The sequence below is a fragment of the Simochromis diagramma genome, unplaced genomic scaffold, assembly GCF_900408965.1.
Source record: "Simochromis diagramma unplaced genomic scaffold, fSimDia1.1 OVJJ01000079.1, whole genome shotgun sequence".
Lineage (NCBI taxonomy): Eukaryota > Metazoa > Chordata > Actinopteri > Cichliformes > Cichlidae > Simochromis > Simochromis diagramma.
Window position 1 is genome coordinate 404,245 of NW_024387075.1, and position 242,225 is coordinate 646,469.

Genomic DNA, 242,225 nt, shown 5'->3' on the forward strand with positions numbered 1-242,225 from the left:
GTTTAGGGTTGCATTTCAGCCAGTGGTGTTGGGATCTTGTCAAAACTGATGACATCCATTCGCTTCCGCTTATCCTTTTATTATGAACACAGAAAATTGCATTCAGATTTTGATTCACTACACAATAATCCTAAAATCTGGAAAGTATCCAAGTGAATGACTCAGAATGTCAGTGATCCCAAACAGACTGGCAACACAAAGAAGCGCTTTGAACGTCCTTCAACAAAACTGGAGCACTATTACCGAAAACTGCTTAAGGACATTTCAGGAACGCTTGCCTAAGAGAGTTCAGGTTGTGTTGAAGGATATAGGTGAGGCATAGGAGAACATTTAAGGGCTCAAAACTAATTTAAACTCTGTTAACTCTGCTGTTTAGTCTTTATCTTACAGTAGAAAACATCTTAAGATGACTGTTGTTGTGATTTAGCGCTATATAAATAAAACTGAATTGATTTGAATTGAAATGACAACAACCAAATCAATTTGACACCCATTAACATAGTCACAGTCTAAAGCCTAAATCTAATTTCTGGTCAGCATGATGTTTTCTGTCACCATTGTTCAGCACCATGCATCTGCATGGGATTTGTCATCGTTTTAATAGTAGGAACTCCTCCAGATTAATAATTATGATGATAGCAAAAATTTCACAGAGTGCATTTTGGGTATACTTTTAAAGGTCATATCACCATCTAGTATATGAAAGGTCTCTTTTTAGCCACATTTAGAGTCAAAACAAATTTATTATAGTCTTTATCCAACGCTCACCATGAGAAATTTTCAGTTAAAGGCTTGGGGCAGAGATGAGGTACAAGCCAACCAGGTTTCACCACCAGCACTGACAAACACAAACTAAAACAATGTAGCCGAGTGGTGGGACATGGTTCCAGTAACAGCCTCTGATGTTAACTGGCAGTCTTTCATAGACTATACTGGTAATTAACCCCCAAGCCATACCATTAAAATAATAAACAAAACACACAACTTATCTGATAATATAACTTACTGATATCAATGTGGGATCAACACGGTATAGATCACAACAACTACTGGCCTAGATACGTATGATCTAAAATAAAATAAAAAATAAAATAAATAAAACAAAAACCAATATGACTGTCTAATCCCCTTTTAAATTACTTGGTGCTACCTGGCACCTTGAAGAGGCACTCAGGAAGTCTGGGGACTCTTTTTGTTGGAACACCCTTGTAAGAAAACACAGGTAAGAAACAATCTTGCAGTCAAAATGTTCACTTAAGGTATAAATTGGTTCTCCTACCCATTAGCATGCACAGCAGATAAGTGTCAAAAGTAATATTTTCTGTCAACTTGCTATACTATACGCCACCGGGCCCTCTGACCACCAGAGGGCCCAGTGGCGCCAGTGTTCGGCAGCTTCGCCTCTGTCAGTGCGCCCCAGGGCGGCTGTGGCTACAATGTAGCTTGCCATCACCAATGTGTGAATATGTGTGTGAATGGGTGGGTGACTGATTGAGTAAAGTGCTTTGGGGTCCTTAGGGACTAGAAAAGCGCTATACAAATACAGGCCATTTACAATACTATTCACACTTTTGGTTCCCATGTAGACATTCACAAGAACAAGCTATGAGGCGGCCAACAAGTAAAACCTACAAAACAAAAAAACAATTAAACATGTTAAACTTCTTTAAGTATAATGTTTTACACAAATAATGTTCAAACTACCCATGTGGGTTATAGTGAATAAATAAGTAGAGTATTTATCTTCCCTTTAAAAGATGATCTATATTACACACAGACATTAATAGCCAGTGTCATGATAATAGAGTTTTCCCAGCTGGTCATCATAAGCATATAAATCTTAGCTGGTGACATCATTTCAGTCCAGGTGGCAATATAATAATAAAAGGGATGGTCTTGACTCTACACGTGTGCAAATGGAATCCAACAAATTATGCTTTAGGAACTTTCAGATAAGTCATGCTAAAGCTATTGTTGAAACTTTTTTATGGAAGACTGTGCCTTATTCTCAATTGTAATTAAGACTCTGATGCTGCTATGGCACCTTTAACCGTTTTTTGTTTTTTGTTTCTAATCAGGAAAAACATGAACACAAATAAAAAATTAAAAACTGATGGCCATCGCATCAGAATGAGCCTCATGTTTCTGAGGATAATCCTTAAAGAAAAAAATGGGATAGAAGCTGTCCTGTGATCAGGCTGCTGTATAGCTGTACCCCACTAAACTCTCCCAGTTGTTGCCTGACTAACATTTCACTTTGAGTCCCTAAATGTGCCTTCACCCACTACTTTGTAATAGGCAGCATTAAATCAATACAGACAACTTTTTGCAGCACCAAAACACTAAAACACCAAAAAATACTATGCCTACTACAACAAGACGGGAGAAAACTTCCTGCCTTAAAGTTTTGTGTAAATGAAGGCTGTGTCTTTATGAATATGGATCATGTGAGCCTGGCAAATATTTTTTGTTTGTTTTAGTGGAATTGCCACATGCATTGCAACAATAATATAGGAAAAATACAAAAAAAACTCCAGATCTTTTAGAGTTTTCTGAGCAGAAGCACAGGTTCAAACAGTTCCTGTTATTTCAGTTGCCATGAGAGATTTTCCTGAAAATTAAAACCCGGATCTTCAGTCTAGCACACAGCTGTTAATCATTACGTGCATGGATGCACACGATAACCACATTATAACCACATTATACAGCAACTAACCAAATTAATATAGCTGCTTGATTAAAAGCTTTGTGTGGTTTGTTGTAAACCTGAATTTACATGATTTGATTACTGGCTTATTTTGCAACTTGCCAGGAACATGTCAGCATAACCAGAAAAATTAATCACACATAAATTTGATGGGAACTTTCACCACAAATCTGGGCTATCAATTAATGCAGGTCCCATGTTATTGGTTAATTTTGTGATAAGCTGCTTAGGCTTTCTAGGCCTAAAACAAAACCAGCTGATAAAACATGACCTGGTCTTGATCTGTTGCAGTTATATACAAGCACAATTTGGCTTAACTTATAGCACATAATCCATATTTGTGTCGAGTGGAAAAAGGAAATGCCAAAGACTTCTGCAAAAGATCCAGTTTACAAATATATAGCACAACATATTTAAAAAATATATAGCTGTGCATTTGTGGAGAGAATATCGTGGCTTTCAGTCACCGAGAGAACAGTAAATTCAAATTGTATAAGGACATTTTACAGTCCTGGACCTGAAGCATAACAGACCATTTCTGTTTCAACAAGACAATGAATCATCAAAACACACTGTCAATCAAAAACCGAGTCTCTGGAAAAGAAGAAATTTCAGGTTTTAAATAGCTGAGTCTAAATTTAACCCACTCGAGATCCTGTGAAGTGTACTGTTCAGTCGACACAACTGTAGTGGCTATAGCTCAGGTGGTAGAGCAGGTCACCTACTAATTGTAAGGTTAGTGGTTTGATCACTGTTTGCACGCAAAAAATTTTAAAAAATTTTTTTAGCATCCCAAATATCATTGGGCAACATATTAACCCCAAGTTGTTCTACAATGCAACCATCACAGTATGAATGTGTGCTTGCGTGGATGGGTGAATGAGGCAAGTTGTGCAAAGTACTTTGAGTGCTCAGATAGAATAGAAATGTCCTATATAAGAACCACTCAATTTACCAAGTAACGCTGATGAACTACAATGGCTCTTTGAGGGGATGGTGTGTGAAGTCCAAAGTTCCTCCCCGTAGTTAAGCAGATTTCATAAGCAGCTGTGTAATGACCCAGTGGATCATCAGAAACACTCACCAGCCTACCAATAATCAGTTCCAGGCTTGTAAGAAGAGGTTATACACATCCTTAAAAAGTAAATAAAAAATAAACGGAAAAAATCTGATTTTATTTATTTAGTGTTAGGTCATTTGCTTAAGTAAAAGTACAAAGGTAAAAACAAACAAACAACAAAAACACTTAAAATCTTATTCTATAGTATTCATTTCTGAAGAATGTGTAATATACTAGAATTCTTTATATTACTTTGATGTTCCAACTAATAAAAGTGAGTCTAAATTTAATGACTGGTATCTGAATTTTCCAGTGTGGATCAATAAAGTCTGACTTTCTAATAAGTTCACCTATAGGAATGTAGACTAAAAAGTACAATTACCAGTTATTAGCGCTTGCATGTCTCTAATTCCCCATTAGGTGGCAACCAAGCACTACCTACCGAGAGTAACCATGGAAACCTACGGCCGCCTTCAAGGATGTTGAGAGAAAACATCGGAGCTTGAACCACCGCGTGACGTAATGCCAAGGCTGAGAGAGCGAGCGGGACCTTAATGCTGCCTTCAGGTGCTCGTCGTAAATGATGGCATCCATGTCCGCTAGTTAAACACAGTAAAAGAACTGTTTTGACAAAAAAAAAGAAAGAAAAAGAAAAGAAAACCCAACTGTTTGATCGCTAAGTAACGACAGACTTAAAATGCCATCCTCAAAACTGCGGGCCTATGATGATAATGATTATTATTATTATTAATAATAATAATAATATGTAAGTTTTACATCACAGACACGAATGTATAAAACAGAGGCTAACTCTAATACAGAGGCACTTAAAAGTCATTTTCATCATTGTAAACGCATTATGAGCTCTCATTTTAAGACAAAACTATTTTGGTTGCAAATAATATAGCCTACGAGGAGATCTAAGTTTCGAGTATTCCAGCAATTTTGCTAGTCTAAAGAGCTTGAAAAGAAAAGCGTCTGGACTTCTTTAAGTTGCTTGAAGACGTTTCACCTCTCATCCGAGAAGCTTCTTCAGTTCTGAGTTCCTTAGATGTCCAGGATGACTGAGAACCTTCACGGACATTTTGCTATCCATCCCACGCAAGTAATAACATTTCCGACGGCACGTGAATGAGGCAGCGGGCTGCTCCGCTTTCAGCCAGAGGAGCGGACCGCGCTGCGCACGAGACAGGTACCATTCTCCATGGGGAAGGCAAAGAAAACAGAGGAGAGCGGGGTGAGCTCCAATCTTACACCAAATTCAGTTCTTTCATTGAATTTCTTCTTCTCGTTTATTTAAAGCAGCCAACTGCTACCAGCTCAGAGCAGCAGCCGGTGTGTCAGGCAGCCTGTGAGCTCTCCCAGATTATCCTGCAGGGATGCTGCAGTAGCTCAAACCTTCGCAAGCAATTTGTTCAGTTTGTTTTAACTCTCGAGTTAACGTGTATCTGTTGTCAAAGTGTAGCGTTAGCAGCTTTGTGTGTAGAGAAGTCCAGAAAGTATACAGCATGTTTAAAAGACCGTTAGAAAGTTGCCAAATTGTGTTTTATTAAGTTTTTTCTTTTGTTTTCTTAGGGTTAAAAAGCCCACACCTGGAGCAGGTGTGGGCTTTTTAATTAGTTTGTGCGCCGTGAAACGTACTCAGATTATGGGTTGTAGCGTGTGATCGCTGAGCAGTCAGCAGGAAACTAAATGATTCCGAAATCATTTAGTCGTTATCATACGTTAGCCCATGTATGGCTGCAATTTGGTCGTGTGTGTAAAGATGCTGAAACATGAGTTTGTTACCACGGTCTTCTCCGTTTTCTTCTTCTCTTGTTTACTGCAAGGTGCCACACGTGACCGCGGAGCTGTGAGTGACACCAGCTCCTCCACATCAGATTTTTCTGGATGTTCTTTTTTTGGGGGTGGACTCCTTTTGCTGAAATCTGCCGATATTTTTGTGGTTTGTTATAATAGCAGCAGAGAAGACCACGAGGATCATAGCCTTCTTCAAGAGCAAAGGTCTCTTGCTGCTGTGATGTTTTTAGAAGAGGGGTTCCTCCTGGTTGTTTCCAGTTCCCCATCTCAGCCCTGATGCTCACTTCAGGTCAGCTCCTTGGGATCTGGAACCTCAAAGAGAAACCATCAGGAAACATTATGACTGAGACGGAGCATGTGGCCGAGGTTGGATCCACTCAGAGACTCAGTGTCATCTTTATAATGAAGCAAAGCTGATAAGAAGGACAATTGTTCTTTTTTTTTTCTTTAAAGAGACATTCATGAACCATAAGTGGAAATTAAGTGGGAAGGGGACTGAAATACTCTGAGCAGGTATTTCCCTTCATTCCGTGTTAAAAAAGGTGGGATATTTAGCTGTGGGAGAGCCCGAGTGAGTACTCAGTTACTTATGGAAAGATGGAGGCAGGAGCAGAGGCTAGCCCACAACAGCACCAGAGGAGGAAGCCTGTGCTGCATGGATTGGAGGACCAGAAAAGGGTGAGTGTGTATCTACTTGTGTGGGATTCTGTTGGCTTTACTGTACAACAAGGCTGTGTGAGGGTACGCAAGCTTACAGTGAAGCCATGCTTTAACAGTTGACTTTTGGCAGGGTGATGCATGAGACGTCAATGAGGGAAACAAACCTGTTGCTATCTCCTTTAGTAAAAATGTTTGGTTCAATGCATGAGCAAAAAAAGTATTCATTTTGTCATGAAGGAGATTCAGAGGTCTGCCTGACCCTCTTGAGGAAACAAACTGTGGAGGCAAGGGAAGCAAAACATGATTGATTGAAAGCTAACAATCAGTGAAAGCGTCAAGGAGTCTGTGGGTTCCTCTTTGAGGCCTCTTCCTTGGTTTGTGGTTGTGAGTTACTTCAGCAGTCTGCTGCGCTGAGATTGATAGAGCACTTAATACCACGACTCAATTTTCCCTGTTTCAGCTTCGCTCCGCATTTTCTGCATAATGTTGATGTAGCGCTGTTGTAAGCTGGTAAGGGTTTGATTTTTAGATGATTACATTGTCCTCTGTAGGACATAAAAAACCCTCCTTTTGTTTGGAGATAGAGATGAGTTGATATTCTCATTTGCCTGGGATACTGCACGGGTCTGACAGATTGGAACAGGCACCAGGTGACAGACCTAAATAGATGTCTGATTTAGAGTGCATTAGTCTTCATTTAAGGATGGGAGGCAGAGTGAATTTCTCCTGCTCTGCTGCAATGGGCAGGGACTCGACTGACTTATGGTTCAGAGTATTTATCTCACGCTCAGCACAATGTGTTTATAGCTAAGAGATGAGACAGGGGCTCCCCAAATTCTCCGGGTTGGGGATTGTGTCTGTGTTCCAGCATATTGCAGCAACCATCCAGAGCAGCTGAGAAATGGACAGCTGTTGAGGTTTTGATTTCAAATTATGTACAGATCTGTCAGATTCCTGCCATAGGTGCACCAGGGTTTAGGTTTAAGAAGGAGGTCCGTTTCCTTTCCTGTTTATCCCATGTCCTCTTGTCACCCCATAAATTATTGATTTGATCAGGTGTGTTAAATTAGACACATGGGAATATGTAGAACATGAATATTAATTGATCCAACCAAAGTCCCAGCTGCTGTTTTCCAGTTTCCCAGGCTACCGAGTATCTCGCTGGATGCTAAGTGACACACCGAGCAACACGAGGGCCTTGAAGCCAAAAATCCATAAGAACCTTTCTGCATATTGTGATTAAAGGGGTCTGAGAGGGAGCTTCTAGACCGCTGTGCGTCCGGTGTCTTTGGCCATTCACTGCCATTTTGTCACAAATCAGGCGAGCAGTGCAAGGTCCTTATGGAAGCAAGGTGTATCACATGAAACATGTACTTAGAGAGAGGGGATTCGCAGGTAGCATAACAACAGCAGTGGCTGCATTGACTCCAGACAAGCTCGCAAAAGTATATGACGAGTTTGGCAATTGTATTGAAATACGCCGTGTGTCCAGAGAGGCACACATTGAGCAATTGTAAACATTGTAAGTATATAACTTTATATTGACATACCCTGTAAATATAACACATTGATTTAACTCAATAATCCTCAGGACAGAGAAACTGTATATATCGATGCACCAGTCATAAAACCTAAAAAGTTGTTGCTGACTTTGCCCCAAAAATAAGGTTATAAAAAGTCTTGCCCCTTAGAGGTTATCTCTCCTCATTACATCTCTGATACAAAGCAATATAAAAAGAAGAGGAAGATGTCCAGGCAGTGGGGGGGGGGGTTATAAAAAAATCTTATCTGGATTTTTCCATCTGCTTCATTGCTGCTATGGTAACTAACCCTGATATCATTCATAAAGGGATTTTTTTTTTGTTGCCCTTTGCATGCTCAGTGAGTTCTCAGCAGCGACACGTCTAGTTCATTAGAAGCCAGCTGCAAACGTGACGGCATCATCAATAGGAAAACAGAGCAGGCCAGACGCTTGGCCATCCCTAAAGAGAAAGGTTGCGCTACACTGGGCTAATATTCACCTTCCCTCTTAATGGACATCAAGCAACATACATAAACTGAAAGCACTGATGTAGTAACGTTGACACACAGCTACCCACTGTGAGAGAATTACCTCAGGCTTTCATGCAGAGATTCAATGTCCCCTGGCAATTACCTAGGCTGTGTGGGTTCAAGATCCTATATATGATACCCTCCCCAGTAGGAGGTAATTGGATTTTGTTCTCTTTGTAGATGTACTATGTCACATGTCCCCTGCTTCATATATTAATGTTCACTGAGTAGCAATCATGGACGTACACGGGAAGTACTAGAGAATCATGGATGCATTTTATTGTATTGCAATGATGTTTTATTAAGAGAAACACTGTTTTTTGTTACTATCAGAAACCTGTCCTTATGTAGCCACTTGCTATTCACTGAACATGAACTCCTTGAAGTTAGAGCTTTAGTCTTAGGAATTGTCCAACTGCAAGAAAGGATTGCAATTGTACTGTTACTTAGCAGCATTTTTGCAAAAGCCATTAGGTTAATTAGTTCTTACAAGTTTTACTGGATAGAAATAAATTTCTCCTTTTCTGGGATACCACTGAAGGATACTGAAGAACAGGAAGTCAGTGCTGTGCCACTGTTGTTGAAGTAGTGGCAAGTTTCATCCTTAACGCTTAAACAACACTGAAGAATCTACAAGTGGAAGCGGAAAGTTCAACACTCAGTAAAAACTGCCATAAAATTAAGTCACATTAAAAGTTTTATCTGATGATCCTTGGACAGACAACAACCTCTCCATTAGGTCTCGGCTAAAACTGTAAATAACATAACATCTTTTGGGAGTCAAAAGCTGCCTCTAACACAGATATAGGTAATTTTATAACCATGAGAATGTAATGTGTAACTCTGAAAATGTTGCCCCACATTTTTGATAAAAGTTGGGTTTGCTCTGACAACAACACTTTGCAGCACATATTCATGCATTGTTTCTGCTCTGTAACACAGTTGTGGGAGCCAGCGTGAAATTGGGTTGTAGAGATTTCAATGATTGTGAACTAGAGGTCTAGACAGGCATGCTTAATTTATTGAAGAGCAACAAAAGAGAAGAAGTTGATCCTTAATGAACAATTCTGTTGCATCTGCTGGTAGGTGGGATATCCCAGCCTCCCATACAGCCTCACTCCTGAGAGAGTGCTAATGAAACACTGAATTCTCTGTTATTGAACTGCTGGCTGATTTATATCCTGACCTCACACTTGATTTTTGAGACATTACACATTTACAACACAAATGTCAAACATATGGTAAAGGTTCAGGCAGTGTTGACTTAAATCTGTTTTTCTTAGCCATGCTTTAAAGCTGTCTACATGTTTGGTGAAAAAGCAGCGCTTCCAACATTTCTATTATCCACAGAGACAGAACGCAAATCAGGATTCATTATGCTGAGAAAGCACCAGCCTCAAGCTGACAGTCAAAAAGACACTAATTAAAAAAGTGGGCAAGATTTCATTACTGGTTTGACATTAGATCTTAACCTCCGCCCTCTCACTAGCAAGTCCGAGAGATGATGAAGGGCATTCAGAAGGTGACAGAGAGAATTGTGTAATGGAATCTCTTATTGATTCAGCTACGTGAGAATAAAAAGGATTCTGACACTAATTGCTCAATCAGAGCCGCTGGAAATTATGTATTTATTTTCACCAGCTATTCTGACTGCTCATTAAGGAGTGTTTGATACGGTTGGGTGGGGTTCTGTAGGATAATGAGGTGTTTACAGTGGATGCGCGTGTTGATCTGCTGCAGTTATTCTCTAACAGCCTCATAATTAGCTAAGAGTCACAGAGGAGTGGGAAACGCTACATGGCTTTTGTTTATGTTCTTCATAGGGTGGACTTAATCTGTAATCTCAGGACACATTTTATACACAGTGGGAGAGGCCTGTTTAGCGACGTTTCGAGTTTCCTTTCCACAGATGACAGCCTCTAGTGATTCCAGCTTTAAAACGGTTCGATGAGACTTGTTGATAGGATACTGACCCTATAGTAGTTAAGCTGACAGTGTTTTGTTTAGTTTCAGCTGTTTATGGAAGCAGCATACCATGACACATGTATAAATAAAGACCTAACTATTATTGTTATGGTGGATAGTTGCACTTTTTTATTTAATACCACTAGTATATCAGACTTGGTTTCAGTTAATTTTTTTTAATCCCAGTAAGCTGGGTGAACATCTATCAATCCATCCATCCATCCATCTTCACAGTGGTAGATGGTGAAGAATAATAGCTCACTGACACTTTTCTTTAGCTACTACAGTAAGCATGCCTAAAGCAGGTTAGATATGCAGTTGATATCAGTTGAAAGTTTTATTAAATAAACTGAGGTTTTCTCTGTGTGACTCTGGGCAGTAAAAATAGTTTCGAAGTAGATTCATCCGTAGTACATGCTCAGCCCACAAAATGAATGAAGAAAATATGAGATGGGAAAGCCTACTTTTTTGATAATACTTGGAGCTGAAAGAGTTCTTGATGCATGCTCAATCATCCAGGTAAGCAAATCCCAAAAGGTTGATTCTGTTTTCAGTGGGAAAAACGTTTCAGCACTCATCCAAGTGACGTCTTCAGTCTCAGCTGACTGCAGGTTTCCCCAACCTTATAAACAGTACATTTGCACAATGACTGACACTAGCCTACTGAATGAACAATGGGCTGTGAGGTCAGTTCCTTGATCGTTTATAAGTCAGCTGAGACTGAAGAAGTCACTTGGATGGGTGACAAAACATTTCTCCCACTGAAAACTCAGTCCAGATGAATGGAAATAGTTATGTTTCATTGTGAATGTTTTAGTTTTATCCTGAAGATTACCAAAGCACCATGAAAAGAATAAATAAACAATTTGCAGTTTTTTCTACAATGGCTTCTCCAACCCTGGATGTTTAGGTAGACATATGCCCAAGGTCACTGTAGCCGTACCCTCCCTAATCTGCCAACCTGTTCATTGGGACTACAACATCTGTGCTACCACTCAGATTTCTACAGTTGGGCCTGTCTCTTAAATAAGCATTTATAGACACATCTCTGCAGTTTGCTCTATAAGGTGCTTTTTTTTTTTTTTAAATATTTTTTTTCAATTTTTCTTTTAAACCCACTAAAAATGATCATTTGTTGCTGGCATCAAACAGATTCGAATAACGAGACTTCAGTTTTTCTCTCAAAAAGAACCATTGCAGTAATATGACCCCAAGTGGAGACATCCATTAGATTTGGTCCTGAATCATCTCTCCACTGTTATGTTGGCCTGTTGCCTAGATATGGAGAGCAATAGAGGAGTGACAATTTGTCATTGACAGGGTTTGATTGATTGTTCATGCCAAGCGCCCTGCTCTGCTGGTATCTGAAACTAATTGAATGTAATATCAGAGAGATAGGATAGCACGATGACAAATGAGCAGCCTTGTGAGATTGTTTAGATCCTATTGTACGCATTATCCGACTATAACAGTTGCTCCTTGCTAGCTGCCCTCCGACTGTAGCACTTAGATAAGTGATCACTATCTTTAGTGATCACCGTGGCTTGTAGTGCTCGTTACCTTATTTAAACTTAGCAGCTAGCTGAAACAAACAGTTTTTCTTTTAAATATTTGTATTTAAGCTGTAAAGAAAGAGCAGGATCTGGCACTTAGTGATAGTGAACATCTTAATGTCATGAACAGTGTTTGCCAATAGAGATGAGGGCTCTCTTAGCCACCGACTAAACGTGTCTTGCAAACCAGGCAGCTGCGGAGAAGCGATGGGGATTTATTTTAGTGAAGGACTGTGTTTGCCCAGTCATGCAGCACTGACGAGCACTGGGGCTCAGGGGTTTGGACTGTGGATGGGAGAGGATGGGGGAGGAGGGGGTCAGAGGGTGGAGCTGGGACCAGGCATGGAGCTCTGAGGCTGGGGGTTGGGAGGATGCTGCACTAAGGAGGCTGCTTGGCCCTCAAGAGCCATCTGGCCATCACCCTCTCCATGCACCCTGAGGGAGGGCGAAGGACAGGTGGCAGCGGCTAGTGGGATGGACTGGTCTTTGGTTATGGGATATCATGATTGGCTGTGCAGGCCTCTTAAAAGTCAGACCCCTCGAATACCACATGCCCACTCAGCTTCCAGTCAGGAAGGACATCCTTCATGACCCTGGAAAGAAACCTTCTTCAGACCAACCACAATAATACTGCTTAACACGGTGTCCATTTTTTTGTCGTTAATCAATTTTGAATGACATAAATAATTAATTTAACTAAACATAAATGGTTTGAAAATCATCTCTTGCCACATCAAAGCACACGCACAGTTTTCCTCGAACTTCACTCATGGAGAAAGCACTTTGTTGCCTGGAGTCAAACACAGCAGTCGTACTGTGGAATCAATATGTGGAAACTACAACGTAATTTCCTCTAACGAAATAAAAGATGAATTAATCAAATGAAATGCAAGTGTGCACATAAAATTACAAATCTCTCCCCCCAGTTTTATTTGCATGAACAGTTCTTTTCATTTAAGATGGTACTTTTTCCTTAGGCCTCCATTAATTTTCTCCCCTGCTTGAAAATAAACGTTCCGAAAAACCAATGATTAACTTTTTTTTTTTTAAACAGTAATCAGCGAGAGTGTAAAGCTATACTTGAAACACACAAATCAACAATATGTCAATTTTTCTAAATTTTCATTAGAGTTCATTTTTTGTGCTATGTGTGACAGCTCGGACAGAAGAAGAGCTGGTTGTGTCAGGAACACAACCAGCAGGGTGTGTGATGGTCTTGCTGTCCTGACCTGCACAACATTGTAATCCCTGTCTGGGGGTCAGTGGGCAGGATCTGGCTCGGTCTGCTTCAGGGGAGGTGCTCGGCTGATGAACAGGTGCTTCAGCTCGCTCCTGCGGTGATGGGATTTCTTCTTTGCTATGACCGTTGTGTGTTCACACGAGAAAAAAACTGGTAATCATTTTAGCAGGTGGCCGTGAATTAGGAGCAGTCTTTGTACATTAAGGACTCTTTTGTCTTCAGTGTTATTTCAGTGAATAATGAGGTTATAATTAAAGCTGAGAAGCAGTGTTTGTCATACTGGGCGGAGAGCTTATTTAAAAGTTAACCCTTTTTAGACATGAAGACTTCTTCACTGTTTATTGCTTCTGATCAATGGACAGTTATTCTTGAAGGCTTCTTGTCAGTGGATATAATTTCTTTTTAGATTATTAGATTAAGGTCATGTGCAGCACCTGTTTGGATAGCTTTGTGCTCATGTTGTGACTGGAATAGATGGAAATAAGAAGGTGAGATTTTTGATATAAAACCAAATGTCTGTTTCATTCATTTCCATTGTCTCTGCTGCAGTGTGAACACATGCAACAGCAGAAGTTCCTCTTATAATACTCGAAGGGAGTCCTTCTTTGGCTTGTGGCCTTAATGTGAGTCCACTAAAGTCTTTGTTCTAGAAAGACAGAGACCCCGTTAGCTTGTGTTTGCAGTGTGTGCTTGCGTGTCTGTCTGCATGTGTGTACAAGAAAGGGATTGAGCAATGTGTTTAGGTGGGGCTCTTCCAGCTTTTCCATGTTATGTATTCTCCAATCCTCTGTGTATTCTTCGTCCTGGGAAATAGCACATGAATTCAATTTTACACACCAGGAATTTTCCAAGTGATAAGGAGGGATTGGGATTTGGGTGGGGGGGGCTAGTTTTCATTTGTAGCCCCAAATGGGGAACCGGAGATTCCTCGAGTTCCTCCAGCCAATCTTCTCCAGACACACAAACACTCCGCAGGCACCCTAAGATTACCCCCACCTCCATCAATGAGTCAACAGTTTAAATTTGGAGAGGATTTCAGTTGTTATAGTCGGAAGCTTCAGACAAAAGAAAGTGAAGAACTCTTCACTTTTGCCACAGTGGCCACCTTTATAATAAAACAGATTTCCACCCTGTATTTGTCCATATTGATGGATGCTTTTTGCCTGCAGGGCTGAAGAAATCACAACTGGCACTCTGACATGATCAATGTACTAGAGATCCATTATTTGAAATAAGCTCAAAGCTTTTTTTTTCTGAAAGGAAAATTTGATTTTTCTTTTAGCAGTTTGCTAATATTGTCATAATTTGTATTAGTCATTTTATTTTTCAATTTCTAGCTGAAACAAATCTTTTTACATCAAACATAAATTCCCACCTGCAGCATACAGGTACATATTAATTATTACATGTTCACATGTGTTAATTAGATATATCTTTATGGCGTCCCACCCCATCCACTGTAGCATTTGTGTAGGTATTTAACCTCCATCAGATAAGGAGATTAGACCATGACACTGCTTGCGCCTTTCATAATGAATAATCTGATTTTATTCATGAAAGAGATTTTCCAATACAGTCTTTCTCAGTGTAATCTATTGACCGCGAAGTGATGAATCAGGCAATGGTTTCCTGCCGCCGGTACCTTCCCCCAGCCTCACACCACCTTTCCAGACTCTGCTGTTGCTTTTCTCTGCATCTTAATGCAATCTCAGGTCAATATGCTTTAAGCCAATCAGCGAAGTGTATGAATCTGAGGTATAAATAACTTCTACAGAACACAGAGGTGGAAATTGGCTAATTTTGACTGCTTGTTGCTGTACTTGATCTGACAGCTGCTTTCTGCTTAAATGTGCTGCACGTTACATGTGTTCCTTTTTAGCTTTGTGTTGTTAAATGGCAAAGATCAATTATAAACCATACTTGAATAAATAATATTGTAAATAATATACTTTGGTGTCACGGTTCGATATTTTTTCGATACAAAAAAATGTTCATGCATTTTTAATTTGTCATTTATTAAAATTATAAATATATATTTTAACTCAAAAGTACAGTTTTTAAATTTAACCCTAACCCTTGTGCGTGTTTTTTATTTTGACAGCGAATGCGCACCTGCGGACCACTTATGTGCAGCCCTGGTTATTTAGCTCATCATATTGCAGCCACAGAAATTCTTTTGTCCATGAAACCATAAAGCTGCACTTTCTTTTTGCCTTATAGTCTGATTTGTCATAACTTCTCCGTTTTGTGGTAAGCTTTTCTTTGGCTGTCACTTCTTCACCCTGACCTGTCTTATTTGGCTCAGCAGAACTGAAATGCTTTTACACGCTCACTCACATAAGCTCAGCGATTCTCTGCGCGATCAACCTCTCACATGTTTAAGCTTGCTGCGGGAGATTTCACTTGTCATGTTTGCATAGTAACCTAACGATTAATAAGACGATGTCAGAGGAATTGGTGCGCAAATTATCATCACTCACAGATCAGTGCTGTCGCTCTCTATACACAGTTCGCACGATTGCAAAGTGAAAGCAAAAAAACAAGCGCAAATTCAAACGCGATTTCAATATGTCACATATTGACAGTGGCTCGCCGATGCCAATGACATAATCACCCAGCTACATTTCTGAAAGAATGCAAAAGCATTGACATATATTTTTCCTTCCTACAATAGCCCGACGGGCAGGGAAGAGATAGATTTTGGTAGCCCGACTGAAAAAATCGCTAGCGATATTGCAAGCCCTGTATCTGATTGAGGAATCACTCATCTTTGTAAAAGAGAGTTTATTACAGAGAAATGTCTCTTTCCAAAATAAAAGCTATACTATCCGCTTCTTCTGGGCTATATTCTCAGCAGCATAAGGAGAATCATGTGCTAACAGCTGTCTAAATGACTCGGCTAAAGTTAGTAGCATGCTTGTTGTTTTTGTCTTTGCACTAGGATGATGTCGGCGTAAATGTGCAGTCATATTCGTTGTGTTCCCACTAGTGCTTTCAGGTTGATCTCGTTGAAATGACCTTAACGCCACAACACGGCAAATCTCCGTTAACGAGCTACCGCCGATTGCCCCGTGCATGGGGCTAGACGGCCAACACGTTAACGAGCTAACTGCGCTAACACACTAGTTCCCACCCATGTAATTGAGCATTGCATGGCACATCCAACATACTGTTTTACTTTAGTCCATGACTCGCTTACCTTCAGGGTCATACGTCACATGAAAACCAAAATAATTCCAAACGCCAGATCTGAATGTTGCAAGGAGAGCTTAACTTCTGTCTTGCTAGCTTGCCCTGCGCTCTTCCTTCTGACGATGATGTCTGTGTTGAGCGCTCAGTGGATCTGCGCTCGACAGTGCAGCCTAGGCGGAGTAGTCGAACGCAGATTCACTGAGCGCTCAACACAGACAGCATCGTCAGAAGGAAAGTTGATAAAATAAATTACAAATGTTGTATTATTCGATACATATGCGTACCGAACCGAAAGCACTGTATCGAACGGTTCAATATCGATACGAATATCGTTGCACCCCTAATATATATATACATATACATATACATATGTGTGTGTGTGTGTGTGTGTGTGTGTGTGTGTGTGTCATGTCACAGTTGAGGGTCTTTTTTTTTTTTTTTTCTTGTGTGCAAACCTGGCATGCTGGAAAGAGATAATTGTGTGTTATTGTACATTTGGATAACATTTTGACTAAAGTTAAATGCTGGTTTGAAAATCTGATGGATTGAGAGCTCTTTACAAAGTCTCCATAATCTAAAATGCCTAAACTCTTGCTATAATTTTTCATGAGATTTGTGGCTTGTATTTATACAGTCCAAGGTCTTCCTTAAGATGAGTCTATTGAGTCAGAGAAGGTTGATGGAAGTCTATGAATTCAGTAGTCAATCTGTAATGAATAATCCATCCATCCACCCACTTATATTGGGCTTTATTTGGTAAACATTTGTTAGCATTCAGCCCTCTGTGACAGAGCAGAACATGCAAGAAAATTGGTTAGCCAACTAGTAACATCGCCTACACACCAGAATCTCCATAAGGCTGTATCTCTGTTACCTTAATCTAGGCCACCTACCTCCACCCCCGTCTCCTACAACTACCCCCATTCTAGTATCACTTACTGACATAATCAATATAGGCTCTCTGCTGTTATTGATCCTGGTACGGTGTATACACAGCTGCTGAGACCATAGTGTGCCCTCCTGCCTGGAATCAAGCACCCAGAAAAGGACACTTGATCACCCACACCTGGCTCTACTTAGCCATCACCAACATGTATTGAGCAAAAAGAGATTAGGGGAGAATGCAGACATCAAAGGCTCTTGCTTTATACAAAGACAATTAACGAATGTTTGCTAGGAAATCTGACTTTTTTTTACAGCATAATTGAGTGTGCTTCTGAAGTGTGACTAGAGAGCTATATAGAGACTGATGAGTGATTAGAGTGCTAACCTTTGATTAGTTCTTAAAATGTTAAATTGATTAAAATGCCAGCGTCATCCTTGCTTCAACAACACTGACTAATGAAAGTCTGATTTAGGCTGATGATTATGCTGCCATGGTTTTGGCTTTGCATCTCTTTTGGTCTGTTTACCCACCTGTGTTTGTCTCCTGTGTTCTCAGCCCTTGCAGCTTTTGCCAGTGGATTTCTTTCTGTTTCTTGACCACATTCTTTTTGCCAGATTTTGGATTATTTACTTTCTTTGGACTTTGTTGGATTTTCATCCTGCCAGTTTCATGCAACGTTTTACAGCATCATTAATGATATATTTACTCTGCCCGTCTGACTCAGAGTCCAGCATTTAGCTGCTAAACAAAGCTACTTTTTACTAGCCTATGCTGTAAAACAACTCGGTCCATTAATCAGTCTGTGCTGAACAGTATAAGATTAAAGACCCACAGGCAATATTTTGAGACGGGCAGGTAGAGCAAGCACAAGACTTCTGTAGTGTCACTTACTGTAGAACAAAATGTGCCACATAAAGATAACATTTATACTTATGATCACTTCTTTACTGATATGGACATGTTTGAAGTTCACTGTGCTTCACAATTGGAATCATATTTGCTACTGTTGTTGTTTACCACACATATATTTTAATTGGTGCAACCTGCCCCGATGTGTCTGGTGACTAACTTTCAGGGGTTTTTTTAATGAATTTTTTTGTTATTTTATCCCTCGGAAAGACAAATCCCACCTTTGAACAGTTTACTTGGACAAACCTCACAGTCTTATTTGGAGTTCAGTTTGTGCTAACCAGCCACCTCAGCCCATCCTTTCTTGTGTTTATCCCAACTAACAAGCTCACTGTAGAAGCTGTTATTGTTGCAGCCCTCGACATAAATATTCAAGCTGAGCGTTTGTGGAGTAGCACCTCTCAGACAGCTGCACATGTGCAGACATAATGAGGTGCCATAGTGCCAGTGCTGCTATTGCTGCTGCTACTGCTGTTGCCACATAAAGAATCTAAATGTGGGGGAACTTGTACTGCTATGTTCCACTGCTGCCCTGACCAACCTGGCAGGATGACAGGAGCACTTAGTCAATAAATGAGGCACTGATGGGGCCAGTAATGTTTGTACACATGCCAAAGATAGAAATAAATCTGAGGGTTTGTAGTTTTATAAAGGGTCATCTGCTCTGATTTTTCCAATATATAATTAACACATTAAAAGTTATAACACTTGTTTAGTATTAGAGGCTGAAAGGATCTCTTTATCTGACAATAGTTTATGCGATCCTGGCCACTGTTAGCAAGTCAGTCAGTTCAGTCGTTATCAGTATTTATCTTGCCATGATCAAATTTGAAATTGAAATTTTGGACAGAAAAGGGTGTCTCGGGTAAGCTATAGGTCATTTAAGTTCACAGAGGTGCATGCGCATAAATGATCAGATTTCCAAACTTTATGACATTGATCATCATCGAGTTGCCCCAGTGGTTGATTCTAGTTTATTTATCAGTATATAAACATTCCATTCAAAATGCAACAAAATAAATTTTTCTAATAAGGTTTGGCTTAGAGGAATCGAGCTGTGGGCGTGATTGCCATTTATTGCATCTCTGCGACTGATGGTTTCCTTGAGGATTTTATGTAGCTTGATGGTAGGAGTGAATATTGCTCGGAGCATCTTAAGGCAGTTTTGCCCATAATGACGGCACACCATAACTGCATCCTGGGAATTAAATTACCTTTAATTTTATCTTCCCCCACTTGGACATATTACCTTCTGTCATAGCCAATCAATTTAATCAAATAAAATCAAGTATGATGTGTTTGCCTTTCACCGATTCATACATGGATTTGACTCTGCTGTCTTGGCATAATTAATTTGTTGCAGTAACCTGTAAGAAAGCTAACTTCTCAGTATTTTAGACATGGTTTTAACATTATTTAATTAGCTGTCATGTGGATTGGAGGTGCTGTGGATTTGTGGAAGCATCATGCTTTTGACAGATCACAAATGTCACCAGGATTAGTGAAAGAGTTTAGATCTTGTAGGGGTTTTGGTGGGGATTACCGTTGTTTGAATTCACACTACAAAGATTACATTGGAGGTGTCGCTGAGAGGAAAAAATGGATCACTGACCCCCACCACATTCACACAACACAACTCCAGAGAGTACAGTAGACCTCTATGTCATCACTTTGCTTCTCTGTTTCATCTGCTTCACCCCATTCATCTCTCACTACCTCATTTTTTTCTTGTAAGGAAAGAAATAAGTTCAGTGGTGAGTATTCTAACATATATATATATATATATATTTGTTACTGTATTTCTTTTTACAGTACTGTCAAGATAATGTGTTATCACAGTTGTACCACACTAAGATAAAACAAGCAAGGCTCTCTTTTCTTGCTAACACCCACACATCTTTGCTGTCTAGGTAATTCCCATCGTTTCTGAAGACAGCGAGCTGGTGTAATCACTACAGCAGGGTTCACCCAACATAGGCTCAAGGACATCGCAGTAATGTAATCTTAGCTGTTAACAGGACTCTAAGGGGGCGTAGGATACCATAAGAATGGGAATGCTCTGTAACCTAATATTGCTTCTTCTACACACCACAGGGCATGTATACACAAACACACAAATTTAGATCGTTGGCTTAATCTCTATGCTTTACAATCTCACTGTCATCTCATTGGAAAACTCTTCAGTGTAGCGAAATGCTTTAAGCTTCTGACCTTTCAGTTTAATTTGGCATTCAGAGGTAGCGGATGTATGTGTGGGTTTGTGTGTTCATCTAAACAGTGATTACAGTCAGTAGATCGATAAAGAGCAGATAAGGGCACTAATCAATACCCATCAGAGTTCCGCTGATCAAATATTTATCCAGGAAGAGAGGGGAGAAGAGACTTGCTGTCTGCCCTCCTTGTCTGTCTCTTGTTGGTAATTTTCTCTTTCCACGTCTGTCTGCACACGCCCGGCCTCTCTGTCTCAGTAATGGGAGTTAACCTGAGGACCCATAGTGACTGTTGACACAGATGCTTCGGTCTGCAGAAAGGGCTTTATCAAAGTTTGTAGCTAATGGTGTTAAGAGGGGGTGGGGGCGCACATTGACATGATTACTTTTTTTTATAAAGACTGCAAATGGTTAATCTTTTGAGGAAATACATCCTTGATTACCTTGGAAACCACAGCAGACGGCCAATCGGGGTTGTGATCTAGGAAAAACAATCTGGTATCCTTTATTGTGGTCAATCACAACAGGAAAATCCCAGCTCCTCTCTCTCGCTATGTGTCTGTCTTTGAATTTTTCTCCACGTTCTGTGAACTGCACATCCTCCTCATATTGACACCAACATGAATTTTGGATTGTCCGGTGTATCAGGGCTACGCTTCTAAAAAAGATGTTGCTGTCGATTTCATGACCACCACTTACAACATTCTTTTCATTTCTCCTGTATTTCAGCTTTGTTGTTCTGTTTTGCAGCTACCTGTGGCATAATTATATCAGGCAGAGCAAATTAGCATCTCACATTAGCAGACAGGATCCATCCAAAGTTCACATGATAATAACATTTAATTACATTTTTTGTGCCTGCTGGGAGTCTCTTATTTCCCACTGGGAGGAAAATCTGACATGGTTTTGTTGGGCGTGATGATTACCGGGCTATTTTGTTATCTTGTTTGTGTTAACTGTGTGTTTATCTGTCCACTATCCTTTCTCCAGTGAGTTTAATCCTGTTTGAGTTGTATACGGTTCAGTAGGTTAATTCAGTGCTTGTGTTTTCTCTCCCATTAAGCTTCTCCTTCCAGCTGTTTCAGCTATTGGCAAGCACATCTTAACACTCTTACATCAGCCCTGCTTGGCTTGGTTAACTGTGGTTTTGGCAAAAGCAAGTAGCAAGGGGAGGAGATGCTGCAGCAGCACAGGAGGTGGTGCCTGTTGGCTGAAACTGCAAGAAAGTGAGGCTTTTTTTGCTAAGAGACCCCCTGTAGCTGCAGTGATAACAGAATGATAGTGTGTGACTCTGTGGCAGAGGAGCAGCGTACCTTAATGCAGTGTGGACCAGGAGATAAGAAGCAGACGCACTCTGACACATAAAAGGTGCATGTTTGGAGAGGTGTGTGTATTTGAAGTGGATGAGCAGCGGTGCACATACAGACTGGATTGTGTACAAAAGCAGCTGGTGATTTTTGTCTGCATTCAAAGATTCTGGCTGAAACATCATTTCACAGAGCAGACGAAGCAAAATCACACAGCTCCACACTAATTAACTCAAATCTTATGCCTGTCATTCACCTTTCTTTGCTTAAACTCCCACTATTACTGCGAGCAAATGAACTTCTTTAATGGTAATGAAGCTAATATTAAAAATACACAAGTGTAGAAGTGAACAGTCTGATGTTAGACCCGTATTGGATTTTGCAGTTAAATCTGCATCAGTGCCCATGTTTGAATACACAAAAAGAAAGCAGTCCTTAATTGTGTTTTACAGGCAGTAGTTTCATTTATTTGACCACTTTAATATATGACTTTTTTCTATATGTTGTCATTTGATCAAATTATGTCTTTTAAGGTGGGTTGTGCTCTACATAATAACTGAATCTTTGTGTCTCTGCAGTGCAGCAGATAGTATGAATTATTCGTATTTGAGCATTTAGTTTCAATATTTTCCATCTGTATGGTTCTGGTTCTCTCTTATACCATATCTATTCTCTATATTTTTAGTTAGCTGTAGGCACTGCTGGTAATTCCTGTAAAATCCCTGCATCTAAGAAGGGTCATAACCCTTCTTCCCCTCTTTTTCCCTGTAGAAGTATTTGAAAGTATGTGTCTTTAGTTGTTAATGGTGATTTAAATTTAATTTTGAGTTCAACACAAATTGCTGTGGTCGGCATTACAAGAACAACCACCTCAAAATTTCTGTTTTGTTTGTTACTGTAAGCCTTTTCAAGATTTGGCACCAGCAATGGTATCACCGAAAGACAATCCAAAAATAAGCCCTCAGCTGTTATAAGTGTGGCTCTATTAATAAAGCATTTCATGTGAAAATGGTGCTTAAATTATGTGTGCTTTGCTAAACTACGATAGGAAAGGACATTCATTTCCAGTTTAACAGGGTCAATATTGAAGTGCTCTCAGATGATTTGGCAATATTTATATAAAATGTTAAATTATATATTAAAATTATATTAAATCACCACAGGACATGGATTCAATTTAATTTCAAAGGACCTGCCAACGAAATGAACACAACCCCTTATCTAGGATGCAAATCTGTTTGGATGTCTTCATTAAGAAGCACTTTTGTTCAAGGCTAACATGAGTTTGGAAGCCAAGGGTTTCAGCCAGTTTAGAGTGACAGAGTTCTCATAGGATCGTAGTGTGTGTGCGTGTGTACATATTTGTGTACATGCATGCGGTGTGGAAGTGTGTTTGTGTGTAAATGTCTGTGTGAATGGTTGGTGTGTCAGAGAAGAAAAAGCTCATTATCACTACATGCACAGGAACCTTGCAGGGTTCAGCTCGCTGTCCAACTATTCTTTAATGAAGAACATATTTGAGCCATTCAACTTTCTTCCAATGAGCAGCTCCAGCTGCTAGCCAACCAAACACGTGAGGTTCAGCGGAGCGACGGGCAGAATTGATGAGAGGAGTAAGTCCTAGTGAAGGATCGCCATAAGCTGCCCGAGATAACACTGCGCTGGTGCAGAGAAACACTCAGCTCCATGGAAATGCAATAAAGCCTGAACCGTATCCCACTGTTGGACTGATGGGTGATAACAGTCTGAGTAGAGTATGGAAAATAGCCCATTGAAATGCAGTGTGAAATACAGCGCCTTCAGAGCTTTACATGTAGACCAATGGAAATGGGCTGATGTGTGAATATGAGTGGTCTGCTGTATTATCCTGTGTTACTCACTATTCTCTAACAAGACAAAGGATGAGCAGCTAAGACGATTTGTTAAATCACTGCAATGGAGGTGTGCCGTAGGGCCTCTGCTGCTGCTGTGGACAGAATACAGATTACAGTTTGCCTCCACAGTTCACTCTGAGGGCACATTGGCGTGACGTTTTTAACCAGTGCAGCAGAGCTTTAAAGTAGTTTATTCTGAAAGCAGTTAGTGGTACAATATCTGCGTCCAGCTCTGTCATTTCCCTGTTGTTTTCCCTTATGCAGTCTTGCTTTATAGTTCCTTGTAATTAGCTGAAGTAGTGCTTTCTTTTTACTGCTTTTTGTTTACAATGTACATGTGACAACTTTAAAGTTATTTTACATGATGCTAGTTGTAGAAGTTGTCCCTTTTAATTATACATGCAACTGATGGTAGCTTTTTGAAACTCGATATGTTTTCTGTAATCAGTTTAAACCAACTGACTTTAAGATGGTGATTCTGGTATGGAACTATTCTAAGTGAAAATAAACAGAATTCCTACAGACATAATTATAAATAACCTGAAATTATATGGTAGTTTATGCATTTATTTTGTCCTTGTGAGAATCAATGAATAGTAAAAGCCAAACTTTTGATTTTGGGATGTTAAAACTTGACACTTGACATTATCCATCCGTCCATTTTCTTAACAACATATCCAGTTCAAGGTTATGCAGGTAAGGTGCTGGAGCTTGTCCCAGCTTATGAAAGTAAATGGGATTTGTTTTTTTTCTTGACATCAAGAATTGACCTCACTCTGAAATTGGAATGGTTCCAAATTAAGATAAACCCACCTCCAAATAATGTTGATTTGCCAGTTATTTTTGACTGCCTAGATTTTAAAGCATTTTTTTCCAATGGGGAATATGGTTGGTGAATGTTGATTTGTGGGTATGGAACAACAATTATTGCACTTCTCCAACTAACCTGCCAAGATACTATATGTCTGGATATAAGTGTTAGAGGAAGTTACTTCTCAAGAGAGATAGAAACCACTTAAGCATCCAAGAACAGTCTTTGTGGTCCATTTGTTTTATTTTTTAGTAGTCCCAGTTTCTTGCTCCATAAATATTGACCTTTTTTCTTTAATTGAATCTGGTGGGTTTTGTGTGCAGGTTTAAAAGTGACAAGGACAATTCACTTAAGGTTTAGTGTTTAAAAATAAAACAAGTGTTAATGGTTTGTAACAGAAACCATCTACATACACACACAAAGAATTCAGTTCAGTTCAATTAAGTTTTATTTATACAGCCCCAAATCACAACAACAGTCACGTCAAAGCACTTTATATTGTAAGGTAAAGACGGTACAATAATACAGAGAAAAGCCTAACAATCAGTTTGACCCCTGTGAGTAAGCACTTGGCGACAGTGGGAAGGAAAAACTCCCTTAAACCTCTTGAGAACCAGAGGGACAGCCATCTGTTGAGATTGGTTGGGGGAAGAGGAGAGGGAGACCGGAAGTGGTACTTTGAATAATCTGTATGTAACATTGCTGATTATGTTTCCTCATCAGGGAGATTTGATCACATAATGAAGCTATTTTAATATCCTGTCTAAGGTGCTTTTCACCACAGTGCACACATAAAATAACTACACCATAGTATGAAGCCCTTGCACTGTTGACATGAGTCTAATATCTAGTTTTAAAGTAGCATTATGCCAGGATTAGCCCATGGAAGCACCGTGTACAAATAGTCAAACATCCAGTTGCACGTCTCCTGCTTGGTTATATTTCACTGGATCCGTTTTGTTATGGATGCATGAGATACTTGAAGAAGGAAAAACTGCTATTGAATTCCGGAGTGCAGAGGTGCTGTCGTCTCCCGATGATGTATGAGATGAGGAGAAGCGTACATCAGCTGGCGGAAGATTACTCCGCTGTCCCAAGACACCCCTCTCTCTAATGTTCTCATTCTTTCTCTCCCATATTCTCGCTCTTGCTGTCTTTTTCTCCTCCCAAAGTGACGATCAACACTCTCTCGCCGCTCCCACTTCCTCTACACATCAACGATGCTCTTCCCGGACACTTCTCACTCATTCTTTTCTGGATGGTTATTGATTGCCATTTCTACATTCCTCTTTGTGGAACTAAGGTTTATTGGTTTTGTTTTAAGATATGATGCTAACACAAAGTTTGCATGTCTAGAAAAAAATGATCCTGCTTGAGTCAGTTTCTAAAAAAGGTACTGAAAACTTACCGTATCTCATAGTTAGTATGAATCCATAGTCAACACATTCTGTGTTTCTGCCCTGACATTCATACACCGTATTTTAAAAAAACAAAAAGAAAATCTAAAAATGTTAGTGTGAATAAACTGTGCACATGCATTCTGTTACTTCTAACCAAATAATGAGGAAGGCTTCATGTTCCAGCTGAGGCAGCTGATGCAAAAAAAAACCTGTAAAAGAAACGCTGTTAGACCTGCCCACTCTTTTGTACCATTAGTAGCTGTACCTACAGTATGTGACCACTTCTTCTTTTCCCATCTTGCAGTTTAATTTGCTATTTTTTTTTATTTTTATATAGAGTTCTAAATAGAAGCTTTCCAAAATGTGTATAACTGTAAAGAAAAAGGGTTTTGTGCCTCACAGTGTAACTGATGCAACCTATCCTGCCAAAAAGTGTAAGCTCTCTGCTCAGACAGATGAGCGCGTGCAGCTCTCACTTGGATGTTTGCTGCTTCAGTGTTTCTGTCATCTTGTCCCCTCGGGATAAAGATCAGCAGACTTGTTGGTCATCAACACATTCAGTAATTCCAGTCACCTCACCAGTTGTTAGCTAGCGTTTTGAGCATGACATGTCCCCCTGCAATCGCTACTAATTACCGAAAACAGTTCCTGGGACAGGCTTGCTCATCACAAATCCTACACCTCCTTTTACATTTTATTAAGATAAGATAAGATAACCTTTATTAGTCCCATGCGTGGGAAATTTGTTTGTATTAAAGCTGAAGTTGGTCCATTTTTTTCCGTACTATACATTGTGCTGTGTAATTGTATTCTATAGGATAGGATGCTAGCATGAAGATTTTAAATGAGTTAGTTCTGTCAGTAAGGCTAATGACTGAATCTATCTTTTGTCTAGTTATAGTGACAAAAGGCTAGATTTTGTTTTCTTCTTTTAGTGCAACATATTTATGCATGTCGGGAGTCAAACAAAAGTAAAAATCGTAATTCCTCTACTGTGTAAATCTACTGATCGATTGTGTCTGAGAGTTTGTGTGCAGAATTTTCTTGTGAATTGGCTTGTACCAGATTTTCTTAAGCAATGGAAGAAGGTCTTATTATTCACGCAACAGTATTCTTGCAGACAAATTACTTGTTTAGTAAGTTGTGTCACCAGCAATTTATTCAGCTGCTCCAGTGACATGCAGCCGTGATGGTCATTCATTCTTTCATCAGTTTTGTGCTGTAGAGTGTGAACAAGCATTTAATTATCATTTCTTTACAGTCCAAATAAGCTCAGGAATTGGGATTGGTCAGTAATATAAAATGATAAATCTATTAGTTTAGGCTTCAAAAGAATACAGTATGATAAGGTGAAGTATGTGGAATTAGCAGTGAACATACTTTGGCACACAAGAAGGAGGAACAAATTCCACTGACACGGTGCTGCTGATGAAGCAGATGCTTTCTTGTGCTGCAAAGATGTCTCCAGGCTACATGATTTTTTTTTTTTTTTTTTAACCAAAAATCTATTTTTAATAAAGAGCTTAGTCTCATTGTCTTTTCTTTTCTCTTTCAAGTCTCCAAATTTTAGAATAACACAAAATTCTCTGTAAGATTGCATTTCAACCAAGTGAACTCCTACTAGGATGGTACCCCAGAGCTGGCACTGGACACCCAGACCGTCAAAAGGACTAACACAGAAAGAAAAACAACAATTACCACGTAAATCCATCCATATGGTTATGTTAGAATAATCAGTTAGCCTAACCTGTCTTTGGACTATGGGAGGAAGTCGGAGCACCTTGAGTGAATTCATGGAGTCATTAGGAGAACATGCGGTCTCCACATAGGAGTAAAAACCTGTCAGCTGTCACTGCCCTATAACTGCTAACCCTGTAACAAACACACATTCTGCATTAATTCATCTCAACATAAGACTCCTGTACAGGAACATATTAATATCTTATGTTCCTTGTAATTCATGATATCCACCACAGCCACATGAAAGCCTCACCAAAGATAAATGAATAAATAAATATCTAAAAAAGGGGAAGTAAGAAAGTGGGGTAAATGGAGTCTGGGAAGGAAGCGGCAAAAATGCCGTTGCTCCAAATTGATTTCCCTTTCCTTGCACCTTTACACATTTGCTTATTTTAGGCAATACGACGTGAAATCTTGGAAATCTGTATGTGTGTGTTTTACAGAATATTAAGTGTCCCTGTAAACACAGGACTAGTGATTAGACTTGGACACAGAAAACTGTTTACAAATGTAAAGGTAGTGGAAAGTTTGATTTAAAAACTGTGTAGAGTTTACCTTCTTAAATTAGGCTTGAACTTTTTAATGGTTGGCTTTGTGTGTTGCCTTAGAGGAACAAGCTATTGGCTTCTTCAAAGAGACTATTAAAACTGCACATGTATTACAACATGAAGAAAAATCTAACAAAATGTGTCCTACAGCTTAGTAAAAAAAAAAAAACAACTTGAAAATTGCTATAGTTTGTGATAAAGGTAAAAGTAGTATTCAAATGTATTCTAGTACAATGTCCAAATGATGCACCTGTCTATGTGACTGGTTTGAATTTTTCATCACCAAATAATCTATCATAAGGTCCTTCATTCATTTATATCCATTTTCTCTGATTCCCCCCCCCCCCCCCCCTCTTCTGTCCTAATTCAATAAAGATTCAGACCTTTCATCATGAATTTCCATCCCTGTTCCAGCTGCTCAGGAGGTTTTCTGTGAGAGCAGGTGGTCTCAATATAGCCGCAGTATTTCACATAGTTGATGCAGGTGTGTGCCATGAAGCATTAGTTATGCTACCTAACAATTTAATTAAAAAACAGGATATAACAGGCAGTTGTTTCCACACAATGAGGAAAATGTTAGTAAGCAGTTGTTGGTACAAAAGAAGAGAGAAGTCATTTTTGATGTTTCTTTCTTCTCACGCACTTCTTTCTTCTTATAGAGCTTTCATTTTTTTCTTTTGCCCCATGTGGACTGTCAGATATGTTCCTACCAACTGCTTACTGCGCTGCCTTCTCAGGGTTCAGGTGTGTGTATATGTATGTGTGTTGTGTTAAAAGTAGCATCCAGCAGCGCCTACAGTCGAACACCATGCCTGTGACTGACAAGGTGTGTGCTTTTGATGCATCTAGTAGCATTCTCCTCTCTCCCTGTCGCCGTTTCTCTGCATTTTCTCTGGCTGTTTGCTGTGAGCGCCAGTTACAGAGTGAATAAATGCTAATGAATGGAAATGCTCTGGTGTGTGTATTTGTGCGTGTGTATGTGTGTGTTCTGCAGTGCTGAGAGAGATGGCAGATATCTGGCTAATAAAGCAGCGCTGTGCACATCTGTGTCTTCAATGTTTTCATTTCTATTTCCTTGTTCTTTTTATCTGTTCTGCATCAGTGGATGCTGCCAGCAAATACAAAGCTTAATGTCTGCCTTTGATTAAGTTCCTCAAACATGAACTCTTGGTTTGTCCTACATGTGAAGTCTATTTGCATATATAAATCTCAAATAGGGCTCAGGTGTGCTACTTTTGTTATTTACCCACCACAATCCTGTTACTCCTGTTGTTTATTTACTGCGAGGAGATAATTGTTTAAAATCTGACACTTCTCAAGTTGAGAACCTCGGAGATCTGCTACATCTTCTCTGTGGAGGAGTGTTATGTATTCTTGACTAGCAGGATCCCCTAAGGCAAACTATAACCTGTACACCTGGTCTGTTGAAACCTATAGGAATGTCAACACTTCGCTTTGCTGAGTGCCGCTGAGACCTAGACCTGGATAAGTGGCAGAAAATTGATGCATGAATGGATGGCATTCCATGAAATTGTGCAGTCCCTAGTGTTGGTCACCTGCAGGGATTAGTACCAGAGCAGAAACAGTGTTTATATTTGGCTCATATTATGCATGAGTATTTATTGTTGTTCATCCCAGCCCATCCATCTTTTCATTGTTGCTGTCCCTGTGCAATTTATCTCTGCCTTCAGCCTTCCACTCCACTGCTTTTTGCCACCACCCTACCGTTCTCTGCCCTTTTCCCCATTTTTCTTTTAATTTCTTATTATCCCCCCCCCCCCCCCGCTCTCATTGGTCTGTCGTCTCTCTTTCGCCAGAGGCCATTCAAGTTCCTGAAGGGGTTTCCCCCTGCCATTGATTTCCTGCGAGCCCCCTCACTGTGAGCAAGACACTCTAGGCCCCTCACCCCACTGTGCTGATTTACGGAGGCTTTAATAGCACAATGTTTTTGTGACATACACATTCCTCCTGGTTGTTTTGGCTCATATCACAGCCTCCTCATGGCATCCTAGCAGGAGCTAAACACCTGGCTGAGGTTTTAACATTGTTTTAAATTGGCTGAACTCCAGCTCCACTGCACACAGCATGCCACTTTACACACATGAACACACACATTCAAAGGGATTTCTGCTATATTTAAGTGAACCGTAGTTATCCCCTTAACAGCAGGTATGTTGACACATGAAGCTACAAAAGGATACGCAGCAGGATGTCAGTGAATTGAAATGGAAATCTGCAAGAATAAGATGATTTTGGCATCAGTGGTACAAAGGTGTCAAGTAGCAATATGTAGCACTGAAACTGTAATTTGAGAAAATGTTAGCAGGCTCTGTATAATGCGTAGTGTATACAGAGAGTTGAAGTCCTCAGCTGACCACTCAGCTGTTCTAATTTAGAAAAACCAAATGGTAGAAGAGATGTGATTAAAAGTTGAATAGAGCCTCAAGACTGATTACATTTCCAAAATTCTTTTTTATAGTAATACTACCTTAAATGTCTGCATGTAGTCACATAATTTATCTCAGTGTGCTCAATGGCTTATCACTTTTAAAATTCATTATTAGCAAATTGGGATATTGTTCTGTTCATCAGCATATTGTAGGGAGTTTAGAAAAGTGTAAATTGTTTCAGAGGCTGCGAGAAGGTGAGAAGAAATGTTCAGTGCTGGGCTCCCTTGTTGGATTTGAACTTGTGACTCTGTGGTTCATAAATTGTACCATAATATCACAGTTATATTTTTAATGTGTGCCTGATAAATTATGCAGAACTATAAAAACCTACTTAAGCATAGTTAAACCTGTGGGCCATAGATATGAATGATCATCTAGTGTGGTTTCACAGCGTGTGTGTCAGATCTTACAAAGCTGTACTAAACCTGGGTTTCTGTCGGGTAAGATCTTTTCATGTATTGTTACAAACTTTGAAATAACACTGTTATTGCTGAGGAATCTTTAAGTGCAAAGGCAACTGAAATATTTGCTCTGGCAGTTGTGAAGGCACATTTTCCTCTTGTGAAGTGGTTAGCGTACCTCTGACGTTAGGAGAAAGAAGAGGCACACTGTATCCACACCTGAGAGAAGTTCCTCGGTGGGTTCCATTCATTCTCAGGAATCACTGACTGGATGAAGTGGAGGACTTGTGTGTCCTTGTCAGCAGTGAAGCACTTGGCTCCAAAAACAAGAGCTCACAAAATAAAACAGGACACACTCCGGAAAACCTAATAGTTTGACTTTGTAAAGTATACATTTATATCCCACTTGTGTTATTTTTTTCTTTCTTTTTGTCTCCCCCCCAGTGGAATTGTGGTGCCCCAGACACCACCACCTCTGCAGAATATCAACAAACACATAATGTCATCTCATTCAAATTTTCCTATGAGGTGGTGAAAGGAGAAGAATATGGAACCTGGAGCTGATGGCAGATATAGATGTTGAAATGATTAAAAGGGCCCTGCACAGTATGTGCACAGCATTTTGATCAGTATATCTCGAAATTAAATTTCAGATGAAATGGAAAGACAAACAGGCAGATTTCAGAGTTTTCTGAAGAAGTTAGGATGCACTGTTCCACAATGCCTTAGTTTGCCCAAACATATGTGTAACTCGCTCTGCTATCTATACTCATTCAGTAGCTTTAGTTAGGTTTGCTAGATGTCCTTGTGGTCAGAATTCGCACAATCCTGCTCGGTTGGTTGAGTAGAGGCACAGCTAAAGTTCTCCAACAACCTGTGTTAGTTTCAGAAGTTGGAAAGACCCATTTAATGCCTAAATCTAGTCTGTTTGACTTGTGGCATGATGGGAAATGTATTCATTGTTGGTCTTTAGAAAATTGTTCGAGGTAGATGCATGGTGTACTTTGATTTGAAGTTTCTTTTCCACTTAAAAAGTTACAATTTCATGTCGTGACCCTGCAAAATAACGGCAGTTATGAAGCTGAACATAAAACTTTCAAATGTTTATATAATCTGGTGATTTGGTTTCAGCCTTTAAGTTACTTTCTGGAAAACAGATTGTTTACTCCTGGAGGAAAAACAGGAAAGAGCAAAAAAACCTTTGAGATCCAGGAAACAGGAGACTTGATAAAAGCCTCAGAAAAAGTTACAGAAGCCTCGGAGTACATGACAAAGTTTGTCTCATAAACAATATTTAATAATTCCTTTTACTTGACCAATTTAATGATGATGTGATTACACTGTGACAATGAGATAAAACACAATGTTGCTTTGATACATTTTTTATTATTTCTATCGCTTCCTTTTGTTATTTTTAGTTTTATTTTCTCAGATCGTTGCTGCTCCTGGTCTCATTCAGCTCCTTTCATTGGTTTCGCTCTCTCTCTTCTAGGTTTTTCTAGTTAACTTTTATTGATCGTTGTGCTTGAGACTTGCTGCTTATCTCGCAGTGTCCGCCGCACTGCATGGATAACAAGACTGCTGTACGCACTCCAAGTATTAGACTGACTTCCACATCCCTCCACACATGGGTAATGAGAATATGTGTGTTTGGGTAAATATAATCAATATTCTGTACACAGACTGCTGGTACTGACAACATCTACTCAATCTTCAGTCAGACTGCCATGAGAGAACAGAATGGATTTTTCTTCTTTTTCTTTTTCGCTTGCTCTGCATTAGGGCTGCCACAAACGATTATTTTTTTATAGTCGACTAGTCACCGATTATTTTTGTGATTAGTCGACTAATCAGATCATGTATCCATTGGACGTAAAACGTACAGCTTATTGTACCAGCATGCATCTGCTCTTATATAACTATCATTAGCTTATAGCTTTAAGTGTTTAAGGTATGTGCTAACTAAAAATAAAGGCAAGATGATAGTTTATTAAATTTTAATGAAATTTGCAGATTGTTCCGGTGAAGTTTAATAAACTCCTTGCTATCTAAAATATAACAGGACACCGGAGTATATTCTCGAGCATCTCATGCTTCTGATAATCAGTTGTCTGCTTGACGTTTATTCAGCTGTGTAAAAACTATAACTTTAATCAAAGCCAAACCGATTTACTCAGGAACAAAAAAAATACTAAAAAAAAAGCCAAACAATAACATTTTTAAGTTATCTTAGTGACTTATATATCATGTTTAACCTGAGTAGCGAAAGACGGCAGTGGGTTTGAAAACAATTTGCCGGAAGTCCGGTGTGCTCACTCATCTAGTGAGCCTTGCCCCCGGCTAGCTATCGAGCTAGTGGGTAACAGACGTCTCCGAAAACGTCGGAGCACTTTTGAAAGTATGTGGTGTCTTGATAAATTGAGCAGATATGAGGTTTACGCAGTTACATTCTCGCCTGAAAATATGTTAAACGTTTATTTTGTGACCCAGAAAGAATAATAAGAGTAATATTAAAACTAACTAGCTGCCGCCTTTGTTGGAAACTGAGCTGGGCCGCGCTATGAATTCTGGGACAGAGCTACTTCTTCTTCTTCGGGGTTTAACGGCAGCTGGCATCCTTGTACATGCAGTGCTGCCATCTTCTGTTTCAGTCCGTTATTACACTCTTAAATTCTACTACTTATTTCTGCGTCTTTTGTGATCTTACAAAGCTTCAAATGACGCGTCGACTATTACATCAGTCGTCGACGATTTTGATAGTCGACGTAATCGTGACTAGTCGACTAATCGTGGCAGCCCTACTAGTAGTGCTTAACTACTTTATCGCTTGTCTTTGTGGAAGTAGATTCCAACCATACTCTTACTTCTAATTAGACAATGATACCTTTAATTAAGCATCTCTGCCACCTGTGTACCTCTGTCAAACATGAGAAAAGTTTGAGAAGTGTGCAGAGGGTGTCCTCAGCTGAAGGAGGGTGTAGAGTCTGAAGGTGGATCCGTAGGTACCGCGAGTAGGGTGAAATATTGGAGGTGGAGCTGAAGAATCCATTTGGTTCATGCTAAAAATGTGATTTGTTAAGTGGAATTTTCTAATGTGAGTTTAAACCATAGTTCTCTTCGATTAAATGGACATGACCATGTTGAATGCATACACTCCTAATAGAATGCAAAGAAAAAATGATGAATGGTAAATGGACTAGTTCTTATGTAGCGCTTTATACAACCTGCTTCATTCACACAAGGACATTTTTCTACGCTTAAGTGCTTTCTGTCTAACATTCACACATATTCACACTCCGATGGATGCATCGGAGAGTAACTCGGGGTTAGTATTTTGCCCAAGGATATTTGGCATCCAGATTGGAGCAGCCAGGGATCAGCCTTTCCATTAGTAGATGACCTGCTCTGCCTCCTTAGCTACAGCCACCCTGAACCAAGTGCTCCTTAAATTACCCACTGACAATGTGTCTGCATGTGCCAATCACAGCTGTTCCCTGCACCACACAGCTGGAAGTTTCCTGAATCCACTTGAGTGCAGTGACATGTTACAGATAACAGACCACTGAAACAAAATTCAAATGTTTGGCACAGCAGAAGCTTGAGTACCTGGAGAGAACCCACACAGACACCACACAATAAGGCTCCGGCCAAAATCGGCAAATAATAAAAAAAATAATAGTGATAAATTACGTTGACAATATTCAAATTATCAAATGTGGTTGAAGTATGAGAATTAGTCACACAAACGGCCATAAAATGCAGTAACTAAAAATGAGCTGAAAATACTTTGAAAAATAATATTCGTGAGTAAATGTATTTACTATTTTGCCCCTACCAAGTGCTGTAAACAGAGAAATGTATATCAGTTGAATACGATGTGTTCGAGCCTCTGAGTTTACTCTGTTACTTCTCTTACTTTGACTCTGGCTGTGTGGATGGGGTTCTGATGTTAGTGAGAATGATCTGATTGCTGTGTTGGTAATGTTTAACTGATAAGAATCTAACCATCCAATATCCAAATTTGGGTGATGGCTGAATATCCTCTGTGTGTGCTGCATAAAGTATACTCAGTCATTTGACTCTGGTTGGCAGGACCCTTGCTGTTCCTCTCAGTATGCTGTACAGGTAAAGGCAAGCAAGACCAAAAATACACTCAGAAAATAAAACACATTTCTCTGTTTTCAACATTTTATTAAATCAAACATCTCCTTGTATGGATGTCATTGCACAACATGTTTGCAAATGGAAGAAGCTAGCTTTTCCTCCTCTCCTGTAAAGCTGGCACCTCTTGTCTGTCTTCACTTTTCTAGACATTTTTCTCCTGCATTTTATTTGCTCATCTTCACTCCTGAGTGAGATGCCACGAGCTGCATAGCTATCTATTAACTGAAAGGTTTCCATGTGTTGGAAATTTATAAGCAAAAACTACACTTTGTATTGGTGCTCATTTGCGTACACATATATATAACCAAGCATCGTGTTGATGCAGGCTCCAATGTCTGTGATTGGCATGCTTGGTATTTTGTTTTACTTCTAAGTGCTTGCAGTAACCTCTTTTTTTGCTGTCATATGTGACATCAACTGGAACAGAATGGATCAGCTCAAAGAGAGCAACCCTAGCCCCAAATTGCTCACAAGTAAAAACAGTGTCAGTCACTTGTGTATTCTATCTTTTAGGCTCTACATAGATTCAGTACATAAATATAAATTAAGCTTTGGTTTGATTTTCTTTTTTATATTCATTTGATTTTGAAGTGGATGACTTGTCTAGAAAGCTGGCAGGCCACACTGGAAAGCCTGGAAAAATAGCATATAAAATTCAGCAACCTGTATAGTTTTGGGCACAAGTTTACTTACATTCATGATGGACATGAGTGTCATTGTAATTTGGGGGTTTAAATAATTTTTTTAACTGTTATTTTTCCATGTTGGCCTGAATGTACAGTACTACACCTTTGCTAAAAACTTTAAACAAGAAGAATTGTGTGCATAGATCTGAATTTATTTTGGATCTTCTCTAATCCCACTCATTATCAAAATGATACGTTCAGGCTTAAATATACACACACCCCACACTAATATTTGGTTGAGTTGGACCTCAACCAGACACTTTTGGTAGCCATCAACAAGCTTCTGGCATTTAAGTGCAGTCCAAAAATGTTCAATAAGGTTGAGTCTAGTCTGATTTGTATACAGAGTAACTGCTTGTTGTTTTCTCTTACTCTCAAATAAAAAGCAGAGTTTGGTTCTGAAGTGCTGGTAGTACTACTGCTGGACTTCTGTTGGACTTCTCTTTCCTTATGCCAACTGTAAAAATGATTGATGCAGGCATTGTCACTTTCTCTACTCTCTCTCCGTCAGGATATCGACTCATTGGTGGAAGATAGCGGATGAGCCTAATAAAATATTAAAACGCAGAGACCTGTGTCTGTGTTTGGCCTTACAGCGCAGTGACATGAGCTATTGAACGCAGGCTTTTATCGCCGCTATGGAAGAATGCAAGCGTCACAGCATTGATTGGGAGCTTTTTTTTCTCCCCTGTCCATTTTTATGAAAGCTGCAGGTCCTATCATGTCTCATGGCTTGCCTCCTTTTAAACAGTGAATATGCAGCGGTAGCCATTCCCCGCATAGGGAACCAGACTGGCTTCTTAGACACATCCCAGCAGAAACACTAAGTAGCTGTGTGTGTGTGTGCGCACGCAGAGCGCAGTGAGTGAATGGAACAGCTTCGGGATTCTGGCCAAAAATGAGCCTGGCATCCTGGAAACCTCATCCTCCTTATGAATAATAAAACAAGCATCGTAAAAAAAAACAACAACCTCAGCCCTCACTCACGTTCTGCCAGCCTGCCTGGCTGACTGCACTGACTGCTACCCCATTACATATTTATTATATGATCTTTTTCTGTGTGTCTTTTGTTTGCTAGAGGGCAGGTGATGCCACTGTGCCACTGTCAAGGCCACAGTTAGGCTGGAGTGCTGAGATACAACTATTGGAGGCCTGGAGGATTTGAATCAATCATTGTGTGTGTGTGTGTGTGTGTGTGTGTGTGTGTGTGTGTGTTTAATTTGTGCCTCTTGTTGTCTGCACACATGATTAGGTTCTGCAGGTGCAAGGATGAAATGAAATCTGTTGGTTTAAGATAAAAACAAACAAATAAGGCAGATGACCCTCATTTGATTTCAGTTTTCTGGTCTGTTTCAGCTGAAATTTTCCACTAATGCCTGAGGTTTTATATTTTTGTTTTGCTAAATCCACATTCAGTGCATTTTCAGGCTTTCACAATCTTTCTCAGACAAAGAGAGAAAACTACAATGGATACCATTCACCATATTCAGCTGACTTGACCTTTGAGAGCAAAGATGACGGAGTAGTGGAGAATAATGGTGGGTGTGTGTTTATAGAAAAGAGAGGATCACCCTGTTTGTCCTTTTGCAGGTTTCTGCAGTGTTTGATAAATTGCGTGGCTAATGTGCACAGACGATAAAATGTCAGCCTTACTGTTCAAATGTCAGGCCACATGAGGGGACCATCACCTATTAAACAGTGATATAAAAATGTATTAAATTTCTGGTGATTAGATTGTTAGGATAACTTTTGAAATATGTCAGATATTGAGGATGATTCCATCCATCATCTTCCCAGTGACCTAGCTATGAAAGGGCTACACCCTTGAGAGTTCGCCAGTCCATCGCAGTTCTTTAATATGCATCGATCTATTGTAATAGTGTTTTCCTCTAACAGCTTGTGTCTCTGTTAACTCTGCTGTAGTCTGGGTGAAAAACCATTTTACCTCTTCTTCTTTTCATCTGTCAGCAGCGAATATTGTTGTAATGTTTGATTCATGTAAGCTGGTGTATTCTTTCATTCAGCAGCAGTAAAAAAGACTCACTCGCTGTGTTTGTTGCAATGTACAACCAAGCCAGGTATCACAGTTCACAAACAATTTCCACGTCTCTTGGAGGTGGCCCAGCTACAGCATTGCCGTTTAACATGAGGCTCATCCATCTATCAGAAGTAAAGATCGAGTACTGCTGGAGGTGCCTTTTACGAAGCAGTCAGCAGTTTTTTGAGTTCTGGAATATGATTTAATTTTCTTGACCCAAAAACTCTGCTCTTATAGTCATAATGTATTCTTCTCTGTGTATCACAGCCTATAGCTGAATGTAACACTTTAGATTGACTAAGAGAAGATGTGCTCTGAAAATGTATACATCACTGCATAATATATGTGTAGGTCAGCAAAGTAGTTCCTCTGTGATGCATTGCTGTGGCTTGCTCCAGTGCTTCTATAATGAAGATGGCCACACAGGTTTGTCCGTCTTTCTAGTCTGCCAGAGGTATTTCTCCTTTACTTCATCTTTCGTTTGACAGCCTCGCTATGATAATTGTTGGTTTTCCTTGCTATCAGACACATTTCATCTGTAGTTGTGCTCAGAGCACGCGTTGAGATCCACACGTGGGCTGTTGTCAGTGTGTGCATGCGTGTGTGACTGCATCTATCTCTTTGTTGCGACGTACTATTAAAGTTCTCCTCAGGGCTTCGCTGTGTGCGACCCATCTTGATGTCAAACAGCGCCTCTTGTATTTTGTTCTAGTTTTGTGCCCTTGAGCATTCTCTGGGTGTGGGTGTGAGGTAGGTGGCTTATGGTGGGGTGGGAGGTGGGGGGTCTCAGGGCAGGTGGTACACCTCGGGATATGGCACTGCACGTCTTCTATAATTTGGAAGTAAGGCCCACATGGCTGAAATATGTTATTGTTCGTTCATTCTGTTTCACTTCTCCTACGTGCTGTAGTCCAAGACACACAAAACATATCTGACCTTTCTACAAAATACAGGGAAGATGTGCACAGGTAGCATAATTGCAGTGCACTGCAGTTGCTTTAAAATACAAAATACCTTTCCATCAGCAGTTGCCTGCAGACACACAAGAGATTTTTTTTCCTATTTTTCCTGGTTAACAGGCCCAGCAAAGCTAAGGGGACTAATGGGTCAGGCACAGTTAAGCTCATGTCATTACCAGTCTGCATTTTCAGTTTCTCCTGTCTTGGCTGTCATTCGAGTCACTCATGTGCTTTTTTTACACATTTATGACAGCGCCTACAAATATCAATTTCTTCTAAATTGTAAATAAATGGTAAAAACTGTCAAAGCTAAAAAACAATGTAAAAGAGAAGAATTTGGGAAATCATCATCCATCAAGCAAAAAGGGCCATCTTCCAAACCCCACCACCACACCCCACTCCTGAGCAGGGAGGCTCTCATTAATTGTGACAGGTGAGCATCTCCCAAAGGGATGGGACCAGTCATGCCGGAGGGATGGATGGGGATTGTGATGGAGGTTATGTAGAAATGAACACAGGGAGGAGCCCCCATGTATGATCCTGCATCAGTAACAAAATAAACTCTCCCTGGTGGGGGGCTATTAAGGAGTCCAGTGGTTTAGGCAGGGAGGAGGGGGCACATGCCTTCCATTCATTCGAATCATGTGGTGTATCCATGCCACATGACAGAGGTTAAGTGTGCCAAAATACCCATATCTTCTTCACTATTTCATATAGTCAGTAAAAAAAATAAATATGAGTTAATATAATTTGGAGTGGGCCAACAAAGCACAGTTTGCTCTTTGTCACCTGGTTGTAGTACAAGATTATTTAAGCGTTATATTTTATCAGATAAAAGCTAGGTTTCTGATAATGGGGACAGGCAAACTCAAATGCAGATCGGGGGAGAAAAACGATCCCAGCTGTCTTGTTCTTGGCTACCGTCACATTATGCAGCCTACAGTATGTGACACACATACATGTACACATCCCCCCCCCCCCCCCCCCCCAGCATGTTTACACTGAGTAGGAGATGCTCTGTATCTCATTGTACAACTGTATAGTGACAATAAAGGCATTCTATTCTATAGATGATAGAATGTGAATGAAAATGTGTGGGAGTGTATTCATTGATATTATAGTCTAAATAGGATTATTTATTAAATCTGGGATAAAGATTATGTCTCCGCTGTTAAGTGAGTAAGTGAATCTATGGGTATGTCTATGCATGAAAGTGAATCTTTGCATTTATGCCTATAGATATACACAAGTAAGGTATAACATTATGAGCACTGACAGGTGAAGTGAATAGCACAGATTATCTTTTTATCATGGCACCTGGGATATATTAGAGAGCAAGTGAACGTTTAGTACTCAGAGTTGATGTGTTTGAAGTAGGAAAAATGGGCAACCATAAGCCTTTGAGGTCCAAATCGTGATAGCTAGATGACTGGGTCAGAGCATCTCTTGACAGGTTTTCCCGGTCTGCAGCGTTCAGTATCTATCAAAAGTGATTCAAGGAAGGAATAGTGGTGAACCAGCGACACTGGTCGCTGGTTCCTAATGCATGTGGGGAGTGAAGGCTCCGATCCAACAGACAAACTACTGTAGTTCAAATTGCCCCAAAAGTTGATGTTGGTTCTGATAGAAGTGCATCACAGTTTGTGTATTGGGCTGCATAGCTACAGACCAGTCAGATTGACCATGCTGACCTCTGTCCACACTGAATGCAGCAACAATGGGCACATGAGTGTCAGACGGAGCAATGGTGTGTCACTTACCTGGGGGAACACCATGCACCAGGATGCAGTATGAGAAGAAGGCAAGCTGGCAGAGGCAGGTGTGATGCTTTGGGAAGTGCTCTGCTGGGAAACCTTGCATCCTGCTATCCATAAGGATGTTACTTTGACATGTACCACCTACCTAAGCATTTCTACAGAGGATCTACAACCTGGAAATATGGAAACAATATTCCCTGATGGCTTCTTTCAGCAGGATACTGCTTGAGAGTTTGACGTGTTGACTTGGGATTCAAACCCTCAGATCTCAGTCCTATTGATGATCTGTGTGTTATGCTGGACAAAACAATACGATCCATGGAGGCAAACCTTAAAACTTACAGGACTTAAAGGATTTGTTGCTGACATCTTGGTGCCAGATACCACTGCACACATTCAGGGGTCTAGAAGAGTTTATCGCTCAACGGGTCAGGGGAGTTTCTGCAGCAAAAGGAGGACCTAAGCGATATTAGGCAGGTGGTCGTAATGTTATACTTAATGCGTGTATAGAGACAACCAGTGGCAGAAGCTATTTTAAAAGCAACAGATTTTAAAAGCAGTAGAACATAGCAGTAGTACAGGGTGGGCCATTTATATGGATACACCATAATAACATGGGAATGGTTGGTGATATTAAAGTCCTGTTTGTGGCACATTAGTATATGTGAGGGGGCAAACTCCTCAAGATGGGTGGTGACCATGGTGGCCATTTAGAAGTTGGCCATCTTGGATACAACTTTTGTTTTTTCAATAGGAAGAGGGCCATGTGACACATCAAACTTATTGGTAATGTCACAAGAAAAACAATGGTGTGCTTGGTTTCAACGTAACTTTATTCTTTCATGAGTTATTTACAAGTTTCTGACCACTTATAAAATGTGTTCAATGTGCTGCCCATTGTGTTGGTTTGTCAATGCAACCCTCTTCTCCCACTCTTCACACACTCATAGAAACACTGCAGGAGAAATGCCAGCACAGGCATCCAGTATTCGTAGTTTCAGGTGCTGCACATCTCGTATCTTCACACCATAGACAATTGCCTTCAGATGACCCTAAAGATAAAAGTCTAAGGGGGTCAGATCGGGAGACCTTGGGGGCCATTCAGCTGGCCCACGACGACCAATCCACTTTCCAGGAAACTGTTCATCTAGGAATGCTCGGACCTGCACCCATAATGTGGTGGTGCACCATCTTGCTGGAAAAACTGAGGGAACGTGCCAGCTTCAGTGCATAAAGAGGGAAACACATCATCATGTAGCAATTTCAAATATCCAATGGCCTTGATGAAGAATGGACCCACTATTGTTGTACCCCATATACCACACCAAACCATCACTTTTGTTGTTCCAACAGTCTTGGAGGGATCCATCCAATGTGGGTTAGTGTCAGACCAATAGCAGTGGTTTTGTTTGTTAACTTCGTCATTCACATAAAAGTTTGCCTCATCACTGAACAAAATCTTCTGCGTGAACTGAGGGTCCTGTTCCAATTTTTGTTTTGCCCATTCTGCAAATTCTCTGCGCCGATCTGGGTCATCCTCGTTGAGATGCTGCAGTAGCTGGAGATTGTAAGGGTGCCATTTGTGAGTAGCTAATATCCGCTGAAGGGATGTTCGACTAATGCCACTCTCCAGTGACATGCGGTGAGTGCTACGCTGTGGGCTCTTGCTGAATGAAGCTAGGACAGTCACTCATGTTTCTTCATTAGTGACAGTTTTCTTGCGTCCACATTTTGGCAAATCCAACACTGAACCCGTTTCATGAAACTTAGCAAGCAGTTTGCTAGCTGTAGCATGGGAGATGGGTGGTCTCGTAGGGTGTCTTGCATTGAAATCTGCTGCAATGACCTGGTTACTGCGTTCACCAGATATCAACACAATTTCGATCCGCTCCTCACGTGTTAACCTCTTCGACATGTCAATGGCTGTGAACAAAGAGAAACTTGTAAATAACTCATGAAAGAATAAAGTTACGTTGAAACCAAGCACACCATTGTTTTTCTTGTGACATTACCAATAAGTTTGATGTGTCACATGGCCCTCTTCCTATTGGGAAAAAAAAACAAAAGTTGTATCCAAGATGGCCCGTCTTCTAAATGGCCACCATGGTCACCATCCATCTTGAGGAGTTTGCCCCCTCACATATACTAATGTGCCACAAACAGGACTTTAATATCACCAACCATTCCCATGTTATTACGGTGTATCCATATAAATGGCCCACCCTGTATATTACTGTGGTTTATGAATGCCAAAAAAGGCCAAATTAAGAGGAAAAAGGTTTTTACTTGCAAACATTGTGTTTTGTAATGTTTATGTGGCATAAGGCACAAACACATTACACATTTGTGTTAATGCACATATTATTTTCCAGACTCCCTCAGTACATCTGAACAGAATATTGCTGCCATTACTTACTGCTGAGCACAAGTCCCCCCCACCAGTACTTACTCACGTGCGCCATCACAGCAGCAATGCAGAGCTGATCAGATCTTTGGCTCAGTGTTTTGCTGTGATTTTGCTGCAGGGCCAAAATGAGGAGATCAGAGACTGCAGATGACCTATCCACAGAGGAGAGGCAGTTTGAAGGAAAACAGGAGGTGGGGATGTCAGGGAGGGGAGCATCTGGAAACTGACAGAATAACAGATCGACACACAGCACCTTGGGTTAATTTTAGCCTGCAGTTAATGTTTTCTTTAGGGAAAAAGAAAATTTCCACCAGACAAGTCATTAAAGAATAAATTTTCATTTTTAGCAGCATTAATTTAGCCTTGCCGTCAACACGTTCTCTGGGTCGCTGCTGGGTGGAAATATTGATCTTAATCTGCTGAGAGAGAGAGAGAGAGAGAGAGAGGCAGAGGACGATTTCAAATTTCCATCCACTTACTGAAGAGGCTCTTACTCCAAAACTAGAAGTAATACAGTGTTTTATGGCAAATCATTTCCATGTGAAAGGCGCTCCTAATAATGAAAAGCTCCTATACTGTAATGGAGTGTTGTTATCCTTGCTGCTCAGCTATCCTGCAACTGTTTTCCTAACACCACAAAAGAATAACAGTGGTCCTGTTTCCTCTACCCACTGGTTTGACTGTGGTAATTCCACACTGGTGACATGTCACCTCCACTGCAAACCACAGACTTTAATTTTTAACCTTCAGTCCCTGTGGCCTGTGTCTGCTTACTAAATGGAAAGATTTGGCTTACAAAAACTGGGGGCCACCTACATCGTGTGTACATACCATCAGCTCAAATCACAGACCCATGGAGGCTGTTTTTAATTACCTGTTTGATGAGACGGCATGGAAAGTGTTAGAGCGGGCATTTCCCAGTGTTCACTTTGCCAGCCCGGAGATGGAGAGGGAGACATGGGAGACACGTGAGTCCCTCTGGGATGTTGTGGGGGCACAAGTAGGAGGTATTGTTTATGTAGAGTAAAACAGTGCTCTGCTTTGTACTTGCATAATTATTGCTCATCTGGTTTTAAACTGGAACTGAGGTGAAACGTATGCTTGGCAGTTAGTGTATGCTGTGTTTGAGTACAGACCGTCTTTAAGTAGCCTTTTTTCAGTGAATACCATTTGATTTCTTTCTTTCTCTTTTTTGTCTATTATCTCAACTACTATTATATGGATTCATCAGTAAAATAGCTCAACATCTGGTGCTTTGTGATTGAGAGAGATGTTTTTAACCACTAGAAAAAGTTGAGAGATGTTGCTAGCTTTTCAGAAATTAACTCACTATTTGAGCTGGGTCAGTCTAAGCAGAGAGGCCCAGACTTCCTTCACCCCAGCCACCTCTTCCAGTTCATCCAGGGGGACACCAAGTTGTTCCTAAACCAGGCAAGAGATGTAGTGATCTCTCCAGTCCTGAGTCTGCTGGCTGCCTCCTATTAGGACATGCCGAAACACCTTGCCTAGGAGGTGTCAGGAGGCATCCTAATCAAATGCTTTAACCACCTAAATTGGCTTCTCCTGATTCTATTCTTAAATCTAAAACTCCTACGATGCCTAAAAAAAAAAAAAAAAAATTAAAAAAATCCAAAGGTCCAGTTTACCTTGCATGGGAGAGAGGGTCACTGGGGTCCCACCTCGGAGCTAGGCCCAGGGTAAGAGCGCGTCTGGCAGCTGGGCCTTAACCCATGGGGCTTAGCCCAAATCAGCTACATGGGTCCGCCCTCCTGTGGGCCCACCAACCACAGGAGGAACCATAAGTGGTGCTTTGTGGATTGGGCGTCAGGGATGGAGGCCCTTGCTTTCAAAACTAGCCATTAATAAATATTTTTGAAAAATTTTTTTTAAGAAGTATCGAGCATCTTTTGTGAATATACCCTCATCTTGATATAGCAGTGCATATGCGTGCACATTCCCTGCCCTAATTCTGATTCTGCGGGAGAACAGTGATATCAAACTAAGGTTTGTCAGGTTTATTTGAAACGCCTGAGAACAGCTATAAATAGAAGCTGGGTTTTCCTCAACAAAGCATTGTCTTTCTGGAGCAAATCTGTAATAATAGTGTTCAGATTAATGTTTTGTTACCACAACAATTGTGTTTTGTTGATTCTGGTCCAATAATTTCAGTTGAATGTTTGCCAGTGGTCAGTAAATGGATATTTTGTGCTTCTCTGCTTTGGTATTATAGTGGCCCACATCTGTACTATAATGCTTCTGGTTTGTGTTAGTGTGTCTGTGTGTTTTTGTCTGTGCATGAAACTTGAAAGGAAATGTACAGATTTATGTGGGTACATATAAGCATTTTGAAAAGAGAAATCGCTGTTTTATGCGATAAAAATAGAAAACTGTCTCCATATGCATTCAGATCCATGAAGACATACACACATGCCACCCAGATGCTGAATGCTCCTCTGTGCGATGCGCTGGAATGCGAGACAGGTTCTTTTCATACCTGGAGGAAAACTACAAAGGCTTCCTCTTGCAGCTGGAACAGAGGTCTCTGCACATCTCCAGCAGAGCACCGTGAGTCAACGGAGCCAATTTATAGCCCGCAACACTGCTGTCAGCCTACCCTTTGTTGTAAATTTACATGAGTCCTACACTACTGTTTTCTGTGAAGAAACATTAGTTATGTATGTTACATTTACTGCATTACTAGGCATACTGCAGCACAGTTAGTAAATTGCTTAAGAGGCCCCGTCAATCTCCAGTGGTGAAAAAAGTATGTTATATATATATAATCTAAATAGCAACTAAGGTTGAGAGGTGTTAAGCGATTAAGTTGCACTTTGTAAGGAAGTGCTAACAAAAAACACAACAGAGCACTCTCACCAAGTTTAAAAAAACAAACAAAAAAAAAAAAAACAATGTGGAAGAATACCAACATGAGTCTTTTTATAGTGGTCAGTGATGTAATCTAATGTAATTGGTGGACATACCTATATTAAGTTAAACAACTAAGCCTCAATAACATAGGCCTAGAGACCAGTCGACTCCCCTGAGCAACCTCTGGTTGAGAGGGGAAAAAAATTGTATTCCCAGACCGGTTGATAGGTGGTTGCAAAGTCTTGCCAGGTGAAATTGGTTGCAAAGTGGGTGCCGCACCAACAACCTCCTTCTGATTACTTTGGTTGCTTGTAGAGTGCTGCAGTTGTGCCTTACCACTGCAACCAACACGTAAGGCTCAGCTTTTATTTTTACTGTTTCCAGTTTGTGTTTTGTTACATCTTGGAGAGTAAATAGCAAGTGTCTGCAGTCAAGTCAGCATCTTCCATCCAAATTAATGCCGACTGTGGCAACCGGCTAAGGACTGCTGAGGCACCATATACCTCTTCGTGACCCCTTGCCAGCCAGTTGTGGAATGCACACTTCTATCCTAGTGATGTTGGTGACCAGGGGGTTGCCAGACAATCCCTAAGCCTGAGTGAATCAAGTTCACAGTGACTGACAGCAACCACTCTCATCTGGTTTTGGGTATTTTTTTCCCCTATGACCAGTAGTTGCCAAATGGTTGTTGACGGGTCTCCAATCTTTCAGGACTGAGGTCTAAAACTGTAAATCATAACCTTTTCCTCTTATTTAATGTTTTTTTTGTTTTTTGTTTTTTTACTGCTACTTGTGCTTTTTGCCTTTAGTTCTCCTCAGTCTATGTTAAATAGCTCAGCTGTCTGACCTCCACTCTGGACTGTGGCATTTCACAAATAGCAAAGTCATTTACTGACATACACCATGAAAATCTCTAAATGGATGAAAATGTAAGTGGAGCCAATTTTAACATCTTGCTTTGCTGCTTGATTAGCTTTATCTATAAAATAACAAATTACTGAATCATTTAAGCACTGTTATTCTCCAAGTGCAAACATTTTGCTACCTAATAATATTGGCAACTGTGTCAGAAATCTTCCATCTCCTGCCAGCTCACAGAGATAGCATAAATGTACAGTGTATGAGATCCATGACAATGTTTAACACAAGCAGAGATTCATTAACATGTCTTTCTGTTTTCTTTGGTATGTGCTGTGCATTTTAATTATTTTGGTGTTCGGAGGATTTCAGCTCTGTGAGTGTTCTCTGATGGCAATGTAGCATGATCTGGAGCTATTCACACCTAAGCCATCTGTGTATGCATAAATGTATATATGCATTTATTTAGCCACCCACACACACACACACACATACACCATCCCTGTCATTGTGATACAGCTGAGCCCAACAGCTGGTGTCTGTATCCTGGGGTGTGTTTGTATGTTATGAGTGGTGAGGGATGGGGTTGTGGGGGTTGTTGGCAGGCTAACTGGTTAGTGATGGTAAGGCAGCAGCAGTCTGAATTAAAAGATCAAGGCTGGTGTCAGACAAACATTGGATTAGTGCTATAATCTCACTCTTGTTGGCATTAGCCTGAAACTGAGACCCAGGACTTTCTTTTTCCTGTTTTTTGCAAACCTGCTGAGATGACCACAGAAATGAACCAAACCTGGTGAAGACCTCTGGCCTCTCTTTCTGTAATGAGACTCATAATTGAGTCCATGACCATAACTTTGCCCATAAATGCCAATCATTGTGCCCCAGGGGTGGATGCACCAGGATGTGGGAGATGAGCACCGCTGTGCGTTGCATAATATGTTCATACATTTTAGATGGCTGCTTTGCCATTTACTCTGATATAGAGATAATGAGGTGTAAAGCTCAGACCATGTGTCGCTGATATCTGTGTTCTTTGACAATACTGTGTTTGTGACAAGTGATATTGCATTTTAACTGTGGATTTATACAATGGAATATAAATCACATGCAAATGAAAAAGCTTAATAGACAGATTGCTTAGCAAAGATATTGACACTAAAAGGATTTTAATCGTGGAGATTTAAAATGGATGCAATATCAATATAGTACTGCATACTGTCACGGTTCTGGGTCCGTTGGACCCAGTATTTTGAGTTCATTATGTTTTGGTACTTTTGCATCATGGATTTTCCTTTATGTTTCTCTGGTACTTGGTGTTTCAGTTATCTTGGTGTTTTTCTATATTATGATTTATGATCTGATACTGTTGTGATTATGATTATCATTTAGTAGCCTTTGGTCAATTCAATTCAATTCAATTCAATTCTTTATTTATTTGTCACATGTAGTTATAACTAGTACAACACACAGTGAAATGTTTTTTCCGGCTAAAAAGTACTCCCCCCCCCCGACTGTGCATCTTACTAAAAAAAAATCTATATAAAAGTATAAAAATGTATAATATCGTGCAAAATATTACGCTGTAATAGTTAAGAGCTATAGTGTACGTATTTACATAAATACAGATGTAAATGATAAAATACAAATAAAAATAAGGATAAAACTCAAAGGAAAATGATATACTGTGTATGGAATTGTCCATCATGTTGTCCGATTTGTGTTTTGATTGAGGAGTCTCACTGTTTGTGGGTAAAAACTCCTCCTGAACCTTTCAGTTCTTGTTTTCAGGCTACAGAGGCGTTTCCCTGACCTCAGTGGCCTGAACAGTTTGTAAGCGGGATGGCTGGAGTCGTTAGTGATCCTGATGGCCCGGGATCTGCACCTTTCAGCGTAGATGTCCTGCAGTGTTGGTAAAGATGTTCCCATAGTGCGTTCAGCTGTGCGCACGACCCTCTGCAGGGCTTTCTGCAGGGCCCTCAGTGTCAAGTCTGTCTCTTTTATGTCTGTGTCTTACGTTGTCAAGTTCCGGTTATCATGTCTGCGTCTCATTATGTTTCCTATTTTATTTGGAAGAGATCCTGTGCTTTTATATCATGGTTTATGTTTTGAGTCCTTTGATGTACTGTTTCTTGTTTCCCTGGATCTCAGTTATGGTTATCTTAGCTTTAGCTCTTTGGCTTTGTTATATGGCTTCCCTGTGTTCCATGTTATGTCCACTGTGATGTTTTGTACCACGTTTCAGGTTCCTATGTTCTGTCTCCCCAGTTGCTGTTTAGTTTGCGTGTTTTAGAATTCAGTCAGTGTGTTTCCTGTTCTACTTTGAAGGTCCATGCCTCATGTGAGTGTTTCTAGCTTTGCTTGTCTCGTCAGTCCTGATTTCTCCCAGCTGTGCCCTCCTTCTGTGTCTCATTCCCTCGTTATCCCTCTGTGTATTTAAGCCCTGTGTTTCTCTTTGTCAGTGTCGTAGTCTCCCTCATGCTGTGTGTGGTTCTCCCCGTGGTTCCTGGTATACTTTATGTTTAGCTTTCCCAGTTTAGTTTAGTACTGTTTTTGTGTTTCACCTTTTGCCAGCATTAAAGCTGTGTTTTTGAGTTTACGTTTTGTCTCCGTGAGTTTGCGTTTGGGTCCTTTCCTGCCTGCCACACAGCCGAAACATGACACATTCAGAGATAATCTTTTACATAGTATGATATTTGCAGTCAGATTCTAATATTTTAATTGATAATATACAATGGACTCTTATATGTAGCATGTCTTTATTTTTCCCCTTCACTTTGGTTAGAAGTAAACGTACTGGATGAGGGTGGAATTAATGCTCTCTTGCCTAGTAAGGTGCCTCAAATAGACTGTATTTAGAATGTATTTCACAGATTGTTTGCCAGTACATTAAACCTGACAGCAAGTTGTTGTTTTTAGAATAATTCTAAGTAAATGAATTGCTCCAAAAGCAATCACCACCACAAATCTGGTCGAGAGGCCCAGTTCAATGACCTGAGCTTAGTTGTTTATAATAAATGTGTCAACAAAGTGCCCTTGCTCATGTATAACTTTAAGACCAATTAAACTGATGAGTATTAAAAAAATACACTCCTACAGTTGTCATAAAGGAAAATTACAGATCAAAAGCAGTTTCTATACCATTTTTAATGTGCTTTATTCTGCTTGTAGGTTTGACTTTACATGGGGATTGACATGATTTTGTAAAGAGCCTCTGGCAGTTTTTGGCACTTTGGCGTGGAAATCATTTTTAAGCCCTGGTGGTTTTGGAGGGTTTAACATTTCTAGTGGGTATTCAGAGTTGGTGTTTGTCAATGGTAACCATGAAAAATTCAGTTTCTATCATCAACAGCTATGTTAAAATGGTGACTATTCCCTGCAAGCTGCAGTCATTTATTATGCCTTACAGCTAAACATTTAAGACTACATATATGTTTTAGTTTGAGTTCCTAGTAAGAGTGGATGTTCTTGCTCTAATGCTCTGTGTTTGTCGCCTTTAGAGATGCCAAATTGCTGTCACTGTTGAGTAGTTTCTACTCTGCTGTTATTTAAATTCTCCCCTTTTCTCTGTTAAACAGTCCTTTCTATAAAGGGCATCACGTTTTATTGATATTTGCAACTCACAGACCCAACCAAGATTGACATTTTTTTCTGAAGATCTGAGAATGTGTAGATAATTTAATGTTTGACTATACAGGTGTTACATTGTTTGTATGTGGAGTTTAAGACCTGTGCCGACCTTGTGGATGCGACCATCATTGAGATATTAATGTTACAATTTTGTTATTAATTTTCTTACCTTTCCTTCAGTGGGAGGATTTCTTGGTTGCTTTGGAAAGAAATGGATCGCTGATACTTCTTATTATTATCCACTCTACTAATGAGTCTATTTTTTCCTCTGACAGTTTTAGTACTCTGAGGGTTGGAGATGATGCAGGGTGTCAAACATGACAATCAATCCATCATACTAAAGCAGGTGCCAGTCTCCAGAACAACAGTGTGACAGCGGCAGTGGGGTTGTCATGTAGAACAGAGGGATGTGACTTGGCACTTGTCTGTGTTTTGGCACAAGTTTTGTTTGATTATTTTGCTCCTGGGAGAGTTGTTTCCACATTCATGGCAGAGATATTTGAAAGACTGGTGAAATCTACCTCACAGCTAATTTGCTATGTGTATGCAGAGATGGATATAGTTATGTGACACAGGTAATTAGTAGCCTGCAGAGTTACTGATAGTCTGGAAGACAGTGAAGCAGCTGGGACCATTGGAGCCATCAGCAAGACTGATGAGGAAAAGGCTTGTATACAGCAAATGTGGCTGCTAAGTGGCTTTGATTTTAACATTTCCAGTGTATCCATGGTCACCCTGATTTGCAGTATCATATAATTTTTGGCCCAGTTAACAGCTTTTATTATACTTGCAAATCTTTTTATCTGTGTAGTATAAGGAGGCTTAATGGGTTATTGAGTTTTTCGCTGATTTGTAGGACAGCTCAGGTGGAATATCATTATTTTTTTCCTTATTTACTGAGATTAGTTTAATAGTAATATTAATCAGTAAAAATACATTCTGATATGGGATGTAACTTTGAGTAAAAATGTAGTCTGAGCAGTTGTATCAAACGTTTTTCAACTTAACTAACACTGTACTGTGACATTTTTGTTTTGGTGACATTAGCAAAAATAGTACGATTTAAAAAAATAATAATAATAATAATTTTGCCAAGTGATAGAAAAGAACTTTATATATGTTAAAAAAAGAGTGAAAAAATTATGGTCAAAAATGGTCCATTTGGTCAAAATGACATTGTAACTTCTCACAGTGGTACTCAGTACTTTTTATGGGCTTCACTTGTGTGTTTGCATGCATGACAGTGTCGGGGGCATGCTCCCAATGAGAGGATGGATGGTGTCCCTGGGGGATCTCCCACATGTGGACTGAGGCATCACTGAGCTCCTGGAGAGTCTGAAGTGGATCCTGGTGGCATCAGATGGACTGAAACACAAGTGAAATGTTCTGGTGGCAGAGATGTTCTATCAGATTTAGGTCAGGCAAATGTGGGGGCCACTCAATGGTATCAGTTCCTTCATCCTCCAGGACCAGGCCCGGACCAGTCACAGTGGGAACCTGCTCCCACCAGGGGTGGACCTGCCAATTCTTGAATTCTATGGCAAATGACAATTATGCTCCACTCTGCCACCCAGTGAGCACACGGCCCACTAGAAGATGTCAGGATGTTCAGAGACATTCACACCAGTGGCCTGCTGGCAGTCATTTTATAGTTCTGGCAGTGCTCATCCTGTTCCTGTTAAAGATGCCCCTGGTTAGCTACAGTAACTGCCTGTCTACAGGAGTCTCCTCCATGCTCTTGGAACTGTGCTGGGAGACACAGCAAACCTGCTGGTAATGGCATATATTGGTGAGAAGAGCAAGGACTAGCTGTGTGCAGCCTCTGTAGGGTTCAAGTATGACCTCATGCTGCCTGTAGTGACACTGATCATAGCCAAATGCAAAACTAGTGAAAAAACAGTCGGAGAAGATGAGGAGGGAAAACATGTCAGTGTACTCCGCCTGTAAAACTGTCCACGTCTTGGGGGTTACCTCTAAAACACCTGTTGTTAAATTCATTAACACCAAAGCAGCTGATTAACAAACTCTCTGCTACTTAACTTATCAATGTTTCAGAAGTTTAACCGACTTGATGCTACACTCCGAGTAAAAAAATGTTCCTTTTCTGAGTGTACAGGGTGTCTTTGGCAGTGTAAAAATGTGTTCTAAATACTGCAAACTTACCACAGTTATCCTGAGATTAAGCTGCCTGATGGATGATGCTCTATAAGTGAAGGAGAGAAATGGAAATAAAACCAAAAGTAGTCAGAGTACACATTTTGTTCATGTCATGCCTTTTCACCCAGCATGCACACTGAAGCACAGACGTAATCCATATTCATCAATGTTACAATCACAATTCAACAGCTGCACTTTGAGCCTGTGCATATTGCCACCAGAGGCAGTGAGGTTATGAAAAGTCATCATCATCATAACTGCATGAAATATACTGTGGGTCCGCATGGTAGTGTTCTCTCATTCACTCAGCATCCAACAAACAGGGGCGGGGTGCAATTCCAGGAGCCAAAACCTGTAATAATATTCTGTGTCTGGGGTCAGAGTCATGCTTTGACTCAAGAATGGGTGGAAATATAATGTAGGTTGACCTTGTTTAATGTTGAATTACTGCTGAGGCAGAATAACTGTTCTTGTGGTGCTTAGACCTTCTACTTTCTCCAGACACATCTGACAGAAAGCATGAATTATTTAGTGTTAATATTTTTGATTTAAAATTATATGCTGTATAAAAGTATTCATATTGTTAAGAGCAACTATTGTAACTGATGTATTCCCATCATTTCCTAAGTATAGGCAAAGATAGTAGTTACTCAACAAGGGGAAGCTCCTGACTGGTGAAACATCTATAATTCTTTTACCCATTTGAAGCTGAATCTGCAGACTTTTCTGGGTCTCTCCTCTGAGATCTGTGCAGCATGATCTCTTATCAGTTAACTGATTCAGAACAGTTCACTGAGGTCCTGCACTCCCATTCTTCTTCACTGCCTTTGCCTAAACCTCAAGTCATTATTTGGGGAGCAGTCAGGAAGTGAGAGGTATGCGTCCCCTTTCAAAATTCTCCTCAGGGTCGTCCCCAGGGAATTTGGCAGGTTCTCCTTTTTTTTGGTGCAGTTTGTGAGAGCAGCCAGTGTGAAACTACAAAATGTTTGAAAGGGAGCTGAGCTCCCATGTGGGAGAATGTGTAATGGTGAAGTGGTGGCCTGTAGAGCAATAATAGTGACTGGCCTCTCAGCCCAGGCATTGTTCTCATTACCCTGCCTGTTAGTGAATGGGTTATTATACAGAGGTGACAGCTAGAGGCTGGAGACGAGATAGACTGGGATATGCCTATTTAATAACCCCACACTGAGATAAAGAGCATGGAAAGGATTGGCAGAGGACAGGAAGATGGATATGTTCTGCCAGGCCAACTGAATTATGGTTCAGCTGCATTGACATTTCAGCACACAGCTAACACTGTGGATTTGTCTCATTCTGTCTCTCTGACAGTATGTTGGCTTACTTCAGGTGCTTTAGAAATTGCCATGGAAAGAAGTTTGAGCAAACTCTTTTGCTGCATATGAATTTAGACTTAGAAAAACCCAGAAAGATGATTTTAGATCTTACAGAGACATGCTGACAAGTTTAATTTAAGAGTTGCAGAATAATATTACCCATGGTCATAATGTAATCAATGTGAGAGAATTTGTAAATTAAGTAAAATATTTTCACTGTGCAAAAGACTATTGTTATTTCTATTTGTCCTAATTTATATTTAGGAGTGTAACTCTGCTCTGGGAGATCAGCAGCAGGAGCACAGAACAGAGATTTGCTGTGAAGCACCTTGTATGAGATTTGTCGATCAGCTTAGCTATCAGCCAGTGTTAACTGGCATTGAAGTCAGCTGATCTGCCTATTTGTGTCTTAGCATGACTTCATTGCTTGCCTACACCAGCAGTATGATGGATTCACAATTTAAAATGGTGGAATTGTTTTTTTTTTTCCTAGTCTTGACTTTTTTTTACTGCCATTTAATGAAACATGAAACCAAAGAACTAAGGCGTACTGTAAACTGTTCTAAAAGATGTGATTGTGACATGTTAACATCTATTCTTCCATTTCTGTTTGAACTTGTAAGTTATTGACCTGAATCAAGGACTTTGCTGATTTCTACATATTCTTTATTTCAGAACTAAAGTGAATTATAGGTGCTTAAAGCTGTCATTGTCATATGTGGCTGTGGCAGGCAGGAAGTGGACCCAAATACAGGACTCAAACACAAAAAGGTAAACTTAGAACGGCAGCTTTATTCACTGGGAAAAAATCCTCCATAAAAATAAACTCACACAAAACAAACCAAAGCCCTGAGTAAGAAACTAAGAACAAAACACTGGGAAACTAGAAGCGCAGAGAGATTTACAGCACATGAGGTGGTACGACGTGACAAAGGGCAAAGGAAAACACAGGGCTTAAATACACAAGGGAGTAAAGAAAGAATGGGAAACAGGAGAGAAACATAGCTGGCACTAATCAGACATAATGGGACAAGGGGAGCAAAACTAGATACACTGTGCACAGGACAAGGACTTTCAAAATAAAACAGGAAACAAGAGACATTCACAAAGAAGCAGACCTGACACTGAGACATAGAGACATGACTACCTGGGGAAACGGAGGAAACATGGAGACAAGAGTGACGAGATGAGGAACACGGGGAAGGCAAAGTAACAGAAACCAAACCCTAGGAACTAAGAATATAACACAAGCAGAAAACAATAAAGAGAGCCAAAACCATGAATCAAAGAATATAAATAATGGAAAAACCATAAACACTGAGTCAGAAGACGCAGGACCATGACAGTCATATAGTAACATATGTATATGTGTTACTAAAACATTTTAAGGATAATTAAGTAGAAATCTGGCATCATTCAAGGCAGAGTGACTGTTTGTTTCTCAAAGTGATGTCCTTCAGTCTTCTTATGACAAATGCATGTTAAAACAGTTTGAGTTTGTAGTCATGAATGTGTCCTTTTTTTCTTTTCTTTTTTTTTTTTTGGTGGGTTTTTCTTTTTTTGTGTGTCTCTGTGTTTGTATGAACCCTGTTTGTGAGTTAGCTGATATATCTTCACAGAAATCAAATGTATAATCAAATTATAAATAGTCTTACTACCTAAAGGAATATCTTTAATACTGGTAAGTATGATGGTCAAACATGTCCACTTAAAAAAAATTGTCTGGGATAATAAGTGATTATTGGGACAGGGTAGATGAATCGTAGCTACTTTATGTAATAATGTATCTATTTGATTTTTGCTTTCTATGGTCACTTATATTGTAAGCAATTATTGTATTTAAAGAAAATGGGAAGAGGAAAGACGAAATCATGACTGGGTTTTAAACAAGCCAGCAGTTTGGCAGATCACTGCAGATAAGTTATATTTGTCTGGAAGTAAAACTATGAAAAGTACAGTAGATCGAGCAATTAACAATGGGTATGTGGACTAATAATTTTAGCTTGGTTTGATTCTTCCACGATATCAATAATCTCCCCAAACTTCTTTAGGTGGTGTGGTCAGGGCATGTTTCTGGAGAAGCAGCACACAGTACTTGAAAGGAGTCTTTGAATACGTGCTGTCTGTCTGAACTTTCTCATCCAGTGTTTGTTGTTTTTGGAGCACAATAACTCGTTCCGTGTCACGGTGGCTGCTTCTCTGGTTGCCTGAGAGATTGTTGCCACGGTAACGCACATTTGACAACTGTTATTAGTTTGGGTTCTAAATGTTGCTGAACTGCACTGCGAGAGGGCTAAGTGGTAGTACTGAGCACATTTGTGGCAGCCACTGAATCAACACTAAACCTGAAACCGCCTAGCATCCCGGCTAATTAAACCTACCTGGAAGAAGCCAGGCCATTATCAAGCTGGTCATTCTATGAAGAGACCTGCTAAATTGAGGGAATCAACTTCTGCACTGCCTCCCAGTCAGGGTGCTTAAATGTGTGAATGACCACACCGCAGCGCTGTCTGAAGGCCAGCAGCCAACTGCAAAGCATTTAGAGGCTGTGTGATGGCGCTTTGTGGCTTTGTCAGGTGCTAATGAAGGTTCCCCAGAGATTTACGATGCCCAAGGTCGTTTTTCTTTTCACTACAGCCAGCAGCACTGAGCATATCTACAGCTCCTGTTCATCTGGACTGCTTTATGATACAGCCTAACAGACTAATAAATCACAGAGGTGGTCATTACACCTAGTGCTTTTATTTTTTTGCTCTAAACGATAGAAAGGGGTAGCATCTTCTAGTCTTGTTAGCTCTGTTTTTCACTGCATTAATTTTTTACTCAAGTGAGGAATTAGTTTAGTAAAGGTTGGAAAACTGTTGAGACACTGCCAGCAGTCCTCTTCTACCCGTATAGTGTTTTAGAGTTTTACACTTGCCCTCCCCCAGCCTACCAGTGGGACAGATGAAGAGGACTAGAGACTTTCACCATGCCAGGCTCTAATCACTCAGCTCTAATTCAATTAGATAGGGATTCAGTGAGGATAGAGCAATGGATAGGTTGGAGAATTAAAGAGGGAGGAGAACGAGCTGTAAATTCCTCTTCTTTTGTCAAACACCATCATATCTTGGGCTATATCCATATCTATTATTCCCACCCCTACTGTAAATGTGCCATTTACTTCCTCCCAGTAATCTGCCGACAGATATAAATGGTTCAGCCTAATCTTCTTCAGAGCAAATTTGTGCATTATCAGTCTCAGAATAACACAAATGAAATCAATTAGTTGTTAATGAAGTCTCCAGTGAGCCTTTTTGTCCTGACACCCAAATGCCATATTACAGCACGCACAGCCTATGCACTAGAGTCTTCATTAAATGCTAAAGACCTAATGTATCCTGCTGTGTATCTGTGCAGCTAGGTGTTCAGGTTTCCATTCGCTCGTGTGTGTGTGTGTGTGTGTGTGTGTGTGTCAGAGTGAGAAAATGAGAGATGAAAGCATCAGAGGAGAGACAGAGGTAGATAGGCAGTATCCTCTTAAGCCTGTGATCCTTTAATTATCAGACATCAATATTAAATAAGATGAAGCATGTCTTTAATTATCTGGTGCATAATGCATTTCAGGCTAACTACTAGTCTTTTGCGCTAGTGGGGAATTACTCAACTGCCTAAAGCTAGTCCACGGCAAGGGACAGAGTGATCATTCTGCTTGTGAGAACAAAAATGATTTTTTTTCCCCCCAACTTCATCATCTTCGTCATGATGGCAAGATAACTTGTTTTATTCTTTATCCCATACTTGAATACAAACACTGATGATCAGCAGCATTTGGAGGTTTAAAAGGCACAGAAAGATGTAGTAATGATGCTTGATCATGAACAGGTTCAAGACGAGTTTAAAAGTAAGTTTTGCCATTAGGGTTATAACAATTTATCAATTAAATGGATCATAAAAAAGTCCTCTGTGCAATTTTTTTGTTTCGATGCTGTAGCCCCCCCCCCGCCCCATTTGTCACCATGTAATTGGTTTAATGTGTAGCTGTACTACAGGTGTATTATACAATACTATGCCTATACTATTTTTTTGCCCCTTGCTAATAATAGAAAAGCCTTCCAAGCAGGCAGATTAAAGGCTTTAATCTTATTTTATCATGTCATCTACTAATTAGAAGGTTGGTGGTTCGATCCCTGGCTTTTATAATTGTTTTTCTGCATGCCAAATATCTTTAGGCAAGATACCAACCAAGCACTCTCAGATGGATCCATTGGAGTGTGAATGTTAAATAGAAATCACTAAAGCATTGAAAAAAGTGCTTGTGTGAACGGTTGAATGAGGTGAATTGTATAAAGTGCTTTGAGTAGAAAAGCGCTATGTAAGAACCAGTTTAGGTTGTTATTATTTTTACTTGACATATTAATTGTTGCTTCCAAGAAAATATTTTCTTTAAAAATGTGACTTTCATATGATGTGTAATTATTTAAAAGTGTTTAGTTTATGTATTTTGTATTTGTATTTATGCAGTTAAACTGCTAAAAGCATTGGTTTCTGTTTTAGAGACTACAATGTGCTGTTCATTTTAAAGACCCTTATTTTTCTCTTGAATATTTACTATTGCTCCTTAATAAGACAAAGTATTATCTGTCTTATTACTCAATTTATCAATGGAATCAATAGGATTAGTAAATTGATTAGTAATAGCAGCCCTACTTGCCACTCACTGGCCATCTTGGTAATGCCTCTGGGTAGTTAGTTTGGAGTAGGATGACTAAACATCTAAACAAATTTAGTGCTCATTGGGGCACAAAAAACTGCATGTTTAGATCATAAGTGAAAGGAAAGACGTTCAGGTTATAGTTTTACTTTGCATGAATTAAATTGCAACACGGTTTGGCTTTATTTGAGGCTCAGTCCTGAATATGAACACAGCTCTGCTAATGATTTCATTCATTTCACAGAGACAGTGAAACAAGAAAAACAAATGGTACACTTACCAACATCTACGCTATGATAACATGTAGATATACCTGCCACCACAAAGTTTGTTCATAAGTGTGGTGTTCACCAGTTGTTTGGGTCTTTTGGGTCAGGGGTGGGACTGCTGGTCAAGACTGAAAACTTTAAATGTTAAAGCACTTTTTCTTCTCCTACTGTCTTGCAACCAAAGTTCAGGTTTTTCAGATAAAAAGTTTACAACACCATAATAGTATTAAAAAAGCCAAGATGGTAGAGCAGGCCTACGTGTAGTTTAATTCAGACACTTTGTTTGACTAATTAGCTTGATGTCGTTTGCTTCCCTTTGATGAAGTTATCTTTGAAGTTGCTGGAAAGATAAGTAATGCAATAAATAAATAAATAAATGTAGTTGTCCTACATCAGTGATCTACAATAACATCAAAGTGCATAGAGAAGTGTAAGTCCAGTATGCCCTGAAGGCTAATGTCACTTTTGCACATTTATAATGTTTCTCTCTGCAAGTTAAAACATCATTCAGTCTAATTACGGAGTTAAGGAGAGCTGCAGTTTTAACAGAGAAACAGAGATGCTGTACTTGAGATATGTCGGGGCATTTAGCAGTTCAGTTTATGACTCACTGTCTTCTGAGGCACCGCGTGTTTTTATGCCCATTTTACTGAAGGAAAACAGAGAACTTGTTTTTCTGAACACTTGAATTCCTGCTTGAGGTGATTCAATATCAGAATGCCGTTAACAGATCCAGCAGTTCAAAGCCAAGTATGATGTCATTCACTATTCAAACTGTCATAATTTTTGTTAATGTTCAACTCATGTCACGCTGCATTTTGACGGTTTAACAGGGGACAGCGGTGAGGAAATCTGAATTTTAAGGTCCAAGTTCACAGTAGCTGCTCCTTATGATTGGTCAGGTATCCAAGTTTTAAATGTAAGCAGGTCACTGATTAGACCAGGAAGGTGTTGTGGGGTTTCAAATCTCTAGCTCATTTTATTCATTACATTTAGTCTCAAGACAGAAGGAAAGTGCGGTAAGCAGTAGTTTGAATTTGTCTACTAATTTTTGCTGGTGTGCTGTCACTTTACTGGACGTTTAGTGGTTTTTGAAGTTACTATATGAGCTCAAAGGGATTTGTTTCCCTCTAGGGAAGCTTTTATTCTCAGAGTATAACTGACAAGCTTTATCTTTTTGATGGGATTTAAGAATTTTGCTACTCTGGCATATAACAAGAACTAATTTGGGCAGTCATTTGCATTCTTGAAAGAGGGGGTGGATGTTATTTGTGTTTTTCACTTTTTTCAGCACTGCTACTGGATGCAGCTTGTGTTTAATTTAACTATCACCCGTGGGAAATCATGAAATCCCAGGGGTGGGAGGGGTCGCCATTATGTGAAAAGAGCAAGTGAGAAGTTAAAGTGACAGACAGTCTTTGAAGGCTTTGTTTTTGTTTCTTTTCGAACAGCACTGAGAGGCTCAGACAGTCCGAAAGAGAGAGAGAGAGTTCATTCTATTGTGTCCTATTTTAATGGCTATGTCCGGACATCACGCGGGCGTAGTAACGAGGCAATTTTCTCCCACATGGTCGTGATTGAACCGTGATGAAGAAAAGGAGGGGGGGGGGACTAGAGGAAATGAAAGACTGAAGAAGTGGGAATTGAATAAATGCATGATTCAGAGAGGGACAAGAGAGAGAGGTAGAGAGAGATTACCTTGATCTCCCCACCTCACTGCCTTTTAATGTACGGCTGATGCCTTCACTGTACTGTCACAGCCAATAAAGAGAAAGGGAAGTGGAGGGCAGGAGAGGCACCTCAAAGAAATGTTATTTATATGGCTCGTTTCAACTCACATGCAGAAGGGAGAGAAATAAACAGATTAAATGTTAAAGAAAACTGGAAACTAATGGTTTTGTGTCTTTATACTTTATAACAATTATACTGTCCTATAATGTGAGGGTTTCAACTATCAAATGCAGAGTGCTTGTCTAGTTTTCAAGTACATTTATTTGTCAAGTCTGGTATTGAGCATGTCAGAAGTGATGAAAGAAAATCTCTTTCCATTGCGTGATGGCTCGATGGTGACACAATGCAAAAGAACATAATGACTGGTTGTTCTGAATGAAAACATTTTGCTATGCTCTTGCAAACATTTACAAGTTTAGTCTTAGCTTTACTAAGTTTAATGGGACTGTTCTATTTTAGAAAAATATGAGCTGTTTTTTTGTTGTTTTGTTTTTTAACTGCTCTAGCTTTGAAAAGAATAAACATGTACAGGAACTCTGATAGACTGGCTGACATAACTAAGAGTAGTGTGGAACATGTAATTGAATTTGTCCATTTGCATGTAATGTAACTGAACCTTTTAAAATTTGCCAGCCTTCACAGGGAGGGGAATATGGGACCTGTGTGTTCTCATTTCTGCAGACAAAGCTGATTGAACCCCAGTGCTAATTTTATTAGAGGGCTACCTGTGCCTGGAAGAGGTTTAATCTCTCCCTTGTGCCCTGTGCCTACACATCCACCCACATTCAGGCCGGAGGGCGTGTGTTTGTGTTTGATTTTTACATTTCTGCATTTGCTGGCACAAATGTGAACATGCAGACGGTGTCCCATGCTGGCTAAAATCAGCAGTTTTGTGCCTTTTTGGGTGTTTTTCTTAACCCCTCCACCATTCCTCTCAACTGTTTTAAAAGGTGGTTCTCTTCAATTTTGGCTTTTGCTTGAGGTGCAGCATCTGTGTCTGTGTGATCTTGAATATAAATCAGTCCCCCTTCCTAGACGCCTCTTCCCTGTCCCATTCTCTATGTTCTGAGTGCCTGGCTGGGACCCCTGGCAATGCTTATAAAAAGATTCAGTATGCAAGGCAACTTCAAAGGTGGAAGTGTTCGACATGATGAGTGTATCTGGGGGGAGACGGGGCAGTGGGGAGGGCTGATAAAATGAAAGTGTGGGTCGCATGGAAATTCTCAGGTGAGTTGAAGATTTTACAAATGGGTGCTGCCAGCCACATTAATTCTGTCTGCTTTCCCTTTGTCTCTGTGTGTCTTCAGATTACTTCTCCTCATCCTGTTTCATCATCTTTCTCATGCCCTTTATAAGTCATATTTGATCCTTTCAGCAAAAGGGAATGACAGTCTTTTATCTTGCCCCTGTTTCCACTTCCCATTTCTTTCTCTGTGCCAAGCTTCTCCTGACATTCCGTCATCTTCGTCCTTCGCTGTGTAACCTCTCTTTAAGTTCTTTGTACTGTGTGGATGAAATAATGGACAGCACATCTTTATTTTGCCACCTCTGTGCTCTGTATCTCACGGTCTTGTTGTAAAATGTCACAGACTCGCTGGCTTTGCTGTCCTCTGCTCTTTGGATGCGGGCAGCAGGGAGTTGGAGCTCTCATGTGGAACTGCCTCAGGGAAACCAAAGGGAAACTGATTTCACTTCCTGGATGAGGAATCTTGACATTGCCGCTCCCACCATGAGCGCATCATCCATCATCTTTTCTTTTATCTTTTTTCCTCATCCCTCTTGAGGCTGAGTTCTCTTTCTTGGTCTCTTGGACCGACTTTTTGGTATCATATTTAGTTTGGGGTAAAAATACAGTACCATTAAAAGTATTTCGTCACTTCCTGATTTGAGTTTTTTTGGTATATTATCACACTTAAATGTTTCAGATCATCAATTTTTCATATTAGAAAGAGATAGTCCGATTAAATGCAAAATACATTTATTTTAATTATTATTTATTAAGGAAAAAAGCATACCTGGGCTTGTGTGGAAAAAGTTGTGCCACTCTTGTAAGCAATAACTGCAATCAAGTATTAGGGGTTTCCAGCTTGAACTGTCTGTTTAAGGTCACACCAAAGCATCTGAGTCTGATTTAGGCCGTTGGTATCATTCTGACTTTCCTGCTGCAAATCAAGTGTGCTTGAGTAATGGGACTTAAACCTTCCATAAAGTTCAACTTTTTGTCTCATCAGTCTACAGAATATTTTACCAAAAGTCCTGGAGATCATCATGGTGTGTTTGATGATCATCGTGATGCAAATATGAGACAAGCCTTCGTTTTCTTTTTCAGTCAGTAGTGTTTACCTTGGAGTTCTCCTATGGATGCCATTTTTGCCCAGTCCCTTTCATTTTGCTGAATCATGATCATTGACTTAGAGCTTCCTGGAGTCAAGGACACTTGCAGGAACCTTTATGCTTTAGCATGGTGTTCATTTTGGTCCAACTGTGGTCCAACAACAGAATGCCGTTTGAGTTTAGATAAGGCAGGCTCTTCCTTCCAGTCACATCCCTCCATTTCAAACTGCTGTTGGAAATGTCAGTAAAAAAAAAAAAGTCCCCACTAGGGACACCTTGAACCACTCCAACCAGTGATTTCAAAAAGGTTGGGTATATTAAACTGTTAGGAACGAGCCTCTGCCTTACCCAAAGGTGCAGGGAAGCAACCCTCCATCCACTGGGTAAAACCAGAAATTATACCCACCCCTGCCCACTGCCTCACTTAGCACAACTTCAGAGTGTTACAGAGTCCAGCCACCTCGAGGAGACAGGGATCTGGTCTCCAAGCTGTACTGAGGTGAATCTGACCATATCTAGCCAATGTTTCTCAGGCTCATGGACCAGCTCAGGTTTCTTCACCACCAAAGAGATGGTTTCCATATTTCTAAAGTCAGATTTGTCATCTGGGGATTGGACTGCCTGGGCCTCCACCCCATTCACAGTGCACCAAACAACTATAGCCCCTCCTGTGAGTGGTGGGCCTACGGAAGGATCCATGTGGTGCTGTCGACCTCTGCTCGGCCAGGCCCAGTGAGCTAAGGCTCAGCCGATTGCTGCTGTCACTGGTATACCGAGTCACTCTTAGTCTGACCCCAGCCGAGGACCAGTTTGCCTTGAGGGGCAAAGCTCTCCACCATGGTGAGGTGGTGATGCTAAACAATTTTTTTTGTATTGCGCTCTAAATGAAAAGGTTATGAAATGCATTAATATCTAGGTTTTTGGAGTCAAGCCAAGAATCCATGCTTTCCCTTCAAAACAGCCAGTGTTCCTGCCTGACAGGCTCCTCCCAGCATCTGTTAACGCCAGCTGACCTGTAGCAGCATTTACAGTATAGGGCTGTGGTGTTTACACAGTGTACCCTCCAATTACAGGGCAGACATGTGAGCTCCTTTGTCAGCTCAGACTGTGTACTGAAACCTTCGGAACCTGTAGAGAAAGCTCCTTGTCAATGCTGTGGCCAGTCCTGTACAGCTCAACTGTATCCTATGTAACCCTGATGATATCACTGCTGAAGCTCCTGAGTGCTTCACTTAAGGCTGATCATTAAGATCATGATAAGTGTGAAGACAGAAAGGGCAGGCTACAAGAAACTCAGCAGCGTTTCTCCTAACAGTTGTTAAACATTCTGTTGTGGTATGTGTCTGCTTCTCCTGCAGTATGGTGACACTCTACATCTCTGCTCTCAGGGTGTGGAGGGAATAATACTGCCAGGGAGGCTTTTTTAATAAATCCTCAATATGTCCAGGGTGCCCTGTCTCTATGGTAACTGAGGCTGTGTGTGTGTGTGTGGTGAAACACTGCTTTGTCTTGTGTATATTTTATTGATAGGGCTGTGGTTTGGGGTTTTTACTGGGGGGCTTAGTTCCATCAATTTCTGGTTATATTTTGTTTTGCACTGAGTAACTTCAAAGGTATTTAGATATATTAATTGATAAAGAACTGGGCTCAAAGCAAATTATTTAAGCATACAGTATAAATCCATGAAAAACTTAAATGTTCTGGAGGCCCAGTTGTGTTGGTCTGGGTGATTGAAAATGAGGTGAATATGGAATCACAGATGAATAACAAAAATTCAGTTACACACTGTAAATGAATGTTTTCTCTTTGCATGTAAATTGCTGCTTCAAACCTTTTGGTAATCTAGACAAACTTCACCACAACAAAATACACAAAATGTTGTGTGTTGCTCAGTCTTATTACTTTCTTAGCACACTCATTGCAACAACTAAAATGTATTGTGATTTCATGTTTCTTACCCTCAGGAAGCTACATAATGGCTAAGTTGAGTTTGCATATGGTGTTTATAACACACAGTGATGTGAAGCGGTCTGTGAGGCTTTGTTTGCATGTCACAGCATGCACATCATGAAAGTGTGAAATTGGGATTTATCCCTTTAAGCTTTCCTGCATGAACAGCGGTGGCAAAGCGGATGACGGTATCAACTTGGCCTTGATGTTGTCGTGAATAGTGAACTGAAAAAATGCTCACACATTTGTGCAGCCTAAAGATGAATAACGATTCGTTGCTTATACATCTTTGTTGCCTCATGTGGAGGATCATTTACTCAGTGACAAGAAGGGACACTGATGTTTCACTGTCATCTAGTTATGGTGTGAGCTTGGTGCACCACAGCAAACTGTATTTGTAGATATTCAGATATTTGTAGACAGGGAATTATACTATTAACTAATCAGCTCTGTTTGGTTTCAAAAAGCAAAAGAGGGCCACTTATGATGAAATGCAATTTTGAAAACATCAAGTATCATCTGACATTGATTTAGCTCTCTATTAGCTTGTTAAAATATGTCCTCATTCATAAACGATGACCTGGTCATGCAATAGGAAGTCATTGCCAAATATTTGCTGGCCACTGTATCTGCACGATCACAATGAAAGCATGTTGGTGGTCTCCTCGTGGAAGGCTTTTAATATAAATCAATAATGGGAAGTAATCAGTTTAAAGGAAACTGAAAGTAATATACTATGTTGTTGGATTTTGAATCCATTCATTTAATTCTTGAAAATCTCTCAGCAAATAATTTATATTGGCTTTTTTTCTTTATTAGCAACAGAACTCATTCTGGCAAAAACTTACATTTTTTTAAATGCTTTGACTTTAGTACTTCAGTTAGTTACAGCTTTTAGATCTCAGGCTAAAAATATTTCTTTTAGGGATTTTCAAAGGAAACAAAGAACTATAGTCTTTAATGATATTCCTTGGGACAATAATAGAACCTCAGTTTTTCCAAAAATGTGAATCTTTTTAGTTGCCTGCTTCTCACAACTACACAGAGCATTTCACAGCAGAAATGCACCCCAGTGTTGGAACATCCTTCAGTATGCTGTGCTACAGTACAGAGGATTTTCTAAAGTAATTATAAGCCAATAAGTTCTGACAGGGAAGAGCCTGCTGTTTAATTTAAAGTAATTAGTATGTACAGCGAGGTGCATGAACACACAAGTGCCAATATGCCCAGAGATGAAGACACACACACGCGCGCACACACACACACACACACACACACACACACACACACACACACACACACACACACACACACACACAGTGATAATAAAGTTTAATTGCGTCAGAAACAGTGCAAACTATGCACAGTGTGCATTAAAGGGTCAATAAATCATAATTTTACATTAATTTCCTGTCTGGAATTTATTTAACTGGAGTACATTCATTAAAGAAGTCTAACACTACATACAGCCTGTATACGTGTGTGTGTGTGTGTGTGTGTGTGGGTGATCTTTGCAAAAAAATATGTTTTAGGATCAGTAAAACATAAGTCGTGCTGCTATAAATATGTAGATGTGATCATCTTGTTTCTAAAAACAGAAGTGAAACAGACAAAAATGGACCGTGAAGACCAGTAACAGTTTCTTATATAGACACTATTTCTGTAAACATGCTTGTCGGGAGTCATCAAAGTTAAATGTGCTTTAGTTTAGACTTTCAGTAAAGTCTATTTTTAGTCTCACTGTGTTGCCAAATTCAAACGTCCACTTCAGCAGTTGTGGTGTTCTTCTACTACAACTTTCTAATTTATTATCTCTTTGCCGTGTTTTCACCTCGGCTAACACCTTTCAGGCTGAAATGAGTTATGCGCCTGCTTTTTAATTACAATGCAGACTGATGTGTGAAAATGTGTCAAAAGTCCCTGCAGAATTATCACTTCACTGGAATAATTGCACATGCCTTCAGCCATTTCTTTATCAGCTCCTAAAAATATCGGGCTGCGTTTCACAGTTCAGTTTTCGACTCCTCTCACCGGCATTTTATTTTTGTGAATTTATTTATTTATTTTTTGTGAATATTTAATACTTATATTTAAAAAAACGCAAGACAAAATGGAAAACAGACTAAATAACATTGATGCTACAGTATATTTGACTGATTATTGCTACTATATAACTGTTTGCATAGTGAATGCTTGGAGCCTTCCATACATTAAAATGAATCCTGAAATGTCAGTGCTTACCATGGAATTAGACTGTGCTTGTGCCGGTAGCGGATGCAGGGATTATTTAGCTGGCTCTAAAAGGAGCTCGTGAACTCTAACTTGGACTGCATATGGCGAACCTGTTCTCCACCTTCTGTGGTTCTGGTTAGAAAGCCAGAGCCACCATTTCCTGCTATAGTCCAAGACAAGGGCCAGAGACTTAATTTGAAGAAGCAGTTAAATGATATTGAGTGAACCTGGTTGGACTTCCATGAGACATCCAGCCGTTCAATCACTGGAAAAAACATTTACAAACCTTGGCAGTTGTCGCTTTGAGACGTTGTTTCTTTAGATTTGTTTCATGTTTCCTTTTTTGTCTCAAATTTGACTCACAAAAGAAGGCAGAAAGCATGCAAGGGCATACAAGGTGTGGTCTCAATTAACAGATATTCACTGAGCATGCATAACATTATGACCACTAAGAAGTGAAGTGATTAACTGATTATTTCTTCATCGTGTCACATGTTAGTGGGTGGGATATGTTAATGAGCAAGTGAACATGTAGTCTTCAAACTGGTATGTTCAGTCAGAGCATCTTCAAAACTGCATTTCCTGTGGGGTGTTCCTGGTCTGCAGTGATCTAAGCAAGGAAAAGTGGTGAACCAGCGAGAGGGTCATGGGTGGCCAAGGCTCACTGATGCACGTGGGGGAATGAAAGCCCATGTAATCCAATCCAACAGACGAGCTACTGTAGCGCAAACTGCTGAAAACGTTGGTTCTGTTAGAAAGGTGCCAGAGTACAGTGACTCACAGTGTGTTGCGTATGGGGCTGTCAGTCCAAGTGACCATTTCTTTATATTTTGCTAGGAAAATGGGAAATGGTCATTTATTGTTTATTCTTTCTGACATCCTAAACTCACACTGGAAGCAGTTTGCTTATCATATATCGCTTTGAATCTGATGAATGGATGCTTTTTGACATTCTAGGACATTCTAGATCACTCTAATGTATTTACTACCAGGTGATATGCCAGTCAATTATATTGACTGGCATATCACCTGGTTTATCTCATTTCACTTTATCTAAAAGTCTATTGTTCCACCCACTTTCCATCGCTAGTCTGTAGCTGCTTGAAGTTGCCGAATGTCATTCTCTTTCTATGGTCTTTGGTGGCCACGTTGCTGGAAATTGCTTTCAAGTAGTATTAAGGAGATTGTTCTGCTCTGTCCAGTTGGATGTGGGTCGCCCATAGTACTTTAATGTTGACTTTGAGACTGTGGGGAGGCCAGTCCATGACCAATAGTGTTCTGTTGTCTGTTTCTCTATCCAGTTTGCTTTTCATGCAGTGGCAGTGTGTTTGAGATACAGTTTTTGCAATAGATTTACATTTATCACTGAACAAATGCAGAAAATTAGACAGATGGGCCACTCTTTTTTCCCCCCATTATCTTTACAATTTTGTGTCATATAAAAGATTCAGTTATTTGTTTTTGTGTGTTGGTATATTCATTGGTCAATAATCTTATCTTCCCAGCCCAGAGAGGCAGACAAAAGTATACACACTTTATATACTTAATAGCTCAGTTATTTCAATGTCAGCCTAAACCCTATCATCACTGTATGTTGTATATAACTAGGGTTTACAAAATATATCATACTGTTAATACTGCTAATTTTATTGTTTCATTAGTAGTATTGCAACACACACACACACATGCACACGCACACACGCACAGGCAGAAAAGAAGGAAAATAGCTTCTGTGTTTTGCAAACAATAAAGCACAAGACATGAAAATGTAAAAACTTGACAGTTTGCATAATAAAATGCTTGTTATGCCTGCAGTCATGACAGGTTTTTCCAAAATATGTCAAGAAATATGTTAGTGTCACATCTTTGTTCAAATTTCAGCACTTTTAACGGAGCATAAATTAGCGAGTATCCACATAGCTAAACAGGAGGAATGTGCAAGAAATGAAAAGACAGGTTCTGCATTTGGTCATGGACACTGATGCTAATGTAAACAAACAAAATTACCGTAAGGGTGTGTTTATACCCCACAGTCATGTTTAACAGGAGCTAAGGGAAAAGGCGCTGTTTTAAGTTCTGAGAAACTCTGAGAATAAAATGAGCAATCATAATTAAAGCTGGACTTTACCATTCCATGTCCACATGTTGACAGAATTTATGTATTTGTTGCTGGTCACCACAGATTGATCTACGACATCCCACAGACTTTTGGTCATCTGTTTTTATATGCAGTCTTTCCAAACCTCAGTGTAATAGTAAAATAATACAACCAGTGGACCATGTTTAGTAAGACGTGTCACATGACATGCTGGATTCCTCCAGTCCTGTAAACAGAAATTTTGTATGTCCCACCAGTGGGAGGAGGAGGTGGTGAGGACATTGACAGACGCACTGAAGCCATTATATTCCTACTGGTCTGTGACAGAGTGTTTGACAGACTAAAGGCATTAGACTGTACACAGCCTGTCAGACAAGGATGAGAGAATTCTTTGCAATATTTGTGCCCAACCCCCTTTATACACTCACACGTTGACAGACACACACACACACACACACACACACACACACACACACACACACACACACACACACACACACACACACACACACACACACACAGAGCCTTTTGATTGTTCTTATTTGTTTAGACTTTGTGCTTCACTATCTCCCATTTGTTCCCATGTATCTAGATGTAAGAGACTGAGCAGCAGCGGCAGTAATGGCTGTATTCTCAGTTGGGCTTTCATATAGTGTCATGCTGTTATCACTGAGGAGGGCACTACATTAGGTAGGGACATGGGGAGACAGCTGAGGAGTGCTGAGCTTTTTGCATAAGGCCCTCAGTGTGTATGTGTCTGTGTGAGAATAAATGGTTGTATAAGGAGAAAAAAATAATCATTAGTAAGTGAACATCTTCCAGCGTACAAGCCAGCAGCTCCACCCAAGGTGACTCCTCTCCATTGCTGCTCCTGTCAGGAGCCCGGTGATTTATAACTCCTCTGGGGAAAAGAGTTGGGGGCGTTGGGGTGGGTGCTTCTGGCCCGGAGGCCCTGCCAGGTTGAGCTGCCGACTGCAGCGGCGGTGATGGACGCTCCTCCGTCCCCTCTGTCAGGCTTTCTGCTCCCCCGAGAGCAGGGTGCTGCCAGAGCGCCACCGCAGCTCGTCCCATTTGAAACTAATCGCTACATTATGAGGCTGTAAGTGCTGTTGTCACTGTGGCCCCGCTCCATAAAAGCTCCATCAGTGCACATGTGCTGTCGTCACATAGTGCCGCCTGCCTGTCTGCACGTTTACTGCCAATTTTATTTCACTTACACCAATTTCAAATGCATTGTGGCCTCTTTTCCCCATGTGCCTTTAAGGTGCATTTTGTGCATTATTCAGATGTGACAGTGCAGTGTGGGAAAGCTGTGATAAAGCAGTGCACATTCTGAGAGAGGATCATCTGATGTGCCATCTAAGTAGAGGTCTACCATAAAAAAATTTCTGGTATACACTGGTCATTTTAATGGTGTGACGTGCATTTCATCAGCTTGGGCGGATGTTTCTCATTCCTCTTGAATTGTTAAGCTGGTGCTATGCAAAGCTTCATCATCAAACAAGCTTCTCTGATCTTGTAAAAGCAATGACATCGTACTTTACATTATTTATCGATTCAGTGTGGGAATCAGGATTGTGCGGAGGTAAATATGCTTTCTTAAAAATACATGTACAGATGAGTGGTGCAGTGATGAGAGTGTGAGCACCACACGGCATAATGTCCTGTGTTTAAAATTTTGGATTTTCTCCATAGAGATAACCCTGAACCTGTAGAGATACTGTCTGTATCTACGAGTCAGTGATTGGTTACCTGCTCAGATTACCTCTTGTCGAATCTTATGTCCTCCAGGCCTCTGTGACCTTGCACAGTAACAACGTGTATTACTGATTGATGGGTAGATAAAAAGGGAAATGCCAGTCTATTTGAGTTGAAGGTACAGTGATGCTGTGGAAACACAAAGTGAACTTGTTATGCTGTTCCTGGTTTTCTGTCGTATATATACTGCTACAGCAGTGAACCGGGCTGAAGTTTCAAACAAAAAAGTGAATGAACGAGAAATTCCTGTGAACCAGTAGCTCAAACTTCAGCTTCATAAAAGCTCGGTTTCAGACAGTGTTTTTGTACTCCTGTCTTATATGATGTCAACAAGGGCAGATATTTTTGCTCTAGTTCTTGTATTGCACAAGTATTTTATACTACAAGCATCATTCGTCCATTCACACACACCTTCATGTAAGAACTTTCTTGTATGCCTAAGTGCTTTCAATATAACATTCACAGACATTCACACTCTGATGAACACATTGGGAGCAACTGAGGGTTCAGTACTTGCCCAAGAATACTTTGGGCAAAGTACTGGGCACGAACCACCAACTTTCTAATTAATAGACATCCTTCTGAGCTATAGTCACCCCTCCCCAATGTAGCCTTTGCAGACACATAGCGCTCTGACTGTGAGAGAAGCAACCCCATTTGCTGTTCTTCTGTTTTCTTCTGTCAGCCAATCAGAAGGAAACTGGGGGTTCCCTTAAAAGACATGCTGCAGATAGTGGATCAATTCTGGAGTTGCATCAAGGCCAAGTATAAGAAAAACAAGGATCAGTTTGAACTGTGAAACATGCAGAGCAAATTATGTCCAAGAATAACATTTTTGATTTAGTTTATGTTGCTCTTCTTTCTGATTTCTCAAGCTCCCATCTTCATATTCAACACAGGTTACAATATCAGGATGCATTTTATTCCCTTAACCTTTTGTCACAGCTGCTTCATCGTACAGTACATCATGTCACATAAATGTTTTATAACTAGAGTTATTGATATCTGAGACATCATTAATTTGAAACTAGGATTGACAACTTCAGGTGATACCTCATACTGCATATTTAATGATTCACTGTCTAGAAAACCCAACTGTTTAAAAGTGTGGGTTCCTTCTTCACGATATAATAGATCAGTTCAGTTTATTACAACCACAGGTTTGTCTAGCGGAGAAACATATTAAGTCCATAAGAACTTTTAGCAGCAACTTTATGAAAACAGCACACAGTCATTTCTAGAAAGTGTCCAGAATGAACTGTGGGGAAATCTGATGAAATACGTGGCTAAATCTGCTGTCATAGCTCATTTACTTTTCTTCCCTGAGCAGCACGCTTCTGCGAGTCCCTTTTGATCAGCATTTCAGCTGTGACTGAACTTTGCACATCGCCTCAGTGTAGCATATCCAGCACCTGCCTCCACATAGCCTGTACTTTCTTGCTTTGGAGCTCAGTTCTTCCTTCCTCACCTCCTATCTCCTTCAGTTTTTACAGAGATTTGACAAAATCTGACATCAAATGACAAGTGACGCTGCTGAAGAGCAGTCATGACAAATCCAAAAGAGAGACACAAGTGGAAGGAGGAATTGTTAAGACAGCTTACATCATCGCTTTCATTTCCTCAGGGATTATGTAAACCAGCTGAGATTTGCTGCCATTTGTAAATCTGGGTTGTTTTGTTTTTTTTGTAATAATGCTTACAGTGTAGACGGTGGGCCAAGTGAGCAAGCATATTTTGGTATTGTGCATAACTGTTTTACCTTGTAAGCTGACTGTTTTACCTGCCTGTATACCTGTTGAGTTGAACCCATCCCACTGTTCCTTTTGTCCTGTTTTCCTTCTGCCACAGCAGTAGACTTTGTCTGTAGTGACAGGCCCTGGGGAGGGTGCTGCTCTGAATGCCACTGTGACGTTAATGTTGCATAAGGTCAGAGGCTGTATGACAGCCCTGATGTGCACTTGATGACTTGGTAACTCAGTCGTGGATGTGATAGATTCTATAGAGGGCATACGCTGTGAGAATGATGATGGGGATGATGATGCTGATTTGGTGACCAAATAGCAACATTTTTACACACAACTTTCTATAATTGCTTAGGTGTAAATAATATCAGTATAATTTATACTACAAGAAAACTTGGTAGTATGAAAAATAACTATTATTGTAAGCATTTAAAATACTCTAAATTAATACAGATCTTAACATTATATTTTAACAGTAATAGTATATTAGCAGATTACTTTTTAAAATTCCAATACCAATATTTAATCTCACTCATGTAAAATCATTCTCTTGTTCACAGAAAGGCTTTTTTTATTTTATTTCCATTACATTTTCTACTTATCTACTTTAACCACGTAGTTTTTCACTTCGGAGAAGTTGTATCCACAATTTTATAGAATTTAGTTATTTGATCTTAGTTATTGTAGGTAGACTGAGCCTAAGCTACAGTCTACCTGCTAGCTTAGGCTCAGTTTATTGCAGATTGTCAAGACAATATCTTGAGTGCTTTTGTATTTATTGAGATTTTGCTGATCTTCCATGATTGAAAGAGAGTACATTGCTAAAACACCTCTGTTACTCAAAACTTGAAAGCAATGCTTGAATATTGTCGGTGAAGACCAATCAGAGAGCGCATTCTGCTCTTTCCTGCAGTTTCACAATAAGTGGTGAAGAAGTGCACAAGTATTTGATGGGTTTTTATTAGTTTTTCATGTTCCACCTTTCCATTCAGTTTCCTAAAAATTCAATCTGGTAGTTTAAGGACGGATTGATTAATACGTTGTGCCAGTGGTGTAAAAACAGTGCTCAGTATTTACAAAGAGAGTGCAGTGACAATATTACATACAAGAGGTGTGAACTCAGAGATTTGTGAACTGACCCTGTTGCATATTTTTTTCAGAAAATTCATTTCTCAAGGCAATAAAATTTAGTGAGGAAATCATTTACATCAAATATGATTTACAAAAGTTTTCAGCAAAGTTTACTGCTAATTGCACCGATATTTAACGCTGAAAAAAGCATGCCTCATGTTTTGTGATTGATATTCAAATGATCTGACTGTGATTGTTTTTAGAAAAGAGTACAGATTCTGCAGATCAGCCACAGGACTAACCACATCTATGAGGGCTATTTGGGGATTGCCCCATTGAGTAAATGTGGCCATTAGTCTAATATTGCTGGATAACAGACAGACAGTATAAAAGTTCAACATTTTTGATGGCAAAAGAGACGGTTTATTGGAAATCCATTACGGAAACTGCTTTATAACAAATTTAAAGCAGCAAAGAAGAAGAAGACAGGAAAAAAAATTGTTTTACCCCTTTGAGGTGGTGACAATCATGATGTTGTAGTTTTAGCCGAGCGAAACCAGTTTACCGATTCGCTTTACTCGCCTATATTTGCCTCAGCCAGTTACATACTCTGTTGACATGGGTGATGGATGATGTTGGTGGTGAAGGCGATGTAGCTGGTGATGGATGGTGGAGGATGATGATTGTGTTAATGGTGATGATGGTGAGTTTTTTATTTTATTCTGGGCTGCACAGCACTCTGGTGGTGAGTACCCCAACTCCTACCCGGCTCCCATACATCATTCCTCTCACTGAGCCTGCTGCAGCCCCTACAGGTGTGCCACCCCAACTGCCAGAATGACCTCATCTGTCCTCATTATGTCCACATCATTACACAAGCATGTACTTGCACACATATGTGCTGCACACTTTTATAAATAGTAAACTAGGCCACAGTATCTCCAAGGTTTCTGCTTTAGGAAGAAGACAATTTTGGTTTCTTGAGGTTTTTTTTCTTTTTCTACCTTGCTACTTTTATCTTGCTCTGCCCCTCCAGACCACTGAAATCTACCACACCACTTTTCCAGTCTTCCCTCCCTTCCTCTGCTGCCTGTTATCTGGCAGAGTTATCCATCTGGGGTCACACACCCAGTGTGGAGGCATCTCCATTTATTATCTCCAAACGCTGTTACAGCACAGAAAGGCCAAAAGAATCAATGGTGTGCGTTAAAAGCTAGCTGGCTCTCAGCAGACTTGGAGCAGGAGGAGGACGAAGAGTCGGGAGAGGGCAGACCTGCCAACTGAAGAAATGGAATTTTATCTGGATGAATCGCCAGAGTGTTCTGCAACAACTGGGAAGAATAGTATCCGGTGTCACCGCTCGTAAAATTAATGGCAAAACACAGGCACAAAGAATCAATGGGAAAAGCCAGAAAGGTGGCAGTTCCTTTTGTGCTTGCTGTCATGATGTCATGAAGGAAAAAAAAAAAGAATCCCCATTCTGTGTGAGAGTCAATAGAAGCCATGTTTTGGTAAAATGTGATTTTCTTCTTACAGTGGTAATTGGATTTTTTTTTTTTTTATTCTTCTTGTGTGTGGTATATTGTGGTATTTCCTGGGGGGGAGATGATGGGTTTATCGGCGTATTGGGGAGTGGAAGAAGGATCAGCAGTGGGAATTTCATGTAATCCCATTTAGGATGAAGGGGACGCTCCAAGGGAAATCCTCACTGGCATAAACAGGGAGACTGCAGCAGAGTCGGAAGGGAATAATGAAGCAGCGGGTACGCAGTCGGAGGGAGAAGAATTCTGAGATTGAACAAACTGTGACTGGAGAAAAGGAAAAAGTGAGGAGAACAAAGATGTACGTTTTATTTTTAGGAGCTAAGATGGACTTCAGGTGCTGCACGTGCACAGAGCGTACACTGAATTTGTTCATACACCCATGCAGATATTTGTGTGTGTGTGTGTGTATTGCCAATAATTCTCTCTGAGTAGTCTCTCAGCTGGGTCTTTTGTTAGCATTGGCTTCTTTGCTTCCTGTCTGCCTGTTGTTTTGTTCATTAAGAACATCACAGCAGAGGAACTGATGGAGAAATAAGAAGAAAGGAGTAAAAACAAAAAAAATAAAGAAAGCGGTAATGGGGCTAATAGAGGTTAATGAGGGGAAGAGAAACAATATTAGAAAGTAAGGGCTGATCAAAAAGAAGAGGGCTTTGGATGTAGGCTTAAACTTTGATTTCTGTCCAACAAGCTCCTTCACATAGCAGCTTAATTGCAAGAGCTGTTTATCTCAGCTGGATAGGATACATCTAACTGGCTGTTACAGACTCTCAGACCACCTCACAGGAGAATACGTGACAATAAATCCAGCGAGCATTTTCGAACACTGACTAACTGTTCAAAGTAACGTTTTGACGGATTATAAATGTTCACTTAAATGTTATTTTATTGTAAAACACAACGTCATAAAAAAATAACCTGTTAGTTTCCTGATGTGTACAATGTCAGGAAAATAACAAATGTGCGACAGATGTGTGTGTCAATGTGTGACAGTATGAGATGAAAGTAGCAGATTTAAAGTCTGCTTAATGTTTCATAGTGTGACTAAAATCATGTGACCAGTATTTGAAAGCTATTCAGCCATTTTGCCCATAAACATCTGAGAAATACCAAAGTCCTTGCTTACTTTTCTTGAATGACAGTAAACACACCAGTTTTGTATAGTTTAATAAAGAAAACTCTTCTGTAATGTTTTGCACTGTTGAACATCACTACTTGCTTTGAGGCTGAAGGAATTTAGGTCATAAATGCTCCTCAACACAGATATAGCTTATGATTTATTTGATCATCTGGCAAAAAAAGATATTTTAGCGGCATTCAGCAATTTGTTTTTGTCTTTAAATTTCACAGCAGTTAAAAAGTTCACTGTTTTACTTCACCATGCTCCTGAAGACAGAATCATAAAGTCTGCTGTATTGAAACCACCAAGATTATCAAATGCAAAGGGACAGATTTGCTTTGCAGCGACAGGATTTCTCCAAATTGAAATGAAAATTGAGAATGGACATAGTAAACGACATAATTAAATTATTTATGTGTTGAGAGTCTCTCAAGAATAGGCTGGTGTGGAGCCGATGTATTTATGCAGCGTTGCTAATGAGAGATGCAGATTTCTAGCATTTGCTGCTCTAGCTGCTCGCATCTGCAGACGGTAACGTAGAAAACAAGCAGCTTTCATAGAGCAAGACAGCTGATCAGAGAAAACATGAAACTTTGGGGTTTTTAATTTCTTTTTCTTTACTCCATGAATTGCATTACATTACATTACTCACAGGAAAGTAATAATCTTTCAGATATGAAAGGGAGTAGATTATAACTACGTACTTAGATTCATATCTTGTTAGCTGGTTATTGTGATACTGCTAATGAAACTCAAATTAGCAGTATTAACAGTATGATATATCGTGTAAACCGTAATTACTTACAACATGCAGTGACAGGGTTTAGGTTGACATGGAAACAACTGAGCTGTTATTCCTATAATCATATATATTTGTATACAAACTCTGTATACTTTTGTTTGCCTCTGAGCTGGGGACATAATTCTGGCATTTGGCCTGGCTGAGGATTTGAATACTTGCATCACGTGTGTGTGTGTGTGTGTGTCTTAGCTGTGTATTTGTATGAAGCTGTCACTGAGCAGTCTGAGTCTGCAAACAGATGGGGAAGGAGGGAAGCGTCTGCAAAGGGCATGTCAACACCAACAGCCAGCAGATTCCCATTAGGTGCTCAGGTGCTTGATATAGTCAGGAGACTGCGCTGTCACAAAAGGTAAAAACACCCACCACCCTGACCCAGACACGGGCTGTTGTCTGGCTTTATTCTGCTGAGTTTCAAGAACATATGTGCTCCGTCTGCAGATCCAAAGTTAGGATACCTGCACATAGTTCACATCTATCAAAGTGTGGCTCAGATGCTTTTTAAGGACTTGTTTTATTATCTATGATTTATTTAGCCATCTGTTCACTGAGTGATTAAACAAATGCAGAGAACCACAGAGTGATTCATGATACGATGTTCTCACAGTGGTATTACAATGGTGTTTTTACTATACTGTATAGATTATACATAGTCTGTGTACACAGACCCATGTCTGTGTAACTGAAAAAACAAAAAGCTAGTTTTATTAATTCATTTGCTGCATTGTGGTTAGAACCTGATCCTGATATCTGGGGATTTAAACATTTGATATTCTTATATAACATGTTTTCTTTGTCTTTTCAGACACAGGACATAAACCTAATCAGATTTCCCTAACATTTGTTATATATAGTTATTCATTACTCTTTAAGGGTCTGCCTAACTTCGTTTGGATCGGCTGTTTGTTGTGTTTGTGGTGTTCCAAATACAGATGTTTCTGGTGACTAATTTGCTAGTTGTTTAAACAAGGCAACAACATATTAGCCTTGTCAATGAGTCTTAAACAGAAACATTTCACACTGAACATATTTTGAATAAATGATGTCAGACATTGGCCAAATGAATATTTTGTGTGTATTTGAAGGAGCTATATGAAAGCGTTAATCAGATCATGTTTAAAATGTGCAGGACTCTTCAAAATGCATGTTGCAAACCCACAGTGTCAGATCAGTCTGGCTAACCTTAGCAGTGCTAGCAGCAGTTTCCTTGGTTTCTTGCATGCTAGCAACCACAGCCCAGTTTTTTGTGTTTATACAGTGTTTATACAGACATTTACATGCATTTATGTCTTTGTGCTGCTGTGTTCAGTTTGAAGTTCATGTGAATGATTAGCAGCCAGAGATCAGTGTTAGAAAAAGAGTTTTAAAGTTAACTGGCTGAGATTAACTTTGGTGCAAACAAGGTGCATTTCAGCACAACATTAGCGATAATAAAACTTGTTAGTGTGTTAATTTGAGAAATGTAACTGAAACACAAAGATTATTATTTTGCATTAAGAAATTTCCATAAAAACTCACACAGTGACTCAGGAACATGTGTGATAAATCTTATTAGTGATAATGGGAATGCATGGAAAGTAAAAGGGAAAATGGAAGAAAGAAAGAATGACTAAGAAGGGTAGGCACACTAAGATTGACTGGAAGTGAAAGAGCTTTAAACAAAGACACAGGAAGAAGAAAAGAAAAGACAAAAGATGAGAAAAGGCAACGAGTGGAGAGGGTAAAAAGGGAGAGGGCAAGCTAGTGAATGGGCCAAGAAGAAAAGGTAGTAAAATTCTAAATCACTGAACAATAATTTAGCCACCGATTTCCCAGCACTTTGCTTCGTGATTCTGAGATGCAATAAAACTTAATATCCCTGTGCATGTGTCTGTGTACTTGTGTTTCTACACTTCCCAGAGGCACTGGAAGGTTAGTAATGGTCTCATTAGACTGGACCACATACATCTTTCCTATTCCCAGAGGTAAAACCGCAACGGTCAGTTAAACTGCTGCGCTGTGTCCTCCTTGACAGCCCCTACATTGACCCTCTGTAACTGACCGTCTCTGCTGTCATTCCTCAAAATTCTGTCAACTCTGCAGGGAAGTAAGCTGAAACTGGATGACAGCATGTCAGCATACAGCATGACAACACTTAACATTTTATGAAGTTAAATCAAAGTTTTGCTTCAAGTCTTGGTAAAGTTTTTTTCCCCTAATTCTAGGCATTCATTATTTTGTAATTGTTTTCCATAATTACCGTATAATGCAGTTCAATATTGACCGTCTGCAGCTCATGATTTACATTCAGGATCAATGTTTAGTGCCTTTGCATGTAGCCGTGTCCTTTTTCAGAAGACAGAAAGGAAAAGGTGCGGCTCAACTGACTACGATGAAGGAGAAACATCCTGCAACACATCAGCAGGCGCTGTTTTATAAAGTCGAACCTGACTGTAGTCTGTCCCTTTAGTTCCTTCATCCTAAAGAAACATTCAACCATTGATGTGGCAGACCGCCAATGTTTTCTTTCTGCTTTAGAAATGGTGCCATTTAAATATAAAAGAGCCACTGAGTTCTGCGGGGATATTTGATGATGGTGTTGTGTTCGAATGCTGAAGATGAAGACTGCTATTTCATTGTAACAGTTTGTAGTAGTACTGAGCTCATTCCTCAGCAAGATAGTGCTTCTCTGTTAGCTTGGGAACTATTAAAAATGTTGCCACCAACAACAGTAAGAGATGTTGACATATCAATCTGGGGGGAGCTCCCAATCCTTCTGCTCCTCTTTCTGGTTTCTAAGGCTACCTTGATTTTCCTCTCATATATGGCTATGCCATCTCTCTCTCTCTCTCTTTCCCACTATCTCTCTGTGCCGTGCCTTCTTGCTTATCCAAGCGTACTGCCACTACAGAACCAAGGCTGTTTAATTGGCTCTGTCCTGCAAAGGAAGACCTGTCTATCTGTGAACATGGACATGAGATGCAGAGGGGGTTATGTTAGGATTGCGCGTGCGTGTGTAGTGTGTGTGTGTGTGTGTGTGTGTGTGTGTGTGTGTGTTTTAGAATGAGGTAATGGGCTGCTTGAGCAACACTCCTCTGGTAGCCCTTTTCATTTGTTGTTTCCCACAGACCTCCTAATGGACCATGCGACGTTATCTCCGTTTTTGTCGAGTGACCTCCCTCTATGCCACTCCACTCCACTACACAGAAAAGGACACTTCACACTGTGCGGGGGTCTGTGTGTGTGCATCCATGATTGTGTGTGTTTCAAGTGCCTACTGCTCCTTCTGTCTGCTCTGCTGCTGAAGCAGGGATGCTGATGTCTTGGGGATGGGTGTGGATTTAGAGACCCTCCTCCTCGCTCGCTACATTATTTATCTCTTTTTACTATGAGCATTTACTCCATGTGACGTATTTCATTCTGGTCATGCTGTGAGGAGAAATGGCAAAAGCATCTGTCCTTGATACTTTGTTTCATTTTGAACCAAATTAGCATTCAAGCTGCTGTTTGTTTTAACATCACTTGGTGTTACTTGTGATTGAAGTGTTTATTTTATATACAGATTTAAGAAAAAACAGGTTTCATTCAACACAAATTTCAGCCCATGCAGTGGTTTACACTCAGTAAACTGATAATGGACCAGCTACTCAAGCTGGTCCATTATCAGTCTATTTGCTCCCACCTAGTGGTGCTTTTCACTAAGCACAGATATTTGATGCAAGACAAAAGTATTATGTGGAGTCACCTGTATTGTCACCCTTATAGGAGATTAAAAATATTGTACTTGGATGTATTGAGGAAATTGGAAAATAATACCTAATGATACTACAAATACTACATTTATGACATTAAAATGTGTTTGATCATGTTTAAGTAGTTTGCCTGACTAGGTGAAATATGAAGTAAAGCTCGACTCAGACAGTTAAAAGATTGAATGTAATATGAGGCATTGTTCTGATTAATTGTTTTGTTTATGAAGTCTAGGTATGATGTTATGTAAAAACAAAGTATAGTCATAACATCTCATTTTGAATTCAATTCCTGCAAAATATTAAAATGTTACTTACTCTTACTCACAAGTAATTAAGTCACTGACTCTAAAACTTGGTGGGTAGGGACTGACACTGGGTAAAACTCTGTTTTCTGGTGTGACAAATCCGAATTTGAAATTCTGTTTAGGAATCGTGGTGTAGAATGCACTCCACACACACAGTGGCTGTGCTCACAGATGTCAAGTTTATTTTGGTTTTTATACAACGACCCACAGTCTGGTTTCAGCTTTCCATCCTTCCCCGCTCTCGTTTCCCGCCTGACTAAAAGGGGTAAAAGACCGTCATCAGTCCAAACGCCACCAGCTGAGTGTTCTCACCTGCCTCCCCGGCACTGCCCCATTGAGCTCATTGCACCACTCCTCCCCTGCAGCTGAGCCAGGGACCACACCTTCGCCAAACATGGGTACAGTGTCTTCTGGGTTTAAGAGCAGACCGACCTTTCGGATGATTATGAGCGTACCATTAAAAAACAGAGTTTGTGCAGATATGGGAGTAAATGACAAGTGGAATGGGTAGTTTGCACATCTGTGAAGGCACCATTAATGCTGAGAGTGTGTCAAATGTCTCTATGCAGACGGTGTGGTTTTTAGGAACAGCCTTGGCCATTTCAGCAACACAAATTTCAGCCAAACCACATTCTGCACGTTACAACAGCTTGGCTTTTTTTAGAGTCCAGGTGCTAAACTGTCGCTGTAGTCCGCACCTGTCATCAAGCAAAAGATCTGATGCATCATAAATCAAAAATACAACACATGAGGAGGAATCAAACTGTTTTTAGCAGCTCCTTCATCAAGCAAGATAAAGAAACTGAGCAATTTCCAAGTACTTTCCGAGTGTTGTTAAAAGTCGGGAATGTGCCCGTGTCCAAACTTATTTAAAAAGAAGGAAAATTTGATGTATTTCTACTATTTTCTTTGAAATAGGCCTTAAGTGGTTTAGGTATTTTGGGGTTAAAGAGACAGGAGGCAGAACTGCAGGTGGAAGAGATGAAAATGATTGTGAGTGAGCAGAGTTGACAGTATTAGTCATTAGTATTAGTATGGTTTTTGGTGTGGTTTCGCGTCATAAGGGTTCAATATCCATTTTTTCTGTGGACCTGTCAGGGCAGGCTGTTGGATTTTGAGCTCTTTCTGCTGTGAATGGGGCAGAGAGGACCCCGTGTCAGTGCCGGTTAATCCGTTTTGTCTGCAAAAACAATGAGTGTGAAATCACACTGTGCACGGATCTCTTCAGGCGGGCTTTAATCGTGTTATGGGCCCACATTCAAGGAAGAATATGAATCTGTGTGTACTGCTTCTGTGTCTGTATGGGTGTCTGTAGCAGAGGAACACATTAAATGTCTTAATTAAGGGGAATTTTATGCAAATGAGGCTATTCCACTCTATTATTCCCCTGTAAGGCAGTTTTTTTTATCCCATCAAGGGAAGTGCAGAGACATTTCAGGGCGTTTCCCAGGGAAAAAGAATCTGTTACTGCAGAGATAAGAGTTAATTGAATTAAAGTGTCACCCTGGGCTAGATCTGTCTCAATATTATGATATAAGACTGAAATTAATAGCTAAAACTGTCACTCAGTATTCCCTCTAACAGTTTATGCACTTGTATCTTTATCTCTCAATAAATAACAAAAAAAGAAAATCCCTTTTTTGTTCTTGTTTCCCTTTCCCTAAAACTTGAAAGGAAAATGTTTGATAAGCTTGCTGTGTTGTAGTAATGACGGTTGGGGAAAAGAGGTTGAATCCAGATCAGAAATAGGTCAACTTGTGAGGTTTGATCTTAGCTGGGCCAGTCTCCATTTTTCACACATACTGTGTTGTTTTAGAGTCTGCTGGTTGTTTGAATGGCCCGGGTCGGATGATAGAGACGGGCCTTAATATTTCAAAGCTTTACAACCACAGTGCAATAGACACTGTTTGGAGTGGACATCAATATTGACTCTCTGCAGGGGAGGTTTTCTTTGGACTTCAGCTAAGTGGCTACACTCGGAGTCAAACCGGCAGAAGTCAAGTAAAAAGGAACTCGTGTCATGTTCACAGACACTGTATTTTCTCACGAGACAGTGTGTTTACACAGGAGTTTGCTTCTTCTGGGTGTTTCAAAACCACAGTCACATTTTTATGTACTGTGGATTTCTTTATTAAACTGCAGTTTTAATTTCCAGACTTCTGGAATTACGGTAGAATTACTTTAAGAAAATTAGATAAATTTTAAAGCTTATAAGTGTTTATTTTCAGGATGTCTAACTGTTTGAATGATGTGTATTTTTTTCATTCGCCCACTAGGGGTCTCTGCGTTCTTCCCTGGGTTTTTAGAAGGCACTAAAATGACAGTGACCACCCTCGTCTTAGTGAAAAATGATCATATTATAGATTTTAAGAATTTGATGTTATTCATTTCAAAATCCAAAAAACAGAAATCTAGTAAGAATGCAACATAATTACAACAATGTACAAAGCTGGTTATTTGTAATGTCAGATTTTTATTTCTTTATGCCCACCGCCTTCTTTTTGGGCTTAAATCATGTAAATCTTTAGAAGTTAGACCCTGCTGAGCTACAGTTTACATCATCAGAATTCAAGAAACGGGTATAATTAGACTGAAGCAAACTGCACGTGAGGACATCACATGGTTTAGATTAGAAGCCAAGGGCCCACGGTTAATCCCGGCCATCACTGAGAGCAGTTAGGTGTCCAAACAGGGTAAGGCAGCGATAAAGAGATTGAGGTGATTGTGTGTTTGCACGTTTCTCTGTGTATGTTTGTCTTTAATGGCACCACACACACTAGCTGAATCAGCTTAATCTCAACCAACGTGTCTATCAGGGGAAAACCTCTTAAGCTCTTACTGGCCACCATCATGTTCAAAACATTTGTGTTCAGATGCTGGCCGAGGTCCGCTGGAGTTCAAGATGGTTCTAAAGTAGTGAGAGAGCAAAGGAACGACAGAGGGAGTGTGTAAACATGTGTGTAACCATCCCTGTAATTGCCATTAAGTGGCTTAGCGCTATCTCCACCCAGTCCCAGCTGATAAGGCTGCGTTCTGTCAGCCATTTATTGTAAGGCCGATAAGAACAGTTTTCTCCATCATGCTCTGGGACAAACTTTATCCAATGCGATCTTCTGTCCAAGGCACCAGAAACATGTCGCAAATATTGTCATAAAAGCAAATCAGTTAATCAGAAGATCAAATTAACATTAGCAAATTAGCTGTATATCAGATGTAAACCTGCTGATCTGTTTTTTTGTGCTTTACAAACACTGACACAAAGCTAAGCCGTAGTTGTGGTACGTGTGTGTGGGCGTAGTCATGTTTCCACTTCTTCATTCAGGCATTAAAGAACTGAGTTTTTATGTGACAACACACGTTTTATGGTGAGGATTAGTATCAGCAGGCTGACTGACGGCTTTGAGTTGTACTTCACTTTAGTTCTGTTGTTATTTTTATATATTTAAAAAAAACTGTAGATATTCACCAGTCAGCATGGTCATATAAGGAGAATCACAAACATACAGCGAATGATCAGTCTTCAGTCTGCTGAGCTTTAAAGCTTCTATTAACTCACTGATTTGGTTTTCAGTCTGTCCTGTCATCTTCCCTGACGAGGTAGCCAAAATGCTTTCTAATACCTCCATTAATCAGATGGACACAAAGCAGATTGGTAAGAATGACTGATAATGTCTTTGCCAATAATAATAATTTTAAAAAAAAGCTACTGATGATGTGTCAGCGTACATCAGCAGGCTCGTCTCCCATGAACCAGTTCAATATTCTGTTGTCCCTGTAGATGACACTGGAGGGGCAGTCGCCGCTCTTTGGGCTTAAAGGCGTTTTCCTTACGACGGATATATGCAGATGTGGCGCGTGGGAGTGTAACTACTGCAGTCTCTAATAACAACTCTGTCTTTTATCTCGGTGTGGGACACTTCAAATGTTGGCGTGTTGCTAATGCAAAGGCAAGTTTAGTGAAGGACGCCTGAGAACCTTGTGCCATCTTTCTGCAGTAACAGCTTTCAGAACATTAAAATAAATCCCTGAAATGCCCACATGTGTTTGTGTACTTGTTGTGAGAGGAGAGAACACTAGCTAGTCAGAGTGTGTATGGAGTGTTTTACTGATGAAGACAAATTTGTCCTACGTGTGTGTCATTCACCCCCCAAAAAAGGTCAAATTTTTCTTTGTCATTTTAACCCTTCCTTTCAGCACTGGTCTTTCAACTGTGTGCACTTGTGTGTGTTTTGTGTGCTTTGCTGGTGGTCCCTCAGACCCTGGAGGTCCACTCTGTTTACCTAGCACCTTGTTGTCTCTCAAACACGCTTCTGCTGGGCTTCTTTTTAAGTGAACAGGTAATAAAATTAAGTTTCATTAACTTTCTCTCTTTTTTTTTTTTTTTTTTTTTTCTTTCATTTTCTCACCGTTTCAATTGATTTGCATTTAGCCTCTCTCACTGCGATACTCTGCTCCTCACGTTGGCCGATTGCTTTGGTTGGACTCTGGGGCTGGTAGCAGAACAACCAAATAAGTCAGTCATTCACTTCAGAGCTGTTAGCAGTGTGGCAGCAGCCAAGCAAAGCACTGCCCTAGCCTTTATGGCTAGGACCTTTAAAAAGACATGGTTCCCTGTATTTACTTTGTTTGATTTGATTATTATTTGTTTGTTTTGTTTTGTTTCAGAACAATAATGCAGGGCTCGGTTTATTCAGCTTGACTTTATACATGACACCCGATGTCTTCTTGTCATGCCTGTCTCGTCTCTCTGTTGCCTCTTACCCCTGATGCCTCATTACCCACTAGTCTATTTATACACTTTGTTATCCACGAGTGAAGCTTTCCTGGCAGGAGCTGCTAAGCACTGCCAGTCCGGGAAAGAATGCCCATTCTGGGGCTTTGCAGAGACCGTGGCCCTGGTCCCTGGAAGAATTGCTACTCTGTCTTCTGTAGCTGGTTATGTAAGCAGCGGACCTCCTCAAACTGACAGAATGATGAACTCAATTAAAGCTATGTTAACAGCAGTACTCTCTGCAGAACCCCAGAGTGTCTAAATATTGTTTTTCATGTAACATATTGAGGAAAAATACATGATGGACTGTATGGATTGAAAGCTCCAGTTAATGATGTAAGGCTGGGATCACTACATTAGTTTCTTGTTATAATCAGAGCGCTGTACATTCCTGTTTGAGAAAATGACAGAAAACCAGTCTGTGAAAATGTAAACTTTGACAAAAGAAGAATTTTGGAGATTTTTAAGCTGTTTTACAAAATTCTTGACATGACTTGTTGTTGTCGTGTCATTAAAATTGACATGTTAATGTCAAAGAAAGAAAAAATCTGCTAAGTAATTTGCTATGAAAACACTTTATTGAGTGTGGTGTGCGTGGTGAATGCTCAGCAGAGCTCAGAGTTTTTGAAAATCTCTTATGGTTTCACTACTGTAACATTTGGAACACATCTGAAACTTTGAGCCAGAGATGGAAGTGACACTTTTCCCTTCCATGTCAGGGCGTTCTTTGAAGATATGGATTGAGTTCGTCCATAATAATCTGAAAGAGCCTCGTGAGCAGGCCTGAAAGAACCCACGCTGATCAAAACCTACTAAGAGTAGAACTGGGTTAAAACTCCCTCTAAGAAGCAAAATCTAGTAAGCAGGTCATGTTAGAGTAGAAAGTCATGCAGCTCTCTGGAAGTGATGCCGTCGGTGACAGTGGAGAGGGGAGCTGGCTAACTAGAGGAGGCGGAGGGAACCCAGGATGAGGGTGTTGCTTGCCAGATGTTTAGCTATATGGTTCAAATGGAAACTAGCCCAAGTGGAACCAAAGTTGTGATGCTGGTTGATTTCCTTTATGTGGCTTCCAGCCCTCCCACCTCACAGCCTTCCATTAGAGGTTTTGGGGACATTTTGCATGGAAATTAAGACTCTTATTTTACGTCATAGGTTTAATAGGAATAAATCACCACGTCTGCTCCTTTGGACCATGTATAGACTTTTATGCGAGTGTGTGTGTGTGTGTGTGTGTGTGTGTGTGTGTGTGTGTGTTATGTGAGTTGTGTGGTGCCATGGCGTGTTGCCAGAACTGTCTTCTTCTTTGCCTCAGAGTTCCCCCGGCACCAATCAGACTCACATGTACAGTGCCAGCTGTAGTCAAACAGCTCCCTGGTGCATGATGAATAAAACAAAACTTGAATAAAGTAGTAATTGCCTTTCATAAAATTAAATTGTCTATGACTGAGTGCTAAGAGTGATAACCATCATGGAGCAGCTTGTTGCTTTTTGCAGATAATTTCTGTGCATGGTAAACGGTGCTGGTGCTGTGGTCAGCTTTTGACATCAAACATGACAGTAGATGAGATGGAAGTCATCCCCAGAGTGTCTTCAACAGTGTGGTTTGACTTAAGGGACACGATTGACAGTAAATTGAGCTCACTTATTGTGGGGACTGTCACTCACCTTGTGCAAGCACTTGTATATGTTTTGGTATTTTGCAAGCAGCTTTGTAAAATGTGAGGGGGAATTTCTGAATGTCAACACTTAAAATGATGTCCAACTTAATATTTGACTTAATAATTGTAACAGAAAAGTGTGTAGTGCAAACAGTGGTGCGGGACAAAAGATGCTATTCAAATGGATTATAATTCAATTCAAACAAACTGTAAGCTACAAGTCTAAAGTATTTTTTCTTCAATTTTCAGTTCAGTGGCCTTCTTTTTTTAACACCATGTTTACTTTGTAGTTGTATAATTTGTATAATTTTGTGAGTACTGGAAGAGACTATTTTACCATTTACGAAAGGGGAAACGAGATGTTTCACTCCTTTGTGAAATTATTGACACAAAAATGAGTAGAGGTGCAGGGTACCCAGACTTCTCAGGAAATAATTATGCCCTAGAGCTTCACATGAATGCTGCTTTATAGTAAGAAGTTTAAATATTCTGTCTCCCTTCTCATATGTAAATTCAATTTTAGTTTTTGAATGGTTGCATTTTATTCTTTGGTTTCTCTCTTTACTCAGAACACATTCAAGTAAAATTATAGTGAAAAAATATTATGCTTAATTTTGCTGAGGACCCCACTCAGGGATCCTTGGTGGTCCCTGAACACCCATCACTCTGGCAATCACTGCAGCACCTCCGACCACAACATGAGCAGCCTGTGCGTCACTCGGGGGCTAATAAAAACACGACAGCCACTCCTTTTCCCTCTCGCCGGCATGTGCCTGTTCCACTGTGTGAATGTTTTAAGCTGATTTGGCTGTTCATAAAGGGAATAAAACTTAATAATATAGTGCAAACTCTGTGCCCAGTCTGTGCTGTTAGGGGTTAAAGAGAAAAGCTTTCCGTTCTCACACTTGGATGTATGGCTTGTGTTTATTTTGAATTAAATAGTTTTGCTTTTAAGATTGGTGTTTTTTGTGTGTATGATCTTGCTAAGTGTGTGCAGAACTGTGATAAACATATTTAGTGCTGTAGTTGATTTGTGCAAAGGTGACCCTGTAAACAACTACAGAGATTTTTGTAGATGCATTATTATAAGGGGCTTCTTGTACTTGTTACAGTCATGTTGGGTATTTTATTTTCCATAAATGTCTTCAGCAGAGATACTGTTTTATATTATAAAGAAGCCTAATTACCTCAGCAAGGGAACTTTTATGGCTTCCACTACTCATGGTAAAACACGTTTTTATTTCCCACCTTACCTCATTAAGGCTTCTTCCCCGTATATTTAGAAATATAGCCACAGTTAACATGGGTAAAATATGGGTACAGTGGAAAGTGTAGCTAGGAAAGCTGATGACTTACTCCCCCTGTCTTAGATCATTGCTTATTTGGTGTCTGTTTTCATTAAATTATGAAATCAGTGGAATTTTTTGGTTCTTGCTGCTGTCAGTCACTACTGTGATCAGACTAAGTTCATGTTCAGTCTTCGAGAAAGTCCATGTGTGAAAGGATATTAAGACTGCGAACAGCTTCACTTTGTTGTTGCCACACTGAGTGCTTAATGAGCAGAAATAGCTCTCCCTGCTATTTTCTATGCTTTTCAGCCCATTTCATCGATGCACCACAGAGAGAGGCGGCATGTTGCCATGGAAACAGCAGACAAAGGCTACGAACAGGGATGTATGTTGAAGGCCTCCCTCGGCATGTGTGTGCACGTTTGCATTATGAATCTTGATCTCCATATCACAGGAAGCCATCGCCTTCTTCAGCAATGTTTGCACAATTCATGGACACTGGCCTTGTTTTTTTTTTTGTTTTTTTGTTTTTAAATCACAGGACAAAATATTGAGCTAGCGTTCAGCAGTGCTGTTGATCTGGATGGTAGAAGCAGCTCTGCGTGTCAGCTGTGTTTTGCTGGTGTGATATTTTCCAAGGGTTACTGGATAGGAGCATATTTTTGTGTTTTTGACAGGGGTGATTCTGAGGAGACTCGTCCCCCTTACTCCACTGCCATTTTTTTTTTCAGTCAGTCACCAGCAAACAAGTGGCTCCACTATGTGGAGATGAAGCTCAAAATGCAGAGAGAGCTGTCTGTTAGTATGATGGGCAAGTAGGGCTGCTCAATTAATCGAATTTTAATCACGATTACGATCTGGGCTTTCAACGATCATTAAAAATGACTGAGCCGATTATTAGCCCCTCCCTCATTTATCCGCGACACCTTAAAGGCCGGTCCGTGAAAATATTGTCGGGCATAAACCGGTCCGTGGCGCAAAAAAGGTTGGAGACCGCTGATTAAGAGGACCCGAGGGAAGCTCAGAAAGCTAAGCAGAAGTTATTTGAAGAGGAGAGTGACTGCCGTTGGTTGAAAAGAGAGGTAAAAAAAAAACTTCAGTGGTGTTGTACACTATTTTATATTATTTTTTAAAGTCATTGTTAACCCTTTAAATCCGGTCAGAGCAGCACGCTCCGTTTTGTGTAACTATTTTTAAATCCCTGTAGAACCTGAACCGCGTAAGCTAGCGCAATAATTTGTTTTGCATATGAAACCGGAGGAGTTGTACTTACATCTTATGCCATCAGCTTGTCCTCGGTCACGGTTTCCTTCCACATAAAGCTTTGCAAAAATTGCATAAAAGGCGCTTGCAGGAACAAAAACATAATATTCCAGAAACACGCTTTGCCGATCCGATCAGCTGTTCATAACACTTCCCACATTGAAAAAGTCGTCAGCGCGAACTATCACATGTCCGCCATTTCCTGGCCGAAACCGGAAGTGATGTCATTTTCGCGGAAATGTAGTTTTTTACTTGTAGGCCTTAAAAACCTATACTGGTCATGTTTGACTTTTCTGAATAGTTTCTGGGATGCTTAGAACTCAAATTGCACTGCTGGAAATAGTTTATTTTGATGCACATGCTGTTTTCTTTGCAAATTTGCATCATAGGATTGTTTTTTTGTTTTTCCTGCAGTGTATATAAAAATTGGTGTATCTCCAAAATAAAACTATGAAGACACTCAAAATAAATTTCCTGTTGTTGTAAACTATTTTTTGCAACTTTTTTGTATTTAACGTTTTGAGGGATAAACCTCTTAAATTTCTCCAAGTAGAAATATATGTAAAAAAACAAAAACGATTTTCAATTTTCTTGTAGTTTATTGCACTTTTTTGCAATTAATGTAGTTACTATGGACTTAATGCATACATATTATTAAAATATGGGCTATAACAGTTGTATAGCAACTTGAAATGCTCCCACAAATGGCACTACAACATGTAAAAAAATAATATAAGCTCTGGCGGACTTGGTTCTATAGTAGGTCTTAAAGGGTTAAATAAATATCGTCAAATAATCGAGATCTCAATTTCAGTGAAAATAATCGTGATTATCATTTTTGCCATAATCGAGCAGCCCTATGGCAAGTCAAATTAGAATAATCTGCTTTACACACAGTGGATTTTTTAGCCAATGTGTTGGTGGTTTGAAGATAAGCTTAACAGAAACATGTCACTCCCGAATTTACAGTAATTAGTTCACTATTGGCACAGATTCCTCCTAATGACTGAGAGACAGAATTTTCAGCATAGATGATCAGTTCTGTTGCCACTATTACAGCCAATACTCTGGAAGCTAGTGTGGGACTGCTCTGCTCCTTCAGCAGGAAGTTATTCACTGATTATTTTCTGCTAAATGTTCAAGGTCAACACCAGAGAACTCAGTAGTTTCTTTATCAGAGCTCAACTCTTAATCGTGTCTGTCATTACTCTGTTCAGATAAGCCAACCTCAGTCTTCTTCTAACCAAACAACTGGAGCCTTTGTTTTTGGGTTCTTCACATTTCTACATGCAATAAACTTATATGTGCTTCTTGTAAGACAGGAAGTAAATCAAATATGATGAGAATTTGCTTCCTTTGCACTGTAAGTGTTCAGTCATTGTCTCCATAAGATAGAAGTTGTTCATTCAAGATTGGGAACGTACGAAAGAAAATTGTGCAATTTCACAATGACTGACTTTTTAGCTCAATTGTTCCCATGTTCACATCCAGAATTCTCTCCAAGGAAAGATTCAATCAGCCTGCGGCTACAATGGCCCTCCTACCCAAAACCAATCAGCACAAGGTCCACAGAGAGTACGATGAAGTCTCCCAGACACTAGAAAGAACGAACGAAATGACAAAGGGCAAATTGGAAAAGACAAGAATATAGATGGTTTCAAGGAAATGACAGTGTCAAGTCAAGTCAGCTTTATTTGTATAGCATGTTTCAAAGACATCAAGTGTCAACCAATGTGCTGAAGAGAAGGACAATGTAATCAAATAAAAGAAAGAATTAAGATAAATGAGGTAAAAAAGATCACAAAACATCCATATCTATACAAGTATAAATCTACACGTACAGGCATGTATATGCACATACATATACATACATATACGTAAACACACACACACACGTACAGACATGGACGTGAATACATGTATACATATACACATGTATACGTCATGCAATAAGATAAAAGATCAAAATAAAGAAGACGGAATAAACGCGGTTTCAAAGAGATCTGAAAGCCTTTGAAAGTAGATAGATCTTCAAATTTGATTTGAAGATTTCCATAGAGGAAGAGAATTTTTAGAGAAAGAGAATTGATCATAAACTCTCTTTTTGAGGGTAGGCCTGGTGGAAGTAGACCATTAGAAAGATAAGCAGATGACTCGTAAACTGTCCGAAGTTGTTGACCAACACCGTCACCACATGCTCATACCTTCAGGGCCTCACACAGACAAAATATGTCAACTTCAGTGTGACTGCAATGCATACAGATTAACTACATCATATAAATCATTCTCTGACACCCAGTTGAATATAGAGATCTCAGAGCGAGGAGAAGCATGCTGATTAAATGTGATTTGACGCCTCTCAGCTTTTGTGAGCAAGTAATTTTTCCTGACATGGTAACACTGTGATATCTTTATCAAGAGGCCCTTGGGTTTGATTGGCTTGTTTTCAAACTGAGTCAGTCTAATTTAATTTTCCTGACGGTTTTAATTCAGAAATACCAGTTAAACTGAATATCAGGTTTGGAGTCATAGGGATGGAAATGAGAGACCAATGAGAACATTTTTAAAGGAAAAACATTATACATTACGCACTATTTTTCCAGCCGGTGCAATATAACCTTAAACTACAGTCTTATCTTCTAGTCAAAAAGTAAATTTAAATGATTTGATGCAGTCTTGCTTGTCTGCCAAAATGAAATATACACTGTCCAACTGACAACACAAGGTTAAATGCATGAACCTGAGCTGCATTTGGAAGGGATGAGCCGCCCATATCCATTGAGAGTTTCCTGCAATGACTACAGATAAATCACTCAATGAAGTTGGGAGCTTCCTCTACTATACACAGTGGTTAGCTCTGACCTCAGTCATCTTATAAAGCCCTCTGAGCATTTAAAGCATACAGAAGGCGCCAAGTTGGGTTCCTTTCCAACAACTGATCCTCTCTCGAGGATAGAATGGATTAAAGGCAGCTATGAAAGCTTTGGAAAGCATTTAGTTAGCCTCCTCTGGTTTGCATCCGTCTTTGTCAGCTCTCACCGTCTACTGCACAGCTCTTAGTGGCTGTTTAGCCCAGTGGAGCTGTGCCAGCTAAGCGGAGGTATCACTGGGACAGTGCCAACAGCAGTCTGGGACAAGCTCCTGAGTGAGCTATATACCTGCATATGAAATGAAAACTGCCTTGTGAGATCTGAGCCTACTTAGCTATGGATGTATATGAATTTAACCTTTATTTTCTGTTGATGATTTGTAATTTGCTCTTTTAGTCTGCACCTTCTTCTCGTGATGTTCCACCACTCAGATTTCCTTTGAAAAATTCCTGAAGGAGGCTATAGCTACAGTCAGAATCACTTGGTATTTATACCATGTTGTTTTTCCATTTACTCAAATGCACCACATGCTCTATAGTACTCACAGTCCACTGGCACAATGAGACAGTGTAGTATAAGAGAGCATATACGCTAGATTCTGCCAGAATGTAAGATTATGCTTTGTGGACACAAAAACAAACATTTGTGTAGCTATTTACCTATTAGGGATGGCATATGTCTAAAAGCTTATCATTGAGTTAAATACTGTCCTTTTAAAGAGGGATGAACAAGTGAAACAGAATTATTTTAGAGGTTTTGCCAATTGAAAAACTGTCAGAAGTGATTGGCTATACAGATTAGTTATACAGACACGGACAGCTGGAGACCTGATGGCTAAATAGTCATTCCTCTTTTTCGATTGTTCGATGATGAAATTTGTTACAGGAACCCAAGCGGACTATAGCAAACTCGCAGAAACAAAGTATAAAACCTGCTTAAGTGGGGATGTCCATATGTTGCCCACTCTAGCAGCTCAAGCAGGGAGGGTTGACACTACTTTGCCCTTTTGTAACATTTGTAACACATGGTCCTGTTGTTAATCCTGCACTCATGGATCGAGGACAGTTCAGTGTACAAAAAGTGTATAAAAGTGTGAAAACTGAAGTCGTACCTCTCTACACTTTGAGCTGTCAAAGTCAAACACGGAACACTGAAGACAAAGGGTACCATGGCGACTGTGCTTGCTAAACTGTTTGACCTTTTTATTATGGCTGCCTGCAGCTACAGTCATAAAAAGGAAGTACACCTTTTTTAATTCTAAGGCTTTGCAGGTCGTAATAAAACCTACAGTGGGGCAAAAAAGTATTTAGTCAGCCACCGATTGTGCAAGTTCCCCCACTTAAAATGATGACAGAGGTCAGTAATTTGCACCAGAGGTACACTTCAACTGTGAGAGACAGAATGTGAAAAAAAAAAAATCCATGAATCCACATGGTAGGATTTGTAAAGAATTTATTCGTAAATTAGGGTGGAAAATAAGTATTTGGTCACCTCAAACAAGGAAAATCTCTGGCTCTCACAGACCTGTAACGTCTTTTCTGTCCCCCACTCGTTACCTGTATGAATGGCACCTGTTTGAACTCATCATCTGTATAAAAGACACCTGTCCACAGCCTCAAACAGCCAGACTCCAAACTCCGCCATGGCCAAGACCAAGGAGCTTTCGAAGGACACCAGGAAAAGTATTGTAGACCTGCACCAGACTGGGAAGAGTGAATCTACAATAGGCAAGCAGCTTGGTGTGAAAAAATCAACTGTGGGAGCAATCATCAGAAAATGGAAGACATATAAGACCACTGATAATCTCCCTCTATCTGGGGCTCCACGCAAGATCTCATCCCGTGGGGTCAAAATGATCATGAGAACGGTGAGCAAAGATCCCAGAACCACACGGGGGGACCTGGTGAATGACCTGCAGAGAGCTGGGACCAAAGTAACAAAGGTCACCATCAGTAACACACTACAACGGCAGGGAATCAAATCCCGCAGTGCCAGACGTGTTCCGCTGCTGAAGCCAGTGCATGTCCAGGCCCGTCTGAAGTTTGCCAGAGAGCACATGGATGATACAGCAGAGGATTGGGAGAATGTCATGTGGTCAGATGAAACCAAAGTAGAACTTTTTGGTATAAACTCAACTCGTCGTGTTTGGAGGAAGAAGAATACTGAGTTGCATCCCAAGAACACCATACCTACTGTGAAGCATGGGGGTGGAAACATCATGCTATGGGGCTGTTTTTCTGCCAAGAGGACAGGGCGACTGATCCGTGTTAAGGACAGAATGAATGGGGCCATGTATCGTGAGATTTTGAGCCAAAACCTCCTTCCATCAGTGAGAACTCTGAAGATGAAACGAGGCTGGGTCTTCCAACATGACAATGATCCAAAACACACCGCCCAGGCAACAAAGGAGTGGCTCCGTAAGAAGCATTTGAAAGTCCTGGAGTGGCCTAGCCAGTCTCCAGACCTCAACCCCATAGAAAATCTGTGGCGGGAGTTGAAAGTCCGTGTTGCTCGGCGACAGCCCCAAAACATCACTGCTCTCGAGAAGATCTGCATGGAGGAATGGGCCAAAATACCAGCTACTGTGTGTGCAAACCTGGTAAAGACCTATAGTAAACGTTTGACTTCTGTTATTGCCAACAAAGGTTATGTTACAAAGTATTGAGTTGTATTTTTGTTATTGACCAAATACTTATTTTCCACCCTGATTTACGAATAAATTCTTTACAAATCCTACCATGTGGATTCATGGATTTTTTTTTTTCACATTCTGTCTCTCACAGTTGAAGTGTACCTCTGGTGCAAATTACTGACCTCTGTCATCATTTTAGGTGGGGGAACTTGCACAATCGGTGGCTGACTAAATACTTTTTTGCCCCACTGTATCTGGTCTTTAACGGGTCTTAAGATTACTGTATGTAAACACAATCTCAGGTGAAATAAAAAATATGACATTACTCATAATGCTCAGAGAAACTAGAAAAAATAAACTACGTCTTAGACTCCATAGGCCTCTGTTAGCACGTTGAATGTTGAAGTTCATGACAGCACAATTAGAAAAAGACTGACCAAGTACGACTCAATTGGAAATGAGGAAAATGCCTCTTTTCTCTAAAAATAACATAGCAGTGTGTCTGGAACAATGTCCTTTGGATAAGAGAGACTATGGCGATATCTGGCAATGAGATTCAGCAACTGCTAAAATGTCTACGTGTGGTGAAAACCAAATGTAGCATATCAGGACAAATGTCTGATGCCAACTGACATCAGGGTGACAGAGGGGTGATCATTTGGGTTTGTTTTGAATCCACAGGACCTAAGCACCTTCCAGCCATGAACTTACCTGTATACCAAAATAATCTAGTGTGAGCCCACCTGTTTGACAGCTAAAGCTTGGCTGAAATCGGGTCATGCAACAAGAGAATGATCTAGAGCACGTCAGCAGAGTGACTGAGAAGGAAAAGAATCAAGGTGTAGCACAGAACTCAGGATCTTAAAAGAGCTGTGCGAAGTGAATGAGTTTTTTGCATCAATGAACTGAAGTGATATGAAGAGAAGTGGGCTAAAATTCCTCCACAACAATGCAAAAGACTGATAAAGTCATGTAGAAGACAATTATTTATTGCTGAAAATTATGGTTCTACAAGCTGCTGAAGCATGGGGTTAACTTAGTTCTTTACGCCGCAGCTGTAAAAGGCTGATGGAGAATTGTCGTCACCCTTAAAAATCTGGTAACGCTGGCTAAAGTCTCCATTGATTTGTGGTTTATCTAGTCACCTCAATTACAAAATACATCAAGTGTCTCATGCTGTTTTCTCTAGTGGATTGTTCTGTGTGTATACTTGTTAAATGCCTGTATCCAATGTCAGCTGTAATTGGAATGATGATTTATGTTGACCAATCTTCTCTTCCACAAAAAAAGCCCCAGAGACCAATTGCTAGAGGTGACAGAGAAAGGATAAAATGAAAGCCCTAATTCAGCCTCGTTCTGTATCTCTGAGGCCATCCGGCTTCTCTCTGAGGCTTTATAAAGTCCAGAGCACAGCAGGATTATGGGTCATGGCGATGTCACCTTGACTCGGCTTTAGGACAATAAGAAAGAGATGACTCTTTTGCAGGCTGGCATCAATATCCTAGGGTTTTCTTGAGTTAGTAGGGACCAATGGCTAAGCAAAAACTCAATGAAAGCACACAGATTTTATGGTCCAATATATACTTGCTGTGGCTTTTCCCATTGACACCGGGGTAAACTGAGATTATCTCCTGTCACTTTTTATTTCCTTTGATAGGATCCTGTCGCCCCTAGGGCCGTGTAAGTAATAACTCTCATAACCGCGCTGTTTCAGTGGAGCCTCACAGAAGCACAAATGGCTGAGTGTGGTTTCTCTTGAGCTGCCTTGGTTGTTTAACCAGTTAAAAGAATAATTAATTGGAAAGCTTTAGCTGAATCTGACATCCATTCTTCAGATTTCTCCACATGCTTAATCTCATTTAAAGGTCATAGAGCTGGACCCAGTCCCAGCATGCAAAGGCAGAGAAGTGCCCTGGAAATGGAGCCAGTTATTACAGGCGTGGAGTTGACACAAAAGACCAAAATGAACTCATTGTGGCTTTTCTAAGCCCACACTTTCCAGGTTGGAATTCCATGAAGGAATTATTTGACAAGATGATTCCACTGTATATTTATTGTAGTCATAAGGATACAGCTACTCCTTTTACTGAAAGATCAGCCTTTTCACTTACAATGATATATTCATTTTTCTGATCTTGACAACTAAAGATGTTGAGTCATCTATTAGGAAAATCTACAGTGGGCTCACCTCTGCCATCAAGCCCTTTAGGAATATTTTCTCTTCTCCAGTGAACCCAATTATGGCTGCCAGTGCTGCTCAACTAGAGAAATGAGTGAGAGAGAGAGAGAGCGCATCCCCTGCTTTGCCTCTAGTGGATGAGCCAATCTATTAGTGCCCCATGTAATGCAGCTTAGTACTGAGATGGGGAAATGCTATTGTCCAAATAAATTCATTCAGGCTGCACAGAAGCGAGAAGCTCCTCTCAGACATCATTTAAAATCACGGCACGCTTCTGCCAACGGATTGCCAGCTGAACAGTTTCTGAAGAGCTGCCCCAGGGTGACTACCAGTGGATGGTGGATGGTCCCAGACCGCAGAGAGGCGTTTGACAGTGAGAATCTCTTAGTGTTTCATCTAAACTGTGGTGCTCATCAAAAGTTTTGCCTCACTGCAGCTGGTCGGAGATAGGGAATTAAACTTGTATGCACTGAATACTAAAAAGTATATCTAGCTCGACTGTGTAGTCATACTGCCATGGTGTTACACAGCAAAAACACTAAATGATTATGTATAGAGCTGAAGCTGTTTGGTAGCAATATACAATCCATAATATTTCTAATCAAGCTAATCTGACCTCATGAGTCCTTTGTATATTTTGTTAACATTTCACTCTACAACCGCATAAATATGAAGTCCATAAGAACACTCATGCTGCCTAATTATCAGCAAAATGTTCATATTAACATATGGCATTTGTTTCTCCTAAACAATATCCATTAATGCAAAGAGCATATGATTACTAGGATAGTTATATTCTAGCAACTCGGTGTATTTAAGAATGAGGATGTCACACTTCCTAGATTGGACAAAATGCATTTCAGTGAATAAACCAGACCATGTAAATGCTGCTTCAAACAACTTTTTAAAATTTGTAACAGAGAGTCGCGTTTTATAGGAAATATGACTGCAAGCTAATGTTTTGGTTTTTTTTTAAATCTTTTAAAGTCCCATTTAAACCTGCCCTTTTCCATGCTTTATAATTTGTACTAACAAAGTTAATACCACCAATTATTACATAGTCCCTTGATAGATAGATAGATCACTCATTTTCAGTCTCGTCCTTGTACCTGAGCATTTTCAGAGGAATGTTTTTTGTTTTGTTTTTCTTGTTTGTTTTCTTAAGACACTTGATACTGATCTGTGAATCATTTAAACATAAAAAGGCGTGTAACTCAAGGGATGGCACAGACATCTTGGCAAAGAAGCTGTTGTTGCCAGAGGTAACAGTTTGACAGTTATAAAATATTGTTTGCACCACATCTATTTCCCATTTTCCTTTGAAAACTTAAAGAAATAAAAAGTGGTTCAGGACATTTGGCCAGTGCTGTAAGTTGCACATATTTTTAATAAAATGATATACATTTAACAATGTATTGCTGGACTCAGCTGATGGATATCTGACAGCATTTTGTCAGCTCAATACATGGAATTATCTTACAAAGAACTATAGCTGTATTCTGCTGTAGACATCTATGAGCATGCAGGCAGTGGAGGCTGCAGCTCCCCCACTGTGTTCCTCCTCAGGAAAGTTTAGCCCTTGTTATTAGAGAAAGACAGAGAAAAAAATGGAAAGAGGGTTGAACTGGGTCACCCGTGATGTAGGGAGCGGGAAAAAGAGGCATAGAAAGTGATGGGAGGACGTTAACAGAGTATTTGTAGCAAAATCCTCAGGGAGCTTAGAGAATGAGCTGTCCGTCACTCTCAGCATCACAGAAACGATTGAGCCACCAGACATGCTTACCTCTTCATATCCATGTTTAACATGGCCATGGATTCTTTGTGTGTGGCTTCACTAAGCTGTTGGTGTGAAATAGGACCACAGGGGCTGTTGGATAAGATTCAAGAAAAGTATCTCATGAAGGCATTTTCAGGTTTGTGTGTGCACAGGGGTCTGTGTCGATTGTTTTTGTTGCAAGTATGTGCTGGTCCATAAGTGCACAGGCAGGGGAAGAAGCTGGCAGCGACACTGATGTGATCTGACGTGGTTGAAGCATGTAAAGCATGCTTCAGGCCTCTTTGACTCCCAGTGCTAACCAGCAAGATCCACTCCCCCCCCCTTCTTCATCATTTTCTCCTTTTATGCTCTCTCCCACCCTTTCATTTCTCTCTGTCTTGGCCTTACAGCATCCCACTGTCTAGCTCTGTCTTCTCTTGTTATGTTTGTTGGGCATTCTCCTTTCTGCCATCCTTTAGGATAATTTCATGGCTATTTGGAGTCTGCATGCCTGACCCAATCTGCATTAGGTCAGGGATATCAGCTCTCCAACATTGTGCTTCTGTGCTATTGACTCGCATGTACTTGCAGTGACAATCCACTGTCAGCCAATGTGACTGTTCTGTGGTTGTGAGAAGGTGCATCCCTGACCTCTTTGTGTGTCACAGTCACTTTACCACTGAGTAAATCTGCTAAGAGTAAAGGCAAGCCAAGGTTATCCCCCATCAGAGGGTAAAACAAGTCCACAACAAAGCTCCAATGCCAATAACAAATAAAAATTGCCATTTTGCTCCTGTGATGTCCACTGTCGAAGCTTGGAGTGCACCCTTTGTTAATTTGCTAGCTGGTTGGTCCAGTAGGATAAGAAAGTCTCAGCAATGTCAGGTCATTTCATCGCGTGGACTTTCTTTTTTAATTAATAAATGTATTTATTTTTATTTTATTTATTTCGTTTTTGTTTTTTCAAGACACAAGGATGTCAATTCCACGTCAGTTAGCTTTCATATGAAAATGTTTGTTGTAACCATAGCCATCAAATCAGTTTAACTCTGGCTATTATAAACAAAGTCCTGGTTTTTAAGGACTTTAGACTCCAATTTAAGTCAAAATTGGAGTCTAAATGAACAGGATTTGTGCCCCCAGGCAGTGAAGGCAGCAGACCTTGAATGCTGTTTCATTTTGTTTCATGTTTTTGCATTCTCTAAATGTACAGCATTCAGTATTCCATGAGCACATATTTTAGACTGCCACGATATAAATAAAAAAACACTACTAAATCCTGGCCTTGAGCATGTCTCTCCAACCCAGCCTTGCTCAATCCTTTGCCCTTTTTTGTCATCACAAGAATAAAGAAACATATCCTTCGTATTTTGATTCCCTTCTGCCAGTTCTGCCATATCACTGGCTCGGCATTTGGCTCCGGGTCAGCATAAATACTCTGCAGTAAATAGGATTAGCTCAGAGCGGAGAGTGGGCGACGTGGAGCGGGTGCCTTCCTGACCCAGCACGCTGTTGGTGGCAGACCAGGCCCACTCACTAAGCTCTTTAAAGGCTTGCTTGCTGATAAAGAGCACACCTTCTAATCTGATCTCCAGATTGCCACTGTCAGAAACGGTAGAGGTGCATTTAAAGTGGCATCTGCTGCAAGTAAAGCACTCCTAGCTAGCTCCACAGCAAGCGAGTTGTTATTACTTTTGGTTGAATGAGTAGTCAAGGACAATATCATTAGGATTTGAATGTTAAATATACAGAGTATGATTATAAGGCAGCAATTCAGTTATTGAGATTTAGATAATTGAATTTTTATAATCTTGTTTTCATGTTCTGGATTCTTGTGCTGGTGGGGCGTTTGAACATTCAGAGCTTTCAGCAACAGCACCATTTGTTTCAATTCAGAATTGATGTATACCTGCAAGCAAGCAAGCAAGCACGTTGTTTAAAATCACAACTTGAAGAACCTAAAGAAAATGCATCTGTTACTTAATTTCTAGCTTTTGCTTTGCAGGCGTTCTAAAGGTTTCCAACTGCTAACTTTAAATCATTTTAAAGCAGTAATTATCCCATTACCATAGACAGTCTTTTATTAGTTAGTTATTAGTGTTGTATTTGGATTTATAAATCAGTTTTCAGCACATTTGGCCTACCTAATGTTCGTAAAATAGAAATACTTGCTAATTTTTAAGATGTGACCTTATTCTTCATACTTGTATAGGCAATAATATCTGCATTGGTCTGAGTTGACTGTTGGTAAGTAAGACAGCTCCACCAATCTCTATGGCACAGAGCTACATGTTTACCATGTAGTCATGGGAACAAAGACAATTTTAATAGTTTCTCACAGGACTCCACAAAGTACATGCTTACTGCTTCCAAAGGAAGTAGCAGCCAGGTACAGCTAATCAAATGCACTTGATTAACTGATCATCAGTAAGTATGAGCATCTCTAAAAAGGTGTTTTGGCAGTTTGTTGGTTTGGAGCAGTCAGGTATGTGTTTGTTTGTTTTTTACATTGCCAAGTAGGAATGATATTGGCAATGATCTTAGAGAAGCAAGTGTTGCTGCCCATCAATCTGGGAAATGTTGTAAGGTAAAAAGAAAAGAACTCAAGACCTACCTGCTAGAAACCCACAGGCCTCAGTTAGCATGGTAAATGTTAAAGATCATGACAGCACATGTAGGAAAGGACTCAATAAGTATGGCTTGTTTGGAAGTGTTGGCAGAAGATAGCCTCGTGTCTAAAAAGATCATAGCAGCATGGCTTAGGTTTCCAAAGGTATATCTAAACAAGCCACAAGACTTCTGGAACGATGTCCTCTGGACAGACAAGACCAAAATGGAGATGTTTGGCCATACACAGCCTATCAGCACAAACACTATCACTCAACTTATTTCTGCTAAAGGTGGTTCTACAAGCTATCACATCATTAAGTTTAATTTAAAAAATCGATTTCCCGATTCAAAACTATTTTAGTTTGAATAATGCAATATCTATTTTGTTCACCCGACGACACGTATGTGGATATGCCGGGTGCGTAAAGCCAACATCTCACAGATTCTGAGGCTGCAGGTTTTGTCACTCTCTAACCAAAATTAACTGAACCAGCAGCAAAAGAAGAGCAAAGCATAATTCGTCATGAATTCCCTCTTACTTTTGCTATTTTGCTTCCACCATGATAAAATCACACTTGCTGCACAGCTCGCTCTCTCTCTCTCTGTGTACTTCAAGAACAGATTCCCATCTCAAATCTTAGTTTTCTGCATGATTCACTTGCTTATTACGCAGCAGTCTACCATTGTGTACAGTGCTTTTAGACACTGTTTTTTGACCTCCAACAAGAAAACCTCATTTCTGATGTTCAATACTGAAGGAATGTAAACTTTTACAAATTATGCCACATTGCAAAACACTCATCTCTGTCTCTAATAAAACCTCTGAAACTTTGCTCTGCTTCACTTTAGCAGCATCAGGTAATGTTCATATGTTGATTCATGGTTTTCTTCTGTTTTTGATCAACTGCAGAATATTTTTAAGGTTATCTGCTTTAAAAAGCCAGAACAGCAAAATTGCCTTCATGTTTTATCCTCAGTTACATTGACACAAAGGCATCTGTGATGCTTACACCTCTGATAAAGTCTCACAAGTCTCAACTTTTGTTTTTATAGCCTACATAGATATAAAAATATGGATATGTACTGATAAATGATCATAATTATAATATTATAATTATGATCATTTAACTGTCTGAGTTAAAATTGAATCGAATCGGAACCTTGTGAATCAGAATCGAATGAGTTATAGAAATCATGCGGTGCACCTTTTCCCAGGACTGCAGGCTGCATAGTCCTTTTAAAACTTTAGTTTTCACTTGTAGGTGATAAAGATCTGAAATACTTTAAAACATTTTAATATAATCATGTTTTCTTTCTTTTTTGCAATGAAAAGACAAAAAAAGGGAGGAAAATTTGGTATTTGGCTATTGGCCAACATGATTATGTTAAACATCAGTTTTGGTATCCATATAGATTTGCACAACTAAGGCATCTGTAATCTGTTGCGCTAACTGCACCTTTCTGTGGGTTTCACCAAAGTAGGAAAAACATTTACATTTAAATAGAATAACCTTTTCCAAAATCCCTCACACAGCGTGAGAATGGGAAGGCACATTCAGCTATCGTGGCCATGAGCCTGGGCGTCTCTGTGTGGAATCAGATTCATCACAGCCAACTTGGCTCAAGTTGAGCTGTAGCGAACGAGGATGACTTGGACCTTTTTGGTTTTATTCTGGGGGATTTCTGATTGCAGCCTCCAGAGTTCAGCCAATTAACTGCTCCAAATGTTTATTTTGACGCTGGATGCCAAGTGTGTGTGTTGTTGTTTTTTGGGGGGTTTTACGCTTTACAAACGGCGTGTGCATATTTCCCACATGCAAACTAAACTTTTACTCTATCTGTTGTGTGTAAATCACTTTCTAAAAAGAAAACAAGCCTTTAAGTGTCTAGGTTGGCCGCTGCTCTTTGTTTAATTCACCAGCTTGTGGTGCAGCTCGTCTATTAGAAACATCCCTGCCAACCTCTGCCAAATTAGAGCCTTTAATTGCCGTTCCATTTTGTGGCTTGGAGTCAGTGTGTTTCCTCTTCCCAAGCTGCTTGGCTTTGAACATTTTAAAGCCTTGCTTTCAAACTTTTAAGGTTTTTTACAACATTTTATAAAATTCAGTTTGTAACCCTTGAGTTTCCATCAAAGCCTTGAGTCAGGAAACGAGCCCTTTGCCTTGATTTCCCCTCTCTCTAACCAGTATGGTTGCATCGGAACTCTTATTTGCTTGTGGTGGTGTTCATTTCCTGCTTGTGTTTTAGGGTACTTTCTGGAGAATTGTGTCTATCCCACAACCCAACTGTTACCGCTCCCTGTTGCTCTCGCTCTCCCCTTGAAAGGATCCTAAAGTTTCTCCTTATTAAAACAGGTGTGTGAGTACTTCACATTAGTTTAGATTTGCCTGCCATAAAACTGGTTTTATTGGCTTTACATCACCGTGCAAACAGCATTACCTATCGAGTGGAAGCTGTGAGTAAGTGGGGCTAAGCTGGGTGGGCAGCACTTGGCAGCACATTTCAGCCATGGCACCCTACTGGCGAAAATAGACCATAAACATGACGGGTGTTTCCCTCTAAAGATGTGAGCTGGTTGCAAGCCAAACACATTGTTTTTTAACACTGATGGATTTTCTCAAGCTTGCCTTCTTGCTTGAATATATGGGAGTGTTCTGATTTATTGATTAGCGCACTTTTCTTTCCTGGTGGTTAGTTAAAGAGAAAATTGTCTTGCAATAGCTGTTAAGTGTAATTCTGCAAAGTCAGGCTTTCCTTGTAACTGTTTTGCAGGTCGTTTAATGTGTTTCGGTTGTTTTATGACTTGCTTGTACTTGCATCATTAAAAGCATTAGGGGATTAATAGCCATGTGGGAATGTGAGTTGATAAAAATATCTTTGAGCCATGTTGGCTCAAATGTGACTGCATTTTTTCCTTGAAACATGAATAAATATTGCAGATTCAAAATCTTAGACACTCCCAGATTAAATCAAAAAGGCTTCTTTACATCTGACAGTTACTAACATGTGTTTCTCTTTCTCCTTTTCCTTCTCTCCTGCTTCCTGCCATCCTCCCTGCGGTGATGCTGTGACCTTCTTCTCCCAGGTAAGAAGTGCTTTTGTTGCCTCACTTGTTTCTGTCCCACTTTGTTTCCTCAGCAGCACACTGGTTTTAGAGCTGAGTGTGAGTTTCTGTCAAAGCACTCGGTCTCTTGATAGGAGCTCACATATGCATGCCAGATGGAGGGCTGAGCACAGTAATGGGGTGCTGTGAGATGAATCTTAAAATTTGCGTGTGTACTTAATGTGCATAAACAGTGACGCACCCATCCGTGCAACGACGTATGCCAGCAGATGCATTTGACTGCTTTCTGTAGTGGATGTAAAGAGAAAGCTACTGTAGTACTGTGAGTTTACCATGAAGGGAAGAATACGTGACTTCTTGGTCACTGAGAATCCAACTCACTGCACATAACAGCATATCTTTTCTCTCTTCATTGACCCTCCTGAGTCTCACTCCTTACTCTGTGCTGTACTGTTTCACTCTTTGTCAACCTTAAATCATTTGCTATGTTACAGAAGTACACAAGTCTAAATGCAACCACAGATATATGATTTAGATATTAAAGCTATTGGCAAATGTTTTTTATAAGCAAAATTCATCATAAGTGTTTTCTAACATGACATTCCTGGTGGCAAAGACATGCAGACTGCCTGTCGGGAGCACTGGGACATTTCCTGGTGACTTGAAGTTTTATTTTATTTTTTTTGTGATAATATAAAATGTAGGAATGAATTAATGGACCTCGTTGTCACTCTCACCTATAGACTGTATACAAACATACACAAAGCTTGTATGTATTGTAGATTATGCTTTTAGTCAATTTATTTGTGTGCGTATGCTTGTGTGAATTTTATTAGTTGGATATTAGCTCATTCAGTATCTCTGCTTGAACAGTTTTGTATCTTTAGTCTTCTACATGTCTTTGTCCTCTGATAATTAAGTCTTTGAGTGTGCACCTGCATCTATCGCCTGTCTGTCACCACTGAAATGCACTGCAGTGTGCGTGCCCACGCTGGCCATAGCGGCTGCTTTCAACTTTTTTGAGCCTCTTTCAAGCCCACAGCTGGACAGGTGTTAGATTTTAGAACTAGTTTGGGCGAGGTATCACTTGAGGTTTTATTGCCCTCTTAAAGCGACACAGCTCGCTCTGCATGCTGGAGCAGCTGACTGTCAGGATTTTCACGTCTGTATATATCGGTTATTGCTGAGTTTGAGAAATAGTTTTTAAACATTAAGATAAATGGAATAACGAATTAACAATCTACAGAATTTAGATGGGCCCAAGTCTGTATAGAGCAGACTTAGTTGTATACATTAGTTTTATGCAACAAATGTTGAAAAACAGGTGTCAAAGGAAGAACATTAGTTGTCCAGTTTTTTAAAATTTCTTCCAGTAAAAATAATAAAAAGTCAGAAAAGTCAGCGTATATGCCGACTTGCAGCAGTTTTTACATTTCTAATATTAAATTCAGGCAGAAGCACATGAGCTGCATCCCTCCTCCTGCAGAAACATGCTATTCTGACTGTTTCATAGCTTCTGATGAATAATCACCTCAACAAACCAGAACAAAACTCCTGGTGCTTTGTTTGATAAATCCTATTTGCATTTGTTTTTTTTTAATCTCCACAATCCCCCATCTCTGCTGCTCTCTTACAGCTACTGTTTTTATTATGACATCATCATGCTTTTCTTTAGTTTCCCAGCTTCTGTGTAAATATCTCTGCTGAGGTTAAAAAAAAAGATTTGAATGATTTAATTACTTTGAATATTCTTCTATTCATTCTGTGCAGTCTGTTAGACGTGGCAGTTCAAATGCTTTTTGCTTTCGTGCATGGACAAACATTCTATTAATAATGCTCTGTTGAATATACTGTATACAAGTCCAGTGCTTGTTTAATATCACTGGAAGCCTGAGAAAATGGTAGTCGGCTGTTTTTTTGGGGGGGGGTTTGTTTTGTTTTTTTACCTTCGATTCTTTGTTTCTGCATCCAAACCGCTGCACTAATGAGCCATTAGTTGTGTAAAAGTGCAGTAGAAAGTTTAGTTGGATGTTCTCATGTGACTCCACTGTTCAGTGAGGACTATGTCAGAGCAGAATAGCATTTTTAAGCATGTACATTCTAGTTGTTGCCTAAATACACTTTTGAAAAAAATAAACAAGAGCATGTTTGCAAATGATAGTGATCCAGTATTTATCTCCTGACTCTTCAGTCAAGTACAAAAAGTAATAACTTGCTTCCTGTTGTTTCCCCAACTTATTCCTTTGTTCCCTTTAAGTCATTTCTGTTCTGATCTGCTCTATTTCTGTTCCAGCTCACTTCTTCTCTTCCTCTGTGCCTTACCTGCTATTTCCTGTCTGCCGTTTCTGTCCTATTTCATCACTGGGGGGGCAGTAAATGGTTTTGTGTCACAGCAGTTGGGGGTAATTGCTATTTAAGCCCGGGGCTCGCATTACATGGGCTGCTTTATTGCAGCCCTGTTACTTGGTGCAATTTTTAATCTCACCCATATTGATTATTCCACTAAGGAACAGAGTGCCATGCAGTTGAATGTCACTTGCTGCTGGGTGGGGGCTGGTGTTTGGGATTTTTAGGCCAAGCAACCTTTTCCTTTTTTCTGAACACTCAAAGGCACAAAGGAGGTCACACCAACTAATATTGACTTACCTACATTTATTATGTCATTTGGAACATTTCTGGAAACAGCAGGAAGTGGGGCTCTAATGCTTTCAGACAGTAGTTGTCCTTTTCTTCACCCTCATCCATACATAAAATATTAACCACTAGCTCCGTTGTCGGTTGTTTGGGGGGGTTTAATGTTAATGTTTCCACAATAAAAGAGAAGATTCCTAGAAGTCATAGCAGTTGTGTAATTAGATTTTGGTGGAAAACACGTCCAGCATTTTGTGTTCACATGTAAGTCCACCTTTAGCTAAATGGTGGTAAATGAGCTATTAAAGGCTGATTAGTGCTGGTTAATTGTCCAGACTTCATTACAAACTAATTGAGGAGACAGTTTATTATATTTTATATATTTCTATTCTCTGCAGTTTTTTCATTTAAAAAGTAGGGCTTCAGATCACATGGTGAGTTTCTCCCCCACATGCACGCACGCACGCACGCACGCACGCACGCACGCACGCACACACACACGCACACACACACACACACACACACACACACACACACACCCCTACCTTGGAGCTGTGGCCATGATGACTTCTCCCTGCTTTTCTTATCTGTCACTCCAGTTTACTGCAGGGAGACTGTTGTTTGGGTGCTGCTGTCTTCTGTGTCTCGCTTTTGTCCGCTGTCTGAGTGTGTGTGTATTTTGTGAATTTTCTCTTGTGTTGTTGCTTTTGTTCCTGGTACTGACATTTTGTCAGGTATTTAAGTAATTTGTGCAGAATTTGTCTCTGTCTCAAGAATCCTGTGTGTGTGCATTTTATTTTATTTTATTTTATTTTATTTTTTTACACCCATTGAACGATTCACAGGGACATTTTGTTTCTACTAGCGAAGACTCTTTTGTCTTTGGAACAGCTTGAATTATTATTTGTGGAAAAAGATTGCCCAATTTGAATTTGGTGATTTGTCAGCTGCACAGTCATAACTGGAATCTCCTGTTCCCCTTCTATTAGACTGAGATTTGGTGACTGTGGAGACCCATTTGAGTACAATGAATGCATCTCCTTGTTGAAGAAACTAGTTTGAGATGATTTCAGCTCTGTGAAATGGCATATTATAAAAATGAAAGTTGGTACAGTGTTTTTCATAAAAGGTTAAACATGGTCAACAACAGTAGGCTATGGTGTTTAAATGATGCTCATTTGATACTAAGGGATAGGGCAGGGCAATATGGCCAAAAATATTTATCACGATATATGTTTGAAAATCTGCGAGAACAATATAACTGATGATATAATTGACGCAAGACAAAATACTTTACAACTCCACAACTTTATTTATTTTCAACATTTCAAATGCAAATTCCTTGCTGACAGTTTAACCAAAAGGCATTTCCAGTGGAAATTGGCCGACATATCCTCAGCATCCTCAACCATGTATAATATCCACAAAACTTAAAAAGAGGTTATACACACACAATACCGTAATATTATGTTGAAGCACAGTACGTATCACTCCGCGAGGCTCCTGCCTACGATAGCCGTAATGCTCCGACAATCCATCAAGCGGTGCGGCTTCGTAGCTTACGGAAGTTGTACTAAAACATTTTTTGACAGACTTTTGAGCGCCGTGTACCACATAAGATCGGTTCGAGGTCAGTAAGCATAACCAGAATTCATACGTAGGGTGCACCGGATTATAAGGGGCACTGTGGATTTATCAGAAAATCAAAGGATTGATTTTAAGTGTGCCGTATTTTCCAAAAAACACTGTAATAAAGACTAGCTAGCATGCTCTACCAAAAATTGTGCTTTGTTGCGTATCTGACGTACGAAAGCCAAACCAGTTCCACACCACTGAAGTTGCAGCATTTTCACAAACCAATTCTGGTTCATCTGTTTCATACAACGATCCGCTTTCGCTCTTCTCATTCTCCGTCGCCGCATGAAAACAAAGGCACTGCGCGTGCGCGTTTTTCCATATTCTATCGCGATATTTAATTTTCTTTATTTTCTTTTAATTTTCTTATCATTGCCTAACATTATACCGGTATTACCGTGAATGGTATGATATGGCCCAGCCCTACTAAGGGGACCAAATGAGTCAAGAAAATAACTGAATTCTAGATACAAGGCAGAATGGATCCATGCTTTCATGCTGTTTACACCAAATTCTGAACCTACCGACTGAGTGTTGCAACAAAAATCCAGACTCATCAGCTCAGGCATCAGCTCAGGTCTTCTCTTGTCCACTTTTGGTGATCCCCTGCAAATTGTAGCCTCAGTTTCCAGTTCTTAGTATGGTCTCCTGTTGCTGTAGTCTATTTATTTCAAAGTTCAAATTGTTGTATGTTCAGATAAGCTCTTCTGCATCACATGTTCTAACAACTGCTTGTTTGGGTTACTGTTGGCTTCCTTTTCACTCTAACAAGTTTGGCCATTCTCCTCTGACCTCTGGCATTTTCACCCAGAAAACCGCAGCTCACTGGATATTTTCTCTTTTTCAGACCTTTTTCTGTACACTCTAGAGATGTTGTGTGGGAAAATCACATTAGATCAGCAGTTTCTGAAATACCAGTCCGTCAAGACCAACAACCATACCACATTCAAAGCTACAGAAGTACAACCTAAGTTAAAATATGTAGGACATTTTCTTTTAACTTATTGTATTTGACTTGAGGCCAGATGACTTGATAAGAGTACGTGTGTGTGTGTGTGTGTGTGTGTGTGTGTGTGTGTGTGTGTGTTTGAAGCTCCTTCTGAACAGACAGAATCCTGCTCAGAGTGATGATTTGTGTAGGTGTCATGTGATAGGAAAGTGACAGGATGCCCCAAAGACACATACATACATACAAAGATTTACATACACACCACCACATGCGTGCATGAACACACACATGTTTTCACACACGTGTCACAGCTGTAGCTGGGCAAGGGCACAAACACACTCAGCAGGATCCGGACTGATGCACACACCCTTCCCTGTCAGGTGACTCTTTATTGCATTATCTGTGCTGTGTATCCTGGACTTGTTTCATGTTTCCAAAGCAAACAGTGCTTCTCTCTCCTCTTCCGAGCTGGCTTAGCTCATTCTCTTAAACAAATTTGTATAAATAGGTTTGATATTCTGAGTGTTGTTTATTTGTGTGTCATTGGCCTGACGCTGTGTGTTGTGTCACTCGAGACATGCCAGGACCCTGTTGGGCTTCATGGAGTCAGCTCCTCTTACCCCTGTGATCCGGCCTTACAGACCTGACACTGTTCATTACTCAAACTGTGTGTGTGTGTGCGTGTGTGTGTGTGTGTGTGTGTGTGTGTGAGAGAGAGAGAGAGAGAGAAAGGAAATAGTCCAGTGTGTAGGTCAAGTTGTAGATCGTGTGCTGTCATGGTGGAAATGTCAGGCCGTTGCTCCAGTCAGCTCCTGTCAGTGGGAGCCTACTGTACTTGTTCTGCTCTGCTAACTCTGCTAATGAAAAAAAAATCAGCAAAGGACGGGTATAAAGTGTGTGTGTGTGCCAGTGCGTGTGTGCAATTTTCTTTCATTTACAATGCAGAAATATTTAAATAGATATGAAGTTGTTTGGTTGGAGATTCTGGGAGTGGATTGCTGCCAGTCTGTGACTTAAATTTGTTTTACTTCACTATAGAATGATGGGTGCAGCACCCTTTCAAGAATAGCCTGCTCAGTAAGGCCAACCGAAGTGACAGGAGGAATGGGGTGTGTTCAGCAAACAGACAGCTGTTTCTAGTCAACATTTCACTGCAGCGATTCAAAAGCAGTGGTCTATGACTCCAATCCAGATAAATTAGATTATTTGGAGTGATACATAGTAACATTAATTTTGCACAGTTTGTACTGTGGGTGTGTGCCGCACTAATAAGCAAAAGTTGAATAACAGAATGCACTTATATTGAGGGGAGCATGCATTTATGTTTGTAATTCCTTATAAGATCTGCAGTGAGCGTGAGGAGCAGATCAAAGTTAACCCATGGTAGCTATTGCTAGCAAAAAATTTGGTACGTTTGTCAAAACCATGACTATGGGATAGCAGAAATTGTAGTTGTGTACAGTTTGAGTTTAAAATGAGATGGTGTTGTCTATCATGCAGCCCATTTATAAACTGAATACCAATACACAAGACAATATGCAACACCATTTTGATGAATGAAAGGGGGGAATGCATGATTAGGAGACTTCAGGTACAACTGTGGTTTTTTTCCTGTGATTTTGGTGGTTTCTATCTATTTGCTGGTAGTTTTCACAGCTTCAGTCTACAAACAAATAACACTTTGGAGACACAAATAATTGTGTTAACCTGTTACATTAACACTGTCCAATAATGTTACAGATGACCAAGGCTGATGGCATTTGCTGCCTAGCTCCCAAATTAACGTTATCATTTTATTTTTAGCTATAGCTGATAGCTGGTACCTTAACTTAATAGCTGGCTAATGTGGCTATCAGGTAATTGCTAACAGCTAAACTGCTAATGCCAACGTGTGCACCAGCTAGGTTAACATTATTGACAACTGTTAAATACTTCATTGTTGTTAATATGAAGCTTTACTGACCTCACCAGCGGCTATAAACACAACCTGAGGGTGTCAATTTTTGAGGTGCTCACCAAGTTTGTTTATTACTTGTATGCTCAGCTGCTAAAGAGTAGGGATGGGTATCGTTTAAGTTTTATCCGATACTGGTGCCAAACTGGTACTTTTGAAACGGTGCCGGTGCTTAAACGGTGCTTGAACCGGTGCTTAAAGAATGGAGAACACAAACTTTGTCCAAAAACCTATCATGTTTAGCTGTTGTTGTTTTTTTGTTGTTTTTTAACGATAACAATGTTAGCCTTTTTTGCAGTTAGAGTGATACCATATGTGCCCTATATCAAACAAGAAGACAGCCGCATGTAACTAGGGCTGGGTATCATCACTGATTTCTAGAATCGATTCGATTCTAATTCACAAGGTCCCGATTCAATTCGATTTGAATCGGGGAAATTTTGCCTCAGACAGTCAGAAATATTATAATTCAGATCATGTATCAGTACATTTCCATATTTTTATATCTATAAAAAGAAAGTTGACACTTGTGAGACTTTATCAAAGGTGTAAGCATCACAGCAGATGCCTTTGTGTCAAGTAGCTGAAGATAAAACACAGAAAAACATGAAGGTGATTTTCCTGGCCTGAGATTTTATAAAAAATATTCTGCAGTAGATCAAAAACGCTGCTGAAGTGAAGCAGAGCAAAGTTACAGAGGTTTTATTAGAGACACAGCTAAGCGTTTTGCAATTTTGCATAATTTTAAAAAGTTTAAATTTGTTCAGTAGCCTATTGAACAGCAGAAATTAGGCTTTCTTTTCGGAAGTAAGTAAAAGGAAAAAAAAACAGTGGCCGACAGCGCTGTAAACAACGCTAGACTTGTGCGTAATAAGCAAGTTAATAATGTAGAAAACACATTTTTAGACAGGAAACTGTTCTTGAAGTACAGAGAGAGAGAGAGAGCTGTGCATGAAGTGTGATTTTATCGCTGGGAAGCATAACAGCAAAAGTAAGAGGGAATTCATGACGATGTTTATGTGAAGCGTACTTTGGATCTTCTTTTGCTGTTGGTTCAGTCAATATTGTTTGGAGAGAGATAAAACCTGCAGCTTCAGAATCTAGTGCAAAAAGGACATAAACACAAAGCTCGGACCCGCCGACAGATCAGAATCAGTGAGCTGTCTGCTTTCAGCTGTGTCCGTGCCGTTGGGTGAGAAACGCGACATCATACTGATTCTGATCTGTCGGCGGGTCCACGCTTTGCGTTTATGTCTTTGTGCAGAATCCGTGTACCTGCTCTCATTTCCTGTTTTAGCTCTTTGGTTGTTGTTGAAATTTTATGAGGTTTAACTTGAGATTCTGGCATTTCGGGCAAAATAAATTTATATTAAAAAATCTATTCTGGATTTTAATGAATCCATATCACGTTATCCAAGCTAGAATCGATTTTAATCAATAAATCGATAAGCAAAACCCACCCCTACATGTAACTACGACGGTGTTTGCTAATTCATCTTACGTGCATTAATTTAATAATGTGGTTAGCCTACTCAATGTAAATTACACACGAACAACATTAAGCTACTGACCCAGAGAAGAACGGCTGCTGCTGCCATCATCATCCGTCATCATTTCTGCTACCTTGGCAGGGCTAGGGGTCAGGACTCCACTCTTCGGGTTCTTGGGGGATGTTTCTAATTCCGGGTCCGATAAAAGGCACCACACCCGCAGTAGATGTGCTCAGTGTGAGGCCTTGCAGCAAGCTAACAAATACGGTGCATATCTCGGCTTTTAAAAAAACGCTATGCGTCGCCAGGTGTTTCATCAGATTCGAGGTGTTACCTGCTTTGCACAATATCACCTTAAAGCACTTGTTGCAGGCTGCTGAGTTTGCATCTTTTGCTGTGAAGTACAGCCAGACTTTTGACCACTTCGCCTTGGGCGTCTTGAATCTGTAGCTCTGCTCTAAAAGAACGTACGTACCTGGGCCCGCCTACTATCCTTGGAAAGGTAAAATGATTGGCTAGAATCCAAAGTGTATGACATCTCAAGAAAAAAAAAGCACCGAAATAAATGTGCGCTGCTTTTCGGTCTGGTTACAACCGTTTATGCCATAATGGCACCGGATATCGGTACCCATCCCTACTAAAGAGTGGAGCAGCTGTATGCCTGCTGCCTTCAGTATTGAAAAACAGGTTCCTTCACATTTTCAGAATTTTGGCATAGAAAGGTACTGTTTCGGTTGTGGCGACATCCCTAGTTAGAATTTCATTACGTGTTTGTCAACTTGACAGAGAATATTCATTGGATACTAACTGATTCATCTATAAACTAAAACACTAGTGCCAACTTTAAATCTCGTTTTTTCCAACTGGAGCATAAACACAACTACTGGAATAACACAACATTTGCAGAGAAAGAGGTCATTATTTGTAACAATAGGCTTTGTTTAGACAGACAATAGCTCAGTTATATAAAAAAAATGCTGCCTCCTTATCTATGTCAGTGAAACCATTAAAATAAGAGTGAATGTTCTGGCACACAGTGGTTTGATACAAAAATACATGTTCATAGCAATAAAGTTGGGCGTGTGCCAGCTTTTGCTGCAATCTACCTGCTGATTACCAGGACAGAGGTTAGCATCATTTGTCCTGTGACACAATTTCAAATGTCTGTGCTGCTTTTTGGGATGTGGTAAGGTAACATGTCCTGACTAAATGTATACCCTTTAAATTCCTTTAAAACACTGTGCATTGAGTGTGAACAAGTCATTGTGCTCTCAGCAAACGCCCACCATCTACCCCACACAACTGTTTATTATTCTAAGAAGAAATACTGTATAAACACACAGCAGAGCAATGCAGTGGGTGTCCTAGTTATTACTGTCAATACCGCCCATTTACTGCCAAACGGGCTCTATTATTAGACTCCACTGGACTGTCATCAGGTATCTTCAAAGGTTGTTGCATAAATCAAATATGACTCCTTTTTTCTTTCTACTCTGCGAAGTGCTGCAGTGTGATATGTGAGGGACCGGAACGTGTTTAGTGTCACAGAGGATAGTAGGAAAATAATGGAAGTTTCCCCTCTAACTCTACATGCTGTATGTTTTTCTTCTTTCCTCATTTTCCAATTGAGTGGATGACGTGAGACAAGCAGGGTGGGGTAAATGTATTTTCCTTTATGTTTCAAAGAAGTCCTGTGATGTCCGGATATGGTTGTTTTTAATCATGGAGGCCCTCTGTATTTTCACTCACCACCACTTACAGCTGTAGTTGACAAGGTGGGAGACCTGCAGGTAGAGATTGCAAGGCTACATACAAATGGGTGAAACTCACTGAAGCCAGTTAGAAACATCCAAGACAAACACAGTGTACAGGGTTTCAGGTTTCACGGGGTATAAAAAAATAAATAATAATTTCACCTACAACCCCACCCCTCTCTACGTACACCACCATGACATAAATTTATAAGCTGATATTGGTATTTGCATAATTTAGAATTAATGTAACAGGATTAAGATTAACATACTAAGCACACCCTTCCTTTGGATTAAATCATGCTCTTGCAAAAGTCCTGTGTGTGTGTGTGTGTGTGTGTGTGTGTGTGTGTGTGTGTGTGTGTGTGTGTGTGTGTGTGTGTGTGTGTGGCAGGGGTGTTACTGTTCTGAGAGTTATTAGAAATGAGAGAGTGTATAGTTAATGTCTGACCCTTTCACATCCGAATGGAATAGAGGTGCGCTCAGTTTAGAGACATAAACTTTCACATGTCTCTAATGTTGGTCAGTCTATTTTTCAATTTTTTATTTAGATTGTTTATTGTAAGTAATTACTGCATTAGACTATTATTTAAAGTAAACAGTGGTTTCAAACTAAAAGACCTGGGAAGATGTAGAGTAGACCTGGGGCAAGATTTTTGGCTTCTTTTTTTTTTTGTTTTAGTCAGAAATAGTTGAACAACCACTGAAAAGATTTCCATGGGATCATGTGGAGACATTAACAGTTCATAAAGGATGGCTGGTTCCTGATGGTGCCATCAGTAGTCAGGGAAATCTTGCCACTGCTAGTTTTTTGTTGGAGAGAAAATATTTTTCCATCAAAACATAGTTGAGAATACAGTTATATACAACTTTTGATTCAAATACAGATTACTCTGTACATTCTTAAATTAACTAGTTATGGGTGACTGGGGAGGGGCGTAAATCCTTCTCTGGAGTAAATCTCTTTTTTCCCCTCCTTACTGTAGCAGGATCTCAGCAGCTTGACTAAGCCTGCTGGGAGTTAGGCTGATCTGACACTAGTCCACTAATTGGCCATCCTCATATTTATAAAGTGGAAGCTTAACAGACAGAAGAGGGAAAGAATACAGAAAAGAGAGTCTGTTAATCAGTACAACATTATATAGGAATGTCTATACCAAAATTAATGACTGTGTATTGATTTGTTGTCAAGATATTTCACTCAGTATCACAAATTCAACCTGATGATGGCACTGGAGATAAAATCTGCATCACCAAAGCCATTAATTTGGATGACAACTCCTGAAATGACCAGAACAAACAGGCTTACATTCATGTGGAACACAAACGTGTGCAAAAAACTCCATGTAATATTTGTTGCTGGAAATTCTACTTTTCATGAAATAGCATCAAAGCAGGTTAATAGTATTGTTGTTTTCTATTAAAATCATATGATTTTATGCAACCCGTGTTGAGTGGGCTGGGATGATTTGCCACATTTTAAGACCATGGGCATCCTTATCCCGCATATTAAAATGCAAGTGGAACTAGCAAGTTATTATTTTTAATGAATATTATTTTGTATCAGTGGTTAACATATAGCATCGTGGTGGAGTCTTTATGTGAGAGGCAGACTCGCTGTGTGAGAGGAACCCACTGTGTAGATATGTTGAGCTTTTCACATATGTCAGTCCTGATCTAAGCCACACCTGCTGCTAACCACGGACTTACCAGTGAGGGAGAGAGAGAGAGGCAGTAGAGGAAAGCGCAGTGTGTTTCAGGCTGTGTAGTCACAGGCTGAGCAGTCGCTGAAGTGAGTGGTCGCTGTGTCGCTGCTGACTTTTGCTTCCCCCCCTTCCTCTCCATCTCCTCGTTTCTACTACTCTCTCTGCTCTTCCTCAAAAAAGGAGTTTCTTGCTGTCTTCCTGAAGCCACGGTGTAATTAATTACCAGGGCTCTGTGGGAGTGGAGCTGCTCTGCTTCCAATTGGATCCTTGGCCATTTGCTGACTCTCACTCATTGCTGGAAATAAATGGAAGGGAACACTCACTCTACCACGAGGCAACTGGGGATTCCTTTTGGTGTGAAGTGGGATTTTTGATCTTCTTTCTTGAAATTTTGCAGAGTGAATTTTCATCAGGATACTTTTTTTTTTTTTTTAAAACCAAAAAACTCTGAGGCCAAATTATTCTTGCATGAAATGACAAGCTGATCCAACTTAGTAACAGGATGCAGGTGGGATTCTGTGGGTTTTAAACCATTCCACTGCATGTTGGGGAGCTCAGGTCAACCCCCACCTCCTGCTAAGAATCAGTAGAAGAAGCTAAGACTGGGACATGAACAAACTGCACACTTCAATCAGGCGTTGGATCAGGTGCAACCTCAATATATGTGCCGTGTTTTTTTCCTTTCTTTTTTTTCCCCTCCAGTCTGGTAACTCATTCACAAACAGAAAAGTAGCTTGATTGCAGAGAATTCCTGCTTACCGGTGACAGGATTTCCATCTCAGTGTGACAGGGAGGGGAACTTGCAGTCATCTGGTCGCTGGGGAAAAGATGCCAGCCATTCTAGTGGCCTCAAATATGAAGTCGGGACTCCCCAAACCCAAACCTGTGCACAGTGCCCTACCTATCCCCCAGACCCCCAGCAGGACGTCACCTCTAGCTCTACCTCCGGCACCTCTCAAGACGCACATTCCCTCATTGGGCCAGCAGGTGGGCTCAAGACCCCCAAGAAACAACGCAGCAGAGTCAGAGGTTGGCAGAAACACTCAGGTCAGGATGTAAAACAGTCATCTCCAAACCCAGATCCTAAGTGTTATTCTGCTAATACTGCTTTATAATGAATTTTATAGCAATGACATGGAGATGAGCTGCAAGGAGAATGCATGGTTGATTATTTGTGTAGAATATTTTTTTATTATTAATTCTTATTAGTACTCACTGATTTAAAACTCTAAAATAAAAAAAAATCCCAAGTAATTATAGTTTATAAGCAGTTTGAGGGCCTTTTTTACCCATGGAGGACAATAAAGTATTTATAAAAGAAATATAATAGAAAGATATTCTGTTCTTCACTTGTCAGCTGTAAATCGACAAACTCATCACTTTATTTGGCTCAGTGTAGCATAACAGAAACACAGAGCCAGATTCAGTGAGTTCCTGGAAGGACATGGAGCAGGCTGTGTCTCTGCTGTCCAGGATGGCAGTGTAGCAGGATATCAGGGTGGCTGTTTTGCTATGTTTGTGAAATATTGGCTGCGCTTAGCAACCCCACGCAACGCAAAGGGATGCAACGGCAAGAGGGATCGCTCCAGCACCATGTAAGGCAGTGAGAGGAAGAAGGTGTCTGTGTGGGTTTGTGTGTATTGGTGAGGCAGCAAGTCCATGCCTGCCAGTCTGTCTGTACAGTGTGGGCTCAGTAAGCTTTAGCAGTTATTTGGGAAATCTGAATCCAGCGTGAGGAACTGATACAGGACACCACTTCTCTCGCACAGGGCACGAGTTTGCTGCTGGTGTCATTTGTGTAGTGGCTAATCATGTTTTCTGACTGACCTATTTTCTGTGACTTTTTTGCTCTCTCCTGTCTGCCCTCCTTTCTCTTCCTCTCTTTATCCCCGTGGTGCTGATGATGCAGCCATCTTCACTCTCAGCTGGGTTAACCCTTGACCTCCATGACCAGGAGCAATGTTATTGCACTCATATCCTGAAATCTTTCAAATCCATGTGTATGTAGGTGACAGAGAGATGGGGGATTTCTATCTAAAGCCATGTTTGGTAGAATACCCTTATTAGTCCAGCAAAGTAGTGTTTGTTCATATATTAGCTTTATTGCCCTTATTTCAGCCTTGTGTCTGCTGGGCTTCACCCAGGGAAATGACTGAACAGATCGGAGGGCTCCGAGGCAGAATTCCTGATGAGGTTTTTGATGAGTCTTCCACATGCAGGTCAAAGCCTCAGTGGAGTACATGCACAGACTCCAATGGTCCTTAGCATGAACTCAATCTCCTCTAATGGCAGGGTGAGATGAGACGAGGCTGTCTGGAGACGTGATGGCTCCCTCACCAGACACAACAGTGAGAACTTGTCTTTTGCCTAATAGTCACAAAGGATTCCAGTCATCCTAACATTCACTCCACTGTCATTTGGTGACATTCATTTTTCTTCCTCTGGTTATGTATAAATTAAAAGATGCTATGTCCAGAGCTTTGCAGCAGCTTTCATAGCAATTAATGCTTGTGAGGTGGGGTAAGAGCTTGTTCTCTGGAGGGTCCATTTTTTTCACCAGATTTCATCAATGCAAATGGGTGAAAAATCATCTTTAGAGAGTCAGGAGCAGATTTCAGTGCCCACAGAAGATGTCAATAGACTAGTCATAAGGGTGGGTTGAAGTTTGAGTCATTTCTCAACCATGAATACTTGCCCTTTTGCTTGTACTGTCTCTGTCATCTCTATGACTGCTGCTGCTTCTTTTTATTTGAGCATGAAGATCTCCTGAAATTCAAATCTAATTTCAAGGAAAAAAGCCCCTCCCATAACAGATCACATCATTGCTGACACCCCCCCCCCCCCCCCCCCATCCTTTTTATAAATGGTTGGAAATATAGGAAAAAGCATAAGCAGAACCAGATGTGTTTGAATGGCAAACACCAAACACAGCATGCCCTGAACATAATGGGTACTAGCAGAGTATGCCAGTAGTTATCTGACGGATTAGTAAAGTGATACCAGAGTGTGTCCGTGGCTGTGCTCCTCCCATGCATCCAGCTTGGATGGCCCAGTTGGCACTAAACACACAAACATGTTGTGTACACCTGTAACAAAGAGTTAATCCATAATGCAGCAGGAGCAGCAGGAGGCAGAGGGAGACAGGCAGGCTGTATTTACAGGCAGAGAAGAGGATAGTCCTGGATAGTACTAAGGATAGTGCTTAGTCTGTGTGTGTGCTGTGTGTGAGTGGAGTCTGGCACAATCTGCTGAATCTGATGTGAAGGTGATAGTCTGGAAATGTGTGAATGGTATTTGAAGCTGTTTTCTGTGTGTGTGTGTGTGTGTGTGTGTGTGTGTGTGTGTGTGTGTGTGTGTGTGTGTACTGTCTTTCCCTCTAATGTGTGACATCATAAGAAATGACTGCTGTTCAGCTGTTGTGACCTTTAACTTTTTCCCATACTGTTATTCCTGAGCGCCTTGCCTTGAACAGATACTCTACTGCCCTCTGGTGTTTGAGTTTTCTCCTGCGCCTTCTTCCATCCGCAGACGCTATGAATTGTGTGGGTGTGAATGTAGATTATTCCTGTCATTGAAGGCATCTGTCATTGCTTCTCTTTTCATTATAAATGCCTCAGTTTTGACCCTGAGCACCTTCGCTCTCTACCTTCTTTGCCCCCCACCCCCATTCCCTCTTTTCCCTCTTTGTAATCTAATTGTTCATTATTGCCAGCTCATTAATTCTCAGCTACAGCTTTCAAAGGGTAAAGGTTCAAACCAAGAATTTTTGAAAGTCACACTGGCCGCAGGAGATCCTGAAAAATACATTTTGGTACAATGTGCAGCATACGTAGTCCTTTTATAAGGCATTAAAAACACATACTCACAAACACACATAGTCACACGCTCACTCACACAGAGAGATTTGTCTGTGTGCCAGTGTGATAAGGAGCTACTATCTTAATAAGCATCTCTCCATATGCAGGCATAAGGCAGACTGTCTGTAAAGACTGGCTTTATTAGACTCATTACAAAAGCTCATTTCAGCCTGTGAGCTGAATCCCAATCACTTCAAAACACAGTGTGGAAACAAACAACGAACTACAATTAAGACAGGCCCTCATTTTATGGGGCTGGTAATAAAGAGCTTCATTTGGATATTAAATCATCATGGTAACAGATACATTACTAACACAAGGCTCTGTTAATGTAATTCCTTGCATTCATAAAAATCTATAAATCCCAGAGATTATCATTTTCTCCAGTTTCAAAATTTAAATTGAGTCTGAGTCCATTGCATGACTGACAAACATATGTATCAAGTAACATGTGTGAAGCAATTTAATTATTCAAAGCTAATTAAATGACCTTTAAAGGGGAGGTACTGACTGATGGTGATGAAAATGTAGAGATTATATATGCAAGCACACACACACAGACACACACACACACACACACACATATATATGTATGTATGTATGTGTGTATGTGTGTGTGTGTGTGTGTGTGTGTGTGTGTGTGTGTGTGTATGTATGTATATATATGTATATGTGTGTGTATATCATCTGATTTGACTATCAGTTGTTTGTTTTCCAGATATAAAGAGTTATGCTGTTCAATTATGCTGTGTAAATGTTATTTTGGAAGATTTTCAAGCTCTTTGATTCTAAAGAAGCAAAAATACTACACAGAGCTTTAAGCATGAAACAGGACAAGTGAAAGCAATCGAACAAATGCAGAAAATATTTAATAAAAGCATTATTGGCCTGTAAATGTCAGCATCAACCTTTAAAGCCCATTTCACTTGACCCCTCTCGTACGCTGGGTCTCTCATCAGCATCCTGTGAAAGGCAGTAATGACTTTTTTATGGTGCTTACATCCAACCTAAGCCTCTTTAACACACAGCCCAGCAGGTGAGAGTGAAAGGCAGAAAACTGTCATCCTGCATTGGATTGCTAATGTCTTCCTGCCTGCCTGGAGCAGGTCAGATTGGGTGGGGGTGCTGGGTGACTATATTGCTTCTTTTTTATTACCATGACAAAAGGCCACACATACACATATGTCTCTACAGAAGGCACTGCAAGTGGAAGTTAAATTTTATGGATGTTTGAGTGACTCTTTGTTGTAGATTTCATTGTTCAAAAGGAATAACAGAGAATTCAACACACTGCAGGATTCAGACAATGAGTCCAGGAGAAAGGGCCATGTCTTGTTAGGTGTTGTGAGTGATCCTCATGAATTCAGGTTATACACTTTATCATTTTGTGGTTTCAGATGTCACTGTTGTCAGTCTGGAAACCGAGGTGGATTTCTTTAATTCCTGGCAGCTGACACGTTTGAGATAAGAGGTTTTCAACCAGTAGCCAATCACACATTTCATTATCACTGTGAGGGAGGAGGAAGCCAGTGTAAGAGCTGCATCGCCACCTGTGTGTGTCCTGTGTCAGACAACACAGAGGCGGTCATCCTGCAGATTTATCAGGTTGGGCTGAAACAACCCAGTAGCTGTGATACCAGCAGATGCTTTAGGCACAGACTGAAAACGGTCAGATATACTGAGACTGGGATGTGTGGCTTTTATCTGAAATGAGGAGACAGCTTGTCCTCCAATAGGTCCCTGAGCACCTTGTCAGTGTGAAATGGTGCAAAGATAAAGGCCTGGTTTACTTGTTAGAATAAATGTGCTCATGCTTATGTACTGTATGAGAGTAAGAAGTAGAACTGTTCAGGTAAAAATCAGGAACTAAATAATCAAAAAGTTGCATTTGATGTAGAGTGTGGGAAAATGACAGTCAAGACAGCAAGAAGCTGTAAAATCATCGAGCAGTTTTTGTTATCGATAAATGACCATGATGGTTTTTCAAAGCAGTTCTGTGTTTTCTTTGCAGTATTTTTTCTTAAGCATATATGTGATCATGTGACAGTTGGCTACAGTTGTAATGACTTCATCTCTGCCTAATGCATCTCGATCAGATTCCACTTCCTGTGTGGTCGACCCCTGTCCTTCCTGTGTGAGGTCATGGCTGAGGACATAACCATATTAATTAAGACTGGGCATCTGCTTCTCCTGAGTCAACATCCTTCCATTGATCTCCCTCCAAGGTGCCCTCCTCACTTTGGTTTCTCTCCTTCTCTGCTTTCCTTGTGTTAGTTGTCACAAGGACTCCATTTGTGCAGACAAGCGGGTTATGGTGGGTGGCGCCGCGTGGGGAATCTGCACGGCAGAGTGCTCAGACTAACACAATCAGCTTCATGTCAGTCTGGAAGCAGCAGGCGACGTAGAAAACGAAGGTAGAGGTCAGCAGGGCTGAGCTCACCCTCCCCAGAGGATCGCACCAAAGGTCTTGCTGGACCGACACTCTGTTGGATAACTTTATGACATCCATAGAGCCAGCAGGGAGCCAATGACATATGATGGTCATGAAAGTTTGATGCGACGTGTTAGATTTAAACAGATGAACCGTACAAAGAAAAATTACATGTTCAAAGCTAGGAAAAATTGGAACTTTGATATAATATGAAGAGACGGCACAGAAATCCTGTTGAGTAGATTACATATACATATATATGTGGCCAAAAGTTACATATACTCATCATGTGCATGAAGATCATGGTATTTTGTGCTGGGTTTTTTTTCCAGGCCAGGCATCTTTAATGATATTTAAAAAACAAAAACAAGAATTAGGCACAGAAGTTTGAATTTATTTTGAATTTTCTCTAATCCCCAGAGGGTCAAAGTGTTTTTGGTAATTGATTAGGTGTGTAAGCATGATTGTGAGGTGATTGTTTCAAATGAAATGTAAAAAATGGTAGTGTACATTAAAAAGAGCTTGTGGAGATTTAATCCATGCTCCTCCCGCTCTATACTGTCGGTTAAGAAAAGCTTAGAATGAATGAACGAAGAAGGTTGCTAATAGGTTGCTTCTTTTTGCATTTAGAGCCTTATGTTTGTGTTTAAGGCTGTTTTCCCCTTCAGCTCTGACTCTTCTTTCACAATCTTCACTTCTGAGACCTGGTGTTATAGTAGCGTTTGGTGCTGCTAAATGATCAAGCAAGTCGCAAACGGAAAGTTTAATGTTCTATCTAACGCACTTATTTGGAAGAGATAGTTACATTTTTGGCCAAATATTTAGATATGTAATTGTATATACTGTATTTCCTAAATGTTAAGCGTATCACCATCTGTCTGTATGGTTCTCAGCTGTGCTCTGGGTTTGATGTGATTGTTGAGTGTAAATAGACATAAAACAACTATGAAATATTGCCTGGCTTTCTGTAGACACTGCCTGCTTGAGAAAAGACGATAGCATGGATTTCTCCATCCAGCTTCAGGGAGTTTCTCATGCCGTTTTATTGCTCTGATTACAACCTGGCTAGAATCACAATGAAAGTATGTATGTGTTGTACTGTGTTTGTGTGTTTTGTACTGCATGTCTGGGCTTACTCAGTTGGACTGGTTTAGGCTTGCTGATAAATGCTGAATCCAGGAGCTGGGCTGTAAATCTGTCATTCAAGAAGCCTCTCCCAGATCCTTAACACATTAAGTACCGTAACTTTGAAGACACCAGCTTCACCTGCTCCGAAGCATGCATGAATAAACCAATCTATTTTACTTAAACAGTTAACCTCCTTTCAGGGATTACATATTATTTAAGAATATCAAATGACTTGTGAACAGTTTGTGCTTTTTTTGCTGGATTGGATAACCTTTTCCAGACTGGACTGGGCTGTCTGGTGTGTTTAGATGCTGTTTCATCAATAAGACATCACTAAGGTGGCCTCAGCTGGTAGCTGTGGTAGATGGGCCCAGATGGCATCCTTGGATCCAAACTGTTCTAATCAGGTTTGTAATGGGACACCAGACAACTGTAATAACATTTTCTTTGCTTTATACGAACAGAACAAACTGAAGGTGAGTTTAACATTATGTTGAGTGCAGCACTGTGCCCAGTTAATATGTTATAAATGTAACTTTCTTATGCTTGCGTCATACCCTTAAATTCAACAATTGAAAGTAGTAAATGTGTAAGATACTGTAGTTAATACTCATTTAAAGCTCAGAAGATATTACATCTGTCTGCCTGTATGGTGTCTTACTGTGGGGAGACATGGTAAATGGACTGGTTCTTATATAGATTTTCTACTCAAGCACTCAGACCACTTCACACAACATGTCTCATTCATCCATTCCTATAAACACTTTTTTCTAGTGTTTTCTATTTATCATTCACGCTGTGATGAAATCATCAGAATGTGAATCATCATAGAGCAACATGTTCAGTGTCTTTCCCAAGGATAGTTTGACATGCTAGCCGGAGCAGCCAAGGTTCGAACCTTCTGATTAATAGATGACCTGCTCCACTTCCTGAGCTACAGCCACCCCAGCACACATTCATGCCATTTTCTGCCATCAAAGAGTTAATCTGTCCACATGACAGTGCTTTAAAAGCTGAATTTAGGTTTAAAAAAATGTTTTTTTTGAAAAAGACATTTTACTTCCTCAAGATACCTTTGCTTCTGATTATATTAAGGGCTTTGTTTTTGTAGCATAGGCAAGTGTCTCACTGACTTCACTTCTGAGATTTAATCTCCTTAACATTCCCAGGTGTCAAGTTGTCCACCACTCTTAGGTTGTAGTGTCCTATCTTACTCACTTATTTGCAGAAGAAGAAGTAGAAAAAATGAATGATGCATGATTACCTAATTTTTGTACCTGCAATAACCTTTAGGTATTTAGTTTGTTTAGACACAAGACAATGTCAAAGCTATAGAGAGAGAAAGGATATAATCTGCCGTTATTTCCACAGCTGCCTCTCCAGTAAGTCCGTATGTCCCTCAATCCCTCCCACCCCCAAATCACCTCCATCCAGAACAGCACAGCCAGGCAGCAGGTCCATCCCACCCCTTCACCCCCATTATTATTGCAGTCTTCCTCCCCAGGCTTTGAGAACACAGAGGTTTGGGTCCCCCAAAACAAAGACCCTTCCATGATGGGGTTATCCCCATTGTCCCCGACACACTAAGGTTTATCTGGGACTGTGAAAGGACCATACTCAGCCCATTCACTGTGACTTCACTTAATGAGCTTGTTGAAGACTTGGACTAAAACAGTTAAACAGAAGCACTAAATGCTGACACATTCTCCGCTTGTAGAGCCAGAATATCATTAAATCAATGCCAGTTACGTGTAGTAGGAGACTGATGTTTCAGTGGTGTGGGAGGCTGTGTTGATTGGCTTTTCTTTTGTGGTGGTTATCACTTGAACTATAGCATAGGCAGGACGCCTGCAGTGTTTTTGCCTGTTTAAAGAATAGGAACCATCTGATAATCAGCTAAAAAGCTACAAATCCAACATGAACATTTTTAACATGTTGGTGCAGCTACTTGCTAAAGTACTGTCAGTGTGTGTCCATATCCCCTAAATTCAGTTCCTTTTCTTTCATGAACAACATAAAAGCAATCAGCAACTTTCTAACAATTTGTTAGAGAAGCAACAATTCCAATTTTTTTTTTCGATTTTCAGTTTTCTTTCTAAGAGCTAAAATTGACAGCTTTTTCTGATACAAAATGTTATTTTCATAATAAAAGAAAGTATTAAAGTTGATAATTTCCCCCAAACTGCAGTCTATTACAGGTTCTTCTGTCACTAAAATACTGAAAACAAAGTGCTCTGCTACTATTATTTTCATTGATAAATAATCAAATGAAAATGAGCCGTTGTACACCCACCTTTACCTGACATATTTGAACTTACCAAAGAAAATCTGCTACAAGTTATTAACGTAATTTTCGGTAGCTTCAGAAGACGGGACATAGACTCTGTTCAATTTTTCATTCACCTCTATAATTTTCCTCCTAAGTGCTTTGACCCTAGGTTGACTCTGGATTCAAGATAGCTTTAGCGTTAGCCATTTTGCCTTTGTTAGCTAACCCATTAAGCTGGACGAGGGGCTATAGATAGCTATCCTTATAGAAATACATATATCTATATGTATCTCGAGCCTTTTACTTCTATAGTAATGGCATCATTGTGCTGCAGGCTGACTTTTGGTTTGTGAAGTCACAGTTTTAATGGCTGTTAGCATACATATTTCTGCCTTCAAATGGTAAATTAGCTTGCTCCATCCATCCATTTGCTTCCACTTGTCCTTTTCAGGGTCGCGGGGGGCGCTGGAGCCTATCCCAGCTGTCATAGGGCGAGAGGTGGGGTACACCCTGGACAGGTCGCCAGTCTGTCGCAGGGCCAACACACAGGGACAGACAACTATTCGCGCTCACATTCACTCCTAAACCTATCCCCACAAGCTGCATGTCTTTGGACGGTGGGAGGAAGCCGGAGTACCCGGAGGGAACCCACACAAACACGGGGAGAACATGCAAACTCCACACAGAAAGACCCCGGCCTGATGTTGGAATTGAACTCAGGACCTTCTTGCTGTGCGGCAACAGTGCTAACCACCGTGCCACTGTGCTGCCTTCATTGCATGCTAACGCACTAAAATAAGATCATTAACTTTGTGATTTGAATAACATATTGATATGTAACTCAGTCTTTAGCTACCCTCAGTTTTATTGTCATGATTTTTCAGTTGTTGTTTTTCTTTTTTCTTTATGCACAACACTTGTGATGGGTGTCACTATCACTAGCAAGAAACAAACACAATTACAGGGTCAAGTCAAAACTTGAATCTCAATCATGTACAGAGTAATATATTTTAACTGAAAGCCACTGACAGTTGATTGTGTTGACTTCAAGTTTACGACGCTTTTGAGCTCTGAATATGAAAACATAAAATGCACATTTCCTCTCAGTCACCGAGTAGAAAACCTGCCTTGGACGGCTGTAAGCTGCATCTCTGTTCTTTTTTGGCAGTATAAAATGCCGTTGAAAAGCAAACCCTTTCTTTCATTACTTTCTACTGTCTTCATGGTTTCAGTGTTATTGTTGTTTCATAAAGCTTAAAGCATTTTGTTCCGCCTGCTGGAAGCGATCAGGCATCCCCCTACTGTGGGAACTTTCTGTAAATCTTGGGCCTTTCCCAAAATTCAAATTCAGCTTGTAATTTGTGGTCGGTGGTTGCGGCGTGTGTGCACAGGGAGTTGGAACGCGCTCAAACGCAGGGCATCCTGTACTGTGGACTCTTACATACACACTCACACATACATAAATGCTTAGGTTATGAACCCACTGTACGCATGCACATAAATAAACACATGCAGCTGCTGCAGTGTGTTGCGGGTGACGGCTGATCAGAGAGCGGACTGTTCCTTCTATGGTTGGGAAAAATAAAACTTGGCTTTAAAAAAAAAAAAAATTTAACAGGCAGCAGAGGAGCCGGTTAAAGAAATAATAAATAGAAAACTTACGGTTAGCATTGAGCTTTACGTGGTTTGGACTTTGGCTCTGCACTTCTCACTATTTATTCTCTCCACTGCTATCAAGGGTGCACCGATCATCCCTTTTTTGTCTTTTGTGCTCACTTTTTTGTCATGTATGGGGTAGACTGTCGGGGGAGGGGTGGTAGAAAGGTTAAGAGGCCTGTCCCTTTCTCTTGCTGTCTCCTCCCCATATGACCAATAGTCCATTGAAGAGGAATAGCACAATGTGTTGCTGTGGGCCAAGCATGAGGGGGAATCCTCTCCTGCTTCTTCTCCACCGCGTTTGGTTTGGCTGCCTCTCAGAGCGGCAGCAGAAGCCGCGGAGCGCCTCTTGCCTTTCACCTCCTGCCTTTATTTTTCCCTCCTCCTATGTCCCAGAGTGGGTGGAGAGAAACTGGAGGGACTGAGCTCCTTCCCCCCCTCCCAGGCATACAGAGACCTGCTGGGGCTCCAGCAAGCAGTAGCTCTTCTGTTCTCCCTGGATCTCCAACGGTGCACCCAGTCGGGATTCAAACTTGCAATTGGATTCTTTTTTAATTTGTGGATTTTTCTGTATTTTGCTACAGCTCTGCTCAGTGCAGGTTGTTCTAGACCTGCTACAAATGGCTTATATTTTGGTTTGGCTGGGCAAGCAACAGTCTTCCTCAGTGTGAGGCAGGTGTCTCTGAGGAAGGAAACTGCACGACGTAACATGAGTGTGATGTTTTGCCGCTGGGAGCAGAACAATTTCACCATGAAACTGGTAGGGTGAACACTTCCAGATCATGACAAAGGTCAACCACCCATATGAAATCAGAAAACCATGCATTTCAGTTCTTGACTGTGCATATAGAAAAGTATGTAGGCTTCTCTCTGTTGTTGACAGCTCTTTCTATTCATGTCCTTCCCTGAAGCTGTAACATCAGAACATTTTTTTCTTCACTTTGTGTTTATGTGTCAGTAAAAGTGCTTGTCTCATCAGTCCAAAACCTTACCGCAGCTACAGTGTTAGTTTGCACGCACACAGTGGATTAGTGGCGGTCGTTTTAATATCAGAAGAAAATGCTGAAGGCATGCATCTTGATTTCCCCTCACCTGATACTAGCTTCACTTTGATGTCTGCATGGAAAGTTAAAACAGGCTTATCTAAGGCTTTAAACTGAGTTGTGTAGCACATTTGTGTGCGTGTGTGTGTGTGTGTGTGTGTGTGTGTATGTGTTCCCATTTATAGCATTTAAGGGGGGAAAAAAATCAGGTTTGCTTGCGGCTTTGTTGCCTAGTGTTTGGTGTCATATAAGTATGATGGCACAGAGATGGTAAATATTCAACAGCATCTGGGACAGTGAGATAAAACACAGGTCCGGTCAGGTGCAGGTGGGTCCTGTGGTGCAAACAAATGGGGGGGGGGAGGGTCTGTGTAATGACTGATGTATATGATAAAAGTAGGAAGCAGCAGATTTAATAAAAGTCTGTTAGGATAATAGGCATCCTGTTGAGTTTACACGTAACGGAAGCGGACAGAACACACTCTTTTTCTTTTCTCTGTCTTTCTCCACATCTCTCTCTTTTTCAGCCTTGTTCCTTATCTGGATCTCCTGTGAGCCCAGAGAGGAAGGGGAGATGGAAGCAGAGGAGGTTATTGCCAAAGCCTTGAGATGAGCTGATAAGAGGGCTAGCTTAATTACACACTGCTAACCTACACACAACTCAAATGAGGAGGGGGATTGTGTGTTTTCCATGTGCCTTTGTGAAATAGAGTGGGGCTGACAAAGGCACGCACAGCCCAACATGTGCACACACTTAGAGAAATTAAAATGACCTTTCTTTTTATTATGAAGTATAGTCGATGTCCATAGTTCTCTCTGTTATAGAACAGGTCTATTGATTATTTGATTGTCAAGATTCTTTTGTCGATGTGTGACCCATGCAGCATAAATCAAAATGCGAGAATGATGTGCTTAATACTGATCCTGAGTCATGCCAGCATATGCAGAGGAGTAAAACCATGTTTTTGTTTTCAGTTACGCAAATAGTTGTGATGTTCTACACCGTCAAGGCTATACCCATGCATGACACACTCAAGCTCTCAATAGCACACCGCACCCACGGCATGCCGTACCTACCCCTTCTTAAATTATTCTTCTCTGAAAATTCATGTAAGTAAACTCAAAGCACATCTGTTTTTTCCTTTTAAAAACTGATGTACTTAGTTGCATTTGATAAAGTCAAGTGGCTGATCCTAAGAAATCACAGGTACATGGCATGCACTGTAACCATAATGCACCCAAACATTTGGTTGAATAGAAGGATGTGAAAGCAGCAGCAATCTTTGGCCAATTTTGAACTGAAAAAGCTGTGGAATTTAACATCAGACTCAAAGGTATAAAGATTGAAGGTTGAATATACATTATACAGGGCTTAAAAAGTAATCGTATGGTGGATAAGTGCTTTTCCAAATGCAGGAGAGTTAAAACAACAGCAGTGGTATTGTAGAGTTCTGGAGCTCACACCTCAGATGCTGCATATATCTGCTGATTTTCAAGGACCACGATGAAGCTGTTTCGCTCTAACATCACTACCAAAATTGTCTTTATACCAGCTGCTGTGCCCTCATGTGCATCAGGCTGCATGTCTCAAAATTGATGTTGATTACATGTTGCGTAGCAGACACTGCTGTGCCGTCTCAGCTGTGCACGACTTTGGGGAATTTTGACGTACTCATATGCTCTCTAATATGCTGGAAGAACCTTTCTGTACATTCACAGATCTCGCTGCTGGATGCAAATGCTCTTTTCTTTTTATCGATTACTTGATGATGTTTTTCCAGCCCGTGGTCTTCAGATCACTTTTGACAAGTACAGGTGCCAGCACATACTCACTCCGTCTCTTGCCTTTCCTATCTTCTTAACAGCACAGCTCTGGCCAAGTCGTTTGTCTACATGTGCCTAGTATGGCCTCCATGCCTCACAAAGCCACATGTCTTTCATGTGCCAAACAGAGAGTAAGCAAAGGCACGAGGGCTTATTTAAAGCTGGCCTGGTTCAGTTTTCTGTGGGTTAAAGCCACTTGAGAGGACAGTGTGAGTACACTGGCATGGAGTGGATCGCTGCCAAGGGCCTTACAGACCATGAACTAACCATGGTGTATCCTGCTCATGACACCAAAGGAAAAGCTGCAGCCACGGATACACTTTTAATGAAGAGGAGAGAAAAAGAAAGCAGCACAAATGCCTTTGTGCTGTTTTTGTTTGTTTTTGGTTTGGTGGGATTACTGTATGAAGAACATGCACCTCGTACTCCGTCTTTAAAACATTTATGTTTGGTTTGTCAGGACGGATGATGGGAAAGACACCCAGTAAACTTTTTCCGCTGTAGCAAAGGAATGTTTAGACATTTAGAAGGCTTGTGTTTGAATGGCTTGTGTTCGGAAAGGGGAAAACTTACTGCTATTTCCAGGTAATTTCAGGGGTTGTTCATAGTATCGTCACTGCAACCTGTCTGGTATATAAGAATAATTATTTTAAAAAGAAGAAATAAGATAAAGATAAATACATATAAAACTATTTGTATTATTAGTATTATATACCTTTTTCTTGATTTTTCTTGAATTGCTTCCCTGACTCAAGCTTGCATTCGCCTCTAGTTTTGTAGTTATAGTACATCATAAAGTGTTGCTATGGAAAGTCTGTTTGACCACCCACTGGTCAAGCATTGAAAATTTCAGTGTTAGAGCGCAGGGCATGGCACAGCAGCTGGTAGAGCAGACTGTTGTCATTTCTGTCAGACCAGGACACCTTTGTGATGCTTGTTTTCTCAGAAGCCATCTGTTTGTGTCTGCTAGTGCTCACTGAGAGCTGTGCAGAGAATTCCCTTTGCCCAGTGCTGTGTTTCTGTTTTTTTTTTAAGACGAGCAAGTTTCCTGCATTCACAGTGAATGTTGTTGAGACTGTGTCAGAAGTGACAGAAAAATATACCACTGTTGGGTAAGTAGGATGCCCCTATGTACCACTCCCACCACTCACTTCTTGATTGCTGTGTAAGTGACTCAGTCCATCCATCATCTCCCACCAGCCATCTGCTAGCCAGCCCAGAATGGGTCAGAGGGGATGTGTTGCCACATGTCACCCTCAGCCTGCAGCAGCACGGAGGGATGCTGAGTCCTCATCGATATGGCTCAGCATGTCTAGGCAGCAGGAGGGGTCACCCACAAAAATACGTTTTCTAAGTAGTTTTTCAGGGTGTTAAAGAGGTCATCCTTTACTTTGGAAAAAGTGGGAAAGAGAAATCTTAAATGCATGTATTCATCCATGTTATATCACTAGAGCATAATTCAGCTGCCACAGGCCAAGAGGTGGGGTACACCCTGGACAGGTCGTCTGTCTTTTGCAGGACTAACACAGAGAGACAGACGACCATTCTCACTCACATTCACACCTATGGGCAATTTAGAATACTAAGTTAACCTAACCCCAGATGTATTTGGAAGAAGAATTAGCCAGATGGATGTGGATTCAAGTCCGTGACCTTTTTGCTGTGAGGCAATAGTGCTAACCACCGCGCCACCGTGCTGTCCCACAAAAAGTCTTTAATGTTAGAGAAAACTGGAGGATGTATTTGTCTTTATTTATTTTAATACGATCTAGAAGTCATCAGATTAAAAGCCCGTAGAAGGCAGCACATTGCAGTGCAGATATGTATTTTCTTAAGCAAAGCATGGAGAGTTTCTTTAGTGAAGCTGCTCTGAGACCCACACTTGAAGTTTGTATTTGTTTTAGTGACATTGTAAGGTGTGAGGTCCCTTTGTGAATGTGAAGCAGCACACTGCTGATGACATAAGATGATGGCTGGATTTGGGAAGTAGCACAGCCCACCCCTGACACCTGAGACCAACCGTATTTTTGTGTTTGTATTTGAATGTGTGTGTGTGTGTGCGTGTGTGCGTGTGTGCGTGCGTGCGTGCGTGCGTGCGTGCGTGCGTGCGTGCGTGCGTGCGTGCGTGCGTGCGTGCGTGCGTGCGTGCGTGCGCCTGCTGTAAAGTACAGCACCAGGTGTACATGAAGGTCACTAAAGTGTCCTGTCATTAAGTGTGAGGAGCAAAGACATCCATCATATTTATATAATCTGTCTTCGACACAGGGAGCAACGGTGTGCTGTGAAGCACCACGTACAGTAGGAAACTTCAGAATCTGATTTCTTTCTCATTGCCTGAATCAGCACCAGTTATGTTCCCCTAGTACAACAGAAGACACGGCTTAATTGAAGAACTGTTACATGCAGGTTGGGCCACCGATAATGTAGGTAACTTATGTAGGGAAAGCCTGACAGTTAACGGTCTGTCACGCTGGAGTTTTGGGTTTTTGTCTTGTTTGTCTTTTCCAAACACAGCAATCCTCCCTAACACAGTTCTCAAGTATTAAACATAAAAGGTTCCGTTTCTAAGTTAGTTTTCTTTTGACAGTCTCTCCACTCGTAGCAGAAGAAGGAACTGAGTCAAGGTGTCTGACTCAGTGAATGACAGACAGTGAGGGAGGGAGAGAGGGAGAAGGAGAGGAAGATTAAAAGAGTGTCAGACTGTCTGAGACGTCACTATGAAGCTGACTAAAACACGGTGAGATAAGAGAGAACTACATTTATGGAGGAATAAAGCATGCCCCTTTCCTACAAGCAAGCCAGACAGACGTTGTCACAGAGATGTGTGTGTGAGGGGGGGCACACAGCATGACCACTTATCTGTTCCAGTGCGCACGAAGTGCTCTTATCTTTTGGTCTTTTTGAAACTAAAGGATCTTCAAAATCTGAAGTTATCTTCACCCAGATATTCGTGTTTATCGACCTGGTGGCCCTACATGGCGGGGTACAGCGGGCTCAGGGTGCCAGCCAGAAGCTACAGCCGCTTCTCCTGTGAAGCCTACAAAGTGGTAAGAAACCAGGGAGTACTTAATGCAGTGAGACTGTCAGGGTGTTATGAAAGCTTTTTTTAAATACTTATCTACCTTTTGGTGAAGATAAAACAACATAAGAAATGATAGAGAGTATGCATTTACTTCGGGATTTAAGAAGGGAGACTGGGGAGAGAGTGCAAGAGGAAAGGTCAGCTTGAAATAGACATGTCAGGGGTAGAAACTGATCTCCAGGAACAGCATGGAATTATAATAGATTCCTCCTTACCGAAATGGGTATGCTACGAGTTTAATAAATGAATGGAGTCTCAGTGCTGGGATTTAGTTTTGCCTTATAAACCCCTAAATAGTCGCAGGAAGAGGCCTTCAACTTAGGTTGGTCTGTGTTTGACGAGGTAGATTTCTTTTGAAAAGGTAGAAGAAAGCATTGTTATCAGAGCATGTCTTTTGTAGACTCAGCACTCAGGGCCATTACCTGAATTATAACAAGAGCTGTTTAAGTCCTGGCTCCCTATGAAAGCTTTTTGTGAGAGATAGCACTTTATGGCAGCTTTGGTCCTGCTGCGTTCTCCTTAAAGTTCTTGCTCATGTTGGTAGATTAGTTCATAATGGCGTGTTAAGCACAGCGCTTTTTAGGTTGCTTACTGAACCCTGAAAGTAATAAGGGTAATAGTCCTGAAGTTATCAACATAATTGTTGCTGCGCCATCGACGTATGTGAGAACTGTGCTTCGAAGGACAGACCTCAGGTGTTGTGGTTTAATGCCGTGTGAAAATGTGAGAAATATTGTGGCTGGTTTGTGATTTTTACACTTGAACTTCAGTGGAAAGACTAAATGGTCCTCGACAAGTGGAGAAAATTAACACACCTCTCGGTTATGAAACAATTCGAAAACCTTTGCGGTTGGAAAAAAAAAGGAAACACATCATTATCACCAAACTAAAAATATACAAATCCAAAATGCCAGGAAAACATTTTGAGCATATTGCTGAACCCATGTGGTAAAATTAGACGCTTCTGCTTTTGGAATGCGCAAATTAAACAAAAAGTACTGACAGTTTTTTAGTGTGTGTGTAGGGGAAGCCTGATAGCTGTGTGGTTATTTTAGTAAGTTTACTGTAATTCCATTAACTCTAATATAACAATAATTTGGTATAGAATTTTATTGATGATTGTCCATTGCTAGCTAAAATTTCCCACTGTCCTTAAACATGCAAACACTAGAAACAAAGTTACGCTGCAATAGGCCCAGGCTACTGACAGCTTCCCATGATGCACTGAGTGTTTCTTATTCTTCTCTCTGCATTTATACATTTATCCATCACTTGCAGATGTCTGCCCCTTCCTGAGGCTGGTTCTGATGGAGAGTTTCTTGTTAAAAGGGAGTTTTTCCTTTCCACTCTTGCCAAGTGCTTGCTCAGATCAGAGGTGTTGTCTGATTGTTATGTTTTCTCTGTATTATTGTAGGGTCTTCACATTACAGTATGTGTAGTAAAGTGTGCTGAGGCGGCTGCTGTTGTAATTTGGTGCTATATAAATAATACTGAATTCAATTCAATTGAATATGATTAAAAAAACGGTTGATAACCAAGTTTTAGGTACTTAAAAAAGTCACTTGCAGCAGAGTGAGGACAAGCATCAGATTAGATAGAGTGCAGTGTTTACTTTAGTGAACAAGTTATCATTTCTCAAGTGAGTGAGTGCAAACAACAGAGATAAAAGAGCAAAAGAAATAAAAAGTGTTTGCTCCAGCTGCGTGAGAGTTTGAAATAAGCAAACATGCCCGCAGGAAGTACACAAACACATCAGTCTGTCTCCTTCTTCTGTCCTCAGCCGAGTGACATTTGCCAAACTTATGCATCTGAACTATTCAGTTTTCAGAAAGTGCCCTTCAAATTGAGGGCACACTTCCCAGTGTGAGGCTCTGGCTGCCCTCAACTTCTATTTGACAGGGCCAACCGAGCACTGCAGGGATGGCCTGTGTGCGTCATGCCCTTCTGTAGGCATCCCACACCAGCTTGGTGACTCAGCAAGCTGAGGCAGCAGGGATGCTGGATGTGAAGAAGATCTGTGCGTTTCTGTAAGACAAAAAAAAAGGAAAGATGCAGCAGTCTGAATGACTCATCAATGTTTGTTAGAGGCTTTGAAGAACTGATGCTTTTCCAATTTTAAGCCTTAAAGGGAACATTATTACTATGTGAACACAATGATGCAGTTAGGTCCAGGCTTTCATGGCTCACTGTTGAAAGAATCTTTTGACTAAATGGCAAGCGATGAAGAGAAAATCTACTGTAGACTCCATACAATTGCACACTGATACCAGACTGACTGTATAATGGCAGCATTTATGTCAGGTTTCAGTGTTGGTGTGCTTGAAATGCTTTCAGTGTTGCAGCAGAAAACAAATAACTGAAGTGAGATAACTTAATCTTATTGAGTCTAATTAAAACAAATATTGACAAAGTTTAACCAAGTTGAAAAAGGTGATAAATAACAGTTTGTTATTCCAATACTCAGAATGTCACAAAATGTTAGAAACTGCAATAATATCTAGAATGAAGTATCATGATAATATCGTAACATGGGGCGTCTGGTGATTACCACTTCTACATGATGGATGGACACAGTGTCTAAGTGATTCTGATGGTTAACACTCCAACTCCAATCTCAATGTCTTTCTGTAGTTTCAAATCCAGGGTCCTTAAGCCCAGGGCAAAAACAGTAGATATCTGTAACTCTCCAAATACCATCAGACTGCGCTGCTAATTGTTACTGTTATATCAAAGAAAGATGCAAACTACCGGTAGGCCCAGATTTGGTTTATGGAGGTGACATATTCCCAAAGCAAAATGTCAGTAGAATTGATAGGCCACATTTTACAGTTTCTGTAAGTCCGTGACATTGTGAATGAGTCAGTGTCATGTTGCTTTCTCTGATGATGGGAACGTCCCTTACCACAGCTCCAACTTACAACTCCTAAAACGAACCCCATTACCATCAGGGGGTAATGGGGGGATTTTCCATCTTAGAAGATGCATCTGCACATTATGGATCCCCGACTGCCACAGTGTTGTTGACATATGGCTGTGACGGTACTGGTGAGGAAGATAAGAGAAGTATGTTCTCCCAAGGGAAGTAAAGTTATTAACAAGATCGTTTTCATGATATTAGCAGATACATGTACCAGAGATACAGAACATGTAAGTCATTATGTTGGTGTAAATGCTTTCATATTTGTGGAACAGTGTCATTTGTATTTTATTTCATGATAAGTCCCTGTTTCAAGTATTATAAATGATGTATTCAGAGGACACCCACAATAGGTTATGCTTTCAGGTCCTCCACTTAGTGAGTTATTGGTCTGAAATGGACAAGAACTTTCTAACTTAGAAACTATAATTCTTACAGGTGGGGGGTAAATTTAAAATATTTCACATTTGACCTCTGACATTTCCCTTAAAGTCAATAGATTTTCCTGATCAGCTCAAAGTGATATAGAGCTATTTAAAAATAAGTGTCTTTGTTTGTACTGGCAGCATTGGGAATGATACTGGTATATGGGGATTCTAAATATCACATTATAGATTGCATCCAAATATCATGTCATATTTGACCCCTGACCTTACCAAAGATTTTACAAGTAAAATAAAAAAACATAAATGTTTAAAAATTAGAAATCAATAGTTACAAATTTTTGATACTTGAAATGTTTTGTTTTCAGGTACGGTATGTGTACTGTGTGTTCAGTGATCAGCTACACACAGAAATGCCAATAATGCCACGGGACTGTCCCGTGTAATAATGTTAACTGCTTATCTTCTTATCTGCTTAGTGATTAAATTGTCTATATATTATTAACAGTGGTTTAAATTAAAGACTGAACCGGAATCTGTTGTATCTCATCTGTGTTTGATAGATGGATATTGAATCAATATGGAATTAATACTTCTCTTCATTAAGTATTCAGCCTGTTAAATTGCCTCCCAGATCTGATGTCTGCCTCTCATCACCCATCACTTTTTCTTTAAGCAACTTCCAGATCACAGAAGCTCCAATAAATGTGTGGTTTACCACACATGATTCCCATTATTGCATTCTTTCCTTTTACTGTTTATTTCAAAGTTCCAGTTATGAGTGAGGTCTTTGATGTAGATGCATCTGACTGATTCAGTTGGACAGCAGCGGGGTGAAACTTGAAGCAAATGATGCATCACTGTGGATGGCCCTGTTATTAATGCTTAATTGAGTTTCTGTTGACATGGTGAATGTAAGTTCAGTATTCGCTATCCTTTTATCTCTGTTTTGGTCTCTTCCAGGTGGTGTTTTTGTGAAGTTGTACTGCAAGTTAGACCTTTCACATATATATTAAAATATTTATTTGCTTCAGTTCAAAATGTTCATTTTTGATCAAAATCCCTGTGGTCACTGTGAAGTTTGCTTCTTGAAAGCAGCACTAAGTTGCATAAAGCCTTTCTTTAAAATGAAATTTTTTACCTGTTGCATTTGAAGCTTGAGCTGCCCGAGTTGGAAACATCAGAGAAATAAAGTGTGTTTTGAAAAGTTGTCTCTTTTGGGACTTAAAAGGAACCTGTTGCTAACTTATCTCTACCCTTGCGGCAAGCCCATACCCCCTTCTCCACTTGCCCTCGGGCCATTTGACCTCCCCTGTGGTTTACATCTCCGTGAATGACAGCTACCCATTTCACCTCGTTTTTAATTGCAATCTAAGCCCTCCATTTACCTGCCCAAAACTACTTCAAAGAGCGCTTGCACATTCACACAAAAGCTCTTCAAGATTGCACTTCCTTTTTTCCACAACCAGCTGAGAGTGTGAATGGATCGTCTAATCCAGCAGCTTAAAGGCTTTTTTTAGTTCAGCCTGTCACTCAGAACCTTTTTTGTTGTAACTGTGCGTTTGTGTTTGGGAATGCAGCCCGTGTAATTTCAAAATGTCGCTCCGAGGCGCTTTGTATTTAATGTGTGGTCGTGTGTTTGCATCGTAAACCTTTTGCGTTTGAGCTTGTGCGTGATGATGAGTGTACGGATGTGCGTGTTTATGAATCTTTTTGAAGTGCTCGCACCTGTTGTAAGACTTCATGAGGGCAGTGATTCATCTGTCGAGGCAGAAAAGCTTCAGGTTTGTTTACAGTGCAAATTCAAAGAAAGAAGGGTCACAACTGTGCCACACACGTCACCTCAAGCATGTGCTTTTAGGCTTGACCTTTACAATGCCATGCACTCTCTGAGGACTGACAGATAGACTTGAATTTCACAGTGAAGTGTGTACTGATGAAGTTCGCTTGCTTGTGTGTCTGGATTTTGTAAATCAATCAGTTTTGGAATTTGACATTTATGCCAGCAGAAACTACTTTGTGTTTGACCTGCATCCCATTATCTTAATACAAGAATCTGTCAGCCTGACTAATCATTATTTTCTTCTGTGGAAAAGAAAGATTAATCAAAAGCATAAACTTTGTACAAAGCAGAGAAGGAACATCTCTCTGAAAATCAGTTTGAGGGGTACACCAAGCTGAGTTTAAGAGATGGAGGATCCAATCACTGAAGCTGGATTTCTAGTTTACTTGGCAACGAAGAGTTGGAGTTAAAGTGCCTGAATTTCAGGACCGGGACCACGCCTCCAAACACGCCCCTTCCGGTTCTTATTTATATATGGATACCCCAGTTCTACAAGCTTTTTGTTCTGCCAGGCTTGGGAGCCGCCGCCAGTTCCCTCTGAGGCCTTCCCCAAACCCCAGCTCAATTCATGTTTAAGCCATTCACCTTTATCCACTAAAAACGCTGTCAAGCCAGCTAGTGAAATGAGATTACTGCAGAAAGCTGACAGTTACTTAAACATGCTGATTGACACTTCCCTGTCATGTCTTAGTGGACTGCAGGTCTCTGAGTTTGTATGAATGCAAGAGTGAGACATGGAGTGAGAGGTGTCTTTATTTAGAAGCACATGTTTCAAATCCCTTTGGGCTCCTCTGATGTTGCACTTGTCACACAGAGACTGCGCAGTTTACAGACAAGCTTGACATTGCTGCATATCAAGATGGGTTGATGACGCATCCATTTCTTAAAAAACCATCTCCTTCATTTTTAGGAATACCCTTCTGCACAACTTCTCTTCAGCCACTTCATTTTTTTTTACCTCCTCAGAAAGAGAGACTCACTTCTTATGATCACAGAGGGAGTAAAAAAAAGAGTTTGCAGCTAATTATGAGGGAAGCTATTCAGATTATTCAGATGCGTTCTCTACCAACACCCCCCTCCTCCCCCCATGTCCTCTCCTCCCCCCCAGGCAGTGAAGGGTCTTTTCTGTCCCCAGAGAGTGATGTCAGCATGGCCCATTGAAAACAGCCACCGTGTGCTCCGAGATGAATGCCCTGGCTGAGCACAATGGCCCCAATTTGAATACCACGCGGATATATGCCAGATCGGAGCCCCCAACAAAAGAAAAGAGGGCTACTCTGCTCCCATTCAAGCATGCTGTTATTTTATTAGTCGTAAATTTGCTTCATCCATTTATAGCTTTTGTAGTTTTTCAAGTGTTTATGGAGTTTGAAACACATGGGCGACCTGACAGGGTCGGCCCTTTTTTTTGGACAGAATTTTATTTTTGTTGGCACGTAACTGAAACACCGTGCTCGTGTTTGTGTCTGACTGCAGATTTACACGGACTGGGCCAACCACTACCTCGCCAAGTCAGGACACAAGCGTCTGATCAAGGACCTGCAAACAGACGTCACGGACGGAGTGCTGCTGGCTGAGATCATACAGGTCGTAGGTAAGGAAACCAACTTCTGATTCCAGGCCCTGCTGGAAGAAGCCAGCTCTGATCAAGTGACTGCTGGAGAAAAATGTGAGCCACGTCATTACTTGTTTAGACACGGCTGACCTTTACCAAATAAATGGTCGCTTGCAAACATCATCATTAACTACAAACTCATCTTTTGTTGAGGTGATAAGATTAAACCATTTTACTCTATTATCTAATGTAATATTGAACTATAAAGTAGATTTTGCAGCTGAAGTAGTTACTTCCACAAAGGGCCAATAGTCAGGAGAAAAACACTATTGTTGAGGAAAACTTTTATGAATTTATAGACAGTCAGTGAACTACAGTCTGTAGACTGGGAGAATGTATAGAAGAGAAAGGAGAACAGTTAGAAGAGTGAATATAAATATAAATCAAATAAATTTAAACTTTCTGAAGTTTGTGGTTTGCCTTGTCTCAACTCTTTACAAACCAATGTCTTGTATTGTGTTTGTATTGTTAAGCATGTTTTTGATTCAGTTATGTTCTCAAAGAGTCTTATGATCCTAAATCAAATTAAGAAAGCTTATAACTCAACAGCAGCAGTTATACACAGTATGCAGCTGTTCAACCCACTGCTGATCGTCTGTGTTTTTGACCCATGCTCTCGTCTGTAAAATCATCATCATCATCAGTCTTGTCATCTTGTCTGGCCGTCCTCAGCCTGTCATTTCATCTGCCGGCAGCCTTGCAGCTAAAACAGGCAAACACCAGCTGACCGGTGATTCAGCATGTCAGTGACTCTGCTCCCTGCTCCTCCCCCGTGTCTCTGACCCAGATTCTGTACATTTTATGCTATGAAGACCTTTACTGTTCTCACACTACATCAGTTGTTGCATGTGATTGTGTTTTAAATTAGGTCATGAAGTCCATGCCTTCGTTCCTGAGCCTGGTTCTGCCGGAGGTTTCATTCTGTTAGAATTTAGTTTTTCCTTCCTGCTGTCGCCCAGTGCTTGATTATAAGGCCTTGTCTGATTGTTGGGGGGGGGGTTCTCTATTATTCTAGGGTCTCTTACAATATTAAGCACCTTGAGGCGACTGTTGTTTTAATTTGGCACTATATAAAGCTGAATGAGCACTATAGGTCTTTTTGGGTTATACGAATCTTCGTCTGTTAAAAGGGTTCCAGGAAAATCCAGTTGTTTTCACACCTGTATGGTGACTAAAGAGCAAGGTTGGCATTATATTGCTTTGGGGATATGCACAAGCATAAATGCTGACACAAGAATGTGGAACTGTTCTAATGCTACTTTCCAGCCTGGATGTGGTCGTGTTTTTTATGATTTATTCTTATGAAAGTTTGATGTTTTGACTGGGTAACATGGGACCATGTTGAACAGGGTCTGTCTTGCTCCTCTGTGTTTGTTCAGTTAGTATTAAATAATTCATTAGCAGTGAACCTGATTATTCAGACTATTTTGGAGCTCAAGAAATGAAAGTTTTGCTGAATTTTATAAGTGAAAGGTGGCTCCTGAGTTTCTGCATTGTGGAAAAAGTACCTGATGTTAATGCAATCCAGGCTGGCTACAGCTTTGCTCTCAGATTAAATCATTTCCAACCAGAGCCATCCATTCACCTGTTTTGTACCTCCTTTCTGCCTGCTGCTTCTTGTCTCCTGGGAAAACCTCATACCCACATAGTGTGATGAAACCAGAGCAGCTTGCTGGTGTTGGAACAGCCGTAAAGGTTCAGAGGCCTGGCCGGATATGACACCTGTTTAGCTATTTGACCTGCTTAGATTCAAGGTCAGGGTTGACTTTCACACAAGCCTCCAGATCGATTTCATCATCAGTTGTTTTTATGAATATTTCAGAGGGTAATCTGTCCGGTGAAATTCAACCAAAATTAAGATATGGCTTTGTCCTCTGTTTTTAGTCTTCTCCAGTAATCTAGCTGTTGTATAGCCCAGCTGCAGGAATGTGAGCTGTACATTTATTTGCTCAGTATTCACAAGATAAACTGTGTGAGTTTGTTTTTTATTTTTAGTTTTAAGTGTGTCCCAAAATCACACAGTACGTGTCTCTTGTGGGTGTTGGTGTCTACAGTGTGCAATTTTTAGGTAGCACACAAACCAAAGCCAACAGTAGTAGTGTTAAATCACTGATAGTCTTGTTAGCACTAAACTATTTTGGAATCGCTTCATGCCAAATTTTAATTCTCAGTATGAAAATGACGTGCTTTAAATGCACATAGAGAGAGGTAGTATCCAAATACATGCTGCAATACCAAGTTCATAAAAGTGAAAAACCCCTTGCCTTGATGGTCATCTTGACCTCTTCCTGAGCCGCTGCTATTTCTAGATCACTTCCTATAAGTCTCCTTCTGACCACTTGTATGAGCACCCTGTGATTTCACCACAGACCTCAGTCTTGGGCAGGAAACAAACATCAACTGCTCTTTAAACCTGACCAGACTTCCGGGATCGGTGTCCTTCTACAAAGATCAGTAGGGCCACCAGGAGCATGCTTGCTCTTTTGGGTTTTACAACATTCACTTATCTTGCACCATGAATTTGTCCTTCATGGTCAGACTGTCCTGGTGCTTCAGTGTGAGAACAGAAACCACGAGACCTGCAGTGGATCCTGTTGTGCGCCATTGTGTGTACAAAATATACAACATGTTAAAAACAATTTTTTTTCATCACCTGCTTCTTTTCCAAAGTTAAAATTCAGGCTTAAAGGTCATCATCTTAAGAAACAGTGAAGGAGATCCATAGACCTTCAGTAAAAGGAGTCAAAGCTTGACTCCTATGGAGCGAATAACAGCAGCACTACAAGTATAGCAGTGTTGCCCAAGGAGGACTTTAAAACGAGTATGGTTTTACATTTTTATGGGTGGAGTTGTTGAAGTTTCTAATTGCATGTTGACCTAATTGACCTGATAACACCACCAATTAACTAACATAAACTGAAAATTAAATCAGTTTTAATTCACAGCCCAAAGTGTATGGGAGCTATTTATAAAAGCCCAGTAATCCCAGGAGTCTTCGTCATTTCCACTAAAACTGACCACATTTCTTTCATATGTGAATTGTAAAACAAAACCATCCACTTCACTGGAAGAACAGTGTTTTGTGCTGCTGTATGGTGTAAAGGATGTGGTCCTGACATGTAGCTGCCCTCTAGTCTCCACCGTGCCTCCTGATGCAGGAGTCTGTGCTGTTAGCACAGTTGTCAGCTGTGAGCTGAGGGCTGTGTCTCAGCTGCTGTGGGCTGGGCCTTCTAATGGACGGGAGGGATTCTCAACACCACACACACACAGCAGCGCAACACTCCTGGTTGGGCCCCCAACGGCCCCACTCCCATTTGCTATGACCAGATAGCATTTCATGTGTCAGCGGGAGGGGATAGGAAAGGAGGAGAGGGGGGATCCCAGTCACTGGCATGAACACCTCTGCTCTCTGCACTCAGCCTGTCACTGTCTGGGACACACACATCGGGATAAAGGAGAGGATTACATTAAGTGAACACGCCCGAAAAGAGGTCTCATTATCTCTTCTTTTGTCTCTCTGTCTCTTCTGTCTCTCCTCAGCCAATGAGAAGATTGGTGATATCAATGGATGTCCCAAGAGCCGCTCTCAGATGGTAAGTGACCTACCAAGTTTGTTTTGGCAGAACGTTGAGAAATTTACCTGCGTGTTTGTGTGAAACAAACCCAGCTCTTTGAAGTCCCATCTGATCAACTTAAGTGGCCCTCGCTAGAAACTGCGGCACAGAAGTCCCTGGTAAATAGTTGTAGATGTGAATAGTTAGCCCATTTATTTTTACTTTTGTGGTATGGTGTGCAGTCATCTGTGAAACCTCTGGCTCAGACTTCTGGATTTGGCTCTCAGTTAAAAGCATCGCAGGCTTTGGTTTTGGGGCCAGTTTTGCCTCTTCATGTTACACATGATACACATCCAAAGAAGTCAGCATTCCTCACATCTTCAGGGGTAAAAGCAGATGGAGAATATGAGCACTGATTTTAAAAAAAGTTCAGAGCCAGTTACGATGTGTTTTTGTCTGCAGTGATAGTTAGAAGGTACATAGGTGGGATTGCCTTCTTGACACTGTTGGTGGCATTTTAGCGGTTTTACAGTTTAGTGCTCTCTGTGGGAAATGAACTGAGCATCTCAAAGCAGGGCTGCCCTCCACTAAATGCGATGGGTCATAAATTGGGACAATGTGCCAGCTGAGAGGGACTATTTCTGGCCACCAGCCAGACTACTGAAGCCTACCAAAGCACCAGAGAGAGAATGATGGAGACACCCATACACACCCATATTTAACAACTGAAAAGGAGGTGGAAGCACAGCTGATCCCTGAGCGTCACTGCACACACATACCCACAGTGGAGCCATATTACTGTACTTATGAGGGCATTCTGCTCTGACTGATTGTAGTTCTTCTTTAGCATTTGATGGTGTTTTCATTTCATTCGTTTTTGATGGAGGTCACCTATGTCCTGCCATGTTATTACATTTATTTCAGAATTAATTATATATTAGAGAGCTTCTGTAAAATTCTGACCTTTAGTAGAGAGCGAGGTTTCACACTATGATGCTCATGGTACGCTCTGTATTTATCATTCCTGAAAACGCAGAGAAGGGGTTTATTCTTCTTCTCTTGGGGTTGCTGAGCATCACTGATTTGAACGTGTTTTTCTGTCCAGCTGTGTTTGTGTGAGTAAGTTCATTAGAACCAGAATCAGTGAAACACTTTATATTAAATATAATGACCTAAGAAAAACATACATTAATTACACATTGTTTGTTGCAGTGTTTATCCTGGACAAGCATTATAGGAACAACACCAACACAGAGTATACAGACCTTTTACATTTTTACAAGCGTTTGAAAACATTTATTAACTCCCACTGAAAATGGTCTCGACTCCATCTCCACTTCGCTATCACTTAGGTCTTTCCCATTAGCCGTGATTACACCCCCAGTTCTCCTGTAACTGAGCATCTTAAAATTTTGGTCTCCATGGTCTGGACGTCTCTGTGGGTTTCTTATCAACATCCTGTTTAGAGCTCTTTCACATCCAGCTCATGTGACACAGCAGCTTTTTCTTTTGCAAAGCGAGAGGATTGTAGCTTACCTCTGAGACAGAACAAGTGGTTCCAAATAGGGCTGCTCAATTAATCGAATTTTAATCACGATTACGATCTGGGCTTTCAACGATCATTAAAAATGACTGAGCCGATTATTAGCCCCTCCCTCATTTATCCGCGACACCTTAAAGGCCGGTCCGTGAAAATATTGTCGGGCATAAACCGGTCCGTGGCGCAAAAAAGGTTGGAGACCGCTGATTAAGAGGACCCGAGGGAAGCTCAGAAAGCTAAGCAGAAGTTATTTGAAGAGGAGAGTGACTGCCGTTGGTTGAAAAGAGAGGTAAAAAAAAAAACTTCAGTGGTGTTGTACACTATTTTATATTATTTTTTAAAGTCATTGTTAACCCTTTAAATCCGGTCAGAGCAGCACGCTCCGTTTTGTGTAACTATTTTTAAATCCCTGTAGAACCTGAACAGAGTAAGCTAGCGCAATAATTTGTTTTGCATATGAAACCGGAGGAGTTGTACTTACATCTTATGCCATCAGCTTGTCCTCGGTCACGGTTTCCTTCCACATAAAGCTTTGCAAAAATTGCATAAAAGGCGCTTGCAGGAACAAAAACATAATATTCCAGACACACGCTTTGCCGATCCGATCAGCTGTTCATAACACTTCCCACATTGAAAAAGTCGTCAGCGCGAACTATCACATGTCCGCCATTTCCTGGCCGAAACCGGAAGTGATGTCATTTTCGCGGAAATGTAGTTCTTTACTTGTAGGCCTTAAAAACCTATACTGGTCATGTTTGACTTTTCTGAATAGTTTCTGGGATGCTTAGAACTCAAATTGCACTGCTGGAAATAGTTTATTTTGATGCACATGCTGTTTTCTTTGCAAATTTGCATCATAGGATTGTTTTTTTGTTTTTCCTGCAGTGTATATAAAAATTGGTGTATCTCCAAAATAAAACTATGAAGACACTCAAAATAAATTTCCTGTTGTTGTAAACTATTTTTTGCAACTTTTTTGTATTTAACGTTTTGAGGGATAAACCTCTTAAATTTCTCCAAGTAGAAATATATGTAAAAAAACAAAAACGATTTTCAATTTTCTTGTAGTTTATTGCACTTTTTTGCAATTAATGTAATTAATTGCAATTATGTATGGACTTAATGCATACATATTATTAAAATATGGGCTATAACAGTTGTATAGCAACTTGAAATGCTCCCACAAATGGCACTACAACATGTAAAAAATATAATATAAGCTCTGGCGGACTTGGTTCTATAGTAGGTCTTAAAGGGTTAAATAAATATCGTCAAATAATCGAGATCTCAATTTCAGTGAAAATAATCGTGATTATCATTTTTGCCATAATCGAGCAGCCCTAGTTCCAAATGGATGGTGTATCTTTTACGGTGTTGTGATTCTTCATAGACTCTGTTTGCGTCAAAGGAAATGGTTTGTTTCTCTGTTTTTATAGTGTTCATTCAGTCAGTGGGAATTGTTTAATGGAAAGCAGTTGTCAAAATCTCGCTTTAACTTTGCACGCAGACCCGCAGATCTTGCAGTATGTGCGCATGTTTGTCTATGTATGTGAATGTGATTGATTCTCTGTGTATAGTCTCAGTATTTGTGTCAGCTTTAGAACCGAATCTGAAGCATTCAAACAGCGCTAAGGGTAGGCATAACCGCAGCAATTATGCAGAATGTCTGCTTTGTGTATCGTAGTGCTGTCAAAACAAACACACACAGAGGTTCTGAGAGTTTATTTAGCAGAAGAGTGTTTAGAGGAGTGAGAGAGCTCTTTTTTTTTTAACCACACTTGATTTCATTGTTGAAAAAAAATCTGCTGCCCTTCACTACCGCTTGACTCAAGCTCGGCTTCTGAATGAATAAAAATGGAAATAAGCTCCATCAGTGGGATAAACTGTAGTGCATTCACCTCACTCACCTGCTGCCTATCCGCACAAGTGCCTGTTTCTGTAACTGTCACATTCTTGTTGAAAGAAACCCCACTGGCAGATCATCCCTTTGCCACCCAGTCAGGCTCTGTGTGTGTGTCTGTGTGTGCGTGCGTGCGTGCGTGTGTGTCTGTGTGTGTGCGTGTGCGTGTGTGCGTGGGTGTTGTCTGCTTGCCTGTCTGTGCAGGTTTAGTCCAGACTGATGGTGTTGATTTGACAGTGAGCTGTTAAAACATCCCACGATGGCCCATCACATGGGAGACACACAGACATGATCACATGGGGTGTCTCATTCAGGCGCCCACCTCAATGGGACACCCCCCCTCCCCCCTCTGGTTGAAAGTAGTTTAAATTAAAAAGTAAACTGTTAGCAATTTTCAAAAGCCAGAATCACCGTATGAGATTCAAGATTCACGCGGCATGTTTCAAAACACAGATAAACCCATGGCATCCACATGATGTGTCCAAGATGTGAACACAGAGGGAGTGAAGGTGTGATTGTGCTGTGAAAGGCTTTCTGTCTTGATTTTATCTTTTAGGGAGCTGTTCATTTCCCCCCGTCCCTCTGTTCTTCTTACTCTGTGTGCTGGACTGATTGGTTCTCACCAATCAGCCATAAAATAAAGAGGGTGAATTGAGGAAGTAGACTGGCAGACAGCCACACAGGTGGTTAGAAACCAGCAGGACCAGGTGTTTAATGGACTTGATGAAGCATAGAATGAATGTTTATGTGCTGAACTGTCTGCACAATTGAGCTTTTCTTTATAATTCACTGCGTGTTTCACCTTCAGGTGTGGTTTAAGATTGGATTGTAGCAGGTGAGAAAGCACCTTACCCTGCAGTGTCTTTATTATGTTTTATTCAATCTAAAAATGTACACAGAATTGTGCTGGTGTGTCCATGGATGCTTATTTTTGATGTTTTAACTGGTGGAGCTTTACACAGGTACACAGGGCAAGAACCAGAAGGTGTTGGATTAATGCTTAAACAGGCTGGTTAATGTTTGATCATAAGGCGTTAGACTTTCTGTGTGCGTTTGAGAGAGAAATCCCCGAGTGTGTCAGCTGGTCAGAGCTCAGGTGATCACATGGTGGATTGGAGAGAATGAGCAATCAGAGTTGCTGTTGCTAAGATACCAAATATACCAGAAGCCAAATAATATTTTTCAGCCGGCACAGGCTTATTCACCCTGGAGATGTTGTGTCTTCCACATGACTTCTGCTGACCCGTGGGCTGCAAAAGAAAGAGCACCTATAGCGGTGGGATAAAATAAGAGCAACGTTACCCTGAATAATGCAGTTCAGTTCAACTGTTCTCAATCAAAAGCTGCCTCCATATAATATTAACACTTTTTTCTGGTGCTGTGATAGAGAGGTAATCTTGTAATGTTCCACAAGGTATTTGTATTATATTGTCCAACCTTTGTATATACACTGTGTTCATTTGTGGCTTAACAATTAGTCTATTCATGGGAGATATGACACAGCAGTTTTTAATGGCTTTTTTTCCCAGGAACATTTAAACTTTGAAAAATGTGGCCTTTTAAGATGAAAGCCTGGGGGAATTTCAGTTTGTGTGGGTGCAAGCCGATGTTAGCCTGAATCAAAACTGTTTCAAAGGAACAATTAAAACATAACAGTCAACTTACAATAGCACAGATATCCTGATATGACTGCCTCAACTCTCAAACACAACAGTGAGTATGTAAAAATGAATTTTCAGATGGAAGAGGGCTCAGTGTGCTCCCTGTTACACCGACGTGTGTGAAGTTGCATCATGGTGTGTCTATTCATGCTGCTGCTGCGCCAGAACATTTCTGTTAAAAACTTGAGCGTACGTGGTTTTCTGTCAGAATAGAAAGAATTACTCAGGTACGTGTCAAAGTTCTGCAAGTGGGTGGCTAGATGCAATCCATGAAACATCCTGAGTGGGTGAAAGTGTGTGTGTGTGTGTGTGTGTGTGTGTGTGTGTGTGTGTGTGTGTGTGTGTGTGTGTGTGTGTGTGTGTGTGTGCGTGTGCGAGGGCACACACTGATGGATTTAACAACGCACAGATACACACACATGCTGACGCAACGTGTTGTCTCACAGTCTTAACCAGCCAGACTCTACAAGAACCAAAGGTCAAAAGGTCAAATGACACGGAGCTGTCCGGAAACGAAGCTTGTGTCGTCACATCATAGGAAAAAGGTCCAATACATCAAGCCAATAAGGTGTTTCTCTAAAATATAACATTTCAGCCAAAAAAAAGGTTCCTGCCTCATTGAAGCAGAAAAATGTAATTTGTTAACTGCTGTTTTGCAAAAAAATATGTGATTTCATTTTGTTACATTTTTTTTCTTTTAGTGGGAAACTGTAATGTACCCAAACAGACCAGCTTCTGAATTAACTTCGACCGTTCACAGTTAGGGGTAAAGTAGGATATTTTATTGTATCGGGATTTTGATGCTCATAATTTCAGTTTTACTTCCAAATGAAGTGATGAAGTGTTTCAGACGAAACCACAGCTTTAACAGCTTACAGTCTCACAGTTTGCTGTAGTGATGTTGTGCTTTGTTCCCAGATCCCTGCGAATAGAAAAGCATACAGGTAAATGCAGAAGCAAGACTCAAATTGTGGTAAACTATAATCCTCATCAGAAGGCAGGTGTCAGTCTTGCAGTTCTCACATTTATTGTAGTACATCAATCTGGTTAAATCTTATAGCCTAGTTTTGGTCACTCTGATCTGCTGGTGCTCTGCTTTTATTCTGACTGGAAGACTGACATGAAAACAGTAAATGTAAGAGCCATTTTGCTGCTTGTCGTTGAAATCCTGCTTCACACTCATACTCTTGCTCAAGCATACTCCTTCCCCTCTCTCTCTCTCTCTCTCTCTCTTGCTCTCTCACTTGCTCTCTCTGTCACTCACACACACACACACACACACACACACACACACACACACACACACACACACACACACACACACACACACACACACACACACAATAGCAGCCCTGTGATGGGAGGAAATGTTTGTTCAGAGCACTGTTGGCCGGCTAGCCCTGCACTAACGCTGCCAGGAGCCGAGCAGAGCAGAGAGGTGACAGTGGCTCGGATCGAGGTGTGAAGCTGGGCAGAGGCAAACTGCAGGAACATGTCACACCTTCAGGCAGGTATGGGGCTTCCCTGCAGATTTGTTGTCTTATGCTGACAGTGAACGCTTTCTTGTTTAGAGGTGGGGGGTTTTCTGGTTGTCAGTAGATTCTCTTCTGTACCATATTAAATTTTGAGGCTATAGCTTACTGCCCTTTGGCAGTGTGGGCGCTTCGTATACACTTTTCCTTTCACTTCAGTGTGTCTGCAATCATTTATCAGCCGGTTATCTTGGTACAAAGTTTGCACAGAGCAGATTCATGAGAGCAGTGACCCAAAAACTAAAGTGGTGACAGACACAGACATTGCATTCCTCTTTCTTGTTGTTGGCAACGTTTTGCTAATCCAGTCAACAGTACTAACGTGATCATCCATATCAGTCATCCTTTAACCAATGCTGTTTCAGACATTTTCTTTTAAGCTGGATGATCATGTAGTATTTAGATTCCTGGCCAGCCTTAAACTAAGTTTAACTTCTATGACATTGGAACACTCTGCCTTACAAGTGTTACAACCTTTGATCCGATTCTAACTCATTAAATATCCTGAATGGACTAATCAGTGATATACAGTAATTAGAAAATATATTTAGTGGTCTGAGTAGGATTTCAGGCTACAGCTGATGTTCCGCCGGCTTTACTAAACTGTTTTTCCTACACGTTTTAAATAGCAGTAGAGGTTTCAGCATATTTACCCTGACCATTACACTTATGATGGGGTGTCTCACTGAAGTATACATTCTGAGGATTACTGCTATTTAAGCTTCAACTATAAAAGGCTGCTTACAAGTTTAGGCCCAAGGTATTAAAGAAGGTTTTCAACAGGTTTATTTTTAAGGACCCGGCAGTATTCAGAGAGGACCATAACCTGCATTCCTACTGTTCCTTAGTTTACTGCTGTCCTACGTTGAAGGACAGCATGTGCCAGGCCTGCTAACAGCTGTTTCCCAGGTCAGAGGTCATGGAAATGACAGCAGGGGCAGTGGTGCATTTTCAGTTCAGCCGATGACCTGAAGTCAGATGAACTCTTCACACACTGGCATGGCTCAGATATTTTTGGAGCTTGTTTCAAACACTGAAAGCAATGAAGAAATTGTTATCAAGCCAGTATTATTGAAATAATACATCCAATATTCTGTTAGAGGTTGTAACATTATTGTGAAATTCATAGTATCATAGTAGCAAGTCTATCTGCTAATAACTAATAATGTGGCTCTAAGAGCAGTATTACTGTGGGGTTGACTGATAAAGGAGTGCTAGTAAGTCCTTCAGCAAGTAGTACTTCCTGCTCAAGTTTTTTGCTGCTGACTGACAATTACAGTAGCCTGGACATTCCACCTTGATGATGTTGCCCTTGTTCACATGCAAATTGAGTGTAATGCTGAAACTTTAATGACGTAAATGCTGTCCTCTACACCGTCTTTGCTATCTGAGCTACACTATTGCACTGCGTAAAACACAAGAGAAGGAAGGAAAAGAAGTGAAGTACACCACAAAAGGGAATCCAAGTATTCAAACAAGTTACTTTGTAACATGTACCCCCAACTGCTGGTGGATGTAACTAAATGTGACATAGTACAGGATGGCAGCAAAATTAGTAGTAATTCTGTGGCTTCTGTGGTTTAGTAGTGCACTCATGGATTTACCTACAACATTTGCTGTCAGACATTTTTATATTTTTACAAAGGCAGATGTAAATGAGTTCGTCACCTCATAGCCGGAGACTTCCTAGCAGGAGAAGCACAGTGGGAGCTGTAGGTCAGGTTATATTTAGTTGGTGCATATTAAGTGTAATCATGTCATTAATCATTGCTGTACAGGACCCTTCTGTTTGCAGCCCACACCCAGGCTCATTTACAAAGAACACAGTTCATATGTATTTAGGTTTGAAACCACTTGCGGTATCATTGCTGTGTATCTGTGCTCCCACCCTCTGCTGTAAAGTTCTATTGAAGCTTTCAGAATGATTTTTTGTCAATATATTGTTGCAGATTAGGCTCAGTGCATTAGAAATCTACTCTGTGAATAAATAGCATTCTGAAAAGATTCGGCCCCTCCCTAACCTTTGTGTACAGTTTAAAATTTCCACTTCTCAAACAGTTTTTATTGTTGATTAGTTGCTCTGCAGAGACTTCTACACAGCTAGTAACTCTGTGTGTAATATGAGAGATCAATGACTGTATAATACTGATATATCTTTTGTTGTACCCTGTTTGTTTGCTCCCCACCAACAACAACAGTTGGTACACTTTGATCGCACAGTCATTCATCAGATCTACCCTGCTTAATGACTTGTTTTATGCGGTTTACCTTACGATAAGGTGCGCCAGCCAGCAGATTCTGTGTATAATGGGTCACATGGTCTCTAAACAAAGCCTGTCTGCCTATCAAATCCTCTCACAGTCCAGTGACAGCTCAGCAGTCTGCTCATGTTGCCATGGCTGCTGTCATAGCAACTGAGTGACTATAGATGTTTGCTTCCCCATAGATCAAGTGATGTAAGTGTGGCTGGTTTGAATTCTGCTTTGGCTATGTCACTATGTGGTCCGATTTACTTCTCTAGTATAGCACAGCAATCTCTGTACATACAGACTCTCTCTTCTACTCTTCAGCACCAGTTCATACTTTTATATGTGCCAGAAATTTGTTGTTTTAGTGCCATTTGTTTGTTATAAATGCTGATATCCCAAATGCCACAAAACGCCTTTAAATGCAGTGCCGTGTAAACACTTAACACTCAGGTCTCATCACATAAAACTTGCCAAAAAATTGTCATGATGACTTTTTTGCACGAATCCGAAGTTGGATGCAACACATTATTGAATGATCAAAAAAAGCTTATTTTCCATCTTAACTGTTTTTGGAGTCATCCTACCTGTCAGATCAGTGATTATTAAATGATAAACGATCTGCAGTCCCAACAGTTCTATCATTGTCGTTGATATTCAGCACCTCTATTTACTGTTTAAGATGTTGTGATGCCAACCTTTGCCTTATGTTGACTCCCCCAGATTTGTTATTGTTGTGAGAGCCATGCAAAAAGCTAATCAGTGTGGGTGCTCATATTTCACCATGATGCAAATTTTAATGTAAATGTACAGTATGAAGAATCATGCAGCTCTGACTCTCTCTCTCTGTAGATTGAGAACATAGATGCCTGCCTCAGTTTCCTGGCAGCTAAAGGAGTCAACATCCAGGGTCTGTCTGCAGAAGGTAAGCTGGAACCACAGATTTATTCTTTCACATGGAACATGAGAGTTCATCCTGAATCAAGCTCAGGCTTAGTTACTAAATAGAACTGATGCCGCGAGAAAGATAAAACCTCAGAATTGGTACACTGATTTTTTTTTTTTTTTTAAATTTATTAGCAAGCTCTCTCCAGGAAACTCTGTATTAATGTAAATGAAAACATTCAGGGCTGATTTCACAACACATATAACTAATGTACCAGAAAGCTTACAATGGTACATAATGATGTTTAAATGTAGCTGTTGTCAAAAAAAAAGAAAGAAAGAAATTCACACAGGGAACTGAGAGACAATATTATTACTGGTGCTAATGCAAAGCTGAATCAAACAGCAGCATCCTATTACAGCAAGAAACACATGGGGTCCATTCACTGTTCTGTTAGGAGAACTTTGAGGTGTATCATCTTGCAGTTCAAGAACAATCCAGAAGGAGAGCTAAAGGCAGCAGAATTAGATAGAGGAATTAGACAGAGTGTGACATATTTGAAATGCCAGTTTCAGATGGGGCTGACCATCTAAATAAGGCCCAGGGCCCAGAATCAGGCTGGCAAAGACATGCCAATGTTTCTCACTGGACAACTTTGGAAAGGAGGGGATAAACTTGGACTTTTAAATGGATTAATGCATTGTACAGCTTTATACAGCTACTGATTCATGCTACACTAAAGTAATGAAATACTAGATAAACAATTAAATTACAAAAATGTTGCTGTTTTTCACTATCTACAATAGAATAGAATATATGGTTTGATAAGCAAGAGAGATGATCTCCATATAAGAAAACAATCAAAATGCCATGAAATCATTAAAAAAAAACCTAGTAGCTTATTTTCCAAGCACTAGTATGGTAAATGTGAAAAATTGTTGCAAACTTCATCCTCTATTTTGTTTTCATCTCCCCACTTTTTTTTCTACTTTTCTCCTTTTAAATCATTCACCCCATCCTTGTTTCTGACCTTCAGAGATTCGGAATGGCAATCTGAAAGCCATCCTTGGCCTCTTCTTCAGCTTGTCCCGCTACAAACAGCAGCAGCAGCAGGCCCAGCGGCAAAACTCCCAGCCCACCCTCCCACTTGCTGCCCAGTCCCAGAGCACACACCCTCCACTGAGTCAGCAGATCAGCGCCCCGGCCCAGCTCAGCCACTCTCTGCATGGGACTCCTGCCATCACATCCCAGAAAGCAGCGCAGGCCGAGATGCAGTCCAGGTGAGGCTAACTGGAGTGAACAAATGTGTCCCTGTGGTGTTTACTTTCTTCACGTGCCTGCTGTTGTAATCCATCATTTTGACATTTCTATCTTCCTGTTCGCACTTTTTGTCATTTATAACTCTAAACCTGACCTCTCACTGTCTCTGTCCTCTTCCATATCTTTCCTCTCTTTTCTTCTCCTCTAGGGATGGGTGTCAAAGTAAACTACTCAAGTTTTCCCTTGGTCAGAAAAAGACCTCTAGGTCAGCTCTTGTGCCTTTCTAATTTCTTTCTCCTTCCCTTCTTTCCTCCACCACACCTCCTATTCCGTTCCATTCCTGGAAATAGGTTGAGATTGCCCCTAATCAAGGATAGCATTTCTTTCGCGCTGTAATGAGTTTAATGTTGTTTCTTTGTCTGTGATTAAGGGCAATCTCTACTACAAGCACTATCTATTATGCATGAGTGGTAGTGTTGGAGCAGATAGGAACAAAAGCTCCAGGCTCCATTTTCAGAAGGCCCTGTCTCTCTGGCAGCGTGCCTCATTTGGCAGGCCTGCTTAATGGGCTGTAGAAGACCTTTAGATAACCCTTAAGTAAATGTGTGCGTGCTTGTGTGTGTGCGCGCGTGTGTGCTCCTGCAATCCCCCATATAATATGACATTAATAATTAACACAGAGGAATCTGTGGCAGGTCTGTAATGAGACATGTTATATTTATCTTTGGTCTTACTTTTTTTTTCTTTTTCAGTTACATTAGCCTCCTTATAGCATGCAGCATCATATGATGTGATAACGCACCTTGAAATTTAATGTACCATTTAGTTTTGCATGCTGCCCCATCCCAGAATATGTTTACATTGCACCTGCCCAGATACAGCACCTGACCAAACTAAAGAAATGCCCCCCTCTTCTGGTCAGCATGTGCAACTACAATTATACTACATCATTTATCAAAACACTTTTTAAACTCTTTTTTTTTTTTTTTTTAATTGATTGATCTTAAGATTTAAATGACTCTCTGGCAGCATCTGATAGCGAATTTTAAAAGATTTTAACAATGTGAATTGTTTATATTAATGCTAGCTGCTAATATTGCGGTGAAAGGTCTATTTTTCTTTGTTTTGGAATAAAAATTATTGTTAACTCAGTGTTAACATACTGAGTTAACAGCAAAACATGGTGCTTTTGAACATAATGAGTGTGAAAGAATCTAAGTGAAGAGAAGAATTGCTGTACAATTTAGTGTAAGCAGACTGTTTTTTTAAGGGTTTTCTTTTGGTAAGTTGGTTGTATCCAAGAATTGATGAGCTGTTAGCACTAGTACTTCATTTTGAGAAATATTTAAGTACTTTTCTTTGTCTGCATTGCACTTTTAAGAGTGTAGAAAGAGAAAGATTTGCGGAGTAGATTTATTCTGGAATTTCTTTTCACACTATAGCCCATATTAAAATTAAAATTTAAGAAAAAAGTGTTGCTCGTTTTTTTTTTTTTTTTTTTTTAATGTAACCACTAGATTGAATTACTTCCTGACAGACTCAGTCCAGTGGGGGAAGGTAGTAGACTTGCTGGCCCTGCTATAATTGAAATGATTTTAGACTACTCTAGCCTAAATAATGTGGTTAAAGCTATTACCTTGCAACAGCTGGATAAATAGTGGTCACTCAAAGTGAATGGCAAGACGGAAATGAGAGTTTCTATAATGCACACGAGAGCTGAGTGAGACTGCTGTAATCTGCTTATCAAGTATCCGCCTCAGTCCCAAGATGGTGATGATGTCGCCAATGGTCAATTAGCATTTCATTAGCAGCTGTGTGCCACAGCCTGTTAGATTCCAACTCGCCTTATAGATTGGCTTGCAAAATGAAATAAAGGTGTCATAACTTCCACCAAAGCTTGTCTACAGTCTAATCCATGTGGGGAAAATAAGGAGGAGCACGTGTAATCTGAGCTCATAGTTCTCCCAGGACCTGCTCTCAGTCTGACTGTCCACTCTGCTGCAAGCTTATCTGTCTCCATTAGCCTGGTGTAGGTGTACCCTGGGGGTGGGTCGCCGCAATGCTGCAAGAAAAGCAAACAAAAGCTAAGTTTAAAACTAAAGCTGCAATTTTAAATAGAAAACTACACATGTCAGGAACAAGTGAACCTTGAACCTTGAACAAGTTTGGAAAAATGCCTTGTTAGAAAGGAGCCTAAAATAGTGTGAAGCATTTAGAAAGACATGAAGAGGAGGGCAGTCCTATTGTGGTTAGTGTAGCAATGAGGTTGAGGTATATTTGACCTTCTGGAAAGCAAACAGAGACCACTTCCCCCAGGAAATCAATACAGTAGGTCAACAAGTTCATATTACAAATTAACTGTGGATGTTGAGGTCCTCTACAGCCTATTGAGGGTGGTACATCAGCTTCAGTGCACATCATCACAGAGGCACGGTATAGAAAACAAAGCACGCTAGTGCAGATTTCTTTTTAAAGCTCATCCTTTGTGGCAAATTGCACTCCCCTAAACAGTGAAGCATGTTTGTGTAGCACTTTCCTTTTTTAAACTATTAACTATATTTAATTTAGTTTTGAAACTATATTAATTTTATCACTAGTTTCAAAACAAACAGAAGATGTATGCTACTAGGATATTTTGGTATTTGCAGAATGTGGTTTTCTCTTTCAGAAATGTGATTTGTTCTACAACTGCCACTTACCCTTCTAATGTGTTTGGTTTAATCACATAAAATGCTTGGTCTAATAAATCTAATTATGTTATACCCTCCCATCTTAGTTTACAGTCTGTTGCCTATTTGTGTGCTTGTGTTATAGGCTTGCAGTGACCTAATGTGTCTCTGTAATGTGTGGGGGAAAATAAAACTGCTTTAGATTCATAAACTCGTGTTTGTCATAAAGCAGCTAACTTTTTTTGGCCTGTTTATTCCCTCTTTTTTTCTCCCTTGTTTTCTTCCTTTTTTCTTCTATCTATTCATCAGACTTCCTGGCCCCACAACAAGGGTGTCCACTGCTGGCAGTGACATCCCACCGAGAGGGTCGGTCAGTGCTGCTGGGAACAGACGGAGCCAGGGCTTCAGTGACAAAACCAAAGCCAACTCACACCTGAACAAAGGTAAGCCAGAGATACAGATACAAATGGGTGCACACTGACATCTTCAGGTTGAATCTTGGATGTTGGCAAATCCCGTTAGCATGTCATCATGACATGTGTGCAAGTTTAGAGGAAGAGAAAGTAAAATTAGAGGACAGGCAGTAGCCTTGCAGCTGTAAAAAGTCTTAATGCTGTGTTTAGGATGATTTTATGGTGAATCCTTTGGGTGCTTTTTTGGTTTTGTGGGGAAAATGCAAGTTAGCTGTGCTGCTTTGAGGCTAATAGAGGATTTAAAAACCATGCCAGTAATGCTTGGCCCTCAGCACGCAGTGCAGCACAGAAACAACTGTGTCTTTTAAAGAGAACAGCAACAAAGAACTGATGAGCATAAAATCCAGAATCACATAATGACTACATGCTCACCACCTTTGGAATCATTCTGAACATTAATGTTGCATTTTTAAAGGAGGTGGAGGTTGTTCTCAGTTTGCTGTTGTTGATGCTGAATTGAATCTCAGGCTGACCTGTGCAGTGTCTTTAAGGAAACGTGTCTTTGAAACTCTGTCCCATTACTCTTAATGTGTGGTTTCATGTAATATGAGTTAAATGTCATTGTGACCTCCATTTGCACAGACTGTATTCATCCTCACAAATGGAAAGGTCACTCAAAGTGTGGACCATTTAGAGCACTGCTCTCTACCTTTTTCCAACCTGCACAACTCAAGTGCAACAGCACAGTGAACCCTTTAGGACTTGCGAGAGGTGTTCGCCTCAGCACAAGAAGGTCCTGGCTTTGAATGGACCAGTCAGCTGGGTGGTGTGGAGGTTACATGTTCTCTGTGACTGTGTGGGTTCTGTATGGGTTCTCTGGATTCCTCCCACAGTTGCAGACGCTGTGAATGTAACAGTGTGAATAGTTGTCTGTCTCTTTGTGATGGCCCTGCGATAGACTGGCGACCCAGTCAGGGTGTGCCTCGGCTTTTGTCCTATCACAGTTGGGCTCCGGCACCTAACCCCCCCCCCCCCCCAAACAGCTGCAGCACTGAGCTAAAAAGAGTTGACTGAAGGGATGGATCCAAGTATTATTTTAGAGAAATAAAGTTCTGAATGAGAACGTTGGCAAACAAAGTTCAGTTGCTCTTCGTAAATCATTGTGCCTTTTCTTATTTAGGAACATCAGGACCAGCTCATCATCACTTTATGTCAACTTCAATTTTTTCAGTGTGTTTTTGGTTTTTGTTTGTTTGTTTTTTTTTAAAACAAAATCATAACACATGTGAGGTGTATGTTTGCTACACGATAACATCCAAAAATGTGTTTTTCGGGACACATTTAATGTATGAAGGTCTGAAGAACAGTGCAGGTATTCTAGGCAAAACAGTGTCATGTGTCCTCCACTCATGAGGCCTACGCTCTTGCCTAATCCAGATGGAGTGTTTCCACTAGTGGGACCCCATTTGATGGGGACTGTCTTCTTTTGTCTGCTTTATGTGAGAAAGAGAAACAGTGGACAATGCCCCAATCAGATCCTCTCAGCATTGCATGGAGTGCTACTGTGAAGAATATGGATGGACATGAAGATCTCTGGACACCTGGAATACCTCCTCCCACCTGATTCTTTTAAGATTAAGCGGTTATGTTGAACACTGTAATTCAAACAAGGTGGGAAAGTACAAGCAGTGTGGGAGTTTAGTAGATCCAAGAACAAAGCTGTTCACTGTGATAATTTTCCTTTGGAGTCAGAACTGTATTCACACCATATTCTTCCACGGTGCTCTGACCCAGTTTAACCGCTCTACACTGTTCTGAAGCTTACAAACTCTGGGTGTTTGGCAGTACGTTTGGTTAGACCAGTGTGGAAATAGTTTCTGTCACCACTCAATGGGCCAGAGCTTTATATAGACTTTGTTAGTGTTCACAGTCTAAACTCATTACCCTGCATTAGACAGAGAATTCTGACTGCCCAGAGAAAGACAGGGCAGAAGAGTAAGGGGAGGAAAAAAAAGTGTGTGTGTGTGAGAGAGAGAGAGGGAGCTGGAGAGGGACTGTTGTCTGTTTAAACAGTCACAAATTAACTGGGACCAACGCTGTGAGAAGCACTGTGGGGCATTTATTCTGATGCTCGGCTCCATTCGAGATGAGTGAGTTTATTAGTGTAGACTGCAGGGAGATTTGTCGATTTGTGTGAGTGTAAAATTACCATGATTTGGAAAAAAAACCCAGCAGAATTTTGGGGAAATGTCCTTAAATTTGTTGATTAAATACACTTCATAACATGAAATCCTATTAGTGCTCATAGTGGGATTTCCAGTAGACACATTTGTCAATGACTTTATTGGAAGTATTTCCAAATAGTTGGATTTGGTGGAAAGAGTGTCATTTTTTTTAAGGCATCTTCAAAGGGACTTGAGGACCAACTGCAATTCTGCTAGAAGGCACAATCCAGCTAATGAAAAAGCACGTGAAGATTAGATTTTATAAAAATCATCAGATACAGGGAGGTCAGGATGATCGGGGGGAGCTACGTTAGCACACAGCATTGACTTGAAAGTAACTGCAAGATGTGTGAAGTAGCTGTGATAATTTGCATGAAAACAATTGGCTCTTAATGCTCAGCTGGTATCCTGACAGCTGATATATGAAGCTCTGAGTCTGAAGCATAGATGCGTCGGCTGATGCCAGATATAAGCTATTTGCAGCATACTCTGGGTGAAATAAATGTGCACTGAAACCAGAAAAAGCACGAGCTTGCATGTCTTTCTAGGTTTGTGTGTTTGGGGCAGCAGGCCATATGATTGTCAGCAGGTAGCATGAGAAATACTGGTCAACCCCCTTCCAGGTTCCTCTTGGCCTGTTGTTGCTAAGCCCCTCCTCCTGCTGGAGGACCCACCACACTCCTCCTCCCCTCCTACCCACTCTAGATCTGTGGCCATGGTTTAGAACTCTTCCCTGATCTCTCATCCATCTCTTCCTCTCCTCTACTTCTTTCTCTGATGTCCTGGATGTCTGCAGCACCAGTGAGGTTTGTCATCTTTCACTTGTCGATTACGTCTAATAGGCTAGAGTTACAGAGGAAGAATTTGAGTTTTGCATTGAATCTTTGATTGTTGCTGCCTAAAATGTATTTCTTTTCAATAGCGCAGAAAGAAAAGGGTTTTCCTACTGTTTAATAAGCCAATTTCTTGCTCCTTTAATGTGAAATTGATGTAGATTACCCTTCCTCTTCTTACCAATTGGTCATTGAACTAAAAGCTGCTAGTAAGTATACTACACATGAAGTTATTTGTGCTTATTGTAAGACGTTGCTCCTCGAGGTTCAGATAGTTACAGAAACACCTGCAGCTTCTTTTCAGAGGCCAGATCTGGTCTGTGTCAAAGGCTCTGATGCCAAAATAGAATAATGTTACTGGATGGCTGTACAATAAGTAAACACAAGTGCCTTAATATAAGGTGACAGTGTCTGGGTGTTCGCCGAGTGACACATAGCAGAGAGACAGAAAGAGTGTGGGACACCTATGGTTGTGTGTTTCTGTATGTGTGTGTTTCTGTTGCCTATGTGTCTCTTGGATTGTGTGTTGTATATGTGGCTGGTGCCTCTGCTGAATGAATAGCCTGCTGATGAGCTGTAGCATCACTGTTTGAGTGTATTCATGTGGAGAAACTTTAAAAAGTTTCAGTCACCACACAAAAGCCGGCTGTCGCTCTCACTTTTTTGAGCACAATGACTGAGGAGCAAGAGAGAGCAGGCTTCTCAAATGTGAACACGATGAGTAGCCAAACACCTTCAGCCTCAAACTCTGTGCCAGATTTTTACATATTAAATGTCTCTGAAGGTGTCAGTGCATTGAATAAATCTAACCAGTCAGGGAGAACTGACACCGCAGGTTTGGTTCAGCACAAAGATGGTTTTACTCTGGCTACATGTGAGGGTAACTTGTGCATAAGTGTGACATTTTCAGGTCAGTAATATGGTTATTGACCGATTGAGAGCTTAATGTCTTGTTATCAGGGCAACCGCAAAGAGAAAGGAAGGTTTGTGATGTCTAAACATTGTTAGCTGATGTACACTTTTATACATTTTGTGTATGAAATCTATCTTACATCCATGCGGACTGTGCATTGTCATAGGCTCAGTGATTTCACTGTTTATAGATGCTTAGCAGAACACAGCTAGATCAGGTGGCTCAAGTGCTTGCTCCTAGGGGCCTGCCTGGGGCTCATCTGATTGTTGGGGCTTCTCTGGATTATTGTAGGGTCTTTACTAGGGCAGGGCAATATGGCCAAAAATATTTATCACGATATATATTTGAAAATTTCCGATAACGATGTAACTGACAATATAATTGACGCGAGACAAAACACTTTACAACTCCACAACTTTATTAGTGCAAAAAACCCCATCAATGTATTTTCACTTAAACAAGCAGCTGTTTTTTATGTGCATTAAAGTTATATAAAAATTTTACAGTGCAAATGCAAATTATACATACACAATGTAGCACAGTACGTATCACGCTGTGAGACTCCTGACTACGGTAGCCGTAATGCTCCGACAATCCATCAAGCGGTGTGGCTTTCGTACTTTAGCAAAGTCGTACTAAAAGATTTTTTGACAGATTTTTGAGTGCCGTGTACCACATAAAATCAGTTCGGTAATAATGGTAATAAAAACGGCCCGCTTGCTTGCTCTACCAAAAAATGTGCTTTGGTGTGTATCTGATGGACGAAAGCCAAACCAGTTCCACACCACTGAAGTTGCAGCATTTTGACAAACCAATTCTAGTTAATCTGTTTCATACAACGATCCGCTTTCGCCCTTCTCATTCTCTGTCACCGCCATGCTTTTTCCGCCATGTGTGTATGAAAACAAAGGTACTGCGCATGCATTTTAAATCATGCTTTTTATTTGTTTTTGTTTTTTAATGTCTCTGTAAAGCACTTTGAATCACCTTGCTGTGGAATTGTGCTATATAAATAAACTTGCCTTGCCTTACAATATAACGCACCTTGAGGCAGGTAAATTGAATTCTAATATATACACACACAGACATGAGTGTGGCACTCCATGAAATAAAAACTGAATTTGAAAATTACCATTCCCGAAATTATTTGATGTAATCAAGATGCTGACACAGAAACAGACTTGTAGAGACCGAGGCAGATTTTTTTTGGCAGACAGGAAGTAGGAGGGTGGTCTGTGATCCTTGTCCCTTTGGGCTGTGCTCTTCTGTCATTTTCTGCTTTTTATTTTAACCACCAATGCTTGCAGTAATTAAGCAGTTAAGCCATGAGTACTCAAATTCTTTCAACATGTTTCCTCAAGTAGTCAGCTCAGCCAGAACAGTAAAGGAACGGCAATGAGAAGATTTAATTCCTGGACTTGGCCGGAGGCTACACAGGGGTCATAGGGTCAGTGGCCCACGTTAAAACAATTATGTGATTATTTTTGAGGTGAAACTGCTTCCTCAAGTGCAAAAACTCCACTGCTACATGAGAACAACATAATTTGCACGTCTGCCTGTTAATTTATCATGATTGGTTCAGATTTGGACCAATTGAAAGTGATGCATACAGAACACAAAAGTCATCAGCGTTCGCTTACACATGAAGCTGACATTTGCAGACATTTCTAGATTAATGGAAAGCTGTGTAGGTGTGACAGAGGATGAGGTCTTTACACCCTCTTGTGGTCACTTCATTAAGTATACAAGTGGCAGTTTTGATTTTTATTCATAGAGGAAACTCTTTATTCTTTCACTAGTATTTATTTTGCGTGTGACTGATTTAGGTTTTTAATTTCAACAGCCTTTCCAGGAATTGGGTCCCAAGCTTCTTTTAAGTTGAGATTGTGTTGCAACAGTGTCTAAGTTCATCACGCTAGTGTCACGTCTGACCCAACCCGTTGAAGATTCACCCCTGACAACCTAACTGGAGCGTGTAAGCCCCGGTCACTGGGTCCAATCTTGTCAGTGACCAGCTGACCTGTTGTCCAGAGCCTTTCCTTTCTTTTTTTCTTTTTTTTTTTTTCCCCAACAAAAATCCAAGCTGACCCCATTCTTGGACAGTACCGACCCTCCTGCTGGCCGATATCAAAGCCCCACTCATCTCAAACCTGCAGTGTCAATCCCCTTTATTCTCTTTGCAGTCCCCGTAATCATAGCAGGTCCCCCTCTCATTCAGCCGCTACCAATTGGAAGCCAGCTATTAGCAACCTGACCCACTTTGCTGATTGCTAACTACTAGCACATCTAATTGGGCCCTAATCACTTCCTAATGGCTGCATTGTTTCAGGCTGCTCTCACTAAATGCTAAATAGGGATAGAAAGAAGAAGCAGTGAGTGGCCGCCTATTTGCATTTAGGGCATGAAAGGTGCTATAAAATGAAATCATCACACAGGACTAGTGTTTAATAAATTCTGACATAATGAGACCATAAGAATAACTTATGTAGTAAGTGAGTTAACATAGCTGTGTGAATTGATCAGAATACCAAGTTATCTGTATTGATTTTCATGTGTAATTGTTCCTCTGAATAGAAAAAAAATGTACTGGCATGCATTTGGAGTTTGAAATGTGTTTTCTCTTGTCTCGTCTAATGAAAAACACTTGTAATAAAAAGTAAACTCAGGAGGTTTTAGGGGTTTGTAGATGAAGAAGGACAACAGAGCAGCTGCACTATCTTTGAATTAATGTGTCACTTTTTGTGTTTGTGTCTAAGAAGTAAGCGGAGTGTGTTACAGCTAAAGTGCGATGATTCATTGCACCCAGTGCTCCCTGCACTGGCCCTCTCTCTCCCTCTCTCGCTGGCCGTTGGTGTTTGAATATTCAAATGTTGCTGGTCTGAGCTCCATGCTGTTAGTAGCCCTGCTGTGCGTACACACTGAGATCTTGAGCAGCACTCAGAATACTTGGGGTTTTTTTTGTTTATTTTTATATGGGCAGTGACTACCTTTTCAGCTCTTGCGTTGCTTCTCCAGCTCTTGGTAAGTTTGCTTGTTGAGAGTCACGTGCTGCAGATTTTCTCAGACAACTCCTTAATGAATGATGAATCTGTAGCAGGAACATGTTTGTAAAAAAAGTACTTTCTGTTCTGTTCATTTCTAATTCAAACCATATTTTTTCGTCTTGTTTCTCAGTTTAATATACAGGGGAGTGGTATAACTAGACAGTGTTTTCTTTGTTAAGCAGAGGGACCGTGACCAAAATAAGTCCATATAAGTCCATGCCTTATAAGTGCAGCAGCACTGCTTCTTGACTAGGCCTTCTTGGCGAGACTTAAAAGCACTTGAGTATGGCCCTCATTGTTTTTATAAACAGTTTGTGATGGGCTCCTCTCGTTGTTAGTGCTAAGGGGTTTTTAACAGTTTTGGTGGTTAGTCCAGAGAAAAGTAATGGCATGTTTGGTTATATCAACACAGGCCACCTTCAGGGCTTATAAGGTAACTCTGTGTGGGGTCAAAGAAGCTTCTGTTTTTCCTTGTGTCCTTCAGATTCTTCGTCTGCCTGAATTTAGTATCTAAGCTTTAATTCCCTTCTTTATTGTTTAATAAATTGTCTCTTTTCTGGTACAGATTCCTCAGAGGGCCTGACCTCACAACCTTTGGTGATGACTGAGCTTGCTCCATCATCTGCAGTGTCTGTCAGCTCCTCCACCAGCATCCCTGCCACTACCTCTACCCTGATTCCTCCCTTGTCCTCATCCTCCTCTTCCACAGCTATTCCCCAGCCTAACAGCAAGCCCTGGAGGGGCAAGTCAGCAAGCTCCAAGCACACCTCTTCTAATTCCTCCGCCTCGACGAGCCCCCCCTCATCTGCCATGCAGTCTGTCAAGCAGGAGAAGGACACTTCCTGTAAGACTGCTCTGACGAATGAAGCTCCTCCTAAGGTGGTAACTCAAAAGTCAATGCTGGAGAAGCTTAAACTCTTCAACAGTAAAGGAGGCTCCAAGTCGTCCTCCATCTCTTCCTCCAATGGGGTAGGGCCCCAGACTGATAATGCTGCACCAACCAGGCAGCTTGGAGCGGGGCAGGTGGAGAGAGCTGAGACAGGCTCCAACACCGACCCCTTAGAGGAGAATGATGGCAATGTTCGGCCGGGACTCAACGGAACCAGCAATGGGAATTCTTGTGGAGCGGCTCCCTCTTCGGGAACTACGGTTTCTACCACCGCAAGCAGCCCCAAAATAGCTCTGAGGGGCATTGCCCAGCGAACTTTCAGCAGAGCTTTGACTACCAAGAAAGGCTCAGTCAAAGGACTAGAAAAAGATAAGGAAAAGGGGAAGGAGAAAGGGAAGGAGGTAGGGAAGCGCACCTCCGTCCCTGATAAAACAGAGCTGAGGGGAGAGGAGCACAAGGAAGAAGTAGTACCTGTTGCTCTGGATGCTGACACAAATAAAAGAACCTCTAAAATTGCCAGTTTCATTCCCAAGGGAGGTAAAGTGGCCAAAAAAGAGAGTTCCACCCCTGCACAAAGCGGAATACCAAAGCCAGGAGGCAAACCCACAGGAGCTGGTGGTAAAGCTTCTTCAGTGAAGGAAGCAGGGGAGAGGCCTCGGAGCATGCGGTTAGGAGGGGGTCTCGCCATGCACCGTGGCCCCCTGGACAGAGACAGGGACAGCAGACACTCCAGCTCTACCTCCAGCCTGGCCTCCACAGAAGGAAAGACCAGCACCGCCCCTGTGGCAGGTGGTGGCACTACGCAGAGCACAGCCAGCAACACGGTCAGCGTGCAGCTACCTCAGACGCAACAGCACCATAGCCACCCCAACACAGCCACTGTTGCACCTTTCATGTACAGGTAAGATTGCACTTTCTTGGAGTATCTTGCCTAAAGTATGTGGTAGTGAATCTCAGTTTCACCTGCCTATATCACCTACATGCAATAATGAAAGCAAGTAATGATAATTTATAGTCAAACACTATATATAAAAAAATCTCTCTCTCTCTCTCTCTCTCTCTCTCTCTCTCTCTCTCTCTCTCTCTCTCTCTCTCTCTCTCATTCATATATATATATATATATATATATATATATATATATATATATATATATATATATATATATATATATATATATATATATATATATATAAAAAATATGTGTGCGTGTGTGTATATATATGTTACACTGTTAGAAAAGTAAAAAGAAACAAAATGAAGTTAGGCCTTATAAAACAATAGTATTAAAACACTGCTCATACAGTATGTTGCATATTCATTCTGTTGTATATGTGATCATATATGTGAACTTATTCCACATGTTTGAATGAATATGAATCGGTGTATAACCTGGCTCTATGTTTCCAGGGCTGTGTAAGATTATAAAAAAATGGAGTGTAGCCTGCAAGCTAGTTCAGACAGGCAGCTTGAGTTGCATTGCGTCATACACTCTTAACATGCCTCACTTTGATTACATCGTGTACCAGATACGCCTTCACAATTTGGCGATCCATTTAAGCTGCAAACTTTCCAATCTTCCCCCCCGACAGAAAGTGCTGTCCTGTATTACACATGCTGTTTGAACCTCTCCACCACTGTAGCATCCACATGTAGGTTCTCAGAGTGATGTTTACTTAGCCCTGCTCAGTTTTATGTGTAACATATTTGCAGGGGGGCTTGAAACCAAACTCTTAACTGGACAGCGTGTGTGTACTATGTCCTGTCTGCCATCCCTTCACCCCAATTGGTCGTGGCAGATGGAAACCCCTCCCTGAGCCTGGTTCTCCTGGAGGTTTCTTTCTGTTAAAAGGGAGATGTCCTTCTCACTGTTAACAAATGCTAGTTCACAGTCATCTGATTGTTGGGGGGGGGTTTTGTATTATTGTAGGGCCTTTACTTTATTCAGGCAATTCTCGTTGTGATTTGGTGCTATATAAATAAAATTGGATTGTTTTTTTTGTTTTTTTCACCAAATACAAAGTTTTTCAAAGTTTTCTTTGAGTATTTGTCCATCTCTAAATTGTTAAACAGTAATCTTTAATATGTTCAGGTTCTCATATTTTGCCTGCCTGTTTGTACACGTGCATCTGGGCAACTATGTGTAGATGTTGTGCGCCCCTGACCTCTGTCCTGGTCGCAGTGTGATAAGGAAGGAGGTCCCTCATGCGCTCAATAAGTCTTTTCTAACAACCACTCATTAACTTCCTGATGCTTCCTGTGCTGCTGCCCTTTCTCCCTGTGTACATTCTGACCTATAGTTAACAACCCCACCGCCAAAAAATGCCTCCATTATCAGCACTTTGAAACTTCCTCTTTTGCTGTCAGGTACCATTACAAGCAGGATTATACCGCCTCCACCTGTCAGAAAGATTATGTTTGAAAGTAAATTAGAAGAATTAAAAACATACGATCAATGCTGATGACCATTAACTTAAAACAAAGCACACTGGTAGAAATTAGTTCAAGGAAAAGATATGGAAATAAGCTAAAGTTTAACCCTGTATTAGGTTGGTTAGTCAGAAGGTCGAGAAGAGTTTCCATGCTGCCATTCTCTGTACAACGGTGTGAGTCTGAAGCAGTCAGTGGTTTTCATTGTCTGGTACACAGAGCGAGTAGTCAACAAGGACAAAGTCTGGAATCGGGCAAAGACCGCAGGCTGCATATGAGCAAAGCTTTCGAATGTCATCATTTCAAAACACTACCAGTGGTTCAGCTGTATCGATTTATCCTTCAAAGGCAAACTTTTCTGGTGTGTGGGGATTAGCAGGCATTCATTTTGGACTACAGTCACAAGACTTGAAACACAGCAGATTTAAATCTTAATCGGGTTTATCCCTCTTTCGTGACAATTTGCTCAATATTAGGTTCCCACTAAGTGCACAATAATTCAGAATCGATTTGATCTGTTGCACAATTCATTTTCCAGATCCCAAACAGACAGCGAGGGAACAGTGACTACTGAGACCGATTCAGGAGGCAGAGGTGGAGACATTTCCTTCACCAAGACCAGCCAGACATCCATCGAGGACCTTTCAGGTCGGCGATCAATGGAAATATGTAATCTTTCTGGTTCAGCATAGAGAAATTATGTTCTTTAAATTTTTTTTGTTTTTTTGTTTTTTTTATTGTGCTGGTCAGGTGAAGACCCAGAGACCAGGCGGTTGCGTACTGTCAAAAACATAGCTGACCTGCGGCAAAACTTAGAGGAGACCATGTCAAGCCTCCGAGGAACTCAGGTCTCACACAGGTACAGTGTTTGGCACTGCGCTCTGGCTCATCCCACATAGTGTTTTTCTTGATATTGAGCAATTCATTTTTCACTGAGCTTGTTAGGAAAACAGTGCTTGGAGGGAAGTTTATATGTGAACAAACACTTACTATCTGAACAGCAACTGAAGTTTCTTACAATGCTGTTATGGTTGAGTGGTAAATCATCTAAATCACACTCATTTTTTTGGTGGATTTGAATCAGTCTTGTGGTCAGTAGACTGTGTCTGTCTGTGTTTAACAGGTATTACCTCCTTTTTTTCTTATAGCAGTCTTATCCTTCTTTTTAGGGATCTTTTACTTTGATCGTTGGGCATGTCTTTGATGCTTCTGGCTTAGCTCTAATCACATTCCCTCCTACAGAGTTGTGACCTGTGCTCTGGTGTTATGTGTCAGTGCTGACCCAACTGTCTACATAGTTTATACTCTGCTCTAAGGTCAATAAATCTGTTGTTCATAAATGAAATTGTGCAATTTGATGCTTTTTTTTTTTCTCCAGTACTTCTCTCTGTTCCATATTTCCAGATCCTAGGAAAAGAATTCTTGACATTTGGTGTAGTGATTGGCCACTTGCTTACTGCTTCAAAAGGCACATTTTTGAATGAAATGTTATCAGAAAACATTAATGTGTGCTCTCAACTTGTCTTGCCTTCATTGTATTCCGCTCAGCACCTTGGAAACCACCTTTGACAGCAGCATTACCACAGATATCAGCGGCGGTGGCGGCACAGGCAGTGGCAGCAGCAATAGCGGAGGCAGTCGAAGCATCCTCAGCCTTACATCTTCCCGCCCCTCACTATCCTCGTGGCGACTGGGCCAGTCTAGCCCTCGTCTTCAGGCGGGTGATGCCCCCTCTATGGGGAATGGTTACGGTGGCCGTGTGGTTGGTGGCCAGGGAGGACGCTACCTTTACCCCGGGAACCTGCGGCGACAGCTGGCTGGCAGGGGAGGAGCCCTGTGCAGCGTGGACCTGGGAGACAGAGCCGGGGAAGACGTCGACCTTGATGGAATCCCAATGGAAGTCACGGGATACATGAGCGATGGAGATGTGCTGAGCAAGAATGCTGTGCGCACTGATGATGTGACCAGTGGGTAAGTGAGTCTTTTTTAATCAGACACATGTGTTATCAATACAGAAACTTTTTGCCAATAAATCCATTACTGGCAAAAAGTAGTATAGTATAGATACTCTTGGTTAACAAGAGTATCTAGAAACTTTCACTGGTTCTAACATCTTCACCGGGAGGATTTTCAGCATTTCTCTGTTCTGTCATCGTCCATGCATCATCTTTTGTTTCTGTATTGTTGTTGGATTAAACAGGAAAAACATGAAAACCTGTTGGAAAGATTTTGCAGCATTTACTAATACTGCATTACAGTTCACAAAAAGTTGAGTTACAGTGAATCTGGGTAAGCGCAGTATTTATGTGACAAAAACATATTTGCAATATTTCCCAACCCCAAAAGATTACTGGTAAATATTCTAATAACTTTGATGTGCTCAAACATAAAAAAAAACATATGAAAATGGATGCCATGCTTATATAATATGACTTTTATGGCTGAGATGTGACAGTTTGGTCTCTCAACAATGAGAGACTTGTCTTTAATGTAGGCTTACCACAGGAGGGCAGTAGTGTTTCTTGACTGTATATGTGCAACCCAGCTGACAGATGGTCTCTATAGCACAAGTATCATTTATTCTGTACAGTGAAAATCCCACAAGTTTGCAGTCTTTCAGTGTTTCGATGCTGTTGTCCTGATAACCTGGTTATTTTTCTCTTTGAAAGCCAGTGACCATGTTGTAGCAGGCCCCTTGCATACCTTGGCTGGCACACAATTTAAAGTACTGTTGTCATCATTATTATCAGATGAAGCCATAAAAGGCACCAAATCATCTTCAGATGGAATAGAAAGTTGGAAAACAAGAGATCAGGGTATTTGTTCAAATTCTGTGTAATGTTAATATGAATGAGATTTCATAAAGCAGTGAAGGTGATTTAAAAAAACAAAACAAAAAAAAACATGTCTCTTAAAAGCTGTGTGGAAATTACTTCATCTAGCCTGCATAGATCTGGATCACCAGAGTCACCAGCCCCAAGGCACCTTTAGAAAGCCAGAGAGCAAAGTACTGTTGAACTACTTGATATATCTGAATCTATGACTAAGCAAACCAAGCCAGGCCACAGCCACACCTGGACAGACGAGTGACGTGTACATGTGAGCCGAGACATTATCTTATTCAAAACACTTTATATCGGTAAGAACCATGAATAAGACAAAAATCATATGCCACGTTTATATTTATAATTAATAAATTATACTTTTTTTCGACAAACTGATTCATCAGTTTAGTCTTTAAACAAAGGAAATCAACATCATCCTCATGTTTTAGAAGTAAATGATGGTAAATGATCATATACCCATCATTTCAAAAACCTTTTTGTCATTTGCAAGCTAGATTGGATCAAACAGATTATGTAGAGAGTAAATTGAGCTGGATTTGATGTTTAAATGGTGCCTTTTTGTCTGTGTGAAAAACATGCTTGTGGTGTGTATTTGGTCTCAGCTGTCTGATCTCTATGGATGATGTGACGGATGGCTGGCAAAATGAGCTTTTATTCAAATGGGAACATGCTGACTAGATTATATTCTTTGTGTTGGGGCGAAGGGGGTGGGGTGGGGGGGATTGCAGTGTGTGTGTGTGTGTGTGTGTGTGTGTGTGTGTGTGTGTGTGTGTGTGTGTGTAAGAAAGGAACTGTGTAGGTACAGCCATGTGGGTGTGTGGGCAGTCTTCCTCTGGGTTAACCATTATTCTCGACATCATCAGGCTATTTAACGATTAGCTCCATTCCAAGCATGTTAGCGTCCACAAAATAACAGGTTCTTCTGCACAAAAGTGGTATGTTTACCCAGAGAGGAGGAGCTGGCTTTTGGATTAGACCAGTAAACTCTCACACCTCAAGTCTTTGTTACCTCTTAAATGTTAATTAAATCTGAAATCACACGAATTACAAAAGGTGCTTTTTTTCCTCTCTTATCTGTATGGCACGCAGACTCTTGGGGTTGATATTTCTCTGAGCTCCTGGCTTCCAACACAATGTCATTAAGGCTTATGGAATTTAATTTGTGGCCTTCATGGTGGAAATATTATTTGTCCCTGTAAGAGTGAACAATCCACAAAGATCTCTCTGTAAAGTTGCCCCTAATTAATTCTATAAAGTGAGATGTTCATAGCTATGAACAACTCTGATACAATTTCTACTTCTGCAACCAAAACAGTTAGAAACATTACTTGAACTAATTCTTTAACGCCTGTAACATTATTTAGTAGCATAAAATAGCTGTTAAATAGCAATATATAATAATTTATAACGTTTTAATTTTCTCTTGCGTTTTTAATTAAAACATTTGTAGTGTTGGGGGAGTATGAACCAGTATAATATTCTGCAGCTGCTCTTTAGAGCTGTCCACGTCTCACATGCAGGCCAGTTAGTTTTTGGGACACCAATAACATTCCTGCTTTGAAAGGGATACCTTCACTGAACACGTGTCCCTGCTAATGAACACAAAACACATGAAGTGAGCCAGAGCAGGTGAGCTAATGCTAATCTGTGCTAAGTAAGCACAGTGAAAGTCACCTTGAATTTATTATATCAATAAGTCCCCACAAACATACAGTACAAATATTTGGGTCAGCCCCTAATTCTGCTAGAAGTCTCTGCCGGTTAAAAGGGAGTTCTTCCTTCCCACTGTTGCCAAAGGCTCTCTTGGTGGTCAAGAGCAATCAGTGGTAAATAGCCATAACAGTAAAACAATTTATAGCCAAATATAAAAAATAATTATTTAAAAGACATCAACCTCCACATTATATTTACTGGGGTCCAGTAACTATATTTGTCTTTTTATCTGTTTTCAAAGCCTCAGGTATTTTTTTTTTCTTGCTGTTTTACATTTTATGGAAAAAATATTGCGATAATGTTGGGAGGTAAGTCAACAATGAAAACAAGTTGCAGCTCTAGAAATGTCTAAGGAATCTACATTCTTGATTGCTTAGAAACGTCTTGAGACATAACAGGTAATTTATTTAGCATACACTCAATCCTAGTAGACAGGCAGTGTGACTGACGGCACCACTTTTACTATTTACAGTGGGGGGTTTTTTATCAGTCACCAATCACCCCCACCCCCTTCTCTTTTTTTCCCTTTCGCTATCTCTGCTCATGGAAATGTGGGGATCTGTCTCCTTGGCTCAGGGCTATGTGGCTGATATACCACTCCCCCCACTCCAATTCTTCCCTCCTCTCCCTCCTCCAACCTTTACAGACAGACCCAACCTCCATTCAGGAGAGAAAAACATGTGGAGCAGGGGAGCGAGACTGCATATCAACACTGAGTTTTCACAGAGCAGGACACACTAACAAACAGTCAGGCTGCACTTTACTATATACATGGAGAGTTGCTGGGTGCTTTGCATTTATCTCTGATATCACCAAACAGGTTTTCTCCTGGTGATATCACAGCAGATCTCACACACGCACAGGACCAGACTTAGTAACAGCAGACAGAAGAAGCCAGACAGTAAAAGACAGTTGACATTTCTTTGGAGATTTTCATCAGCAAAGATCAACACACACCTGGACTTGTTTATTTTTCTTCGGACTAACTGTTTAACCATGTTCAAGGCAGACAGGTACGTCTGAGTGGAGTAGGAGCTGTAACTCCTGTTTGTTTGTTTGTTTTTTCCGTAGTGTGACAATATGGGAGTTAACTCCTGTCTGTACCATAGTGCATGCATTGTTAGTGAGTCAAATATACCTGCAATGTCATTTACCCACGACTCTCTCTTTCTGTTAGTTGCTTGACTGTGTAAACTGTACCTGGCTGTTCAGTGTCAGCCCATAAAGTGTCTTGTTTGGACACGTTTCTCCTGCTGCAGAGGGTTACAGGTTAACAGGCGTCTGAAACAAGAGGAGAGGCCCTCACTTAGTTATTAGTGTCAAGGAGTAACTTGTCAATCAGGAGTTTTGCTTATGTATGTGAGTGATTGTGTGTGTCACCGTCAAGGTGACTTTGTGTTGTGATGACGGATGCTTCCCATAAAGGGCAGCAAATCCCCCCATCCAAGTTGGTCCTTTGTCAAAAGAGAATCCCAGTACCTTCAGTGTCTGTGTCTTTTGTTGTTATGAAAATCTATTGCACTCAAATCATATCTGGGCTATGTTGTCTCTATGATTTTTTTTTTTTTTATTCTTAAACATATCCCATTAATTTGTTTGATATTTAGTAGTCCATGGGTCATTTGGTTTAATGTTGACAGTTTTATTTATTTATTGCTCAAAATGTTGATAGGCACCAGATGATTTTAAATCAGTAGCATCAGCATATGGGCCATTACCATGTTGTTGTTGTTGTTTTTTTTATCCAGGGTTAGTGCATCTGGACAAAGGGATGAAGCGCTAATTTATGAATTATGGGTAGCAAGTCTTGTTACCAAGCAGCAGCAGGATTTGTGTGGGTGAAACTGCTAATTAACACTAATTTAAAGACTAGGAAAATACTACAATTCTACATCTTGGATAATCTTTTCCACACAACAGACCGTTTTATTTGTCAGCTGTTATTAAAAACCAACAGAAATTAGAAGAGGTTAGACCTAGCAGCCAACAGCTCCCTTTTGGCACACCTGTCAGTTAAAGCAGTCGAACACCCAACTTTAAGCCTAAGTAGTGGATTGGATAGTAAGTACAGATGGACTGAAAATCAGAGTGAAAGAGAGAGGAAGACATGCAGCAAAGGGCCACAGGTGGGATTCAAACCTTGGCCGCTGTGTTCTAGCTATGCAGCATGTAGTTGCCTGCTCACGCACTGATCTACTATCCAGTTTATATCCAATAATATAATACCAGTATGTTCTCTGTGAATACTTTATGTATGTTTTTGTTTTTTAACCAGGCAGCCTTTTAATGCTGTTTAGCTGGACATGTTGACATTTGGCATCCTTGAGGACTGATTGACATTTGTGGCCTGCTTAGAGTGGCTCTTGAAGGAAATGCAGTTTTTGGACTTTCTGAGTTAGCTTTATTTCTCAAACCTGAAGGCTACTGCTGCATATCACTGCATTATAGCTCAAAAGGCACGGGATTTACCAATACCAGTGTTTCATGGTTACAAAATCTGATATATAGGCCAATACTTTTTTTTTCTTTTATACACATGGAACATGAACAGTTTTCCTTAACATTTATGATATGTGTGATTTTATTCATTACTAAGATAATATGACATTGCAGTACAAAAACAAATTGTAGACAAATACTAAATGCTATTAAAGTAATAACTGATAAACACTTGGTCTATAAAGATACATTGTCCATATCAGTGCAATCCTTCCAACCAATGCCTGGCGATGCCGGCCGCCAGAGGCGGAGCCAGACATTTGAAACACCCGGGGCTTAGCCCTAAAGGGTGGTATGCATGTGGGATTTTTTTTTTTTTGTGGGGGGGGTAGAAATGACTGAAAGATTAATTGGCTCTGTTTTGAGTTTTGTTCAAAAAAGAATGACTTCATATAGGGAAAAATATATATCACATGTGCAGGACACCTTAAACTAGTTTTTTAATTAAGCAGCAAGGCAGAACAAAATCAGGGGTGTATCAAGACACGAGGACTAAACCCCAATTCAACCAGACCCAGAACTGATCCAGAATTAAAACAGGACTACAACAGTTCAAAATCAGGACTACTTAGGATTTAACCAAGACAGAACCAGAACTAGATGATAGTAGCACTAAAAATCATCATAGACCTGCAGTACACTTATTTTTTTTAATTCTACCAAAGTACACTGTTTAGATTCAGAAATGTTTATATAATTATTTAGCCTTGTTGTGCAAACAAGCCTGCATAACTTAATAAATATAGAATTTGAAAAATAGCAAACCTAAAAAGAAACACTAGGTATGAGATACATGAGTACCTATGATACGGTGATACTTTTGGTAAACAACCATTTGACTAACATGTGTGTCTCACCTGCTCTTGTTCCATCTCTGGTCTGTCCTCATTCTCCCTCTCTGTTCCTCTCTCTCCCTCTTTGTGCTGACAATCATCAAATATACAGTTGAAACCAGATATTTATGTACTCTTCAGATAAAAACACAAACACTTTTTTAATTGTAACATCAAATTAGACTAAATGTTTATTTTTTAGATTGATAAATATAAAAAACATATTTGTTAACTTTAAGAGTAAAGAGAGAAACTTTCTGTATTTCTTAATTGTAAATGGCACCAAATTGTATTCAAACTGAGCCACACTTATGGAGCTCCACAATTCTTTTCCTGGTGTTTTGGTTGACATCTCTTGATTTTCCCATTTCAAAGAAACAGGCTCTGTGTTTTGCCTTATATGCATCCACAGCCGTGCCACCAGTTTACTCACATGGACTCTACTAACCTATCAGAAGCTTCTTCAGCTCAGAATGGAATCGTCTGGAGTTTTCTTATTAATTAACAATAAACTTAGTGTATATGTACTCCTAAATTTGATGAAAGTGATAAAAAATAGACAGCTCTGTCTCTCTTTATTCTGACATTTAACTAATTCAAAAGATATTTCAATATTTATTTATCCAAAACAAAACAAGTTTACTCTAAATTGATGTTGTACAGTAAAAAAATGTTCTTGTGTTTTCCATAAAGTGTATGTAAATATCTGGTTTCAACTGTGAATATACTGCTGTGTATTGAAGTTCCTCTTGTTTTGCATAGAAATATACTGAACAACATACAACGCATAATATATAAAATACTACCAGAGTTTTTTCTTTGAAAGAAGCCCCTTATGTCCATTCTTGTATATCAGTGCATTACTGAAACCGATTTATTTAGCAGTGGAGGGTAACAACTGAAAATATGACATAAACACACATGTAAGCTAAGACTCTCTAAAGAAACAGCATTGTTGTTGTTCGGCTTTTCATTTCGCCATTTCTTGATTCACTTGAAGAGCAGGTAATGTAATATGGGTCAAGTGATCAGTTTGATATCAATCTTTCGTGATACACCGTCATATTTACATTATTTGTACAGTACGAATGATTTGCTTTGGTACCTGGTCGAACTTCAGTTCTCCTCTGTCTGCCTAGCTCCGTTTCTCCAACAGCGCACTCGTAGGCAGCAGCTGCCCCGCCCCGCTTAGTGCCTGAGCTCGGATCATACCAATATTAGGGGGGATTTACGCACAGTCATAAATTCCCACAGTGTGCACTATGTGCTTCGAATATTGTGTGTAGTTTTTTGCTTTATACAGTTGTCAGCCAGGCATCTAAGTATGGAAAAAATTACACTCCAAAAGACCCCGGGCTTCTGAAAAAACACCCCGGGCTTAAGCCCAGTAAGCCACCCCCACGCTACGCCACTGCCGGCTGCCCTTCCCTGGGTCTGGTTCTTGTATGTAGAGGTTTCTTCCTGTTAGAAGGGGTTTTTCCTTTCCACTGTTACCAAATTCTTGCTTGTAGGCGGTGTCGTCTGATTGTTGGTTTTCTCTGTATTAATGTACAATATGAAGTGCCTTGAGTGTTAAATACATTGAATTAGTGCATATTTAGTTTAGTTTTATCACTTGGCAATTCATAATACATTACTACCAGACAACTTTTAAAAAAGCTTGTATAATTCTCTCTTCTGGTTAAGAAAGTATAACATTTGATACTTTTCAGGTTGGTTACTTAGACACAGTTACATTTTCATGCTGCTGGGGTACAGCACACAGAATCTGCTTTCGTGCTGATTCCATTTGAGTCACATACAAAGAAGCTCTGTCTGTACGAAACACTGTACTGTGTGTATACTGTATACACATTTAGGTACAAATGCGCGTTTGTCTGTGCGTGCAGGGTTTCCTCTCACCGAGATCTACATTGAGATAACGCATAACTGTTTTAGTGGTCGCGCTTTTGCTAGGCTTCTTTCTCTACTCACATCACTGCATACACAGAATCATCAAAACTTCAACGTTAAACCAGCAAACATCTCATTAAATTACACCCGGGTTAAAGGAGTCAATATTTAGTTCCATTAGGAAGCTCCTCCACAGGTAAATATTTGGGGAATTAGTTAGTGTTGTTTTAGTTTGAATGGGAATGTTTATGTAAGTGCTCATGGCCTCAGCGTTAGCCACAGGCTGTAACTGCTGCTCACTGAGCCTCCGAGGCCAGCAAGCAATAAATTGAGTCCTTTCAAATATAATTTTCCGTTACGAAATGAAGTGAATGCCCTACTTAGCCTGCACATATAAATACAGTACAAGTATTTTTAGCTTCTTCTAATGCTTAGTTACTCAGTCAATCATAATATTCCAGTCTGGTGCACTGATGGTCTCAGTATTGGTGATGAATTGCAATGTGCTTCCTGTTAGACATAGAGAGCAAACTGTCTTCTAAGCAGTTTTGTCTTTTAAAGGCCACTGTTGTTGAACACTAGCCACATGAGAGAAATGTCTCCTTAGTTAGTTTGCTGTCTCCAGTGTTGATGTGGGAGGTTTTTGCTCTATTTAAGCCTGACTGATGAGAGCTTCACCTCAGCCAGAGAACTACATGGATGTGGCTTCCTGCTCAGTAAGACATTTATAACAAAAGCAGCCCCAGCAAGAAGACAAGTGTCTGTTAAGTCGTCCCATTATCTCAAACAAAGTGGCGCAACCTCAAATCATCCTCTTTGAGGTCTGTAATTATATATGTCAGAGTTACTTATTTCTAATACGTTTTGGTTGTCTCTTGCAGCTACATGACTGATGGAGGTTTGGGATTGTACACTCGGCGCCTTAACCGCCTTCCCGACAGCATGGCTGCCGTTCGAGAGACGCTCCATCGAAACGCGTCATCGGGACAGGGAGATGCTGACAGGTAGGTCTGAAATATCTTACCTGCTTCTTCTCTTAAACTTCTCTTAAGCTGTGTTGCAGCTTAATATCTTTAAGTGATCAGTTCAACTGAGTTTCCAATCTATAGGCTCCATTTCTCAGGAGGCCTTTATGCACCTACTATCGAATGCACTGAGCTTGATGTGTTTGTCCGAATGAAAGACGCATAAATATAACTAGCCGGTCACTTGGCTCATGTCTCTGGTTGCAATGCTTTTTGCTTGTTTCCTGCTGTCACTGTAGAAAATGTAAATTTATTATCCTGCAAGTGAAGGTGGCATGTAGAGATATTGTGTTGTTCTGGGACAGGGAAATATTCAATGAGGTCATCCTGAGGTGTGGCACAAAAACAGTGCGTCTGAATGAAATTGCGAAACTTCTTGACCATGGGCTAAACAAGGTGTTTTTACACATGCAGGTCGAAAAATTCACTCGAACCGTGAAGGATACATAAAAATCAGTCTCTGATTAAACATTTGTTAAGGTGGCCTAGTTTCCGCTTCTTCACATGCATTTCAGTGAACGACTGAAAAGCAAATGCACAGTTACAGTATCCACTAGAAAATGTCTGCTTTTACCCATATTAATGATAAATAAAAACACACAGAGTGATGTACATTTTCGGGTGGATTTGATTATACTCGTTCAACTACACAGGACATAATGCAGCGAGCTTTGCGGACACCGCACCGCTAATGTACATAAACTCATCCAAGTTTCTGTGTTATTGGGATATGTGGGCCACAACATGTAGTAAAATGAGAATATCGCTTGAATATTTTTATATCTGCGGGACTTTCTGAAGCGTCTCGTTTCAGTGCAAGTAATTTGGTGAGACGTTGCCGTCTTTGTCCTGTCATCGAGCCGTAGAAGGATTTTTGTTTTCTGGCAAGTTGACAGAAGGAAATGAATGAAGGCTGAGCTGAAACCATGTTACCAGATAGTGATGGGGGTGGTGGAAAGAAAGAGAAATAGGTTGGGGGGATGGAATGAGCTTGTTATGAAGATGAACTGCAGAATGGATGAAGGTGGTAATGAGAGTAAGGGATAAATCGTGTGTGACAAAGGGGACTATACTATAGCTTAAGATGCGGCATTGGTCTTCTCAACAGTATCCCTTTGTCAAGAAAATGTCCATATTTGTGCTTCGGTGAAGTGTAGAAAACAAAAGCTTTTAAACCTTTTTAATTTCTTCACTCTTAAGTGGATGTGTTGTGTTGTGTTGCTTTGAGGGTTTCAAGTAGTCTTTGTCCATAAATCCTCAGGTGTGGCTAATTTCCTGTCTGCCAGACTTTTGACCTTCGCCCCCTTGCTACCTTTTACTCTGTACACACACACACACACACACACACACACACACACACACACACACACACACTGTCCTTCACATTAAACTGCTCCAGCCCTCAGGTGGGCCTTAAAACAAACTGTCCTCCTTCTCACCTTTCATCTGTCCCCTCCCTATCATCCTCCTCCTTCTCTCTTTACTCCATCTCTCCTCTCACCTCTTATTTTTCCTCTTCTAAGTTGTTTTGATTAGAGTGCAGCAATGAGAAGAAACTTAAAGGCAATAAAAAAGATAAGTCAGGGGGTTTCCCTTTTGTTTCCATTTGATTTTGTGCTTTAATGTTTCCAGCCTAATTTTTAGGTTCAAAAGATTAGAGAAAAATTCAGATGGGCTTTCAAGAGGAGATGAGGTGACTGCACTCCTCCTGCCCACACCTCCTCGCCCCTGAAGCTTTGCCTGATAAATGTGCTTACCACTTTTACTTTGAGATTAATTAAGAGAGCTGAAGAAGCAGCTCATGAAATATATTAGCATAATAAACAGAAACTAGTGGAGCTGCAGGATAAAGAAGGGTGACTGGTTTTCTCTTGTATAAGATAAAGCCAGTTTAATTCACTAAAGGAGGGTCAACAGTGCAATTTGGGGCTGGTGGAGGAGAACCAGCACCTTACTGTCTCTGTGTGTGCTTTGTACAGTTTATTTGTGAGCGTCATAGTTGAACATGTGATCTTAGAGGTATGTTTATCTATATTTATTTACTGGGTATGGTTGCCACCAGGCTGTAGTTGCCTTTAATGCATTTTCTGGTTTACAATGCAGCCGAGCCTCCCAGAGGAAGTCGGGCTGGGGGTAGGTGTCTAGTGTTGTTGTGGCACCGGGGCAAAATGCTTGTGACCCCAGAACGAAGAGGTCACAAGCTTCAAAGGCCCGAGGTTCACAGTTAAGAGCGTTCCAAACGTCTTTAAGCTTCTGCGCTAAAACCCTCCAGATCAGGCCAGTGCCGGGCTAATAAGAAGTGAAGGATGCTGGAAAACACGGTATTGAACAGCATATTCTGACAACAGGGAAACCACACAAAGTAATTATGAGAGCGTCAGTTGTGGTCTGGCTGTTGGAAGTGCAAAAACTCGTTTGACCAACTGTCAGATGTATGCAAAGGAGAACATGGAAACAAAATGACTCATGGGAGAACGGGGCCTACTATCCTGAGCGTATAGACAAAGAAAATAGAGGCTAGAAAGTGTGTGTGTGTGTGTGTGTGTGTGTGTGTGTGTGTGCGCGCGCGCATGCGTGTGTGTGTGTGTCTGAGCATGCTTATCCCTGTCATTTATCTCTGTGGCCGGAGAAAGAGGAAGCTATCCATAATGGCCTGTCTTCTGCTTTGGCTTCTCTTTGTTAAAGCAGACAAAGGGATGAGGTCTTTGTGGTGTGAAAATGCTGTAGCAGTGAGTGTTACAGAGACTAACCCTGTGATTCCTGCATACAGGCGTTGGGGATATCATTACTCTATCTCAAATGAGGACGTGACAAAAAGAAAAAAAACAAAGGATCACCACACATAACTCAGTTTGAGACAGTTTTCACACAAATCAGTATAATGTGGAGTCAGAATCCTGTTAATGATTTAGGGTTCTGCGAATAAGCTCTATATTTGTCTTGATGGTGTCTACACAAATCGCCGTGGAAAACAGACACGATAATACATAAAGTCTCCATTTTTATTGATATATTATTTGTTTGATAGCTGAGAAAAATGAATTTATATTGAAATAGACCAAAGTATGTCAAAAACTAAAACATTGCTTGTAAGTACAAGCACAAGTGCTGTTTCGTGGCTGGGTCAGATCACTCAGATCATCATTGTCAGAGTGTCTTTCAATAAGCGCCTTTCCTAAAAGGTTTTAAATCAAGATCAGAGACTTGGTAGCCTTCCAAAGACTTCAGAGAGTATGTGTATATGAGTTATAGATACAAGTACTTACAGGGAACAGCAAACAGGGTTGTCTTGTGATGAAATATAATTTGGATTACAGACTATTCCAACAACAAAGACACTGTAGTCCCGAGGTAACATAAAGAACAGGAACAAAGAAAGTGCTTGTTTTTTTTTTTAATGTCTGTGTATGTTTTACAGGCTTTGTGTGATGCTTCTTAAGAGCAGGATTACACTCATGTTTCAGAAGCTGTTTCTCAGTCTGTTATCTTTCATTGTAGATTTGTTTCCTTTGTAAAGTATTTTGCATTACCCTAATAAACTAAAATAAACTTACCACCTTTGACTAAGCCTTTATGCCTTTCAAGATATTCAGATCATTGTTAGAAGTACATCTAAATACTCCTCATTTATTGCAGTAATGCTTCAATAGGGCTCAATAATGGAAAGAAACACAGGAAGGCCTTGGTTTAATTTTTAGCACAGACTATGATGGACTGGATTGGCGAATTCCCACATTCCTGGAACATCACTCTGCAGTGTGAATTGTGTAAGTCCACTGTGATAACTTGCCAGAGCTGTAAAATCCCTTCTCTTGTTAAGCTATTGTGCAGTCTCTCAACATCTGTAACCCAGCCCGGTTGTTAAATGTTGCTGTTCTAGTTTCTGTCAGTATGGACTACCTGCAGCTACCTGGTCATTGGTAGCTCCTCTGATTTGCTCTTAATTGTTTATCCTGGGGGCCGAAACTCATGTCAGGTCTCACAGGGTGAGAAGCAGGACACACCCTGGACAGGTCACCAATCTATTACAGCGGTAGCACAGAAGAACTCAGCAGTTCATATTTGTCTTGAAAGTGTGGGAGGAAGCTGGAGTAACTGGAGAGAACACATGAGAGCTCTCTGGGTTTGAGCAGGTTCCCTGTTGGCCTGCTGAGCACAATTGTGAGGCAACCACTGCCTCCCAATTGGCAACCACAGGCAACAAAGTCTTGTTTAATTCAATATTTAAGTTATTATGATGCGTTTTCAAAGGACTTTATCTGCAACCCTATCATGCAAAAACAAATGTGCGTATCATGGACTTTGATACTTAAGAAATCTCTGATGATTTTATTTGTCAGAAAATTGGTGCCTATGTTTTTTGAAAGCACATTTGCTGGTTTCCAGTTTGTCTCACTGTGCTTCAGTCCCACCTGCATGAGAGCTGAAGTTGTTTAGAACATGCCCCGAGCCCCAATATCTTATCTCTCCTGTCTAGACTTGAGTAGGTTCCCTGTTGGCCTGAGGTAGGGGAAGAAAGAGCTTCGACTTATACCTCATAAGCTCTTTTCCTCAGCTACCAACAGCTGGCATGCCATGTGTCTCACACTTTACCTGTCTGTCTCTGTCTGTCCTCTGTAACCCCACCTCCACCTGCTCTCACTGGCTTAGCTAAGTGAATGTGTGTAGAAGGTTTCCAAGCTCTGACTAAAATAATTGCTAGATCAGTTTTTACCTTTTCTTTATGACCCATGTTCCCTGAAACCAGGAGAATATGTTAACAGACATACATGGGCACAGCTGCATCTGGTCATACTTTATACTGTCTTTTCTTGGTCCTGCTGGTTGGCGTCATCAGCCTGTCACTGCTGAACACAGCTGCTGTTTATCAAGACTTAACTAACAGTAACCCATTAGTTTTTGTGTGTTTGTGTGTTTATGTGTATGTTGGACCTCAGCTCCAGTCTAGATTATCAGAAGGCCTTGGTTAATGATGGCAAACGGGTGCAGGTTGCAGTAGTGATAGATTATCAGGATTAGGGAGAAAATGCTGCATGATTTTTTTTTGTGCCATTATGTAAAATGTTGTGTTTGGAATTAAGTTAAAGTGCATTTTTTGTGAAAACAGTCTGCTTTGAGAGCTGAATTTGAGCTGCAAAGCTTATATAAAGGTTCCAAGGAATTCCACCAATTCCACCGTTATTAGAGCTTTTTCATATTAAGGATATAATTTAAACTCCTTCTCATTCTTTGTTTCTGTTGATTGTCCAAGATTTTCATGCATAGCTTAACCCTGTAACGCCAGGTGTTACAGGGTTCCAGGTGTACAGGGTTAAGCTATCATGTTTGCTACCTCTGCATCATCAGTGTTTTATTTGTTTAAGGTAAAGATACTGTGAGCAATAAATTGAACAAAAAACCCAGATGTAGCAGAAATGATTCAAATAAAAACTCATATATGCAAATTAATATTTAATTTCTCAACACACAAAACACGTCAGGTTTTTTTTGGTTTTTGGTTTTCAATTTTATCCTTCAGGCCTTACAGGATTAACATCTTTGACCCATTGGTGGTGCTAAAGTGCTCCAAGTGCCAAACATGAACCTTGGAGAAAAGAATCAGGAATGTCCCCAGTGAGATTTTCTTTACTGTATGGTTCTAGACTGTAATTAAACAAAAGAATGAAAAGGTATCTGTAACTGCACACATTCACCCCGTGAGTTAAAAAGCCTCTCCTTTGTCTGCTCTATCCTTCTACAAATGCTCACTCATAGCACACAATAAGCAGCCAAATATTTTTCTCTCCAAATGTCCAGACTCTCACAAAGCCTTCGACTCCCCCTCGATTGCTAAATGCTTTAACTGCCTCCCAGCTACAGTCATGCTAAAAGCTGTGCTCTGCTATATCCCAAGGGGGCAGGGGCTGCTCAAACCATGCAGGCCAGGCATTGCGGGGCTTCTGGGAGCCGTCTGAATCTGAAGCTGTTCGATGCAAGATGTGAGGTCAACTGTGTTTCCAAGTTAATGGTACTCCCACACACATGCTGCAGCTGGCATAAGATGCTATTCTGCCCACATGAGAAAAAAAAAATCTCTATTTTAGTCAGTTCAGTTGCATGTTCTTTTTTTCCCTAAAAGTAAGACTTCTCCTTGACAGTTATTGTAGCTCATATCCTTAATTTTTAGTTTGTGTTAGGGGGTGAAATTGATAAATGTTGAGGGTCAATTGATGGGGAAGAGCAACATAATATGAGAAGAAAGAAACCCACAGAGACAGAGTCTTAAGAGAACTGATGTTTTTGTTGCTATGGCTACTGCATCAGCAGAACACCAAACACCTACCCGCTGGGCACACTGACAAGCACTAAAGAGGGCGGGGCTGCTACTCAGGTAAATTTAAGTGTTCTCTTTTTGTCAAACATTGCAGCTCTAACAGCCACAATCGTTCTTTCCCCATCCTTCCACCCACTTTTTTTTAAAGTACTAATGACCCATAGAGGGCAAAACAAAAAGCTTAATATGGGATAAAAGTTGCTGCCACAGGCAGCTGAACAAGCTACAAGTCCAGTCGTGTGGGTTTTTTTTTAAGGAAAACAAAGAAGCCAGAGATGGTCCCTTGTCTCTGGTCCAATATGGAATCTGACCCAGACCAGGAGGTGATAATAGATGGGGAATGCAGATCAAAGGAGCATTAACTAATCTACAGCGAGTGGTTTGTGGAATCAGCAACACAGAGTAAGTTTTAACTCTCCATACCTTCCCTGAATCATATATTTTCCATGTTAGCTTGAATTCAGATGGGGAGTAAGGGAGCGGGGTTCGTGCAGGTTGCAGCTTTAAAGTATTAAGCTGATTATCCACGTTTCACCATGTGAGCTCAGGAAAAGCTCTGGGGACACGAGTGTGTTTCAGGTCTGCAGACCTGAAACAGACAGCATATTTTGTCCCATGATTCCCAAATGTTATCCTTCATTTATCCCAGTTGTATATTTATATAGTAGATATACAGCTGATACATGTTAAACAGGAATGGGTTTTTTTGGGGGGGGGGTTTGTTTTTGTTTTTTTACATCAGCAGTTGTATTTACTGCACAGTTTTGCACTGCATGACTAATCGTTAGCTTAGATGGAAACCCAACCAAGAGCATCTGTCGAAAAACTGTGGGAGAAAAACACAAATGGTTCAAGAGTAAGAGAGAAGCCTCTTGAAAATGTTTTATTTCCTTAAAGTGGGTTATCATCTGTCATCTGGGGACTCTTTTAAAGATTTCAAACCAGATGAGTATTAAAAAAAAGGGACAGCTTAGGAAAAATCTGTTTTTATGTTGTAGCCGTCTTTTCTTTCTTTATTTATCCCAGCGATCCCGGGAGCCTGTTTCCTTAACCGATGGTCTACAGGCAGGAGTCACAGCTCTGTGCTTCATTCTAGCATTGAGGTGACAGTAGGTTAGTTTTGAGTGCGGTGTGTGTTTATGCCTGCAGACATGAGGAATTCCAAGTTTGTCACAGTAGTCTTTTAAATTTAGGGGGGTTTTTTTTGTCGCGTGTGCAGATGCAGCATGGTGAAGTCATGTGCGTGAGTTCAGAGATGCGTGTCACGTGTGTGAAAAGTTTGTTGAGTTTTTACCGTGGATCCGGGTCAGTCTGTCGAATCTAAAGGAGTCTGTGTTTATACATCAAATAGAAAGACAGAGAGGGAGAAGTCAAAGAGAAGCTAAGTGAAAGAGCGGCAGCCAGAGGGATCTACATGCTTTGATAAATTCTCAGAGTATAGATAGCAAATGTTTTCCCAGGACAGAAGACAATAGGACTAGACACCAAAGAGAGATGGAGAAAAAAATGGAGAGAGCGAGAGAGAGAGAGACATTCCTCAGTGTGTTGTCCAGTCCAGTCCTGTCTTACAGGGACAGCTGTGTCATTTTCGTACCACAGGGCTCCTGGGCTCCAGCCCAGAATGTGCCGTTCTCCACCGCCTTCATCTTCACACTGTTCGCACTTAGTCCTCCTATCATTTGTTTTGTTTGTTTGTTTTAAGCTTTAAGTGTATTCAAATATATGGTCTTTTTTCAGACTTTCAACTTTTTCTTATACCATAATAATACTTTTTGAAGTACCTCAAACACAGGAAACACTTCCTCCTGGGCTTCAAGGCAATGAGCACCTGCAGGTGTAAATGCTGTTGTGAGGCAGCGTTGGCTTAGAGAAATTGATATCCTTCATGCTGTACCATTTAGTGATAGGAATAAATTGTTTTGCATGGTTATGATGGCACTGATTTGTGTGGAGGTAAAGTCTAGACACTCCTTCTGTCCCGATGCTTCCACAGGACTCACCTGTCAAGTTGTCCATGCTCTTATCTGCGTCGTGCATCAAACCCTGAGGGCTGGAAGTCAGAGAGACCGTCAGTTAAAGCCGCTCCCTCTTCCTCTCCCATCTGTCTGTCTGTATAGTGAGCAGAGCAGCAGTTTGGGGTTATGTGATACAGCTGCAACGTGAGGACCAGTAGTCACCCCTCAAACACAGGAAATCCCCTTACTTCTGCTTCGCAGCTCTGTTGTGGCCCCACGTCTGTGTGTACATTTCTGCGGCACAGATCCTGTGTGCATGTGCCAGAGTCGGACTGGGCTTTTCAGGAAGGGGGGGTACAGTACAGCAGACCAACCCACCACAGCCTCAAGGGACACACACAAGAAAAGTTAAAACAAACACAACCGCTGCCCTTTTCTCAGGACACTTTTAGACACTTCTATTGGCTGACCCGAGCAGGAGCCCATTTTTTTCAGTCATCCTCTTGCCTCCCCCTCTCTGCTTTTCTCTTTAAGGAATTTTGGAGGTTTGACTTCTGAACTCTGACCCCTTCGGGAAAGCAGCAAGTTTTCTAAAGGGACCTGGTTTGAGACGAGGGTTCTCGCTCTCTCTTCATTTAGGTCACTTTCTTTCTTCACTTCTGTCCTGTTTGACTGGTTTGCAGAGTGACACAGTGTAGCCGCATGTCATCCCGATGAATGACAAACTTGCACATACAGTTTAACTGCAAACTCCACTACATGTAAGAGTCACTTTTCCATTCATTTCCATAGCCTATCCCGCTTGCTTCTGTTATATTATGTTAGAGGAAGAAATCTAAAAATCCCTGAAATTTTCTACATGACTTGATCCTGTAAAAGGTTAAGAGGAGAAAATATATAATTTTGTGATTTGGGTAAACTGGAAGAGTTAGGAGTACATCACATCATCCCCTCAGTGTGATGATCTATTAAATGCCGACCTCATTGGCCTGTGTTTGGCACCGGTTCCCCCTGTCTCTGTCTCCTGTGATTGGCTGTAAAGGGCTCAGTGGTTGTTAACTGGCAGGTTGCTTTGCCAGCGGGAGGCTGTGGGCTGAGCCACGCCGCTTGGCCTGATCTCTAATTAGCACTGGCTTGTCAGCTGGTCAGGGTGGATCTGTCTGGGAAATTGCAGTCTTACAAACACACACACACACACACACACACACACACACACAGGCATAAGCCATGGCTGGGAAAGACACAAAAAAGCAGCAGCGGGATGCGGATTGTCCTTTAGTTTCAGAGACTTTGTCTGTGATCATGCAGCTTTGACTTTTGTTGCCTCTTGATTTTTGTCAGGCTGAAGTGGCTTATTTAGGGCTTGGGGTGTGTTTCAGTGTGCACTCTTTAGTGGTGCGGCTGCAGCAGTGAAGTGGTTAAAAGTCCCGGGGGAAGCTCATGTTACCAGCAGTAGGGCAGGCCCTTCTCCCCCCCTCCTTACAGGTTTCTCTCTCTGTTAGTCCAGAGAGAGACGAAGAGTGCCCGAGGGGTGAAGCATCAGCGCAACGAGTGACAAAGGAGCTCAATCTAGGAACTTTGCCAGGGCAAGAGAGGGAGCGAGAGACATTGAGGAAGCTCAGAGTGAGAGAGCGACAGACAGAGAGGGAGTGGGACAGATATTTGGCTGCGTGAACTCTCTCAGCGGCATGGAGTCATGAAGCTCTCTGTCCAGCTCGGCATTTTCCCGCAGCGCTCTGCTTCCCACAGCAACCAAGGCACCCTGAGCAGGTAGATACCTATGTGTGTTCTTATCTTTGTGTGCGCGCACAAACGCATAAAAGAAAGTAGAAAGTTTGTCCTTTAGCACAGACAGCTATGATTTGTTGAGAATCTGCAAAGGCCATTGCAGATTTCATATGTTATCTTTATTTCCTTTTTGGGTTTTTTTTTTTCTTGCATTGATGTGTGTGGGAATTTCCCCTGTGGCTGTGTGGATGAGCTGAACCGGTTGCGGTCACTCTCAATCTCTCTGCACCTCACAGCTCGTTTGCTTTACGGATGCTTTCAACTCTGAAAGCCAATGCCTCCACTCACTCTGCTTGTGCCGGTGATCCCAGAAGGAAGTTGTGTTTTCCCCTGTCTCTGTTTGTCAGGTTGTTAGCAAGGTTGCTCCAAAAGCAGCAGATGTATTTTGTTTAGAGTCTGCCAAGAAACAGCTGATTAGGTTTCGGTGGCAATCTGAGTCTGGGATTTTTGCCATAGGAAATGCTTTGTTTTTGTTTAGTTTTCTCTTTTTTTAAGGCCATAATTATATGTTTTCATGCGGACTTCCAAGTTAGCCACTGAGCAGTAATGTTGTATAAAAATCAAGACTGCAAGATGAATGAGGAATTGGAGCAGTTAGAAAATAAACGATGGGATATTTGAGTTTAGGTTTTTGGTGGTCTTTCAAACACGTACCCTTAATGAGACGAAGCTCTTGTGTTGGTGCTTATGTTCAGACACTATTGTTGATTTGAGGAGTTTTGCTCATTTTGTTAAGGGAAAGCTGCAGAAAAACACAAACTGCTCAAAGAAATCCAAATTCAACCTGTATTGTTTCAAATCATATACAGCACAACCTTCATAGTTTACAAATTCTCTGGTTTTACTTCATTTTAGAAATAGAACATTTTAGGTAATAACAGATTTATCTGACAGACTAACTTATAAAGAGTATTTGTAGATGAAACGTACAATATACTGAGACAAGCATGTGTCCTCGATGAGTCTTAAAAATGCAAGTGACAACTTGACAAGAGTTGTGCGCGTGTGTGTTCTGATGCAGCCAACCCTGTACCGGCCATCACCATTTGCCCCCCCCCCCCCGGTCCTTTCAGAGTGATCTTTGCCAACTGGCTGGGTTTCCTGTCCCCCACAGATTCTAAGCAACACACACACACGCATATTTACAAATATCCTGTTCAGATGGGTCTGTTTGAACAGTTCAGACACACACAAGCACACCATGATGTCACCCCTCCATTGCGCCTTTGTTCGTGTGATAGACAACCCCATTCAGCCTGTTTGTGTGTGTGTACCCACACTGAATTCAGTTCAGTTTCAATGAATATAAATCACGAGGCAGCTCTGAACGTTTATTTCAGTTTAGCAGTGCTCAAAGTTCTGTGCGTCTGTGCCTGAAAAGAAATATGGAAATGGGGGAAAGGGAACAGAATAATTACTTTTAGGTAGTGCAGTGTTGTATTCATAGGATAAGAAGCATCACAATTCAGTCTGGTGTCTCCAAGCTCTGCTGTCTTCCTTTTTGTTTTCACTCTGGAAGAAGCACTATTTAAAATGAGCGTTTCCTCCTGTACTGTGTGTGTGTGTGTGTGTGTGTGTGTGTGTGTAGTTGGGACGACAGCAGCTCTGTGAGCAGTGGCATCAGTGACAACATCGACACAGATGACATCAACACCAGCTCCTCCATCTCCTCATACGCCAACACCCCCGCAGCACAGCGCAAGGGCCTCAGTACACAGGTGAGACTACACACTCAAGAATACTGCAGTCTTTTTAAGAGTGTTTAGAGCTTCTCGTCAAAGATGATCATTTTTGTTTTATCATTATTTTTGATTTATTTCGCCAAAATAGAGCAGGCATTTTCTTTGTGCCCACATGAAAATTCAAGGGTACCAGTCAAGAAAAATGTTAGCTGTTGTTATTTAGGACATAACAGTGTTTTCTGATTATGGTTGTGTAAGAGGTCCACCATCCGGGCACCTCACACCAACCTGTTTCATGACATTTTAATTTGACAGCTGAAAATATGGGGTGCTTGATAAAACCACAGTCTTTATTTGAAAATAGAAATAATAAATCTTTATTGTTGTTGCTGCACACATGTCTGCAAGTCCTAACAAACCTGTAATCTATAGCCTAACCTTCTGTCTTGACGCTAGTTATAAATATGAAACCATCTGTATCTGAGGTTGGAAACATTCTGCTGTAGTTGCATGCCTGCTTTGAGTTTAACAACTTTCTGAAGCCTTTGTTTCCATCTGTGGCTCCATATCTTTGTTGCTTTGTGGATTCAAAATGACAGCAAGGCATTAATGGTTTTTTTTTAATTTAGAAACTGTCTGATGGCCAATGGACATACAGGCCTCTCTGTACACTCTATAAAAACATACTCAGTCTCCCACCTGAGTTGAAATGATCTGCCTTCAAAATGAACTTTGCTTTTTTCTTGTGTTCTTTAATCTTCAGGTGCAGTGGAGACGTGCCTGTCCGTTTAGTTTGGCATTTGCAGGGAGTGTATGTAACTCTCTGGGCCAAAATTAACATATTCTATCTTTTAAAATGTGAGCCAGATGAAAATTTGTGAAGGGCCTCATATGGCCTGGATTTTTTTTTTTTTTTTTTTTTTTTTTTTGATTGATTTGAATGAGCGTCTGTCTGCTCTACTTCAATTTTTTTTTCTAACTGTGTCTGTCCCAGCATTCCTCGGCACATCTCTGAACTCTCAAAGCTAAAGCTGGTGTTGAGACTAGCTTTAAACCATTAAATAGTGATTTTGAGCCACTAAAGGCTCAGGAAGTTGAGAGGTGAAATGAGAATATTAACAGCTGACTCACATGTTTATGTCACACACACACACATTGTGTTGTGGCTGACGCGTGTCTGTTATTGCTTCAGAGGCAGAGGTGGAGAAGAAAAACAAAGGTGTGCACAAAGAGGTCTTTCTCTTAGTGCAGCAGCCAGATTCATTAAGTGTGTGTCATCTGTCCTCGTGGAATCCTATATTGGCTGGATTTTTTTTTTAAGGTCTGTGAGCAGAGCTGCGTTTTTGTACTGTTGTCTGGAAAGCTGCAGAATCTACTTAAAAGCTGCTGTCATCTTTCCTGTAGCTGAAATCTACTAATTTACAAATTAAGGCTGAGCTGTAACAGCAAAGTGAAAATGGTAAAGCTTAAACAGTCAGCATGATTTCAATGATCACCTATCGGAGTTTTAAAAGGCTTGCATCTTGCTTCAGAAAATTTTGAAATGAAGTAGCTTCCTCAAAAACATGAACTGCTTGACAAAGCAAAGGTAAAAAAGTGTATAAGCTGTTAGTGCTCGAGATGCTTAAGCCCAGATGTTCTCAGACAGCTGCACAGGTGGTGATGACGGCGTAAATGCTGGTAGCTTTAACCAGTATGATGGCTTTGGTCATAAAAGGGGGCTTTTTAGAGCCACATTCTCTACTACTGCAGTAAATCTGACTATCTTTGTATGTCTTCCCAGCCTGTAACGGATGCAGAGAAGCACTCAGCCTCAACACCGGCACACCAGACTTGGTCTGGAGACGAGGTCAAGAGGTCAGACGGACGTTCAGACAGCGGGGTTAGGATGGAAGCAGGTTCCAGGTGGAGTCGTCGGAACCCCTCCGACATTTCTGATGAGTCAGACAAGGGTGGCTCAGGAAGAAAGACTCCCTCCGTGTCCCACACTGGCTCTTGGAGGAGAGGCATGAGCACTCAGGTGGGGGTGACGTCACCCCGGACTAAAAGCACTAGTAGCACAGGCTCCACTGGTTCAGTGAGCCACAAGACCCACAGTTCAGGTAACATGATCATCCAGCACTGATAATAAAAAAAAAAAAAAAAAAAAGATCATTAAAGTCAAGTGTGACGAATAAACTTTTAGACATAAGGACAAATTGTCACATTTTATAGATGCAGGTGTCACTGTATTGAGAAAAATGAGATGTCAAGTCAGAGTTTGAAAGCCTGTGTTTCTGATGTCTCATTCTGTGTCCTGCAGGTAAGACAGATGATGTTAAGGTGTCAGAAAAAGGACGTCTCTCTCCTCGTTCCAACGGCCTTCATCGCTCACCCTCGGATGCTGGGCGCAGCAGTGGTGATGAGGCCAAAAAACAGACGATCCCCACCAGCCGCACACCGACAACACACACACTCACAAACACCGTCTCCGAGCCCCACACACAGACGCACGCACTGACCTCACGCACCCCAACCAGCACCTTTGGCTTCAAGAAGCAAGGCCATGGGATGGTAACAATGGTTACCGCCAGTGGTGCCACCATCACCAGCGGCTCGGCTACACTGGGGAAGATGCCTAAATCTGGGGCGCGCTCACTGTCCGGAGGGTTGAAGGCTGGCGGGCAGGATGGAGGCACAGTGTTAGGACACCATGATGACGGTTTCCTCCCGATGAGCGCCCGCTCCACCCTGCAGTACCGTAGCCTGCCGAGACCCAGCCGCTCCGGAGCAGCCGCCCGCAATGGGAACCGCTCCTCCACCAGCAGCATTGAAGCCGCTGTGCTTTCTGTCACCTCTCACGGGAAAAACTCAATCAGCATAGCCAAGGCCAACGGCTCAGCAAGCCTGCTGGCCAATCAGACAGATCGGGAAAAAGGTGTCTCTGAGATTGACAACCTCAGGAGTGGGGTCGCGATGCAGAGCGGAGGAGCAGCAACTGTTCCTCTGACAGGAAGACAGCAGGTTTCTTCACCTACATTACGCAGGTGAACACACACATTTAGAAACCATCGTTTTGTATGCTGAGTAATCCTGCAGACTCACTGACAGCTAAGTGATGAGCCACCCTCTGTGGGGGCCCTCTTGTATGGGCTTGACTTCACCCACATGCAGTACACACACACACTGAAGACCATTTTAAAGGCAGTAATCATGCACTCACAGCAAATGATAAGTAGTGGTGAGTAAGGAACACATGTGTAGACTTGTTACAGTCTTTGAGAGGTTAAATCAGGCCATTGTGAATCAGACCTTGAGCTCGGCTGATCAGCTGCCAAGCCTCAGCCTTGGTGGTGTGGGGTGTAGGGTGTGGCACAGGGTAATGGAAGCTGAGTCTTACCTCAGCTCTCTGCCCTCATTAATGTGAGGGAGTGATAACTCTTCAAAGAGACTGTGCTGCTATTATCGCCTACCACGGCTCCAGTCACCGCTGCCTGCCATTTAAATCTAACCACAGATTAGCGTAGAAAGAAGAGAGAGTTGTGTGTGTGCTGGCCTTGTCTCAGATTCACTGACTCTATACTGGCTACAGTTTTGCTACTGTCCTCTTTGTTACAGAGTTGAAATGAATACAGTTGAATTGTTGGCAAAAAAAAGCACTTTTAAATCACTTTGCTGCTCCATTTAACACTTTAATCCTGCCACAGCTCCAAACTAGGCTGTCCAGGTAATCTAATTTTAGTTTTCTATTTTAGCTTTCAGTGATTATAAAACTAAGGTATTGATGAAAGAAAAACAACAACAACAAAAAAAGTTGTTCTGTCATATTTTAGACGTTTTATCTTCTATTATAAATATGGTGCTCTGAAGTACAACGCAGCTTTTTGTCCTTACCTGTAAGATCAAACTGACTTCTTTTCTAGCTTTGGCAGCTTTAGTTCAGTGTATTGATTTATTCATATGTTTATTGAGGTTTTTATTTTTAAATTCAGCGAATGCCCGATGCTTCCAGAGTAAATTTCAGAGTAATAACATGAAATGATCATCATCTCAACACAAACGTAATAGAATGATGGTACTCTCTAAACATTTTACTCCTTTTTCTATTAATATTAATATGCTACTTTTTTAAATTGGTTCTGCTAGAAGTTTCCTCCTGTTAAAAGGGAGTTTTTCCTTCCCACTCTCACCAAGTACTTGCTCATAGGGGCTTGTATAATTGTTAGGTTTTTTTCTGTATTATTGTAGGCTCTCTATCTCACAATATAGAGCACCTTTGGGTGATTATGGTTTGGTGCTGTATACAAAAATCGAAATTGAATTATTTATGCGATGATATACTACAGTGTTAATTGTGAATTTGCTGATTACAAATACAAGATTGCACACTTTCTGCTCTACTACAAGCACTTTAGCTTTTCTGCCTCTTCCGCATTTACCACAGATTATTTGGTGGAAAGCCCAGTAAACAGGCGCCAGTGACCACAGCTGAAAGCATGAAGAACTCTACTGTTATCTCCAACCCCCATGCTACCATGAACCACGTGGCTACAGTGCTGGAGTCTCCCGATGGAGGACTAAGTTGCTTGGACAACGAAACCAGCAGTCACCTGTTTGGAGGCCGGGCACTTGGATCGGGGACAGGCACGCTGGGCAGTGAGCAGGTGAGCAGGACGTAAATAATGGAGAGACTGGATTAGAATATCAGTCAAATAAAAAATATTACATCTATCAAGAAGATTCTTTATTCTCTACAGAAAGAATTTCATTTATACACTATAGGTGCTATCAGTCTTTTAAACTTTTAAAATTGCTGAACTAGACTGGATATTAGTTGATTTTAGTAGATGTCGATTTTAGATCTGTCAAGGGAACAGCTACTTATTCATTAGCTGTACTTTTACATGTAGCTGTACAGTTCTCCAACTGCTCACCACCTGTTAGTTACCATAAAAAGAGCCAAAGTATCTACTTGGTTTGTTTTGTGGTTTAAAAGCAGCTATACAAAAATAAGAAACATGTTTGCAGCATGACAAGAAGGTATTAATTAATGAATTCATGGAGTATAAAGGATGAATTTAAAGAGTTCCCAACTTTATTTATTAGGCCTTTGAGAAGTACCATCTGGTTTTGAAGGCAGTTCCAAAGTCAGAAGACGTGCCTATTCCTCCGTGCTTGGTCAGGGATTACATGAACTAAAGTTAAATGGGTTGCCATGAAATTTGGCACAGACATCCATCTGGTCTTTAGAGTTAATGCTACAGCGACTGCACGTGTTAGCTTTGCGATTTCTGGTCGACATCCAAACAAGAAGGTCAGGTTCGGCTTTTAGATTCAAAATGGTTATGCGCCTCTGAGCTCAGCAATGATCCAGATGTGTGTTAAGCACGTGAGATATGTTTGTAGAACTACTACAAGGCTTTGGGAGGGACACGGAGATAATTTCTGTTCTCACCTTACTAATTCCACAAATGTGGTAATTTCCTCGAACTGCTGTTAGGTGTGTTCAGTTGAAGTAGAACCTGGCAGCGTGTGTACTTGTTGGACTGACTGTAGGCTACATATTGCAGCACAGCACAAATGTGTGAGCATGCTGGATCATGAACTTTCCATCATGTTCACACATGATTCATTAGGCTTAACCAGATTAGTTATGAATCATGAAGTGTCACACTTTGTCATCTTTTACAAAGTAGCAGTCGTGTCTTTTTAAACAGTGGGCACGAAGATATCCAAATACTCAGTTATCCTAATGAATATACATCCTCTGAGAAAACTAGAACATCTTGTATACTTGTGAGGGTGCATGTTTAAAAATATGTCTGTTTGCTTTTATAATAGGGTTAGCATTGTCCTGGGCCAAAACAGGCCACTCAGTAAAAACATGGCTAACACAGTCGATCTTTTGGCAGTTAAAGAGCCAAATGCTAGTTTGTAGGGATAAAATATAGACCTAGAAGAAGGTCAATATCAACATATTTTTCCCTCATCAGCTCAGGGTTAACTAAGGTTAACCCATTAGGCCAGAAACATGTCTTCCAATATGATAATCTTACTCTGTGACTGCGAGATATGTAAATCAGCAAGTGTTTAATTGGACTGTGTCAGTGCTCTATCTTATTGCTGCACATCACAAAATAATCACTTCAAAATATAGGCTGATTTTTTTTTATTTTTTATTTTTATGTTAAATCTAATTTTTGATCATCCTCAGGCCTCCAGCCCTGGCTCTGTGTACTCCTCCACTGGACCCTCCAACAGCCTGACGTGGGGAACCACCCTGAGCAGCTCCTCTGTGCAGAGCAGGGAGAGCACCCTGGGTGGACACGGTGGAACTGGAAGCGTGGGTTTCCCTTCTGTCAGCAGCATGCACACGAGCAGCGAGTCCATCGACATGAGCCTAGGCAGCGCCGGAGGTGGTGGCCACGGGACCCACAGGGAGGACACGCTGTCCGCTCTGGGTCGCACCGGCAGTGTCAAGACCGGCATGTCTGAAAGGTTAGAACACACATTTCCTACGAATGATCAAACATTGAGCCCTTTAATATTTTACATTCATCAGTTTGATTTTTGCAGAAGATTTCACATTAATGACAGTTCACCTGAGGAGAAAAAAAAGTCGGATTGTGTAGAAGTCCTCTTAACTGTTACCTCTGTAAGCACTTTACTAATGTTTATGGTGTTGACTAGTTTTGAGTTGTAATGTTCTTTTGGTACATTATGTTAAAAAAGACAGTAAAGCAGGTTAGTTATCTCATGACCTTGCAGTGTGCCTCAGTTTCTCAGTCAGATCAGTGCCTCATTATAACACTGTGTTTCTAAAAGCTAAGATGGCAACAGCTAAAAAGAGTTGTTAGTTAAAAGGACAAATAAGACAGTAATTGTAGTAAAATAATACAATCCAGCTGAATCCAGCTATTAATGAATGACCACTGTAGCTGCAAAGAGCAGTTGAAGGGTAATAAGAAATGCATGCCTCATGTAAAATGGTCATGGCCTAATGAAGCAAATAAAAAGCTCCTTACATATGAAAGCGTAGGTTAAGTAGAAAATGGTTTGTATAATGCTTAATTCTAGTGAGCACTTGAAGTCTTTTATTCTAAGATCTATTGTGTCCAACATTCTGTTGACTTGACATCAGCTACCTTTTAAAGAACTCAGAATCAAAATGATGTATAAAGCATCCACCATGGTGAGTTGTCACTTCTTGTTTGTCATTCTGTCTGCACTCGAGCAGAAACATAATCCCGTGGCGCCCTCAGCTGATTATACAGTAATTGTGGTCATTGTAGCAGATTCCATCCTGACAGGTTGACTTTGTAATGTGACAGGAATGACATAGAGGAAACTTAATAGCATCTGAAGTTCAAGCTTTAAGGAGGTGACATCACCCTCGCTGAGTTTTCTTATTAGCTTCGCTGGTGAAGCGTCATGGACTTGATCTGTTCTTAAACATTTCTTCATTTGCGTTATTTTCTAAAAACTTTCTTTCTCTGTGTCTGTTGTGCGTTTTTTTCCCCTTCCTGTCTTCCATCAGTCCCCTCTCCTCCCCCTCTGCTAGCCCTATATTCAGCCGAAACACCCTACCTCGGAGGCAGGACAGGTAAAATGTGCCTGTATGCAAGTGCTAGGCTTCTGGTGAAACAGCTGTGGATTTACCTACTAAACCACCACCTGCTGTCACACAGAGAGCACCACCAATAACCTCAGAGAGTCCCTCTGTGCGGTAGTTAGTTAGTATTTTGTGGTTTTAGTTTGAAATGTGTCGCTCTGTGTGGTGGTTTGTGTGGATATTGTTTTTATGACCTTTTTTTTTTTAAGCTACTGTGTGAATGGTTGTGTGTCAGAGTGCATTTGTGAGAGTGTCTGTGTGGATGTTGGCAGCTTCAGTGTTTTTGTTTGGCGGACAGCTTCTAGTCTGTTATGACTGTTCACTTATCGCCACCTTGTGGTTGAGTACAGAGATGCCAGCATGAGCTTAGGTTGTGTTTGAGTTTTCACTGCAAAAATATCAATCTCAGATCATTATTTTTATTTATCTTTCTGAGTCTTTAAACTCTTTTTCCACAGAAAAACTGAAAAATTGTGTCCAAAAAAATTTTAAAAAGATGACTCAACATGTAAAGATGGATGTTTTTTGCAGTCTAGAAATAATATAATTTGGTAGTTGTTGAGAGATGCAGCCACACATGTTTCCTTGCCTCCTTGCTTCCTTTGTTTTCCTCTTCTGAAGTGTTTCTCTCCCACAGCGGGCCACACTGTGGTAGAAACACTCTGCCTAAGAAGGGACTCAGGTACTGAATTCACTCCCCCGCTGGTCACGTTGCACTTTTGCACACTGGTTCACTAAATTGTCCTCCGCCTTTCTTTTTGTTGTTCTGCGTCCACATTCAGTCTTCGAGGCTTGTTGTCACGCTTTTAGGAATGCTTTTCTTTTTAATTTAGCACTTGGCACATTTGTTGTTGTGTTGTGCTTCTGTGCAGAGGCATGTCACGTTGTCCCCCGTACAGATCTGTCACTGTGCTTCGATGCAGCACACTTGATTGTGGGCCTCAAATTTTCTTTGGCTTCTGCTCTGCTTTTTTTTTTTCCTGCTAGTTTGTTTCTCACAGCTGGAAGTCGGTCAGTGTTGGCACATTGTTGTCTTAAATTGTTTCAGCATCTGATTCATCTGTCGCTAAATCCAAGCCATTAATCAGTTTGCTTCAGCAAAAAAAAGAAAGAAATCATCTCACTGATTGTGACGTATCTGGGGAAAAAAATCCAAATCGAGATCAACTCATCCGTAAAAACAGAGAACTGTTCTGCTCTGTGTCCTCACTTCTGGTTTGACCTTTTTTGTCTTTGATGTCCTATAGGTATGGTCCCTCACCACAGCTGCGAGGCCACGAGGAGGCCCGTGATTGGCTGCGCTCCCACTCCACCAGTGGCCTACAGGACTCGGCCAGCAATTCTCCATTCTCTCCCGGCTCCAGCCTCACCTCCCCCTCTGGAACACGCTTCAACTTTGGACAACTCGGTATGTCTCCACATCTGACAATGTTACCTTAGTCCTTTGTCACAATTTTATAACATTTTATAAACATATGAGTAACAAAGAAATGTAATGCTTGCCAACTTTTACATTGCCGTATATCATTTTCACAGCATCAAGCCCGACCTCATCAGCTCAGATTAACCTTGGTGGTCTGCGCAACAACAGCCTGACCAATCAGGATGCCCCTATCGACCCTTGCTGTGACAACCGTCTGAGAAACTCCTGCATGTCGCTTGACGAGAAGACACGCACCATGAGCAGATCGGGATCCTTCAGGGATGGCTTCGAAGAAGGTAGGAGGAGACGGGAGAAAGCTGGATGTGGTGGTTTGGTGAATATTCGGTGGCTCCGTGTGAGTCCTGGCCACGTTTTCCTCAGATGTTTGGTGAAATCTGTAATTAGGTGTAATCCTTTTCTAAGAACGGCATGCCCCCCCATCCCTCTGTGACTGTGAAGCCTCAGTTTCCTTATTTCACGTCCTCATGCCAAAAGAATTATTATTCCATTTGTTTAGAGAACATTAGGGCAGATTACAACCCCTCCTCAAAGAAAAGCCCTTTATCCCCCTTAGAAATCCATAATCAGCTTTAGTGTGGCTTTGTTTTTTTCATAAGCTTGTTTATTGGGAAAAGTACCCACCAGTGCTTTTCCCACCAGCGGGCAGACTCCCCACTCAGGAGAGGTTTCTCTGCTGGAGCCATCCCAATCCTCTGAGCCATAGAAACAGCACTTTGATTTAGAGGGGGGGAGGAGAAGAAGGGAGAGTGAAGGAAGCACAGTATTTTGTTCTCTCAATGGGGAAAAACCCAGCATTCAGTGATGTTAAAACAGTAGTTTGCTGTGAACTTGGATTTCAGTAAACCATAATAAACACATAACCTATTATAATGCAGCTGAAAGACATGCTAGGAGGTAAAGTGAAACATTTTATAGTTTAAAAAAAGTGCAGAAATTTATACTCCTCTCAAATTTGTCACAGTCATCCTGGTTGGTTTTAGGTTATAGGATGCTGACGTAAAACTTGAAAGCACAGATGAACATCACAGGCGGGTTTCACACCCAAAACTGTAAAGGAATACAAAGGCATGTGTGTCCTCCACAGTGAAGGCGGTGTGTAAATATAGAGGACAAAGCCATGAGCAAAGACATCAAATCTGGTAACACGTTTTGTGAAACAGCTGATTGTATGTGTTCTTCTAAATTCCACATTGAAACCTTTTTTTCTTATTTTTTTTTTTTAAATATCAAACTCTGATAAACATCTTTTGTCAGCCATACCAGACATGTTCATGATTTCACCTTTTGCCATCCGTTATCTTCCTCCAGAACACGGTTACATTTCTAAGCAAACACGTGTTTGAGGCTTTCTTTTGCTAAGAGACTAAGGTCACCGGTTAGTCGTGTCCTCTCTCGTGTACACAGTTTCAAAGCTGCCTTAATTTTGAAAGTCACGCACACCTGATTGTTTTTTTTATTTTTTATAAGAGTTTGGTGGAATGTGCACGCACAGTTACATCGCTGCAAACTTATTATTAAGACACCGCCATTCCCGATAGCATATCTGCCTCAGTTCTTTCCAGCTCTACGAGTCTGTCCTCTCTTTTACTAGTGGAGATAATGACAGGGTTCACAGTGAGGTGTGAGGGATATGTGGTGACATTCAAGATTACTCAGACATAACTTTCTCCATCTCACACACTCTTGCTGTGTGTTTGTGTGTTGGTTTGCAGTGTGCAGGCCTGTGAGGATAAGAGTGTGTGTGTGTACATGTGCGTATTACCCAAGTGTAGAGTTACCCGACTGTTCTTTGAGTGACAGGACAAAAGTCACATTATACTCAAAACACTTTGTCGGACCTGTCCTTTTTTTAAGAGCGACACCATTATACAGTTTCACTCCATCCCCTCCACCCAAAAGCCTCCTCATTTTATCATTGTATGTTCTGATCCTCTTCCTGCATCTGCAGGCTAAAAGAGACTTAATGGGAATTTGCACTCATAAAACCTTCAGCGCTACCGGCGTCCTTAATCAAACAACTTCTGTGAAGAATAATGGATATTAGTAGTTAGAAAAAGATGTAAACTAATAATGATGATCTAAAACTAAAGTGCAGTTCACCTTTTCATGTGGCTTCCAGCACATGATTCTGTCTAGACCAAATCAAGATAAAAGTGAGTCCTCTGTGAGCTCACATCTCATACTTACAAGGCTATTTATGAACTAATAAATCAGCTGGGATCGGCACAACCTCTCGGTGCGGTTGATGACATCACACTGCTGATCCTTTCTGATCTGCTCACAGCCAGGAAACAGTGCTGGCGTTGTTTCCCTGCCTCTGATGTGTTATTACCAGTTGAGTCATTAGTTGCGCCACAGTCTGACTGCTGCATGTAGGAGTTCTTTATCTCGGCAGTCATTATGTCATTTATGAGGAGGTGGGCAGGAGCTGGGAAGACTGGGAGGAACCGTGCTGGGTGGGCAGTGTTGGAAAAGAGTGGGTGGTTAGTGAGGGGAGTGTGGGAGGTCTGCTGATAATGAAGGTAGTGCTTGTGTCTACAGATGTAATTTCTAATCACTGCTTTCACATTTTGTCTTTTCAGTTCACGGATCATCTCTGTCTCTGGTCTCCAGCACTTCTTCCATTTACTCCACGGTGAGTTCAGAAACTGCCAAGTTAAACAGAGTTAGTCATATGACTGAGGTTCTGAATAAAAACTACATTTTTAAAGTGATGCAAAAGAGAAGCAGTGCATTTTTTCTGGATACATTATTTTTGGGTAAATAAAGAATAAGAAAAACATTTCAATATAACTGCTACTGAAAAAGTGTGCACTTTTGTGATGGTATCTAAAAGGCAAAATCTCATTTAAGGCAGTCTTTGCAAAGCAGCAGGTATTGTGGTATTGCAGCAGCACCACAATTCACATGGAAACTGGAGAAACCAGTTTGTTCTTTTGTCAGCGCAGTTATGATATACTGACTACATGAATTGGTGAATTTACCCCCTAATCCGCGCAGATATGTAACTCAAAGATCCTGTGAGAAATTGGCTGTTTGAAGTCACACGGGACAGCCCACGAGTATGCACTGTAGCCAGTCAGAGGTTTGTGCTTCACAGTGTGGCTCCTCCTCCCTGTGTGAGTTTCCTCACCTGGGCAGGTGTAGCAGAGAAACTCTCAGACACTGGCTGGTTCTTTTTGAGATAAAGAGTCGCAGGTTCAAAATCACAGAGGGGAAGAGACTGGAAGCAAAATGATGGCAACTTTATCCTTGACAGGCGCTGTCGCATCGTGGCAACTAACGGTAGGGATGAGACGGAGCAGGGCCGTAGGGTGCAGAAAGTCTTTGTTGTTTTTCTTGTGGTCTGAGTGTTGAATACAGCTGTTAAATATCTGATTATGTGGGACTCTTTTTTTTTTTTTTTTTTTCTTTTTTTTTTCTGAGTGTAGATTGCGAGGTAATGGTGCTTGATTGATTTCAGAGATTCATTTGCAGTTTAGTTTAAAGGTCTCCAGGTTAGAAATCACACTGATATGAAATTTCTTTTATCCTATTTATTGCTTGTCCTTAAAAGCACACAAACATTTTGCCTAACTAAATTATATTCACATTTGAAGAGCTTATGTGTCACCACAGAGAAAATACATGATATGTTTTGTCTGCGTTTCCAAGACAGACTGCTGTTTGTGTATCTAGGATAAGCCTTTCGTGTGTGTGCGTGTGTGTGTTAGTGTTTGCGTGCAATTGACAGCTCCGTTTGCGTATGTGGACAGATGCCACGTGCCACAACACAGATGTGCTCACACACCTCTGTGCACAGATTAGATGATAAAAGCTGTTGCGTGCTGCTGCTCCGATCAGGAGCTGGAAAGTGGACAGATGGAAAAATCGTGGCTTATCAGCTCTCCTGCTCAAGTTCAGGAGCTATGCTGAAAGACTGTTGATCACACTGCAAAGTTCTATAAATGTAATTTCGTATTTAAAAGCTTCCTATTAAATCTTATATCTAATCTTCATCAGAAGATGCAAAATTCATGGAAAACTGAGGCATTTGCTACGTCGCTGTCATTGGTTGGAAATGGCGTAAGACGGCTTCATAGTCGTATTAAATTTTAGCCTCAGGGAGGCCAGTTTTGATCCAACAATACACTGACCTCTTGCTAAGAAAGATCTTTCCGTTGCAGTGTGTTTACACATAAATGTGGGTGTTGCGTGTTTCGCTGTTTTGGTGAACAGCAGCAGGGTGTGTTGTGTTCGTGCGAGCGTTTGTTTTGCATGCTCTCACTCTGTACATATTTGACTACCTGTCTTTTCTTACTATTGTTCCATGTGTAGCCTGTCAAGACAATGAATCTCTCAGTGAAATGCCTTTAGGAGGATTTCTCTACTTTCCAGACATATTACGCCAGACAATATCTTCCACAGTTTATAAAGCTCATATCCATGGAGCTAACAAATCAGACGAGAGTGTGCTCCAACCTCCACTCTGCTCTGCTTTTTAATTAAAGTCTGTCTCAATTCAGTCAGTGGTGCCCTCTAATGGTTTTCATATCTTCTGGTGTTTGTTTTACAGAATGAGGAAAAGTCTCAGTCGGAGGTAAGCATCAGCCCGCCCACAGCACTTCTCTCCTCTTTAATTTTCCGCACACAGCCACTGGACTTGTTGGAACACGGGGATGTTTTTACAGTTGGATCCAGATACACGTGTAGCTGTATTGTGACTGACCCTGTAACAAGCTCTTGTTCCTGTGAACACCTGCGTGTGCTCTTTTATGCTTTCTGCCATTTCACCGCTGAACCTGAACTTCAATCACAGCTTCAGAGCTTCAATCTGGGAGCCTGACTCTTTTGATGCTGGATGCATTTATGTGCTTAGCGTTACATACATGCTCCATGAAGGCATGCATGTATTTAAATCTATGTGTGTATGCTTTTGTTTTGGCGCCTTTTGATGTCATGGCGTTTTTTTTTCTTGTAAATCCTCAGATTCGCAAGCTTCGGCGGGAGTTGGATGCCTCCCAGGAAAAAGTTTCAGCCTTGACAACACAACTGAGTGCAAATGTAAGGCCTCAAGCACTTAAGAACATGCAAACCCAAACTGTTGAAGAACATCTGTCAAAACTATCAAAGGGGTTAAAAAAAAACCCTTTTATTATATATAGTATATAGTTTTTATTTTCCAAAGATTAAGCTAAATAAGCCATTATATGTCAAATAATTTCCATATATGCTCATTTCTAACTGCTAATTAGAGAAGTTTTAACAAACATATTGAGCTCTTTAAAATGCCAGCGTTTTCTCAAATTCCTGAACATTTTCCAAATACAGGCAGAAACACTTATTCAGACTGAGGGGATATCTCTTACAGGTATCATTTTACAACTGGTAGAATGATCAGAACATCTCTTTAAGCATCTCTAGACATGATCATTTCTGCCAACCCTGCTCCTGTATTGCACAAGTCCTGCCACGCTCAGCTGGTAATCTTCAGCCTGAGTGGGCGCTTGCTAGTAGTTTCACTGTGGATTAGAGATATGGAAGCAAGGCAGAGGTGTTACATTACAGCAGTGTCAAGTCCCAGCACAATGCCGAGGGTTTGTCCCAGATGTGGAGTAAAGATTTGTTGTCGATGACGCCTGGATACACAAAGTGCGCACGAGTGTTGAAAGATAAGCACAGACGGAGCAGACAGGAGCTGGTATTGGGGAGGTGGGCTTTGTTCAAATGTATTTATATGCATGATGAATTATCTGAACACACCTTGAAGCCCTGGAGGCTGCTCTAAAAAGTCACGACTTGAATCACATGTCAGTCAGCACTGTGCTCAACTCTCACACACATTTCTACAGGCGTCCGCGGAACATTTATATTCACAGCCCAGAACATAATAGTGAAGGATGAGCAAGTTCACCCATGTCTAACTGTTTAAATCACCATAATGATCCATGTCACTCAAAAGGAATAGTTCAAGTCTTTTGTTGTAAATTTGTCTCCAGTTTTAATCCTTGGCACTCACATTATTTTTCTTTGACATGTCATGTCTGTGTCTGTATTTCTTTTGAACTGTGAACACATACCCAAGTTACCTCTTTCTCAGAAGGTCGTGTAAAAAAACAAAAAAAAAAACACCACCTAGAGTTAAACTAGGTCTGACCAATCGTTGACTGTCTGTGGCCTTGAATGAGCCAAGGATCCAAGGATTGTTTTTGGAACAGTTTTGTCATAGTTGTACTCGTAATGTGCCCTCTCCAGAAGATAATGTTTTTTCCCAGGACATTATTGGGTAGTATATTATTTGGGTTTGGTTATGTTTTCATTTTGGTGTGAAGATGGATTGACTAACACGTTTGGGCTTTAGCCTCAAGGTTAACGTGTCTCACTTTTTTCCGTTCATCCAAAAAGTAGGCCGTTCATTTTCTTATTGTCTCTGTTTATTAAATCAAGATTGTTTCATACACTTACAGGATATTATAAAACAGACTTGGGATACAATTCTTTATACACGAACCACATAGCTCTCTGAAGTTAGCTAAAATTTGTGTATTTGTATATTTGCCATGTTATGTAAGGAGTTGTTAAGATGTAATTTGATTGTTTCTTGTCAGGCTCACCTGGTGGCAGCGTTTGAACAGTCTCTGGGCAACATGACCATAAGGCTGAAGAGTCTCACCTTGACGGCCGAGCAGAAGGTAAAAACAGAAAAGAAAAAAACAAAATGTTTGGTTTCTGATGTTTGAAAGAAAACTACTGTGCACAAAGTCTCTGTAGATGATTGTTAGGTTGATCATCATGTTTTTTCTGTACAGGACTCCGAGCTGAATGAGTTGAGGAAGACCATCGAGCTTCTGAAAAAGCAGAACGCTGTTGCTCAGGCTGCCATCAATGGAGTCATTAACACACCTGAACTTACACCTAAAGGGGATCGCACAGGTACAGAAAATAACAGTAACGCCTCAGTACAGCAATTTGAATTTGTGCCAGTAATATCAGGATTATTAACTGGGAATCATGCAAAGGCACTCTAGTATAGAGGCTCTGTATAGACATGTCTGGGAGAAAGGTCATTATGGGACACATTGTAATGCCATACATCTTTTCCCCATCCACTGTCTCCCCAGCTGGCAGTAATGGCAGTCTGCAGCAGCAGCAGCAGCAACAGAACCAGCAGCCAGATCTGCGCATCAAGAGACAGCACTCCTCCGACAGCGTCAGCAGTGTTGCCAGCGCGACCAGCCACTCGAGTGTGGGCTCCAACATGGATGCTGACGCTAAAAACAAAAAGAAGAACAAAAAGAACTGGGTAAGAAGCCAGCAGTTTAAATAGATTATGTACAAGGAGGTGATTGCACTGTGTGACAACAAGCAGCCATTTTTTAACTTTTTTTTTGTCTTGTGTATCTGCATTTTCATATTTGTGTGGGTGACACATCTTTGTGTTTCTCCTCTTTAGCGTTCTTTGACTGGGGAGAAGGTGATTACAAACAGTATTTTCATAGGCTCAGTGTTGTTGAAAAGCAAGTAATGATGGATTTGACTGGTTATTTTAGAGATCAGAAAACATCAGCGTTTTACCTTGATATTTAGCTAAATGTAGTAGTTGTCTTTTGACCTGTAAATTATGTAGTTATTGCTTTCTGGATAGTGTTGTCCCACTGTTGAGTCATTAGTGTTTTGTTTTTTTATTAGTGATCATACAACAAATATGACACTTAAAAAAATTTTGTTGTTGTTGTTGAAAGACTTTTTTGTGCACCGGAGGACAAGTCAGAGATGATGAAGTACGAAACTTTTCTTCCTCCCTCTCTTCCTCCTGGTTGACTGAAACAATGTGTTTGGCCACCTGTGCTTGTCAATCCAGATGTTGTCAAATGTCAGGAAGAGCAATGTAGCACTTTTAGACATCAGATCCTCTAGAGTTTCCTGCCTTAGGTCACAGTGATAATAAAATACCACTGCTTGGATAGATGAGACCCCACAGGAGCCTCCTCCATGCAGGTGCTGCTCATACAGTGAGTGATGTGTTGAGTGCATGGGGGCAGCGTGTGTTGGAGAGTATATAATGGATCATGAAAGACTCCTCGCTTCATGGTGGCTATGATGTAGAATTAGCTTGCAGCTGCCTGGAAGTCAAATAAAATCTCTAGTCCTGTAGGCATCTCTAGTTTAATCTGTTTGTCCCACCATAACACATTATCACCCCCAAACCCATATGAACATGTGCTGTTTTGTCTCTCTGTCTTCCTGTGCTTCGCTTCATGTGGCAGGTGTATGAGGTAAGAATGGTACGCTATGTGAAATGAAAGGAAAGAAGCCTAACCCCTGCACTTTTTATAGGTTACTAACATCGGCCCTCTTCTTCCTTTCCTGCACTTTGCTGTCACTGTAGTGCCTTTCTGCTCCTTTCTAACACTACTTCTCCCTGAAAGCTGCTCTCATGACGCTTGAGCTGGCTCTTTAAGGAAAAATTCACCTGAAAATGTCAGAAGAACCATAATGCTTGTGGTTCTTGTAGGAGATTGCCAAAACACCTCAAAGAAATTACTAACATGAAGAAGAAGAAAACAAATATGTTTACATAAGAGTGTAAACATAACACATTACACTGTGTTTGGGGCTGTAGCTCTGAGTCAGTCATAAGACAGTTTCCCCCTATTTCTTCTCCCTGTGACTCACTTGCAGTTTTCCCACTACTTCCCCTCTCAACAGCTTTTCTAATAACCTCACCTGTTCATCGCCTTGCTTTCTTTCTTTCTTTTTGTTTCCTGCAGTTGCGAAGTTCCTTCAAACAAGCATTCAGCAAGAAGAAATCTCCGAAGTCGGCCTCCTCTCACTCTGACATCGAGGAGATGACGGACTCTTCATTGCCATCCTCCCCCAAGCTGCCTCACAATGGCACCTCGGCCACAGGCCACATGCTCAGGAACACGCACTCCAACACACTGTGTGTACTAGCTCAACATCTGCATGTGACACAAAACTGCTCAAATTGCACTATGTTAATGCTTCAAACTGCATTGCCTTGTGTGCGCATACAGATTGTCGGAGTGTTTGGACAGCGAGGCTGAGACGGTGATGCAGCTGCGCAGTGAGCTCAGAGAGAAGGAGATGAAACTAACTGACATCCGCCTGGAGGCTCTTAGCTCTGCACATCAGCTTGATCAACTCCGCGAGGCCATGAACCGCATGCAGGTCTGCAAATTTCAGATTGAGCTTACTGAGTATGCTTCACATTGAGATGGATGTAAACATTGAATCTCTGATTGCATATAATTGTTGCTGTACTCATGTGACTAAAGCGTTATTGATCTCTGATGTTAAGTTTAATACATTTTTAATGCTAACAGTTTAATTGACATGAGGGAAGGGTGAATACATACATGTACATAAAAGATTATTTTCGGATGTTTATCTGCAGGTGGAGATTGAGAAGCTCAAGGCGGAGAATGACCGTCTGAAGCTGGAGAACCAGGGCAGCAGGACGGGCTCCCAGGCCTCCATCTCATCTTCTCCTCCCCCTCATACACACAGCCACACCCCAGGGCCTGCACCAGGGCTCTCCCAACATGGCCTCAACCTCACGACCAGTGAGTCCACCAGCCTGGGTAAGACAGGACCTGCACAGTTCAGGATAGATTTACATTAAATACAGACCAGGGTTTATCCAAGACGAAAGTTGGGGAATGTGATACATTACTCCAGTGTATTTAACAATGAAATTTTTTAATGTGTAACACTGACAATGGAGAAATCACATGTAACGTTGTCTTCCGGACAGACATGTTGCTGGATGACACGGGCGGAGAAGGAGGGAGGAAGGAGGGGCGGCACGTGAGGATTGTCGTTAGCTTGGATGAAGACAGCAAGTGGGGAGAGGTGAGACTAATGTAACAAACGCTTTTCTGGTTGTTTTTAGGTTTTAATTTTATCTGTAGGCTTTTGGTATATTCAACTTTTTTAATTTTTCCATCACAGGAGGCTCGACCTCGACATTTTCTTATTGGTTGCATCGGTGTTAGTGGCAAAACTAAGTGGGATGTCCTGGATGGAGTAGTCCGACGCCTTTTCAAGGTAAAGACAGGAAAATGGTTAAGAATCGGATAGAGACAAAACATGATTGGCTGTATTTGACACATTTATACTTCCTATATTGTATAAACATAATTTCCTTCCATTCACTTTCATGTTTTTGGACAAAACATTCTCATTCAGAAACATTTCAGTCCTTAGAAAGCTGCTAAATGCTTTATCTCTGACAGGAGTACATCACCCATGTGGATCCAGTGAGCCAGCTAGGCTTGAGCTCAGACAGCGTGCAGGGATACAACATTGGAGAAATCCATCGGCCCAGCAGCCCCAGTGCCGCCAACACGCCTGAGCTGCTGCCGTGCGGCTACCTGGTGGGAGACAACACTATCAACATCCAGCTCAAAGGTACCAACCTCTCAGCATGCTCATTGGTCCCAATGAGTTTGCATCGCAGCCTTCAGTTTCCATGAGCTCAATGGAAATGTGGCTGATCACCAGCATGTTAAATTCATCAAGGGATGAAAGATAGATAGATAGAGATATTATATATATATATATATATATATATATATATATATATTTTTATATAGAGAGTAGTTTTTAAGAGAAAGGTTTCCCACAGTAATAAATCAAAACAAAACACCTTGTGCTAAAACTTAAAATATGTCTTGGGTTCGATAAATGAATAAAACATTTTATTTCACTGTAAAAAAAAAAAAAAAAAAAAGAACAATGAATAAAGCTGTCAAAAAAAGGATTTTTAATTGTGATACATTAAATTATCTGAATTTAAACAAACTATTGATTGATTAATACACTTTAATTAATACACTCTACCTTATGGAAGGTAGAGGATTTTAGCTAACTGAACTAAAGAAAATAACATTAAGATATTTGACAAACTCAGTCATCTTCTGCAAACTGCTAACCTCCCATGACATGAATATATGTGTGTACAGGTGCAGGAAGTGAAAACGTGGACTCGCTGGTGTTCGACACGCTCATCCCCAAGCCGATGCTGCAGCGCTACATCTCCCTGCTGAAGGAGCACAGGCGCGTCATCCTGTCAGGCCCCAGCGGTACAGGAAAGACCTACCTGGCCAATCAGCTATCGCGTCACCTGCTGCTGCTGGAGGGCCGACCGCTAACTCCAAATGCTGTCGTCACTTTCAACGTGGATCACAAGTCCAGCAAAGTAAACATGCACACAGATTCTCTACATGCTGGTTGTTAAACCCAGTCTGCAAAATGTAACAAGCACAAAAAGCTACATTGCAGAGGAATTCCTCTTTAGTGGGTCGTAGGAGGTAACAGCTGAATTTGTCACCTCTAAGAGCTCCGATATTTAATTTTTCTAGGGTTAAGTAAGTGTTGGGTTGACTCTTGAATATATTGAATTTAATTCTTTATGTTTAGTTTGCAAAACTGTAAACAACAGCTACAAATATAAAAATGTAATATTAGGGCAACAATTATTTCAATATGTCAGAGCAGTTTGCACCCCCCCAAAACATGGTTGTTTTCTAAAGCTTCTGGTCAGACGGGTTTTTGAGAAACAACTTGTTCCCTGGCTTAAGAAATGTAAAACGTAATCTATGTGTTTGTAGGAGCTGCGTCAGTACTTATCAGGTTTGGCCGAGCAGTGCAGCAGTGTCTCAGGGGCAGAGAGCCCTCTAATGGTCATCTTGGACAACCTCCACCATGTCAGCTCCCTGGGAGAAATCTTCAATGGTCTGTTCAACTGCAACTACCAGCACAGGTCAGTTCACTACACATTCCATCTGCACAGTCCTCCTAAAGCTTGAATGGATTTTGTATACATGCTTAGTGTTATTACTCAATAAAGACTAGAAGTATCGCATTTATTTGAAAATGTGTACAGTTGTTCTGTAGAGCAGGTTAGCTTCACTTTACCTCAAATGAACTGAGCTGAAAGAAAACCCCTGTTAGAACAGCTCAGGGAGTTACGTCAGATTAAAGCAGAGTAAATCCCTCTCAACGTGTTTAGTAACTTCATGAAATGATGTACTTTTCTTGCCTTTCAGCCCTTACATTATCGGCACCATGAGCCAAGCCACTTCATCTGCCCCCAACCTGCAGCTTCACCACAACTTCAGGTAAACTGGGGATTTATGCCATAGCTACGTAAACCCTACAGTTTAACCTGACATGCACCTCCCTAGAAATGTGACTACAGGTTGGCTCCATGCAACCCACAGCTACAGTGACAGGCCTGTTCAGCACAGTTGATTCTTCTTTTGTTTTTCTGGCTACTTTTCACCCCAGTTTTTGAATTTATCAGTGAGAGAGTAGCAATCATCCCCTCAGTATAAAGAATAAATGTCATAGCATCAATATAAGAACTTAGAAATGTCAGCAAATTCCTGGAGGAAGCCTGCTGAAACTGCCAGAATGGACCTGAAGGAATGTAAAAAGAATTGGAACAGCTAGACGGACAAATATGTGTGCACCCGAAAACAAAATGAGCACAACAAAGAGCAAAGACCTGGGGGGGGGGAAACCCCAGCGTTTTATTTGTTTCTATCGGCTGGCACTGCTTATAAAACACAGAGACCCAACCACACAGTAATTAAAACAAAATGCACCAGCACAAGCATAAATACCAACAACTTATATAACGGTACAGGAAAGACCTACCTGGCCAATCAGCTATTGCATCACCTGCTGCTGCTGGAGGGCCGACCGCTAACTCCAAATGCTGTCGTCACTTTCAACGTGGATCACAAGTCCAGCAAAGTAAACATGCACACAGATTCTCTACATGCTGGTTGTTAAACCCAGTCTGCAAAATGTAACAAGCACAAAAAGCTACATTGCAGAGGAATTCCTCTTTAGTGGGTCGTAGGAGGTAACAGCTGAATTTATCACCTCTAAGAGCTCCGATATTTAATTTTTCTAGGGTTAAGTAAGTGTTGGGTTGACTCTTGAATATATTGAACTTAATTTTTTATGTTTTGTAGTTTGCAAAACTGTAAACAATAGCTACAAATATAAAAATGTAATATTAGGGCAACAATTATTTCAATATGTCAGAGCAGTTTGCACCCCCCCAAAACATGGTTGTTTTCTAAAGCTTCTGGTCAGACGGGTTTTTGAGAAAACCCTGGTTCCCTGGCTTGAGAAATAGATTATGTTGTAGGCTGTTGTTGTAGAGCCTGGCAACTGAATGCTTAGATTCACATGATCATAGTTACAGCTTCTCCCTTCAGGACAGGCGGTAGGATGTTATATTTCTGAGTCCTAATATGCCTGTGTGATCTCTGATCAGGTGGGTGCTGTGTGTCAACCACATGGAGCCAGTGAAAGGTTTCCTTGGCCGCTACCTGAGAAGGAAGCTAATCGAGATGGAGATCAGCAGCCGAACACGCAACGTAGAGCTGGTGAAGATTATCGACTGGGTCCCGCGGGTCTGGCACCACCTCAACCGCTTCCTGGAGACACACAGCTCCTCTGATGTCACTATTGGTGAGAGCACGGGAGAGAACAGGGAGTGCATAGATGCCAGTGTGGAAGCACTATTTATACCTCTGCTCTGTGGTTTGCAGGACCCCGTCTCTTCTTGTCATGTCCCATGGACGTGGAAGGCTCCAGGGTTTGGTTCACTGATCTCTGGAATTACTCCATCATCCCCTACATGCTGGAGGCAGTGCGTGAGGGACTGCAGGTTGGGCTTAGTTTTTGTTTGTAGAGTTATTAAACATATTACCATTCTTCTCTTTCACATTTTTCCCATTTCATCAAAGAATCAGAAGCTGTGTCTTCTTTCATTTCTGTTCACATATGTTCCAGTTTTCACTCTTGTCTGCTGTAACTTTTAGTTATTACTCATAAACCTGAACCTCAGGTAACAAACTTGTTTTTCAAAACTGTTGTCCTAAATTCTTTGTCCACCTCGAAGCTTCTCTGGGTCACAGTTCTGATGTTCGTCTCTCTCTGTAGCTGTATGGCCGCAGAGCTGCATGGGAAGACCCAGCTGCCTGGGTGATTGACACCTACCCGTGGTCAGCAACCCCCCCTCCAGGTGACTGGCCCCCGCTGCTGCAGCTCCGGCCAGAGGATGTCGGGTTCGATGGCTACTCAGCCCCGAGAGAAGGAGTCAGAAAAGAGCCGCCACAGAGTGACAGTGACGCAGACCCACTGGTGAGTAAAGAGCAGACTGTGATGCCTGTTTCTGTTCTGAGCATTTAAACCATTTAAACCAAATGCACAGTGTCTACTATAACCTGTGTGTGAAAGAAACTGCTTCGTGCATAAAGCTCAGTCGAACTGACACTTAGTTGTGCCGACAGATGAACATGCTGATGCGTCTGAAGGAGGCAGCAACCTCGTCGAGCCCACAGAGCTACGACAGCGACTCCAACAGCAACAGCCACCAGGATGACATCCTGGACTCATCGCTGGAGTCGACCTTGTGATGCTATCTGAAGGCAACACCGGCATCACTTTAAAAAAAAATTTTCTTTTAAATAATAAGAACTGTTCTCAGTGTGAGAACTTCCTTTTGAGGGTTGAATTTCATGCCACAAAATCCAGCCACCTTAATTTGGGTGCAGGTAACCCAAATACTTTAAAAAAGGAAAGGAAAAAAAAAAAGTGAAATTGCATTTCAGTAAACGGGCAACAGAAGTTTCTACTGCACTGCGCTGTTTGTCCTGTTTTTTGTGTTTTTTCCCTTCACCACTGTGGCCCGTGGCTCCTCTCTCTGGAGCCTGACATGTATTCCAGACAGACAGAAGAAAAGAACGCAGCCTGTTGCTGTTGGCGAGGCTTCATCATTACCATCATCACCAGCCATCAGTGTACTTAAAACACCAGCCAGGAGTCCTCCATCCTCCACAAGGCTGCAGCATCGGTCCAAGGACATCAGGCTAAGACACTACGGGTCCTGCCAAGCTGTAGTGTGCCAGAGCTGCCTGCAGATGGTGATACAGGCCCTCAGCTCTGGAGCGTGAGTGAACCCTGTACTTCAGCCTTCTGAAAACATATATGCTGCTGTGGGTTGAATGGATGGAGGAACAGCCAGCCACTTTCTTGCTCCTCCTCCTCCTCTTCCATTGCTGAAGTTGCCTGTGTGATCACTGGAGGATGAATCGAGCCAAAGTGAATGTTCAGTCTCATAGCATGCCCGATCTCACTCCAACAGACTTCTCAGAGAGTTCATTAGTTGTCCATCCCAAACTAGCAAAGACAAAAAAAAAAAGAGTCCATCGAAGGACACGTGTCCATTAAAACCAACTAAGCGATGAGTTCCTACCTGCCATAGCTGAGCGTGTTTGTGGACATGAAGGATGGGAACTGATGGCTTTCCATATGGTACCAGAGAAGTAAGCAAATACTGTAGCAAAGCTTTGTCTACACCGTGTTTTAAGAAAGAACCTTATGAAGGCAAGCTTAGTTAGTTGAATCAAAAGTTCTTATCACAAAACCTACTTACACTTTGTTTTGGTATTTTATTATATTGCACTTTTTCTTTAAGGTCCACAGAGGTTATAATATGGCATTATAGCTGAGAAATTATTATTCCAGTAAATCTAGAAGGATAACATGTAGGTTTTACTGGCTAAAGAGACAAATATAAACACTTACTTCCTGAGAAAAGCTTTTTGTTTCTTTTTTTAATCCACAGCATCTGTAAAGTAACTTTTAAAAAACTGCACAGATGAAAATCTCTTTTACAGAATCCCTTTAAAGTTCTCACAAAAAGATTTTTAAATGGAAAGGGCACTTAATGGGAAGTTATCATCCACCACAGCTAGATTTGTCCTTTTTGAGGCATTCTTCTCTAGCTGTGTTACAACTTCACCGTGCAAGTCTGTGAGCTCATGCTTCAACCCCCTTAGTAAACATTTGAGATCTCCATGCACATTAGCCCCAAGCAGGCGGTTGTAGCACAGAACCCTTTTGGTGCTGGACTGAATTCTAACAAACAATGCCTTACTATTTTCTACGTGCATTAGCGGATTCTTTATTCCTCTAAATGGCTGTAAACTTGACAGGGCTCTGAGTCGACTCTCACCTCGAGCGACTGCGGTTGTCGAGGAGTGATGCTGACCTCTCATCATATTATTCACCAATGCCGCATGATTGAATACACATGAAAGAGAAGTAGTGCTTTTGTATGCATGTGTGAACTGAGAAGATGGTGTAAATATTTGGACCACTATCAAGAAAAAGATTCGGATGTGTTGTGGTGCTCAATACCCGAACTTAACTTATTGATGGTTGATCGGGTGAGGGGAACTTTAAGAAAAAGTCTTTAATTTTTTTTTATACCTCATCCACATCCTTGAACTGTGCTTCTGCCACACTTATTGTCTGTTTTTATGTGATTTGTGATGAACAAAACTGTCATAACTACATATTGAGCTAATTATGGAAAACTAGTGCATATGCTGCTTTGTTTATATTAATATAATTAATCAGAGGTGAGATAAAAGTACTTGTGGTTGAATGATAATGAAAAGTGGTTTGCCATTATTTCAGTAGCTTAAAGAATTACGAATATCATACTTTTGTTTTAAGCCTCCCAGCCTGCCTTCTGGGAGGGGTGCTTAAAGCTGGGGTCATGGAGTCCAGCGCGACTTTCCATGTTTTTCTCACCTATCCTATGCAACATTCATTCTGATCTCCAAATGGAAGCCAAAAGCCGCATGCGTGTTTGTTTTCAGCACTGCCTCGAGATGTACAGCGTGGAACCAGATATGTGAAGACTTTACAGATTTGTGGCCAACGTTCTTTGTCCATTAAGTGTGTCTGTGTATTTCATAAGGCCTCTCCTGCTACTGTCCTCGTAAGCACAAAGAGACTTAATTCTGTTTGCGTGTGTAAACCCACTCTGAGAGGTGTGGATGTCTATCAAGCGTTTGACTCGTCTGTTGATTTATTACTCACAAACTCAATGAATGTTTAGCCTTCTTAGCAATGTACTTTTTTTTTTTTTTTTACATGTAACATAATTTTGTAAATAGTTGATTATTGTGCAGCATTTTGATGACCTTTTTCTAGACAATTTGTTACAGTACTTGAAAAGGAGTATTTTGTGTACAGTCTCTTTACATCAGAGCAGATTGGTGCAGTTTCTCATCACTGGTTTGTCCAGGGCTCAGAGAATTAAATTTGATATCACTGTACTAGTCTTAAGTTATTGTGTTTCAATAAAATTAATAATTATTTATGATTGAATGGTCAAACTGTTATCTTAAAACTACACACACATGTGACTTGGAATTGTTTAGTTTTATTTGATTTTTGTACAAAAGGTGAAATAAACATATATACAGCACATAATACAACATAGTTATTAAACAAATTGGTATAAATTAACAAAATAGCTACATTTTTCAATAAACAACTCTATTCATGTCAATGTAAAGTAACGCAATATTCTTGGCATAAAACTTCCATACGAACTTGTACAAAATACTGTACAATTGAACAAAGCTGTGCAAAACAACAAACTGTGTCTCAGTAGCAGATCCTGTCCAGTGCGCATGCACTGATGAAGCCACAAACATGGGTGCAACTTGTTTGAACGGCGACGTTGATGGTTTGTCACAGCGGCAGTTTCCTTCTAATCTGGTCACAGTCTCATAAAAACAGATCATGGGTTATAACTCTATACTCGCTTTTCAAAATAAATTAAGATACTGTTATCTCCTCTTCATCTGACTCCGAGAAATCCGAGTGCTTACTGGAGAGGGAGGGAGAGGAGATGGTGGAACCTGCCGCCCTCATTCTCTCTGTTCCGAACTCCTTTTCTTCCTCCTCTTCCTCTTCCTCTTCGGCTGAGGACTTCTTGCCCACATCGCTGAGGTCCGGGTGCGGGTTGGCTTTGGTGGGCAGCGTCTGCTCGCGGCATCCACCGGAAGACAGCAGCTCTCGTTCCTTGGAATTTCTCCATTTCATCCGTCGGTTCTGAAACCAAATTTTTACCTGCAAGAAGGAGAAAATCATGAGTGGGTAAAGTTGTTTGTCGATAATGGGTTAGTCGCTAGAGGATTACGGAACTGGTTTTTACGCACGGCGTACTGAACATTTTGAGCACTTGCGAGTTTTACCTGCGAGTCTTTTAGGCCAAGTTTAGATGCCAGCTTCTTCCTGTCGGGCTTGCTGATGTATTTCTGTTTCTGAAACATTTTCTCCAAGGCTTTGCGCTGCACGTCGGAGAACACCGCCCTCCTCAGCATCCCTCTCCGGGGTTTTCCTCTGGCTGCCAAGGGCCACGAAAAAGTCCCCGGGATTGGAACAACGGATGAAGATGCTACAGTGCAGGAAAAACAAAACAGAAAATTAAGTGGAAGCAATTAGCATCGTTTTCCGTCATTAAAGACAACCACCATGCCACAAATGTACCGAATTGCTGTACTTAAAACTGCCTGGACATGAGACCATGACATGGCCGCATGAATATAACGATTCTGCGTTAGGACCAGCTTTCAATGGATTATTATTTGAAGTTTCCCTTTTGGAACTGTGCAGTGCTCATGCGTCCTGAGTGAAATGGCACGAGGTGACTAATTAGCACATTGGCCGGTCCCCAACCGCATTGGTATGGTAAAGAGGTAGCATATCCTTTAAGGAACCCTGTGAGGGCGGATAGAGGAGTTAATAAACCGTGAACGGTAATTGTGTAGTAATGAACTAACGGTGAAAAGACTCAGGACAGGCGGCGAAGGCCATATATTATCGCAACAAAAGGAGATTTACACTTTCAAACTAAACACAACTGCATACCAGAATACTGATGCTTGGATGGGGGAGTGAAGAGTGGAGGGGAATGGTGCTTTTTTTTTCGTGCCCTCAAATCATTTTCATTAAATGAACACGAAAAGCTATTCAGGACGCTGGAGTTGTTTTGTTGAGGCATTCAGCTGAGCCCATGAAAAGACTCCATCTCTATTATGATTTGTCTGAATGAAAGACTAGCGACTTTATAGACTTTTCTAAGAGATTATTCTTTATCTCAAGTCGATGATTGGCCCGCTCGGAGAAAAGAGAAACGTTTAAGGCACAGACAGAGTGGGGATTTGAGGTCAGCGGTAACCTATCCTATGAGTCGCCCAGCATGCAGAAAACTTTCCCCCGACTGCTCCAATTGGAGCACAACTGGGATTTTTTTTTTTTTTTTTTAACGTTGGCGTTATTTGAAAATCCCCTCTCCCGGCGAAGGACGCTGTTCCTGTCCGCACACTACTGCCTGGACTCCCCCCTGACTGCAGCTGCCCCGCGCTCGCAGCAGCACCAAGAACAACGACGCGCTATGTGGTCTTGTGAGAATATTGAAAACTCTCAATAGCGCCTAATAGGGAAATTAGTGCATGACTGGTTCACGCCTTTGGTCCGACTGGTAAAAGTCACTCTCCGGGGTGTGTGGGTGGTTCACCCGGTGGGAGCTGACCAAATTGGTCACGGTGGTGAGGGCTTTGTTGCCCGCCACAGTGGCCCGCTGGCCCCCCGGACGCTGTGGGAAAACGCGGTGCCGGGGAAATGCCAAAACGCCCCCCAATGGGAAGCAAGGGGGACTATAACTCGCCACCCCGCCTCAAATTTAGAGCGTGACGATTTGGGATAATTGGTTAATTAGGGGGTGGGTGTGTGGGTCCACGCAGAGGCCAGAGCCAGCGGTCCCCATTAATGAGACAGTGATTTCTTCTTTTCTGGCTGTTTGTTTCCCTTTCTGCTTCTGTTTTGGTTAAAATATATGACAGGAGGGGGTGAAAGTGTTTTACATTTAAATGCAATTAGTACAGACACAACTCTAAAGGCTAAAGAGAGTCGTCGATAAGGAAGAAGCGAGTAAAAAAACCAAATGTTGCGCCTACCTGGTAAATAAGGCGCCCTGAATATGGGGTGAAAGGTTGCGTCAAAGCAGGGGACGGGAAAGGTCTTGGTGTTCAGACTGTGGACTGCAGGGGGTAAGGACGCTGTTGAAGAGCAGAGCATGTTAAAATCATCCCTTCATTTAGAAAAGAAAAAAGTGTCTCTAATTCAAACGCATGCGCGTAAGGAGAAAGCAGAGCGATGGTGTAGTGTCTACTCACCCGTCTTTGGTGAGGGTGCGAGGATGGCGTTCACTCCAAACTTGAGAAAACTCGGATCCTTGCTGTTCGGCACCGATGTTTTAGGTGAGCACGATTCGCGCGTCCCCGTACCCACCGCTACCGTGCGCTCCGGCGCGCCGCCGGTGGACACGGTGGTGGTGGCTGTTGGCACGGAGGCGCTCGCTGACGGGACAGTCCGGTTTATAAAGGCGGCGGGACGGCTTATCCGCAGCAGATCCTCCACCAAGAAGCTGGAGTGGGTCTGGAAGGCCGACGGCAGGGTCTGGTGGAGCGGGAGAGCCGCGGCGGGCCGGTACAGCCCGGGGTAGAAGGCAGGAGGCGCAATAACGCTTGGGATCATCATGGTCCCGGCTTTAAGAAAAATTCAAATACTCCTTGTGTCAGCTGGGAGAGAATCAGTCTTGTGAACGGTTGCTAACTCCTCTGGTTTCCTCACTCTGGGGAGAGAAGTTTTATAGTAGCCTGCCCCCCCTCGGCCCTCCACTCAGGGCTGACAGCCTCAACAATGGTGCTCAACAAAGTTCTCCACATGGGTCGCTTTCATGCAGCATCTCCCGGGCCGCTGATTGGCCGGAGGACGCAATTTATGATTGTATTAGACTTCATAAGCAAGTATCACACAATGTGGGGACCACAAAGGAGGCTCAGTCATCAATTTTGCATGTTGGCTACTTTCCTTTCAGTTTGTTTTGTTTGGCAGAGCCAAGCGCCCTAATTAAAGAGCAATCTTTGTATTCAGGTATTATATTGGGAGATTTAATGACTGCTTAAAAAGATATCATTCCCTTTTAGCTTTAACGCTCCCCTTCTGCTATGCGGGATTTAAAAGAAAAGCTTAGTTATTATTTTAATCTATTGTCAGTTATGCAAAAAATAAAAATCTTGGGGTGGATTTCTTTTAAAAAAATCAGGTGAGATTTCTATTTGGCTGTCATTATTAGAATAAACTGTAGTCCGTTTTTGTTGTTAAACCTACACCTTCTACATCAGTTGCAGACATGGGCTGCATCTCAGATGTAAATCACTTTTAGGGTTTCATGGGATTCTCAACACTCAATCTGGCCCTCGTCATGGAATAATGTCTTAAACGGATTTCTGCTATCAAAACGCTTTAACAGATGTGTTAAATATCACTCTTTTTTGCACAGGCTTCATTCATTGCGCACTGAGCTGCGGCTGTGCGCAGAGTAGAAGTGTGCGGCCTGAGCCGTGCGCTCATGATCCTGTTAACCATGAACTAACTGTCACCCTCAGCTGCGGAGGAGGCGCCCCTCGGCCTTTCTCCCCTTCCTTCTCTCGCCTTCAGAAAAAGCCCAGTGGAATAAAAAAAAAAAAGAAAGAAAAAAAAAAGCCTTATTTCTAAAGACGGTTTTGTTCTGCTATTTTAACTGGCTGAATAAAAGTGCATCTGTGATTTGATTTAAAACGCATTCATATGAGCGGACACTGAGACCCCATATAAAACTCTTATTAAAGCGACTTGGAGCCTGATAGTCGTGTTCTGTCAGCTTTCCCCCCCCAGAAAACCAGTTAAAGCAGCGCAATCAGGCGAAAATGCGTTTCAGACTCAAAGAGGGGGGGATCCCAATTGTTGCCAGTATTAAACCCAATTAAAAAACAAACAAACAATTAAAATAAAACCAATCTGGAGGAAATATGTGGCTTTAAAATGTAAACAAAAGTTACAACTTGATTTTATTAAAATATGTAATTTAGCCCCAGATCATGTTTTTTCGTTTATATCTTTTCTTTGAGCTCAAGAGTACAACGCTCGGCGCATTTTAGGCCTTAATTACGTTTCTTTACCAAAAATTCATTTTGATCACACTGATTATTTTCATTTACAGATATGAAACTCATTGTGTGCAATTTTTCAGTCTCCTTAAAAAACAACAACAAAAAAACAAACAACAACAAAAATAGAATAGTTACACTCTTTAGACCATATTTTAGTTTGTTTTTGTTTTTGAAGAAAATAGGCTCACTGTTAAGTGGAAGAGCGAGTTAAAATCTGACATAATTAAAAATCAGCCTTCCTTCCCTTCTCTGAGTTGCAAATTTTGTATGAAGCTAAGCTTCATTTGGGATCAGCTCAGATCATGATTAGCACTTCTACGTCAGTCTAATATAAAGTGGCCACAATTCCGATAATTAAAAGGGAACGCCTCCGTGAAATGATCCTTTAAAGAGAGTCAGCGCTTGTAAGAGGTGCGTCTGCGTTATTCACGAGCGCAGGACGCACAAACAGGCGTTAACACAGCGCTCCGTCCCGGCAGCTACACCTCCACTAAGTAACGAGACCTTCAAAGCTTTTTTATGAGCCTATATTCCTTTACTTGGCCGCCCGAAATCCTTCTTTTGTGAGCGGTAAGCAGATGGTTAGCAGGAAGCATAGGCTTCTCTGGCTGACCGAGACTAATTTCTACGAGCTTTGCAAGCTTGCCACGTCCCCGCTCCTTTACCAGGCCGAGTAAAAACAGCTGGCTGCGGCTGAATTAAAAGCCATTAATAGCGCATCTCTCAAACATTAACACTAACGACCCTCCCTCTGTCAGAGCACGATGCAGTCCATCACTTTTATACAATCATCCCGCAGGGATTCAAATACAAGTTAAAGTTTAGGCGGCACCACGTGATACTCTGTAGTACAAGCCCAGAAGTGTTTTATAAATCACTGCGAAAGTGTGGATCCGCGGTGGTATTTACCATTTAGTTTTTAATGCGTCAGTTTGACATAGCAATATTATTCATATTGCCAGTATTATTTATAGTACTCAGAATATCCTGATAGCCTTTGATAGGCCTGTCTGTATAGGGATTACCATTACAGAGTGGCAGCTGCAGGAGATGCAATTCATTTACACTCCCAGTTATACTGATTACATTAAACACTTTTCCTAAGAGTGTTATAGTTTTTTTTCCGGCTGGGCCATGCCAGTTTACCAAATAGATGAACTTAACCATTATCTTGGCTCTCTTTCTGCTTCGTTAAGTGAAAGGGGCTGAGTAAATATGTTACCCATGCATGAGAGGCTCTCTATGGGCCGTCCTATTGTGCTGCGGGTCCGACAGGTGGTTGACTGTTTATTATTCCCTCATTATTTATCAGTGACGTGGGCGCATCGAGGAAAGGGAACTCCCCGTCTTTTCACTTAACCGGGACGAACAGATTGTGCTGACTGGTTGCTGCCTGGTTTATGACACCGGCCACCAGTCCATCCATCTCCACCCTGCAGCCGTTTAGCCGGCATCCACCTCCATCAGGGTCTGTTGACTCCGTTAAACGCTTTCTCTGAGTTAACACATCCATCCCGACAACTTCTGTTGTGCCGATTTCAGTGTGGTTTTAGCAACACTGTTTAGCTTTGAATCATTACAACAAAACTGATAAATAAATAAAAATCTGCACGTCGAAAGTTTAACAATTTGTAGCTCTACATACTGCAAAATTCAAATTTACGAGAAAAATGACGCAGTTTGTTTCATTATGTTAAAGAAAAGCCTAATTTTGCACATTTTACATATTTGTACTCGATATTTTCCATTTGAATACAACGCCAAACTCGTTACCCACTAACATTTAAATACAAAAAATGGTGCACTCTGAAATAAAACTAGGCTTTAGTTAAGGGGAAAGGGTAAACCTGAAATGTAAGTTCCGTACTTTTTGTGTTGGGTGTCCAAAATATGAGTCCTCAAACACTACATAGCTCCAGAAGATTTTTTTTACATTTATTTTCACATGCATGAAAAAAATAAACAGGTAAAAATAAAAATCTGGAAACAGATCATTTGTTTTTTGGATCACGTTTGCATCACTTATTATACTTGCAATAGAAAAAGGAGAAACTAGTTTTGGCTGATTACAAACTACAATTCACATGATGGTGTGCTACACTAATAATCTAAAAAACAAACAAACAAACAAACAAACAAACAAAAAAACTGAGTCTTTTTTTACTTGCCAGTGTGGAAGTATTCATACAGTAAATCCAATTTTATTAAAAGAAACAAGTATGCAGGAAAGTAGACAAGCCAGTGGAAGCAAATAGAAGATAAAAAATTAAATAGGATATTCTTTGCATTTTCAATATGAAATGATCTAGTGGTACGTACATTTATTGAAATCAACTACTTCAGTGAGATCATGGTAAATTGCAGCTTCTATAAAGCAATTACTAAAAAGAAGTCTTAAACTCATCTTTCTTTGATAACATTAAAATAATTTATGATAATCTTCATGCCCCCCATCCCCTCCAATTTTTAATGATTTTGGTACTACTTGTTGAAGTTTGTGAGTGCTTGTGCCCTCGCTGTATATCGTTTGTCAGATGACTCCGGCCTTTAGCCCATACAGTTCTTAAAATGTCCCAGTGTGTACAGGTTTCAGATGAAGCTGAAATGGGTCTTTGCTCCTGCCATGTGAAGTTAACCAAACATCTATTTCAATGGATTCAGTTTGTGACCGGGCTTCACCTCAGCAGCAGCTCCCACTTGGGGTGTTTTGGCCGCGGCTTCACCTCACCGCTCGCTGCAGCACTGAAGGTCCCTGTGGCATCTGGTGCAGGCGGTGCAAAAGCCCCTGCTCAACACTGAGCGAATTAGCGATGCCACAAGATTCAGAAGAACAGTGACAAGCATTAAATTGATATTAACTTTGTATTAAACATGGGCCCCTCCTTCTTCCCCAAATGGACGGGAGCCATATCAGGACACAAAGCGCTCTGTATGAACTCTAGCTGCACCTGTTCCCTCTCACTTGGTCATGGGAGTTCAACTTCTTAGTTTCACCCCAGGCTCCCTTTTTTGTTTGCTTCGCCACACACTGAATTCTTTTAGTTTGGCCTTTTGTTAGAATTTTTTTGATCTCATCTTCACAACCCCAAAGTTACATCTTATCAAATCACAATCCTTAAGAACATCAATTTCACAGCAACCATCCAAACTTTAAATTGCAAGTTCTGCTCTCAGCCGCATAAAGTTTCCAAGCAGAATGGCTCTTTTCGGGCCAGACGGGGGACACTTGCCTCCCCTTTTTGCTGTTCATTTATTAGCAGTTGTTGGTATGGATGTCGAGTGGTGTCCTAATCCTTTTAAAACGCATGTTGGTACAGTTTGCATATCATTTTCTGATCTTGGAGAAAGGCCAGAACCCTCTCTATTCACAGGGATTCCCTGTCCTCTTTCAGTGGAGCCACTGCCAACAGCATTAGCATAATCTGACAACCAATACCATTGTCCGTGACCTTGTATGCAAAGTTAATTGCTCATTAATACCAGACAAAACAGAGGGGTGCAGAGGAAACATAGTAGTGCTTGAAATCCCTGTTTTAGAAGGGATAGTCAGGCAGGTGGAACATCCTTGACTGGGTTATTAAACTCTACCTGAAGTTACTGCAATTACATCATGTCTGAAATATTTTAGTGCTGGCTCCTGGTAAAAAAAAATAAATAATAATAGACTCCAAAAAATTTAAATAAAAAACAAACAAACAAACAAAATCACCTGGTATTTAGACACTTCATTTGAACTGCTTTTAAATAATTGTTGTTTAACTAACCTCTTTAGTTTTCTCAATAATCTGGTGCTGATATTGGAAACACGCACACAAAGGGTCATACACACTCTCTCAAAATTATATACAATTTGTCACAGTGGCTCAGTGCTAATCAATTGCAAATGTATCTCTGTGCATGTTTAATCTCATCTCGACATTAGTTTCACGGATTTGGGGCGATTTATGAGAGGAGACTCCACTCCACCACCCCCTCCCGAGCACCTGGCAGTCTTTTGGGGTAGCGTCATGTAAACACCCACTGCTTCAACGAGTGCCCTGTCTAAGGACCCAAGCGTCATTGCACAGCACGGAAAAGAAGGCCGGGCTGTGTGGTTGTCAAGACCGGTTTAGCTTAGGAGACCCATGGTGACATTAGTGGTGACTCTCCTGGTCAGCCCGACCTGCAGAACTTGTCTGATATAGATATAGCTGCTAATATCTGATTATTATGGAATGAACAGGCACTAGACAGGGCTCAGAAGGATACTGAATGCAGCTGCCTAATGCTGTCTTTGTGCTCTGCAGAGCTGCATGAGAACAAGCTTGACACAATTAAAATAAAACCAAATGCTTGCTTGCATGTTTTCCAGCAATGTGCACAACAAGAAAGACAGAAACTATTTAGACAGAATGGAAGGTGGAAGAGTTTTCAGAGTTTTAATTAATTATTTCCCCCCCCCCATCTTTCCAACAAAGTTTTGATCGGGTTTAAATTTGTCAGTTGAAAACTCTGTCCTGGAAGTTTGTTGTTTACTAAGGCCGGAGGCCTCAAGAAGTGTGTGTGAGAGTGTGTTTGGGAGGGGTAGCTGCACAGGGCAGTTGAAGAAGGTGCTATGAATGGGGAAAGAAGGAGCTTGGGTGGAGGAGGGGATGCTTGACGGACTTCACTGCCTGTTGGCCCTGTAGCATTGATGCCGTGTTGGCCATATAATCGGATTGCCAGTGAGTGAAAGTGAGCCTGGGTGCTTATGTCAGTTTGCGTCTCGTCAAGCTGAATAATACGCATGGCCGGGGAGTGAAGCGGACGCTTGCCATTGAGGGCTCTCAGTACTTGTGGCTAAGCATTTCTAAAAGAGAGAAAAAGCCTCATTGGATTCATATATAATTCTCACTCAAGCGTTTTGATGCATTTGCATAACAGGGGGAAACCAGTGATCTTTTCAGTGCTGCTACTGCTCCTGCTGCACAAGTGCGTTTGCATGTAATACTGTGTGTGTCTGTGGGTGTGTGTCGAGCTGAGCCTTGCATAAACAAGGCTGACACGGTTCTTGTACTTGGCCTCATGATTAATCGAAGATCAACAAGAAAACAACAGAACATTTAGCATTTTCCACTTATCTTCTTTTACATTGAGAGAAAAACATTGTCAGAACCAAAGGTTTGCTATTTATTGTCATTCTAAAGAAAATGTACAAAGATCTTAACATTCAGTTATTTTTGCCTGAAACACTGTTCTATTTATTTATTTATTTAAATTTTCTGTTAAATTCAATAATGGTACCGAAATGCTCTTTTTTCTCATTGCCAGGGCTGGTGTTGTTTAGCCCACGATTATCATTTTTAAAAATACACTGCTTTGTCCCCATTCTTAAGCTCAATTTATATGATTAAATTGTTAAAATGTTCACTTTCAGGATTTATTTGAGAGTATTGACTAAGTGGAATTCTTGAAAAATGAATGAAAAACAAAATAAAACCAATCTTTCTCCAAAGGCCAATTGAGGCTAGCTTTAAAAACAGCCTCTGTATATTCCCTGTACTGAAATGTCAGACCTTACAGTGGAAATAATCTCAAATACTAGCCAAAATATATATTAAAAAACCCCCAACTCATTTTATACAACTCAACAATTCAGATTATTAAGCCATAAAGTTTTGCATTATTAGGGTTGTCGCTACTTTGGCAGATGTTGCTAGCTGCTAACTAGGCCTCGTATCTGCTAATGAACAAATGAACAACCGATCAAAAAGTCTCCATTCCTTTTTTTAAGAGAAATTTATTCATTATTTATAGATTACCACAAAAGTGGCATATATTAAAGTGGAATGATGGGATGGCATTTGCTAAGCAAGTTAGCTAGCTAAATTTAAGCTATATTTAAGTCATTTAAAGCTGGTTGCTCCTTTTATTTCATTCTTTTTTTCATTCATCTTTGGGTTTTTAACTGTTCACTGGGAAACAAAGTTAAAATGTCACATCTGAGAGCTTGTAATGAACAGAATCTATTAAGTCAAAAATAAACAATATGAAAAATACTAACTGAGGACTTTAGCAACATTTAGTTGCAACACAAACTTGGAGCCAAATATGTGTCAGTATTATTGTTTCTTTCTTATTCTGTACTGCCAAAACAAGACCATTTGTAATGGTACCTACCATACTGTACAATATTATCCAATGTCTAGTTTACACTGGTTAATATTCAAAGTATATCACATATCATTATGTTGATATTTGAACCGCATGGTTCTGTGGGACATGATATGAGGTGGTGGTTTGCTAACAAGGGAGCTGCAGTTCCCTTCAACCCGGATGTGAACCTCCCGTCGGTCCATTTAGCCTGTTGAAACTCTGTGAGGCATGATGACCATCGGGGCAGTCAGGGTCTTTAGGTATAACAGTTGGGAGTAATGTGGTCTTACTGACTTTCCACACAGCGGACCCCCTGCACCTCAGTCTGAGTCCTGGAGCAGTCAAAGTCTTGCATCTCAAAGTCATATGCAGCCATTTGGAACCACTGGCCTGTGCTGGTTCTTATTCTCAGTGTGACTGATAATTTATCCCATCACTGCATTATGGGGGAATCTAATAGGCTCTAGGTGAGCTGACCTCTGCTCCGTAGCTCTTTAACTCCTCTTTTCTGCTTGTCAGTTCACCAAACCATCACTCTTCAGTTCCTTTCAAAATCTCCTTTCTTCTTCACTCTTCCTCTTTCTTCAGGTTTAGCAGCTATGTTGAGCTCTAAGCTGTTTCAACTTAGTGCACAATATACCCAGATTCAAGTTTTTTGTTTTATGCAATTCTCACATCGATTTGTCAGAATTGCATTGTTTAAACTCACAACTAGGATGCGGAGTTAAACAGAGATGAGGTAGAGCTCCTTATTTCTTAAAGCTTTTGCAAACATTATGGGAGACTGCTGAAGTCTCTGGCTTTGTTGCGATTCCTCTGAATCTTCGACATTTCCATTCATCTCCTATTTCAAGTTGTTCAAAGCTGTATTGAGGTATATCTCAGAGTACTTTGTATATTATCTTTAGTTGAAGAGTCTTCCTAGAGACCTCTTGTACGTCTTACACTCTTGTACAATAGTGGAATGAAGGCAGCAGGGGGAAGGGTCACCTATTGCAGAGTGACCTCTGCTCTGCAGTCCCAAACAATAAGACGCTTGAGGTCAAGAAGAGAACAATGGACAGAGAGAGAGTCCACTCCAAAGAAAACAAATTGCAGAGGAGGAATGTGAAACTTTCACTTGCCTTCAAAAATCTCTTGAGGTAAAGCTTGAAGAAGAGATGCCACCCTTTCAAAACTACGCAATAGGTCAAGGATGCAAGGAACTCGACCTGCTCTTACAACTCATCTTCATGTTTAGGCAGCACAGAAGACATAAAAACAGAGAGTGACCTATTGTTTGCCCTGCTCCACACAGGCACAGATTATAGCTTCAGTTGTTCTAATTGGTTTTCATGAGGCAGAGTGTGATTCCAGCTATTATCCATGACCACTGTGTCCTTGAACAATTTCCCACTGTCTTGTCTTTATGTCTACAGTTTGATGGATCTTTACAGACTTTTTACTATAGGGTTGATACAGTGAGACAAGGCAAGGATAATTGATCAAGGGAGCAGCAAATCTCAGTGTCACAGTCGGGGAATCCAGTCGCGTTAGCTTTACGACGTGTGTCCAAAAAGTCCAGCCCAGCCTGATCTCCAATTATATCCAAGATCCAAGCACATGGATGGGAAATTATAGCTACCATTTGTTGTTAGAAGCAGATGCATAGTTTTATACTCATGCAACTCCTTGAATCAGAGCGGCAGTGATAATTCATGGAATCCGAGAAACTGAATTTTCTGCATGTTTGATGAAAAGAAGAAAAGACATTATTTGCAAATGATGACTGCTGCGTGAGACATTTGCAGCTTGTGAGCGATGGCCTGTGAAAACAGGCTGGGATAAAACAACTGACTGGCAATCACAATATAATGAAAGATTTACAGAATAATGACACATATGTTCCAATTTTACACCATTCATTGAACTGGGGACAATAATTCAAGGATTAAAGATGACAGGCTATGATAGGCCATCTCCTGAGTCCAAGGATCACAGCTCTATTCACATGCAAAGAGACTATACACACACACACACACACACACACACACACACACACACACACACACACACACACACACACACACACACACACACACTTTGAAATTTATTTTTAATGACCAGACAGCACAAAAATGTTCACAGTAAGAAACCGATTCCTTCCAAACATTTCACAAGCTACCAATGACAATGGCACCAATAGTGTGCAAAAAACTAATTAATAAAAGCACAATCAATTCATTCACTGTTGCAACATCAGACAATGACAGCAGAATGAAGAGAGCAAGAGACAGTTGCAAAGGCCAGTTGAGAGAAACTATTCAGTCTTTCCTATGTCCTCCATACTCACAGAGGAGATGACAAAGAGCACCAGTTAATTAGCAAGAAGTAGCATCTCAAGGACCAAAGGAAAAAAAACTCCATTCACTTTCTCCGCTCACCTCTTGCTTATGAGGGAGACTGAAGAGTTCGAAGGAGGGGGGCAATGAGACGAGAGCAGGCTAAGCTCAGACTGAGAGCTGAGCTTCTGGCATGGAGCTGGCTAGCTTGATTTAATCTGGACAGTCATTCCTTTAATTTGCAAGGTCATTGTATCTAATGTGGGGGGGATTTCTATTGAGGCTGGTAAATAAGTGAAAGGCTTGGAGTGCGAGTCAACGATGTCCCCCTTCTGTCTGCTTGGTGAGACGCGGCTGTGGAGGAGGAAAGAGGATGAGAGGAGAAGAATAAAGCAGAGCGCGGGGATTTGGACATTTGGAGGATGAAGTTTTAATTAAGGCAATTCTCCTCTCTCTAAGCAGACTAATTTAGCCATACTTCCTCACAAGTGTATGAGACGATTGAAACAAGAAGCAAAGGAGAGGGCTGAAGGGCAGCCAATATTAGATCTATTGTAAAAGAAGATTTTGAAGTGCTTGAATGTGTCATTCAAGAGAAAAATAACTGTGAGAGGGGGAAAAAAGACAGCCGGACAGTTGGTGTGCTTTCAGAAAAGAAAAAAGGAAATGAATACAATCCTTATTATCAATTTGGAAATATTACTCTTAAAGCACAAAATTTGGTGTTAAAATTTAAAAAGCAGGTAAACTGGATTTTCTTTTACATTCTTTAGTGGTAAACGTGCAGCTTAGGAAACAATCCAATGACCCAAGGAATTAACATTTGCCATCGCACCAGGAGCAGAAGGGTAACAGCTTGCAAATAAATCTTGGATTGAGGGAACCTGGTTGGATTAAATGTTGTTTTTGTTTAACTTGTTTAAATGGAGGCCTGATCAGAGCAAAGAACTCCCTGAGGTGCACAGGCTGAGGTGCAGACAAAGGTAGGCCTGCCTGGGCTAAAGTCTCTGAGGACTCGGGAATATGCAAAGCCCTGCACCTCCACCACCGAGGCTGAATTTGAATGGCTTAAACCAAGCAGCACCATAAGGAGGCAACAATCAGCTCCCCAAGCCACCGGGCTTTACATATAAAGGTTATAAAATGTAAATAGATGACAGTAGCTGGGATGTCAGGGGCTTAAGTAGGGAAATGCAAGTTTGTATAAAGTGTCAGCCAAACAAATAAAATGTATAAATAACTGTAAAGTTAGCCTTGGTGAAACCTGGGCGTGGGAGGGGAGTTAAAAAAAACAACAAAACAACTAGAGTAGAGTTCATTGCCCGTGATAGACAGTGTCAATCAAACCAGTGTGTGGAAAGCCTCACCGCCCAGGTCTTTGAGGACACATTGACTCCCTGTTCATCTTCACTGCACCATTCTACACTCCTGAGAGATGGCTACATGGGAACTGAGCAGTAGTTAAAATTATCCATTTGACCTTTTCTTCCATTTGACTCTGCCGAATACAATACAATAATAGCAATAATAATAATAATTCCATTTCATGCCTTATCCCATAGCATTTCTTTCAGCAGCAGTGAAAGTGTACTTTATTAGAAGTAATGCTGAACCATCATCATCATTAACATTTTTCTCCAAAAAAGTCAATATATACTAATATATACTGGTTCATGTAGGCTGTTTCATGAGTTATTATTTACAACTACAGATAAATTATTTAAAAGTTAATAAAAAATGCAGATACAATAATAGCTGATGGTTTTCAAATTGCATTTTGCCAAATGCGGTACATCTGCTGATATCCACATCGACTTTTTGCATACATGCTTGCAAGTAACACCTGTTCAAATGCAACTGCCCACAAGGACTGTGACTAAAGATGGAAGCCTGAAAGGATCAAGTACCTAAATTTGAAGATATAAGTTTATAGAGAATAGAAAATCCACTTTTACATGCTTGAACCAGTTAATTTAAGAAGGAAAAAAAGGATTCAGTCTTTCCACAAATTTGCATAAAACCCCCAAACATGATCTCTTCCTTTAGGAAAATGGATGAGCTAACAAAAATGACCAACAGTTTTCTTAACCATAACCAAGTGATTATAGCATTACTCAACTAACTAGCAGAGTATTTTTTTTTTTTTTTTTTAAATCTGACAACGTACTAATGTATTAAGTAAATTCCCACCTACCAGTTGGGGTAAATTAGCCAGCTAATCCTGCTGTGTCAGTAAATGTCAATGTGATACTTCCTGCAGCCAGGAACCTGCTGACAGACACCACAACAGTGCTAACTAGGGCCTTTTAGAGATGCAGGATAATGGTTAGCTTGCCAGTACAACATCAGCATTTCAACATCTGTCTCTTTCAAAGGTCAACAGGAAGGAAGATGACAGCTATTTCCTGGTAATGCCAAACCAAGATGCCTGGCTATAGAGCTGCCTACCAGGTGTGATTATTTCATGTTATCAGCGATCTGAAGCTAGTTATGAATCTAAGAGCAATATAAAGTGGATGGTAACAGAATGCCAACAAGCACAACTATCAAAGGCCTAATTTGATATCATCTATATACATGTCAGAGATTAAAAACATAATAGTTTTTGATATGCCTGATGAGTAATGAATATCCAAATAGCAGCATTGTGCTTGCAGTGGTCAATATGGAAATGATGACTTTCCAAACGGCTGTGACTCTTTGTGAGAGTCGTGAACATTTGTAAGCATGAGAAGGTCGGGAGAAAAGACTCTTTTTCTTGGAGAAGTGTGGAAACTTTTTGGAGGGAGGACGGTTTCAGGGGTTGTGCTCAAATCTCTGGAAAATTCAAAGTGGGAGAGTGGAGGGGGTGGATCTGCCAGAACAGAAGGGTGGAGGAGAGGTGGAGGGAGGGGTGATGTATGGATGCGTAAGAGTAAGAGTTTATTCACTGGCGTCTGAGGGAGCCTTTCAGAGCCACTGAGTGAGTGTCTATAGTGGAGCAATCAACCATAGGACTAGAAGGCTTTATCTCTAAAATACAACCCCACCTCCACCACCCCATCCCACCCCACCCTTCAAACACACACACACACACACACACACACACACACACACACACACACACACACACACACACACACACACACACACACACACACACACACACACAGTCTTTCTGGTACCTGTGAGAGTCTCTCATGTGCGGCTAAGGGTGCCATTGAGGGAGACAGCAGGGAGAATGGCCCATGAGCAACAAACAATTCAGAGGAGTCTATCATTCTGTGTGGTGTTGTCTTAGGGATTGAATAGAACCACTGTGACCCCACCACCACCACCACCACCTCCTCCTCCTCTCTTCTATATCAACCCCTCCTATCTGCTGCCAACCACTCCACCATTACTATCTCCAACTTTCACAAGCCGCTGTCTCTTCAGGCATAGGCTGTCATTTTTATGGAACTAGAGTAACGTACGTTTTTAACACATCCCCCCCTTCTTTTTTTTTTAAAATGCGTCAGATATGTGCTCTAGTTTTTACTGTCTTGCAAGGCTGAGTTTAATGCCTTGATGCAGAAACATTCACTTGCCTCTGTTCCATATACTGTCTCTAAAAAGTCCACCATAGTTTACATAGCTCTCAGCTCTCAGTTTGCATAGCTCTCAGAGTGCAGGTTTCCAGATGATTCCTGTATTGGTTGGGATTGGGGTATTAGGCAAATCCTAAAATCAGGGCTTGGCTTATGATACTGAACCATTCCTCAGGATGACAGTGGTCCAAAGGCTAACTGCTTTAGCTTTTTTACATTTTTCTTTACATTATTACTGACATTTAATTTTAATTTTTTTTTAGAAGAAGAAGAAACTGAAGTTACATTTCATGATCACACAAACAGTAGGGTAAACTATATATCAAGCCATTCAGCAAAACTGTTCCCAATGTCACCAGACCTTGTATCTGCTAAAAAACATTTGGAAGTAAACAAACTGATGGATGACTGAAGCTCAGAAGTTAAGGACACTTGCTGTATATTCATTTTACAGTAATATGCTGAAATATTTAGCTACATACTTGATACAGTTAAATGAACAGCTTGACATGACAACGTTCATATTGTCATATATTTTTGTACAGCACATGCTTAGAATGCTCTTTTTTCCCTAATTACTGGACTAAAACTTTGGACATGTTTAGATGAGATCATTTGAAATGTGGTGGCAGATATGACTTGGAAAACTGATGAAGCAGTTGAACATTTTTCTGAATGTTCTGAATTAGCTCATAGACTGAAGATTTAACACTTGATAATTCTACAAAACTTTGTTCTAATAAATATTTTAAAAGTAGAAAGTTACACAGTAGAATAAATCAACTTCAATAAAACAAATATAGAATATGAAGTGCCCTGGCTTTTGTGACTTGGCGCTATATCATCTAAACTAAATTAAAAAGAATACCGTACTGTGTGTTGTGCTGAGAGGCCAAAGTGTGACTTGAAAATTAGAAATGTTTGTCTTCACTGGACCTTTGACTCCTAAGTTGAAAAATGGAGTGGAATTACTTTTTAAAATCAAACTTGTTGTCATTTTTTCCTGGAATAGCTGTAAACTCTGTATGTTAGCTGTATGAATCAACCCCATGGGCCAAAATAGTACTGTTCAATATCAATGTTTTACAGTAATTCATGTAGTATTTCTGCAACAGTCACAGACATGGAAGAACCACTGAGGATAACTTTGGGGAATTATTACTCCTATGCTATGTTTAAAGGATGGTTAAGAGTATAAGGCTGTAACATTAAGTAAGGAAAACTATCACAGTAATATTGCCCCTCACTGTATAATGCCAGTAGAAATGCTGCTTTGCACAAGCTTGGTGCCTGATAAGCTTTCACACTAGACTGGACTGTTTAAACATTGAAATCTGTTAGCTGTAGCACATCACCCACACAAAAACCCTGGCATCTAGACTTTAAGCTCATGGCTCCACACACATAAGAAACTGGGGAGTGAGGGGTAAGCCTTTCCTTGGAACCTACAGGTGGATGCCTGGGCTGAAATAGGCATCAGCACAGACATGTGATGGGAGAGATGGGATCACCAGATTAGGAGGATATGTGGATCTATGGCATAAGTGAGGTGTGTAAGCATGTACAGTATGGTGCACTGCAGCTCAAGTCACCTGCCTAAAGTAGCTTTGCTCCATTTCTCCAACTTTCAGTTTATATTGATTGCCTGAATTAAATACAGGAAGAGGAATGCTCTTACCCTGAGTGGGTGAAAACAGCAGTGTATATCCAGAAAACAGGGCTGAAACCCCAGTGTCATCAAAGCTGGTCAGTTTTTGGTACAGTAGAAAGATGAGTATTGACACTGAGTAGAATAAATAATAAGCCAGATATTTGTTTAGTTCCCATTGTTTTTAATAAAAGAACTTTGTACTCTGTTAAGTTTTCACGTTCTATATACCAGAAAGTCCCACTTTCTCTAACACAGCCTCCTCTATCGAGCTCTGGGAAAAGCAGGAGGAGCATCACTTATCCCAACATATGGTCCCGTGATCCCTTCTCCCTGATCTGTCGACAGCATCTGTTGCCAAGTGCATAACACAGACAGAAATTACAAACATTGTGTAGATGACACCAGGAGAAGACCAGGGGAGCACTCAGAGTTGGAAGCAAAGGTACGGAGAGGGCACGGGGCTGGTGGCCACTGGAGTAAGGTGGGTGTGTGTGTGAGGGCACCAGGAGGGCGTAAATAGAAAGGCATAGAATACAGTCATTACCCACCCAGGGCTATTCCTCTCTGGCCCATTAGCTGCTGGCGGCCGTGACCAATTGGGTTTTGTCGCTCCTAGCAGGGTCATCCAGTGGTGGTCTGGGCCTTTTCTATAATGGACGCTCACTCAGCCGTCCTCACACAAAACCTTTAAGAGGGAAAGAAATTCTCTCCCTGACTCCCTCTTCTCTCCCTCTCAGTTTAAAAGGAGCCAGTCAGGCAAGAAAGCGAAAGAGTGAAAAGTGATCATGAAAGGAGATTTGTTGCAATGCGAGACGTGCAGGGAAGTGATCGTTTAGCCACACGTGGGTTGAAGGGGGACTCCATGGCGGTGGGTCTTGTTAACCCTCTTGACTTGTATGCCAGAAACCACATCAAATTGCTCTGCGCCTCAAAGTCTGCGGACGTGGTTCCTTGTGGGATAAGCTCACAACTTCACAACCTAGCGGCGTGTGTAATTTTCAAAGAGGAAAGGAGGACTTTGAATAGGTCATTGCAGATTATCCAGTGTGCATGAACACAGCACCTTGAACTTCGATGGTTAAAGCGAAGTTCGGTCTTTAAAAGAATCAGAAAAGATTACGAGTCAGTGGAAGAAACACAAATTCCTAGACATTGCCTTTACAGAATCATTGCCTTGAATTATCTTCATCATCGACACACTGCCATTTGAAAACCTGAAACATCTACTTTGTGGAAATCTGTATGAAACTCTCATCTTCATGGGTGAAAAACCCCCAAAACATCATAAGACTCTCCAGGCAAGATGTGGAAATGGGACATTCACACAGAGTGATATTTAATTGTGTGAACATAAATGCATATTGCATCTTATGGGATGTGCATCTGTCTGTGTGTGGGTGTTTTGGTTTTTTTTGTTTTGTTTTTTGTCCAGTCCCAAGCTGAATAAAAGGCCAGTTAGCCACCTAGCGGGCTGCTAATTCTCCATGTCAAATACAATAGCTGCAATTATATGGTAATCAGTGTTGGTGGCTCATACCTTTCTGCTGCTTTTCTGCGAGTGTGTGTCTGGTCGAGCTGCTCCTCAGGGAGACGGTTAGTCACGGCTTATTATTGACCCATTAGACACCCGTCCCACTGCCAGAAAGAAACCAGTCAGCTCACAGGCCGTGCTGCATTTGCGGAACAATAACAGAGGGGAGAGTGAAAATAAAGTTAATCATTTTGTTATCTGTGGACAAATTGAACATGTCGCTACCAGAGATGATTCTTTTAGAGGCACCATATCCAAAGTTTTGTATGCTTTCATTAAAAACTAACAAACTAATGACTTTAGAAGTCATAATGCTAGACTTTAGGCTCTTTTCCAGCCTGCACTAATGCATAATGAATTATTTGTGCTGGTAAAGAACAGAGGAGACTTTTCAAATCAGAACATACTAAAACTCCATGACCATATAGTAATAATGTAGCTTGATAAATCTAAATATAATAGCTGTCTAAAACTTTAGGAACTTTATGAAAAATATTCCCATGAAACATCTTAGTTATAGTTACATTTTACGTACACACCAGTCCTCCAACTCACAGTGTTGCTGCAAATAAAAATGAGCAGTTACTCTGTTTTATTTTGGCACCATTGAGTACATTTTTGCTGCTTTTTTTTGTTGTATACACTAGAGAACAAACTTTACAAGTCAAAAAGAGATTATTATACAAAGGAGACTCATAACATGACACAAGCTTGTGAAGATATTCTCTCTCAAAACACATCCTCGTGTCTTTGTTGCTTCTTCTCTTCGTCCCATAATCGGCATCTGTGTTGTTTTGATATAATCCTCCAGATCTGTCAACTCAAAAGCTTGCCCTCTGCCCCACCCATCCGTCCATCCCCTCACCCCGCAACACACCCACACAGACCCCTCTGCCACCTCCTCAGCGGTCTCCACCCCTCCAAAGCAAAGCTCTCTTTGTTAACCTAATGTGCTTTTACCAGTTGCTTTCTGCCAGGGAGACATCTGCTGTGTGCAACCAGTCAATATTGTGAGGACAGTTCAAAGCAGCCAGTTCATTATCTGTGTCAGCTTAACAACCCAAAGGTAGCGGTCTAAGGGACACAAGGAGGAGGTGGTGGTGGAGGGGGAGGAGGGTGAAGGGTGAAGGGGGGGTACAATGTGTGAGGACACAATAGACTCCTCATTAACCAGTGATTTATCATGATGGGATGCCCGGTTCAACCTTTGCCCCCCCTCCCTCTTCGTGCACACACCTCTAGCACCCCTAGAAAAAGATTCCTATTGTTGGAAAAAGGGAAAAGAGGACTGTGAAAGTTGGGCTGAAAGCAAAATGATACAGTTAAAAAGTCAAATGAAAAGTTAAGGTGGGAAAGCATCCTGCATTGCTAAACTGTGCTCTTTTGAGCATGTCTAAGGTTAAAGAGTCAGCGAAGACCAACAGTCTAACTTATGAGCTTATCACATTTTTTTAAACAAATAAAAACAGACAAAGCCGATAGTTTCTCTGTTACATTTTTCAGTCTTCCCACTTAGATCTGAAACATTTAAACACACTTTAAAGTTTGAGACTTCTTTGATTGCCAAATTCTCTAATCCTGACAACTTAAGAGAGAGCCCAGAGGCCTGAAAAGTCAACTTTATTAAACATCACATGCTATATGACTCACACCGTAAAAAATTTGCCTTGCAACATACACACCCCTCCCTTTTCTGATTTCAGGCTATATGAAAGTCAAATCTCTCGGTCATGATGATATCATACATGTCAGAAAGCCTCTAAAGATGCTCCATGCATGCATATGCAGAGAGATCATAGTCCATCCTCGGCCGCTCTGCCCTCACACAGACGGAGCCTCCCTTTGCACATAAAGGCTGTATAATGAGCGTTTAATGTATGGCTTCTCAAAACGTGAGAGAAAAAGAATATTTAGCGTGGCCCATGTGGTGGTTTTGTAAAGCTGCTGCATGAAGGAACACACCCCTTTTCACTTTCTACTTTTCCATCCTTTCCATGCAAACCCCCTCTCTCTCCACCCCTCCCTCCCTTTCTGAATCCATTTGCCTAAATCAATCCCGCAGGAGGCGGTCGTGGATAATGTACCAGCCAGGGTTTGTAAACCGTTTTGTTAACAATGCATTTTGAAAAGAAAAGAAAAAGGAGGAGAGAGATAAAGCGAGACGGAGAGAGTGAGAGAAGGAGACAGGGGGAAATGGGCAGAAGGGTGCTGAAAAAGGAACAGTTGGGTGGGTGTGGTGCACTGGGCTGCTTCGGACAGGCCCTGCCGACTGGTGACACCCCTGTCCCATCTCCTCCTCCCTCAGCTAAAGCCTGCATCCGCCTAATTCGGCCCCAGTCCTCGCTTTAGTCACACCACCTGCTTTCACCATTCTTCACTAACTACACATCCACCCATCGACTGACGCGTTGAACACACAGAATAAACTCCTGTGAGTCAGCCTAAACCTCCTTTTTTATGTATTTATAACACATGTTACACAAGCAGCAGACTGATAGGCCCAGTGTAATAATAGTGATAAAAAATAAGCTGTGAAAGGTGATCAGCTCCTCAATTCCAGTGCATCATTTTTATTCGTTTTTTAGAGGGAACAAGGGAACACCTGAATACTCTGGAAAGTTTCATGTGATCATGCAGACAGTGAGAGGACAATCATACTTTTAAACTCAGCATCTTTTCCATTTTTATATTATCATTTGTGTATATTTATTTATTAAGCCTGCCACATCAAAACTGTCAAGATATTTGACATCCATAATTGAAAGCTTTCAAACTTTCCTTGCAAAAAGCACATGATCTAAACAGTATGGTTTTGTGTGTGAAATTGTATGTGAGCCACTTTGTCACTTTTTAATGTTGTCTCTGTTCACTGCCACACTGGAGTGTAACATCAAGAAGCCATGGACATCACAAAACATTGCGTTTCCCCCTTGAGTTGCTCTCTTAGGCCTTCACTGCAGCCACCTTCAGTTGCTGCTTGTTTGTGGGTCTCTCTGCATTTGGCTTGATCCTCACTGACTGACTTGAGAGCTGAAGAAAAACACATTTCTTTGCCCTAAGAACTGTTGGGTTACTTTTGCCGTAAGCTTAGGGTCAATGACTGGCAGTGGCTCAGGTGCTAGGGTGGGTCATCTGCTTATCAGAAGACAGGTCGATCTCACCCCAGCTTCTCCTGTGCATGTGTTGACATATCCTTGGGCAAGTATCTGAATGCCATGTTGCCCCTGATGCATCCATCGGACTGTGAGTCAGAATGTTAGGTAAAACTGCTTAGGTATAGGCAAAAGCATGTTATGACTCTGTGTGTGATTGGGTGAATGAGACTGTAGTAGAAAGGCACTACATAAGTACCAGTTCATCATTATCCATTTGCACTGTAAATAATGGCAAAATATCGTAATAATATCAAAGTAACATCAAATGAACTGCTAATTAGGATGAAAACAAACTGATCAACACATTTAAGCCCAATCACAAAAGCATCTTGCAAAACAAACAGACAAACCAGAAAGGGAGGCACAATTGTCCTCAAAACTGTACCAGTTATATATTTTTGGCAACCGATCAGTACTATTACAGGCTTTGCAACAGTTGAGAGGGGAATGTGGACAAAGCTACTGAAGCTTTTTCAGTCCCTGCCGCATCAATTTACATATTAGTTAAAATCTGTTCAAATATCGTGCAAAGCAGATCAGAGTTTTAATTCAGATAACTCCAGGTTTGGCAAACATTCAACATATTATCACTGACAAGACTGAAAGGGTTGTCTCTGTGAGCTGTGTTAGCAAGGGGTCATCTGCTTCAGTACAAGTTAGTAGTGACATATCCTATCAGCTGGGACCTGTTTCTCAATGTTCTCTTTGCTCAACTACTTTGCCTATCAAAGAGCCTTTCAGTCTGAGGACGCCTGAGCCAGTTTAACATCATATTCCCTTAGGATCCCTCAGATACCCACCAAAGCACCCATTACTGGATCATAAGCTTCAGAATCAGGCAACACTGGACAGGAATCCCCAGCAGAGTCCTGTGGATCTGTGCTGATTTGCAACATAAGCCCCCCTGTGATTGCCCATTAGCCCCTGTCCCCACTGACAGTGGCTAGTAGGGTAGCATGTGTAGGTCCAACCAGCTACTGTGCTTTCCCATTGAAGGTTTGCTACCATTACTTCCCCTAATTGGCTGTGAGGGGTATTAGTAGAGGTTGTGCCTTTGGGGAATTGATACTGACATCTGAACTGATGTCCACTTAAAATGAAGATGATGTTGAGTCATAGTGTGCTAACAGAAGAATATTCCCTTGGGATGCAGCTTAGGGTCTGATGATTGAT

The 242,225-nt window shown here is 40.9% G+C and overlaps 2 protein-coding genes across 10 annotated transcripts; one reads left to right on the forward strand and one right to left on the reverse strand.

Moving 5' to 3' along the window:
- The first annotated feature begins 4,882 nt into the window (after nucleotides 1-4,882).
- nav2a (neuron navigator 2a) lies at nucleotides 4,883-218,030 on the forward strand. Of its 9 annotated transcripts, XM_040045584.1 has the most exons (41): nucleotides 4,883-5,004; nucleotides 5,597-6,245; nucleotides 141,112-141,229; nucleotides 144,791-144,843; nucleotides 154,536-154,608; nucleotides 155,606-155,849; nucleotides 156,038-156,094; nucleotides 158,808-158,941; nucleotides 166,492-167,716; nucleotides 169,781-169,890; nucleotides 169,993-170,101; nucleotides 170,791-171,213; nucleotides 179,908-180,030; nucleotides 191,696-191,825; nucleotides 193,573-193,891; nucleotides 194,092-194,815; nucleotides 196,213-196,432; nucleotides 197,983-198,266; nucleotides 199,306-199,371; nucleotides 200,018-200,062; nucleotides 200,628-200,788; nucleotides 200,917-201,099; nucleotides 203,407-203,459; nucleotides 205,380-205,403; nucleotides 205,793-205,867; nucleotides 207,412-207,495; nucleotides 207,613-207,736; nucleotides 207,925-208,106; nucleotides 209,575-209,747; nucleotides 209,842-209,995; nucleotides 210,222-210,408; nucleotides 210,582-210,679; nucleotides 210,779-210,874; nucleotides 211,063-211,237; nucleotides 211,792-212,027; nucleotides 212,440-212,591; nucleotides 212,878-212,949; nucleotides 214,122-214,318; nucleotides 214,399-214,517; nucleotides 214,793-214,993; nucleotides 215,143-218,030. In XM_040045584.1, exons 2-41 carry the CDS (start codon nucleotides 6,165-6,167, stop codon nucleotides 215,266-215,268), a joined length of 7,410 nt encoding a protein of 2,469 aa, XP_039901518.1. In that variant the 5' UTR covers nucleotides 4,883-5,004; nucleotides 5,597-6,164; the 3' UTR covers nucleotides 215,269-218,030. The 9 variants fall into 9 exon arrangements, with proteins under 9 accessions (XP_039901518.1, XP_039901514.1, XP_039901515.1 ...); XM_040045580.1 differs by lacking the exons at nucleotides 4,883-5,004; nucleotides 5,597-6,245 and adding an exon at nucleotides 115,895-118,249; XM_040045585.1 differs by lacking the exons at nucleotides 4,883-5,004; nucleotides 5,597-6,245 and adding an exon at nucleotides 127,550-129,303.
- Nucleotides 218,031-218,083: 53 nt separating this feature from the next.
- dbx1a (developing brain homeobox 1a) lies at nucleotides 218,084-221,430 on the reverse strand. The gene is made up of 4 exons (XM_040045590.1): nucleotides 220,894-221,430; nucleotides 220,675-220,776; nucleotides 218,911-219,113; nucleotides 218,084-218,785 (listed from the first exon to the last, which is right to left on the reverse strand). Exons 1-4 carry the CDS (start codon nucleotides 221,255-221,257, stop codon nucleotides 218,492-218,494), a joined length of 963 nt encoding a protein of 320 aa, XP_039901524.1. The 5' UTR covers nucleotides 221,258-221,430; the 3' UTR covers nucleotides 218,084-218,491.
- Between the last annotated feature and the right edge of the window lie 20,795 nt (nucleotides 221,431-242,225).

Excerpts from the sequence above, each read along its gene's own strand:
- nav2a (XM_040045580.1), top strand. The coding sequence starts at position 118,031 with ATGCCAGCCATTCTAGTGGCCTCAAATATGAAGTCGGGACTCCCCAAA. Across the intron at positions 201,100-203,406 it reads CAGGGATGGCTTCGAAGAAG|TTCACGGATCATCTCTGTCT; the intron begins GTAGGAGGAGAC and ends TTGTCTTTTCAG. Across the intron at positions 212,950-214,121 it reads CAGCTTCACCACAACTTCAG|GTGGGTGCTGTGTGTCAACC; the intron begins GTAAACTGGGGA and ends ATCTCTGATCAG.
- dbx1a (XM_040045590.1), bottom strand. The coding sequence starts at position 221,257 with ATGATGATCCCAAGCGTTATTGCGCCTCCTGCCTTCTACCCCGGGCTG. Across the intron at positions 220,777-220,893 it reads CGCACCCTCACCAAAGACGG|CGTCCTTACCCCCTGCAGTC; the intron begins GTGAGTAGACAC and ends GCTCTTCAACAG. Across the intron at positions 218,786-218,910 it reads TTGGCCTAAAAGACTCGCAG|GTAAAAATTTGGTTTCAGAA; the intron begins GTAAAACTCGCA and ends TCCTTCTTGCAG.